This window comes from Plectropomus leopardus, chromosome 10 (genome assembly GCF_026936395.1).
Source record: "Plectropomus leopardus strain MGB_pleo_1.0 chromosome 10, ASM2693639v1, whole genome shotgun sequence".
Taxonomy (NCBI): Eukaryota; Metazoa; Chordata; class Actinopteri; order Perciformes; family Serranidae; genus Plectropomus; species Plectropomus leopardus.
Genome location: NC_142185.1, coordinates 34,624,197 through 34,871,670, shown reverse-complemented (window position 1 = coordinate 34,871,670; position 247,474 = coordinate 34,624,197). Strand labels below are relative to the sequence as shown.

The window sequence follows — 247,474 nt, the reverse complement described above, 5'->3', positions numbered from 1 at the left end:
CATCATAAAAAAATAAATATTAGAAATATATTTTTAAATGTTTTATATTTTATTTTCATTGTTTTATCTTTTATTTCATATGATGTAAATATGATAACACTATCATCATTCTAGCTTTAAAACTCAGCCTCTAAAAGATAGTAAAATTAGTTTTAAAAAGTTTTTAAAAAATAAATAAATAAATAAATATAAAAAATTATAGAAAATAGTTTTCTCATCTTTTTTACCCTTTTTTGTGAATGATATCTAATAATCTCCCCACAGCTATTTATGAAGTTGTTTTCACCTGTCACTGATTTATTTTTTTATTTTTTTGACATTTTTTGCCCAGTTGCTCATTGCCTTTCTCTCATGGGTTAATGCACTAAAAAATGGCGTTATGTACGGACCTTTATCACATTGCGATTGAACACGTTACCGCTGACAGGTTTTAATGCATCGTACATGTTGTCTGTCGTCTTTGTATCTTCATAAAGAGACTGAGATATAAATATCTACATTTCCTCAGACTTTGCAGAAACAGCAGATCTGTTTTGGCCTCAGAGTTTCGCTCAGCGCCGTCAGCGGCACAGACGGTCTGACCGTATCAGCGCTTCAGTAGCATCAGTGGACCCCCGCAGGACCGGAGCTTTGGACACACTCGTGTCTGGAGCCCAAATTTTCCAGCTGACTTGACTTTTTAAACCCAGTTTGGATGTCTCCTCCTCGTCAAAGGGCAGGTACAAACACATATCTCAGCGGGACGCACGTCTTTAACCAAGCCGGAGAGTCGGAGCCACCGCACCGGGACTGGGAATGTAAACTCTCCGTTCAGTCTCGTTGCATCAGGTCGCCTCACCTGGAGAGCCAGTTTGCTTCATCAGTGGGATTATTTTTTAAAGGATCTTCCTCTGGGCTGGTGGAGGGGAGCTCCTTCATCTTCCTCAGAGTCAAACACACACACGCCCGTCACTCATGTTTAAAAAAGACATAAAAAGATGAAATGTCCACATTTTCTTTTCCTGTAAAAGAAGTTTGACCCTGATTTTAAAAACGTTAGGATGCTGTGTAAATAAAAACAAAACGATTTACAGATTCTTTTTGAAATGTATCCCAGTGCAAAAACAACATATTTAACCCCTCAAAACCTGAGCAAAAAGGCTTCATTTCTTTCAAAAATACAAGTTGTGTGAGCTACAAGATAATTACCCAAAATGTAGCAAAAAAAGACCCCTTCATAAAAATACAAATATATAGATAAAATAGTTAATAATTATTATTATAAAATAGTTTTCTTGGCATTTTTCCTTTTTTATTGATTAACTTTTTTATTTTTTCTTTCTTTCTTTAATCATTATTTTCTAAAAAAAAATATATATATATATATTTTTTGTGATCTCTGTCTTTCCCTTACTCCTTATTACATTTGTGGAACATCATTGCTTGTTGCCCTTTAATGTTTTCTAAAGAAATCTAACCAATTTTCTCAGGTTTCAGAGTTTTAAATGCATGGGGTTAATGTTCAAAGTTTCAATAAAATTACCTGAAAATAAGCAAAAAACAAACAAAACAAGAAAAGTAAAAAATAAAATGACCAGAAAAAGATCTCAAACATAATTTTAAAATTGTAATTATATTAATTATAAATATAATTTTCTGGTCAATATTTCCTATTTTTTTATATTCCTCCCCTTTTTTTAAACTAATTCTGAGGCATTTTCTTGCCACTTTTTACTGTTCTCTTGCAGTTTGTGGGACATGTTTTGCTAAAGTGCTCAATGCCCTTTTTGAAAGAAATCAAACCAATTTGTTCAGTTTCCAAAGTGTTAAACAGCTTGTGAAATTCGCCCGAATTCATCACACAATAATTAAATAAATAAGATGACATTCCAGGTTTCAAAGTATTAATACCAATGCCTGGTCTAAATTAACCGTGAAAAGCAGTTTGGAAAATATGTGCAATAAGAAAGCCTCACTGGATGTTGAAAAATATTTGCAAATCATTCTGTTTTTATTGAACACAGCATCCCATATTTCAGTGATCGGGGGGGCACAGTTAGCTCAGTAACGTAGGAGAGCAGCTTCTGTTTGAGCGTCGACCTGCAGCGATTGGGTGGTGTGCCAAAGAGGAAAAGCAAGATTTTGGTGATGGAAACACTCATCATAAACAGCACCTGTTCTGTATCTGTTAGTCACATCCTGACCGTTTACAACCAGCCGATCAGATTGTGCAGAAACTCCCACGTCACTCCTGAGCTTTAGCCATCCAGCCATTCGTGCCTTCTCCACAGAGTCCCTCCGCCTGTGAGTCACAGGCAGCATTCGGATCAAAAACGACACGGAAAGCCATCAGAGTCACCTGCAGAACACTTGCACCTTTCTCTAAAACATTTATTTATCTATTTAGGCTGTGAATTTATTTATTTTTTTGTCGAGGAAGGCCGTGAGGAGGTTGCGTCAGGAGGAAGGTCACCATCAAAGTGTCGCCTTCCCGATTCTTATGTAGCACACACGCATAAAGCATATCTTGAACCGCATATTTCATCATCTCCAACCCGTTTGCCAACCACTGAGCTTTATGCCGACCCGAAAACTACAATACCCAGGCTGCAGCAGCGCTACGGAGGTCTCAGGACTTCTTTTTTTGCTTTGGTGAGGTGCTTTGTGCACCACCTTACTTGTACTATAGACAGATTTCTGGTTTCTATTTTGTGTAAGGGGAGCAGGGGAGGGACCTGGACTCTTCACACCCTGAAAGGTTCATCGAGCAGAGCTCCTGCGGTCACTCCGGGGCGGGCGGGGGGATCCTGGGTACACAAAAGGGTTTTAAATGCATGTCACAGCTTTTTATTGCATGAGGAATGTGCCTGCTTTCCGAGCTGTGGAGGGCGGAGGGCCGACGGAGTCGAGGGACTGCCCGCCCTCCTGGAGGCTTTTGGGTTTCAGATGTTTTATTAAAGACTGCTGTTACGTTAAAAAAAAACAAAAAACAACTTTACCAGGATTACAAACTGTACAACAATAAAGAAGTGTTGTTTTGTAAGACGTCGGACTCCTGGTTTGAGTCACGGAGGTGAGCGTCCTGGAGACATGCATCAACGTTTTTATTTTCTTTAGAAAAGCTGCCGTGAAATCAGACGTTTCCGGCCGCAGCGATCCCCAAAAACAGCCCGAAATCTGAAACAAGCGATACTCAACCTGCTTTGCTTAGGGCTCACTTTTACAAAATCAGAGGAGGACAAATTATTTTAGAGCATTTCTAGAACTGTAGGACATTACCTGGACGTTAGGACATTTCTAGGATTTTAGGACGTTTTTAGGCTTTAGGACATTTCTAGGATTTTGGGACGTTTCTCAGATTTTAGGATGTTTCTAGGAGTCTAGGACATTTCTCGGATTTTAGGACGTCATTAGGATTTTGGGACTTCGTCCTGTTTTTTCACAAGTCTTGGACTTAAAGACATTACTTGGACGTAAGGATGTTTCTAGGATTTTGGGACGTTTCTAAGATTTTAGGATGTTTCTAGGAGTTTAAGGATTTTAAGCCATTACTAGGATTTTGGGCATTTTTCTAATTTTTGGACATTTCTTGGACTTTAGGACATTTTTCAAATTCCAGGACATTTCTCTGATGTTAGGACATTTCTCTGATTTTAGGACATTTGTAGAATTTTAGGCGGTCACTAGGATTTGGGGACTTTCTTTGGGACTTTTTCTAATTTTTTTTTACATTTCTTGGGCTTTAGGACATTTCTATGATCTTCGAACATTTCTAGAACTTTAGGACCTGGATGTTAGGATGTTTCTATGATTTCAGGATGTTTCTGGGATTCAAGGATTTTGGGACATTTCTTTGACCTTAAGACATTTCTAGAACTGAGGACACTTCAGATTTTAGCAAGTTTCTAGGATTCAAGGATGTTTCTCAGACTTTAGGACATTTCCTGGATTTTGGGACGTTTCTAGGATTTTAGGTCATTAGGGGCTTAGTTAGGCCCTCTGCTGGGGGTCACTTTATTTGATGAACAAGCTCTATTTTGATGCTGCTTTGTGCACTCGGGCCCGCGGGCCGTAAGTTGAGTATCACTGTTCTGGAGGGACTGATAAATCCCGAGAAAGTCTGAAAAACGCAGAAGGTCATTTGATCACAGACTCGGCTGTTCTGAAGATATTTTTAGAGTTGTTAAGGAGTCGGACCATCTGGATGAAAAAATATTCCATCTGCTTGCAGAAAGAAAATGTTTTTTATTTATTTTTTTACCTGTTTCACAAGTTGCAGCAGTAGTTCCTGATACAGGCAGCGGACATGTCCTTGCTCTTTTTGCAAGAACATATTAACTGTTTATAGAATATACACAAAAGGATGCAATATAAACACATATCATTGATTTAAACCGTAGAGATGCAGCTCCTGTCTGCTTGGATCAAAGAAAAGCATAGAAAACAGGTCAAAAATCTTTATTTTGTCCTGTAGCAAATACATTTCTTATCCAGACTTAAAAACGTGTTGTGAAAGTTGGATCTAAAATCCTCCGTGTTTCTGAAACATTGCATCACTTTTCATAAAAACTGATAATTACTTCTGTGACTTAAACTCTTAAACTTAGTGCTTAAACAGGAGAGGCACAAACTGGGACCGACTGAGACCATCAGCTGCAACACAAACTGAACAGGAAGTTCTCAGTATCTCTGTGCTTTCTTTAGTCAATATTTGAGAGATGTAATGTGAGACTGCAGAGACTGAACACGTGAAGCATCTCGGGATGCACTGATCTGATACTGATACCAGCTATCGGTGACACCGAGGCCGACGGATTAAATTTAGATTTTGTCCTACTGCAGGTGTGTGCACGGCGTTATGTGTCGGCAGAGTGCCGGTAGCTGCATTTTGTTCTTTTTATGTGCAGTTGTATTGATTTGTTCTGATTTTTTCGTTTCTTTGTTGATGTTTGATGATAATCTGCAAAGATTCAAGTGTGCAGAAATCTTTTCTACCAGTTTGGATTCATTGATGTTTCCAGCAGCTCGCCAAGACGAAGCGGGGTGGAGCGGTGCTTATCCTGCGATGTATAAAAATGTGAAATTGATCAACAGGGGGCGCCACCACTTCCAAAAAAGTGCATTAATCAATGACAGTTTGTCCAAACATCACCAAACTGGATAGGTATTTTTATTTAACCCTTTGAAACATGTTAAATGGCTTGACTTCCTTCAAAAATGTGAAGAATGCAACTGAAGAAGAAATGACCCGGAAATTAGCAAGAAATTAAATTAAAAGACAATTATCTGAAAATTTGCACAAAAAAACCCCAAAACATCACCAAAGACGCAAGTTAAAGAAAAATAATTAAAAAACAAGCTATTTACCTAATACACTGCTTAAAAATTTGAATTATTCTGTAAAATAATTTAAAAGATCACCTGCAGCTCTGCTTTGAAAATATATACATATGTTTTTTTCTTTTAAGTTTACCAATTTCTAGCAGCACATTTTTTCCAAGTTGCTCATTGCCTTTTTTCTCCTGTTTTTAACGCATCTGAATGCAGCACAAGAAAAACGACGTCAATCCAGGTTTCAAAGAGTTAATGGCTTAACCATGTGATACCCGGCTCAAGAGAAATTAGTAGATTAAAAGATAGGGTAAAATGTCTAGGAAATAAACTATATAATTATTAAATTACATATTCAAAAATTGTTACAAAATTTATTTTTTTCAAGCACTTTTTCCAGGTAATTTCCATGTTTTCATAATTTTTTTCCATTACTTTTATTTTGCCCAAAACATTCTGCAATTCTCTATACAACAGAAAAACAAACAAAAATTAAAAAGCACTTTTTCTTATTTTTTTGTGTGTTTTTTTTTCAGATCATTTTGTAGTCCTTTTTGCTGATTTCAGGCTAATTTTTGGGTCATTTCACCTTTTGTTGCTCATTGCTTTCTTCCCATGTTTTAGAGAGAAATCTAGCCAATTTGCTCTGGTTTCTTGGGTTTAAATCATGTCCCCAAAATATTTTTACAGTTGACCAATACAAGTTGACAAAAGAAGAGCGCGGCGCTGGCACAGATTTGCACGTAAGTGAACGAGCGTCTGTCTGATCGTCATAAAAGCAGGTTATTAATATTTAATGCATGTGTGGTAAACTGTCAGAGTTCTCGATCCTTTGCAGGCTGCATGCTGGCTTCAGCCGATACCCAAACACCCGCTATCAGTATCAGTGCATCCCTCGAAGCAGCCCGACTTTAACCCAGCCTGCTTTTTAAGGTGACGCCGAGGAGAAAGAAGACGCGACACAGAGGTAATCCTTCTTCAGGACTGCATATATTTTCAATGGTAACATTCATTCTATCAGTTTCATTAAGGTTTGAAATGTCAGGGAACAACACTCGAGAAAGATCCTGATGGGAAAAGAAATTATACGATCGAGAGAGAAACACAATGTGGCGTTTGACTCCGCTGCTGTGGATGCACTTCGGCCTCCAGGAGCAAATCCTTCCCCCTTTATTTCACTCGTCTACTCTGCCCTCGCTCGCCTCTCCAAGGAAAGAAAACCCTCTCATTAGTCCTTTATAAAGCGATAGTTCACCCAAAAATGTGAATTCAGCTATTATCTGCTCAGCCACATGCTGATGGAAAGTGAGGTTAAGTTTTATAGTCAAAACACACAAAACACTGCCGGAGGTTCACGGGGAAAAACAATTCAAGCAAATTCAAACGTTTAAAAAAATACATAATAAAACCACAAAATGTCTATACTGCTTGTCTAACATAATCCAAGTGTCCTGAAGCCCTGATGTACCAGATTGTTTTGAAAAACGTCACTGGCGTCATGTTTTCAGCCTCGTTGTAGCCTGTAGCTCCTGGTGTGGGAACCGCGTTCATGTATGCGCAAGTTCTTTAAAAGATGAACATGACAGTTACCCCAAAGTTTAGCTTTTTAATCTCGATCGCCCCCCGGTGTCTGACTGCGGTACAGGTCATAAAGCCCGCCCTCCATGTTAGTGAATGGGCGGGAACACGCCCACCGCGGATATTGCTACCGTGCAGACTCCGGCAGCAGCCGTATCTCGGATATTTTAGCTTCACCTAAATATAGTGTGGGGAAGTGGGGTCATCCATCTGAATATACAGTCCAAAACAAAGCTAAAAACATGACAGCAGTGATGTTTTTCAAAACAACTTGGCACGTCGGGGCTTCAGGACACTTAATTACTTCAAACGAGCAGTATGGAGACATTTTGTGGTTTTATTATGAATTATTTTATACATTTAAATTCTGGTCAACATTTGATTTAACCCTCTCCGGCAGTGTTTTGTCGACTATAAACCTTCACTTGACTTTCCATCAGCATGAGTGAGGAGATAATGACTGAATGTTAATTTTTGGGAGAACTGTCCTTTAACAAACACACAAAAGGAGGGAGGCTGCAGAAACAGCAACAGACTTCTTTAATAGATGTGAGGATACGTGCATCCTCTCATCTCTGGTGTTGTGTGAACTCGTGCCTGTTGAGTCGTAACCGGGCAGGTCGGAGACAGAGTGAACGCTCTGGAGCTACATTTCCCATTGGGATCATAAAGTGGGACAGATGTGACAGTGCACGCAGAACCACAACGGCGCGAGACAAAAAATAAATCATGGGAATTACGTTTTTTTCCTTATTGGCCTCTAGAGACCGTGTTCAAAGTCAGATCCGTACTGGATTCAGACTGCAGTGGATTCGCCCTTCTGTGCCAAACAATCATGACTCAGAGTGACTGAAGAAAAAAAAACAAAAACAGAGGGTCGGGGGGGGAAATAAAAATCCAAAAATATATATTTATGTTTATATTTATATATATTTATATATTTACGAGGTATGTATCCACAAAAAAAAGAAAACACCCAAAATTTCAAAATAGGCAGTCTGTGTTTTTTCTAAACGTGTCCTTGCTTCAGACGCCTTGAGGAAACATTATCATTAATAGCAATAATTAGAAAAAATAAAACTGGGAAGCTTTGCTGTCCAACAGTCAAACCTCGTAGTCCGGTTCTCTGAGACCTGAATCTCCGCCGTCGGGAGTCCAAAAGCACCTCAGTGGCGCTGGTGTCGGGCTGCTGCACTCCAACAAAGAAAATTTCAAATCACAAAGTCCCAAAAAAAGAAAAAAAATCACTTCATTGTTTGAAAAAAAAAAAAACTGAAAACAAAATCCCTCCTAACCGTTGATTTCCTGACAACCGCGGTCTCAGAGTCTCCAAGCCGAGGTCTGGAGTGAGCTAAACTGTCGAGGGTGGTTTTAGGTGGAGGGTGGGAGGTGAGGGGAGGCCAGCCACAGGTCCAAAAAAAGGTGTCTTTGTGCAACAAAACAAGCCTCGAGGTTAAACAAGAAAACAAAAGACCCAGCGGCAGGCGTCCTCCCGACGATTGTTAGTTAGGCTGGCTGCAGAGGGCAGAGCGCTCCCCTCTGAGGTCACGCTAGGTACTGCTGCATCGCCGTCTTCGCCCTGAGAGAGAGACAGTCAGTCAGTCCAAATATTTAACAGGCGTCTGCTGAGGAGGTTGTGCGGGTTACGATTCGCTCACCTGTCGCAGAGGTTGGGGTCAGAGGCCTGGGTGAGTTTGTGCAGGACGTCCACGAAGCCCATCTCCCTCAGCTTGTCCTGACGCTCCTGAGAACCTGAGAAAAAAAAAGCAGAGATGAAAAAACATTCACTGTAACACCTTTAATATTTGATTCAGTAACGGCTTCAGGCATAAATTACTGAGTCATTTCTTTAGTGATACTTAACCTGACAGAAGTATTTTGTACTTCACTTTACATAAGGTGCCAGAGAGCATAAAACTGCATCAAAATAGAGCTTGTTTGTTAAAAAAGTGCCAGTGGGGGATCCCCTGCACCCCAGCAGAGGACCTCGCTAAGACCCTGATGTCCTAAAATATCAGAAATGTCCTAAAATCCCAGAAACGTCCTGAAGTCCCTTAAAATCCTACAAATGTCCTAGAATCCAAGAAATAAATGATAATCCAAAGACTGCCCTATAATCACTGAAACGTCCAAAAATCCAACAAATGTCTCAAAATCCAAGAATTACCTTAAAATCAGAGAAATTTCCTAAAATCTGAGAAATGTCTTAAAATCCTAGAGATGTTCTGAAATCCTCAAGCTTCGCTTTTTGGCATTTTCCTGTTCCTCTCCATATGAGACGGTGCCTTTCTGTCCCCCAAAAGGGGACCATGTTTTTTCTTACCGTCCTCCTCGTTCCAGATCAGGTTTGAGATGCAGAAGGTGGCAGCGAGCTGCAGTTTCACATTCGAATGCCCCTAAAGGAAGAAGTCAGGAAAATTACAGGTGAGGGAAAACAGAACAAAAGCACAGGTCACATGACCTCAGTCACAGGTCTAACTACTGAACAAAGAGCTGACACTCAGTACGTTTACATCACGTTAGAAAAAGTCACATTTTGAGTTAATATGACTGAAACCGGACTAACGCGACCAGATAATGTGATTGGAAGTCGAGTTATTCCGTCATGTAAACACCTCAGTCGGACTTTAACTGGACTCGGCGTTCTGTGCGTGTCCCTCGCTTCCCTCTGTGTTAACAGATAGGGACTGTTCGTTATTTATGAGGGCAGAAGGGTGCCGCAAAATGGCTCAGGCATTTAAAAACATGTAAGCACTTAAGAAGGACTTGTGTTTTTAATTTTGGCTTCAGCGAGGGACATACGACTTAAAAATGTAGTAATTTATGTTTGTTTGAAATAAAAAAAGCCACCCCTTCCTCTGATAAATAAAGAACAGTCCCACAGCACCAGCACTGAAGCTAATGATGCTGCTGTGGATGAAGCCAAAACATACTTTAACCAAAATCAATATCAGCATCGTTCTCTGGAGTAAAATGTTTTCTCAGTGGAGCGTTTTTGATTTCACTGCTTCAAATCCTCGTCATAACAGCTATTTTACAGCAAGATCAAAAAATGTTTGTGTCGATGAAGGCAGAGTTTGCTCAGCGGCGTTGATTATATGTACGTGACGCAGCAGTTTTCTACCCCAAAGTTACTGTAAATTAACACTTATGATTTCGATGTGGCCGATACCGTAGACTGAATAAATAGTCGGGGTTTGTAGTTACGAGCTGAAAGACGGCAGATCTGCACCTGCGGTCGGACAGACTTCAGTCAATAAACAGATTCTCCCCCAGTGTTTGTATACTGGGACAGAGACAGGAGTCCAGTTAAAGTCCGAATCGAGCTCTTACTGCTCCACTAAACTGCGAGCTAACGTACTGAGTGTAGTCTTCAGCTGGTTCGACACGCTGCGTGATCTGCCTCCCATGAGACCTCAGTGACAACATGTCAGCAGTGAAGAGAACAAACATCTGATCTGATGACAGCGGATGGTTTCATATAAAGTACCATGTAGTATTTGATTTTCTGGAGCATGTCGTCATTGGTCATGATGAGTTCCTTGGCTGTGTTGCCGTCGGCGATGTTGGCGAGGATGCACAGCGTCTGACAGATAAGAACAGTGTTACATCAGAGACGTTATCTTAACATTTTGTTCTTTGTGATTCAGAAAAAAAATCTTGCTGATAAGCTTCCAGCTCTGCAAACACTGTCGGACGTGAATAACGACCGACCTCGCAGCCTGTAATCAGACCTGCTGAATGCTAAAACCACAACGCAATGCGGCCTTTTCGTGCAGCTGAAGGATGAATTCTGTCTGAAAAGGATTTGTAAGCATGAAGCGGAGGGAGGGCGGGCTCACCTGCTCTTTGACCTCTATACTGTGCTCTGCCTCCAGGATGAGGGTCACGGCCTGCATGATCTGCTTCCCATGAGAGCTCATGATCTGGTCGATGTGCTGACGGAGTGAGCGGGAGAGAATCAGTACGCGTGAAGATTTCTGCAGAGTTTAAACACACTCAGCACATACGTGCACGTGTATGAGCATCTGCAGAGTCGGTGAGACAGGACTGAAGGTCGGAGCTCAGGTGAATTACCAAAACTTTTCTGTGACATGCAATAAAAGCCCCTGTTAACCGTTTCAGCAAGCACACGTGACCTCCCGTTTTTTGAGTCACTTAAGTGCTAAATTAATAAAGCAGTGAAGATACCAAGAGCGTGCAGCAGTGATACTCAAATTATAGCCCAAGGGCCAAATCTGGCCCCCAAACTATTTTCTAATTCACAGTAAAAACATAGTGATTCACACTGGGAATAGTTTAGTATACGTAAGGTGTCAGAGAGCATAAAACAGCTTTAAAACAGAGCTTGTTGATCAAAAGAAGTGACAGTGGAGGATCCCCCGCACCCCCTGACAGAGGTCCGAACTAAGACCATAATGTCCTAAAATCCTAAATAAGCGCTAAAATCCTACAGACGTCCTGGATTCCTAGAAATTCATCAAGAATTGTCACTGTAAAGGCAAGAAAAAGTTTTCTTCAGGAATTCAGCGTCACATGAGGTGAGTGATTGATAAACAAATGATCTATGAGGGGTGAAGTATTCCTTTAAGTCTCTCATGCTGATGTGTGTGTGTGTGTGTGTGTGTGTGTGTGTCTTTCTTACTGGGCGTGTTGACAGCAGATTGCGCAGCAAACCGAGGGTCTTCATCAGCACGTTGGTGTCCGGGTCTGATAGCAGGCGAAACAACTGTTCTGTCCCCAAACACCGAACGATCTCTACCTTCACCTTCTGATCGGCCTGGAACGCCATGTTCTTAATACACACACACACACGCACAAACACACACGCACAAACACACACGCACAAACACACATGCACGGTTTGCACTGAAATAATCTGCCAGTATGACTCACTGTGTAAAACTGTAACATCGATCTGCTTTATTATATTAACTCACTGCAACCTTGAATGCACAATGTTAAAAAGAAACTGAGAAAAAAACTTATTTTATTCCATCCAAACAGCTGAAAGCAAATATTCAGTGAACTTTTTCACGGTTTTGATGGTTTTAAGAAGCCTACAAGTGTAAATCTTCTTACCATCAGGGCCCAGATCCCATTGACCCTCAGTGCAGGACTGTCACTCTGAGTCAGACTGCATAGTAACTCAATCACTCCTGACTCCAGGATGGGCTGCAGATCAACACAAACAAACACCCTCAATATTAAAGTAAATAATGTGTACTTTGTAATACAGGTGTGTGACTGACAGTCTGTGTACCTCTTTGCTGGGTGAGAACTCCAGCAGTAGATTGCATAGTGTAGACGAGGCCATGACCAGGACTTCATCGGGGGCGTTCTGCAACAGCTACAACACAACATCTCGGTCAGTATGTAAGTATCCAAATTTAATTTCTTCCCTTAAAAACACGAGGAGAAATGTGCTTTGCTGTACGGACTAAAACTCCACTGACCTTCATGAGGGGTTTCCACACCGCGTGGTCGTGGAAGCTGGTTCTCAGCTGCTGCACTGACCGCGAAAGACTGTGAAGACACCTGCAAGAAAAACAAAAATGAACAGACAGAAACGTGACGTTTAGTCACAACTGCATTGAATTTTGTAAAAAAAAAAAAATAAAGTTAAAAGTCCAGTGTAATACCTAAGTCATCAAGATATTATCAACAAATTCTCAACAAAATGTGTTTTAGTATCAATTCATTAAATTAAAAAAAAAAGACTAATATTGCAACATGGACATTTCTGGCAAAACGTCCGTCTTCAGCGTGTATTCTGGTGATTTCACTGAAATGTTCATGTGGCAATAATAAAAGCTGAGAGCATTTTTTTAAATGAAAAAAAATTATATTATATTCTATTATATTACATTATATTATATATTTTTTAATTTAAAAAAAATGTAGTCATAAAATAGCATAAACACTAAAAAGAAAAGCAGATGCACAAGGGTTGACTGTGTGTAGAGAAAAAGGTACATTATTAAGAAAGCTAATTTAAAGAATTATTAAAAATTAAAAAGCAATCGTGCCCATTTTCCATGTTTTTATGTAATATAGAATTATTTTTAAAACTTTCGTGTCACTAAAGACTCGTTTCGTACCTGACGGCCGCCAAGCGGACTTTAATGCTGGATTCTGATAGGCCGCTGACTATCCGGTCCATCATGTTCTCCGTCTCTGTGATCTGAATCCAAAAACATCGAGATGATGGATTACAATCTAAATATGTATGAGAACAATAAATGCAAACAAAAAATACACCCGAGGAGAGGCGACCTTTTTGCGGATGTCCTCGTCGTTGGAGCCCAGCGAGGCGTAAAGTTTGAAAGCGGCTTGTCTCAGCTCGTGTGCGTGTTTCAGGTCATGGTCCAGCTGCAGGTGACGGAGCGGACATAAAGTAAAGTGGTGCATTATGTCAACAAGTGGCAAAACTTTTTCATTTAAAAAGAAATAAATCTAAACATCCATTTTTTGCATATATAATTAGACGTTCTCTTTAGAACAAAATTCACAAACGAAGACATTCGGACACACTGAGGATTACCGGATACATATCACAGCTGATTATAGCAGCTGATCTAGACTGTCTGAACGTCTGTGCTGAACTAAAATATAACCTTTAATTGGCCTTAATGAGAAAATTAATCCTGTAACAACCAACATGGCGGCTCGTTGGGAAACTTTCTCGAGTATTAGAAAAATAAAATTTTTAACGCGCTAATATTTGTATATCCTGATCTGCGTGACGTTAATGCAAGAGGCATTCAATACAAAACATTTCTAAAAAATAGATATTATCAATTTTTCTTGATATTTTACAATGCAGCATCTGAACAAATGATTCATAATATCCTGCTTTCTATGTCTTGGCATTTTTAAGACTTTTGATTTAAGGCATTTTAATGCCATTAAAGGCCTTATTTTAAGACTTTTTATAAGAATCTGCGGGAACCCTGTTGAGCTCGTCCACTGCTGGGACCGTAAGGACGTCCCCATCACTGTTTTCCCAGTTTGCTGCATGGATGTGGATCACACCTGTGCTCCCCAAAAGACCACATCTTTCCAGCTTTATGTTTACGCTCGTTACGGCGCTGTTCGTCGCTCAGAGGAGAGACCGCTCTGTCCCCCCTTCCCGCGATCAGACTTTATATACAGAATGGCGAGGCGGCATAACGGCGTGATATCCCCGCCTTACACGGACAGTATTTATGTATGAACGTTACATGTAAAGGCTCAGGCCTCGGACCCACCCTCTTGATGTCGGTGATGGCCGACACAGAGCTCGGGTATTTAAAGTAGTCGGCCAGCATGGCCACCAGGTGGTCGGTGGTGCTCGCGATCCTCTGCAGCTCCACGTCAGGCTCCATCAGGTAGGCCAGCGTCTCCGCACCCTCCACTCGCTCCTCGAGCAGGTGCTCTTTACTGCACATTCGCACGAGGCACGGCAGAGTCTGTGGAAAACAGGAAGCCACATGCAAATTTAACGAGGTGTGCGACTTATATAATAATTATAATAATAATAATATTAATAATAATAATAATAATAATAATAAATAGAGGTGCAGTTGCAAAGGTCTCATAAAAAGCCTGACCTTAAGGACTATACAGCTGTCGTCCGTCCTGATGGCGCCCGCTCGACACATGTACGTTAGACTGGGACAGACGGAGAGGAGGTCACACGTTTAAAGGAAACTTACACGGGAAATACTGACATGAACTGTGATTAAAAAACGTCCCGTCTCACCATTTGGCTGCTGTTAGCTGCATTTCAATGGGTTGATCCCTTTGCATCATTTTGACAAATACCTGAGAGAGCAGCTCGCCGTCCACCAGCACTGGGGACAAAAAGACAGACACACTGGGGTTGAGACGAGAAGAAGAGAAGACAACAAGAAAACAAGAAAACAAAGAAAAGCGAAGACAAAGAGAAGAGACAAAAAAAGAAGACGGAAAGACCAAAAGAAGACAAAGATAAAACAAAAGAGAAGAGATGAAACCAGAAGACCAATAGAAGACAAAGAAAAGATGAAGAGATGAGAGGACCACGAAAAGAGATGAGACACAGAAAAGATGAGGAGGATGAAGAGAGGACAATGAGGAGACAAAGAGAAGACAAAGAAGAGACAAAATGAAGAAAACAAGGAGACGAGACAAGAGGACAAAGAAAAGATGAAGGGAGGAGAAGACAAAGAGAAGAGACAAGAGAAGACGAAAAGAAGATGAAGATAAAGAGACAAGTAGGCAAAGATGAAGAGATGAGACGAGAAGACGGACAAGATGAAGAGATGAAAATACGAAGAAAAGATAAGACATAAGATGAGAAGACAAAGAGATGAGAGGACAAAGCAATGGAAGGAGAAGAAGAGAAGACGACGAAACGAAAAAACAAAGAAGAGACAAGGAAAGAAGACGAAGAGAAGATGAATACAAGAGACAAGAGGATGATAAGACTTGACGAGATGACAAAGAGAAGAGACAACATGAAAAGACAAAGACAAGATGAGAAAACAAGAGACAAGAGAACACAAAGAGAAGATGATGAGACAAGAAGACAAAGTGAAGATGAGGAGACAAGTTGATGGGACGAAAAGAGTCTTGACAATAAGACAAATGGAAGAGACGAGAAGACAAAAGACGAGACTCACCATTCACCAGTGTCATGGAGACCTGAGTGTTCTCGTAGGCCAGGACCGAGAAACACTTTAACGCCTGCATCCGGACCTGCAGAGACGAAGAGGAGGGAGGGTCAAAGGTCGTCTCATCCAGTCGGGTAAATAAACGCACTCACGGAAACCGCCGTTTACCTTATAAGAGGGCGAGATGAGTAGAGGGGCGATGTTCTGGATGGCGCCGTGGTTAAAAAGAACCGTCTGGTGCTCCGGAGTCTGAGGACAAAAAAAACAACCGATCAGTGCCGAACCTCCGCCGGGCTCCGAGTGTGATGGACTCCACCGCGTCTGTGTACAAATACCAACAAATACCTTACAACAGTGGGAGAAGATCTGCGTGATGTACTCCTGCGTTCTCTGTGAGCGGCTCAGTAGAGACATTAGATGGGGAATCACAGTGGGGTCCTTAAAAAAATAAAAAGGGAAAAGTTAGAAATGGTTCAGGGTTCACACACATTTTACCCATAAATTTCCAAGACTTTTCCAGGACTTTGAGGAAAATTTTATAGATCGATCATTCTCTGAAACGACCATTGATATAGTATCTTTTTTTAAATATACATTACTGTGAAAAATAACGAATTCAGAACAGAATTAAAACTTAATACTCGAATATATCTTAGGGACCGTATTTATAAGAGATGAAGGGGCGGTGCAAAAAGGGGGAGGTAGGTCCAATTATTTTTTTAAGCACTGGGGAGGGACTTTAAATTATTATTAATTAATATTATTAATTTTGTATTTATTTAGCTGAGGATTTTTTTCCAAACCCATCGGCCTGAAAGGTTTGAAAGGCATGTTTTCTTTTAAAAAAGTTTGGCCATTTTATTTTATATTTTTATTTAAGTTTTTGGATTTTTTTCTTTAAAAATAAAATTTCTAAATGTTGCCCTTTATTAATTTCTAAATGTTGCCCTTTTTTTCTTGAAAAATTTTGGCAACCTTTTGGAGGAAAAAAAAGCCCTTTTTTGTAAATTTTAAACTTTTTTATTTTTTTGGCGATTTTAATAGAAAAACATTGCTGATTTTCTTGCTGATTTTTAAAGAAAACATGCCTTTAAAAATCCCCAAAATAACACTAACGTACCACAGCCTCAAAGTTTAAAAACAGAAATTATTGTTGGATTTTCACATTTCTGACGGTCCTGAAAACATCATGTGTTATTATACAAGTTTGTAAAACAAAATTCCATGACTTAATTAAAACCTTTCCAGGCCTGAAAATTGATATTTGCAAATTCCATGACTTTTCCAGGTTTTTCATGACTGTACAAACCCAGCAGCTATAACATTCAACTGGAGGAAAACTGACTAATGTGTGTGTGTTTAGTGTGTGTGTTGTATTTACAAGACAACCTACAGTATAGAGCAGCTGCACAGGGGTGACTGGACTGATGAAGACCGTTCTGAGACATCGGAGACAAGCTTCAATGAAGATCAGGTCTGGACACAAGAGACCTGCGAGCACAAAGCACAGCTGCTGAAAACTCTTCAAGTCAAACATTTTGTCCTTTGCAGTTAAATATGTGCATGCTTTTGTATGTGTGTGTGTGTGTGTTTTAACCTTGAAGAAGGGCAGGGATGATGTGACAGTCCACCAGGGACTTGATGTTGTTCTCGGTGCCCATGGCGAGGCTGCCCAGTACCACGGCGCACTCTGTCCGCAGCTCGAGACTGGACGAGCTCTGCTGCAGCAGGTACAGTAACCTGCAACAGATGAACACACACAAACTGAAATACGTTCACTGTAAAGGGTGTTAGAGGAGAAGGTGGATGATGCTTGTAAGCTGAACTCTTATTCTTTGTCCAGTTCGTACTTTGTGACATTCACTGCGTCCGAAATTGCATATCACTGAACGTGGTTTACAGCAGAAGCACGTCTCTTTTCAGACGCTGAGCTGAAATTATCACGGCACTTCCTAACAGCCTCCTTTTCAGGCAGAGACACGTAACGGAGGTAACACGTGCCAATCTCAGCTCAGGTTACTTCTGCAGTTAGAAAATGCTGGCGACCTCACTGTGTAACGTTACGTAACAGGCATCTTCGTCGCCAGATAAAGCTTAAAATTCACTTTTACAGGTGATTAAAGGGATATTTTGTCGATTTCCAACCAGCTTTGCAACAAAACAGTGTGGGAAGTAGATTTAAATGAAGTAGCCAGAATTAAATGAAAAAAACATATACTAACGTTAATTACTTAAAGGTTGACGGGATTTTTCTTTATTTTTTCAAACATTTGTTGTAAAGATAAAACATGACTCTTTGGTGATGTTAATTTGAGAGACATTCTGTAAATTATTACTATTTTTTTTATGTTACCCAATTATTTGGGACCTTTTCGGATTCAATGTCAGAAAAAAAGATTAATAAAATACCACCTCAAATGTCTTAGCATATTTAACAGTTGTGAAATATTGATTTAAGAGAATATAAAGCAAACTAAGCCTTATTTTAGACTAATGAATTCAGTGCCTTTTTAGACTTTTTAGGTATCAGCGGGACAAGAACTGGACTGTTTGTCCTCCCCTTTCATGTCTCTCTGTCTCTATCAGCTAATCTTGGACAATGCCAAATATATATAGCTAAATACTGGCATAAGCATTTTAAGCATTTTAAGCCAAACTCATCGACGCGCCGTCCAAATCATTTCTTAAATATTTCAGCATTACTAACAAAAAGCCCAAAACGTGTCACAACAAAGCTCAGTTCATGTAATATGTCATATGTTGTATCCTTACCACAATACTTTATATAATGTTGACTGAGCTGCACGTCATGCAGCAGACTCATGACCAACTTTATTCAAATTAAAAAAGGATTTTATTACTGAATGATGTTACAAAGCTGCTTCTGTCGCCGTCTGCTGTTATAAACAATGTCGTCATTACAGTATTAACATGTGCGATATTTATTCCCGTGTGAAGTCCAGTGTTTGCAAACTAACATTTTAGGAAATTGTATGAAATTCACGCTCTGTTGGTTTAATAATGAGATTTCAGACTGTCGCTTGAATGCATCACCTCAGCTGCATCTCAGGATCCTCTCGTTAAAGCAGCTGTGCCAAATTAGCAGAGCCGGGGAGACACCAGAGGAACACAGCCTTTGACCGCCTCAGGTTTGGTTAAATCTTAGTTTTATTGTTTGATCAATCAGTTTATCGGCGCGTTGATTTGAACTTTGTTTTCTTGTATTTTGTGGGAATGTTTGTTGGGGGTTTTTTGATTTTGTTTTGGCGCGATAATCAGATAATTCGGTTCAGCCTCGTCCAGCAGCTCTGCACGCATCCTGCACGTCCATCGACTCCTGAAGAACCATCAGACAAACGGTGAGTAAAACCAAATACAGCGATTTGGTCGCATCTATAACGGCATCTGCGGGCGGCTATTTCAAGCTTATTTAGAAACCGCAGTACAGACGTACTGAACACAATGTTTCAGCCAAATAAAAGCGTGTTAGTGTGGAATTTCAGACGCAGCTATTGTCATTTTTTATTTAGTGTCTAAACAAAAGCAAGTTATGTAACACCAATGTCAAATCTGTATCTTGAGTGTAGCTGAATGCATTTTTTATTAGTCAGAAAGTAAAAAAATAGAAAAAAAAGATGAAGTTTGAAGGAGCGGAAGTGAGCGTGTGCAGAGACGTACCTCGGCACGGCTCCCAGGACGATCAGATTGGCCTTCTGCTTGTTGTTTCCTATGACGGCATTCTTCATGTCACTGTGAAGGCAGATACACACACGAGGATTATCTTTAACAAAGTTAAATAACAAATATAACATTTACGACCTGCAATGTACAGTATATTCTGTCCCAATTTACAGTTTCAATGGTGTACCAGTAAAATATGTATCAATACAAGTAGGTGCAAAAAACAAGATGTAAAGCTGGGAAATAATAATAAATAATTTATATGTTACAGGCCGTAATCTAAAGTGTTACAATAGCTATACTTCTGCTAATAAAAAAAAAATACAAACATGCTTCAACCCTTTAAAACCATGGCTCAAGAATTAGCAGAAAATTAGCAAAAAAAATAAAGCAAAAGAAAGAAAAGTCAACAACAAAAAGAAACAAGAAAATGACCCTAAAAAACCCTAAAGCAGAGAAATCTGTGGTGGGGGAAATATAAACATACGTATAAATGTTGTTCTTTAACATAATATTAAATATATTTTATCATATTTATACATATAGTTTTTTGGACATTTTTCAATAAGGTAAGTGAAAAAAACAAAAACAAGCAAGAAAATGACCCAAAATTGTTTTAATATGAGTACATTTTTCCTGTAACATAATTTTAAATGTATATTAATGATAATTATACAAAGAATTTTCTGGGCATTTTTACCTCTTTTTTATCCCCTCAGTTTTTAAAACTAATTTGAGGTCATTTTCTTGTCAACTTTACTAATTTTTGCAATTTTGTTGCCCAGTTGCTCATTGACTTTTTCCTCATGTTTTTGAAAAAAATCAAATCACTTTGCTTAGGTTTCAAGGGTGAAATAGACTGTAAAAGGCGTCTGTACACAGCATACGAAAACTGATGTAGATCCAGGTTTCAGGATGTGAGGCAAAGCACATTACGTTTCACTGAACATGCATTTCATCCAGGGGTGTCCTTATGTCCTTATGTAATACAAGTTTGGTGAATAGACGTCAGATCGTCAGAAAAGGACAGGAGGCAGACAGAGGTCAGCCGGGACTTTTCCATATCTGAACAAAGGAGGTTTACATCAAGCAGATGCAAAACGTATTGTTGTAGGACACAGAACGAGCTGCTTCATTTGCATTTTGTCTTGTTTTTTCCTGCAGCGTTTCCTCTCTGCAAGTGTCCCAGATGATATCACATAGCAGGTGAGTGAAGCTAATGGAAAAGTACAGCTGGAGCAGGCAGTCAAGTCAGTCAGGTGCTCTGCTAGTGGAGCGCTACAAGCCGTAACCAGAGCTAGGCTCCCCCGAAGTTAAAAATAACGAAATAGTCAGAGCCCAGGTCACCACATCGAGAGACCGAGAGTGAGTGAAAGATATGAAGTCACACTGATGAGTGAAATGCATTTTCAAATAGATCATCACGTGAAAGCCTCTGCATGTAAACACAGAGGTCATGCTGCTCGTTAAACCGTCGCATTTCTGACCGGCTGCGATGAAACAATGGAATAAAATACCCGCTCTTCAAAATGCAAACACCTGAAAGCACGGGCTGTCATTTACTGCCGTGAGCACGAGAGAAGACAACATATATATAAATAAAGTTCTGCTGAACTCACATGACTCCCTGCAGCACTTTCTGTGGGTCGGGGTCAAACAGTCTGTCAACATAATGGCGACTAGTGGCAGTGACTTCCTGTTTGAGGAGAAATATAACAGAAACGTTAGTGACAAAATTCACTGACATACATTTCACCAGCTGGGCTACCTTACTAGAGAGTTAACAAAATTGTATCTTGCTCAACTTTTCTCTTGCACAGATAAACACACAATAAAAAATAATATAGTGTACTGATTTAAACAGAATGACCTTTGATACATTTTAAAATACATTTGAACGGCTGCGATAAAGAGCCTGTCGCATTATTTCTCCATTATCTGGAACAATAGCAAGCATTTTAAGACCTCGAAACATTAGGAAAAACAAAACATAAATTCAAATAATGGATTTTTGATAGTTTAACTAAAATAAAAGCATGCACAGGGACACATACAGCAGCAGCATCCATGGCAGGGCCCTTTAGAGCTGTTACACATGGCACCCGGTGGCTGCATGTGACACCACAAAACTTTGTTTATATCATTGACAGCTTAACCCAGAACTTTCTACACGACCCCACAGGAGCAAACCGCAGCCAGCTGACCACATGCTGCGTCTGCTGGCTTCCGGTGCCTGCACAAAGCTTTCTCTGATTCATTTTTATTTTAATTTAGCGTGAATGTTAATCTCATAAAGACGACAAATAAAACAACAGAGCTGCTTTTGCTCAAAGGCGTAATAAAATAGAAGTGACTACATAATCTTAGGGCCTGCTTGTTATTTATGAGAGGGGAGGGGATGGTGCAAAAAGGGGGAGACATGACAAATCATTTTTTTAAGTACTGGGAAGGGACTTTTTTATTAAAATGCCTTAGAGGAGGGACATGCAAATTAAAATGACTGAATGTGAATTTCTTTCCCTTCTTTCACTTTTTAAAGAAAATGTTTTCTATAAATAAAGATTGCAGTATTTATCCTGAATGCTTCTGTCAGACAAGAAAATATCTAAACTTAATATAGTGATATTCCATCAAAATCCCTTACATGTTTTATTCAAATTTTTGACAAATTAACAGTTAATTAACAGTTAACAATTAATTGATCAGCATGCACAGCAACAGTGGAAAAAGCCAAGGCTTTTTCATTTCCAGGATTTTGCCTTTATCTTTCAAACATCAATGGGTCAGTTTTTTAACCCTTTAAAGCCTGGTGGGACAACACTTTTCTTGTGCAAAAGGGCAATGAGCAACTTGGTAAAAAATGTTCCACAACTTGCAGAAATTAGGAGATTTAGAAGAAAGGTAGAGGGCAGATTTATTAATTATTTTTTAAACAAAGTTTTAAAAATGAAAGTAGAATTTGTCTTGATCCTGATACATATTTGGAGTTGATTAAAATCAGCAGCTACTATGAAAATTACATCCGGTTGCTGCTGATAGCATCATTCAATTCCTACAGTAAACTAAAAACTAAAACACTAAAAATATTTTTTTAAAACTCTAGGGAAAAATGTCTAGGGAAAAGATAAGAAAAGCTAGGGAAGAACTACATTTGTAATTATAAATACATATTTAACACTTTAAAATTCCTTTCAGACATAGAAAAATTCATTGGCCTAATTTAATTTTTACTAGTAATCAACTTGCAAATGTGTGTTAATAAACACACATGAACACTTATTATTTACTGTTACAATAACTACAGTTAATTACTCATTTTTTTTTTTTTAACTGATTTTAGGTCATTTTCTTTTACTAATTTCTTGCTAATTTGGGGGGCATTTCATCTTTTGTTGCTCATTGTGTGTTTTCCATGTTTTTGACAAAAATCAAACCAGTTTGCTCAAGTTTCAAAGGGTTAAATCTAACTAATTTATGGTGTAGGTAGGGTCTTGCATGCAAATATATGTGGCTTCAGAGAGGGTAAAAATACCAAAACAAAACGTCAAAAAAAATCACACCCAGCCACACCCCTTCAATGATAAATTAAGAACAGTCCCTTGAGAGTCTCCCCTCTGCATGCACCTAACGTGGAGGCGTTTCACCACTGAAGTCCAGAGTACGCTCGTTTTTGCGACCCATTTAACCTTACTTTAAACTAAACTGCACCTGACAGCCGTTATCACCTATTAAAATAAATCACAACATCACAGTGGAGCTAATTTCTAGACTTTTGGCCGCTGACAAAGCCCATTTTTCCCGGCAGAAAACTCCTCGAGAAGTCTGCAATCAGCGTTAGCTTCGTTAGCTTGACCGTAGCGGTTAGCTTCTTGGAGCACCTTTCGTTAGCTAGCTTACCTAACGTTAACTTTGCTATTGTGATTAGCGAACCGCGAAGGTTACGCACAAATCACGTCAGATGGCTGTAACAAAACAGCCAATTCTGACAACTTATCTTCCATTGTGCATTTTATTTTTAACGTGTTTTAAACAGCACTCTCACTTTAGCATTTAGCTGCTAACTCATTCCGAGTGACACTGACAGCTACTCTGTTCGTTTGATTTGGTTTTCGCGACACACCGACGGCGCGAGCGGGCACACTGTTTCGCGTGTTCAGAGCGTACCCGCCCGTCCGGGAGAGGCCAGGATATAAAACTATTGTCACCCTAAGCTACGTAGGCGGACCGCTACAGCGCTAACTTAGCTCGCAGGCTAACAGATATGAACCCTCCACAGTTTGACAGCTCGTAGCTCCTTTAAATAAGTGATCAAATGACAATAAACACGCTTTATTGGAGCGAGCACGCCGTTAATGTGACAATGCGATTTTAAAAATTATACAGTGACACTCACAGACAGCACACTGATGCGGAGAGGGGCCTCCAACAAACACGCCATCTCTCTTCCCCCGATCGAGCGCCCCAATCGGCGCAGCACTTTGCAGACACTCCGCCCCCCAGAGCAGCTGTGAGCGGCTCTTAAAGAAAGTAACTGCCGCTGAATCACGCCGCTCCCCGCCGGTGTTAGAGCGCAAAAACAGGTCGCTGTAATCCTCCGCGGGCTCGGCTGTGAGCAGCAGCTGCAGATTTACAACAAAAAAACAACACCGCTAAGTTAGCGAGCTGTCTGTCACACAGTGGATTTGTCAATGAGGTAAATGTTGTTTATATACGTGACGTAGTGACGTCTCACAGAGGCAGATTCGACACCAGGATTTCACCTGTTATTACTACAAATAATACTCATAATAATACAAGAATAACAAAAATTACGGAAAACTACACCAGCAGTTTGAATGCTATCAATATAATAATATTTTTTTGGTATTTTTTTTATTGTATCATGTTCAAGCAATATAATAATAATTTTATGATTATTTATATGATATTTTCTGATTTTTTTTTGCCAAAATTCGGATTTGGAGTACATTTTTTCCTTAAGAAATAATAAATAAATTAAAAATCTATTTAAACTTAAATTTAAAAAAGTCTTACAAACCCGGGCTTGGTAGGCAGGTTTACTTTTGAAAGCAAATGTAAAAAATAATATTACACACAGAATTGGGTTTGGAGTGCGTGTTTTCTCAAAAATAAATAAATAAATAAATATAAAATTAAAGAAAACATGTCTTCCAAACCTCAGACAGGTGTTACAGATTACCTGCAGTGAATAGAAATATCTACAAGAAATCTTTTGTTGTGCTGTCAAGGTGATAAATGATACGGGTCCCCATACCTGGGGTGGTGCTCCTGAGACTGGACTGCAGATTTTTGTATGACATGATAAATCTACATGAATATTTATTTATTGTAAATTATATTTGCTTGATTGTGTACCGATGAGACATATTTTTATACTTTTTAAATTATATGCATTGCTGTCATTTTTATTTTATGTTTGTGTTGTTCTTAGGGCATGTCTTTTATATAATTTTTTATGGTGAAACTGGTATTTTCAAATTTGTTGATAATAACTTTTTGTAATTGTAAAAATAAGCCCTTCCTCAGTGCTTTAAAAATTATTTGACATGCCTTTTTGCCCTCCACCACCCCAAAAATAGTGAACAGTCCCTAACTGAAATATAATACATTTTTTAATTTTTTCCTTCACATTTTTTTTAACCAAGCTATCATGAAACAATACAATACTAATCATTTTAATAATATAATATCATGATCACTAATTTAATATTTTTTAATACTACTATTTATTTTATTTTATTTTTATTTTTTTGTGGAATCTGCTGGCGGTGATCAAAACGTCGGTGACGTTTTGCGCATGCGCTCTGACTGTTAGCTGCGAGGTGGGAAAATTCATTCTGTCGTGTTTCTTCGTGGCCGAAACATAAACATGATTTTCAGTTAAAGTTTGTGATTTTCCGGAACATTAAAGTGCACAGACACTCTTCAGCAGCTCTCTCGTGTCCGTAAGTACTCAGTGTGTTGACTTATTTTGTTTAAAATGAGTGTTCACGTGAGATATGAGTCACTACTGTTGTCGTTTAAACACGATGTAACGTTTAAAGCGATAAACTGCGCAGTCTAGCTAGCTATCGCATGTTTTGGTTTGAAGATAATTTCAGCAGTTATGTTACTACTAAATAATGTGCTCAAACTATATGTAAGTACACAAATTACTACAAAGGCCTTGTGGACACGTATAGTAGTCTGAGTGCCTTTTTTATCAGACAAAAGTGATTAAATGTGCACGTTTTGAATCAACGGAAACAGCTAAAAGCTTCAAAAACACCAAAAATAAATTTATTTATTTATTTATTATGTCAAGTGTGTTGCTGGATATTTGTCACAGCCTCTCTCCTGAATTTAATTTCATTATCATTTTAGGCTACTCTTTTTACAAAATATGAAAAAATGACACTGGCTCTTCTGTCCTAATTGTAATTTAATCCTTTTAAACCTGAGCTTATTGACACTGGAGCATGTGAAGAAGACAACGAGCAATTTAACAAGAAATGGACCAAAAAATAGCAAGAAATGAGTAAAAATGTCAACAGAAAACTGTCAAATAAAAAAGAAAATATCTTAAAGAGAGTGCAACTAATGATTATTTTCATTTTTTATTAATCCACCAGCTGTTTTCTCAATTCATCATTTTGTCAATAAAATTCAAGACAGTAGTGAAATTTTGAGAGCCCAAGGCAAATGTTTTCAATGTCAACTTTTATCTGATCAACCGTCCAAAAAAATCCAAATTTATTTAGTTTATAATGAAGACAAGAAATAATGTTCTAACATTTAAGGAGCGTGAAAGCAGAAAATAACTGTCAAACGAGGACTGCATAAAAGTCACTGTATATATGAACAGTTATATCATAATCAAACTGGCATTCGAGGGGTTACCAAAAATGTGTAAATATTTGGTAGTTCTGATCATGACTGAAGATGATTGAAAGATTTAACCCTTATAAGTGGAGGGAAAAAATTTATATAATATTTTTTTTAAAAGTTTTTGAAAGTGGACATTTTTGTCCTTAATCGGCCTTATGTGGTCGTACATTAAAGTGATACCAGAGGGTTAATTTATTATGTATTATGACACATTTTATCAAAAAGCTTCTGATACTTAGAAGTACTGTGATTTCCATATTATTACTCTCCTGTTATGAATTAATTGCGTAGAATAGTATACTTTATTGTTATTCCACAAATGTACAACTACATTTCGCTGGTACTTTTAGGGGAAGGAAAAGCATAATCGGTGTTTTGAACTTTATTTTGTATCCTCACAGATCCCCGAACTCCTCTTCACAAAGGAGCAGACCTCAGGATCTGTGTGGAGGCTGACCGCCCCTCGGTGGGCACACAAAGCAAACCGACCCCCGCCGTGACTTTTATCGGACGATCAGCAGCTCACCTGTTTGTGCACAATGAAGATCGCGGTGGAAGGCTGTTGCCATGGAGAGCTGGACAAGATCTACGAGACAATCGGTTACCTGGAGAAGAAGGAAGGGGTTAAAGTGGACCTGCTGCTCTGCTGTGGAGACTTCCAAGCAGTGCGAAACGAAGGCGACATGATGTGCATGGCGGTACCAGCGAAGTACAGATCGATGCAGACCTTTTACAAGTCAGTTCTTTCTTCATTTTTTATACTTTAAAATTGCGAGATTTAAGTAAAAGCATTTAATGCTTTAGATCCTGCTCAGCTGTTGGGTAGAGAACCTTTTGAGTCCGTTTAAATTAAGGAAATATGAACTTAAGTTAACCTGTTTAAGCTATCTGTGCCGCAGGGCTTAGGTGTATTATGCAAAAAAAAATCCACTAGATGCCGTTATGTCTTAAACTATTCTGCCTTCAGTTCACGTCCTGCAGGAAGTTAGTAACTGAAGTCTCTACAGACACAAATGCTCCGTGTGGTGGGATTTTCAAAGACAAGTTATAATTTCAGAGGTCTAATGAAAAGACTTATGTTACTTTATACAAAAAATAACAAAAAACCAAATGAGAGTCAACATTTTTTCTTTAAAACATGTTTTACCAAACAGTTGAAATAACCTTTAATGGTAAAGACAGTGAAGCTAAGAAATAATGAGACTTAAGACGTCATGCTGATAGTTCCTTTAATACATTTTTTGGCCGATAATAATAAGCATAAATTGCTTTTATTTCTCCCGTGTTGCCATGGTTTCGCTCCGCCAGTACTACACACACTGCATTATGCTGCGTCAAACTGCTGCTGCGAGATCAGTCCACAACATGTCATCAGTCAGCAGCACAGTGTCTCCGCCGGTGTCTCCGCCGGTGTCTCCGCCGGTGTCTCCGAATGTCCACTCTCTTTCTCTGCCGGTGCCAGTGTCTCCGAATGTTTTCACAATGAAAATTACCTTGTTTTCACAAAAATGTGATTTTCCAGCTTTTTGCCTTTCATACCCTCAGGTAATCGGTATCTTATCGGCCACGAGAAGCTGGAAATTATCGGTTTATCGGTATCGGTTGAAATAATCATTATTGTGCATCATTGGGTTTAGCACTTAAAATCTCCGGTCCTTGTTGCAGATATTATTCTGGAGAGAAGAAGGCTCCGGTCCTGACCATCTTCATCGGAGGGAACCACGAAGCCTCCAACCACCTGCAGGAGCTGCCGTACGGAGGCTGGGTGGCTCCCAACATTTATTATCTGGGTACGGCCCTGCAGACAGCAGGTGTGATTATTCCGTCTGTTTTTACCTGTCGATTCCTGGTCCTGACTCCACCATGTTTGCAGGTTATGCTGGTGTTATTCGCTACAAAGGGATTAGAATTGGCGGTTTATCAGGGATCTTCAAGTCACGGGACTACAGGAAGGGTGAGTTTTGGGTTTGTTTTTTTTTTAACAGTCTGAATAAATGACAGGAGGCCCCAAATATGTTTCTAGGACTTGAGGACGTTTCTAAGATTTTAGGCATTTGCAGAATTTAGGCATGTTTCTAGGGTTTTAGATTTATGTCGAATTTAAGGACATTATAGACAGGATTAGGAAAGGATATTATGAAGTTTCTATGATTTTAGGATATTTCTTGGATTTTAGGACTTTTCTGGGATTTTATGACATTCTTTGGACTTAAGGAATTTTCTCCGATTTTAGGACATTTATAGGATTTTGGGCTATTTCCAGGATTTTAGGACTTTTCTAGGAATTTAGGACGTTTCATGGATTTTAGCATGTTTTTAGGATTTTAGGACATATTAATAGGATTTTAACATGTTGAATCTCAGAACATATCTAGGAAATTTAGGATGTTTTTATGGGATTTTAGGACATTTTTGGGACTTAAGGACATTTCTACAACTTACGACATTTCCCAGATTTTATTTTAGGACGTTTCTAGGTTTTTAGAGCATTTCAAAATTTTAGGACATTTCTGGGATATCAGGACATCTCTAGGATTTTAGGACATTTGTAGGATTTTATTGTTTTGTGAAACTATTTATTTTTGATGTTCATAAGAAATGTACCCTTTAAGGTCACCATGAATTCCCTCCATACAATCCGGATACGCTTCGAAGTGTTTACCACATCCGAAATATTGAGGTTTTCAAACTAAAACAGGTAAATATAAATTTGTTCTCTTTTAAAATGTTCTCCATTTATTTATCTAAACAATGTATATCAATTTATAAGTGTTTATTTCCTCTAAGATCCAGATGCCCATCGACATTTTCATGAGCCATGACTGGCCTCGTGGAATCTACCACTACGGGAGCACGGGGGAATTGTTGCGGAAGAAGAAGTTTCTGCGTCAGGAGGTGGAGTCCAACACTCTGGGAAGTCCTGCGGCTGAGGAGCTGCTCGCTCACCTGCAGCCCAGCTTCTGGTTCTCTGCACATCTACACGTGAAATTTGCTGCCGTTAAACAGCATCCGGTGAGCGGCGGTTTGTCTGCAGCTGCAGCTGATTTTAACGATCCTGGGTACCAGTGTATTACATTAACGAGGTAAATGCTTTTGTCTTTAGCCTAAAGGTAATGCTGCCCCACGTGTGACCAAATTCCTGTCCCTGGATAAATGTCTGCCCTACAGGGAGTTCTTACAGGTGAGAAAGGTCACGGTCGAGTTTAACCCTTTGAAACCTGGATCAACATCTTGTGCTGCATTTAGATGTGTGTCACACATCTTTGATACGTGAGCACATTGGTTTGATTTCTTTCAGAATCAGGGGAAAACGGCAACTAGCAAGCATCCCGCAAAGTGCAAAAGAGTCAGAAAATGGTGACCAAAATGACTTTAAAAAATAGCTTTTAAAGGGGGATAGAGACACAGAATTTTTCGAAAATTATCAAATAACAAGAGAAAAATCTAAATAAATAAACATTTTTGTAATTATTTACATTAGGCTACAGGAAATGTGTGTATATATATATATATATATATATATACACATATTGTATAAGTGTTAATATGTATTTTTTATTTTAGCACCTTTTTAGGTCATTTTCTGTTTATATCTTGTGCCTTTTTATTTTTTTATTTTTTTCGTGTAACTTTTTACTAATTTCTTGCTGATTTTTGGGTCGCTTGTTAAGTAGCTCATTGTCGTCTTTCCAGTAGTATTAATTGTTTTTTTATTTTAGCACTTTTTTTAGGTCATTTTCATTTTTTGTTCTTTTCCTTTCATTTGTGTTTTTTATTTCAGGTAATTTTTATGTAACTTTTTGCTAGTTTTTTGGGTCATTTCTTGTTCATTTGCGCATTGCCTTCTTTCCATGTTTTTAGAATAAATCACAGCAATTTGCTCACATTTCAAAGGGTTAAGGTGCAGGAATGAGTTGGCGGTGATGATATATGCACTTGTGTTGCAGGTTGTTGATGTTCCAGAGAGACCGGGTTCATCTGAGGGTCTTGAGTACGATCCAGAGTGGCTCGCTATCCTGAAGGCCACCAACGGTCTGCAGAGGACCACCCCGCACCCCTGGAACCCCCCAGAGAATAACGGCCTGCACGAAAGGTACGCAGATGATTAGACGTGAAATTACAGGCGGCAAAAAATGCGTCGTCCAAGTATAAAGGACCCACGAGTGCTCATTTTCCCTGATTTTAGTGATTCTGCCACTATCGAGTAGGCTACATACTTTATATAAATGCTTTCCTTTCCGTCTGTTTAAATTCGTTTTTTTGATTTTTTACCCACTTTGTTGTGCTGCAGAGTACAATCCAGCCTGAACAAAGTAGACTTTTGGCCGCGTTTGATTAATTGTTGATCAGTATAAAAAAATTACAGTTAAACGTGTAATAGACTGAAGATTTTTGGCTGCTTTAGTAAAAAACATAATTAATTATTAAATAATGAAAAAAATAGGCTCAGACATGTATGTTGATGTAACGTTATTGAAGTGAAACATTATCCAGAGTCCATGGTTAGGCGCTTTTATTTTGAAAGGATGCATGGCTGCTTGACTTCCTGCCTCGTATGATCTGCTCTGTGCAGCTCTGGCAAAAATAGACTTTGCGTGTATTTTATGCGGAGCGAAGCGGGGGCCAGAGGACGTGCCGTAGCCGTGACGCGCCGTTGATGGACCCGTTGGAATTCAGGGGTCACACAGCTGTGCGGCTCACACTCGTTTTGGCTGTTGCTGTCTTTTATAACACGGATCGTCTGTACCCGTCAGGTGGGACTTCAGACCCTCAGAAGCAGCTATGATGCAGGTGGTGGAGGATCTCAACGGCGAGCTCGCCATTCCAGACAACTTCAGCCAGACTGTGCCGCCCTACGACCCCAGCAAGCCTCAGCCGCACGCCACTCCCAGCTGTAACACCAACCCGCAGACCACCGAGCTCTGCGCCACGTTGGGTCTCACTGACCTCTACGCTCACGTCGGGCAGGGAGGCGACGCGTTGGGGAGAGTTCAGGGCGGCGATGGAGGAGAGGAGGACGACGATGGACGCAGCGTAGGAAGTGCGGACGAGCCCAGCGAGTACCCGACCGACACCTCTGGATTGTCGAGTTCATTTAACCCTGATGAGATCACAATCGAGGACGAGTGGGAGGAAGAGGAGGGAGAGGAGGAGGGAAACTCAGAGGCAGCAGAAAAAGGAGACCAGCCTCCTGGAGGTGAAGTCCGCACCCCCAGCCGCATGGTTCTCCCCGCTCCCAAATCTGACGCCTCCCCGAATCTGCTGTCCAACCTCATGAGCCTGCCGCCTCCCTCCCACTCCACGCCAGCTGTCGCTCGCACGCACGCTGGAGCGGAGAAGGAAGAACGCTGTGAGGACGAGGATGAAGACGCCTCAGCTGTACGAATCCTAAAACGCACCAGCAATGAGACCGAGGCCCCCGGCAGCAGGGGCCCGACTCCGCGGATCAAACGCAGGAACCAGGTCATCTACACGGCGGTGGACGATGACGAGAGCGAAGGTTAGAGGTCAGGGTGAGATCAGGCAGGTGAGGACTCGCTCTACATCTGTCACACTTTTTAAGTTGACGATTTGTAAAATTTATTGTTAATTTTTGAGTTTTAAAGAGCTTCTGACGTGACAGAAGCAGAGTTACGGCTTTGTTTAAAACGCCCTGAAAGCAGACTGAACACAACGAAAGAGGGTTAGTTTCTGGATTCAGTTTCTCTTCGTTCAGATATGATTTTTATATATTTTAATCAAACCAGGAGAAATTTTAGGAAGCAGATTTTGTGTTATTTTTCTACATGTAATTTCAAGACAACAGCAAGGAGAAAAGCGACTTGTTTTTTAAATGAATTAAAGGCATCAAACACTACTGTACAGCCATTTGGTAAAAGGAACAAATAAAATCGGCTGTTAATGTCTATTCAAGATTTTTACACTTTTTCAATTTTAAAATTCCAAATTTTTTGTCTAAATTTCCAGACTCTCAACAGATTTTTCAGACCATATTTGGCACGAGTTCAAATGGCTAAATCTCAACTATTAAAATAAATCCAACTGTTTTGTTACATTCTGACTATGTATGTTATTATTAGGGCTATGCAAATTAAAAAATAACTTTTGGGATTATTTTGACAAATATTGAGATATGAGTTGTGATTTTTGTGGGAATGATAAATTTTCACACTTCATTTTAATTAAAAAAAATGAGATTTTTGCTGGGGTCTCTATTAGGGTTGCAAATCATAAGCACTTTCCTTAATCAGTTATTGTTAAAATTAACAATTGAGTATTTGCCAATTTGGGAAAAAAATCTGCTCATTTTTGCTCAATCAAAGCTCAGAGTAACACTTTGATTATACTTTTGACAGCACTGCAAAGCCTGCCAGTTAATCGATTAAATTTCTCATGTTCAGTTAAATGTTAATTTTTATTATCCCTAATTGCATGCAATTTTTCTAGCTCGCTCTGCCCCAGACTTTTTCACGCAGCGTAACTATTTTAGCTGCGATGGCTGTCCCCCCAAAACATCATGAAAACAATCTGCTTGTATGATCAATTTATTTTTAGAAGTTCTGATTTTTATGTCTTAGAAAACAGATAGTGTCTGGAAACCCAAATATTTTTCTTTATTATTATTTATTATTTTCCATGCTCTTTTTCTCATATTTATCCAGACCAGTAAAATCAAGTTGTTCTTTTTTTTTTTAATCGAGGCGAGTGAAAGAAAAGCAGTCATCATTCTGCACTCAAAGCGCCATTCACAGCTTTATTGAACACTTTACATACTCAAGGTGCTGATGGAAAAAAAATCAAGTTTTAATTGCACAGAACACTGAACCTACTTGTGATCACTGAAGGATGATAAAGTGAATGCTGTCCGATGCTGTTCGATGTGTTTAATGTGTCGTGGGAGGAACAAACCATTTCAGCTTTATTTGATTTGAAAATAGCCTCATTCTTCAAATGCTCATCTGATTTTGAGATCCTTAATTAGTTTACCGTATTTTGATCAAAATGCATTTCGAACAAGCCTCAGTGTGAATCCAAAACAATGAAGCGCAACGCAAGATTTTTCCTTCACACAAATATTTGTTTAAATCAGATTTATCACACTGATTAGAGTCCCTTTTTTTGTTTTGTTTTTTTTTAGCCACGATCCATTCCAGGTTCACAAGTGTGCTCTGCTAAAATCAACATACACTTTCATTTAAAATTAAGACAATAATATATAACATACAGTGTATTCAACAAGATCTCTTTACATCCATACAAAGAGCCAATACAGTATCGCCTGATGACGGGGTGCCGAGTTATTGGTTTATCGTACAAGCCGATGTCGGGGAGATGAGATTTCTGCACTTTGCCTACGAAGCAGCAAGCACACACGTATAGAAAGCCTCAAACATGATTCACGGAAAAAAAAAGAAAACTGGGAATAGGCACTTCTGTTTTGTTTTTTTTTGTGTGTGTTTTCATCAATTCGCTTCCTCGTTTTTCTTCAGCCAAGCTTTGGACAGCAACCAAGCACACGACTCCGATTTAAGAGCATCGTATCGAGTTAAATCAACGAGAAAAACCTCTCACTGTGATTTCATGTTTACCAACAGTTTAGCAGAAGGACAGGACAGACGAGGGACATGTCAGACACGAGACGGGCAGATTTTCTCCCACAGGACATCGTACGGTTTTTTAAAAATCTCACATCTTCTCCTCCTTTCTTTCATTCTGTCCCCAATTTATTATTTATCCGACGCCAAAAATTTCATCTGGACAAAACCATGAATTGAATATTGGCCCCATCGCTCGCTGTAATATTGGACAATGAGATTAAGCTTTTTTATTCAGTACTTTGTAAGTCTTGTATCTGATGCAATACGTCTTTCTGTAGGTTTGAGGGACGCGTCCTCTGCTAGAGACATGGAATTAGTCCACATGAATCTGCTTTTACATAACAATATTAAAGGGACACTTATATTATTTTTTAACCTGGACTGTATTTTTCTGTGCTTTTCTACAGCAAGTCACCTCTCACAACAAAAAACAGACGAGCAAAAGGCAACGAAATCGGTTTCATATCTCTGTAGGATCTTTTCTGTAACGTTATCAAACACAACAATCTGAGCCCTTCAGTAGCAAAAAAGGGCACTTTTAACCCTTTGAAACCCTAGATCGACATCACTTTTTTGTGCTGAAATAACCTTTCAGAAGTAGTTAAAACTCTGAAAACTGAGCGAATTGGTTTTGATTTCTTTCAAAAACAAAAAAAAGGCAATTTTCAAATATTTTTGAAAAAGGCAAGGGGAAAAATGTCCAAAAAGCTACAATTATAATTATCATAATTCACTTTTTAAAATTTTGTTACAGAATTATTGTAATTTTTAAGGCGCTTTTCTCGGGCCATTTCCTTGTTTTTTGTTTTGTTTTGAGTGTTTTTGATAGATAACCTTCTTGTAACTTTTTATGATTTTTTGGGGGGTAATTTCTCGTTGATTTGCTCGAGGTCTTCTTCACATGTTTTTGAAAGAAATCAATCTGTTGAAGTTTTGAAGGGTAAAGAAATTTATATCGACATTGCATAATTGCCAGAAGGGATTTCAGGCGCTGCAGAGGTCTCGCTCAATACTGGACCAATTTTGAAAATTGTTTTCATTCGTCACTGAGGCACAAAAACATGGAAAAACTGGGTCCAGGTTCAGAAATACTAAAATTTCCCTTTAATGTCATGTTGGCTACATACACACAGATTCGGTCGATATTGTTGCTGTTCGGAGCTACTCTGTCGCTTCACGTTTTTTCTGTTCAGCACTCAAGCAAGGAATCAACACCCAAAATATTTTAGGAACACAGCACTAGAGCAAACTTTCCTTAAAACTTTAAAATTCCTTTTAAATATATATAATATTTTTGTTCAGAAATATGGTGATTAAGCACATAACACTTTAGAATTTCTTTTTGGAAATCTGGAAAACTTGGTTGGAATAAATGAACTTCAGTGGGTTATAAACTAAAAAAACTTGTGTGCATAATTATGCTAATTAAGTGTTTAATTGCCATATTTATGAACACACATTTTTATGTTGATTACTTTTATTTCACATTATTTAAAAGGAAATTTAAAATGTTGTGTACTTTTACCAGAATTTTGAACACACCTTTTAAGTTGATTTCTAGTATAAATTTAATTTGCCCAACAAATTTTTCCACTTTATTTAAAAGTTATTTTAAAGTGTTCAGCGGCCCAAATTCATCAAAGACACACGATGTAAAAATCAACCGTCATGTAAAGTTTAAATGCCTTCTTCACATAATCTGGACAGAGGACAGAGGAGGACCGTGAGCAGTCGAAACACCGGACAATAAATACGTACAACGCTGGTCAAACTGTGCCATGTAATGTGCGCCTGGACAGCGCAGAGACACCAGGGGAGGTCAGGCAGGACAGGGAGGGATCACAAACCATGGGATCATTCCGGGAGTACGATACGTGGCGTTATTCACAGCAGGATTGGTTTGATTCAGGACTAGGAGGACGCAAAGCAAGCCGGGCGCAGCCTCTGACAGGAGAGGAAAGCAGTCACAGACTAATAATTTGGCTTCTTTGTTTTATGTCTTCACCTTTTTTTCCCCCTTTCCTCTCTTGGCCACTCGCCAGCGTGTGCTGCTCGTTTTGTGCATTTTTACGCAATCAGGTCTGTGACTGAAACGATGCAAGGCAAGAATGAAAAAAAAAGAAAGTTCACAATTAGTGCTAAATACTACAACAGGCTCGCCGCGGTCTTCCACATTCTTTATTTTCCTCCTCTCGATCTCACGCTCCGCTCGTACTTTTCCAAACGCACAATTGTTGACGTGACAACGCGATCTCCGCTCGCTCTTCCTTTCCTCTGATTTTCTGTCTCTGAATTTCCGTCTGCTCTGACAGGAGGATGGGTGGAGGGTGAGGGGGTGGGTGGGCGCCGGGTTTCCCCGCGTCAGGCCCGCCGCTGTTGGTTGGTTGAAGGAGACGGGATGGTTGAAGGGCTGTGGTGGTGTGGATGCTGGGATACTGGTGGGAGGTGTGGAGGTCTAGTTCCCGCCGCAGCAGGCTCGAGTGGAGTGGGCGTCTGGGTCCTGGAGGTTGACTCCCCGATGTCGCGCTGCATGTGTCGGGTTTTGGGTGTCTGTTTTTGGCATCTTTTTTGCTACAATCAGAAAACAAAGTGAAATGGGTTGAAATATCGACCTTAGATAGTTTTTATCAAACTAACCAATCAAGAGATCCTTAAAGTCTTAAAAGGCATTGATTTCTTAATCTAAAAATAAGGCCTTAATTGGTATTAAAATGACATCAGAAATAGGATTTTAATAGGATTTTTCTGATGTTGCACTGTAAAATTTTAAAATAACTAGTAACTTCTCACGTAGTACTGGACCAACTTCAAAAACTGTTGTTCCTATTAGTCACACAGACAAAACATACGAAAATAGGATCCAGGATGAAAAAATACCAAAGGTACCCTTTAACTTCCCACCAAATTTTGTTTAATTTACAAAAATGACAAAAAAATTGACACACATCCCTGAACAAATATTTAGTCTCTAATGCTGGGATGAAAACTCCTTCTGAAATAAAAATCTCTTTGTTTAAATGGCAGGACACTCACCAATGGCCAGGAAGAGCTCATTGACGTTCATGGCCGTCTTGGCGGAGGTCTCCATAAAGAGCAGGCCAGTGTCTTCAGCGTACGTCTGCGCTTCCTTTTCCACACAAACGAATACAACATCAGCAGTAATTTGACAACCACTAAAAAGAAAAAGGCTCAAGCTGACAAGTACTAAAATGTTTCTTATCTACAAATAGCAGGCACTCAGCAGAGCACGACTCGAGTCTCTGAGCTGTGACGTGCAGCCGCTGCAACAAATAAGCTTTATGTTTTATACCGTCAGGCAGCCGCTGAGTCACAGAGTCACTGTACGACCTGCGCAGCAAAAGAGGTTTAATGTGTTCACAACAATATGATTAACACGTCCTAATAATAATAATAACAGTAACAATAGTTAGGGAGTGTTTTTCATTCTTCATTTTTCGATAATTTTGTCTGTGTTCATGCAGAATACATTTTGGCAAGATTTTGTTTAATCAGTGAATTTGCAGCTACAATAAATCTAAAATACACTGTGGACACTAAATATTTACATTCAGACTGTTAAGGTCAAAAAATGCTCCATTGAAACCCATTCAAACTGACATTTCTGGGTGTCATTCTGGGCTTTTGACTCTGAATTTGTCATTTTGACTATTTTCCACCTGACGAGGTCATTTTGACCATATTTGGCATATGGAGGAAATACATGCTATTTCCACTAGGTGACCTGTCACAGTCAATGTAGCTGCTGATCACCGACATATCCCAGACTGTCCTCATCCCAAACACAATGGCATAATGACAAAAACTGAATGAATGAATACAATACTGGCTTTTAAAGGGTTAAAATTCTTAAAATTAACATTTGATTTTTATAAATAGGACTGATGTTGGTTACAAAAAAAACCTCAATGAAAGTAGAAAACAATGTAAAATATTGATTCAAAGCTTGATTTTGATAAGACTTTGTGAGTTGGTGTCATATTAAAGTGGAGCTCTGAGGGTTTTAATCAGCTGTTTGCATGTCAACATCTCCGCCTGCTCCGCCGCCGTCGCCACGAAAACACGCCTTACCTCATACTCTACTAGTCTCCTCTCTGCCAGGTCGGCCTTGTTCCCGGCCAGAGCAATAACGATGTTGGGACTGGCCTGCCTCTGCAGCTCCTTCACCCAGGCCTTGGCTCGCTCAAAAGTCTCCTGCACAAACACAGAACCAGGGTCAAAGGTCAGACATGCCACCAACACACGTGTGAACACAAGTCAAAAATAAGAAAAGCTGTGCTTGAAAGACACGTCCATATATGATTTTTCTCCGTAATATCACTAAGAGCTGGTTCAGAATTAGTGGGTTTATTTTGAATTATAGTGAATTTCCAGCACAGAGCTTTTATTTTGAAGTGCCGTTTGTGTTTATATTTTGTAAAAGAAAAGTGAATATTTGGTCATTTATCTAACGAAGATAAAAGTCACGAGTTACAAGAAAATCACATTAAATTTAGCAAAAAAAAGGGGGGGAAATCAAGTTGAAAAAAAACCACAAAAAACATTCAAATATATAGATAAAACAGTTCTTCCTGGACATTTTACTTTAAAAGTAAATATATATATATTATTCATTTCCTAAAATCTATCTCTTGTAAAACTAATTTTAAGATCCTTTTCTTGTCACTTTTTCAGTTTTTTGGGATGTTTTTATTTCATGTTCTGATGTAAATGTATTTTACAGTTTAGTAAAAATAATATCTCCAGCATTTAACCCTTTCAAACCTGAGCAAATTGGCTTGATTTCGTTAAAAAAAAAAAGTTACAAATGAGTCAGAAGAAAAGTGCCTGAAACTTTCCACTAAATAAATACGGTTAAAATATCTAAATAAACATATAGATAATACAGTTAATCATTATTATAGTAATAGTTGTTATAAATATAGTGTTCCTGACATTTTTTGCTTTTTTTGGCATTAAACTTCTAATAATTATTTTCTCTCGCTCTTAAATCTAGTTTTCAGGGCCATTTTCTTGTCACATTTTCCTAATTTCATGGACTTTGTAGGACATCTCCTGCCAATTAGTTCATTTCAGCTGTGATTTCAAAAGAAATCAAACCAGTTTTCTCCAGTTTCAAAGGTTGAAATGTGTGTGAAAGGCGTCTGGAGAAACCTGTTGTCGCTCTTGGTTTCGTAGGGTTCAGAGTAACGAATTTTACCGTACCGGCTTGGTGATGTCAAAGACAACGATGGCGGCCTGAGCGCCGCGGTAGTACATTGGCGCCAGGCTGTGGTATCGCTCCTGACCCGCGGTGTCCCAGATCTCAAACTTCACCGTGGTGTCGTCTAAACACACCGACTGAGCCAGGAACGCAGCTGGACCCGACGGAGAGAAATGACAGGTTAGAAAAAAAACTACATTCAAAGTCAACAGAAACAAAATAAAACCCACTAAACTATCTCAGTTTGGTTTCAGTTAAACCTTAATTCACCCAGTTTGATGAGAAAATGTGCTGGTTATATTCACGGTAAAATAACTTAATTTAAATGGAGTCTGGTGTGTTTGGCGGTGGCGATTTCGGAGCAGTTGAACAAAAAGGTTTATCTCTGTAGGAATAATGTTGTCAGACATTTGGGATAATCTGAGCCTGACAGTGACGAAAACAAAAACTTTGAGTGGTCGTACATCGATGGAGCTCCATTGCCTGCAGGGATTACACTGCATCCGGTTTTGCTGAGACGGTCTCGCTCAATACTGGACCGATGTCTTAAATGGTTGTTCCCATTAGTCACACGGACACAAAAACGTGAGAAAACAGGATCCAGGTTGGAAAATACCAAAGTTACCCTTTAACTTCCCACCAAGTGTTGTTAAATTCAATGAGCATAATGAACAAAAAAACACAAAAAGGTTTCGTTAAAACCTTCCTCCCCTCTTCATTCACCTCCTATAGTTGTCTCCTGGAACTCATCGAACTGTCCCTTGACGAAACGCAGCACCAGGCTGGACTTGCCCACAGCCATGTCGCCCAGCAGCACCAGTTTGAACTGGCAGATCTTGGTCTGTGGTAGTGTGCCGTTGGAGCGGCCTCCACTCCCTCTGGAGCTCATACCGGCCCGCGTAGGAGCAGCAGGTGGGCTGGGCCTCCTCCCTGGGGTGGAGATCGGGGTCTCTGGGGTGTCAGTCGCTCGCTCTGCTGTCCAGAGTGTGGTCAAGTGTCGCCGATGGTGTCTTGACCTCTCTGCGCTCCTCGTTTTTTTGTCTGAATGAAGGAATGAAAGGTTTTGGTGCAGGATTACATCATGCATTACCTCATGCACACCTTTGTTTCTCCCTCAAGGCAACACACGCCTCCTCCAGCGCATCCTGAAAATCTAAAGATTACAGTTTTACAAAGAGCGGAGGTCTGACAGGAGTCCAAGGAATCGCAAATCACAGGTTTATATTGCAATTAAATTGCTTTGCACTTAGGAACTGTTAGTTATTTATGAGAGGGGAGGGGGGTGCAAAAAGGGGACAGCTTATCAAATAATTTGTACGCACTAGCGATGGGCTTTTTTTGTTTATTTTCGCTCCGATATAAATGGTTGTATTTTGTATTTACTTTACTGCCAGTTTTTAAAGTTTTTTTTTTTTAATATTGCCATTGATGGATTTTTCTTTCTTACATTTTTTGGGCAAATCTTTTTATTTTTCAGACAATTTGGGGGGGAAATGGTTTTTTTTCTTAGGGAAATTTCGGTCTTTTCATTTTTTTTTTTTTTTTTTTTTTTTTAATATGCCAGAAAAGATGTTTCTTTAAAAAATACCTCAAATGACACCACTTACCATAGCCAGAAATTGTTAAAACCTAAATTATGTGATTATTATTTTCAAATATCTGACGAACCTTAAACACATATTTTGTGAAAAATTCTTCCGTCAGAAAAAAAACAACCTAACCAAACATGAGCACAAAGATTTTGTCTTATTTAAAATTTGGCCAAAAAACAAACTATATGCATGAACTAACCAGTATGCACAACTAAGGTGAAAAACTGGGCTTTTGTCAACTCCAAGATTTCATCTTCAACTTTTGAATTTCTAAGGGTAAGATTTGTAGCTTCACTGAGTGTCAAAATTAAAAAAAAGAGAGTCAAACCCCAGCCGCCCCGCTCCTCTGATAATTAACCAACAGTCCCTTGCCAGTCCTGAAAGTTTGCGGTTTAGATTTTGACACACAGACACTTTATTTATTTCTTAAGTGCCCCCAGAAAGTGAAAAAAAGACTTTTGTTATGAAAGGTTGAGATTTCCTTAACAAGTTTGCATTGCAGCTGCATTGCTCAGCATGTAGCAGCCTGTCTGTCCGCTCTGTGCTCACTGATTCACGGCTGTCTGAAAATATTATCCATTCAAAAAATTTTGTGATATTTTCTCTTTAAATATTTTTTTAAAATTTGGCGATTTTGAAAGAAAGGATTTTGGTGTTTTTTTTCTATAAGATATTTTAGTTAAGAAACATTAAACAAATACATTATTTTCACATTTTTTAAATAAAAATGCTGGAAAAAAATCACAAAAAACCATTACCAACAAAAAAAGTCAACCCCAGCCACCCCACTCCTCTGATAATTAACCAACAGTCCCTTGCCAGTCCTAAAAGTGCTGAGTTTACATCTTACCGCACAGACACTTTATTTATGCCTCAAACGCCCCTAAAAAGTAAAACTATATAAAGAGAGATAGACTTTTGTTATGAAAGGTTGAGATTTCCTTGACAGGTTTGCATTGCAGCTGCATTGCTCAGCATGTAGCAGCCTGTCTGTCCGCTCTGTGCTCACTGATTCACGGCTGTCTCTGAATGTAAGAGCCGCTGCTCGCTGTGTCACATTTTCATGCAGTGAAACTGGATCTGGATCAGGGATGCTGCGCCTCTAAGTGCCCACCTCGCAGACCCCTGATCCTCCATCACTGCCGCAAACCGACACATTATTTAACCCTCTTCTGATGAATGTGAAGAGTGTAACGTTTCTGCACTGTGGCGCTGTTAGCGCTGAGGTTACTCCCTCAGTAAATGTTATCAGATCAGCAGCCTCGCTGCTTATCTGGCGTTATGTGCTAACGGGACACCGCTCAGGTCGGACGAGACAAAACTGAATTTAGATTTCGACGCCGAATTAAAAACACGAACACCACCTGCACGTCTGAGTAACACGCAGCTACTGAGAGGGAAACAGGAAAATATTTTACCGTGTTTACTGTCGTTTCAGCGGCGCACGTATCGCAGCTTTGACTGTTGACAATTTGGCTATATCAGCTGGTTAAAGAAAATGTTAACACTTCCTGTTAGAGCGGCGCACGCGCACTGAGTGCCGCATTGTCAAACCTGTAAACCGCATTCACCAACGGTCCCCTCAGTGACTCCACAATCTGCAGTTTTAGCTAAATTTACTAATGTTCACACACATTTATCGTCTTTTCTGTCAGCCGAATGCAGAATCATTTTGCTACACATGAAAATGTGGAATAAAAATATACTCAAAAACAAAAATAATGCCGTAATCACAAATGTTCCCTTAATATGTGAATAATTTGAATGGGTTTTGGAAACTGAAGTTAGCTTTCGATTCGTAGCTTCTTCTTTTTCATAATCTTTCCATAATATTTTACTCCATTTCCACGACTTTTTGTAAGCAGCTTGATATATATTTACACACACACACACACACACACACACACACACATATAAGTATATATAAATATTTTTTTTAATTTGGTGATTTTGGAAAAAAAAGGTTTTAGTGATTTTCTTGAAGAAATTTTGTAATTCTATTTTTCTTAAAAAGATATTTACGTTTTTTTCCCCTCATCTTTTTGGGGCAAAAATATATTATTTTTAAAATAAATCTTCAAAAAATTCAAGTGATGTTTTTTTCTTTCAAATATCTGGCGAGTTTCAAAGACTTTTCAGACATTAATTGGTGTAAAACGCTTTTCCCTTAACTCGCCGCTTAACTGTTGAATCATAAACTAACTTCCGTGTCGTCGTCCCGAAACTGTCCCGTCAGTGATTTCACATCCTTCAGTTTAGGCTAAATTTACTAATATAGACGGACTTTTATCATCTTTTTTTTTAGCCGAAGACTCAATCATTTTAATTTACATTAGTTTTTGTAACCATTGTCCACTCAAATATATAACCAATGCCGCAAACACAAAGATCCCCTTAAATATGTAACTAATCTGAATAAGCTTTTGTACACACTTCTCTGTACGAGTGTGTCCTCCGGGCCACAGGGGGCGCCAAAAATACAGACAACGAAGCACCCGGAAGTCTTTACCACGTGAAGGATGTTTGAATTGTTTTGGTCCGTGGACTCCTCTGAAAACTGCAAACTTTAACGTTTTTAAGCTTAAAAAGACACCAAGCCATGTGTGTTACAGTTTGCGGTGTGACGGTTTGCTGACATTATGCCGACGACGAACCGAAAGAAGCAGAAGCAGGGCAGGGACGCTGCGGTGAGGCTCATTTATTCAGTTATTGACTGTCATTGTTAATAAAACCTAAAATTGAAAACGTTTTAAAAAAAAGTACTTTACTTGGGTAACTTATTTCCATTTCATTCCACTGTACAGTTTTAATAGCTGCTAACATACTTTTAAATCCTATATTAAATCCTATAGGTTACATTTACTTGAGTAATTTAGTTACTTTAGGGAGTTTTTTTATTCATCACAGGGACGCATTGTTCCCGCAGATCCTTCCAAAGTAGCGATGCACGATAATTATCGGGACTGATAATGGGACCTATGACGTCATACCGATAATAAAGTTTTTGGCCGATAAATAGAACCGAAAATTATAAGCATAAATTGCTTTGATTTCGCCCCCGTCGCCATGGTTAGCGACTTATGTAGATCATCAGTGAACAAGGAGGAAATTTATTGTCCAGGGCGGCCCTTGGCATAGGAGATATAGGGGGTCGCCTACAGGGCCCCACGCTGTAGGGGTTAAAAAAACAACAATTAAAAAAAAAAACCGCAAATAATTTAAAGAGAGAAATAATTATAAACTCAGCACCCCTGTTGTTTCTCAACCATTCCCGCGGTGCATGCTCTGCTCTCATTCTCCACTGGAGTCGTTTCCGCTGGTGTCTGCTCCTTTTCTCAAAGCTGGAAATTATTAGTTTATCGGTATCAGTTGAAGTAATCATTATTGTGTATCACTGATAAAAAGTCTTAAATGCCTTAAAATCATTAATACTAAATAATTCCCCTAATTGGCATTAAAATGTCTTAACCTAAATATAAACAATCATATTACTTTATTTCATAGAGTTGATTAAGTTAAATGAGTAAAGGTGCAAAGTAGATTTATTTTTTTTTGCTGACAGTCTGATCGGTCAGTGATTAGCAGCAGCATTGATTGTGACACTGCAGCTAGGATGTAATTTCTCCATATGTCAGATATGGTAAAACTGACTTCATCAGATGGAAAACAGTAAAAATGACAAATTCAAAGGTAAAAGCCCAGAATGACACCCAGAAATAATTCAATGCATGTTTTTATACTTTGACGGCTGTGGGATCAAAAATGTCAGTTTGAATGGGTTTCAATGGAGCATTTTTTGACCTGAACAGTCTGAATCTAATTATTTAATTTCCACAGTGTATTTTAGACTTATTTTAGGAGCTGAGCTGCAAATTCGCTTATTAAACAAAAAAAACACAGTCTCACCAAAATTGCTGCCACATACAGGAACACAACCAAAATTATCCAAAAAATGAATAATGAAAAGCATGCAAATTTAAAATTTTAAAATGGGTCAAACTGATCTACAACATAACAGGAGGATTAAATTAAATGACTTGACTCACTTGTAATGGATTTTTTTGTGAACTTCAACTCAAGTAAAGGATCAGAGTATTTCTCATACAGTCAGCAAAAAGTAGCTCAAACCGATCATTTACAGTTCTGATGATTCGGTTTTCTGTTGCAGGTTCAGGGGACCAACGACAGCAGCGTGGTAAGCAAAGTGTCGGCGGCGGCGCAGGGATACTTCCAGGACGTCTTCCTCCAACACTTTGTGTGCAAAGCAGCCAGGAGAGCGCCGCTCATCAACAGGTCAGCCGGCATCTGCACCCCGTCACACTCGACTCTGTGATCAACGTCACAGTCACTTTACTGAACTCGTAAAATACATAAATCAGTCATTCAACAGATAAATAAAAAAGAAAACATGACCTCACACCAAACCCACAACCCATGCTCAATGTGTCATAAAGAAGGACTCAGTCAAAAACAGGTGCTGACGAACTGACGAAACGCTTTCTTAAATTCCTAATGAGGAAAGACTAACGGTAAGATTAAGGTAAAAATAAATAAGGCCTTAAAAAAGGCCCTAAAAAGTCTTACAAAGAGATTTAAAGTAGGATACTATGAATGACTTTTTTTCTGACGTTGCACTGTAAAATCACAAAATAATCTGTAACTTTTTTTTCTGTTTTTTAAAAAAAATAATTTACTGAATTCCTCTTTTCGACTTTTCGCGATGGGAATTAAAGCAGAGGAATAATCCCACAAAGAGAGCGAGGCACACGAAATCAGTTAGAAAAATCACTAATAAATGCAAGATATTTCCCAATTCTTAACAGATCTGACTTTTTCACTCTACCGAAAATATCATGTTTTATGTTAAGTCTAAACTTTATGTTGTTTGTGTTTTTAGGGGATACTATGTGCGGTGGCGAGCTGTGGATCACTGTGTGAGGAGGTTCCTGCAGGTTACTGAAAACTGCCCAAAGAGACAGGCAGGTTAACACCGTCCAACAGTTTTATATAGACAGCGGGAAAGAGTTTCGTAAAACACGAACCCCCATTTATCTTTTGTTCCCTCATTCTCTCTGCTGTTATTTTGTTAGATTTTGTCTCTGGGTGCTGGATTCGACTCTTTGTATTTCCGCCTGCACGCAGACAGAGCGCTCGACAGAGCTGTTGTGTTTGAGGTGGATTTTCCCGACGTCGCCCGACGCAAAGCTGCACTGATCGCGTCTGACGGCACGCTGAAGGCGGCGATGGACTCCAGTTTACCTCCTCCTACAGGTCTGTCCTTTTCTTCACAAAATATCATTTTATTTACAACAAACGCTACGCACATTAACCCTTAAAAGACCTGGAGCATTTTTTTTCCTGAATTATTTATTTTGATTTTTTAACCCCCTCTAGCAGCAGCATCAAGCACCATACATCACTGGATTTAGAAGAACCTCAAGCTTCTGTCTGGATCATTTAAAGTCACAATTTTACACTCGCTTTGTCTGAAAATGAATGAATTTAACAGAATTTAATTTTTGTACTGTGAGCCCAGAGAGAACTTCATGGAGTTTAATTATTTTATTGTTATTCTTTTAATTTAGAAAGTTGTTATTAGATGTTTTGGACTTCAAATTAATTTTGGTCTAACTCTCACCTTCCTCCAGCAAGTTAAAGCCTTTTATTATACGGTTATCCTGCGTGCTTTTTGGAGAAAAACAGGTGCTTTATAATATTTATATATGTCAAGAGCAGAACATATGTGATATCACTGGAAAGCTGAAATTCCTCACTTTAAGTGACTTTTTAAAGCATGTCGTTAGGATTCGCGGTTCAAACGTTATTAAACATTTTAGAACGGTAGATGTTTTTCTCTGATTTGAGGGTTAATAAACATTTCTATAAATGTGCCGGCGTCTGCAATCAGGCTAAGATGTTTTGAAACCTGTAAAATGATCAAAATTCACATTACATTAGCCATGCAGACAACACGAAGCAGCAACATGTCGCTTTCCTGTAATCATGTAAGTTAGATTCAGAAGTGTGTGTGTGTGTGTGTGTGTGTGTGTGTGTGTGTGTGTGTGTGTGTGTGTGTGTCTCTTCTTCAGGGCCTGTGTGTGTGTGCAGTGGTCAGTACCGGCTGCTCGGGGTGGATGTGAGAGAGGAGTCCCGGGTGGAGGAGGCTCTGGGTGCAGCGGGGCTGGACTGGGCCGCTCCCACCCTCGTCCTGTCTGAAGTGGTGCTCACCTACATGGAGACACAGAGGTGAGGACTCGTGTTTGCTCGATTTAGGACCCAATATCAGCTGTTCTGTGTTCACATAAAAAACCCAAGTCCCCAAAAAAGTTGGGACACAGAAACATAAATAAAAACACAACAGAAATGTTTACTTTTTTTGTTTAGTTTTAACTTTAAATATGTTGTCTTTGGACTATATTCAGCTGAATATATGTCACTATTTTGCACTTTTTTATTGGAGTCGCTAACTTGTTTTTCAATATTTTTTCACTATTTATATTGTTCTTTTACAGCTTATCCTGTACACTCCTGGCTGCTGTAACAATGCAAATTTCCTCACTAATAAAGGCTGATAAAGGACTTTTTAACTTATCTTAAAATTATTTACAATCTGTTTTTATTCAGGTTTTTAAAAACTTTTCCAGAATTGGGCTTGTATGTATGCTCTGTAATTAATTTTGATCTTAAGTCAGATGCAGTAATTTGATTTTCAGAATAATAAGAGTAATAATTAACATTTGTATAGCACCTTTCATACAAGAAATGCAGCCCGGCGTGCTTTTTCAAGAAAGAAATTGCATGCACCAAATATTTCACATCAAAAGACAAAAAGAGAAAATAAAACCTGCGTGTAAAAATAAAATAAAATCAGGATAGAGAACACAGAATGCATCTTCACAGGGATAAAACACACTTTATCTGTAGAATAAGATAAAATAAGGGTAAAAATTGAATGCACAGAATGCATAACAGAAAATAGAAAATAAAATAAAAAAACACTAACATTATTAATAAAAATAAGCATACAAATAGAGTATGTAAAATTAAGGAAAATACATCTTAAAGATGTGCAGCAGTATGCGAGTGTGAAGCAGAGTGCAAAGCTGCTAATTTAGAGCAACTTAAAGGCTAAAGTGAAGAGATGCATTTTTAGTTTTATAGCAAAATAATCATAATCGTGATGTTAGCTACAATCAGACAAATGTGAACGTTTTTCTGTCCCATGTTGTGTTTTCCAGGTCGGACGCTGTCATCAGCTGGGCGGCAAAGCTCCTGCCGCAGTCGCTCTTCGTCATTTATGAGCAGATACATCCACACGATCCCTTTGGTCGGATCATGCAGGATCACTTTGTGAAGCTGAATTCAACCCTGCACGCTCTGCGCCTTTACCCAGACGCCGCTGCTCAGAGGCGCCGCCTCCTGGACAAGGTGTGCAGATTTACGACATCTTGCTGCTGCTGCTGCTGATTGTTCCGCGCTCACGAATGTTTGATCAGACAGCGTCGTGGTGTTTTTTGTCCTCAGGGCTGGGAGCGGTGTGTGTGTCTGGATATGAATGAGTTCTACCTGGGGCTGGTCTCTGAGGAGGAGCGGGGCAGAGTGGAGAGCCTGGAGCCTTTTGATGAATATGAGGTTACCTGTTTAAATGTGTCAGACTGTGGTTGCATTTCTGCATGATAATAATAATAATGATCAGAATGACTGTTTATCTTGTGAACATTTAGGAGTGGCACCAAAAATGTTCCCACTACTTCGTCCTCACTGCGTCTCGAGGCTCTCTGATGGCGCCGGCTCTGCTCACACAAGCTGCAGGTAGATATCACTTCATCTCACTCTTTCTGAAAACCACCTTTAAGCTTTAGAGGGACTATTCGGTGCATTTTACACCATTTTCAGTCTTCATTTCTTTTCAAATTTTGTCTGTGATTTTTATTGAATCTTGCATCATTTCCATTTTGTTGTTTTTATGCTTCAGTATCTCCGCTGCCAACCGTCTGCCCGTCTTGGGGCCCCACAGTCCTGAGTGTGAGGGCCATACCCGTCTGTGTGGAGGGGCTGGGGATGGCGTCCTCCTCGGTGAGCCCGGGGCGGGTCCTGCTGACAGGAGGCTGCAGCAGAGGGGGCCGAGGGCCGGTGAGCTGGATCCTTCTGAGGGGCCACGGAGGCTGGAGGTCCATCCGTGGGGGGCCATCAGAAGATCTGGGTAAGAGCTGCTGAGGTTTTTGTTTTGTATTTTTTTTTTTTTTTCTCCATCAGTAGCAGTTTTCGTTCCTACAGAGGACTATTTCTGCCACTGTGGTGAAAAAAATCATGTAAGTCATTGTAATAAGAAACTTTCCCAAAATAATGAATACCTTATCATAAAATGACTTAGTATCTTTAAATAATGAGAAACAGTACTCAGTCATTATTTTAAGATACTAAGTCATTATCTCGGCTGTATCTCGATATTTTTATTATTTTATCATTATATATAGATGCTAATTCATTATTTTCTGGGAAAAATTCTCCTCATTTTGAGATGCAAACTGATTATTTGAGAAAATTTTGCTTTATTTTAAGAAAGTTTATCATTATTTTGAGATGCTAAGTCATTATCTTAGCAGCATCTTGATATTTTGATTATTTTCTCATCATTTTGAGATACCAGGTGATTATTTTTGACAAAGTTTCTAATTATTTTAATATACTAGGTCATTATTTTGAGAGAGTTTCTCATTATTTTAAGATGTTAAGTAATTATCTCAGGATGCTCATTCATTATTTTGAGAAATCATCTTATTCTGAGATACAAAGTTGTGATATTGGGAGGCTTGGTCACTATTTCGTGCAGGACTCTGTGTCTGCACATTTCTCTCTCAATCGTAACACTGACTGGAGCATCTGTACGTTTTTTCGAGTGAAGTTGTCAAAATTGGGCAGGTAAAATGAGACCAGTTTCCCGGTATGTGAACAGTTTTTTGTTGCGTTTCCTTCTCGCAGGTGTTCGACTCCACCACACTGCTACCTCTGCTCCTGGAGGAGGTGTGGTGGTTTACGGCGGTCGCTCCTCTCCACTCAGCCCGAGCAGAGGCGTTTTCAGAGTGAACCTGGATCCTCCTGATCCTCCCGAGGACAGCGACGCGGTGAATCTCTGTGTCGAGCGGTTGGACTGTAGTGGAGATCCTCCAGCGCTGAGATGGAGGCACACTGCTGCCGTTGTCAGTCACAGAGGTGAGATCTGACATATCAAGTCCTGCCTGATTTACTTTCTCCATCTTATTTATCGTCATCTTAACTGACTTACTACAGTAAAAAATGTCATTTCTTCTCTAGGAAAAGACTTCCTGTTTGTGTTTGGTGGAAAAAATGAATCAGAGGCAGTTCTGGGTGACGGCTGCTTCCTGTGTCTCGACCAGCAGCACTGGACTGAGGTGTGTTTACTCCCTTTTTCATATGTTGTCTTTATGAAGAGGTTTGTATTACACAAATAATAAAAGCACTTAAATCACAGTTTCTCTTCCATATTATAATATATATTAATATAATAATAATATTTATTTTTCATTTTTCCTACATTATCTTCCTCTTTTTTTCCGTAAATAATAATGACAAAATCGTAGATATTTAATTTTGAGTATGTGGGCATACATAAATATTTGATTAATTATAGTATAGGTTATAATAAATAAAGCAGCTAGAAATTAATTGGAAATAAGTCAGATCAAATCAGATAAATCATAACTCCAGAATCTGAATGAATAAGTGTTTAACTCTGAAAAGAGAAATTACCTAAAATAAGATATGTAATATACTAATACTCTGTTTACCTTATTATCAGCAGCTTAGCATGACCGTTTCATGGAGAGTTTGTTTTCTTGTTTTTTTGAATTGTTTTTGTTGCTATATTTCGGCACAGCTCAGATGAAAGTGTGTGAAAATTTCATATCATGATTCTAGTTACCAAAATAATGTTGGCTATTGGTATGATCCCGGTGTGCTAAAATGCTCATAAAGTACTGATATGGTTTTGCTGATTGACATGAATTATAATATTGTAACTCTGATATTTGCTGAAAAAACTTACTTTTAACTTTAAACTTTACTTATTTCCTGGATGTATACAGAGCTGTTCAGAAAGAGAGAAGAGAAAACTACGAAAAAGTTCCTGCACGAGTCCCAAATGTGTGAATGTATTATTATTTGCAGATCCCAGTAGAGGGCGCAGCACCAGATGCCCGTCATTCCCACTCAGCATGTTCATATCGAGGCGGTGTGGTGGTTTTTGGAGGACTGGACAGACGGGGAGTGCCACTGGGAGACACAGCGGTGTTAAGGCCCACTGATGAAGGCTTCTCCTGGGAGAGAATAGAGCTGCAGCCCCCTCCTGTTCCCAGGTCGGCTGTTTCTCTTACCAACATTTAGATTTAGGTTTAGATTTAGGTTTATTCTCTTCATCAAAACCAAAATGTCCTGAAGTTTCTACTGGAGGAAACCACCTGCTGTGTGCTTTGTTTCAGGTACTCTCACTCTGCCCATGTGATCGGTGAAAAGCTGGTGGTGGTCGGTGGAGTTTGGCTGCGTTCAGATGGAGTTCCTGGTGCCGTCGTGATTGACCTCGCCACACGCAGCAGTGTGGAGTTCAGCCTGGACACGGTCAGTTATGGCGATACTTTGTTGGTTTTCAACCAGCCTTGTATCAGAACAATGTGGGAAGTTTGTGAAGATAACCAGTGCAGAGATTTCCCTGTTTCCCTCCACGGAAAAACTTTGCTGACTCTCAGGCTGTTTCTCGAACCACAGGCTGCACTTCCACATTTTCGTGTTGTGCACCAGCCATAAAGCCACTGCAGATCCAAAGTGTACAGAGGCGGATCAAGAGACATGCTCACCCCTCTCTCTCTCTCTCAAACTCGGACCAGAATCCAATCAAACCATAAAACTAAGCAGCGCTGATCAAATATAAGATGATGTTACTGAGTTGCATATTTCTCATCTAAAATGTTTTCAGAAATATGTTTTAACAGTAACTGTAATATGAGATTCAGCCAGCCACCATTGATTCACGTGGACCAGTCCACATTACATCACCCACCAGGAGGCGGGGCTGGCACTTCGCACTCTGGTAGTTGAAGTTTTCTTCCTCTTGAGCAACAGTGTCCTTTTTTCTCAGTTTTCTGTGGTCATGTGGCACCAGTTTCAAAAGTATTTGCATCTTACTACTGCAGAGACGGGCTAGTTTTATGTGAGGACCCCTTTTACATCGGTGAAATATTTTCTTAGGGGGTGATCACACCAAGACGCACGGTGCCAGGCGCCACCGCTCCAAAAACGCCTTGAAAGCAGCAAAAAACAGCTGGGAGCATGCACGTACTGCATGCACACGGCCAAAAGTGGCATTGATGAGCAATTTAACTCCATGCCTTGAGTGGAAAAGTTGAAAATGTTTAAGTTTTAATGGGTGCCCAAAAACCGCCAGAAAAACACGTTGTGCAGCAGCAAGAGAGCAGCGCCCGACAGGTGTGCTGTACCAGAATGTTCTAGCCATGCCTCCCAGTGTGATCGGACCCTATATGTTTATAGTAGTTACAGTAGTTTTCAGTGAAATTCACTGGCTATTACTGGGTTGATGCATCCACCAAACGTCTGGGTTTGTTGCCCGAAAAGTGGCAACAAGTGTTGCATAGCAAGGTATTTATCAGCAATTCACTTTGAGTGATCATGTAGCTGTAAAATGGATCAATTAAACATGATACTGAGTGATAAATGTGTGTTTTCACCTGTAGACCTCGGTGCCGTGGCCTCTGATGCTCCACTCGTTCTGCTCTGAGCTGACGGACTCTGAGGAACCTGAGCTGCTCCTGATAGGTGGGGGAGGAAACTGTTTCTCTTTTGGGACTCACTTCAACGTTCAGCCTGTCACGGTGGACCTCAGACCTGTGCTGGGATGAAATGCAGTGGTTCTCAACCATTTTCGTGTCGAAGACTCAAAGATTTTGGTGGTTAGATACGTTAAGACCAACATTTTATAATTGTCTACCTCAAGGGAATAGTCGTTCACTTGCAGGGTTCCTGCAGACCCTTTAAAAGCCTTAAAAGGCATTGAATTCATTCAAAAATAAGGCCTTTATTGGTTTTAAAACAACTTCAATTATTTTTCCAAAAGTCTAAAAAATGCTCCAACATGGGAATTGAGATTTTAGGAATCTTTTTTTTCTAATGTTGCCTTATAAAATTTCTAAATGATTGTTAACATCTGTTATTTAGTTAAATAATTGAATACATTCCTTTTCTTAAGCTCTTCATGATGAGAGTCCAGAGGAATCTCACATGCAGAGTGAAAAATACACAGAAATGCCAGATATTTCCTACTTCTGTCGGTAAACCAAATAGGAACATTAATGATAATGTAATATGTTTATTGTTTTCCATATGTTCTGCTCGTAAAAGGGTTGACGCCAGTGACACTTTTCAAAACAACATGTCACGTCGGGGCTTGAGGACACTTACATTACTTCAGACGAGCTTTATGGATACATTTTGTGGTTTTATTATGTATTCTTTTGACGTCTGAATCCTGGTCACCATTTAGGTGATGAGTGCAACGCCTTTTCCCAGTTAAACTCCATCAGTGTTTTGTGGACTATAAAACTTCACCTGACTTTTCATTGGCATGAGGGGGAGTAGATAATGATGGAATTTTCCTCTTTGGGTCAGCTACTAAACGTTTGTGCGAGTGGCATTAAAAAGTCTTAAAAAGCTTTAAATATTACTCGCCGTAAGCTGCTGAAACCCTGCATTTGACTCGTAGCCACAGTGGAATCCCCTCTACAGAGAATTAAATAGCAAAATGAATGATCCCCTATCTTATGAAGGACCTCTTGGACATCCCTCATGGACCCCTGGTGGTCCCCAGACCCCTGGTTGAGAACCACTGGCCTAAAAAATGACTTCCAAACTCTAACTATGTGACATCTGGACAGGAACTGAAATGGATAATCTTGATTTTTTTGGGGGGACAGTTTGAATGGAGTTGAATTCTTCAGACACTTGACAATTGCGCCCTGACGTGTGGATGTCTCAGCGTGCGCAGCACAAAAAGGTTCAAAAGACTTTAAGCAACTCATGTATGTATAAAAGTCCAAAGAGAAGTCCTCAGTCTGCTTACTGGACAGGGTTTTATTTGTGAGACCTCAGTTCAAAATCACAAAATAATGCAGTACATTAAAATCATCGTCAAAGATCAGCATATTAGGTCGCTTCCTTTTCGCGTTTTGGATGGAGATGGAGGTGAAATCATTCGGTGAAGCGTCTGAAGGACTGCACCGCAGGACTGACGGCACCCCAGTCGCCAGGCTTGCGGTATTCCCCCTTCTCCAGAAAGTACTGGCGTCCGCGGTAGTTGGGGTGCTCGTAGAAAACCCACCAGCCGTCGTAGACCTTGCAGGAGTTGACCTCCCTCCAGCGGAACTTCTCCAGGAGAGAGGGGCAGTCCTCTGTGGCCTCGAAGGCCTGGCCCCCGAAATCTGCCTTCTCATACAGCTGCATCTTGTACAGGGTCCCGCTGGTCTGGAGGGACGGGGGGAGGCGGTGAGATGATGACGGGGTTAAAGGGGAAGATGCGTGGTGAGTGGGCGTCAGTGCAGGGAGTTTGGGAAGAAAAGATGGGGGATGTGGGGTAAGAGAAAGGGAGAAGGGGAGATATATAGGGAGATTAGATTTGCATCTAACAAAAGGAAAATGTTTGTGAATAATGGTTACAGCACATCTGGCATGATTCTCCCCATAAATTAGAAATTAGAGTCTTCCTGCATTTATATAGTATAGTATTTAGTATAATAATAGTCTAAAACTTCATATGGTCATGAAAAAGCTGGAAAAGTCATGGAATTTTGCTTCACAAACCTAATAATAATAACATGATCTGTTCAAGGACCATCTAAAATGTTTAAAATTCAACAGCTATATCTGTTTTCAGAAGACGTTTTCTCTAAAAATCACAAAAACTTAAAGAGAACAAAATAAATAACATTTTTGAACATTGTCCAAAATATGTAAAGACAAGAAAGTGGCTAAGATTTTATCTTTAAAATGACCCAAAACTTTTAAAGAAAAAAATAAATCGCCTATGTTTTCCTTTAAAAATTGCCAACATATTTTTTTTAATTACCAAAAAAAATTAAAGAAAAAAAAGCCAGTTTTCTCTGGGTTTTTTGCATGTCCCAGTAGAGGGTGCAGCACCAGTGGTCCTTTCTTCTGATTTTATTACTTTTCAAAAATAACATAAATTGTAAAAAAATTCACTGAAAAAAATCACTGAAAAATTGGACATTTTTTGGTAAGAATGTATATGAACTATAAAAAAAACTTCCTTGCACGAACTGGATTGATTTTTGTATGAAAGTGGTGTCCCTGAATGTGCCTGCAGGCTGTGGGTCGGCTGGAACGAAGCCCGATCATACAAGTAGGCCGAGCAGCGTATTGGTCTCCATCGACAAAGCCCTGCAGCCACCGGGAGCATCAACACCACAGCGTGACCTCTGTGGAGGGCCCATCAGTTCAATCTCTCCCTCTGCACTCACTGCGGCTTTCATCAGCTCACTTCTGACTGTCTGAGTCGTGAGAGTTCATACACCGCAAAGTGACGCTGAAATCCTAATAGGAGTCTAACAGGTTAGTGCACTCAGCATTCTGCATGCTTAATAATCCGCAGGTCAGATCTCACTTACAAAGTGGACCATCTTGCAGGAGCTGAGACGGTCGTTGAGGCCCATCCAGCGCTGGTACTCTGGGTACTCCCCCCTGGTAAGGACGTACTGGTAGCCCATGTAGTTGGGCCGCTCGTACACCACCCAGGCGCCGCTCTCCACCCGGATGGAGTTGCAGCGACTCAGGTAGGCGTGGAAGTCCGAGCAGTCGCTGTCACACTCATAGTGGCGGCCCTGGAAGTTCTTGTCCTCGTAAAAGACGATCTAGGAGACAAAACATCCAGATTTCACATCTAAGAGATGTCAGATGGCTCTTGACGAATGTGCGTTTTACCACAAACTTTGCAAAAAGACACTTGCCCGAAAAGTGGCAAAAAGGCTTCCTGTAATTATTTCACCAGACAGTGCAGCATTAACATCAAGCTGGCTGAAATTATCAACGCCTAGTTCTGCAAAGCACCTTCCAATCCACTCAGCAACGTTCCCCCCACCTGTGAACAAACTTTAATCACACCTGCACAGAGACACACATAAACAACTTTGTCCACGTCTTAAAGCCACACACTCATACCAGCGTGCCGGTTTTATGCCATTTTGTGTGAACTCACCCGGCCCATCTTGGATGTAATGAGTTGGTGATGTTAAGTGATGCCGGTGGTGCTTCCCCTGAGGTCTCGATGTTGCACTGTCCCCTCACCGGTCCCTTTTTATACCCCCGCTTCCACACGTTTATAAACAGCAACAGTGGAGGCAAAAGGGGAACAATCGCTTTGTCATGAAAATGAGATCCAAAAATTGAGTCAGTGATTCTAGTGCTATTCAGTTTTTCCAGAAAAGCGAGGAAGGATTACGGCATAATGGCCGGGCATGGTAAGCGTCCATTGACCCCACTTCTCTACTGGCTGGGTCCAGTGCCCACCCTCCCACACACACAACCCTGCTGTGGCTCTCGCACCATGTCACACATGCCAGCTCCACCAGCTTGCCCCCACCTGGTGAGGACCTGCCAACTCATGACTTCTTTCTGCCGTGTCACTCAGAGCAGAGTGCACAGGTGGAGGAAGAGTTCAGGAAATACCTCCGAAATCAGTCAAAGTGGCACACTGCTAAAAATACTCCTTTAGAAGTAAAATTCATAATCACACTTAATAAAAGTGCAGAAATGAGATCAGTGAACATACTTAAAGTATCAAACGTAGAAGTATTCTGCAGAAAAAAACATTGGTGGGTGATATATTAATATATATATACTGCAGATTTTGTATTATGTATTGAATTATGTATACTAATGCATCCATTTTAAGGTGCATTTTATCATCCAGGTTTGTCATTGTGGGACTAATTTTAACTATTTTAGGTTTTCCAGTACTGATTGTGCAAAAAGTAAATATACTAAACAAAATAATAACACAAATGACAACAATAATGACAATGATATTAATCAACAAATAATTTAAATTATAAAAATAAAAGTTCTCTTGCAGAAAAAAAAGCATTTTTGGCTAATATATTAATATATATAAAGCATATTTTGTATTATTTATGAAATTACTAATTTATTAAGTAACATTTTATCATCTTAGTTCATCATTGTGGGACTAATTTTACCGATTATACATATTGCAGAGTGTCTAACTATGCAATATAGTTGTTTTTTTTATAGTGTGCGACAGTAAAGCAATTTCTAACTATAGTGGTAACATACTAAGTGTATTATAAAAGTGGCACAAAAAATGCAAATACTCATAAAGTAAAAGTTACTCCATCTCAAGTACTCTCCATGTGGGACATAAGCTGCTTGAACCCTGCCTTTGGACAAATAATATCATATATTGCATATGTGTTGTTGTAATAATAATAATAATTAGTTAAAGAGTTATGAGAAATGGAGCAAATATCACTGTAGGAAATAATGACTTGTTATTGTCCTTTGAACAGGTGATATTTTTAGCTGCCATGCAGTGGACAATCCAAAACCCCAGGCAGAGCTGGCAATGCTGAAACAGTACGGCCCCGACGTTCCCGATGCTACGCTGCAGAAACTGGTGGCTGCCTTTGGAGAGTTGCGGTCGATGGCCGACGAGGGCACCATCACCTACCCCTACTCCACCCGCGAGGTGGTCAACATCGTCAAACACCTCCAGGTATAAAGATTAACGAAAACATGCACACACGATACAACAGCGCAACACTGCTTTTGTTTTCTCAGATTTGGTCTCAGACTGTTTGTCATCAGTAATACAGAAAGATTGTGTGACCTTAATCCCGCATTGTTAAATGTTTTAATAATGCAAAAGAGCGTCCTCGCAACCAGCTGTGACACAGAGGGAGACCCTGTTCCTGCGTCGGTCCAGACTAACGAGAACACACACACCTCCGCACACACTGCATACACTGTTACATAAGAATGGCTGTGTGATCTGCAGTTTTTAGAGGGGGTTTCTGCACTGACCCTTGGATGGTTGTGCAAAAAAATAGCTGTAATGGAAGGCAGGAGTTCTGGTGGCAGCTGTTTCTGAGTGGCCTCACTTCAAGGAGGAGGAAAGGCAGCTATTGTAGAAAAGGGTGTGGTGCAACAATTGTTAACTATCAGACCGTCTCTTCTGGAAGGCATTTATAATAAGAATTTATAACTCATTTAAGCTTTTCCCTCCCTCCACCCACCCACTCCATTTTTAAAGATAAGTTTTGAATATACCTGAAAAAAAGTTGATTTGTGTCAAGTTACAACATTCCACCCATTCATTTAAATGGGAAAACTTAAAATATTTCCAAAAGTTCGAATGTAATGAAAAAGTACATACAAGCAACGATGTCCTAATTAAGCTGAATATTTAATGTTTGAATGGAGTTTCTACGTTGAAGTATGTTAAAGAAGTCACCTTCAACGACCCATGTCAATTTTCAAAAACTTTCAAGGCCTTGATTTTCCCCTGCAATCAAAGACCTTCAAGGATTTCAAGGACCTCTGGGATCAAAGGGAAGATGGAATGAATGGAGTGATGATGTGATACTGAAATCCTGAATATCCAAAAGGAGAAGAAGGTACTCTCTGACAAACTCACTGCGACCACCAAGGAGTTCAGCAAGAGAGACAAGGAAATCCTGGACCTCAGAAAGGAACTTAAGGCACTCTCTAATAACCAAACAGAGGCCAAAAAGGACCTAGACAAGAGGGACTCTGAAATCCTGACTCTCCAACAGGAAAAGGACATTCTCTCCAACAAATTGGAAGACACCAAAAACGACCTGATCAGCAAGGAAGCTGCACTCCTCCAGAGCGAAGACGCCTGGCAGGCTAAATATACTGCTCTGGAGGATAAATTCAAGCAAAGCCTGGCTGATAACGAGGCAAAAATAAGAACGATGGAGGACAAGAAGAAAAACCTGGACGTGACATATAGAAAGGCACTTAATGCCAAAACAGAGAGCATGGCAGTGCAGCAGAACGAGTACAGGAGTAACCTGGACCTTATGGAGAATCAGTACCACCAACTGAACTCCGAATTCCTGACTCGCGGCAAAGAGAATGACGAGGTCTCTCGAAAACTCCAACAGACTGCAGAAGAGCTCGACCAAAAAAAGGCTGAGCTATGCAACCTTGAAAGACACTGGGAGGCCAAGTACGCAGAACTGAAGGAGTTTAGCGACAACATAGCTGAAACACTCAAGACCTATGAATCAAAAGAAGTACAGCTACAGACCGAGAAGGATGAGCTGGAAGATATATGTCTGTCGCTCAACAAAAAGAAGAGACGCCTCCTGTTCTTCCGCAACAGGCCGTCAGATGACAGACAGGCCGAGTTGCAGAAAATGAAGGACAAAAGGAGCGTGAAAGAGATGAAGAAGGCAGCAGAAAAGAGTGTCTGCGATAGTCAGGTGGAGGGGGAGGAGGCAGCTGGTTGTTCCAGCTGGACCGTTGATGATCGTCCTCCCCCCTATAACCCAGACTGGACAGCTGATTCTCGCCCTGCCTACATTATCCCGGACTGGGCAATTAACACAGGTCCTTCTGCTCCTCCCTTTGAACCCTCTGACGAAGAACAACAACTTTATTTCGTCAACAGCGCCCACCAACCCCCCCCTGACCCGGAGGCTCAGTGATTAGTGATTAGCACTGCAGCCTCACAGAGACACCTCCACCCGTCTGTGACAGACAGGTGGAGGTTTATCTGTCAAACGGACAGAGTGGTGCTGAGGTTCCCCCACTTCAGCCACATGAAAAAAAAATGGACACTAAATTATTCCCAAATTATCGGTCACATGGATGTTCAATTAAATGTTCAAAACACAAACATTGGACATTGTGAACTTCTGTGTGACTAATTGTTTGGCAATAATTTGTTCATTTTTTTGTGGGTTTTCTCCTGGTGCTCAGGTTCCCACATTTCAACCACATATAATAATCAGAATCATTGGACACTAAATTATCCCAAACGTCACATGGAAGTTCAATTAAATGTTCAAAACATAAAAATTGGACATTCTGAACTTTCTTGTGACTATTGGGGATAATTTATTCATAGATTTTTTTATTTATATATATATATATATATATATATATATATATATATATATATATATATATATATATACATATATGTGTGTGTGTGTGTATACATATATATATGTATAACCCCACAAAACAATCATGTTAAAATTAATTAATAAAATTAATATTAATAATCTAATAATAATAATATTTATTGTTTCTGCGTCACTGAATAAAAACATGCAGTATAAATGAAATTAAGTATAAGTTATGGTAGCTTAGAAAGAAATGTACCAGTTTATGTTTGAAACAAAGTGGCTTGATTTCTTCAAAAGTTTGTAATAATGCATTAACGCAGTTTCATTTTAATGCTTTTAATGCTCTTTTTTTTTGACGCGTGATTAACACACACACACACACATTCTGTAATTATGACCCTCAACCCGCCCTGTAGTTTGGGAAATCTGGAGGTTATGCATTAGTAACGTTGAGGATAGTTGCAGAAACAAACCGGTGTCCAATCTGCCCCAAACTTCTCAAGCTTGATAGGAGTCCCGCCCTGAACACACCTGCATGGCTAAATTGAGTTATAGTAATAGCGTCACCTACTGGCAGCAGACAGTTACATGTTTTAGATTTTGATGTGCAACTCTTTGCAGGTTGACCACATTCAGCTCAAAGTTGGTATGAAAAGCCTTAAGGCCTTAATGATGCCTCGTTGTGACGATTATAGTTTTCCTCAATCTGTTGACATGTCAATGCAGAATTTGCTGCCAAATCGGAAGTTGTCATAACTTCACTTTGCATTGACCAATTTGCCCCAAATTTCACACGTTTAATCAGGCTGCAGGCCTGAACACACAAATATGTCAGTTACCTGTCGTACTCACTGCGCCACCTACTGGCAACAGGAAGTTAGCCTCGTAAGGCAATTGTCCTTTGAGTTACAGAAAATTTTCATGGTTTGTTAAACAAATGATGTAATGTAAGATGGCGTGGGATAATGTGTGCCCTGCAGCACCACCTAGTGGCCACTGATAGTGGTGCAACATGTAAAACATTCACTATAGGAGTCAAAACAACAAGCAGTCTGATTTTAGTCAAAATCTTTATTCATTTTTATTATTTTTTAACAAATCAAAAACTATTGTGCTCTTCATGTAGTAACTGCATAGAGGTGAAACTTCAGATCAGTGGGGGAGTCTTCAGCAGTAAAGCATTTTAGGTGCAATCATCTTAAACCCAGCATTTTGAAAACCCGTACATTGTCCATTGTGTAACAGCATTTTGACAGTACTTTAATTAAACTAAGACTGTTTTCCTTTAACTTCCAATTACTAGTTAATTACCAAAAAAGCTCCCCTGAAGACACACGCAGCAGTTTTATTGGATGTAATGTGTGAAAGTCTAAACTAAACATGCTTTAATCATAGAAAATCGGTGAGCTAACGGGCTTGAGTACACATAGTTCTGTAGATAGGAAAGATTTATGAAAAAATAATGCTAAAATATACATATTTGTACAAGTGAATTAATACAAAAACAAATATTTAGACAACCTCTGGGAAAAAAAACTCTGACCTAAAGTTTGTCAGCCTCATTTGACAAATCAGCTATATTAGTTCTACCGGAGAAATTTAAGAATAAATCTAAAATTAATCAAGGTGTCGTTTGGCCATACAGCTATCAGAAACGTCAGAAAAAATATTCTTTTTGACAGCTGGTGAAAATACCCAATGTAAGTCAATAATTTAGGTCTGGCTTGTGACATTCAGCCCCTGGAGAGAACAGAAGTATCGTTAATTTACCTTTGACGTTCACAAAAATCTCATCAAGTTTGGACGGTGCAATCAAAAAACTACACCACATAAATATTCCTTTTTTTCCCCCAAAATGGAAAACACTTGATCACTATTTTTTAATATTATAATAACAGAAAACTACGACCTGAGCTAGAAACTGTAGGTGCACCAACACGCCCTCAACACCCAAAGTGCTATTTATTTATCATCTACAATCTCCATCTTTAAATGCACGTGACAGAAAATAACAGGTAGTTTACATATGAGGGCAAAATTTGGGAAGAAATGACGACAATTACTCCAGACTGTATAAAAAAAAGAGCCAAAGTGCACAGCAGTCACAGTTCTGCATGAACTCGAACACACTGATTCAACCATTTTCAAGTATCTTTAACCCTTTAAAACCCAGAGCGACGTCATTTGTCTTGTTCCGCTTTCAGACACCACAAACCTCTGAAGACAGTAAAAAAAAATAAATTAAAAGACCATATTGATTTGAAATGTTCAGCAAATTGCAAAATTGGTAGATTTAGACAATTATTTTTTAAAAGCTAGTGGAAATTTTCTAGAATAACAAATTAATTTATACTAATTATACTAATTATACTAATTTAAATATATATTTTTTAAAGTACTTATTTAAGTCATTAATTTGTTTGTATTTTCTCTTTTTTTTAGCTACTTTTAATGTAAATTTCTTTTCACTAATTTCTCCCAAATTTTTGGTTCATTTCTAGTTCCATGATTTTTAAAGAAAAATTTGTCAGGTTTCACAGAGTTTAATTGGTCCCTTTTAATGCTACACCCTGCATACCTTCACCTAAAGCACTCCTTTAACCCTTTGAAACCTGAGCAAATTGGCTTCAAAAACATAGCAAGGAAGCAACTAGACATGAAAGAAGAAATTAAATTTTAAGAAATTATCAAAAAGTACAAGAAAATTACCTGAAAATAAGTTTTAAACAACAGAAGATTACCTCAAAATTTGTAGAAAAAAAAACGATTTTAAACATGCAATAATAATTACAAATTGTTTTATAGGCAACAAATGAAGAATTGATTGAAAAGAAAAAAACTTCAAGTTTAAGAAAATGACCTGAAAAAAAACCTTGGAAAAAATGCTCAAAAATTATAATTATAAATATAATTATAATACTTACTGTGTAACAATATTTTAAATATTCAACTATGATAATTCTAAGTAGTTTTTTCCCCCTACCATTTTCTTCTTTTTTTCCAAAACTGTTTCCCTAGCTTTTTCTAAATTATTTTCTATATCTACTTTTTTTTTTTTTTTTTAATTTGTGGAACATTTCTAACCAAGTTGCTCATTACCTCTTCTGTCATGTTTTTCAAAGGAAACTGCACCTTTTTTATGGTTTAAAGGTTTAAATACATGTGAAAGGTGTTTAAAGGCAGCACAAGAAAAGTGATTTCACATGGTTCAAAGGGTTAAAGAGTCGTGTTGGTGATGTGGTTTTACAACATGCCAATCCACTCCCTCCTTATGTTTAAGACTTAGCTGCCTTGACTGAGGAAAAACCTGAAAAGCAGCTCATACTGGACTTCCACTCGAGAACGAGTGGGACGTGAGTTGCAATAAAAGCTGAATCAACAGCTCCAAAGTCTAAATATCAACAAGCATACTTTACAGTACTTGCAGTAAACATACTCATCTGTTTTTGTTTTATTTTTACTGACAGGAGCTCCAGATGTCAGTCAGGCCACATGCTGTGCACGCTGTCATGCTACCTTCATGTTCAGGTGCAAACAGACCCTAATCAGCAGGGCGCGGGTGACTGTCCCACTGCCCGACCAGTGCGAATATGTTTGTTGTCATTAACTCTCGGTGCGTCTCCTGCAGGCCCGTTGGAGTCCTTTAAAGAGGCCAGGGTGGGAGGGATGAGGCTGTCCAGTTCCTGCCTGTGTCCCGCCTCCAGGAGCCACTCGTGAAACTTCACCTCCACCAGCTCCTGGAACTGACGCTTCTGCTCCCTTCACAACAGGACGGAGAAACGGGTTACTACAGAAAAACACCAGGTAAAGTGCACAGCAGGACAGAGACGGGACGTCTGCAACCGTCTGTGTTAAAGCCTCTGGAAACACAGCCTAAAATATGAGCAGTGCACAAAGCTGAGTGTCAAATTAACCCTTTAATATGACGAACTCTTATATCGCTCTGTGCACAAAATGCGCTTTTCAAAATACGATACATTCATATTATTTTCTACTTTTATTGAGTTTGTTTTTAAATAAACATCAGTCCTAATCATAAATATCAAATATTAATCCATTTTCTGAATTTTACCCTTTTAACCTTTTAATGCCAGGTTTTTGTCATGATGCTACTATGATTTTAAAAAACACACAAAAAACGAATTATTTTCAGTATACTACATGCAAAGTAGATTGTTATTTTTTTAATATCACAGCCTGACATATGTCAGTGATTAGCAACATTTTTATGCCTTATTATTTGTGCAGTGTGAAATATTCACACTCAAACACCTCTGCACACAAAATGCACTTTTCAAAATCAGGCTATAAAAAGACTTTTAGATTTAAATAACAATAATAATAATAATAATTTTCTACATGCTAAATTGATTGTGACAGTGTACCCAGTGGAAATAGCAAGTATTTCCTCTATGTGCCAAATATGGTAAAACTGTCGGATCAAAAACTGCAGTTTGAATTTGTTTCAATGGTGCATTTTTTTGCACTTAACAGTTTGAATGTAACATTTCAGTGTCCAGTGTATTTTACACTTCTTGTAGGAGCCGAGCTGGAAATTCAAAGATCAAACAAAAATACACAATCTTGCCAAAATGTATGCCATGTACATGAAAAATATATTAATTTATTATTAGATTGAAAAGCGCGTAAAGCTGCTCAATTAAAGCCTTTAAATGGGGTAAAATATTAGGGAAAAGTTATGTTAACTTAAGTTTACTGTTAAAAATGTGTTGAGACCCTGAATATAGAAATAAATGAAAAGATTTTTCCCTCTTGAAGTAGCATCCCTGTCGCTCTCTGTGCTGCCGGGGTCAGGTAGAGTTAAAGCCCCTCCGGCAACTTTTCTGACACCAAATCCATCAGTGGACTCTTTAGTATCTCACCAGCTGAGCGGCTAACTCACATCCTTATTGATTTTTGGATCGGCTGCTCTGTTACAACTTTCCACTGATTAAAATAGCACGCGGGATAAAGGAATTAACATCAGCGCGCACAGATGACCAGCTGTTCACACATCGAAGAGAGTGCTGCAGGAATGAGTCCTAAACCCGCAAAACGAGTTTGCATTTCGGGCACCGATTACGAAATGTTTGTCTTTTGTCGCCTTCATTTGGCTGATTTATTGTCTCTTTGAAACAAAATAAAAACTTTCTCTGCCTGACATGACTCAGTCCAGCCTCCTCGATCTCAGCTGATCATCAGCTGATTAATCACACTGACAACGTGTCACTTTGTGGATCAAAGGAAAATTCGATATAGATTTAGCAACCTGTGACAATATTAATTTTAACATAGAAATGGCTCAAACAGTCTCCATTGACTTGTATGTGTTTGTATGGACCATGTGGTCGTGGAGACGTATACGCTGCTCTCGCCACTCAAATTCAGCGGCAGATCCAGCGAATCTTCTACCGCAGGAGTATGCAGGTGTGGTTCTGGTGCAGACCCACGATTTTGCAAGGGCTCATGCATCCTGGGTTTAGCACCGCCCAAGGCAACTGTGATTGGTTTACAGAAATACAAACAAGCCAAAGTGGGTTTTTTTTGTTTTCACCTTTGTAGCAGAATGATGATGTGCGCCTCCAAACCTTTTTCCAGCCCTTAGTAGCAGTGTGTAAAGATAGCGTGATTTGACACTCACTTGTTGAGCCTCGCCTCCATCACAGTCTTCTGCCAGCTCTGTATCCTCTTCTGTTTTTCATCCAGCGCCGCCTGATACGGAGGAGGTAACCCCCCCGGCACCTCACACGTGTCGCCCTCTATCTGGAAAGGCACGACCATCGTGTGAAACTCAGCCGGGGGCAGCAGGCGGTAGCAGCCGGGGTCCGGGTTGGATGACGTGTTGAGCGAGGGGTTGACGAGGCCCTCGGTCCCCAGAAGCAAGGGTCGATCCCAGGCGTTGGGGACCACGGCCAGCCCCGCGCTGGCCATGTGATCCTCCAGGGACGGGTAGAAGGTGTGGAACGGCCCCAGTGTGATGTCTGTGTTTCCAGGGAGGAGCAAGGGGCGAGTGGGCGTCAAGGCGTGGACAGTGCAGCGTGAAGACGCTCCGACGGCGACTCTACCGGCCACACACACCACCCGCAGGTTCTGGCAGCTGTGGATGTGGACGCTGGTCTCCACAGGACCCAGAACCACCGTGCAGTCCCGACATTTGTCCACACAGACGGATCTAAAGGAGCAAAAAACAACCTTGACAGATGATGAAACGTGTCCCAAAAATAACATCAAATACTAATAGACGCTGACTTTACCTGAGAGGAGAGAGGAGGTAAATGAAGGCATCTGAGCATCGGTGGATTTTGATGTTGGCCCCGGTCAGCCGGTCTGAGGATTTGGCCAAAGTCTGTTTGAAAACTTGTGACATCAGCACCATCTTGCTGCCAGGGGGAGCCGTGTGGGTGTTTCGGGCTATTTTGGCTCTCTTCATGGCTCCCTCCACTTCGCCATCAGAGGAAACGTAGACAGACCGGTATGGAAAGAGTGATGACTGTAAAGACGCACTCAACACTCTCCACTTTCCTCACTCTTCGGGCCTTTGCACACTGAGTCCATTTTTTTATCTGAAATTGTTGCACATCTAAAAATAACTATGACCTCACGCGTCAGTCACGTTTGCACACTGACTCGGAAACTTTCGTTCGTCATTTAAGTATTCTGAACAGGTTCAGTTTTCTGTGTTTTTCGCATCTACAGTCTTCAGAGAGTTGTTTGAATCAAAATCAGTCACGAAAATGTGCCGGTGGTACACATCAGTGACAAGACAGAGGAACTGTAATAAAACTGAATATAAAGTGCACCTAATGGAAACATGTCAATTTCTCTTTTAAATTTCTCGTAAAAAATGTTTTTACACTCACACAAGGTGGTATTTCAAGGGATTTGAAAAGGCTTTATTTTGCAAAACTGCAATGGAAACATTTTTTTATTCTTTTCTAGGTCACATGATGCTGTGTCTGTGTGCTCGTCAGCAGGAACTGGCTCCCATGATGCAGCAGGAGCTACAAGAGCTGTTATTGCATCACATAACTGAGAAAGTTGAGCAGATCATCCAGAAGTTTTAAATCCACAAATTCACAAGTCCAATTTCCTGTGAAATTGTGGACTATCAGCTCCCAGAAATCCCTCATACGTTGTGAGTAAAAGTGTGGAGGCAGAATCAGTGTGCAAGGTTTCTGTGCAAAACTTTTTTCTTTTTGAAACGATGGATTTTAAAAAATGCATCTAAAAAACAGATTCTGTGTGTAAAGGCCTTTATTCTTTCCCCTTAAAATGACTTTGATTTTTTTTTGTTTTTTTTTAAACGGCAATACTGAATCTTACTCTAGAAGATTTTTCAGATACCTTGTTGAGCCCAGGCTAGTTTCTTGCCTGAGCGCAGGCAGGCGGTTATCCCAAACGGGTTGAGCGTGAGGTTCTGCTGCAGACACGACAGTAGCTTATGCAGGGGGAAGGAGCGGCTGAGTGTGGAGTAGCCGGATCGTGTCTGCAGTGGACCTTTGGTCAGCAGCCTGTGGACGGGCTGGACAGTTTTGCTGTGGCAGACCGAGCCCTCCAGGAGCAGGCCCAGGCTCCGCACAGCCTCCAGTGCTATCTGGAACGACAGAACTGTGAAATCAGCCAAAATGCGTCCAAAAATATGAACGGCAATTTGTTTTAGAGGTTAGTTTCAGTTAAAATTGAAAAAGAAGCACAAGTGATAGTGTCTGCAGAACATGTAGCCGCTGTTCTGTAAGCAAAGATTTAAAAGTGAAGCATTCAGAAAGCTCAGGGGAGCTGCAGGTTCAGGTGACAACTCTCTGTGTGTGTCCACGGACCTGACCGTCTCTGAGGGCCTGTCCAGACTGGGACAGCTGGCCCGGCTCCACCAGCAGCTCCAGCATCTCAGCGAGGTGGCTTTGCACAAATGACAGGTGGGCCTGATCATCCCAGTTCTGCAGAAACAAACAGCAAAAAAAAAAAGGGCTGTGAGTGGCACATCACGATGACCGCTGGTGCTTTAAAATCCATCATGTAGATCAGGGACGCTCCGCTTGCTTTGTCTGGGGGCCACTGTTGCAAAATGAAAAGAAGCCAGTCTCAGCAGCCCCGGACATGTTTACAGGATTTAAAGATATTTCTAGGATTTTAACAAGTTCATAGAATTTTAGGAAATATTTAGGATTTAAGGATGTTTCTTAGATTGCAGGAATTTCTAGGATTTCAGGGCATTTTAAAAGCTTTTTATGATGTCTCTCAGAATTTAGGATGGGTCTTAGCTAGGACCTCTGTCAGAGGATCCTCCACCTGCACTTTTTTAATAGACAAGCTTTGTTTTTATGCCGTTTTATCCACTCTGGCACCTTATGGATACTGAAAGTACAAAAACTATTCCCAGTGTGAATCACTCCCTATTTCTATTGTAATGGAAAATGGTTGGGGGGCCACCCAGAACCCTATTTGGGGCCAGATTTGGCCCACGGGCCATAAGTTGAGCATCACTGATGTAGATCAGAATTATGCAGTGTTGCAAAATGTTATATTATCCGTGTTTTGTCCTTCACAGTAAACGAGGACCTTGTTCTGGGAGCTGGTCTTGGCCTCTCGGTCTGACGGAGACGGGGAGCGGGTGCGATGACTCGGCCACTCTTCACCGATCAGAGAGGTGCGCAGAGACACGCGATTCAGCTGCTGGATGTAGAGGAAGAGGAGGAACTGCAGCGTGTCCACAGACAGCTGGAGTGAAGAGGAGGAGAAGAAACAAGGTGCAGATCGACGTGCATTTGAATTTGAGAGCAGAGTTTGAATAACAGCGACCTCAGCCAGGGGCCAAACACAACAAAGCAAACAGCACGTCCTCATGAAAGAGCCAGACATGACACAAAGAGTTAACTGGGACACTGAGGTAGCATTTCATTCACAGGTAAACTGAGACATTTGCACAACTGTACCACACCCATCTTTTTTTTTTTTTTTTTTACCTTGCTCCTTTGTTGGTCCAGCTCGCTTTTGGAGGAGCACTGGGAGAGGCACTCTGCCCACTCCAGCCTCTCCTCCGGAGCGTGGCCTATCAGAAGGTCAAAGGTCTCAAAGTAGAGCCAAGCAAGGTCCTCTGGGAGCTGCAGCTTTCCACAGGCGATGTGCCTCCACATGGGCCAGCCCAAAATGGGGAAGCAGCCGTCCCGTGTTCGCACGTAGATCGCCATCTTGCGAAGATAGTGCAGGCTGAGCTTGGAGGAGGGAGCCACCTAAAAATCACATTAATTCCAGTTTTTTTTAACAGCACCCAACAGGTGATATCATCATAGTAAATAAGTGGGAGGAGTATATTTCACCTGCAGGGCCCCCAGTAAAAAAGGCTCCATGCGCGGCCATATGCTCACGCCGTCGGCCTCCATGGCTTAAAGAGAAAGGAAACAAAAAAGACACGATACACCGATAGGCAAGAATTTCACAGTGTGAGAGCAGTTTAGGTAAATCTGGGACTCTTGAATCACAAGGCATCAATGTGCATCTAATGCATTATATATTTAAACAGTAAATTTAGAGATGAACTGAGTGGAGAGCTAGGAAACCACCTTTCTCAAAAACCACCTGTTTTAGGACTGATCATACAGTTGCTCAAAAACAGTTTGAAGATAAGGGTTTATTAAAATTAACTCCTGAATCATGTGATTTGATATTCACGAGGGGACACATCACAATTCAGTGCACAAATAATACTGCTTTTGAGTGTAATACACAACGTCTGTTCAGACTGGGTAAAGGTGGTGTTCGTGGTGTTTGGGGTTGTGTTTTGTAATGTTCAGGGTGTCTACATTTATCAGACACTTAAATTTAATGCATTTTGAGACAATTTTAAGATTTCTTCTTAGAAACCAAATTTCAGACTGATTTTTGGAATAATATTTTTTTCTTATTCAAGCACTGCAGGTAAAATATAAATTTTAAAGCAATTTAGCTGCCACCTATATGTCACTGTTAAATAAAAAAATGAATAAAAATAAATAAGTATTTGGGTCAGTGGTAGGTTCAAAGATTTTTAACATCAGAAACTTTTACACGGAAGAGTTTGACTCGTTTTGACAAATAAAAACATAAAAGATGCACAAACTAAATTAGACAAAATGTTTCTGGCAATTAAAACCTCACAAATTCAAATGTAATATTGCTTAAGGCCTAATATTTATTACATTTAATGTAATGACTTTTTACGGACCTGCAGACACGCTTTACGACCTTTTCAAGATCATTTTTAACAAAAAGAATTCTGACAAAAAGACATTAAAAGTCAGTTGAATAAAGTTAGATAACGTGTTTATGACTATTAATACCTCACAAATTCAAATGTCAGACTATTTAATAACTTTGAAGGCCTAATGTTTATTTTAACTATTTTTATTCTTTTAATGGACTACTTGAAAACCTGGAAATGTTGGATTACACTGTAAGAAATTGTAATTAGGCTGTTTTGTGACAGACAGGTTGTTTATTTGAAGGTGCTCACAGATGAGGAGAAAATGTATGGTTGCATTATGTTTCTAAAAACTAAATTTACATGAATTAAACATGGAGACAAATATCTCTGTATAATGCTCCCATGACAACTAGCATCCAGGCTGCTAATGTCATCAACACCTGACTTTGCTTCAAGTTTGGCAGCTAGCAAATCAGAGCTATAAGTCACTTTAACCCAGTAAGAGAGGAGATAAATGTGCACAAAACCCACTTGTTGCTGCGGTGGGACATAAAAAGGTGGCGCGTTGCCTGGATAAATGCGTTAAATGTTGTTTTATGTCAAAGTTAATTTCACTAAACTAGTCAGGGCTAACTTAGCTGTTGTTAGCTCGCCGTGCTAACGTTAAGCAAACGGAGGAGGACAGGGGGACAGCTGTGTCTTTTGTCTTACTTTCAGCCTCTGTCCTCGTCCAGGCAGCGCGATTCCCGTCCCGATGGGTCACTCATAAGGGGAGTACAGACGGGTCCTGTCGGTGATCGGTGTGTTGTGATCGGAGGCAGCAGAGGCTCACACACACACAGCTGCTGCTCTTCCTATTTGGCGCGCTCCTCTCTGACACCCGAGCTGACATCTGTTGCGCGCAGCTCGCGGGGGCGCGCTTTAACCTCCGCCTTTGCGAGCTGTGTAAAGTCTGCAAAGTGCTAATTGTGCTGGATTTAGACAGTGGTGGACCGAGGGGCAAAGGGTGGAAGGAATAAAGTAAAAAGGGCACCAGCTGCATGTGGTTTTGGTACCAGCGAGCCACAAATCCTGCCTTTATAGCGCGTTATCACAATATCTCTGCAGGAAAGACACACTAAAAGGGCACTTTTGTGTACTTTCTCCATTTAAGGGCGTCCTAGATGGCACTTTACTGCATTTTATCCACAGGGAAGGTTCCCCTGAGGGCACTTTGTTGCATTTGCTTCCCCAAAAGGGCATATCATCACATTTTTCTATTTTATGTTTATTTTTCTTCTCTCCCTCTCTCCATCTTTCTACACACACACACACACACACACACACACACACACACACACACACATACATATATATATACCAAAAGGAGAAGGCACTTCGTCATGTAAGCTCTACTGAAAAAGTACCATTGAACTGCAATCTGAAGGGGCAGCCTAGGGTATTTTATCACTTTTTCCTTCTAGACAGCCACCCTACAGGGCACCTTACCATATTTTCTCCTCTAAAAGGGCACCCAGACCACTTTCTCTCAACTGAAATAGCACCTGGAGGACAATCCATTCATTGAAGGGCACCTAGAGGGGAAAGTTATCACCTCTCCTCGATTTGAAGGGCACCCTTAAGGGCATATTATTACTTTTCCCCTAGAGGGCATCCTGGAAGGGCACTTTGTCATGTTTTCTCCATTAAGTATGTGCAGGCATTTTATTATTTTTTTTCTACTGGAAGGGCGCAGTTGGAGGTACTGCATCAAGTTTCTCCACTGGGGCACTTCATCATGTTTTGTCCATGTAAGGGTCCCTTTGAGGCACTTTATAACATGTTTTCTATTGGAAGGGTACCAATGTGGGCACTACATCATTTTTGCTCTGCTAGAGGGCACTTCACTGTCTCCATAGATGGGCACTTTGTGGGGCACTTTGTTATGTTTTCACCACTAGAAGGCCAACCTGAAAGGACACTTTATCATGTTTTCTCTATTTAAGGTGTCCTTGCCGGCACTTTATTACACGTTTTTCTACTGGGAGGCCACTGCATCGTGTTCCCTTTGCTAGAGGGCTCTTTAAGATTTCTCCATTAATGGGCACTCTGTAGGGACATCATTACGTTTTCTCCACTTGAGGGGCACCCTGGAAGGGCACTTTATCATGTTTTCTTGATTGAACAGTCCTCTCATGAGCACTTTATTACTTTTTTTTTCTACTGGAAGGGCACTGTAGTGGGCACTTTATCATGTTTGCTCTGCTGGAGGGTATTTTAGGATTTCTCCGCCGATGGGCATTTTGTGGGGCACTTCATCACGTTTTCTCCACTTAAAGGAGAACTTAGAGGGCACTCATATTGGATCTACCACATAAAGTTATTTAAATTAAAAATGATGCATGTTTCTTTAAGAGTGGGCGGGGTTTGGACTGAGAGGCGGATTCAGCGTCATCAGGTGGGCGGGCTCTCTCTGACAGGAGGAAGAAGCTCTTGACTGGCAGCCGGGATCCAACCTTCAAAAGCCGGCTGATCTGTTTTCGCTCCTTCCTTTCAGAAACACCTGGATCCATGGCTCACAAAGGGATGAACCTCTGCCATGTGTGCTGCCTGCTGCTCTACGTTATCACGGCGGTGCTGGCCGGGTGAGTCCTCCGTGTTTGTGTGTGCGGTCAGGCAGCATCGCCAGGTGGTACACATGTTTCACTGTGATTGGTCCAGACCGGTCCTACATGTGTGGAGCCAACTGGATCAGGATCACACACCGAGCTAACCTGCTTAAGACTGTTTTTACGTGTTTTATTGTTATCTAGCGTTATCTTCAGGATCGTACCTGCCGTGTTTTGAATGAGCAGTTAGCTTGGAGTTAGCTGTTAGCATCCATAACGTCAGCAGTGAAGCTCAGCCGGCCGGCTTCCCTCTTTGTGGCTAACTAGCTGCTTGTAACCAAAATAAATCACCTTGTAAACATAATAACAGTTCCCCGGCTGCTGTTTATATTAAATTTGACATTTTTGCTTTCTCGGTGTCTAAAATAATGGTTGTTAATGTTACCTTCCTGTCTTTTGTAGGCGAGATTTTTATAAGATTTTGGGGGTGAGCAAGAGTGCATCAATCAGGGACATAAAGAAGGCCTACAGAAAGCTGGCTCTGCAGCTACACCCCGACAGAAACCCGGACGACCCAAAAGCTCAGGATAAATTTGCAGATTTGGGAGCAGCTTATGAGGTGAGTGTATTGTTGTGTGCTTCATGCTCGCGATAGCTGGACACTCTTTCAACTTATTTTGAAACCTAAAACTTCAAACTTTCTTTGCATAGCTGTTATTAAACTGTGAATTTAACAAACAATAGATGTATTTGTGTTAATATTTTGTGCGGAAGAGCCGGAGGCAGTGATACAAAAGACTTTTTGAACGTTAGCTGTTTGGTTGTTGTTGGAAACGGCTCGGGCGCTGTGATTGGTCGACTAAACCGTGTGGCTGCTTCTGATTGGTTGTTTCGCTGTAACAGCTGGTATTCTGGAAAAACAGACGTGGATTAATCAGGAGTGCATTCAGATAACATCTGCAGGTGTTTCCCTATCAAATTTTCACATTTGCTCCGCAAAAATAAACTGGTTGAATGTAAATAGGTGCATTTACTCAATTTATCTGATTTCCATTTTGTGCAACTTTATACTTCTGCTCAGTGGTGGAAGAATAAATAAAGAAAATAAGGTAAATAAAATAACAGAGATCAGTAGGGATGGGCGATAATAGCGATTTTTTAGGTCATTTTTGCAATAACGATATTCTTGATATGAGAAAAATGCTGAAAAATATTACACCATTTGTTTCAAGAATATTACAACAAAATTGGTAGAAAATGGTAGAAACCTCAGAGTGGGATTGTAAATAATTAGTGGCAGAATGTACATAAGTACATGTACTCAATTACTGCACTTCAGTACTTTCAGTACTTCAAAATATTGATTATCATGATATGAAAGTTTCTTATAATATCAAAATCAGTTTGGTATTTTCGTGAATGCTGCGGCACATGAACAGCTGTACGGTATGATGCAAATCACAATGCAAATTAATACTGCTTTTGAAAACACTCTGATATTGAAGTCTGTGTAAAAGAGGCGTTTGAGTTTGTTTTTTTTGTAATTTACATTGTAATAAATACAGTGTAGAATTTGTTACCCTGTGTCTGACAGGTTGTGTATTTGTAGGTGCTTTCAGACGAGGAGAAAAGGAAACAGTATGACACGTACGGAGAGGATGGACTCAAAGAGGGTCACCACAGCTCACACAACGACATCTTCTCCAGGTTGGTTTCATGTGCCACTGAAAGTCAATAATAGGCTTTATTGTATCCGGCTGAATGGTTAACGTAAAAGACAAAGAGTATTTCTCACGTGATCGTGGTACTGTTCAGCCCTGCAGGAAGTTTGGTCATATTTGGTCACATTTTCGTCCTCCACCTCAGTACAGTTGAGATGAGAATAATGAATAATAATAGTAATACATTTTATTTATAGAGCGCTTCTCCAAAAGTAAAAAAAGATCAAAGAATACATTCAAAACATAATAAGATACACGCAACATTAAAAAGTATAATTGTGTTTGTGGTGCACACAGCACTGAAAGATTACAGCTAAAAAAAACATATTTTTTCTTTACCAAAAGAAAAAGTTGACATCTCCACTGCTGACGTTGTGTAATGTGGATTATTGAGGATGATGAAACTGAGTCAGTGTGACACTGATTCTCAAACCAAACATGGCTGTTTTATTTGTTTGTTTTTTTTCCAGTTGGATTTTTCAGTCATTAAACCAAAAAAAGACAGAGAGAAAGCTAGACATCGATCGCAATAACTGAGAAATTGTCTTTGGATTTTAATCCTTCTGTGCCAGCGTCAGCTGTGGCATTATGTTTTTGGGTTGTCCGTTTATCCCATTCTTGTGACCGCAGTATCTCAGGAACGCCTTGAGTGAATTTCTTCTAAATTAGCAAAAATATCCACTTGGACTCAAAAATGAAATTATAAGAATTTGGTGGTCACTGAGACCTCATAAAAAAAGTTTGCAATAACTTGGGAATTCATGCACTAACTCTGATAACATTTCACACGTCTAACAGAAAAATGATGAAGTGATGACATTTTAAATCCAGAAGGTCAGCTTTACTGTGACATCGTAATGTTCTGCAAAAACATTTTTCTGTCATAACTAAACGTCATATCTGAGGAACAGAAGGGGAGACATTTGCTCGGATACTGAATTGGGGACACTTTTTTTGAGACTGTGCTGATTGTAGAAATCTTCTGTGCTGTTGGGGTGAAGATGTGTTTTATAACAAAAAAGTCAACTTAATTCTTTTTTATAAATGTCCTGTGCTGTGTTTATGGAGTCTTCGTTACGTATATTATACGAGTCTGGACAGACATGGATTCAAAATGCAGCTAGACTGGGTGGCGATGTGTTTGTGTTTCTGGGATATTTCCTTAAATATGCTCTAAAAAAACACGGATATTAAATGTTCTGGCTCTCAGTTATTGGTAGCTGAGAGTTTTTATAAATTTGCAGAGACAGGATGATGATAATAAAAGTCCCAGATTAAATTGTGTTTTTGCCCTTCTCTGTCTGTCCTCCTTCTGTAGCTTCTTTGGTGACTTCGGGTTCATGTTTGGCGGTAACCGACAGCAACAGGACAGGAACATCCCCAGAGGAAATGACATCATACTAGACCTGGAGGTCACGCTTGAAGAGGTGTACTCTGGGAACTTTGTGGAGGTGAGGAGGAAATCCTGTTTTCTAAAACCCCCTTTTTCCCCAGCACAAAGAAAGAACAAAAAACGCCAACATCTGGCTTTTTAATGCAATGGGAAAGATTTGAATCTGTATTCACACCCAAGTCAAATGACTCTGCAGTAGTCACGGGTGTTTATCTCCTCCAGGTTTGATCAGCATTGACGGAAACACAACACCGGAGTGAGCGCGCTCATTTTAGCTCCTTAACCACTTACCGTCTGTCTCTGTCAGGGCCGCGCTCAAACATCGATCCACATTAGTCTGCGCCGAGTTTGAAAGAGACACCGAATAAGTGAGAGATATAAAAAGAAGTAATCATCTCAAAGTTTTCAGTCCTCTGTCCATGCTGCTCCCTACTGTTTACCTGTTAAAGGATACATCAAACAACACTCACGCACACACACACACACACACACACACACTCCTCTGCTGCAGAGCCGTGTACACAGCTCCGCTCTACTGGCAATGAGAAAGCAATCTGTCGTCTCTTTTTAACAGGTTTAAGTTCACAACCTGCACTCATTAAACATATCTGAATTTTGCAATACAAAGTGGGATGGGTCACAGCTGTGTGTTTGATTGACAGACATTGATTTTTTTTAAGCTGTCAGTCAAAGGTTTGCAGCTGATGTATCATGTGATCTTCTCCCTGCTAATTCACTTTTGTTGATGATCTTTTCTGAAACTGCTTTGTGTCACAGGTTGTGCGTAACAAGCCTGTAGCCAAAGAGGCCCCCGGCAAGAGGAAGTGCAACTGCAGACAGGAAATGAGGACGACGCAGCTCGGACCTGGACGCTTCCAGATGACTCAGGAGATGGTGTGCGACGAGTGTCCCAATGTAAAGTAAGTCACTGCTTGTGGGCCAAACTACTATTGTAATAAGCGTCCTCGATAATGCTGGGAACACACCTGACTATTAAAAGTTAGATTGCAACCCAGACTTGATCATCGTATTTCGTACCGCTGTGCCAGCGGTGTGAAAGGACATCCTGTCCTCTGAGTGGACACGGTCTCCCCTTCTCCTCCAACCACCTTGTTTTGAAGTGCAGTAAAAGTCGTGTGGATCGTATGAATTTAACGTTGCTCTTTTTTAGACCTTTTTTTTATCTGCTATCTTATTGATTGAAATGAGCTCAGTAAAAGATCTCATCACTCTAATAATGTTATCTTTTACCTCTCCAGAAACGGTTGGATTTAAATAATAATCGTTTTATTAAGCAAAGAAAACACAAGTTTTATCGTGGTTTAAACTTTGTTTGAGTTTGATTTAGAGGTCAACAGACCTGGCAGATTATCGGGGCCGATATTTGGCATTTTGCAGATCATCTGCGTCTCCGTTTTATTTAAAGGATTGCTGATAAAATGAATTGATGAAAAAGTGTTTATATAACACGCATCCAACAGCAGGGAGGACAGTCTGCCGCGAGTTAGGCTTAGAAGAAGACAAACCAGTCAGAGACATGTTTCAAACAAAGCTCATTTTCCCTCAATATGTCCGTCTGAAAAATAAAATCTAGTGTCTGAATGTTCGGAGGATATGTGGCTTGTTAATATTGGGTCCAGTTTTTACTTTGCAACTGTCCTAAAATACTTTTAGAGGGGCGCTTATTTTAACTGTATGGGGGCTGCAGTCTCTGGTGGTGTTGAATTGTATTTTGGGTTATACTGACTGGTGTTTCTGTTGTTTTGTCCACTGTATTTATATTCATGAGGATGGCATAAAGAATAGTAACACCTCTTTAAGATGAAAACTACATCCTGTAAAATCCTCACACAGTTGAATCATCACCTCAGTCCCAACAAAAGCTGATCATTATAACCTTTATTACTGCAGCGATATTTGATTAAAGTGCTTTTGTTTTGGCCGGATGTGCCTGATAAACTGGCAGCTGAGTGTGTATTTGACGTTGTACAAGCCTAACAACACAATAAGTGTTTTTTATTTTGTGCTTTTTTAATCACAGGCTGGTAAACGAAGAGAGGACCTTGGAGGTAGAAATTGAACAGGGAGTGAGGGACGAAATGGAGTACCCTTTTATTGGAGAAGGTAATTTAGTGTAAACCCTAAGGTGAATCATTTTTGTTTGTTTTTCCAAATATTACCTGTTGTTAATGTCGTGTGTGACCGCAGGGGAACCTCACATCGACGGGGAACCTGGAGATCTGCGATTCCGCATCAAAGTGTTGAAGTATGTGTTTCCTGCGTGTCTGTGGTTTGAAATGAAATACTGCAGAATATAACATACATAATATAAAAGTGTCGCACAGTAACGTGATGTGGGTATGCTTTTCTTTTCAGACATCCTGTGTTCGAACGCAGAGGAGACGACCTGTACACCAACGTCACCATCTCCCTGGTGGAGGCGCTGGTCGGCTTCGAGATGGACGTCGTACATTTGGATGGACACAAGGTTCTGCACACGCCTGATATTTTTACAGAGCTCAGTGCCTAAAGGGGGCAGTTTTAAGATTCACGTTATTAAAGACTCTTTTCAGTACAGGAGTACAGATCTGGTTAAGAGATGTTTACCGTCCAAAAGATTAAAAAAGGGATTAAAAGAAGATGTGTTTCTGTTGTTGGGGTTAGATTTTAAGAATGTGAATTTAAGAATGTGTAATAAGCTATTGAGTTTTAAACGAATGGCCTATAAGGCTGTTTTTGAGAGTTACAGATTGAATTTGTTTTTGCTTTTCTCATTTTTATTATCATATTCTGCGGGGCAGCTTAATGTAATGCAGGATTTTATGTAGGATAAGCAAATATGAGCCTGTACCTTTTCAGTCATTACCACAATGTACATGCTGTTATCTGAAATGTATGTACTTGTACTTTTTGTACAGTAGAGTGATTAGAATGACTGCATGTTTTTTTCGACAGGTCCACATAGTGAGAGATAAGGTCACTAAGCCCGGAGCTCGAATGTGGAAGAAAGGAGAGGGTCTGCCGAACTTCGACAACATCAACATCCGAGGTTCGCTCATCATCACCTTCGATGTGGAGTTCCCTCAGACGCAGCTCGATGATCAGCAGAAAGACGGTGAGAGTCAACAAAGGGTTAAAGGACACGCTGGGACATTTGTGGTGACAGGAGCTGTCTGAGGGATATGTTACTATTTTATTTTTTTACTGAAGTTTTTATTGAAATCAAACTGGTACACGTCATGCAGCGCAGCAGACTGAGATTTTTCTTCTTTTTATTGTTTTAGACAGCAAAGTTTGAAAGAGATAAAATTAAAAAAAAGAAAAGAAAAAAGTCTGTTGCAAAATTAATCATGCAAGCAACCACAGCACCGGCAGTATGTTTTCTGAAATGCTGTAGAGTTTTGACCCTCAGGGCCACCGTAGATCAGAGCAAACAGAATCACGACACATTTTTGTTTTTTTCTGATAACTGTTTTCGTTGCCGTAGTTAAGCGTTGTTTTTGTGCTGTTGCAGGTATCCGCAGTCTTCTGAAGCAGGGATCTGTACAGAAGGTTTATAACGGACTACAAGGATACTAACACACCAACAGCCTGAACTGAGTTATCTGACACACACACACACACACACACACACACACACACACACACACACACACACACACACATCCTCAATCAACAGGACCTCGCTCCACGATTCTGGCCAGGGTGTATTTATTATTTTCAGATTGTTCTCAGGATGGCTCAAACCCAATTTGTTTTTAATGTCCCACGTTTTGACAGCCGCGGCACAGTTGCAGATGTTTTATTTGCGTGTATAAACGGAGAGGATTTCGTGTCTGTTGTGCTTTTTTTGTCCCCCACATTATATTGTAATACGGCCCTTTTTTTGTCTATTTCTACAAAGCAAATTCACTTATTTCTGAGTGAAGTTAACCCCTCGAAACCTGGAGCGACATCATTGTTCTTCTGCTGCTTTTGGACACCTTTCACAAGTATTAAACCTTTGAGCCCACAGCAAAAAGCTGCGATTTCTTTTGAAAATATGGGGAAAAAAGGCCATGTGCAGTTGGGTAAGCAATGTTCCACAGATTTCAATAAATTAGTTGATTTAAAAATTGATTTCAAAATTTTCAAGGGGAAAAACAGGAAAATCTCATTGGAAAAAATATTTCTAATTACATATTTAAAATTATGTTACAGAATTATTATTAATTTTCCCTTGTAAGTTTTTAGTTAAAATTTTCAAAAATTGCAATAAATAAGGTAAACTAAATGTATTCAATCAAGCTGGGGAAATGTCTTGGAGGAAAAAGAAAAATTTAGGGGGAAGCTATATTAATAATTATTATGATTACATATTTAAAATGATATTACAGAATTATTAATTTAATTTTAAGCACCTTTTCAAGGTCATTTGCATTGTAATTTTTTAAAAACTTTTTTTTGTAATTTTCAGGAAATTTTCTTTTACTTTTTACTAATTTATTGGTGTTTTTGGGTTATTTTTTCTTTGCCTTTTTTATTACCATCTTCCATGTTTTTGAAAGAAATCCAGATAAATTGCTCGGGTTTCAAAGCGTTAAACACTGTCGACTAACGTGTCAAGCTCTGTATCTTTCTGGGTACTCAACATCTGCAGAAGGATGAACTGCTGAAAAACCCAAAACGAAGAAGAAAATCCCTCACAGACTTTTGAACAAATTTGGGGCTGTGCAAGAAAAGACGACATCCTGCTCTTTTTCTTAGTTTGACGAATGTACCCTCCTCACCTGTAGACGACTTCACTCCGGTTAGACTCCTCTTCCTTTGTAAATAGGACAGAACAAAGCTCATCTGTTGTTGTGTTTTCCTAATTTTATGTCGGCACTTCTGTTTACACGTTGCAGCAGGAGAAATGTCCACATCGCACATCCCCCCCGAAGAGTTGACCTCTTCAGTGAGACGGTGAACTTTAACATTTTTGGAGGACTTTGGGGCAGTTTGCACGTCCTCCACAGCCACTGTAGGAAAGTTTTGTTTCACACACCTGTGACTGTGTCCCTGTCCGGCTGAACGCCTCTGACCCACGTCCTCGGCGGGTGTTGCCGTTTGGTTTAAACGTGGTTTTAGGATTCTCTCTGTTTTTACTGTCGACTGCAACGCTGCCTCCCGATGTTCTGAGAGTGTCATGGCCTTAGGGGATAAATGTACTTTTGACTGACTATGAATAAAGATTTCTACAAATTCTGATGAGACGTCGTACCCCGAATTCTCCACTAGATGGCATCAGAGTCCAGTTAGTGGCTGAACTCAGCGAGAGACGTTAGAGACGCTGATGGACTTTTTTTTCGAATTTGAATTTTAGAAAGAGATGCCTGAGAAATCTAAAAAATCATGAAATGTTTGAGTCATCAGAGTTTCCTTACTGATCATTGGTTTTTGTTTCTGATCTTGAGAGCATCACGTGTGTTATGGTACTTTGAAAATTAATAGGCTACAGCAGGAAAACTCAAAGCGCTTTGCTTTGGGGCCACTTTTGCAAAATGACAGGAGGCCAGGGGCCACAGCCCCGTACATGTTTTGAGAATATCAGGACATTTCTCAGATGTTAGGACTTTTCTAGGATTTCAGGATTTTTTTGGTACTTAAGGACATTTCTAAGATTTCAGGGCATTTCTAGGATATAAAGACGTTTCTCAGATTTAAGGACATTTCTAGAATTTGACAAATTTACTCAGATTTAAGGACATTTCCAGGAATTCAGGACCTTTGTCAAGTTATAGGATGTGTCTGGACTTTTTGAATGTAGGACATTTCTCAGATTTTAGGATGTTTGTTGGATTTTAGGATATTTCTAGGAGTTTCTTTGTTTGTTTGCTGGTGTGTGCGTGTGTGCGTGTGCATTTCTAGGACTTCAAGACCAGGCCTTTGAATGTGCCCTCTCCACTGGGTTCAAGTCTGAAGACGGCGCAAGTGGACAACTCTGTCTGAAATCCGGAAACGAAATATCTTCGTGAACTAAAACAACAAATTTGTGAGATATACAGCCAAAAACAATTTGCTCAAAGATGCTTAAACTGTCCGAAGAGATCAACTGCAAAGTGACGTGATAATTCTTCTTAATTCGGAGGCTTTCGCACTTGCCACTTGTCTCAAAAAAGCTCAGAAAGTTTAACTTTAACTTATCTTGCAATTACGGAAAACGCAGACAATGGGATTGTAATTGGAAATCTCAGGAAAAGTTTCGGAAAATTAAATATACCCTGAAAGTTTTGGAAAAGTTGTAGAATATGTTTCACAAGCCTGTATAATAACGTCAGATTTTTTCAAGGACCATCTGAAATTTGAAAATCTAAAAATTATTTCTGCTTTTGCAGTTTCTGGCTGTGAGAAACTGTGTAATTTTTTTTATTTTTTTTTTAAGAAAACATACCTTTCAAACCCTGTTGGCTGGGGCCTGGGAATGAATGTTTTCCTTTAAAAAAATGACCAAAAAACTGGGAAAAAAAGAAAAGAAAAAAAAAACACATTTATATAAAAAAAACACCAAAAATGTAGATAAAATAAACACCAGAAAGTTTCAAATGAAAAAAATGGCCAATATCTTGAAAGGAAAAAGAAATCAACAAATAATAAAGAAAAAAAACTGCCATTTTTGTTGTTTTTAAAGACAACATGCCTTCCAAACCCATTTTCTTTATAAATCTGCATTAAAATAAGCCAAAGTACAGCCTAAAGCCAAATATAAAACATGCTTCAAAAATTACTTGACCTGTCCCCATCCCTTCTCACAAATAACCAGCAGTCCCTAAATTATATATAAATATTCAGCTCTAATCCTGCTCTGAATTCATTATATTTTTGAAATAATATATAATTAAAAACAAATATTTTGTATTTAAAACTTGCCTTAAAGTCACAGAAATTTATTGGTAAAATGTGACTGAACTGTGGACCCTGTACCAAACATATTGGAGCATTTGTCATTATAAAATATTGATTATTGCAGCTTTAATGTTAAAAGCTAGAGGGTGCATGTAGTCAGTGAAGGTCTGCACAAGAGTAGATATACGTGTGTGTGTGTGCGTACGGCGTGCATGCATGCATGCAAGTGTGCGTGCGTGCGTGTGTGTGTGTGCAGGATCCATGTGATAGAAGGAACGACCCCTAAAAACGTCTTGACCTTGTGACCCCTCTGTGGTTTTACTTCTCTGTCTGTTTTACAGTAACGGCTGCCGTCTGAACACAAGTGGTTCACTGTCGCAGACACGTCCCCCCGCCTGCACGTCGTGGGTGGAGGGCCTGTGGGTGGAGGGCCTGTGGGTGGAGGGCCTGTGGGTGGAAGTCTGTCTGCAGGGGTGGAGCGGGGGATGTCCGCAGAAACATATCCACCATGGTGAGTTAATGGTGTGGTGAGTGGAGCGCACATCTGCCCACCAGTGTTCAGACTGTTTGAGTGTGTACGAATCTCCCACAGCAGATACTGCGTGTGTGTATTGTCCGTACAACATGTGTTTATGAACGTGTGTGTGTGTGTGTGTATAATGAACTCCCACAGAGATAGTAGGGCTGCGGTGAAGGGAGTTTCCTCCCCGGCCCGCCACACATCCCGGAGTCATTTTCAGACCGAGGAGGCTCATGAGAGGAGAGGAGACGCTTTGTGAGGAAACTTCTCGCTGTCTCACCTTACAGCTTTTTAGAGTCTAATGTGACCGCGCAGATTCAGACCTCTTTAACCCTTTAACACCTGGATCATCGTCTGTTTTTGTTCAGAGATCTTTTCACAAGCGTCTAATCCTCTGAAACCTGAGAAAATTTGTTTTATTTATTTTTTAATATATTTTTTCAATTTTATTTTTATTGATTCCCTCAGACATCAGGAACAGCAACATTAATATTTTTAGATAAATCACTCACTTGCTCTGAAAAATGACAAAATAAAAGGACAGTATCGTACAGTTGCATAAGTGGAAACAACAACGCAACAATAGACTACGTAATGAAAAAGACAGTTACATACATAATCATGTACAGAAATAATTAATTAAAGAAAGAAAAAGAAGAATAAAAATTAGCAAGTTGAGTGATTTTTTTTTTTTTAAGATTTGGGAAAAAGGCAACTTGGAAAGAAAGAAATGTCTCGCAATTTGCAAAAACCAAAAAAGTAATAAAGTGATAAAACCATCTGGAAAATTAGCTGAGGGGTTATTTGATATTAAAAAAGTGGGGATTAAATGTGCAAAAACTTTCATTTATGAATTTTATCATACATTTGGGGTTTTTTTTACAAAATAAAATTTTTTTCAGCATATTTTTTCTTTTTTTGCACATTAAGATCATTTTCTGTTTATTTCTACTTCCTTTTTTTAAAAACTTTTTTTTTTTTTTTACTTTTCGTTGCTTATTTTGAGTAAAATTTCTTGTAACTTTTTGTAAATTTTTTTTTACATTTTTGGATCATTTTTTGTTAGGTTGCTCATTGCCTTCTTCTGTTAATGCCTTTGACAGAAATCAAACCAATTTGGTATTAAAGGGTTAAGGTCACAAAAATAATACACACGAGCTGAAGTTTGTGCTGCAGCAATCGACCAGTTTCAAGGATACCAAGTATGAAATTTGGCAGTTATCAAACCGCGTACGTTTACTTTTCTATGGTAGTGAACAACTAGACCAAGAATTTCATCTTTATTTTACCTATTTTAAAAAGGGAAACTGTTTTTCACATATTTCCAGGGGCGCTTCTAGGATTTTAGGACTTCGGGGGCTCAGTCCGAACCTCTGTAGGGGGTACAGAGAGATCCTCCTTTTTGATGAGCAAGATCAATTTTGATGCTTTTTCAGGTTTAACCTTTTGAAACCCAAACTGGCTGCTCTTCTTTCAAAAACATGGGACGCAGGCGATGAGCAACTTTAAAAGCTGGAAAAATCTCTAGAAAACTATGTTTATAATTGTCACAATTACATATTTAAAATTATGTGAAAATATTATTGTAATTTTATTGAAGCACTTTTGTTTCAGGTCATTTCCTTATTTGTTTGTTTTACTCTCTTTTTGCCGATTTTCAGGTAATTTTCTTGGACTTTTTACTGATTTCTTGCCGATATTTGGGTTAATTTCTTGTCAAAAAATAATTTTCGAAATTTCTTGAAACTTATGGAACATTTCTTATAGAGATGATAATTGTCTTTTCTCCCTTTTTTTGTAAAAAAAAAAAAAAAAAAAAAACTAACCAATGTGCTAAAGGTTCAGAGGTTAAAATACTTGTGAAAGGCATCCAAAAGCAGCACAAAAAAGTGATGATGATCCAGGTTTCAAAGGGTTAACAGTTTACAGAACATGCAAACACCCACAGTCAACAAATTTTGTGCAAATCTATGATGGAGACCTTAAATACTAGCATCAACTGACGGGTCAGAAGCCTTTCGGGGATGTTTTTTTTTTTGCATGTGGCATGACTAAAAACAATAAGGTTGAAAAAAACTGACAAAAGAATCAAAAATTTACTCAATGAAATTTTTAAAACTATCATTAAAATGTGAAAAATAGTCAAAAAATCTCAACTTTGAGTTTGAGAGTGAAGAGAGTTTGGCCGAGCGCGGTGAATAATGTAGGCAGAGTTACTTTACAACTCGCTAAAAGGGCACCGACTGTCCAAACCGACCCCGCTCTCCCCTACACGAGGCAGCTGTGTGTGACCCTCTCCGATCCGTGACTCCGAGGACAGAGAGCGGGCTGAGTTATGCCGGGGATTTACCAATCCACCGCAAATAATATCTTTTTAACCACTTGTAATTACAAATTGCAGAGCACATGAGGGCAGCATTGCCTCTTCAATCACATCGCTCCCTAAATCACTTTTTATTACCCACAACACTCGCCAGAGTCTTGTTTGTGTGTGTGTGTGTGTGTGTGTGTGTGTGTGTGTGTGTGCGTGTGTGTGCGCGCGCGCGTGCGCGTGCACGTACGTGTGCAGGAGAACGCCTGCACTTGCCAGTCGTTGATGCAGATAAGCACAGGGATCACACTTGACCCTGAGTGTAATGACTTATAAGCGTAGCTGCAGGGTTAAGAGAGGCACAGGCTAATTGAGCAATCTCTGTGTGTGTGTGTGTGTGTGTGTGTGTGTGGTGGCGCCAATGGGTGTTTTGACCTGCTCTGACTCGGCAGTGTGCTCGGTTAATGGTGCCTGACCTGTCAAATGCAGGGTTTTGTAAAGACGGAGCATTACTCAGAGCAGGACACGGAGACGCTCACAGACGTTTCCCAAACTTTTGTTGTCTTAATATAAGTTTTAAAACATGGAACAAACTTGTTAGAAGTCTGCAGGGAGATCTAAAAGCAAATATAAGTATTAATTAGCTGTTTTTCACAGTAAAAATAATAATAAAAAAACATATATATATATATATATATATATATATATATATATATATATATATATATTATAATGTTGAGTTGTGGGGGTGTTTTTTCTATTTTTTTCTGATTTTTTAGAAGTATTTTTTAGATAAATTGAGGTGTTTTGGTGTTTCTTTTTAAAAATGTTTAAAAAAAAACATTTTTTATGGTGTGTTTTTTTCAATAAGTTTGAGGTATTGTGGTGTTTTTTCTTATTTTTTTTTTTATATAATTATTAGGGTTTTAAATAAAATGTCTCTGCATTGGGTACTTTTAATATTTAAGTACTTTTTTTCTGATTTTACCTTCTTACTTTTACTTAAGTAACTTTTTCAATGTAGCACTTCTACTTGTAACAGAGTATTTTCACAGTGTAGTATAAGTACTTGTACTTCAGTAAAGAGACTGAGTACTTCCTCCACCGCTGGTTATCGATGCTGTGAATCACCAACAATGCCGAGTCCAGAGAGGACAGCAGGAGAGAGAGAGAGGTGGGGGTGGGCGAGGAGGGAGAAAAAAAGAAAAAAGGACTGCCCGAAATAAGAAATGTTGACGGACAAAGCCTGCAATTTGCGGGATCTGAGCATAAAGCAAACAAAGGGCAGCTTTTGTAAGGAATAATGCATGTCAGCCGTATCCTTCTCCCGCCACAGCTTTGAACGCTGCTGGGGACGTCCATCGCTCCACTGTGTGTGTCGTGGTGCTATATTAAAGCCAGTCACCTCAAAGGGAAAAGCCTCAACTATTCAACAATTGAATGGCGGGGCTCTCATTATGGCCGGTGTGGGCAGGAAAAAGTGGCTTTGGGGGTTTTCGATCCGGCGACTTAAAGCCCTCCTGTTAGCTGGGACGAGCGGCTGTTTATCCCTGTGCCTTTCTGGGGGCTAAACATAGTCAGCTGTCATTATGGATCTCACTCTCTCTGTCCTCCCCCGCACTAACATTTATTTATTTCTCTCCCAATTTTGTCATCTAATGACCCGTGTTGTGTTGTTGTTTGAAGGGGGCTGATGGCGCTCCGCTCTCCCACATCCTGAGGAGGAAAAAAAGGGGGCGGCGGGGATACTGGAGGGCGAGCGCAGGACAAACAGAGCTGCAGACCACCTATAGGGATGAAAGCCACCAGAGTGCGGACGCATTCCTCGGGAACATGCAGCCGAGAACGGAGAACATGTATGTTACTGTATGTTCCTGTGTGTGTGTGTATGTATGTATGTACGTGTCCTCTAGTACTCCTCCATAAGAGAGCCGCCTCCACACACTCTGAGAAATAAAGGTCCCAAAAGGCTTCATCCTGGAGCTCCGAGGTTCTGCCCAGAACCAGCTGCTTCTGGAGAACCCTTTTATTGAAGAAAAGGTTCTTTGTAAGACCAAGAGTTAACCCATTAACCCTTTAAAACCTGGAGCGACATCAGTTTGTGCTGCTTTCAAATGCCTTTTACAAACCACTAAACCCAGAGCAAATTGTGATTTCTTTCAAAAATATGGAAGAAAGAGTGAATGAGTAACTTTGCAAGAAATGTTACACAAAATGCAAGAAATTTGTAGATTTAGAAAATAATCGTGAAAATGTAGGTATACATGTCTAGGGGAAAAAGAAAAAATCTAGGGGAAATGTTTAGAGTAAAAATAAATAAACCCAGGGAACGATGTCTAGGGAAAAAAGAAGAAAAAACAAGAGGAAAAAGAAGAAAGTTAGGCTAGATGTCTAGGAAAAAAACAAAAAAGTCATGTCTAGGGAAAAAGAAAAAAAGCGAGGGGGAAAATGTCCAGGAAAAAAAGACAAAAACTAGGGAAAAAAAGAAAAAGGTTTGGAAAAATGTCTAGGGACAAAAGGAAAAAAGAAATGCTAAGGAAAATGTATAGGGAAAAATAAAAAATCTAGGGAATAATGTGTTGGGGGAGGAGGGGTAAGAAAAAGAAGCTAGGGATACATTTCTAGGTAAAAAAAGAAAAGAAAAAAGCCAGGGAAAAACGTCCAGGGAATAAAGAAAAAATCAAGGAAAAATGGCCAGGGAAAAGGAAAAAAGCTAGGGGAAAATATCTGGGAAAAAAGAAAAAAATTAGGGAGAAATGTGTAGAGAAAAAAGAAAAAGTTATGGAAAAATGTCTTGGGATAAAAAATATATATATATATATATATATATACATATATATATATATAATTACAATAATTTTGAGTTTAGGGGGTGTTTTTTCTATTTTTTTCTGATAATTTTCAGATTTTTGCTGATTTTTTAGATGTATTTTTTTTTAGATAAAAAGAGATGTTTTGGTGTTTCTTTTTAAAAATATTTTTAAAATAGTTCAATAAGTAATAAGTTTGAGGTATTGTGGTGTTTTTTCTTTTTTAAATATAATTTTTAGGGTTTTAAAGAAAAGGAAAAAAGCTAGGAGAAAATATCAGGGGGAAAAAAAAATAGGGTGAAATGTGTAGAGAAAAAAGAAAAAGTTAGGGAAAAATGTCTTGGGATAACAAGAAAAAAACTAGGGAAAATGTTTAGGGGGCAAAAAAAGCAAGGAAAAACTATGTTTATAATTATTGTAATTTTTAAAATTATGTTACAAATTTATCATTTTAAAGCACTTTTTCCACATCATGTCCTTTTTCTACCTTTTTTCTCAGTGAAGCCAAGTAGCCCAGGTTTCAAAGGGTTAAACCGCTGGAACATAAAAGGGTTCTCGGTAAAACCTGATGTTTGGGTTCTGCGTGCACCCTTAGAGGTTACAAGGTTTCGGGTGAACCTTTTTAAGATGGTTCTTGGTGTTAACCCTTTACGTTGGATTCTAGGTAGATCTGTCTGAAAGGGCTTCAGCTGGAGAACCTTGTGTGGTTCTAGTGAGCACCGTTGTTTCTCAGAGCGCAGTCGTCCTTCACAAAAGCATTTTTATTGAGCCCATCAGCGGCCGGTTGGCAGAGCAGCGTCGCAGCGGTTCCAGGGTTGGTATTAGACAGACTGTGAGCACACTATATGAAATGATGTAAATATGTATTAGCGTGCGGTGGGGGGGTCAGGAGGGTAAACCGGGGAGCGCAGAGCAGCGAGGTGAAAGCCGTCTTTGTGTTTAGAGCAGAGCCCTCTGGTGGACCCTCCCCTCGGCGCGGGGCTGCCCGGGCCCTGCGGTGGCGGATCACAGTTAATAACTGTGCGGTGGGCTGTCAGAGGCACTTAGCCTGACGCTGGGCAGGCCGGGCCGGGCCGGGCCAGGCCGAGCCCGCGTACACAGCCGCCTCTGCCTCAGAGCCCGGACCGGAGCGCTCAGCCGTGAAGCAGAAGAGACTCAGAGATGGAGACTCGCACAGGAGAGGATGGGCGCATGAATGAGACAAAACAAACCAGAGAGTCACAGGAGTGTGTGTGTGTGTGTGTGTGTGTGTGTGTGTGTGTGTGTGTGTGTGTGTGTGTGTGTGTGTGTGTGTGTGTGTGTGTGTGTGTGTGTGAGAGGGTGAATAACTGGGACCAGTTTTCCAAACTCAGCTCAGGTGTCTCCCCCTAAAGAGTTCAGTGCCAGTCTGGCTGCAGCAGAGCTCAGGCCAGGATCAGGCATGAAGGAGAGGTTCACCGTTTTTTAAAGTCTGTCTTATTACAATACACACGTGCAGTTTTCTGCTTCACGCTGGCCGTGAAAACACAAAACTGCTTGTTTTGTGCAAAAATGCAGTCTAAAGTTAGACGTTAATATGACATTTGATCAGTCTCAGGTTACCAAATCAAGCTTTTTTTTTTAAGCGACTGTGTTTTTAGTACAAAATTCCCAATCTCCAGAAATATTTTGAATTTTTCTGCAAACCACGGCTACATTACATTTAAACTTCTTGGTTATGGTCAATTAATGACCATGTTTACCTTAAAAAGCCATATTTGGGAGACACGATGCCAGCTGGAAAAGCAGTGATCTCTGTAACAAACAGCTGTTATGTCTTTAGTACAACATTGGCGACGTCTCCAGACAGACGTTGAATGTTTTTGTAAACCGTGGCTATGTTACATTTGCACGTTATTCGGCACAAAAATGACTTGGTTATAATGGAGAAAAGATCATGTTTTGCTTAAAAAGCCCTGTTTGTGGGACATCATGCCTTCTGGAAAAGCAGTGATGTAAGAAAAAACACGTGCTGTTCATGCCACTATAAAGTTGGTATATTTACCATTTATTTATAAAAGTATCTGTGCTATTAGTACAAACTCCCTACCGAATATTCAGAAAATGTTGAATGTTTCTGTAAACTTTTACTTTTCTTTTTTTGTGCTAATTTCAGGGAATTTTCTTGTTAATTGTTGTCAATTTCTTATTTTTTGGGGGGTCATTTCTCGTTAAGTTAGTCATGGCCTTTTTTCCATGTTTTTGTGCTTAAATCAAGTCGGTTCGCTCAACTTTAAAAGGGTTAAATGTACTTATGAGCATATAAGTACAGCAGAAAAAATGTGAATTGATCCATTAACCCTTTGAAACCTGAACAAATTGGCTTGATTTCTTTGACAAACATGGAAAACAGGCAATGTGCGACCTAAAAGAAAAAGAAAAGACCCCAAAAATGGTTACAAGAAAACTACCTGAAATTAGCCAAATAAATAGAAATGAAAAGTAAAAGTACATAAATAGGAAATGTCCTGGAAAAAATTAATTAATTAAATATTAATTTTTGATCATTATAATAATTATTAATACAGTTTTCTTCGTATTTTTCCTTAGTTTTGTAATCATTTTATTTTTTTTCTGATTCATTCTTCTTAAAGCTAATTTTCTGTTCATTTTTTGTCACCTTTTGCTTCTTTTTTTTTTTTGCTATTTGCGACATTTCATGCAACGTTGCTGATTGCCTGTTTGTTTTTCTTTCTCCTTTTTTTTTTATAGAAATCAAAACATATTTGCTAAATTTTTCAGAGGTTTAAATCCTGCCACAAACCCGGCCTCCAGCTTCCCACTGAGGGACCACAGCTTCATCTCCAACCACCAGACTCTGTCTGACCCTCCACAAACTCTTATCTGATCCCTCTCATAAAGCTCGTCTTTGGGGGGACCGACCGGTGCAGCCTCGTCTGATCTCGAGTGGCGTTTTATTCCAAACAGCACTTGTGGACAAACCACCCCGTCCGTCTGTGAACTCCAAAGTCCAGCTCATCCCTGTTGACGAGATTAGATAACCCGGTTTTAAAGGCGGGGACGCTGTTTGCTCAGACTCCTCTCTGCACTAATAGCATCTGATCTAATGGGAGATTGCAGGCTGCTTGTTGACAGTGGAGACCCGCACAGCGTCATGGTGATGTCCAAACAGCGCGGGGAAACAAAGCAGGGCTGAGCTTTAGTACCTGTAATTACCAGATAAATATCAGCCTCTCTGCTCAAAACCCCCGGCAATAAATATCATATGCTGCCTTAATTACAGCTACTACGTCGTCTGTCGTGGTTAAAATATGAAGAGTTCATGGAGACTGGACTCAAGGGGGTTGCTATATTTAATTTTTAGTTGGGTTTTTTGTTGTTATGTAGAAAAATACACTTAGTTGCATTTCATTTGGTAAAAATAACAACATTTAATGCAACAGTCCTGAGCTGAATCCTTCATTGATGCAATAAAGTTTTGGACAGATGCTGATTCGACAGTATGATCATTTAAGAGCAGCAGTTTCCAGCTGCTCCAGCATCTGGGTCCAAATTTCTTCTTAGTTCAAGGTTTGCACATCAGCAAAATTACCACATATTAAAACGTAAATAACGTGGGTTGAAGACATGAATGAAATAAAACATATTCAAAGAATAAAGGGCAATTAGGTAAAATCAGTGGTGTTGTTAGGATATGATGATATCGGGTGACGATGTTTTTTCTTTATTTAAAACCTTTTGGCAATGTTTTTATTCTTCTTTAATTTGTTTTTGGTAATTTTTCAAATTATGTTCGCAGTCCTCTTACTCTACATTTTCTAATATTTTTGCTGATTTTTTTTTTTAAAAATCATTTAAAAAATGTGGTTATTTTTAAAGGAAACATACCTTCCAAATCCACCAAAGATGCCATGTTAGGACTCAATATAATAAAACATATTGCAAGAATAAAGTGCAATAAGTTAAAACCAGGATTCAGGATGCTGGGGGCTCAGTCCGGACGACTGTAGAAAAAAAATGGTCAACATTTTTTTTTTAAGAAAACATGCCTGCTAAATCCATTTTTTTCATTTTTTTCCTTTAGAGTTTTTGTTCATTTATTTAAAACTACATTTTTTTGTCTTTTTTTCCGCAAACCTTTTGACAATTATTTTAAAGAAACATGCCTGCCAAACCTACAGATTTTTCTTTTAATTCTTTTTTTAAAAGCTTTGGGCCGGAAATTTAATGCACTTTTTTTTTTTTTTTTTTTTTACAAACTTGACATGTTCACAAGTACCCGCGACCCACTTTTGGACTTTTGGGAGCCACTTATCTCCGCATTAGTGGTTCCCAGTCTCTTCATGGACGTGGAGTTCTGATCCACCAAAGAACTGTTTCCGGACTAACTGGATTTTTTTTGGGTGTTTTTGGTTAATCACGTTCAGAGCAGAGTGACCGACAGGAGGCGCTCTGCATCCGGCGGACGCTCCGGTGACGCACCGGGAGGAGGCGCTGCGCAAAAATCACACTCTGGTACAACACCGGAACCGACGTTTCCCAAATGTTTACGCTCAGTAGCGTGAGTGCCAGGACGTGCACCCAGGCCCGGCGAAGATACTCAACAACGACAGTAAGAAATGCGTCATTCGGAGTCATTTTTAGCGTCGATGCACGCTGACAAAGTTAAAAAAGTTACATCCGCGTAAAATAATCGCTCGTTTAATGAAGCAGCTCGCGCACAACCAGTGACAAAGTAAACACACTTGAAAGGTGGATACCGGATGCCGCTAACATGTCAGCACCTCAGTGGACTTTCCGGCCGATTTTTGCGTCAATTTGGGATTTTTTTTCACCGTCGGTGAGGAGTGCCGGGAGTTTTTAATGGCTGTGGAGAGAAAGTTTGAAACGTCTGAGGAGCGCAGGCTAAATGGACTGGTTATACTGGGACCAGAGAAGCTAAATGGACTGGTTATACTGGGACCAGAGAGGCCGAGTGGACTGGTTATACTGGGACCAGAGAGGCCGAGTGGACTGGTTATACTGGGACCAGGGAGCCTGTGTGGACTGGTGGAGTGGACTCTTGCAGTGGGAATAAACGAGCACAGAACCTGGAGCGGACTTTCGAGGACCTCAAGGTGCAGGAGACTCCCAGGATGACGTCAGGCAGGTGAGTCCAAACACGCGCTCATTACCCGTTATAGTGTGTGTATGAAGTGTGCAGCTCTCTGTGTGATTGTTGAAGTGTGTTTGTGGCTGCAGCTGCTGGGGAGTTTTTATGTTTTTTAATCTCTGCTTTGTTGCTTTGTTGATGTTTTTTTTGTGCTGTTGATTCTGTAGTTTGTTTCATTTATGTGGCCTCGCGACACTTGCTGCATCCAGACTTTTTGATTTAGGGGAGACCAGGGTCAGCTGGCACATTTTTCACTTCACATCTCCGGCATAAATTATGTTAGAGTAGTCTAACCAGCAGCAAATGAAAGGTTTATTTTTAAATCGGGTGATTTGTGACTAAAGTCATAAGGTGCATTTGTGACAATCTGATTATTTAGCTCAGTGTTAAAATGTTAAAGTAACAAAAAAAAAGAACAATTTGCACATTTTATCAAACAAAAACTAGACAACAATAACATTTAGTGGAATATCCTAATTAGACATTTAAAAAAAAAAGTCTAATTACTTTTGCCATTGACCATTAAAGATAATGATAATTAATCACAGATATAAACATAATCTGTCAGAATAGTTTTTAATTTCTTTAAATATAACTGTTACTGTTACACCTGGTTGGCAAATGTCTCCAACAACTCACATTTGACTAAACTCTGTGATGACTTTATATTAGCCAGCTGCCATTCGTCATCCAAGTTTTTCAAATCTTATTTCTGAATGTACAGAAAATATATTTACTAGAAGTAACACATTTCAATCTGTTATCATTCTGAAGTTGTCAAATACACCCGCTTTGACAGTGTTTACAATGTGAGGTCCTGATGCCAAAAAGCCACCTTTCTGACACGCTGCTGGATGGTGTGGGCTGAGAACCGTGCGTGGTGTTATTATCCGCCGTCAGACAGCACCTGCTGCGGCAGCATGACATGCAAACTGGCGGCATCAGTTGAGAATGCAGCCGCACGGAGGCTGTCATGTCTGCGTGGTATGCCGCTGGACAGTGTCAGGTTGAAACGCCGCAGTAACGCAGTGACGTAAGGAGTGTGAGGGCGTCTGTGGGGCCGTTGGGAGGGTCCAACAAACCCAGGACTTTCATGTGGTAGTCTGGTGTTTGCGTCTTGTCTGAATGTGATTTTTTTTTTCTTCACCTTACATGTGTCTCCTTCGCTTAATCCCAACCATGCGTGTCAGCATGTGCGTTTGTCGATGTCCCGGTGTTGTTGCTTTTTTGTTTTTGCCTAAACGCGGAGCGTAATAAGTAAACGTGAAAGTCCACTGCAAAAGTGTCAATATGTGACGATTTGGGATGAGAACAAACTGCAAAATGCAATAGGTCCAAAAAATTTAAAAAAATTCAAATCACTTCAAACAACCACTAGAGAACAATAACATTTATTTATAATGCTGCCTATTTTTAAAACAAACAAACAATATAAAACATTTGCCATTAACAATTCAAAAATAATCGAAATTAACTAACAATATAAACATTGTTTTTAATCTTTCAAAATAGCTTTTAATTTACTCAAATACAGTTACTACTGTTAGAATTGATTGTAATAAACCAACCCCCAAAATCAGTGTTTACGGTGTACCTACATCCATAAAGGCTCAAAATTGCCCGTAAAAGCTTGAGTGGAGCTGAGGGGATAATTACAGCTTCATCTGTGCCGGAGAAAGTTTTCACGTACGAGTCGTCGTGCCATTCATTCCTTTGTTGATCCGATGAAATATTGATTACAGCCTCTTTAAATGAAATGATTTAGCGCTGGCGTCGTGAAACATAATTCAGAGCTTACCTGCTGCTTCCAGCATGCATTTCACTGTGAGTAAGACGGAGGAGGAGGAGGAGGAGGAGGAGGGAGGGGAGGAGGAGGAGGAGGAGGAGTAGCTCTGTTTCTGGCGTCTCTGGCGCTCTGTTTAAATCATCACTTCCTGTTCTCAATCCCCACGTCTGCTTATCCATCATTTCATAAGCATGCGTGTGTGTGTGTGTGTGTGTGTGTGTGTGTGTGTGTGTGTGTGTGTGTGTGTTGATACCCCAGCCTCCCATGGGTGGCGGCGGTGGGCGAAGAAGGGGGCTGCTCCCTCAAGACACCCCCTCAAATTATGGCCTAATCAGTTAGCCCCAGGAGCAGGCCGTCCACAGCTCGCAGACAAACAGACCTACAGCAACCTCATCTCACCCCTCCTCCTCCTCCTCCTCCTCCTCCTCCTCCTCCTCCTCCTCTCCCAGCCACACAACGCCGCGCCTGGCCTTGTCCCCGCTAAGACCTCGCTGCCTCTCTCTGAGATAAAACAGGTCCAGCTTTGGTTTTTAAAAAAGTGTCGGCTGCTCCTGTCCCTCACTTATCCACTCCTCTTGTCTAGTCTACCTGGCCCTTTCACCCCTCACACACACACACACACACACACACACACACACACACACACTCACACACACACACACACACACACACACACACACACACACACACACAGTAGTCATAGATTTGATTTCATGCTGTTTAGGGACTGTTTGTTATTTATTTATGAGAGGGGAGGGGTGGTGTAAAAAGGGGGAGGCGTGTCAAATCATTTCTTATGCACAGGGGAGGACTTATTTATTTTATTTTGGCTTTAGGGGAGAGGCGTAAAAATTAAAATGACTGTATTTTAAAATTAATTTATCACCAATTTTTAATCCCTTTGGGACCTGATTATTTTCCAGACACACAAAAAATATTGTAAAGATTGATTTCTACTCTAAAAGCACTTTTTTTAGGATACTTAATAATGTTTTTGTGCTGTCCAATACAGAGGACAGAGAGTTTTAACGCAGAAATCGCCTAAAAGTAAAAATGACAGTAAATGGTCCTAACAGACCTTTTATCAAGAAAAGATGATATTATTTATTTTTAATGTATTTTTAACTCTTATCAGTGAATAAAATTATGCCATTGTTTTGTCAATATCCTCAATATCTGAAGAATCTGTATGTGGAAAACCTCATGAGATGAAAATTTTGTAATAATCTATAAGATGCATTAAAGCTGATTGTATCATTGGAAAATAAAATCAGAACTGTATTACATCTACTCATGGATGTAATACAGTTTTTTTTTTTACATGTATTTATAATATAACATATCTTGTGTACTTTGAACACAGTTGAAATGCTAATTATGTACTTTTACAGTATGATCAATAGACTGAAACTGTTAAAAAGGCGGTATGGCTTTACTGCCGTCCACTTTGATTAGCTTGCAAACCTCCTATCAAATAAGTCTGTGCATTTTGGTGGAGTCACATGACATTAATTATAGATCTAGACCTTCAAATTACATCAGTTGTATTGGACAGGGATCTGAAAGGGTTAAAATAGCCTAAATTACACCATATCTCATAATCAGAAACTGTAAAAACCAAGTTTATCCACCTTTATCCAGAAAAAATCCATAACCAAATCTGAGCTAAAAATAGTGATATTTCATTAAATGACTTTACACGTCTCATTTGAAATTTGGCCAAAAATGAACCATATGCATGAGCTAACCACCAAGCAGGACAAAAGTGAAAAACCAACTCTCATCTTCAAAGGGTCCGTTTTTAAAATCTAATAACTAATTTATGGCAGAGGGAGGGGCATGCTCTCAGGGAAGCTCAATGAAAAACATCTGTACCGTCGAGGAGGGTCAAAATAAAAAATAAGATGCTCCAGCTAGGCTCCTCCTGTGATAAATGATGAACAGTCCCTAACAGTTTTTAGCTGAACCAGCATGTCATGATTTCTGCTGCCGGCTTAAATCCTCGCTGCTGCTGCTTTTCACCTTTTTGTTTCCTGATCCGAGTGGTTTTACGCTCTCTTACGAGTTGCTCCGTGAGCTTAAAGTCCGTGAAACCAGCTCCAGCCCCATTGTGTAATTTCAAGAAGGCATGTCTGCCGGTCGGAAAGTGGAGCATTTTTGTGTTTGTGTTCCCGACACTAAAACTAAACCAAGAGATTTGGTTGAAGGTTGAAGAGGTTTTTGGGTTTTTTGTCTGTTGCACGAATCAAACCGGATTGTATCGGACTTGTTTTATAATCACCACAGTTTCTAAAACAATTGCTTTCTTGTGTTTTTTTGTGTGTTTTAATATTTACTGCTGCTGCAAAGCGTTTTGCATGAATCATTTTGCAGCAGCTGCTCCAAGAAAGTACTGCAGTCGCACTCAATAATCTCGTGGTAATAAAAGAAAAATAGCACCGTGAGAAATAAAACAATGCCATGATATCACTTTGGCAACTCAGTTTATGTCAACAAGTATCTGGCTTTCCCCCGGATCATTAATACACACACACACACACACACACACACACACACACACACACACACACACACACACACACACTTGGATCCACAGCACTAATGTGATGCTTTGTCAACTAAATCATTGCAACTCTGCCCGGTTAATCAATGACACATGGCAGGTTCTGGCAATGTCAGACCTCCACTGGCTCCAACGCACCATACCGCTCATCTGCGTTGTCATTCCCACTCCTCTATTACCACCCCCTCTCCCTCACACACACACACACACACACACACACACACACACACACACACACACACACACACACACCCCATGTGCCAAACCAGACCACTCTCCATATACACTAATGCTTCTGTTCCCTCCGAGCGGCTCCATCCGTCATGTTCACCTCAGTTAAGATTCCCATTTGTTTTCATTTCACAGCTTTCGCGCACACATGCAGGCGAGTATCTGCATATGCACGTGAGAGCTTGCAGACAATTACCAAAAGATGCATATTAACTCGCACAGGCACACATTACTTTTCCCGAGTGGTTGCAAGGGCTTAGAAAAGGATATTTTGCTATTTTGAACCCTTTGGACATCAGTTTTCTTGTGCTGCCTTTAGATGCCTTTCACAAGCTTATTTAACCCTATGAAACTTGAGTGAATTGGTTTGATTTCTTTGAAAATATGGGGAAAACTGTATTGACCAACTTGGCAATGTCTGACAAATTGCAAGAAATTAGTAAAAGGTGACGAAGAAAATGAGTTGAAAAATAACTGATTTTTTTTTTTATTACAAAATTATCAAATAACTGAAAAAATGTCCAGAAAATGTTTTTAGAAATGTTACAGGAAAAAATACACATTCAAATTTTCTGAACATTTTTTTGTTGTTTGTTTTTGTTTTTTACATCTCTTTTTTGTGTGCATATTTTCAGCTAATTATCTTGCAGCTTTTCCTAATTTCTTGCTTTGTTTTTGGGTAATGTGTTGTTAAGCTGCTCACTGCCTTCTTTCCATGTTTTCCAAAGAAATCAAATCAGTTTGCTTGGATTTTATCACGATACATGATACATATCTCGATATTTTAAAATCTCTTCTAAACAAGTGCAGACTACTCAGTTACTATTAAATAAACTGTAGTTATAACAGAGTTAAATAAAGTGACTACTGTTGTATAATAAAGTTAAATAAAGTGCTATCTTCATTAAAACAGATAATGTAGTGTTAATTATAAAGTTAAAGTAATATTATAATTATATAAATCATAGCAAAACTACTGGTGCTTTTATTTTGAAGCACCTGGAAATGCTGATGTTTTCGGGCAGCAGCTATGAAAAACTTAGACTTTTAATGGCGGCGCCTTTAAACAGGAAGATGTATTGACTGCTGAAGGCAAACTCAAAACTCTCCAGATCATATATTAAAAATATTTGCAATTCACGTTGGTGCTCCATGCTTCCAAAATGCGTTCATAGTCTGGAGCCCTGCAGATGCAAAAAAGACACACTTCACCCCAAACACTATAATTAAACTCATCAAGTAAAACTGTTACTATGAGGACGTTAAATTTGAGGATTTCCAGTTCGGTTTGGTCACATTGGTGCACCATGGTCACAGAACGTGACTAAATAGGTCGAAAAGCGGTCTGCAGCCGTGCAGATGCAAAAACACAAGAATGTGTGTGCAGTATCATGTTTGTGAGTGTTTTATCATTTTTTTTCCTCTGCGTTATCAATAGCCGAGTTCGGAGGCATTATGTTTTTGATAAGTTCGCCCGAAATTGGTTTTACAGGGCCGATACCGATAATTAGTGTGACTGATATCCAATAACTGGAACGGTTATGCATTTACAATAAAAATGAAAATCTTTCTGTCAATATTTATCATTTGGAATATAACAAACTCCAACACAAAACTTAGTTTAAATGCCTTTGACAAATGTTTACTGAAGCTTTCAACATCACATACAGCAAGAAACCAGCTACTTTTATTTATAAATTCAAGTGAAAATTTAAACAAAAAAATGAATAAATAAAAATATCTCCCTGAGGTTTTACAACGTGAAAGTCCTTCCCATGCTGACACTTTCTTTGCACTTTTTATTAATGAATTTTATTAGCGGTCATTAAAATAAATGATATGATAATGATACAGATAATCAGCAAAATGCCAAATATCGGCCCCGCTAATCTGTTGACCCCTAGATTTCGAGTTGTCTGTACATCCGGCCCATTCTTGTGAACACGTCCACTTGGACTCAACAATCAGCTGATTATAATTTGGCTCTCAAAGGTCAAGGTCACTGTGACCTTGCATCTGTCTCATTCTGGTGAACGCAATGTCTGAAGATGGCCTTGAGGGAGGTTTTTTCAAATTTGGCACAAACGTCCAGTTGAACTGGATGAACTGCGCTCAAGGTTTAATACCAAGGTCACGGTGATCTCATAAAACATGTTTTTGGTCATAACTCAAGAATTCATGCGCTCTGATTTCACACAAATAGGACATAAGTTTTGACATTTTATATCAAGAGGTCAAAAGTGACATCATAATGACATCATAATGACATCATAAACACTTTCTGTCCATTACTCGACTTCAGAAGGAGACATCTGGTCAGATACTGACTTGGTGACACTAAATTTGAAACTGTGGTGATTGTCAGGTTTGATGACACTGTTTGTTGTGTGGTCTAGGTGATATTGAGGATGAGGTTAAACTTTTTCGTTTTGTTGCCCTGCTCATGATGACTTGAGGGATTTACGTTTTACTAAAGTGTTGTCAATTTATGCTGATTTCTTTCTTGGATAATATGAAAAACTTTGTCGTTGTGCTTCAGGAAGGGAACCTTTTTTGTTACGAATTTTCTCGCTGAAGCTTGGGAAAGAAGGCAGAATATTTTGTTTAAGGCCGAGCTTTAAAATAATCCGTATTTTTTTAATGAAATGAAATGAATTATTTGACTGCTGCAACTGTAATTTTGGTGTCTTATAAACCCATGAGGGTTGGGCAAATAAAAGAAATCAATCAATCAATCTGTCAAATGTAGAGCCTTACCGATTTATCGGTCAACCAATATTACCGATAGTACCGGCATCTGCGTATATTTTTTTCTGATATGCGCTGATAAGAAAACTTTTTTTTACAGACCATAAGATGCAGAAAACGATGCTTGGGTGATACTGAACAGCACTGATCTTTATTTAGTTATTTATTTTACTGAATTTATTCTTTAATTAAATGGTCAGTAAAGACCAAACCGTACTGATGTGTATTTTATTTTTATATTCTTTATTTGAATGGTCAGTGAAGACTAATGCCACGCACATACAGTACTGATGTTTATTTTTATTTTTCATCAGTTCTTTAATTTTGTTTGTGTGTAATGTTAAATAAGTAAATTGTTAAATAAAAGTTGTTTGTTAAAGAAAGCAGCCTTCTGAGTACTTTTGCAGAATCAGATCGGTGCAAAATCCGTGCACAATCCACATAGAAATGATCTGTTTTCATTCCAGCTCAAACATTCACGATATCGGTCTCCATATCAGTGATCGGTGCATTTTTCCACTATAAAATCGGTATTTGTATCGGCCCCAAAAATCGGATGTCGGTCGCGCTCTAGTCAAAAGAAAGGCAAAGAAGAGTGCAGAGGGAAGCAAACAGGTGCTGCGTCACCTCAGAAAAAGAGTTAAATCCTGAGATTTCTCAGTAAAATGTGATAAAGCTGGATCCTGCGAGGACTGAGAGGCGGACTGATCCATATCTGAGCTGTGATTATTTGAACAGCACTTATGAAGCCATAAGGCCGGGCCCCGGCTCCTGAACGTGTTGATTTTAAACCTCCCTGGACTCTTAATAATGGCCGATTGAGCCTCTTCCTCTGTCTCTCCCCTCACTCTTTTCTGTCTTCCGTGTCCAGCGCTCGTCCGCTCCGTCCCCCCCAGTATGTTCTGTATTAGTGGGTCTTTGTTGAGTGTTTGAAGCAGGAAAATTAGGGAGGTGGGTGGGCATCCGACCACCATACTCTGAGGAGACCTGTGACGCACACAGAACTATCCTCTGACTCCATTAGCATACCTCTGCTGGCACAGAGACACGCAGAGACACGCTCTCATGTGGACGCTCTTTTATTTGTCCACATCTGGAGCCTGAAGCCCCGCAATTTAATCAAATCACGTGAGATCTGTGACTGAGATTTACCTCCTGAGATCTGAGCTATTGTTTGGTCTGCGTTTATAATATCTTCTTTGGGATCAGAAGGACCTGATAAGTATAAAAAAGTAAAAATTGTCTTTGAACAGTGAATAGTTTCGGGGAAAAAGTCCTCATGAGGACATTGGTTTTATTTTATAGTCACAAGTGTGTTATAAAGTAAACTTTATTTTGTTGCACAAAAACAAAAAAAGCAAAAACATTTTGTTCATTGTCCTGTAGCTCCACAGGTCAGGTGTCACTGCTGCATTAAAGAAATAAAGTCCCAGTGTCCTCAAAAAGACAACAATAAAGTCCCAATGTCCTCAGAAAAGATGACACTAAAGTCCCAATGTCCTCACTTGAGACAGCAAAGCTCCAATGTCCTCAGAAATTATAATAAAGTCATAAAGTCTTAAAAAAGATAACAAATCCCAAAGGCCTTAAAAAAAGACATAATAAAGCCCCACTGTCCCCAAAACGAGACAACAATAAAGAACCAGGGTCCTCAGAATAGATGATAATGATAGACCTCAAATGAAATGTCATCCCAATGTCCTCAGATGAGACAGTATCATACCAATGTCCTTAGACAAGAGGATAATAAAGACCCACTGTCCTCCAGTGAGACAAGAATAAAGTCCTAATATCCTTGAATGAGACAGTGTCATCCATATGTCCTTAAACGAGACAATATTGTTCTTATGCCCTCAGACTAGTCAATAATAAAGACCTCATGTCCTCCAAAAAGACTTTAATAAAGATGTCCTCAAATGAGAGAAAAATGAAGTCCCGTTGTCCTCAAAAAGACAATAATGAGGTCCCAATGTCCTCAATTATGCCCCAGTGTCCTCAAAAAAAAGTCCCAAAATCCTCAATGAGACAATAATGTCCCAATGTCCTCAGATGAGACAGTAAATTCCCAATGTCCTCAAAACAGAAGATAGTGAAGTCCTGATGTCCTCAAATGAGACAATAATAAAGTCTCAATGTCCTCCACATTGCAGTGTCAGGGAAGTGTAAATAAACGGATGCACAAAAGATCTTTACTTCTCATTAACTGAACCATGCAGCCATAAAAACGGAGCATCTTAGACGTCTTTTTCTAAATTTGAAGCTATTAATGTAAAAGTAAAATGACAAAATTAAAAAAATCTTAATTTTTTTGACTTAAAAGGCAGTCAGAGGGTGATTGGCGTGCCCTGTGCAGGGAACACAACCTTACGTTGAAATAACTTTTGAAAAATGCGTGTTTTCCAAAAGGAGCCTTCCATTGAACGTCAGAGAAAATCAGAAATTAATACTTTTTGACCTCCGAGCCGTGAGAAACGTGCACACGTAGAACTCTCCGTGTTGAACATTAGGGGGTAAAGAGGGCGTCGTGGGGCTGTTCGGGCTCCTGTCCTCCCTGCAGCGGGATAACGTTTCACCAGTTTAGATTAGTTCACTCAGGACCCATCAGCACATGTGGAAGTGACTCTCAGACGCCGCTCACAGGCCGCTGACTGAGCGGTGTCTGTGTGTGTGTTTGTGCGTGCGTGTGTGCATGTGTGGGTGTGTGTGGGTGGGTGTGTGCGTGCGTGCGTGCGTGCGTGTGTGTGTGTGTGTGTCAGAGGAAGTGCACGGACCAGCTGATGCAGTGTGTGCTATGTTAACCCGTCCAAGGGCAGCATAGCAATAACAAACACAAGATCACAGCAGTGAGGTCACCTCTGACCCTGCACCCTCCGCACAGCCGGCCAGATCATTATCGCTCTGACAGCCACTCAGGAACCGGCCAACACACACACACACACACTAGATACTCGACGGGCCAGTATGGGTGTCCCTCAATGCATGTTTTCAATCATTGACTCCCTTTAGAGAAATCAAAGGGATTTACTTTGGGAGACAAAAGCTTCCTCATTGGTGTCTGACAGTAAATGATTGACATTTACTTTGAATGTATTGGCCCCGCCCACCCTTGAGGTGGGGGGACCTGCAAAGTGAAACCATCCTCCATCCCGCACCCTTGTTTACCCACAAGGCCATTTGCCCGTTTGTGGTGCAGAATCGTTTTTTTTTTTGTTGAAGTTTTGATGCCAAAACGTTTCCAGGAAGCGTTGGGGAGCTGCACGCTGCATGGTAGGACCTGTGTAAGTGTGTGTGTGTGTGTGTGTGTGTGTGTGTGTGTGTGTGTGTGTGTTTGGCATGCGTCCTTCTTGTCCTGGTCCTCAGACTCAATCATGTAGAGCTTTTGAATCAATACTTTTTGGCACTTTAAGCGTCTCACCTGCAACCACGAGAATCTGTTTGCATCTTTTTTTCCATTCTCCGCTCTTTAATATCTTCCATTTTTCCAGCCCTCCTCCCTCCTTCGGGGCCGACACTTTTAAAGCGTATCAGTTTCCGTTTCCTCCAAACATCAGCTCGCTCTTGACATGAGGCTCTCAGGTATAAGAGGCCGGCTGCCCGCGTTATTAGGACAGACAGCTTGTCATGGGGAGTGCTTGTGCTTGCCAGGGTGATTGTGTCGGCCTGTCACTGTGAAATCTGACAAGTTGATTTTACTTTAAAAATTCTAGGAAACCGATTGCCTTGAAAAATGTGAGTAAATATAAGAATTAGTCTTGGTGTGAAATCTTTAAGTTTACTTGAGATTTTTTTCATGTCTACTTGATTTTGTGAAGTTGCAACTTAAAAATGATGAGTTTAATTGTATCAATCTTTTGAAGTTTTAGTAACTTAAGTAAACCAAGTTTAAAGTTCTGTGCATCTGCATTTTGTAAGCTAGTTGGTCATATTTGTATTTAAAAAAACAAAACAGAATTTGCAAATCTCTTCAATTTATCATTTGCAAAATCCTCTTTGTGATGATCAAGTTAAGTCGAACTAACTTTGTATACTGAAGTAGCTAACACAAAAGAAAAAGGTAATTCCACTTGTCAGTTTTAAGTTAGCACAACTCCACACAATTAAGTAAATACAGTTAAATTTTGAATAAACTAGAGCAAATAGGTTTAATGATTGTATTTACTTCACATTACAAAGAGAATTTTACCAGTGATGAAGTTCAGAGATCTGTGAGTCAAAGTTTACAATTAGGAAAATACAGATATATACCACAGTAAATTTGGTTTACTGAAGTTGCTAAAACTTGATTTGATTAAACTTGTCATTTTTAAGTTGCAAGAACTTTACAAGATCAAGTAAATACTACAAAATTTTAAGTTAAAAATTAGATATAAAGTAAGCATACATAATACACATGATACACTAATAGTTATATTTATTTTACATTTTTCAAGGCATTCCGTTTCCTACATAAAAAAAAGTTGAAGTTGTTAAAACTAAAAAGACTGATTTAATCAAACTTTTCATTTTTAAGTTGCAATGACTTCACAAAATTAAGTAAATACAGCTAAATTTTAAGTAAAGTTAAAAATTAGATATAAAGTAAACATACATTTATACTTATTAGTTATGCTGACTTGCATTTTTCAGGGCAATCAGTTTCCTAGATTTTTTCTAAGTAAAATCAACTTTTTAGCTTTTTAAGTGGAAATTCATAATTGGCAACATCCTCTTTGTGATGATCAAGTTAAGTCAAGTTGGTTTACACTTAAACAAACAAGCTAATTCCACTCCTCCTTTTTAAGTTGCAACAACTTTACAAAATTAAGTAAATACAGATACATTTTGAGTAAACTTAACAATTAGATATAAAGTCAACAAAAAAAGATGAATAGTTTTATTTACAGTTTCAATCAGTCAATCAGTTATTTTAAGTGAGATCAACTTGTCAGATTTTGCAGTGCATGAGCGAAGTGACCACTAGAATTGAAACAGAGGTAATTTGGAGTGACTTTTACGCTCTGAGTGTCAGTGTGACCTAAATGATGTTAGAGCCAAGAGCATTTTTATTTTACTGGCACGCTTTGTGCGCACCGGTCTGAAGGCTCTCCTGTCTGCGGCGCTTAATTTAGACGCTGTATTTTTAGGAGAGAAAGGAGGAAAACTGTCACGGTGTAAACAGTGCGCTGGGCACACAGGGAGGCGCGTTTTATTTCACTGAGCTGGATATTAAGCGCCAAGCTGCAGGATGAATTAGGCTGATGAGCTGACGCCGTTTGCACTTTGAGAGGCTCTAACAGGTTTGATACAACAGCAGGAGTTGGTGGTGAATGTCTGGACGGCTCTGCGTCTGGCACGCTGTCCATGTGGAAGACAATCCCTCTGGCAGGTCAAGCAAACCCCCTGAACACTGAACACACTTTCCAAACCTCATTACAGAGACCTCCGCTGTTTTGTTGCTCGTAGGGCCCCAATCAAACCTCCTCCTCCTCCTCCTCCTCCTCCTCCTCCTGCAATTCTTTTCAAATGAGAATTGAATTTCTTTTTCAAAGTGTTTATGTTATCATTTGTAAATCTTACCAGAAGTGGACCATGAGGCACAAGAGGGGGAACTCATACACAGTTTAATGAAGTATTTACAGATAATTCCAACTGTCAAATACTCGCGCCCAATGACATAGTGCAGAGTGCTGACGCTCACAACCGCCTCCCCCCCCAAAAAACTTGACTCCCTCCTCGTCAAAAGCAGGCGGATTTGATTTCAGGTAAAAACTTATTGGGAGGAAAAGGAGGCTGCGGGGGCCGCCAGCGAGGGCCACGGCTTTTACCGAAAGGAAAACAATCCTCTGTGGTGCATATCGGAGCTCAAAGGGCCCAGACGTTGAGGAGCTCAGATAGGCATGAGCACATTAGAGCTGCTGCTGCCTCCGATAGACGCAAATCTGCTCGGAAAACAAAACGTCCAAGGTCAGCCTGCCGCTGCTCAGTCCATTAAGTGCTCCTGGCTCCACTTTCTGCACATTTTATTCATCAAAAAAAGGAAAAGAAATGTGTCTTAAATCAGCCTTTGGATTCATTAATATTATGCTTATCGCCACTTTGTAAATTGGCACATTTTAATGAAAGCTTGTATGTTAAAATTAGGCTTTATTAATTGTTATTTATTTATAGATTTATTACAAGAATACAAAAAAAATAAATAAATAAAAAATAGGGATGTAAAAAATCCCTTTGGTCTGTGTTAATAAATCATATCTATGTGTTTAATTGCTCATAATAAATCTAAAAAATATTCCTAAATTGTTAATAGATTTTGGTCCACATCATCAACCTAAATATTTTGAATTTATTATTAATGAATTAAAACTGATGAGTAGTGAATAATATAATATTTAAAAATCAATTAGTTAAACTTTTTCTCATGAATAGGTGGAACAGAAAAAAAATAGGTCAACATTTGCACAAATAAAGTCTAGAATATCTAATATAGTATTGGCATATATTTCAACAAGAAGTCTATCAGATTATATTCTTTCTGCCTTTAAACATGTTTGCATTTTATTACCATTAATTAGTTACTATTAATATTTATGTTATTAATAATTATTATTATTAGTATCATTATTATTACGTTATTTGACATTCAAGAGGTCGTAATGGTGCAAAACCTCTAAATTAAATCTTGTATTATTATCATGTGTCTGGGGCTTTTTGGGGCTCGCGGAGTGAAAAATGGTGTGAAGGAGCAATAATGGACTCGCGAGTCGTGACCTCTGTATGGAAGCAATTTGGGGAAAGGGTTGAAAGTGGCGTAAAAGACAAATTAATCCTCGACGGAAACGAGATACATCCTTTAAAAACAAGCCATTTGGAGCGCTTTAGCCCATCAGTTCCTCTTTAATCCAACCGGAGGGATTTTAGAGCTGCACAAAGGCTGAATAATACACAAGAATCAGTTATTTACTGCTGAAAAAGCCCTTAAACGATCCTTTAAATCTGCGTATTAACCCATAGAAATAAAACAAGTTCACAACCTTAAAATCCTCAGTGATTCACTTTAATCAAGCAAACGACAACAAATATGCGAACTAGGTGTTCTGCAAAAAGATGTGTATTTATTTTCTCTCGGGCTTTTTGTTTAATAGTCTGTTTTGTGTCACACGTCTGTTGTTCGTTATGCGTTAGTTACTTTCGTTTTCAATTACAGCTGATTGTAACCAGCGCGAGCGTTTAATTTAGCGGAACACTGGAAAACTAAAGAATTAAAAACAAAAAAACACGTTTGCTTCATTCATAAAAAATGCAATAATAATGATACAAATAATAATAATAATGATAATAATAAGAATAAGAATAATAAAAGGGATGGAATTAACAAATAAACAGTCTTAGTCTTAATTAATTTAGATTATCATCATCATCGCCATCATCATCATCATTATTAGTATTATTATTGGTCGCATTAGTACATCTATTTCTAATTCTGTCGAATTTTATTGTGTGTATTGATGTTATTATTCCTAATTCAGCAATTCTAGGCTAAATTATTAAAATGTTTCATTCATTATTTATTATTTCCATTATTGATTTTACACCTGAATTTCCGTTCTCAGGTCAGTCTTTGTGATTCTGTGAATATTTGGCCTTGAAGGCCTTTTTGTGCACGTTGTCTTACTCATTATCATCACAACTACCCTATCATCATCATCATCATCATCATCATCATCATCATCATCATCTTCATCATCATCACCCGCATTCACATGAATAATTGACGCACTCTGGAGTGAAATAGCAATACGAAAACGATTTTTTAAAAAACAAATAATACCGAAGATAATTCAGTTAGGCTGATTATTAATTTCTTTCGTTGCGTTTCAAGCTTTACAAACTCTGAAACACACTTAAATTCATTTAAGAAATATCTGATGGTTATCAGGTTAGAGCTCTGCAGTCAGTCAGCCGCTCTGATGGCACGTGTCTGCACATATTTTCACTTTCTTAAACAAATAACACTTGAAATACTTCCTAATAAATTTGTAATGAGACGGTTTTTTTCAGGCCACAACTCCCTGACCCGTAATTTCTATGACGTTATATTTGATTGATTTGGAAGAAAACATTTTGATCAGAAGTAATTTGCATTCAGTCTTTTTTTTAACATCCTGAAAAATATTTAAAGTATTTCTCATTCTGCTTTATTAAAGTCAATTAAAATGTAATTTAATCGAGCAGTTTTTTTTTGTTTTTTTTACAGATTTGGGTTTATAATTCAGAATTTTTGGTACCTTGGCATTTGTGTGTTTTCTCTGTTGTTTCTGTCTTTTCCTCTTCACCACACAGCCGCGCTGTTTGCACAAATGATGCTTCTGCTTCTCTCAGTCAAACACTTATGAGGTGACAACAGGCGTCTGAAAAAATCATGCAAACCTACAAAACCGCTTTCCCCTCGATGTCAAATACACGCAGGCGCGTGGCATAAAAGCTGAGTAAAAGATGTGCTCGTGACACACCAACAAACAGTCCCTTAAAGCACATGTATATCTATCTTGTCTTGATACGAAAGGCCATCATGTTGAACATTTATTTTTTAATTTAAAAAGTGCGTAAAATGTCGTTTATGCGTCATTTCCCCCGAACTCTCCCATAATGTAAATTCAAGGCTTTAAAAACTCTGGTTATTTATTAATGTTTCATTTTTTTTGCTTGATCCAAGCCAGATGCATTCTTCTCTAAATTATTCTGCTGACTTCTTGAATTTTAAATGAGTTTTGTGCCGTAGTTTCTGCTCTGCTTCAAATCACGGGGGTCACCTCCTATAAATCGCTCCGCTCCAACGATGTGAAATAAATAAAAGCGTGTTATTCTTTTCTTTCTGTTGCTGTTTTTTTTTTTTTTTTTTTTGGAGAGAGAGGTGGTGCTCAGTCACAGCACAGAGCCCCCCTCCTCCAGGTCGTGCTTCCCACGCGTGCACACACAAAGACACACACTTACCTGCGCGCTAAATATGTTCTCAATAAGTGTAGCTGCCCCACATTACTCTCCAATCACTATCATGTTTAACACAAGCTGCGGGAGCGCAGAATCACATCAATTATTCACAGCGGTCCTTCTGAATTTGTTTTCCATCGGGGTTATTTCTGGGATCAATATTTCATTCTTTCTTCACGGCATTGTGGAGCTTTTTACGCTTGTTTGGTCTCGTTCCTAGATTCCCACTTTCCCCAAGAAATGGAAAATAGATAAAGAGAAGGAGAGAGTGTGTAAGTGATGCAGCGGAGGAGCTCTGCAGGCAAACGATTCCCTGCCGGGCTTCAATAATTCACAGCGCCTGCTTGCAAGCCCCCTCCGTCTTTGCATGATGAGAGAAAAATGCACATGATGCAGTTAGTTAACAGAACATTTCTCTGAATAAATACACAACACGCTTCACTTTCTCTGCAGCGAGAGGAGGACAGAATTTAAGCTGACAAAACGAGGCTTACCTCCTGATCTGAGAGGAATATTTAAATTATTTAAACACGAGGAGAAAAGGAAGATTTGTCTCTAATAAGTTCATTTTTTGGTGATATTGTGAAATGTGGGTTTAAAATGCAGTCTTTAATCAGTTATTATACCTGCAGAAAATCCATTTGGATCTTTTGGATTTAGCAGAAATGCATAAAAAATTAAATCCATGCGATATGCTCCAAATTTAAGAGACCTTGAGAAGAAGCAACAAAACGAAATATTTACCCACCACGAGTCTCCGGCAGGGCCATTAATTTAAAGATAATTGTCTAAATAAACTACAAAAGCCACAGGTCACATGATGCGTCCTCCCCCCTTCACCAAAAAGGAGCAGTTTGGAGCTTAATATCGCCTTATCCAAAAACCGCAGACACTTTGGGTTTATGGTGAGAAATAAAGCTTTAAATGGAATTTAACGCTCTTATTCTCAACCCTCTAATGAGCGCTTTACGACGAAATTAAAAATAACTGCAAGAATTCAACCGACACTCGTAAATGGCACCATACGAGATTAAACCTCTGTTCAATTTGACTGTTTTTTCTAGAAATAGTTTAATATGTTTTTTTTCTGTTTATCCATGATTCTCACACACTTGTTTTTGTCATTAGGCCTGCGTTTATTCCTGTAAAGCAGCAGTCTCAGTGGCGCGCATAGACATCATCATCACCGTGATTATCATATTTAATAATATTGACGAATGAGCAGCGAGCAGCGGACTGGCTCTCCGCCACCGACTGCCTCCACTTAATTCTGACTCCACATCTGAGCCGAGCTGCCAGGTGTCTGATAAGCAGGCTACATTAAAGAGGTGAGTTTAATGTTTTTTTTCAGAGATGCGTTTTACGCGTTTGATGTTGCTATGCGCAAAAATAATGACAAAAAAGTAAAGTAGTAAAGATTCACAGGCAGTTTCTCTCTCCAAAGCAGGTTTAAATTAAGACTAAACATCTCCTTGTCTTAGTAAATATTTGTGGTGATTTTCAAATCTCACAGAAAAATGCAAATTTTTATGTTCTACCTGCTGATCAAGAGGTCAAATATCCGAAAAACAGGCCTCTCTTTCCTGGAAAGCTACGCGCACGCCTGGCGACGCACACACGCGGGACGGCTCTCGCGCGCTGTATAGCGGACCCCCTCTGGCTCCCCCATCCACGATGTGAACACCCAGAGGCCCCCGGAGCACGCAGTAAATCCACCCGCCCCCCTCCTTCAGTGCGCGGTGCCCGGCGCGGGTCCTGTCGTGCCAACACGAGGCTCCGTTAAAACTCTGCAGCGCTGTTTTTACGCACGGTCGCAGTGTTGCAGATGTTGCAAACCTGTGGCTTCGTTCGTGTTGCTCAATTCGCTCGCGCATGCTCTCGTTAAAATGTGCATGAAAGACTCCCTTGTTGCAGTTTAACGTCAGGCCAGAGAGACAAGTGGTGCATGCAAATCTGAGCCGAGGCTCAACAGACAGCGAGAGAGGGGAAGAGGAAATCACAAACAGGTACTTGAGCTGCAGAATTAAATATTTGCTGCTGGTTTAAAACCCCAAACATGCGCGTCTGACCACTTGACCCCAGTGTAGTGCACTATTTTTTCTGTAATTTAACAAAAAAAATAGTGATGCACTTTCCAAAAAAGAAGAAGAAAAGAAATGACCTCTTTCACACCTGCACTGTAAAAAAAACATACTTTAAACTGATAATATCCATGTAAATGTTATTTGGCATTCAGAAAATATCCAGTGTTTAATGTCATTTGACCCTCGCCAGCTTCCTTATCTGTTTGACAGTGACATCTGTCCATCAGGTCACAGAGTGGAGGCGAAATCTTCAGTCAGACTGCAGGGCGAGCAGGTTAGGGAGCAGGTGGAACCGTCAAAAATGTGCTTGTATGTATATGTGTATATATATATATATATGTATATATATATTTAAAAGTCCTAATGGCTTAGTATTGAAATGAGGCTGTTTCTGTATTAGTGTCTTTCTTCTTTCAGTATGATATTGATATGGTGATAAAAAAACAGATATTGTTGCAGATTTTGGATATCTCCATATCATTAGTGTTGTAAAGTGACGTAGTTCTCGTAACATGGTAATCTCAGCTCCCTGTGCAGATTTAAACAGTTTATCACAAAAACACAGCAATTCTTATTTCCAGGTGCACAAAACATACTAAAATTACATCCCATTACTGCCAGTACCCTTTAAATCCTGCACACCGGACCTTTAAAGGTTGCATTACAGTAAAGTGGTGTAATTTTTGCGACATGGTGATCTCTGTAGACGAGGATCTGCCCTTTACGGAGATATAAACGTCTCCTAACGTAACAAAAACACAATAGATCTTATTTTGAGGTGATTATACTCCAAAGGAAACATACTTATTAGATTATATTCCATTTATGTCAATATGTTTTCCTAAATCCTACAATCCTAAATATCAAGGTATTCATAGATATCATGATATGAGACCATATGTGTCTTACTTTACTTTTAGTTATTCTATTATTTTTCTTTTCCCACTTAGTCGTTATCTCCACATAATGATAATTAATCAATTATCTTGGTTTTTAAATATTTTATGAAATCATCAGCATCAAGGAAATTGTCATAAATATTTTGGTTTTCTCCATATTGCGATATACCCCTTTTGACGATAATCAAGATGCCCCCAAAATGCTCCAGATGCCATTGACCCCAAACATAGACATCTTTAACCCTGAAAAATTCTCACTTTGAGCGTTAATGTCACGAAAGCACAAAAACTCAGCCTGCCCATACATGATCCTAGGATTTTAGAACATTTCTAGAATTTTAGGATGTTTGTAGGATTTTGGGACATTTCTCAGATTTTAGGACATTTAATGGATTTAGGACATTTGTAGAAATTTAGGAAGTTTCTGGGATTTTAGGACACTTCTCACATTTCAGGACATTGCTAGGATTTTAGGACATTTATAGGACGTTTAGGACATTTAATGGTTTTAGGACATTTGTAGGATTTTAGGACGTTTCTCGGATTTTAGGAGACTTAGGATTTCAGGAAACTTTTAGGATTTTAGGACACTTCTCACATTTCAGGACATTGCTGGGATTTTAGGAAATGTATAGGATGGTTAGGATTTTAGGACATTTTTCAGATTCAATTTGTTGTGAATTAGAAAACGGTTGGCGGGCCAGATTTTGCTCGCGGGCTGTAAGTCGAGTATTGCTGCCAAAGTGCATTAAAAGACACAAAACTGAGCTTGTTTACAAAAATCTTTGGATAAAAACATGAAGCAGTTCAGCGTTTAAAGAATAGCTCATATTACCCACCAGAACCTCCACTGCCCCCCGTTCAAAGCAGTCTAGAACCAGGTCTGATTTCATAATTTAGCCCCAAAACTTTGATAAATATCGTGCTGTTATTGTGAACTCTTCTGACTGCGATAATCGCGTAGTTAAAATCTATGACACCCCTAAATATCACAGTTTTAACTCTTCGACCAGCAGCTTTGCATTCATGAAAACACACAAACACACTCAGAGTGGACCTGCAGACAGTGCACGTGATCAGTGTTGTGCACATATTTGCATGTGGCGTTCACTGTCGCTGGCTCACATGTCCCATGAGGCATTCACTGACCATCCAAAGTGTCTTAAACTCTGAAAATGGAGATTAACTTACATTATTCATGTTTTTGGGAGGACGTGACCCCTCGTCCTACGCGGCATTTACGCGCTCACATGGGTTTATCATTAACAGAGACGCTGCAGCTGCATTGAGGGCATCTAATAACGAGAGATAAAGAGGAGACTTATTATTAGGCTACTTATTAACATGTATCAGTGCGTGGACTTCACCTCGGGGCGGATTATCTCCGGGATGATACCGACATGTGTGAAAGTATTAGAGGGAGGCTGATAAGTTCCTGCTGCGAGAGGCAGAAATATTCTCCTGGTGGAAAAGTAACAACAGAGCGCTCTATCTTCCTCTAATGTCAAGGTCTCTGATAGTCAGCTCCATGTTATGGCCCCGGGAAGAAGATTTCAGTCAGATATGATTTGGAGAATTATTACGCAACTGTTTATGCTGAATGGAGACGACACAAAGTCAAAACAGACATTATTTTAGCATCTAAAGGAAGGATTTAGTTAAGGATCCCTATGGGCTCCTGATGTGGGTCTGTTTAAAATCACCTACACTGTAAAAATCTGACAAGTTCATTTTACTTGAAATAATCTTGGGAACTGATTGAAAAAAAGAGACCAATTATAACTATTTAGCTTAATTTGTGTTAACTTAAAATCTAATTGTTTGGTTTTCTCGAAATGTAGCTGTTTTTACTTAATTTTGTGAAGTTGTTGCAACTTGAAAATTACAAGTGTTATTCCCTTGTTCTTTCTGTGTTAGCAGCTTCAGTCTACCAAGTTAATCTGACTTAACCTGATCATCACAAAGAGGATTTTTCAAACCACGAAGTTTGGAGTTCTGCGAGTTCTGTTTTAAGAAAATACAAACTTGGTTGACTGAAGTTGCTAAAACTTAAAAAGAGTGATTGAACTTGTCGGTTTTAAGTAGCAACAACTTCTCAGAATCAAGTACATATGACTACATTTTAAGTAAATTTAAAATAAGATATTAAGTTAACATAAATTAAGATTTACTTAAATGTTTCAAGGCAAACTATATCTGACAAGTTGATTTTACTGTTAAAAAATCGAGGACACAGATTGCCTTCAAAAATGTAAGTAAATATAACTGTTAGTGTTTATATATAATTGTTAAGTTTGCCTAAAATTGAGTTGTATTTAGTTGAGTTTGAGAAGTAGATGCAACTTAAAAATGACAAGTTTATTAAAATCAATCTTTCAGTTTTAGCAACTTCAGTAAATCAAGTTTACTGTGTTATATACCCTGCTGGTTGCAAACTACTCAATTATATTTGTGTTTTCTTAAGCAAAACTGAACTTGGAGATCTCTTAACTACATCACTGGCAAAATCCTCTTTGTGATGATTAAGTCAAGTCAACTTGGTTTACTGAAGTTACAAACACTTACAAAAGAACATTTCACTTAACATTTCACATTTCACGTCATTCACTTAACATTGTTTAGTTTCAAATTTTGAGTAAACTTAACAATTAGATATCAATTTAACATAAATTAGGATTCATAGTTGAATTAACTTTTCTTTTTCAAGGCAAGACAAGTTGATTTGAATCAAACTTGGTTTGCGGAAGTTGCTAAAACTACAAAACATTGATTTAATTAAACGTACCATTTTTAAGTTGCAACAACTTTGCAAAATCAAGTACATAAAACTGAATTCTAAATAAACTTGAAAAATTAGATATAAAGATAAATTGGGAGTAATAGTTATATTTACTTACATTTTTCAAGATAATGAGTTCTTTAGATTATTTTAAGTAAAATCGACTTGTCAGATTTTACAGTGTTAAAGGCCTCTGTATGAAAAAAATAATGTCTTGATGGACTCCTCTATATCACGTCCTATGAGCGAGATCCGTCCCACAAAATGCTTTCATGGGTCCCATTATTTCTTTTTTGACGCCTCCCTCCCTCCTCTCTCTCTCTCTCTCTCTCTCTCTCTCTCTTTGTCTCTCCTCCCTTCTCTCCTCCCTCTATCAGTCAGTGCGCCCGTTGGCACAGGAGCGATTGAAAGTGACACTCTGATTAGGAGCCGGTCCTTTGCGCCGATAAATCCCGCTTTTACTGCAGCTCGCGCGCCGCGGTGTGCTCCTCGGTTGAGTCCGTGTTCGGTGCTTTGTCTCCCGGTTTGTCCTTGCGCTGTTTCTCCTTGGCTGCGTCGCGTTATATTTTGTTTGCGCTTTCTCCGAAGATGAAGCCATGAGTTCAGAGGAGGGCAGATCTGTGCCACAGAGACGCGTTTTGAGCTAAAATAAGCTGACGTAAAAGTGTTTGTTTTTCTGAGAATATCAAGTTGTGCGCGCTCCGGTTCTCCAGGACAGACGCACCGGTGCTCACAAAGTCTCTTCGCCTCTTCTTCACAGACGAGCATCCTCCGGCCACCGCTCCACTCTCTCCGCTTCTTTACGCGCCGTCCCCGCTCCCGCAGCCTCCCGCACCGCCGCTAACTTTTCTCCTCTTTTTGGATCCTCCGCTCCGGTCTCCGACGGGTCCAGATTCTGCAGCGTGATCCGCCGACTTATCCAGGAGCCGAACCACAGCCCAGCCCTGGATTCAATACTCCTGATCAATGGACAGAGCCTCCTCAGCGGCCAGCAGCGCTACAGACACGCCGTAAACAGTGAGTCCACACATACACACACACACACACACACACACACACACACTCTCTCTCTCTCTCACACACACACACACACACACACACACACACACACACACTAACAGTCTCAAAGTGCTGAAAACTCATCTGCACTCCAGATTTAAACTGCCTCTAAATTATAATTACGTGAAAATAAATTTTAAATAACAAAAAAATAAATAAACACCGGATCCAATGGCATTGATCTCACTTAAAACCCAAATTTTACATTTATTTTTACTGTTTCTTTAGTCAGTAAAACTTACGTGACATTCTAATTATTATTATCATTAATATTATTAGTATTATTACTGATTTTGTTGCAAATTATTAGTGTAATTATAAAAAATAATATGTAACGTCCATCCACTTTATTATTACTATAATAGATTATTATTTTCAAATTTAGGATTATTTTCAGCAAATTTTCCATTCTAACAATAATGCATTTATTTTTGTTTGTTGATTATTTTAATTATTACAAATTGTGTCATGTTTGAGCCATGCATGATCAATTTTCAGCGTCTTGGCACTAAAGTAAAATGTATCTCTTTTACTATTTTACAAAATATTAGTTTAGTTTTCAAAATATGCACAAAATGTAGATACGACATTAAAATCAAATATAAGCAATATGTGAATATTGTGAATTTAGTATTTAAGATGATTATTTTTGGCTCCTTTAAATTAAAATAAATTAAAATGAAGTTATTTCGGAGGCTGCGCCGGAAGTGCTTTGATTCATTGCAGAATAATTTAAAGCAAATGTTTGTAACTGCAAGTTATACATGTAGTGTGTGTGTGCGTGTGTGTGTTTGTTTGTAAATCTCAGAAAACGTCTTATAGCGCGTCACAACATAACTTTGTGACTTTTTAACTTTTTAAAAAATAATTAATGAGCCGCCTCAGTGAGAAATGTCACTGACGTTACTGTTTAACACGTGCATAGTTTAAATGACAACACCAGTTTTTGTTCAGTTTATTTTAACACCGCCTCAAACTGCACATCCACCGGTAAACGGGACAGACGATGAATAAATCATACCGAGGGGACACAGAGGTGTCGAACACGCACCGAGTGTTTTCGGCTGCTACAAGGGCCTCTTAACCTCTGCAGCACAGGGGACAGGAAACACTCCGCCACGCAGCAGACACACACTCAGAGAGGCCGAAACGAGTCCGAAATCTGAAGAGATCACTAAACTCGGGTCTACTCGGGGACTGCGGAGAAGTTTTCGGCCTCTGCGTAATCACCAGAAACTGAAGCCAAATGCGTTCAAATGAGAACCAGTCCTCCTGCAGACCGTCATGTCAGAAGCAATTCTCTGCCGTGCACCAAAAACGCACAAATCCAACCCACATCCTCCTGCGCTTTGTTTCTTTTTACAATTAATTATAAATGTAAAATGTTGAATGCAAAGTTGCAGAAAAGTTTTATTTCTTTCCCTCTTTTCGTCTTCTTTGACCTTTTAAAGAAAAAAAGCCACCAAACAGCGTTCACGTTTACTGACTTTTTCCTCGTCAAATTAAACGCGTGTGAAACGCCACACAAATGCCCAAATTTGCACCTAAGCGGGTGAAGTGTGAATGCAGAATGTCTACAATGTGGATTAATATTTTAGAGTATTGTTTTCAGTCATTTTAAGAGTATTTTATAATTAAATTACGCCTAATAATTGATTAACACATAATTGGCAGCGCCGTGACGCGCTATCAGCCAAATGTGCGCCACTGTGCCATTTCCTCTTTCCCAGCAGCCGTCCATCAAACCAGAAAAATAACATTAGAAAAAAAATCACCTTTTTTTGAGCTAACCGCGAGGAGAAACGGATTCGTCTCAGCTGCGGTGATGGGAGACTTTCTGCAGGTTTTCTGGCCTCCCTGTCTGCTTAAAGTTTGCTCACATGTTCAAATAGTTGACGGGCCGCGCAGACTCTGTCAGGAGAGGGGGGGGGGGTGTTAATGTGTAAAGTATCAAAAAATAGTGGGAAACTCATATTTTCTTTGGCTCTGAGCTGCAGAGGCATCACAGTTTTCACTCATAGATGCGCGAATTATTTATGGTCTGTAATTTCATGCATATAAGGAAGACACCCCCCCCCTTTTTTGGCGTTTTTTAGCTTCACTTTGCAACATTTGGGGAGGGACAAATATAAAACAACAATTTGGTCCTCCCCCAGGAAATTTAGAGCATTTTGGTGATTTTGATATGCATCAATTTATGGTGGAAATGTCTTAATTTTTTGCTAAATAAGATACCTAATTTTCTTATTAGGGGAGCAAATGTGAAATATGGGAGTTTGAGGACATTTTGACATCAAACACTTCATTTTCTGCTTTCTGGTGGTGGTGGTGGTGGGGGGGGCATGTTTGTATGATGAAAATGTCTTTAATTTTGTCAAAATAAAAGTGAAGTGGGGGAGTTTGAGGTCCTCCTCGAGGAAATTTTAAGTGTCAAACACTTATTTTCCTTTATTATGGTAGATTTTTCTGCATCAGTTCATAGTAGAAACGTCTTAAATTAGGCGAAAATTAAAGACCTCTGCTACTCAAATATGACATGGGGGGAGTTTGGGGTCCTCCCCAAGTAAATTATGAGCCTCAGACACTAAATTTTCTGCATTTTGGTGGATTTTTCTGCATCGATTTATGATGAAAATGACTTTAATTTCTTTGTTTCTCCCATGTTTTTATTTCTTGGAAAAACACACATTTGTGTAGATTTTTTCCTCTCGATATTCATCCTTCCCTGAAATCTGCATGTTTAGCTTTTTCAGTATTTTCTTGTAATTCTGGAGTCATTTATTTCTCATTTATTGTAACTTCTTGAAGGTCTTTGTGGTCTGATAATTAAAATCATGTTTATTGCCAAGTAGGTTTTCACAGTTTGGTGCTTACAAAAAAACATATTAAGAGAGAATAAAAATGACGCGAAGAACAGTCAAAAGCATAATTATAGTCATGAATAACAAAGTTTGTTAATTAATTTGCAGTAAAAAAAAGCCCAATGATGTGACTTTAAATCGTCCATTTCCGCGTTTCTCCGTGCTTCCTGTCTGTCTGTGTGAACTCGGCTGTCTGTTCACACGTAATATGGGTGTGTCCGCGCTATTAAACTGCAGATTAGATAGTGGAGAAGCTCTGCGGGCACTAATGATGCTCGCCTCTCCGGCTGTGGGCATCACTCACAGATCTGTGTAACGTCTCCTGCTCGGCCCGCCGCAGATTTCATACATTTTGATGCTAAATTCAGAAAGTGAGAAAACTCTTGCGTGTGGACGCTGTGTGTTTCCCACTCTGGTGAGGCTGCGGTGGACTGGTTTGGCATCAGTGTGTGTTGCTGTAAAGTTTTTTCTTGCTCCGCCTGTTTAAATATCTGACAATATAAGAGGAACACCTTATGATGTGAGTCAGGAGAAGTTGCATCACGTCTCTCTGGGCTGCGGCGTGTGGCGTTATTTTGCACTCCTCACACTCTTCGTCGTCCTGGCTGTGAGTCAGTGTGTGGTCCCTGGAAGTGTTAAAGCAGAGAGTCTGTGTAGCGTGCTGGCTGTGGTTTGTGCGGCTTAGTGTGTGTGTGTGTGTGTGTGTGTGTGTGTATGAGTGTGTTTAAGCATGCATCCTCTAGCTGGAAGGGCGAGGCTATAAATGCTCGCCGTTAACTCTTCATCCCGTATTATCAAATGAGATGTTTACGAGGGAGCCAAACATGTTTGCCAGGAGGCCTTCGTCTCTCCCCTCCTCTCGCCCTGGTTATTTTCCTCTCTGAGTGTGTGTGTGTGTGTGTGTGTGTGTGTGTGTGTGTGTGTGTGTGTGTGTGTGTGTGAGAGTGTGAGAAAGCCCGAGGACCCTCTCCACAGCTCCAAATAAGTTGTGTGTTTTCTCTAAAAGGTCTGCCCCCCCTCACACCAGCTCTCCCCACATCACAGCAGCACATCTGACGGCCATAAATTCCACAATAATGTAACATTCAATCATTTCTCATAAACAGCCACATGAAAACCTTTTTTTTTTTTGGTTTTGTTTTCAGACTTAGAAAACAAACAAATTCTGATATTTTTTTCATCTGCTTCCTCTTGTTTTTTTCACATCCGTCCCTCCCTGTGCATACATGCAGTTTGACAGCAGGGCTTTTAGTATCCTCCTCCTCCTCGCTGCCTTCTTTTTTATCTGTGCTGCAGAGCCAAGCATTAACCAATAGCTTGATAACGCTGCTATAAAAGTGGATCTCGCACGGGAAGAACGGCTGTATCTGGAGATTTTCCTAAGCAGGTGACGCCTCTGCCGTTCTCCCCTGCTATCAGTGCTAATAATGCCCTCATAGGTCACTCTGTGTGTGTGTGTGTGTGTGTGTGTGTGTGTGTGGTTTGCATGTTAAAGGTGTCGTCATTAGCAGACACTAACAGTAAAAGAGATAGCGGAGCGAGCCGAGGCGGTGTGGCCCTCGAGCTCTGCGGTGTAAGAGGTTAGTCGTATTTCTCAGTGACACTTTGAGATCCATTAGTTTCATACGTTGACAGATTGAACGTGTTACCCTGCTGCTCGCATGATTGCGTTCACTTTTCACCCACAATTATCCCCGTTTTATACTTTTAAATCAGAGTGTTTGAGTCTCTGCTCTCTGTTTCTTGTGCACTTATCTCAATGGGAGGACAGTGAAGTGTGTGTGTGTGTGTGTGTGTGTGTGTGTGTGTGTGTCTGGTTTCTCTTTTCTTGCATCGACTCAGGGAGCAGTTTTTATTCGACCTGTTGTTCTCGTTAAGAGAAACATTTTCAACCCAAACCCTTTGTTTCTGTGTTTTTGTGTCTAACGTGCTCAGATGGTCCATTTCTCAAGTCAGGAAATCGTCGTTCTGACTTTTGGTTCGTCGTGATGCAGAAACAACATGCAAAGAAGTTGTGTTGGATTTTGTTGCTCTCCACAATCATCACAATACTGGAATTTCTATCTTTGATGCAATAGCTTAAAATATCTTTTTTTGACAGCATAGTGAAAAATTGACTTTGGGTGCATAAAATTTAGATTTGCATTAAAAGAGAAATGTAATAATAACATGAGTGAAACTGAGAATGCACAAACTTCCTGCAGTTACTGCATTCACTTGTTGTTGCTCTCTACTGTTATGCATCAAATATTGTATAAAATATCCATAAAATATGCCACCTAGTCATCAGTTTACTTAATGATAACCCTTTGAAACCTGAGCAAACTGGATTCAGTTATTTCAAACGCATGGGAAGAAGGCGATGAGCATCTTAAAAAGAAGTTACCAAAACAAAACAAGTTTGCAAGAAATTAGTAAAAGTTACAAAAAATTACTTTAAAATAAGCAACAATAATAGAAAAATTAAACAAGAAAATTGCCCTAAGAAAGTGCTAAAAAAAGAAAAGAAAAAGAAAAAAAATAATTTAAATGTATTTCTGTCTGTAACATTATTTTAAACATATTTATTATTATAAAAATAGTTTCTGGACATTTTTCCTCAGTTTTTGATAATATGTAATTGTGATTTTGTTCCAGACTTTTTGCTGCACAAGAACCTCTAAACCTGCTAAAATATTGCTGTAACTGACTTCTTATCTGCGTCAGTGTGGTTACAACCTAATACCATATTAACAATATGCAATATGAGAACTAATGAAAAGTTTATTAACCGTCAACGAGACGTTTTCTTTCGTCTGTCATGTTTTTGTGTATATGACCTCAAAGTTTGAAAGTCGTGTACTAAAATTTTCTGACTTTTTGAGTTGCTGTTGCGACCTGAGGGAGCGTTCATGTGTGTTTTCAGTTTTTCCGACACCACACGAATGCATCGTGAGTTTTGACGTTGGTCCAGTATTGACGGATTAAGCGGAATATTAGTTTCACGTTCCTCTTGTAGGATAATAAAGTTTACTCTGACTTTGACTATGAGAGCGCTGCAGCCGTGAAACTTGGCACGTTCACGCCGTTCGTTTACATCCACCACAAGTGTTTGTTTTTGCTGCTGACAGGCTCAGACTGTTGTTGCCAGTTTTTCATTCATTCTTTGTCTCTAGTCGTTTGTCCTCTTAAAGGTCCCAGCTGTCATTGGGCAAGAGGCGGGGCACACCCTGGACAGATTGGAGACTACTGCAGATTATTGCAGGTTATTGCAAGTGTCTGATAATATTACGGAAATGATCCCCACAGAGAAATGAAGTGTTTTTTTCTTCACCTTTCGCTGGTCTCGCTCGAGGAGAAGTTTTGTTCTGAAATCTCACTGACTCTTTCACATTTTCAGCTAATTCATCAACGTTAAATAATTTAAGATTGACTTTACACATGTGGCTGTGATTGACATTTTACAGAACGCAGTGCAAGCTGCAAAAATTAAATTAGAACAATCAGTGAAGTGTGCAAACAACCATAAATCATTGTTTTCCGTTTCTCAACTTATGTTTAATCCTCTTCTTATTATCTCAGCTATCTCAGTTAAAACTGTGTGTACGCTGCTCTGATGACACTTTCCTCCTTTAGAGATGCCATTTTATGTTTGGGAAAAGGCGCATGTTATGTTTTTGTGTGTTTTATGCGTCTGATCTCAGATTCTGGGGGCCCGATCTCTGCTGGAAACTCAGTTAAAAACAGCAGCTTTTCACGCCACGAGCCCAAATCACAACCGATTTTGTTGTTTCTGGTCTTGGAAACTTTGAGACGATGTTGAAAAAATGTAATCGCACGAATGCAAGACTTTGTTACATACAGTCACAGAGAGGATTAAGCGAATGATAGAAATGTAAATGTTTTGTCTCTCTGAAGGGACATAATGTTGTCAGACACTTAGAAAATCAATCAGTGGCAAAAATAAGCTCTTTAGTGGACGAAAATCGATGGTGTGAACCTGAGTGATTTCGTTGCTGCTTGTTTCGCGGCGCTCTCGCTCATTACAGGACCAGTTTTTAAATAAATCTGTCTCCATTGGACGCAAAAACATGGGGCCCGAGCTGAAAAACGCTGAAGTTTCCCTTTAAATCTTTACATTTTTGCACGTCTTGCTTCATCAGAGGCTGAACATAAAAAAACAGCTGAATGCGTTTTTTTGTCCAAACTTTAATTTCAGTGTTGCAGAAATAAAAGCACGAGACAGAGTGATGGAGGTAAAAATAAACTTTAAAAAAAGATTAAACGACAGAAAGATTTTTCTTTAAAAAAGCAGCTTTCATGGGCCGTCGCTGTAGCTCCCACGTTGAACCCGTCATTACACCGTACGTCTCTCAGATGGACGGGACTACCAATCAGTGTTTGTCAGCCGTCTGATTTGTAGAGTTTAGACTGGCTTTGAATTACACGTTAGCCTCAGTTTGTGTGTGTTTACGTCTTTGAGCTGGACATATTGTTTATAGGTGTGTTTGTTGTCGTGTCCCACTCTTCTATTTCTTTGGGTGTGTCTGCATTTTTTGCTGTGCAATCTTGTCTTTGGCCCTCGGTGTGTATTTGTTATGTCTAGAACGTGTAATAATGTGGAATTTGATAGCGGCTTATCGTGGAAAACACGAGGTTTCCCTGTATCAAACACAATGCGGGACAAACAGAGCAGAGAGGGCTTTTATTTCTTTTATATCGGAAAGTCTCAGAGCAGAAATACTTTACCCAGTGAGCAAATTGGTTTGATTTCTATCAAAAAAATGGAGAGGAGGCAACATCAGCTTAGCAAGAGATGGCTCAGAAATGTGCAAAAAATGGTGAAAAAGTTACAAGAAAAAAGTGAAAAATGTAAAAAAAAATAAATAAATAAAAAAAAACCAGCAAAAAAAGAGAAGAAAAAGTTGCTTAAATAGTGAAAAAAGTACAAAACGGCAAAAAAAAGAGAACAAAAATAAACAAGAAAAATGACTTAAAAGGGCTGAAAATATATGTATTTACTTCATATATTTATTATATTTTTCTGTAACATAATTTTAAATATAAATTATGCTAATTTAAAGTATAGTTTTAAGGACTTTTTCCCTATTTTATTTAGATAATTTTCTAAGGTTCAAAAGGGTCAGTTAGCTTGTGAAAGGTGTCTAAACGCAGCAAAAGAAAACTGATGTTGATTCAATTTATAAAGGGTTAAAGATCGGATTGCATCATTCTTAAAAAGAAAACGAGTGACGAAGATTCGGCAGCGTTTTTTCTCTCATTGCAGTTTCTCTGAGACGTTTGACAGTTGACCAGAGAGGCAGTAAATTGGGAAATGTGTCACGACCTCGTCTTATCAAAAAGACATTAAATTTGTTCCCCGTCTCCATAGCAGATTGGTCTTATCGCGCCTTTATTAACTGCTCTGACTATCACACGCCTTATCGAACAATGCAGCACAGATGGATTTAGGATGCAGACGATAACACTCACAGTGTTTGATATCAGTCCTCATTTAATGTGCTGAACATCGTCACACCGTTAAAGACGATGTTTAGAACAAAAGGTTATTGCTCAACACGCCCGTAATAATTGCATAAAATAGATTAGCAGTTATTGGTCTGTGACTGTGGGCACGTCCACACCCAAATTACTATATACACGTCTCTCAGCTTTAATGTAGAGATACTCAACTTAAGGCCTGCGGGCCAAATCTGGCCCCCGATTGGGTGCCATGTGGCCCCCCGATCATTTTTAGAAATGTTTTAAAATCCAAGAAACGACTGAAAATCCAAGAAATCTGAAAAGCCCAGAGACATCCTAGAATCATAGAAATGTCCCAAAATCATAGAAATGTACTAAAATCCAAGAAATTGCCTAAAATGCTAGAAACGTCCTAAAATCTTAGAAATGTTTCAAAATCCTTGAGATTTCCTAAAATCTAAGAAATGTTCTAAAATTCAAGTAATATCCTTAAAATCCTAGAAATGTCCTAAATCTTAAAAACATCCTAAAATCCTAGAAATGTCCAAAACACACCTCAGAAACTGAGCCAAGCTTGTTGAGTTTTCCGGGTTTTAATTGTTTACAGTGAAAACAAAGAGAACGAAACGATGAGACGAAGTAAAAAGCAGAGATGTGAGAGGTGTTCAGGTTTTAGTCACTCCCACATATTTCTGTGCAAATCTGCATTTTGGTTCTCTGATTAATAACTGCATACTTCCGTTATTCATAACTATATATGACACAACACTTAAGTGCTGAAATACGACACCAGTTACAGGTTTGATTTGAGTTCAGCGACCTTTAAACTAACAGAAGCTCTTTGACCGTAAACTGAATGACACAGTTAGGGACCGTGTGTCAGTGATGGGAGCGGCGAATGAGTACACGAGCACTCGTTCTGCAGGAAATGTACCAGCGACTGATTGAAAATAACAATATTAGAAGAGCTGCAGCTAATGATTATATCCATTTTTGCTTTCAGTTATTGTCTTGATTAATCGTTTGATGTTTTCGTACCAAAAGCTGTGAATTTAGTTTCACAGACGCAGAAAATCTTAATATTTAAGAAGTTTGAACTGACAAGTGTTTGATCAAAAAATGACAAATGATTATTCGTGCAAAACAGTTAAATCGACTCTAAGAAATTAGGTCATGTTTAAGCTAAAGTGGTGAAAATATTGCAAATATAGTGTTCACTCAAACTGATCTTTTTCGGGAGCTAAAATACGTTTTGCTGCTGCTGTTAGTCCACAGCTGTGCATAGTTCAGCTTCTGTGTTGGTAGATTTGGTTTTTTTGAAAGGTGTCATCAAAGCAACAAAGTACAAAAAATAAACACAGCAGATTCATTAGATGGGTTATGATGGAATATATTTTTAAAAATTTAAAAATAAAAACAGATAAAAGTTTGCAGATTTTTTAACCTTTTGGTGCACGCTTTGATGTAACTGTAGGGCATTTTTTATTTGTTTATAGCAGCATCTTCTTCTGGGTGCCGACAGGAGAAGTTACAGCAATGAGCAACTTAACAAAAAAAAAAAGACAAAAAATAGTAAAAAGATACAAGAAAATAACATGAAATGAGCTAATGAAAAAAATTAAAAAGAGAAAAAGAAAATGACCCAAAAAACAATTTTAAAAACATATAAGTATTCTGTAACTTCATTTAAAATACATAATTATAATAATAAAAAAACTATAGTCCTGTGGACATTTTCCTCTATTTAAAAAAATTTCTATTAAATTTCTCTTTTTTTGCTTTAATTTCTTGCTCATTGTCTTTTTTTTTAAGTTTTCAGAACAGATGAGCTCACTTTTTACACATTTAAATTGTTAAAGGGGTCTGAATGCAGCCCAACAAAAACTGTTGTTCATCCAGGTTTCAGACACTTAACATGTGACCACAGGCGACCCGGCGATGATTCGACTCGGTGATACTCGCTGTTGTTGAGGAGAGACGTGTTATCTGAGCGAGGGAAACACGGTGTTTTTTATCTCCGGGGTCAAATGAAATGTAATAGAAGCAGGATGTTTTCGGAGATTAGGTGATGTTGGGAAACTGTCGGAGTTTAGATGGTGAGATGTCGGCGAGGACAGGTCGTGATAGGGATCGTCAGCAGCGGAGGAGCTGCAGCGGGTTCAGACCTGTCTGTGATAAACAGATTCTCTGGAGGATTATTTTAACCCTTTAGGGTCCGCTTTAATATTACACACACTCGTATTGCTCAAAATCAAGCTTTAGAAAATATTACACATTCATATTATTTTCTGCTTAAATCTTTAACCTGCATTAGTCCTAGCCATAAATATCAAATAGGTATTAATTTTAAGAATTTTAACCCTTTAAATGCCAGGTTTTTGTTATGACGTCAGTATGTTTTAATATAAAAAAAAGAAATATTTTCAACATGCAATATAGTTTTTTTTAATGATCACAGCCTTTGATATGTCAATTATTAGCAGCAACATTAATTTTTATAAGTATTTTGTGCAGTGTCAAATACTCACTCATATCACCCTGCACGCAAAATATTATACGCTAATATGATTTTCTACTTTCTTTGAGTTTATTTTTTAAACCAGCGTCAGTCCTAATCATATTTTTTTTTAATTCAGTATTTTTTTTACAATTAAGAGGAATGATTTTCAGTATACTGCATGCTAAATTACTATCATCACAGTCTGGGATATGTCAGTGATCAGCAGCTGCATTGACTGTGACAGGTCACCTAGTGGAAACAGCATGTATTTTCTCCATATGCCAAATATGGTCAAAATGACCTCATCAGGTGGAAAATAGTCAAAATAACAAATTCCAAGTTAAAAGCCCAGAATGACACCCAGAAATAATACAAGTCCTGTTTTTCTGCTCTGATGGCTGTGGGATCAAAAATGTCAGTTTGAATGGGTTTCAATGGAGCATTTTTTGACCTTAACAGTATAAATGCAACAATTTTATTTATCTTAGATGTATTTTAGGAGCTGAGCTGCAAATTCCAACATTAAACAAAAATACAGTCTTACCAAAATGTTTTCCATATGCATGAACACAGAAAAAATGAGTCTCTGAGGGTTAAATAAGAAGATGAGCTCCAGTCTGTCGCTTCCTCCTGCAGGTAGAGTCGCACTTATCTTCTCACTGAGGAGCAGCTGTGGACGTAAACTGCAGCTGACAGCAGTGAATTCCTCCGTGTCTTCTCCGTCTTTATTGGAGCTACAACATTGTCAGCGGTTAGATTTATTTGCAAAGCCCCTCTTTTTTCTCAGGGAGCCCTCACACTGTGAATCACAGCCACTGTGCTCACATTCAAACCCTTCGCTTTGCACTCAGCGTAACTCTCTCAACTCGTTTTCTTTTTTTAAAAAATCTTATTAAACTCTGCCACTGGCATTTTTTAGGGGCCTCTTTGCCTCCCACACTTTTTAATCACGCCAAAGCTAATGTTTTTAATTTATTATACATTTTGAAATTTCGCCCGGGCTCTTAATACTTGTCAGATTGAGAGTTTTTTTCTGTTTGTGGTGGATGTTTTTTTTCAGCTGTTGTGAAGGTAGAGAGGAGCGAGGCGGAGAGACACCACCACACAAAATCTTTTGTTCAGAGTTACGACAGCTGCAGCAGTAAAAAAAAAAAAAAAAGCTGCAGAAATATTAAAAAGCGAGGGAGGAGGGGGTGCATTTTCTAATCAAGCGCTGTGGAAAATGCCACACTCAAACAATAACCATGGATTCTCCCTCATTTGTTCTGCAGGATTGCTGGCCAATGTCACTCAGAACAGAGACCCTCTGTGTTTTTCCACTCCCAAATCTGCCTCGCTAACTTCATTTCCATACTTCTCTCCCTCTCTTCGCCGTTTTTTTTCCACGGACACTTTCTCATCTCCTCTCCTCTTGGAGGGTCACACATGCTGGCAGATATTGTCCAGGGGCTCGTATGTAAATAAAAGCGGGTCCATTTGGCGTGAGCGAGCTGGCTGCTCCCTCACACGTTGGCGCGTGTCCCCCGTCTGGCCTGGCAGCGTTTCTAATGGCATTACCCCGTATTAGACGTTTGGCCGTCGCTCCCTTATCAGGGGACGCCGGCCCACGAGGCTCTCATGAATGTGTGTGTGTACGTGATGTATATGTACTCATACATATTAAACGCAAACACACGAGTGAGCCGGCGCTGCGTTTACAGTCCCAACAAACACTGAGGAGGGACTCTGTCTGTCGTCTTCTTCTCTTTCTGTTTGTATCCGCTTCAATTCTTTAATTAAGTCAAACAAACTTGCCATTTTTTTGCCACTTAAAGGGATAGTTTGGATTTTTTTGAACAAAATGTTTATTCAAAGTTGACTAATACATTGTTATTTTCTCAGAAAAAAGAACGGATGAGAAAAAAATAACTCGTCACAGTTCGGCAAACCAACAAACAAGTTGCTTGCATCCAATGGAGCTGCTCGCGATTGGTCGGATGGGTGTTTTGGCGGGAACTCTCCCACCGTGGATATCTTTGCACAGACTCTGGCTCCGATAGATGTCACCAGCGCAAGATTGCAGCGGCTTTATCCGAAATATTTTAGCTTCACTTAAACATAGTGTGGGTAAGTCGGGGAGCGTAATTTTTTTTGCAATAAACAGGAGTTTTCTCAAAACTGACATGTTTCCATTAGGTGTATTTTGTATTCGCAGTTTCAGTTTGAGGGTTATGGAAACTCGCCTCATGATGAGTCAGTAGAGGATCAACACTCGGTGCTAAGCGCTGAGCTCCTGCTCGTTTGTAAAGTTTTTCTTACATTAGAAAACTCCAACTATAAAATTAAAGGATGTTTGCAGCCTTGAGCAGCAACTATAAACTCAGAAAAAAAAAAAGTTATTGTGCCGACTGCCGGCAAAGTCTGACCTTCATTTGTGGTTCCCAGAAGTACACTGCATAAAAATTTTTTAAAAATTGTCTCAGTCGACTGAGGGTTTCTGACTGATGGTTCGAGCCTCCAACTGTTCTTATGTGGGATTTGTTTTTTGGCGAGAATTCAAGCACACGTCCCCCTACACGTTTGACATTGATCCATTTTCTGCTTCATCAGCTGTTTGCCTTCTTCAGATACAGTATTCACTAAACAACAAGGCATTTTTGTGTTATTTTATATACAATACTGATAAGAATACAGGTGTGAACAATTCTGCTCCTGTTTTTTATATATACTTTTATTTTTTATTATTTTTTCCAAACAGGCATATAATAAGGGAGGTTTGATTATACTCTTTCTGGGTTTTTTTTTTTTTTTTTGCCCTGCTTATGATGACTTTAGAAATGTACTTTTTACTAAAATGTCGTTGTTTATGCCGACGTTTTTGGTTGGATGTTCAGGAAAAACTTGAGTTAGGCTTGAGGAAGGGAACATTTATTTTGTTGCAAATTTTCTCGCTCTAGCTCAGGAATAAAGGCAGAATATTTAATTTTTAATCCCTAATAAACAACCACAAAAGACAGATAAAAGCTACAACATCAGGTGATCAGGTGTAACAGTCTCATTTCTCCTAATATTTATCTCCCTTCTCTTTTTGTAGTCTAAGAGAAAAAGTCATTTTTTCCATCTAATGAATGAAATTAACTATGTTGATAAGAAGGACAGTAGTTTGGGGAGGTGCTCTGCAGCCAGCGTTTTGTAATTGTTTTTTTTTTTGTTGATAGCCGCCATAAAGATCTTAAGAAGGTACGCGTCCTTCTTACTGAGCTCTTTCGGAACAATTCCAGGGTACAAAAAGGTGAAGGACAAAACAATTTTCACGTCCAGAATCCACCAGAAGGTCTGATCTGCCAAACCGATCCACACGCCCTCCAGCAATTCTGCTCTTTCCCTCAAATTTAAGAAAAAACAAAGGAACATGTTGGTGAATGCAGGCCGATGTTGGTTTTGGTCCAAAGAATATCACCCAACTTAACCGAACGCTATTCGCCAGTTTCTACCCCTCAAAAAATCAGTTTCCCTTCCCTTTTCTTCCAGACTCGTTCTCTCTGGCTGGAGCTCCTCTGGGGATCTGGAGGAGGATGGAGCGAGGAGGGGAGAGTCCCATCACCCAGGACAGTCCTGAGCGAAGGGGAGGCAGCCCGGACCTCAGCGGCCTCCCGCCGCCGGGGAAGAAGGGTCGTCTGGAGCTCAACGGGAGCCCCACTGGACCGCGGATACGCCACAACGGAGCCCCACAGAGACCCCTGGGAGGTAAGCACCGTCAGCTGCTAGCTGTCGACTGAGCCTGCATGAAAACCGTGTGCAGATTTTGACTTTCGCATTGAGTCCCTTTTTAACGATGGTCAATATGAAATCTGAAAGAAATTCGTTCATCAGTTGTGATGCTGAAATATTTGCAGGCGGTCACAATTTTATTAAAACCTAAATCGACATCAGTTTTGTTGTGCTGCCATCAGACACCTCCCAAAAGCTATAAAACCCTTTAAAACTCAAGAATTTTTTTCTAAAACATGGGAAAAAAAGACAATAACCTACTTGATAAGAAATGTCCTACATATTGCAAAAATGGTAAAAGGTGAAAAGAACATTACCCCAAAATTTAGTTTTAAATATTAGTTTAAAGTTTACTATATTTATACATTTTTGCACTTTTAATTTTTTTTAAATGAAAATATTTTATATATATATATATATATTTTAACCGTTTTTCATCTTATTTTCTGGTAATTTTTTTGTAAATTTTTCACGATGTTTTTGCTCATTTTTGGGCCATGTCTTGTAAACTTGCTCATTGCCTTCCTCATGTTTTTTTTAAAGAAATCAAACCAATTTTCTCTGGTTACAAATGGTTAATCAACACTTCTCTTAAAATGTGGTTAGTAACTAAAACAGAAATCTTAGAAATAAGTAAATAATAATGATCCAAATCGCACACATGATCAGACTCCTGCTGAAATAGAGCGAGCTGGATGACGACATCTCACAGCAGCTGTTGGCGTTTCAGGTGTCAGAGGTTTTTGCAGACAGCTCGTGGCTCTGCAGCGAGCCACATCCCGACCACGAGCGGAGTTTGGCTCGGAGCGCCGTGCTGTCGTGTGGCAGCGCTGCCGGGAGAACCCGAGCTGTTTCTGCTGTTAATCTATAAGTCTGGAGGGAACTGTATAACACAGGCTTACCAAATAAAGGAGATTGCTCCATATAAACAAGATTTATACAACTCACTCTGGTTTATCGATCCTGCATTCATTGTGAAAGTTGCTTTTTGTTTATGTGCGTGTGTGTGTGCGTGTGTGTGTGTGCGTGTGTGTGTGTGTGTGTGTGTGTGCGTGCTTGTACATCCATTGGGGTTTCTGTTGCCATATGTTTGCAGAAATATCTCAGCTGATCTCTTTACATTTTTCTCTCACGTTTCATAAATTCAGAGAGAAATCATCTCTACGTTTGTTTGGCAGTATCACGAATATATGATGATTCTTTTTTTGTGGCGATATGCCGGCTTTCAGCGAGTTGCTATTGGACCTTCCTCTGGTTGACGTATTACGTCACATAGACATGTTTGCAAATGGCAACAACATGGATAAATTTTCAGCGCTTAACATTTCCTACTTATTTTGGTTCCTTTGTCTTGTTTTGTTTCCTTTTTCTTCTTCTTTTTTCTGCCAATTTATGTTTTTCGATTTCCCGGTCAAAGCCCGGCGTGGGGACTTTGGAGCATATTCAGAACGCCGAAGCCAGTTCAGGTCCAGCTGAGGCGTATATCGACCCCCAGCGTCATTATCTGAGTGTGTCCAACTTCGAGAAATTCAGCTCAGTTCTGACTAACATGTTTATGTGTATTTTAAAAGTCCAGTTTTAGTCAGACTAACACAGGAATGAGACGTTTTCTAACATCATGTAAACACCTTGATTGTCGTGTTAAACGTCACGCCTCTTTTGCTTCCACTATGCTGGCATGCTGTCTGAAATCACGCACTGGAGCGGGACAATGCCGCTGCTGTTCGATTCTTTGTAAATGCGCCATCGTCGCATTTTCAGTTAAGTACGACTCACAGTGCTCTTACCCGTCTGCTGAGACTACAGACTCATTTTGCAGATATCCGAATATATATGATTTATTTCTATGTATGAATGAGGCCTGAAGTCAAACTGAGAATGTCTAACTTCATGTGTTTTGTTTTTCCTGCTTAAAATTTCATTAAAATTATCCAATCTGTGCCACATGAGAGGAAAACACCAGAACTGGGGAAATCACAGTGGAGTAAAAGTGAAAGTTGACAAAATTTGACAAAAATCAAGTTAAGTACAGATATTCCCCCCAAAAATACTTAAGAACTTCAACAAAGTAATGTTACTTGTTACATAACATCACTGGCACTGGACCACTTACATCCTACTTCCCTTTATACAAACCTGTAGAGCTTTAATGAAAGATGATTTGTCCAAAATAACCCAATAATAATAATGATAATGATAATAATATAACTTTATTTATGTAGCACCTTTAAAAACAATAGTTTACAAAGTGCTTTGACAGACAAAGCAAAGGCATGAAAAGCATAGACATCAACAAACAGTCAAATCAAGAGGCAAAAACAAAACGTGTTAACAGAAGGTCAACACGATTAAAGCAAATAAAAGTGATAACGCAAATCTAAAACGGCAGTTAAAGTCCAGAATTAATTAATTTTTTAGAAAATTAGAGAATAAAAGCAATAAAAGATAATAAAAATAATATAAGAAGACGACCTAAATTTCAGTGTCTTACACCTGGAAACCTTGTAAATTGATCCTTGAATATTTCTGCAGAACTTTGGGCCGTTTTGCTCGAATCAGAGTTACGTTTTTGTGGGTTTGAACGTTTCCGCTGCACAGTGTGAGTTTCTGTAAAGATGGACCCGTCTGTGGTTTTGGAAAGCGTTAAAGAGGTTAACAAATCAACGTGGAGCTCGGCGTCGACCGCAGAGAGGAGAAGAGGCGACGTGTTGAAGTGAGAGAACGGCTGAAAGTTTAAATGTAAAGACGGTGTGAGAAAAAGTGGCGAGGCGTCGAGGGGAGGGACGCAGAGAGGAAGGAGGAAGGGGTTTCCTGCGCTCAGCGGATGGTTGGTCTGTAATAATGACGGGTTGTCTTTGAAGACAGGAAACTCGACGTGTCTCCTCCAAACCACACCGCTGCCACGAGGAGGGGGCCACACACACACACACACAGATTTACACACACACACCATATGTCCACATTCAAACTGTGACACCCAACAAACGCTGCCAAAACACACACCCACTTACACTCCACACACACACATTTCTTATTTTAATATGGCCGTTCACTCATCCCCGTACATATTAGAGGGATTAGAGGTTTGAGGCGACGTCACATCATCCAAACCAGATCACAGAGTCCGCGGCGAATCACAGGACACTGGATATAAGAGAAGACAGACCGAGGAGGAGACAGACCGAGGAGGAGAGCGAGATACAGAGGGAGAGAGGGAGAGAGGGAGAGGAGCCGGTCGGAGGGAGCTGCTCCGTGTTGACAGTTATATTTCCCTGTTGGGGGAAATTCACTTACTTGAATTGGCACAGAGCTCCAGTGTGTAATTCACTCCATGAGAGCCTGGAGGACTGGGAGCCGAGTGATTAATGAGGAGGAAATAGAAATATAGGAATTGACTGATTAAAACAACGGGTGGGATGGATCTGTGTGAGGTGGAGAAGGAGGAGGAGGGGGGGGTTAATGCTGAATGCACCTCATGCAGGAGTGTGTGTGTGTGTGTGTGTTTGGTATTGTGTGGTATCCATGCGGTGAAACACACTTGCCGTGCCCCGTATTATTAGTGCTGGGACGCTGCCTAATGCGCTCTCTCCATCATTTCTTCAGAGAGCTTTAATTAATTGCCAGTTGACAGGTGGCCCAAAACCAAAAGCCTTTTAGGAAAAAGGGGTCAGATTGGAGAGGAAGGATTGATATTAGTGCGCGGAGCCAAGAGGACACGCTCGGATGCCGGGAATCTGACACCAGATAACTGAAAAGACTGAGCACGAACAAGTGCTCGTCACGATTTATTGGGGAGGAAATATTGGCAGAAATCAGAATCAGAATCAGCTTTATCGGCGAACACAAAGAAGGAATTTGACTTCAGTTAGCTTTGCTCTCAATGTACAGCAAATTAAACATTAAATGTAAAAGGAAAATAAAAAAGAACATAAGTGTAATATGATACAAGTGTTTTCTTTTGTGTCACCTGCAAGAAGTTCAAAATGCACACATTCATAAAAACATCAGACTTTTACTGATATTTTAACTGTTTGTAAGGTTTTTTTTTAATTAATTTATTTTATTATGTCTCTTTTTTCCTTTACAATGTCTTTGTCTTCGTTTTCAGTACTTTTTCTAAGGCCTATTATAATGTGATGTATAGAGCCCGACCAATATTGGATTTTTGAGACCGATTTTATAGTGGAAAAATTCACCGATTACCGATATGGAGACCGATATAGTGAATTTTTGAGCTGGAATGAAAACAGGTAATTTCTATGTGGATTGTGATTTTACACTGATATGATTCTGCAAAAGTACTCAGAAGTCTGTTTTCTTAAACAAACAACTTTTATTTAACAATTTACTTATATAACATTACACACAAACGAAAATAAAGAGTAAATAAAAATAAATAAAAATCAGTGCTGTGTGTGCTTCAGCTTCAGTCTTCACTGACCTTTCAAATAAAGAATATAAAAATAAAATTACAAAAACTTGTAACCACAGCAGTTACAAGCCCCTCCGGGATAAGCAACACTCAGCAACTACTTTCTTTCACAGGAATTTATTGCATTTATGAATATTTAATATGTATCTTTTGCTAGGTTTTATCATCCATTTGTGGCTTTAGTATGCTGCTTTTTTTTGTTCGTTTTTTTTAACGAAATTAAAATTTTTGAATTTTATTAATTCATTCTTTTTTTTTTAAATTTAATAATTTTTTAAATGTATTTAATTTGATTTTTTAATTTAATATGTTGTTGCTATGTTATTTGCATTTTATTTTATTGTTGCCATGTTTTTATCGTTGCTTTTCTGAAAAGAAAGGTCATCTGAAAACCTAAAAAACAATCTAGAACGACAGATGTTCACCTTCAGTGCAACATCGACTGTCGGCATGTTGCGTCAGCGACCGCAGTCTGCTGGGATAAAGACTTTTTAACTAACTCAACTTCAAGTGCAACTTTTTGGTGGAAACAGAGGCGACGTGAGGCGGCGCTGCAGCCGCTAGTTTTCTGATGTCGGTTTGTCTGGACCTGAAGGGAAAGAGAAGCTCTTGGAGTGAGTTTGTTGAGTTTGACTTTTCAGTTTTTCTAGCTTTACATTCAGTTTTGTTTGCTTAAAACAAACCAAACCGTCACCACAGTGGTGAGTCATTTCTGTAAAGACGGCAAACAAATTGAGATGATCTCATCACTCATTTGGGCTGTTTTAAAGGAAACAACAGCAACCTTAATTTGTCCTTTATTTGGGAGGTCGACATGCAAACTCGCGGCCTGCAAAAGAATCGAACTGAGACACATTTCAAAGATCCTCTGGCTTTACTTGAATTTGTTTCCGTTAATAATTTTTAAGAAGCTTTGATTTCCACATGTGTTGCTGTGAGGAGGTTTAAAAAACGACGCAAAAACTGAAAGTATGTCAAGGTCTGTGTGTGTGTGTGTGTGTGTGTGTGTGTGTGTGTGTGTGTGTGAGTGTGTGTGTGTGTGTGTGTGTGTGTGTGTGTGTGTGTGTGTGTGTGTGTGTGTGTGTGTGTGTGTGTGTTCGTGCGCGTGTGTGTCTGCTTCATGCAAACTGTTCAAGTCTTCCAGGGAGTATCTGGTTTGGTTTTCACCTGGCCTTAATTTGCATCTTTGAGGAAGACTCAGTATTATGTTAACTCATATAGCTCTATATTCATATTTTTAATAACTGCATTAACATTAGTATTTGGCATCATTTTTGCTTTGAATCTCCCCGTTTTCAGGTTTGTTGGATGTTAAAGTTTAGTCTGTTATTAATACTCTAATGACAGCTGTTGTTCGCAGGTGTTCGGTGTATTTGTATAATTTTTGCATATCTGTTAGTGGAGCCATTATTATGACTGTCTATCTAATAGGCCGTTAGATTAAACGCCTGGAAATGTTCGGCAGAGAGAGAACAGCACTGTTCAAGGGTTTTTGCAGACATGAAAAAAAAATGGAAAAGTCATGGAATTTGCAAACAGCAATTTCCAGGCCTAGAGACATTTTGGAAAACTAAAAACACCCTGCGATTTTTGGAAAATTAATGGAATTGACTTTCATAGACTGTGTTCAAGAACCATCAGAAATGTGAAACTCCAACAATATTTCCTGTTTTTACAGTTTCTGGCTGTCATAAATGGTGTCATTTTTGGTGGTTTAAAAACAAACAAAAAACAAACAAACCCAGAAGAAATTGTAAAAGCAGAAATTATCGTGTCTTTAGAATTTGCAAAAAAATAAAATAAAATAAAATAAAAATAATGGTCATTTTTTTAATTTAATTATTTGCAAAAAAAAAAAAAAAAGAAAAAATATCATTTTTTTCATAAAAGATCAACAAAAATTAATATATTTTTTTTAATTTTAAAAAGAAAGAAAACATGCCATAAATAAATAGTAAAATAAATACAAAATACAGCTATTTCAAGTTTCATGCCCTCCCCAGTGCTTAAAAAGTTAATTGACATGACTCCCCCTTTTTGCACCACCCTTTTCCCTCTCGTAAATAATGAACAGTCCCTTAGTTATGTTTAACTATTTAGTTCTAATCCTGTTCTGAATTCATCATTTTAAATAATATATATTTTTGAAAAAAGCTTTTATATAATAATGAAAAAGAACTGATTAGGAGCATCGATGGTTGTATCAGATAATGTGTGGTCTTTAAAGTTTGCCTCAAAATCACAGAAAATCCTGGAAATTAATTTGTAAAAATGTGTATGAACCCTGACCGTCACAGTCATTAGTTTTACATCCTCGGGGTCGATCTTAGCGCGCTGAGAACTTCAGGTGTCGGCAAATTCAACAGTGTGAAACAAAAAGGATGAAGCGATTACAAGCTTGACCCGCAGTAAATGCGAGCCACATGTTTGCCGCCTCTGAGGAATAAACTGCTTTGTGATCTCAGACAATAAAAGCCAGACATTTGAAAAGAATCTCCTCGTTGTTTTTCCTCCGCAGGTCTGATGATCCCGGTCTTCTGTGTGGTGGAGCAGTCGGACGGAGGGATGCAGACGGACGGATGTGAGGGCCGAGAGGAGCACGCAGAGTTTGTTCTGGTCAGGAAGGATATCCTCTTCTCTCAGCTGGTGGAGACGGCTCTGCTGGCCCTCGGATACTCCCACAGCTCGGCGGCACAAGCTCACGGTCAGTCAAAGACACTGCAAACACAACAGCACCATGTCAAGTGTGATAATTCATTTATTTATTGATTTATTTTTTACCCTGTTTTGTTATGTAGGTTTGAGGCCATCTTGCAAAGTCTCAGCCTACCAAAGCATTTAAAGAAGTATTTCACTGATACTAAGAGATTTCTCTCATAAAACTGGGCCGTCTCTGCAGCAGAAAGTTAAAATTATGAAACTGGTGCTACAGAGAAAACCGAGAAACAGGTCTTTGGCATGGGGCTGGACAATATGTCTCGCAACAAAGATATTCTTGAAGATATCACAAATCACAGAAAATATATTTTATTATGCATTTCAGGAACATACAATTGCAAAAAAAGTATGTTTTTATCCTACTATAAAATGCAGAAAACACCATCTGTCTGCATCCGTTTTTCTCCTGGATGGGTTCAGTCTTAAATTGCACAAAAACTAGCATTATGGCATCATGAAAGACCCCTTTATTTATGCAGCAAAATTCATACTCATCACCGATTCAAAGGGTTTCACAAGTGAGCAGATAAGAGAATAAGAGAAAAAAATATATATATAAAATAAAAAAAAATATATCGGAAATACATTAAAATATAAATAAAATAAATAGTAAAATAAAATTTAAAAAATACATAAAATAAATTTTAAAAAATGCATTTTAAAGTGAAAAAGTAAATAACATTTAAACAAGCTTCTTTTTCTTATTCACTGTGCAGGAAGCAGTATGGCGCCCACTTCCTGTTCGCTAACTTTCACCATTGTGGTGAAACGGGGCATTAATATATGTTTCTGCAATCAGTTTAGCAGAGAAATAAGAAGTGCAGTAACATTATCTTGATTTATGTTCCTGAATCGTTTTACCGTTTAGAGTTTGAGAGAGAGAGACGGGCGGGTGTCTCTTGTCTCTCAGCTGTGTACTTTTTGTGTCCGCGGTGGCGGGTGATAAAGGATGTGAAGCTACAGTCTGTTGTTCGAGTAGTAAAAGTAGTGCTGGATGACGTAAACTACATCATTTGTGGAGTTTCATGTGAGGGGAGGAGGGATATTTGGCAGCGGTCAGATGGAGAGAAGTTTACCACAGTTTGTCCACACACACTACCGACATTGTTCTGATACAAAGCTGGAAGTTGGCGAAGTGTCCCTTTAAGTTTTTTCTGGCTTTACTCTAATTTGTTTCTGCAGGCCGTCATTAATAGTCAAGATTTTCCAACCTCCGAGTGTCTCTTGAGTGTGTAAACTCTGGTGCTTCTGACTCAGAATTAAATGCCGTGCAGCTTTAGGGGTCAGGACGAGAACGATCCTTTAGAGCAGACCGTCCCTCTAATCAGCGTCCCCAAAAAGAAAACTGGATGTGATGTCGTCTATTTAGAGCAGACACTGTTCTGTTACGGTGGCAATAAGCACAAGAATGTTTCAAAAACACAACTAAGACACAGACAGAGCCTGTAAAAGTCATTAAAGACACAACAAAGAGCTGGACAGGAATGTCTCCGCAAGACAAAAATACACTCTGTGTGTGTGTGTGTGTGTGTGTGTGTGTGTGTGTGTGTGTGTGTGTGTACAGTATGTGTGAGAATGTTTATGAAGCAGAGGAAAAGAAAAACTCTGTAATTTATTGTTGCACACATGGTAGTCATCTGCGACAGGACAGTGTCATTTACTGCTGTCTTTTCTCAAGTATGCAGAAAATGCCATCTGGGGAAGTTGCCTCACATCGATATAAAATGGTAACAACAGAGCGACAGTGAGCAACAAGGCTATTGCAATAGACTCTGAGTGGTGGGAGATCCCCATCTGTTTGACATCTCGCTCCAGTGTGTGTGTGTGTGTGTGTGTTAGTGTCATCTCCACCAGGTCTTATTCGAATTAAGTCTGCAGACCCGTGAGCGTGCAGACATGTTTCTAAAGTGTAGGAGAATGCGTGCGTGTGTGCGTGCGTGTGTGTGTGTGTGTGTGTGAGTGGGTGTGTGAGCGTGTGTGTCCTCCCCTCTTCATAAACTTGGCTGCAGGTAATCCCTTTACTGCCTCAAGGCCAGCAGCTCTTATCAGGCCTGCAGCCCACCTGAAACAGAACGTGTACTCTCGACCTCAGTTAGAAAAACCTCATCTTAAAGGAATACTTCACTTCCAAAAATGAGCATTTGTATATCAATTTCTCACCCTCATTTATGCTAAATTTGGGGAGAAAAAGTTGTTTTCCCTCACATGCCTCCACAATGAACAAAGAAACTAGAAAGGGAGTAAATTCTTGATGTGTTGAAGCCATAGGGGTCCGAGTTTTACAACCACAAAACTATCAAAACATCTGTTTTTCACACAACTCATGCAGTATAATCTAAGTCTCATTTATCCAGTCTTATGCTCAGTACTTCACACACATGCATTTTTGCAATAACCTTTGAATTTAAAACTGAACTGAAACTGAAATTCATTTATGCTTTCTTCAACACCAGACCCCACTGAAAAAAACAGAAATTTTACCTCACTGTACACAGGAGCTGCTGGTCTACCACTGCCTCGATCTGTTAGTTTTATTTTCACATTGTGTGACTTCAGCTGGTCTGAACTAACCTTTTAAAACACAGACGTCACATAATAACACAAACTAGCTACCTGATCGAGGCAGCGTTAGACCAGCAGCTCCTGTGTTCAGGGAGGTAAAATCGCTGTTTTTGTCAATGGAGTCTGGCACTGAAGAAAGCAGCGATAAGTTTCACTTTCAGTTCAGTTTCAAACACTAGTACTAGTTTGGAAGTACTGAGCAAACAACAGGATAAATGAGACTTGGATTAAATGTCACAGGTTTTGTGAGAAGTTTGCAAACTAGTGCATTATGGGAGTTGTAGTAGCCAACGTTTTTGGGTCTTGATCTATACGGGATTCAAGATATCTCGGTTTCTGCAGGGAAGCATTCCTTTAAAGCAGATTATTTAAACTCAACTGAGTTCAATCTCAGAAACTAAGTTTACTCAGTCTCTAGTAGTTGGAGCTGTACGCAAAACAAATGCAACAGCATTACACTGTAAAAAGTGACTATTAAAAAAGTTAGTGTCCGAGCTTCCCTAAAATTTTGAGTTGCCTGAATTTGAGAGGAAAAGTAGAGGTAACTTTGTAATCATTCAACTTGTCTTTTCAAATGTCATGAACTTTAAATTTCAAGGGAGCTTAGACACTAACTATTATAGATTAAGGCGAATATTTTATTTTTACAGTGTGAAGATTAACCTAATACACAGCTGAAAAGTAGTGTTTCTCTGCCTTGTTTGGTTTAAAGTTTCAAGCGCGTTGCACCTCAAACCGACCACAGCTATGATGTCACATTGTACCGACACGCTGGAGTGCACCTGAACATCACTGCAGCAGGGTGAGACATTCAGCTGCTGCAAATATTTAGGGACTGTTTAGCTAAACTTTGCAAGTTTTGCAGATTTTCTCAGTTTCACTATTACTTGTTCTTCCCGTGGAGCTGTTTCTGAAGGCGGTCTTGTGCACTGTGCAGATCTTTTTTCCCTCTTTTGGTTGTAAAATTGAGAACTGCAATTGACAGCCTGTTAAAGCGAGTTAGAAACATAAACAACACACAGATGCACATTATCCTACAGTGACGGCTGAAAATAGCCCACTAAATTGTACGGCGAGTGTTTGCTACGTTTGCAGATGAATACCATTAGTAGCACTTTTGGCCTCAGTGTTTTTGCCAAGTATCAGGGGAGGTCTCTCTCTGTCTGTCTCATCAGTGTGTGTGGAAAACAGCGAGCCGCATTGGTCCCCCCCCCGTCCACATCAATGCGTCCCCCTCTAAAAAGCACCACACCAGGGGCTTCAAAGGCGAGACTAAACGGGACATCACAGCTCGACACAAACACGACTCCAGCACAGAAAACGCACACTTGTAAACTCTGTTTAACCCGTGCAAGGATGCACACTGGAGATTCGGCATGGAATACAGCATGTCGTCCTGCCGCATAACACACACACACACACACACACACACCCACACACACACACACACACACACACACTTCCCTCCAGCTTCTCTCAAATGAATACTTTTTGTTTTTTAAAACAAGCGTTTATGTTAAATGAATAATTTCTGGCTTAAATTATACATTTTTTCCCCTGCGGTCCACGACCAAAATTACACAGAGTCCCAGCTATTTTCTCCCTGTTTGAATTGTGTCCTGCATTCTTGTGTCCCAGCGGTGTATTTAAAGTCCCCGCCGAGGACCACGGCCTTTCTTTAATTAGCTGAGCCCAGTAATTAACTGGGAGATATTGTTTATTTCAATTATAAGGGTCTGAAGGCTTTTATAGAATGGATGGGGGCAGACCTGTACTTAACGGCTTTAGCCGGTGAACAGTTAACGGTGGTCAGTGAGAGACAGAGAGAGCGCATTGTTGCAGTGCCACGTCTGACAGGCCACAAAGGGTCACTGCTGTCAGCGGCTCACCGGACATCTGAGTTCAGACCTTTAGTGAGCTGTAGTCCTGGTTCCTGCAGTTTTTCCTCAACAGCAGTCCTTTTTTTTTTTTTAATTCCCCCTAAGGCATATTAAATGTCTGAATTTATTATCCCTTTGAAATCTGAGCAACTTTTTTTTTTTCAAAAACTTAACAAGAAATGGCCTAAAAATTTAAATAGAAAAAAAAGTTACAAGAAAATTACCTGAAAATAAGCTAAAAAAAGTAAAAAGAAACAAGTGAATGGCCTTAAAAATCTGAAAAAATGTATGTATTTATTGTATATCCTTTTTTTGTAACATAATTTTTAATATAAAGATATTATAAATATAAATATAATTTTGTGGACATTTTTTACTGTTTTTTTTGTGATAATTTTCTGATCCCTCTTTTTGAAACTATTTCTAAGTTATTTTCTCGCCACCTTTTACTGATTCCTTGCAATTGGTGGGACATTTCTTGCCAAGCTGGTCATTGCCTCTTTTCCCATGTTTTTCAAACCAAAATGTTCTCAGTTTTCAAAGGGTCAAATACTTGTGAAAAGTGTCTGAATGCAGCACAAGAAAACTGATGAGATTCCAGGTTTCAAAGGGTTAATTGTTTATTTATTTATAAGTCAGTAATTGTCCATTATTGAGACAGCTTTTGGGTTTCCAGGTTTGGCTGGTGTATTTCTTCTTCATGCATAAGCTGATCTCTGTTTCTCAGTTGCTCTTTAGCTTATCTAAAAAGATCATAACTCGGGTCTTATTTTCATAGTTTTTGCCTTTAAATCCTTAAAAGGTAAAATGCTTGCACCATTTGATTGCGTCTCTGTACATGTCATGTTCTTGTATTGAAGGAATTGTGGTAAAAAGGTAAATGCTGACATCTGAGAGCATGGAAAGTGAACTGGATCCTAAATAACATAATTAATTGGCTGGTAAATGTTTTTTTATGTTTTTTAAACTCCTGCTGCCAGTTTGTTAGTCCGCTTACTATCAAAGCTTGGTATACACTGTGATGTTTGGGTTGTCTCAGACCAAAGATGACCATCGTGAAAGAAATGTGGGGATATCTGGGATAAATTTCTGACAGTGTCAGAAATTTGGGATGACCATCTCACCGTGTGACCGCTGTTATGACGTCTTCTAACCAACCAACACATGAAATGATGCACTGATCAGCACGACACTGCTAGATGCTAGTCGATTCCAATAAATACTTTGAGCTCGAGTTGCAAAATTGGCATGCCAAGGTTGCCTCTTTTCCTCAGCCGTGACCGCGTCCACATTCTCCTCCTCCTCTTTCTTCAGACTTTGTTTCGACACACATAAATGCCACTAAAGCAAGGACTCCGTTTATTTGTTTACATTCTTCTCTCACCACTGCAGCAGCGTACGCTGATGACACTGTGTTTCTGCATATTGACGCTGATGTACGTAGGTCGTAGCCTGTGATTCAGCAGGTGATGTCATCGCACAGTCTGCATATATCAAACTCTTAAACAAGTTTATCAAAATCCATGTCGAGTGTAGCTGCTCTGAACTAAGAAGATAGCAAAAATCTCTCAGTCTGCAGGAGGCTTTCTGCTGGAAAGATTCATGAAACGTCTCTGCAGTAAAAAGACGCCAATACTTTTGAAATTTGTGCTGCAGAAAACAGAGAAAAAGGACTGTAGCATTTGCTTTTGCTCAAAAGGTAGAAAACTTGCACGGACCAGAATTAACTGCACTGCACCAAACCGACAGACACTGGTGCTGGTGCGATAATGGTTATGCAAGCTTGTCCATCTGGAGACAGGAAACAGAATAACAGCTGGTTGGTAACAATCTCGTATTCCAGTTAAACGTTAAGCTAAAACGTGTCTGAAAAGGCGAGAAATAAGAACACAAAACTGTTGTTGATGTAGGTTTTAAAGGGTTAAAACTCCCAATAAGCCTGAAGCTCTGTTGCTCCTCAGCGGAGGGCTCGACCTCGTGCACATTATTTTACACATGAGCATTTCTGAAGCGTTTCAGCAGAGAGGAGCACTCCCTAAAATAACAGCATGACAGATTTTCATCAGGAGGAGTTCCTCAGGGTGCAGTGACGGGTGATCGGGGTGAGTCAGGCGTATGGGGTTTCCCTGTGTGTGTGCCAGGGGTGGGAGCTGGAACCAGTTTGGAAGCATGCGTGTGCAGGCTGCTGCGACCATTAAGACTTATTCTAGCATGGGACAATGACATTACTGTGTGTTTGTGCGCACGCAGGCAGCCATGCGTGCGGGCCTTTCGTTGGTGTCGATGAGAGGAGACATCAGTGTGTGTTTGTGTATGGATTTGTGCGGATGGGCACACTCAGACATGAGCCAAGCCACCAGCCGGCCACATAAAAGCATGTCTCTGGGAGGTGGAATTTTAATGTGGAAATGGGAACAATGATTTCTACTTTTAAATGTGGACAAGAAGCAGAGCCCATCGAACAGCAGACCAAAAAATGATGGATCAATTATTAATACATTTACCGTCACACTGTGAGCGTGAGCGTGTGTGTGTGTGTGTGTGTGTGTGTGTGTGTGTGTGTGTGTGTATGTATGTATGTGTGTGTGTGTGTGTGTGTGTGTGTGTGTGTGTGTGGGCGGGCGGGCGGGTGTGTGCTTGCATGCGAGCGGTACATGAACATGTCCACTTCTCTGTGTGCTGTCATGTGTCCTCTGTGAGTTTGTGTTTGTCTGCTTATTCACGCGTTTGCTTCCACCCAACTTGGCATTAGTGAAATTGTTATGGCTTATTTTCAGATGCTGCATGCTGAAGATGAAGTGTGTGTGTGCGTGTGTGTGTGTTAGTGTGTCTGTGTGAAGGAGACAGAAAAAATAAGGAAAACAAGCGAGGAGGATGTGCCCCTTGTTTTCTTCCCTCTCATAAAATGATCTGACTATTTTCTTCCATCTCTTTAAAACGCATTTCATTACAAACAAAACTCTCTCACGTGTAAAACTCACGCTGTCACGTGTGCACACGATAATTTCCAGTCCCGTCTCCAAGAAATTACATTTATTTACAACTTAATTTTAAAGAGCAAATACGTTTTGAGCAAACTCTGATTGCGAGCAAATTACATTTTCCATTAATATAATGAAAAACTGTCTTAAATATATATGTAAATATACGTATGAACAAAGTAATCAGTGACGTTGTTTTTGGCCGAAATAGGTAGTTTATTAACATTTATCTGAAAGCATAGTCTTTACCTAATCTTATCCAGAGTGCGTTTGTTGCCTAAAGAAGAGTCAGGACACGAACCTGAAGTCTGCTGTCATCGTCCTGAACGTTGTTCGCCCGTCGTCATCACCAACCACCTCCTTCACCTCATTTATGCTCCATTTATGTACAAAAACAGACCCTTTCAGTTCAAACGCTGCATCCTTTATGCTGACATGGATGCATCCAGTTGACGGCACCACAGGTCAGATGTTTGTGTCAGCAGTTACTGAGGTGATGATGATGGTGGAGGTCGCAATAATGTAGCTTTAAAGGGAGGCATCGCTGTAGATGATGGAAGTCTGTGAGGCCAAAACATGAAACGTGGATGGAGAATTCATTCATTGAGCGGGTTTATTGCACAAATTGAAATTGCGAATGTAAAAAACGTCTAATGGAAACATGTCAATTAATAAAACAACTCCAATTTATCACAATACAGGTGGTATAAGGTATGAGGTGGAACTTCAGTTGATTTGAAAAAGCCATATTCTCTTTCTCAGCTTCTCCAGGTCACATGATGCTGTGAGGTCACATGATGCTGTGAGGTCACATGATGCTGTGTCTATGAGCTTGTCAGCAGGAACTGGCTCCCTCATGATGCAGCAGGAGCTACAAGAGCTGTTATTGCATCACATAACTCTGAGAAAGTTTTGAATCCACAATTCCTCTGTGAAATTGTGGACTACATCTCCCAGAAATCCCTCATACGTGCCCGCTCACATGTATAAGGAGCTCGCCTTTCCATCATGGCTCCATAACACGCCTACATGGCCTTGGATTGGAAATAATAACGGCTAGTTTGGTGGCTGCAATAGAAATAAAGCTGCTGATGTTTTGAACATCCAGGCTGGCTCGGGTATTTGTGAGTGTATGCACCGATCCAACATTTTATAATTTATAATAAACTTTAAACCCCTTGAAGTAAGTATCATATGCTACGTCCGAATACTCTGTTTACTATTTTTCTGAATATCATTGTGAAACAGCAGTTTAGAAACTTACTTAAACCTTTTGAAACCTGAGCAAATTGGCTTGATTTCTCACAAAAACATGGAAAGAAGGTAATGAGAAACAGAAGAATATGACTGAAAAATCATTGAGAAAATTGTAAAAAGTCTAAGAAAATTACTTTAAAATAAAAAAGAAAGAAAAGAAAGAAAATAATAATAAAAAACAAAGTAATAAAAATGTTTTAATAATTTTGTAATATGATTTTAAATTTGTCATTACAATCACTACAAATACAGTTTTTTTACCAGCTTTTTTTCTTTTTTCCCCTCACATTTTTTTCTCTAGCTTTTTTTTCAAGATAATTTCATAAATCTACAAATTTCTTGCAACTTGTGAAACATTTCTTATAAAGTTGCTCATGGCCTCCCACCCCCACATATTCTTTATACATAATGGCATCAGATTGGTATAATATCCAAGTTCAGTTATCACAGTCGGGATGAAATAAAATTTGGTATCAGAACATCTCTACATGAGTCTGATGTTTCTCACTTTATATAAACAGAAAACGAAGCTTTTCATGTGGCCCAGATGACCTAAAACTAATAAACTAATGTTGTAATATATCTGTCTGGTTCAGTTTGGGTTCTTCAGTGTTGCTTGGTGGTCTTCGGTTCCTCTGGGGTTCTCCCCGCCCCCCGAGGGGTCCGAGTCCTCTCTGTTGGTCGTGGATGAAATGATGCTCCCCCTGAACGAGCAGATAATGAAGAACACGGCTCGGCCTGACGGGAATCAAAGATATAACTGAGATATAAACACACAGAAGAGAACAAAAAGAGACAGAGAGATCAGAGGGGGAGCAGAGGAGGGAGATATGGGGGGAGGGAGGGCGAGAGAGAGAGGGAGACTTCTCAGGACCCGTCTGGATCTCATTTCGAGGATAGTAATGCGATTAGCTTTGTTTAGTTTTCACAGCTCCAGCCAGTCCCCATGAAAACCCTCGCTGAGTGTGTGTGAACGGAGGTGAAGTGCACATGTGTGTGTTGTTTGGTGTTTGCATGATTTTTTTTTTTACCCCGTCTTTAAGAAATTCAGCTAGCGTTCAATTCAAGAGATTCTCACATACTGTATGATAAACTCCGTGTATCATTCGTTTTTCAGAATGAAACAAAAAAAGAGTCTTGTTTTTTCAATATTTGTTTCCAAAAGCAAAATGATGAAAATGGATAACGACTTATTTTTCCAATTTCCGATTTTGCGCTCAAATTTTACACAAAGAGAGAAAAAAAAGTATAATGAGGTGGATGTGTAATGCTTATCAGTTCAGTTTTCCATTTCAAAAATAAAACTTAAATAAAAATTGGAAAATTGAATTCAGTTTTCTAAAACTGTAATTCTACATCGATTTGACAAACAAAAAAATACAATTTTGGAAAAATGAATCTAATTTTCCAATCCTGTGTCCAAACTAAAAGAATGTCAAAAATGTAAAAAAAAAATTTAACATAATTTGATCTTTAAATGAAATGAAATGAAATTTTCTTAGTTGGAAATGACACTTTAAATGTTTTTCAAACTGACGGTCATCCTGGACTTAAACTCTCGCGGCTCACAGAGGTCAAATCTGACTTCCCTCCACATCTGAAAATAATACTAATGTCATGCTTTTCTCATGAAGTGAACAGTTGTTACAGTCAGTGTGTTTACATGAAAAAGTTGAATTATTGTGTTAGTCCAGCTAAAACTCAAAGTCGGACTAACACACCTGGATGAAGCAGCTGGGGGTCGATTTACTCTTTCATGTGTTCATCATTAAACTCTGGACTGTATGACTTGTTTTTAATTTGATGATAATTAACCTGTGATGCGCTTTAGTGTGTAGCTTTTTATTTAGTGTTTTGGAAGTGAAGTGCTTTTTTTGTGCAGTTTTATGTTGTGTTGTCTCTCTTGTTTCCTCTTCTTTGTATCACTTTACATCAGGTGCTATTGTGTATATTATTTGTCTTGTGTATGTCTTTTCTTTTTCTTAAAATTATGTTTATTGGGTTTTTAATCGTTTAAAGTGAACAGATCGGCACCCACAAACCCCTCACACCGCTCAACAGAATCTCGGCAAAAGAAGAAAAACCCAAACAAACATCAACTGTAAATAAAAATAAATTAGTTTATCAAATAATAATAATAATAATAAATATTGGATAACAATAGATACTAGATCAATAAAAACATTATAATAATAGTAAAAAGTAATAATAATTATTATAATAACAACAATATCAAAAATACATAGAAAAAACAAAGCAAAACCACAAAAAAAAACCCCCACACCTCTACTTATACGCCGTTTGCTTACGTACTTTAGCACGTCTTTTCTTTTCTCTTCTTCTTGTACAACTTGATATTGTCATTTATTAACCCTTATATTGACATTTTGGCTGTTTGTAGTGTTTTTGCTTTTAACTTTAGTATCAGCTACATTTCTTATGTTTTGTCAGTGTTGTTTGCTTTTTTTTCATTTTTTATATTTAATGAAATCAGCTTGTAAAAGAGAGATTGCTCTCCTTCCCTGTTTAAATAAAAAAAGGTTGAAAGCAGGAATAAATGGCAGAAATCTTTCGTGTCTCCGTTCAGGCATCATCAAGGTTGGAAGGTGGAACCCGCTGCCCATCCACTTCCTGACCGACGCTCCGGAGGCGACGGTGGCCGACATGCTGATGGAGGTTTACCACATGGTCACGCTGCGCATCCAGCTGCAAAGGTCAGACCGAGTTTTACAGACATTTTTCAATCTAAAGTCCCGTAGAGGCAGAGTGAGGGTTTCTGGCACCAATATCGAAGGTGCACGGAGAATGAAGAACGTCTCGATGAGGTCAAAGAGCTCCAGCAACGCTCGTAGGTTAAAGAACAGCTTTACCGGACCGACGCGTTTCGGCTGGTGGATTTCATCAGGGTCATCAAGAGACACATTGCAAACATCATTTAAAATAGGTAGGTATGAAATTAAAAAAAAAAAAAGACTGAAAAAAAGTGCATAAATATAACGAATAAATGCATCCACATACAAATCACAGCCAACAGATCGCCTGTAAAGGTGGGTCGGTTAAAAGCTCACACTTCCGGTTCCCTTTAGACGTTTTGTTCTGCAACATAAAATACGTCCGTATGAAGGTTTTACGCGTCTTTAAAAAGGCGGCTGCTAACAAGCAGCTAAATGGGACTCAAGTGTTTGTCGGGGACGTCAGACGTCATCACAGCGGACACAGAAACTCAGAAAGCCCCATCATTAACATGTCTTTCCACACGACTGAAGACGTTATTGTGTGTTCGAGAGCAGGAAGTTTCACCTAAATATAATTTGTCACATGGACATTTTATCATGTACACCACATTTTTTTTATTTGCATGTGATAAAATCCTTAGTACTGATTGTTTTTTATTTTATTTATTTAAAAGGGACCATGTACAGTTTAAAACATAAATGTTAATTTATCAAAAATGAATTGAATTCAACATTTGGAGCATCGAACTGAGGTAACCTTACTCATATCGATTGTATTGCTCAGGTTTGTATGTTCATATGGGTACTCAAAAGTATGGATGTGTATGTGCATACATATGAAGTTATGTTAGCGTGTACATGCGTACGTGTACGCACGTGTACATACGTCAGAAGGTGCATGCTTGCATGGATATGCATATGCATTTATATAAATAAATGCATAAGGAAATATCAGGCTTAGGAACATCTGGTATTATTTTGGGTACCTTCGTATCATGTAATGTTATATTTTATATTATGAGTGACTGAAGCACTGTGTTTTTTGGGTGAAGGAGAAAAAAGTTCAAAAGAGAAAGTTTGTGCCAGAATACATAAATAAGTGTAAATGTACCTGTGATCTGTAAAGTAATGACACAATAAAGTATGAAATAAAATACTTCATGTTTTTAGTATATTGGCAGTTTGTGCCGGTTAAATTGCCCTGAAGAGATGAAGGCCACAAGCCGAAACGCGTCCGTCAGTAACGTTTAAAGTACAAATGCAAAAAGTCTGCAGGTCCATATTTCAGCGATGCTTTTAACCACGTCACCGTGTGCGGTCACCCTGAATCAGACGCTCGGTGCGCTGATGTCATCGCAGCTGATTGCAGCTCAGGAATTCGCCATATCTATCACATTTGAAGTGGGTAATATTGAAGCACTAAACAGCCCGCTGGGGATTTATCTATTATCTGCCTCCGCCTGCCAGGAACTCCTCGTTCCCTCCAATAAGTGCGGCGGGGTCCTGATGGACAGATAAAAACAGATAAACTCCAGATGAGACGCACATTGTTGTTATTGTCTTGGAACGTACCAGCCAGGTTTGTTTACATGTTTGTGCGTGTGTCTCCATGACGATGGCAGAGCTTTGGCACGCTCTGCGCGTGGAGTCGAAAATGATTCATTTGAAATGAAATAAAAGCAGGAGGATTGTAGGAGGATACAGGAAGTGGTGGTTTGGAGGTTAATGCAGGATGTTTGAGAGATCAGCTGAGTTAGGGCTTAATTTGGGGTTAATTTAGGATTAAAGAAAACATTTAGATGAGAAGATTAATGAGACTCTCATGTTTGTATGGTGAATATGAGGCTGCAGACAGTTAGCTTAGCTTAGCATAAAGACTGGAAACAGGTGGAAACAGCTAGCCTTTCATCTACCAGCACCTTAAAAACTCATTAACTCATCACGTCTTGTTTGTTTATGATGGTCAAAAGTTCAAGTGTCAAAACAAGTTGTGGTTTATGAGCAAAAAGTGACCCAAAAAAGGAGATGATGAATCATAGGATTGAGAATTTAACGTTTTTTTTAAAAGTTGTGACCAAATTTATTTATTTTTGTGCAGAGTATAATAATAAAACTAATATATACAAAATATAAAAATATACATTTAGCTGCATCTCATCCATATGTGCCCTTATGTTTAACAAATTTTGCAGGTAATGATACTCCAGAGGGAAAATTAACCTGAACCCTAGATTATTATTATTTTTTAAATGATCACAGCCTGGGATATGTCAATGATTAGCAGAAACATTGATTTTTATACATGATTATTTTCTGTGCAGTGTCACATACTTAAACAAAATGTGCTTTTCAAAATCAAGCTTTAAAAAATATTATGCATTACTGTTATTTTCTGCTTTTATTGAGCTTATTTTTTCAACCAACATCAGTCCTAGTCATGAATATCAAATATTCATAAATGTTCAGAATTTTAACCCTTTAGATGCCAGGTTTTTGTCATGATGCCACTATGTTTTTAGAAGAAAGAAAAACAAAAAGAATAAATTATTTTCAATATATTACATGCAAATTAGATTTTTTAAAAAATGATCACAGTCTGGCATATGTCATTGATTAGCAGCAAAATTGATTGTGAGAGGTCACCTAGTGGAAATAGCATGTATTTTCTCCATGTGCCAAATATGGTAAAATTGAGGTGATCAGGTGGAAAATAGTAAAAATGACAAATTCAGAGTCAAAAGTCCAGAATGACACCCAGAAATAATACAATGCATGTGTTTCTGCCTTGACATTAACAGTCCAAATGCAACAATTCAGTTTCCACAGTGTATTTTAGACTTATTGTAGGAGCTGAGCTGCAAATTCCAACATTAAAAAAAAAATCTTGCCAAAATGTATGCCATATGCAAGAACGCAGCCAAAATAATCAAAAAATGAAGAATGAAAAGTGAGTAAAATGCACGAAACAGTCCCTGAGGGTTAACTGTTACTGTTTAACTGATAAACATTGTTATTGTTTTATGTTTAGCCTTTTTACGTCTCGACTTTTTGATCTGAAGACGTCCCTGACTGTGTGTTGTAGTTTTTCGAAGCTGGAGGATCTGCCCTGTGAGCAGTGGAACCACGCGACCGTCAGGAACGCTCTCAAAGAGCTGCTGAAGGAAATGAACCAAAGCACTCTGGCCAAAGAGTGTCCTCTGTCCCAGGTAACAACCCGACGAAGAAAAAAGAAAACAAAAAAAATCCAGAACACTGTATATGTGTTCCTTATAATTGTTTAAGACAGAAAAATATTTTAAAAAATAAGAAGCAGTGAGCAAAGTTTAGGGAGATTTTGTAGCATCCAGTATAAAAGGTAAAAATTAGGGTGAAACTTGTCCTGCGTAGGATTCCTTAAGTTTTTGTTTTTCTGGAGGTTTTTACCGTGAGCTGAATTATCCGCAGAGGTCCAAAAGAAACTGATTTAAACTGGTGAAAACACTGAATAAAGCAGTCTCACATTATAAATCAATGTTTTTCCAACACTGTTGGTCTTGCACCTGCTAATATCTGCTCACTTTTTTTCTTTGAAAACTTAAGATCCAGATGTTGAGGAGGTTTTTATTGGTAGCCAAATTATCCACAGCAGTCTCTTCCTCTTCAAAACAATCAGATCAGGAGATTAAAACCTGCAAAAACACTGAATAAATCAGTTTCAAGTTTAAAATCGGTGTTTTTCCAATGCTGTGCAACATGGCGATCTCTGTAGACGAGGACCTGCGCCTTATGTAGATATAAACAGCAAATTTTGAGGTAACGAAAATAAAACAATTCTTATTTTCAAGTGATTATACACTGAAGAGAACATACTTTGTATATTAAACTATATTCCATCTGCCTAAATATTCCCAAGATAAAGAGAGAAGCTGCCGCACACTGTCGCTCACTGCTCACATATTTATTGAGTGATAAATGGCGTTTCGGTCTAGCAGACTTTCATCAGGTATAATGGCAGCATCATGATACCGTGATTGCTCCTTTCTCCGACGCACCTGTCGCACACACAGGTGTGCAGAGATTTTCTTCAGATGCCTAAATATTCCCCTAAATCCTACACATTGGACCTTCAGTATTTTATTTTTCTGTTATTAAAAGGTCTTGCATTTGGTAAAAAGTGCATTTTCTTTTTTTTTTGGGACTCGGGTTTCAGACTTGGGACCTGAGTGCAAAGACTTCAGACTTGCCTGTGACTTGCAAAACAAAGACTCGGTCCCACCTCTGCTGAATAATGCCACAGAGCAGCACAGACATTCAGAATTAATCCCACAAGCATCGTATTGATTTTTGCTACATTTTAATCAAAATACACCACACAAACTGAAGCACTGTCTCCTTCATCATGTTCAAGTCCCCGGCTGCATGTTTCGCCCTCTCTCCTGGTCTCATAATGAGTGCTGTGTGAGATTTATGTGTGTGTGTGTGTGTGTGTGTGTGTGTGTGTGTGTGTGTGTGTGTGTGTGTGTGTGTGTGTGTGTGTGTGTGTGTGTGTGTGTGTGTGTGTTAAATGCAGCTCTGGTGGGGGTGTTGATCGCAGCATCAATTGCAAGCATATGTGTGTGTGGCTGGAGATTCCCTCTGTGCACCGTACTGAGTTTCCATGGGTGGCTTCAAATCATGATTAATGTTTGTCTGTTTCTATTGTGTGTGTGTGTGTGTGTGTGTGTGTGTGTGTGTGTGTGTGTGTGTTTATGTGAGCATACCATGAGGTGGTTGCGTGAGTGTAAGCATTTCATATTATGTTGGTTATTGATTGTCTCTCTCCTCTCTTCTCGCTGTCAGAGTATGATTTCCTCCATCGTGAACAGTTCGTACTATGCCAACGTGTCCACTGCCAAATGTCAGGAGTTCGGTCGCTGGTACAAGAAGTACAAAAAAATCAAAGGTGAGATCCAACAGACGGTATTCCAACTTCTTTAAATGCTCTTACAGTTTAAATACTGATATTGTTGCCCTAATGTCATGGGTTTTCTTTTTTTTTCGAGGGAGGGGATGGGTTTATTTAAGTATCATTATGAAAGCTTTTTTTTTCTTGTTAGATACTGTCACAGACGAATCAGGAGAAAATTAACTATGTTTGAGACATGATCTTACACGATACCAGAAATTACGCTAGAAGATTAAAACGAGCAGCAAAATATTGAAAATAAAAAGTACCCAGTGCAGAAAAATCTTTAAAAAAAAGAAAAATAACACACCTAAAAAGTCAAAATTATTAAAAAAAAAGACATCTACAAATTCAAAATTATAAAAAAAAATTAAACACACCAATAACACACAAAAAAAAATTCACCCTCAAACTCCATCCGCAAAACATTTACTACATTCCCAAATGAGGTGAGGGTATGCAGGGAGAGACAACCTCGTCCACTTAGGAGGCCGCAAGTGAAGACCATTTTGTAGGTGCAGCTTGTACTGAGGTATATTTTTGGAGTATTTTAGTCGCAGTGTGTCTTTGCTGAAATGTAAAATGTAGCATTCATTGTGTTGCTGTGCATGAGTGTCTTCTTTTGGTGTCATTTTTATTTGGACCTTCTGACTGATTTTTCTCTGTTTTATTGAGCAGTCGATTACCTGGAGAAGATGTGGGCCGGGCGGGACGCTGCAGACATCAAAAGTAAGAACTCTTATTAACCCTTTTTAAAACCTGGATCAACATGAGTTTTCACGTGCTGTTTGATTTCCTCCAAAAATACGAGTGAAAAGGAAATGAGCAGCTTTATAAGAAATATTCCACAAATTGCATGAAATTTGGAAACTGGAATTTAAAAACAAAACACAAAAAGCAAATAAAAATTACAAATAATAAAAAAAAAAAGCTTTTCTCAGGTCATTTACGTCTTTATTGTTTTTTTTCTTTCTTTTTTTTCAAAATTTTTTTAATCTTCAAAATCTAATTTGTGGGTAATTTCTAATGCCTCTTTCCCATGTTTTTGAAAAAAAGTCAGTTTGCTCAGGTTTCAGAGGGTTAATCTTTCTGACACTGCTGATGTGAAGGTGTGTGTGTGACCTCAGTCTGTCTCTCCTCTTCAGTAGAGAGAGACAATATGGCCGACTTCTGCGTGCTGGGTCAGAGACCTCCTCCTCACCTGGCCGGCCTTGCGCAGCTCAGTCACCTGGGGGCCGGCAGCCCCCTCCTCAAGGCGGGATCTGGAGATCCGCAGGCGCCCTCGCAGCCTCCTCAGCAGCCTCCTCCTCCCCAACAACAGCCCTCGCCACACGGCCCCCTCCACCACAGCCCCCCTCTCCGCACAGGCCAGGTGCCTCCTCCGCCCCCGCCGCCTCCGCCCGGCGCCCTGCAGCCCCTGCTGGGGCCAGGTGGGCTGCTCTCCCCGCAGCTCTCCCCTCAGCTTGTACGCCAACAGCTCGCCATGGCCCACCTCATCAACCAGCAACTGGCCGTGAGTCGGCTGCTGGCCCACCAGCACCCCCAGGCCATCAACCAGCAGTTCCTCAACCACCCGCCCATCCCCCGGGGTTCGTCCAAAACCAGCGGCGAACATCCCGGGAGCAACCCGTCCGCCGCCGAGGTCTCCTGTGAAATCTACCAGCAGGTCAGAGACGAGCTGAAGAGAGCTAGTGTCTCCCAGGCCGTGTTCGCCCGTGTGGCTTTCAACCGCACACAGGTAGGAAAACAGGACCATCCGTGGTCAAGACGGTTAGGAGACAGTGTGGTGGAGAAATGATCAGAGGAAGAGGAGGAGAGAGCTGGCATCAGTGGTGGAGGAAGTATTCAGATCCTACTTAAGCAAAAGTAGTAATACCACACTGTGAAAATACTGTCAAAAGTAAAAGTCCTGCATTGAAAGTGTTTCTTAAGTAAAAGTCAGTAAGTATAATCAGGACCATGTACTTAAAGTATTAAAGGTAAAAGTACAGAGCTTCAGAAAAATCTTGAAAAAAAAAACACCCAAAAAACTTTAAATTGTTTTTAAAAAGGAAACAAAAACACCCAAAAAGCTCAAAAAATTATATATATATATATGTGTGTGTGTGTTAAAATTATTTTAAAAAAAAGTTAAATTTTCTATGGTTTCTGTGAATTGAGTATTTGATCAATGTAGAGATGTGGTGTAAAAAGTGGCATGAAAAGAAAATACTTGAGTTTTTTCTTGTTATGATGACGGCAGCGTATGTAGATGCAGCAGCCAGTTGTTCCACAGATTTTGCTTTTTTTTTTGTTATATTTTTCTATTTTTTTCGACTCCATGGCCCCTTCTGCTGAAACACGACTTTTGTACATTAGAGAAGCACTTATCAACTTTGGTAGAGTTGTTTTGGGCTTGGGCTGAATGCAGCAGACAGCGAGAGGATCTCTATCAACGGCATATGCTGTGCATATGAGAAATGAAACCGAAAGCACCTGACAAAGAGCGACAGGAGAGCCGGCATCAGGGCGAGGCTGACCCAACATGGACCGAGAGCTGTTCCTCTAACAAGCCTTCTGGCTAATGTCCGGTGAGAGAATAAAGTGGATGAGACGTGATTTAGACTCACTCAGCAACAGGAAATCAGAGACTGCTCTGCACACACCTTCACAGAGACATGGTTAACCCCTAACATCCTGGATCAAGCTGTTGGATGGATGGATGGACCTTGTTCAGAGCCGACAGGACACAAGACAAAATGCACTGCAGGAATTGTATGATGCCATCAGCAGGATGGAGTTTTCATAGTAGCTGCTGATTTTAATCAGCTCATCCTTCAACTCCAAAGATGTAGCAGGATCAAGAAGAAATTTTAATTCCATTTTTTTAAACCATGTTTAAAAATGAGTAATAAATCTACCTTGTACCTTGAGTAAATGTACTTTAGTATACTCCACTGCTGGCTGGCATGAATCAGGATGGAGATAATCTAATATATATCCTCCTGTGGTGACACAGTGAGACAACACCGAAATATCTCATCGAGCTCCATTTTCTCAGACCATAGTTCTCGTTAAACATCTCAGGTGAGAGATAATCACGTATTTTATAGAAGTAAATGTAATATGATGTCACTGACTGCTTGTAATTATCACGCAGCGTTCACAGTATTTCTGTTTCACCGGCCTCGTGGTATTTTCAGTGGGATTAACGGAAACGTGGCGGGTGGCTCTCTGGGTCATTGAGTATCCTTCGCCGCCCTCGCAGCGGCACAAACACCTGATGCATTCAGGCTGTGCTAACGTGGTTAGCACTCGCCCCATTAGGTCAGTGTAATGGGAGGAGGCTCATAGACCTGTTGATGTCGAGGGCAGGTGTGTGCCAGTGACTTCTGTGTGTGTTAAAGTGTGCACATTTGTGTGTGACTCAAACCTACAGCTGAGTATCGAGGATTCATTGTTTTCAGTTTGTTTTGGTTTTTTTTCCAAGTTTTACCAAAAACAGCATGCTAAGTACATTTACTCTGTACAAATCTGAGCTATTTTTACTTTTTTTTCTTAAATTTTCATGCCACTTTCTACTTTACTTGCACTCTACTACATTTTCGAATATCATACTGAAGTACTTTCATTTGACATCTTTAGAGAGTTTACAGGTTACAATGTTTGTGGAGAAAATATCTAAAAGTTCAACAAACTTTTAGAGTTCCACATCTGATACTCTGGTAAAAATTGAACCACCCACTAGTTTGTGGTGCAGCACAAAAAAATAGCGGATTAAATGTTTTTTTTTTCATGCAAAAAGAAAAACCCCACCCTGTTTATCAAATTTGATAATTCTGTGCTTGTAACACTAATAATTTTATTTAGTTTTATTTTAAAATTTGATGCTTTGTGATAAATTAAACCACCCAACAGTTTATGTAAGTACAGATTAAAAGATTAGTTAATAAATTTATTTTTTTTCACGCAAAAATGAAAAAAAAACAAACCCAAAAACATTTCATGTGTCCGGCTTCTCAAATGTGATAATTCTGTGCTTTTCATATAAATAATTTAATTTAATTTAATTTATTTTAAAATCTGATGCTTTGATCTAAATTAAACCAGCCAATAGATATAAGTATATAAGATATTAGTGCTTTTCACACTAATAATTTAAATTTATTTTATAATCTGATTTGTACTAGCAGACATTACAGCTGCAACAATTAATAGATTCATTTCTCTTTTGTCATAAAAAAAAGTCAAATCATTTCATGGTTCCAGCTTTTTAAATGTAATTATTTGTTGTTTTCCCTTTTAATTATTTATAAATTTATTTTTAACAACATTGAGGTTTGGTATTGTAAGGTGACACTTCTGGGTCATTGCATTTTTCAGTATTTTTACAAACCAAACAATCTATTGATTAATGAAGAATAATCAGCAGATTAAGCCATAATGAAAATAATCATTAGATTAATAAATAATGATACGCTCTACCTCAACCAACTTCAACAGTAAAATCCTACTTTTACGTATATGCATGAGTCAGAAACATCTACTGTATAATAGTGTACCCGTCAAGAGGACAGTTTCATACTTTTAACATTTTAGGTAAAATTTCTTGATTATATTTATTAACATTTTTCACAGTATGGTATTATTCATAAAATGGTAGAAAATGAAGAGAAAAATGTAGAGAAAGTGAAAAATAAGCAAGTAACAGAGTAGATTTATGTAAGTCCATTTATTAAAAATCACACTAAGACAGATCAACAACAAATATCCAATCATTCAGAGGAGAACAAGAAAACATGGTACCCAAAACAAGACATAATATGGACGTTTGCTTATTAGAAATACAGGTTTGAAGTCAGTGATAAGGGACACACTGTGCCCTTACAAAGCTTATAATGTAATGTGTCTCCGTGTGTCTTTATTGTCCAGGGTTTGCTGTCAGAGATCCTGCGGAAAGAGGAGGATCCGCGGACGGCGTCGCAGTCTCTGCTGGTGAACCTCAAAGCGATGCAGAACTTCCTCAACCTGCCGGAGAGCGAGAGAGACCGGATCTACCAGGAGGAGAGAGAGCGCACCATGAACCCTTCAGTCGGCCTTCCCGCCTCCAACTCCTCAAACGCCGGACCTCCACGCCTCTCACAGGTTAGTGTGACATGTAGTCAGTTATGACGACGTTTTTTAGCCCTTGTAGGCAAAATATAGAGGAACAAATAGAAATATGCTGGGGAAATATTAAAATGTACTTTTACTTTATTTTACTTTTTGTGACATGCTTTGCTTGGACTTTTTGTGGCATATTTTGAACTTATTTCTCAGGTGTTTGAACGACATATTATACCACGTTTTTATGTAATTTTTGATTACTTTTTTATGTGATTTTAGATGGCATACTTTAACTTTTTCAAGTGGACGACATACTATACTATGATGTTTTATGCAATTTTGGACGACATACTATAGTATGATGTTTTTATGCGATGTTAGGCGACAAACTTTGGTATGACTTTTGACATATTATAATATGCAATTTGGGTAACATACTATGCTACTTATGATATTTTGGACCACATTCAACTTTTTAACGCGATTTAGGACCACATGCTATAGAATGAATTTTGATAAAATTTTGGACAACATGCTTTAGAATGACTTTTTGAGGCCATTTTTAACAACATGCTATGTTCTGACTTTTTGGCGCAATTTTGGACCATTTGCTGTAGTCTGACTTTTTGACGCTGTCAGGGAGCCACAGTGCTCCTTATTAAGAGTGTGTGTCTCCCCCTTACTCAGACACACAGACAAATAATCAAACGCCACCTCAGACCAGCTAGAAAGTGGCTTATTAGAGAGGTAAGGTATCTTTTTCTTTTTCTGAGTAAGGGATACCCAACAGTGTTTACTTTCACGGTTGACCAAACCAGGAGATAAACCCCCTACCACTCGGGCCGAGGGAGCATCTCCCTGGTCCATCTCCCCTTGGGGGATCCAGGGCGACTTTGTTTTTTGTGAGTTTTTATTCACTTGTGGTCAAAACAGATAACAAACAGAAAGTTCGCTTTTGTCCAGCAACGTGTTTCTTTTTTGTCTTGTTTTGTCTTTTTAGCCACTCTCCAGATTCTCAGAGGGATGAAATGCTAACACCCAAGGATGGTTGAAAGAGGTTAAAATTGCTCGAGGCAGGATTTATTCAAAGATACAAATGTCATCAAATCAAAAACAGCAGTTACCTCAGTTCCTTTTACAGGAGTTACATGTATCGTCTAAGACAAGGTCTAAGCAAGATAAAGCAGAAGCATTAAAAGCCCCAAAACCCCACAACATGATCTGCTGTTAGTCTTTATCTGGAGGTCTGTCCATCAGCACTCTCTCGACTCTCCGTCTCTCCTCATTGGCTGGCCTTGGGATGGTGTGTTTGAGTAGAAACTTCTGCCTGCTGCTTTGGATGTCATAATTGGGCACAAGCTTCCTCCTCCTGCTGCTGGGTAGTTTCCACCCCAACGCATGTGGTTTCCTGTAACTGTTGCTCAGACGGCTGCTGCTGCTGGTTCATAAAGACATTAAACATGCTCATTAGCCAAGGAGCTGCAGTTTGCATGTTTATGAAGGGGTTCATTTCTACTATATTACTATAGTATAATATAAATGTTAAATGTATATATGACATGTCCCAATAACAGCTGAAAACACCTCAAAACTGCATAAAATAGCATGCCAAGACACGCCATAGCATAGAATTTTGCAAAAAATGGCCAAAAACACCATAATTATGCATGTTTAAACAATGACTGAAAAGGCAAGGCTATAGTATGGCAAAAATGTCAAAATATGACATGTCCCCAAAACAGTTATAAACATCTCAAAATAGCATAAGATAGTGTGCTGAGACATGCCATAGCACAGAATTTTGCTAAAATGGCCAAAAACACCCTAATTTTGACTTTTATAAAAATGACCGAAGAAGCAAGGCTATAGTATGGGAAAAATGTCAAAATATGACATGTCCCAAAAACTGCTGGAAACACCTCAAAACAGCATAAAATAGCCTGCCAAGACTTGCTTCTTCGGTCATTTTTCTGACGTTCAAAATTCTGCTGTTTTTGGGCTTTTTTGCAAAATTCTATGCTATGGCGTCTCGTGGCACACTTTTTTATGCTGTTTTTAGGTGTTTCCAGCAGTTTTTGAGACATGTCATATTTTGACATTTTTGCCATACTATAGCCTTGCTTCTTCGGTCATTTTTCTGACATTCAAAATTCTGCTGTTTTGGGGTGTTTTGCAAAATTCTATGCTATGGTGTCTCTTGGCACGCTATTTTATGCTGTTTTGAGGCATTTCCAGCTATTTTTGAGAATTGTCATATTTTGACATTTTTGCCATACTATAGCCTTGCTTCTTTGGTCATTTTTCCGACATTCAATATTATTGGGTTTTTGGGCGTTTTTGCAAAATTCTATGCTATGGCGTCTCTTTGCACGCTATTTTATGCTGTTTTTAGGCATTTCCAGCTATTTTTGAGAATAGCCATATTTTGACATTTTTGCCATACTATAGCCTTGCTTCTTTGGTCATTTTTCTGACATTCAATGTCATGGTTTTTGGGCGTTTTTGCAAAATTCTATGCTATGGTGTCTCTTGGCACGCTATTTTATGCTGTTTTTAGGTGTTTCCAGCAGTTTTTAAGATATGCCATATTTTGACATTTTTGCCATACTATAGCCTTGCTTCTTTGGTCATTTTTCCGACATTCAATATTATTGGGTTTTTGGGCGTTTTTGCAAAATTCTATGCTATGGCGTCTCTTGGCATGCTATTTTGTGCTGTTTTAAGGTGTTTGCAGCAGTTTTTAAGATATGCCACATTTTGACATTTTTGCCATACTATAGCCTTGCTTCTTTGGTCATTTGTCCGACATTCAATATTAATGGGTTTTTGGGCGTTTTTGCAAAATTCCATGCTATGGCGTGTCTTTGCACGCTATTTTATGCTGTTTTGAGGCATTTCCAGCTTTTTTTGAGAATTGTCATATTTTGACATTTTTGCCATACTATAGCCTTGCTTCTTTGGTCATTTTTCTGACATTCAATGTGATGGTGTTTTTGGGCGTTTTTGCAAAATTCTATGCTATGGTGTGTCTTGGCACGCTATTTCATGCTGTTTTGAGGCATTTCCAGCTATTTTTGAGACATGTCATGTTTTGACATTTTTGCCATACTATAGCCTTGCTTAGTTGGTCATTTTTCTGACATTCAAAATTGTGTTGTTTTGGGGCATTTTTGCAAAATTCTATGCTATGGCATCTCTTGGCACGCTTTTTTTTTTTGCTGTTTTTAGGTGTTTCCAGCAGTTTTTAAGATATGCCATATTTTGACATTTTTGCCATACTATAGCCTTGCTTCTTCGGTCATTTTTGTGACATTCAATGTCATGGTGTTTTTGGGCGTTTTTGCAAAATTCTATGCTATGGCGTCTCTTGGCACGCGATTTTATGCTGTTTTTAGGTGTTTCCAGCAGTTTTTAAGATATGCCATATTTTGACATTTTTGCCATACTATAGCCTTGCTTCTTTGGTCATTTTTCTGACATTCAATATTATTGGGTTTTTGGGCGTTTTTGCAAAATTCTATGCTATGGTGTGTCTTGGCACGCTATTTCATGCTGTTTTGAGACATTTCCAGCTATTTTTGAGACGTGTCATATTTTGACATTTTTGCCATACTATAGCCTTGCTTCTTTGGTCTTTTTTCCGACTTTCAATATTATTGGGTTTTTGGGCGTTTTTGTAAAATTCTATGCTATGGCATCTCTTAGCATGGTATTTTGTGCTGTTTTAAGGTTTTTGCAGCAGTTTTTAAGATATGCCATATTTTGACATTTTTGCCATACTATAGCCTTGCTTCTTTGGTCATTTTTCCGACATTCAATATTATTGGGTTTTTGGGCGTTTTTGCAAAATTCTATGCTATGGCGTCTCTTTGCACGCTATTTTATGCTGTTTTTAGGCATTTCCAGCTATTTTTGAGAATACTCATATTTTGACATTTTTGCCATACTATAGCCTTGCTTCTTCAGTCATTTTTCTGACATTCAATGTCATGGTGTTTTTGGGCGTTTTTGCAAAATTCTATGCTATGGCGTCTCTTTGCACGCTATTTTATGTTGTTTTGAGGCATTTCCAGCTATTTTTAAAATATGTCATATTTTGACATTTTTGCCATACTATAGCCTTGCTTCTTTGGTCATTTTTCCGACATTCAATGTCATGGTGTTTTTGGGCGTTTTTGCAAAATTCTATGCTATGGTGTCTCTTGGCACGCTATTTTATGCTGTTTTTAGGTGTTTCCAGCAGTTTTTAAGATATGCCATATTTTGACATTTTTGCCATACTATAGCCTTGCTTCTTTGGTCATTTTTCTGACATTCAATGTCATGGTGTTTGTGGGCGGTTTTTGCAAAATTCTATGCTATGGCGTGTCTTGGCACGCTATTTCATGCTGTTTTGAGGCATTTCCAGCTTTTTTTGAGAATTGTCATATTTTGACATTTTTGCCATACTATAGCCTTGCTTCTTCGGTCATTTTTGTGACATTCAATGTCATGGTGTTTTTGGGCGTTTTTGCAAAATTCTATGCTATGGTGTCTCTTTGCACGCCATTTTATGCTGTTTTTAGTTGTTTCCAGCAGTTTTTAAGATATGCCATATTTTGACATTTTTGCCATACTATAGCCTTGCTTCTTTGGTCATTTTTCAGACATTCAATATTATTGGGTTTTTGGGCGTTTTTGCAAAATTCTATGCTATGGTGTCTCTTGGCACCCTATTTTATGCTGTTTTTAGGCATTTCCAGCTATTTTTGAGAATTGTCATATTTTGACATTTTTGCCATACTATAGCCTTGCTTCTTTGGTCATTTTTCCGACATTCAATATTATTGGGTTTTTGGGCGTTTTTGCAAAATTCTATGCTATGGCGTCTCTTTGCACGCTATTTTATGCTGTTTTGAGGCATTTCCAGCTATTTTTGAGAATTGTCATATTTTGACATTTTTGCCATACTATAGCCTTGCTTCTTTGGTCATTTTTCTGACATTCAATGTCATGGTGTTTTAAGTGTTTTGCAAAATTCTATGCTATGGCTTGTCTTGGCATGCTATTTTATGCTGTTTTGAGGCATTTCCAGCTTTTTTTGAGAATTGTCATATTTTGACATTTTTGCCATACTATAGCCTTGCTTCTTCGGTCATTTTTGTGACATTCAATGTCATGGTGTTTTTGGGCGTTTTTGCAAAATTCTATGCTATGGTGTCTCTTGGAACGCTATTTTATGCTGTTTTTGGGTGTTTCCAGCAGTTTTGAGATATGTCATATTTTGACATTTTTGCCATACTATAGCCTTGCTTCTTCGGTCATTTTTGTGACATTCAATATTATTGGGTTTTTGGGCGTTTTTGCAAAATTCTATGCTATGGCGTCTCTTTGCACGCTATTTTATGCTGTTTTGAGGCATTTCCAGCTATTTTTGAGAATTGTCATATTTTGACATTTTTGCCATACTATAGCCTTGCTTCTTTGGTCATTTTTCCGACATTCAATATTATTGGGTTTTTGGGCGTTTTTGCAAAATTCTATGCTATGGCGTCTCTTTGCACGCTATTTTATGCTGTTTTTAGGCATTTCCAGCTATTTTTGAGAATACTCATATTTTGACATTTTTGCCATACTATAGCCTTGCTTCTTTGGTCATTTTTCAGACATTCAATGTTATTGGGTTTTTGGGCGTTTTGCAAAATTCTATGCTATGGTGTCTCTTTGGCACGCTATTTTATGTTGTTTTTAGGCATTTCCAGCTATTTTTAAAATATGTCATATTTTGACATTTTTGCCATACTATAGCCTTGCTTCTTTGGTCATTTTTCCGACATTCAATATTATTGGGTTTTTGGGCGTTTTGCAAAATTCTATGCTATGGCGTCTTTGGCACGCTATTTTATGCTGTTTTGAGGCATTTCCAGCTATTTTTGAGAATTGTCATATTTTGACATTTTTGCCATACTATAGCCTTGCTTCTTTGGTCATTTTTCCGACATTCAATATTATTGGGTTTTTGGGCGTTTTTGCAAAATTCTATGCTATGGCTTGTCTTGGCATGCTATTTTATGCTGTTTTGAGGCATTTCCAGCTTTTTTTGAGAATTGTCATATTTTGACATTTTTGCCATACTATAGCCTTGCTTCTTCGGTCATTTTTGTGACATTCAATGTCATGGTGTTTTTGGGCGTTTTTGCAAAATTCTATGCTATGGTGTCTCTTTGCACGCTATTTTATGCTGTTTTTAGGTCTTTCCAGCAGTTTTTAAGATATGTCATATTTTGACATTTTGCCATACTATAGCCTTGCTTCTTCGGTCATTTTCAGACATTCAATATTATTGGGTTTTTGGGCGTTTTTGCAAAATTCTATGCTATGGTGTCTCTTGGCACCCTATTTTATGCTGTTTTTAGGCATATCCAGCTATTTTTTAGAAATGTCATACTTTGACATTTTTGCCATACTATAGCCTTGCTTCTTTGGTCATTTTTCCGACATTCAATATTATTGGTTTTTAGGCGTTTTGCAAAATTCTATGCTATGGCGTCTCTTTGCACGCTATTTTATGCTGTTTTTAGGCATTTCCAGCTATTTTTGAGAATAGTCATATTTTGACATTTTTGCCATACTATAGCCTTGCTTCTTTGGTCATTTTTCTGACATTCAATGTCATGGTGTTTTTGGGCGTTTTTGCAAAATTCTATGCTATGGCTTGTCTTGGCATGCTATTTTATGCTGTTTTGAGGCATTTCCAGCTTTTTTTGAGAATTGTCATATTTTGACATTTTTGCCATACTATAGCCTTGCTTCTTCGGTCATTTTTGTGACATTCAATGTCATGGTGTTTTTGGGCGTTTTTGCAAAATTCTATGCTATGGTGTCTCTTTTCACGCTATTTTATGCTGTTTTAGGTGTTTCCAGCAGTTTTTAAGATATGCCATATTTTGACATTTTTGCCATACTATAGCCTTGCTTCTTTGGTCATTTTTCCGACATTCAATATTATTGGGTTTTTGGGCGTTTTTGCAAAATTCTATGCTATGGCGTCTCTTGGCACGCTATTTTATGCTGTTTTGAGGCATTTCCAGCTATTTTTGAGAATTGTCATATTTTGACATTTTTGCCATACTATAGCCTTGCTTCTTTGGTCATTTTTCCGACATTCAATATTATTGGGTTTTTGGGCGTTTTTGCAAAATTCTATGCTATGGCGTCTCTTGGCACGCTATTTTATGCTGTTTTTAGGCATTTCCAGCTATTTTTGAGAATAGTCATATTTTGACATTTTTGCCATACTATAGCCTTGCTTCTTTGGTCATTTTTCAGACATTCAATATTATTGGGTTTTGGGCGTTTTTGCAAAATTCTATGCTATGGTGTCTCTTGGCACGCTATTTCATGCTGTTTTTAGGTGTTTCCAGCTATTTTTAAAATATGTCATATTTTGACATTTTTGCCATACTATAGCCTTGCTTCTTTGGTCATTTTTCCGACATTCAATATTATTGGGTTTTTGGGCGTTTTTGCAAAATTCTATGCTATGTCGTCTCTTGGCACGCTTATTTTATGCTGTTTTTAGGCATTTCCAGCTATTTTTGAGAATTGTCATATTTTGACATTTTTGCCATACTATAGCCTTGCTTCTTTGGTCATTTTTCCGACATTCAATATTATTGGGTTTTTGGGCGTTTTTGCAAAATTCTATGCTATGGCGTCTCTTTGCACGCTATTTTATGCTGTTTTTAGGCATTTCCAGCTATTTTTGAGAATAGTCATATTTTGACATTTTTGCCATACTATAGCCTTGCTTCTTTGGTCATTTTTCTGACATTCAATGTCATGGTGTTTTTGGGCGTTTTTGCAAAATTCTATGCTATGGCTTGTCTTGGCATGCTATTTTATGCTGTTTTGAGGCATTTCCAGCTTTTTTTGAGAATTGTCATATTTTGACATTTTTGCCATACTATAGCCTTGCTTCTTCGGTCATTTTTGTGACATTCAATGTCATGGTGTTTTTGGGCGTTTTTGCAAAATTCTATGCTATGGTGTCTCTTTGCACGCTATTTTATGCTGTTTTTAGGTGTTTCCAGCAGTTTTTAAGATATGCCATATTTTGACATTTTTGCCATACTATAGCCTTGCTTCTTTGGTCATTTTCAGACATTCAATATTATTGGGTTTTTGGGCGTTTTTGCAAAATTCTATGCTATATGTCTCTTGGCACGCTTATTTTATGCTGTTTTGAGGCATTTCCAGCTATTTTTGAGAATTGTCATATTTTGACATTTTGCCATACTATAGCCTTGCTTCTTTGGTCATTTTCCGACATTCAATATTATTGGGTTTTTAGGCGTTTTGCAAAATTCTATGCTATGGCGCCTTTGCACGCTATTTTATGCTGTTTTTAGGCATTTCCAGCTATTTTTGAGAATAGTCATATTTTGACATTTTTGCCATACTATAGCCTTGCTTCTTTGGTCATTTTTCCGACATTCAATATGATTGGGTTTTGGGCGTTTTTGCAAAATTCTATGCTATGGTGTCTCTTGGCACGCTATTTCATGCTGTTTTTAGGTGTTTCCAGCTATTTTTAAAATATGTCATATTTTGACATTTTTGCCATACTATAGCCTTGCTTCTTTGGTCATTTTTCCGACATTCAATATTATTGGGTTTTTGGGCGTTTTTGCAAAATTCTATGCTATGGCGTCTCTTGGCACGCTATTTTATGCTGTTTTGAGGCATTTCCAGCTATTTTTGAGAATAATCATATTTTGACATTTTTGCCATACTATAGCCTTGCTTCTTTGGTCATTTTTCCGACATTCAACATTATTGGGTTTTTGGGCGTTTTTGCAAAATTCTATGCTATGGCGTCTCTTTGCACGCTATTTTATGCCGTTTTTAGGCATTTCCAGCTATTTTTGAGAATAGTCATATTTTGACATTTTTGCCATACTATAGCCTTGCTTCTTTGGTCATTTTTCTGACATTCAATGTCATGGTGTTTTTGGGCGTTTTTGCAAAATTCTATGCTATGGTGTCTCTTTGCACGCTATTTTATGCTGTTTTTAGGTGTTTCCAGCAGTTTTTAAGATATGCCATATTTTGACATTTTTGCCATACTATAGCCTTGCTTCTTTGGTCATTTTTCAGACATTCAATATTATTGGGTTTTTGGGCGTTTTTGCAAAATTCTATGCTATGGCGTCTCTTGGCACGCTATTTTATGCTGTTTTGAGGCATTTCCAGCTATTTTTGAGAATTGTCATATTTTGACATTTTTGCCATACTATAGCCTTGCTTCTTTGGTCATTTTTCCGACATTCAATATTATTGGGTTTTTGGGCGTTTTTGCAAAATTCTATGCTATGGCGTCTCTTTGCACGCTATTTTATGCTGTTTTTAGGCATTTCCAGCTATTTTTGAGAATACTCATATTTTGACATTTTTGCCATACTATAGCCTTGCTTCTTTGGTCATTTTTCTGACATTCAATGTCATGGTGTTTTTGGGCGTTTTTGCAAAATTCTATGCTATGGCTTGTCTTGGCATGCTATTTTATGCTGTTTTGAGGCATTTCCAGCTTTTTTTGAGAATTGTCATATTTTGACATTTTTGCCATACTATAGCCTTGCTTCTTCGGTCATTTTTGTGACATTCAATGTCATGGTGTTTTTGGGCGTTTTTGCAAAATTCTATGCTATGGTGTCTCTTTGCACGCTATTTTATGCTGTTTTTAGGTGTTTCCAGCAGTTTTTAAGATATGCCATATTTTGACATTTTTGCCATACTATAGCCTTGCTTCTTTGGTCATTTTTCAGACATTCAATATTATTGGGTTTTTGGGCGTTTTTGCAAAATTCTATGCTATGGTGTCTCTTGGCACGCTATTTCATGCTGTTTTTAGGTGTTTCCAGCTATTTTTAAAATATGTCATATTTTGACATTTTTGCCATACTATAGCCTTGCTTCTTTGGTCATTTTTCCGACATTCAATATTATTGGGTTTTTGGGCGTTTTTGCAAAATTCTATGCTATGGCGTCTCTTTGCACGCTATTTTATGCTGTTTTTAGGCATTTCCAGCTATTTTTGAGAATAGTCATATTTTGACATTTTTGCCATACTATAGCCTTGCTTCTTTGGTCATTTTTCTGACATTCAATGTCATGGTGTTTTTGGGCGTTTTTGCAAAATTCTATGCTATGGCTTGTCTTGGCATGCTATTTTATGCTGTTTTGAGGCATTTCCAGCTTTTTTTGAGAATTGTCATATTTTGACATTTTTGCCATACTATAGCCTTGCTTCTTCGGTCATTTTTGTGACATTCAATGTCATGGTGTTTTAGGCGTTTTGCAAAATTCTATGCTATGGTGTCTCTTTGCACGCTATTTTATGCTGTTTTTAGGTGTTTCCAGCAGTTTTTAAGACATGCCATATTTTGACATTTTTGCCATACTATAGCCTTGCTTCTTTGGTCATTTTTCAGACATTCAATATTATTGGGTTTTTGGGCGTTTTTGCAAAATTCTGTGCTATGGTGTCTCTTGGCACGCTATTTTATGCTGTTTTGAGGCATTTCCAGCTATTTTTGAGAATTGTCATATTTTGACATTTTTGCCATACTATAGCCTTGCTTCTTTGGTCATTTTTCCGACATTCAATATTATTGGGTTTTTGGGCGTTTTTGCAAAATTCTATGCTATGGCTTGTCTTGGCACGCTATTTTATGCTGTTTTTAGGCATTTCCAGCTATTTTTGAGAATACTCATATTTTGACATTTTTGCCATACTATAGCCTTGCTTCTTTGGTCATTTTTCTGACATTCAATGTCATGGTGTTTTTGGGCGTTTTTGCAAAATTCTATGCTATGGCTTGTCTTGGCACGCTATTTTATGTTGTTTTTAGGCATTTCCAGCTATTTTTAAAATATGTCATATTTTGACATTTTTGCCATACTATAGCCTTGCTTCTTTGGTCATTTTTCCGACATTCAATATTATTGGGTTTTTGGGCGTTTTTGCAAAATTCTATGCTATGGCATCTCTTGAGACGCTATTTTGTGCTGTTTTAAGGTGTTTGCAGCAGTTTTTAAGATATGCCATATTTTGACATTTTTGCCATACTATAGCCTTGCTTCTTCGGTCATTTTTCCGACATTCAATATTATTGGGTTTTTGGGCGTTTTTGCAAAATTCTATGCTATGGCGTGTCTTGGCACGCTATTTTGTGCTGTTTTGAGGCATTTCCAGCTATTTTTGAGAATTGTCATATTTTGACATTTTTGCCATACTACAGCCTTGCTTTTTCGGTCATTTTTGTGACATTCAATGTCATGGTGTTTTTGGGCGTTTTTGCAAAATTCTTTGCTATGGTGTCTCTTGGCACGCTATTTTATGCTGTTTTTAGGTGTTTCCAGCAGTTTTTAAGATATGCCATATTTTGACATTTTTGCCATACTATAGCCTTGCTTCTTTGGTCATTTTTCAGACATTCAATATTATTGGGTTTTTGGGCGTTTTTGCAAAATTCTTTGCTATGGTGTCTCTTGGCACGCTATTTTATGCTGTTTTTAGGTGTTTCCAGCAGTTTTTAAGATATGCCATATTTTGACATTTTTGCCATACTATAGCCTTGCTTCTTGGGTCATTTTTCTGACATTCAATATTATTGGGTTTTTGGGTGTTTTTGCAAAATTCTATGCTATGGCGTCTCTTTGCACGCTATTTTATGCTGTTTTTAGGCATTTCCAGCTATTTTTGAGAATAGTCATATTTTGACATTTTTGCCATACTATAGCCTTGCTTCTTTGGTCATTTTTCCGACATTCAATATGATTGGGTTTTGGGCGTTTTTGCAAAATTCTATGCTATGGCGTCTCTTGGCACGCTATTTCATGCTGTTTTTAGGTGTTTCCAGCAATTTTTGAGACATGCCGTATTTTGACATTTTTGCCATACTATAGCCTTGCTTAGTTGGTCATTTTTCTGACGTTCAAAATTCTGGTGTTTTTGGGCATTTTTTGCAAAATTCTATGCTATGGCGTCTCTTGGCACGCTATTTTATGCTGTTTTTAGGTGTTTCCAGGTGTTTTTGAGACATGTCATATTTTGACATTTTTGCCATACTATAGCCTTGCTTCTTCGGTCATTTTTCAGACATTCAATATTATTGGGTTTTTGGGCGTTTTTTGCAAAATTCTATGCTATGGCATCTCTTGGCATGCTATTTTATGCTGTTTTTAGGTGTTTCCAGGTGTTTTTGAGACATGTCATATTTTGACATTTTTGCCATACTATAGCCTTGCTTCTTTGGTAATTTTTCCGACATTCAATATTAATGGGTTTTTGGGCGTTTTTGCAAAATTCTATGCTATGGCGTGTCTTGGCATGCTATTTTGTGCTGTTTTGAGGTGTTTCCAGCTATTTTTGAGAATTGTCATATTTTGACATTTTTGCCATACTATAGCCTTGCTTCTTCGGTCATTTTTCTGACATTCAAAATTCTGGTGTTTTTGGGCATTTTTTGCAAAATTCTATGCTATGGCGTCTCTTGGCACGCTATTTTATGCTGTTTTTAGGTGTTTCCAGCTATTTTTGAGACATGTCATATTTTGACATTTTTGCCATACTATAGCCTTGCTTTTTCGGTCATTTTTCAGATATTCAATATTATTGGGTTTTTGGGTGTTTTTGCAAAATTCTATGCTATGGCGTGTCTTGGCACGCTATTTTATGCTGTTTTGAGGCATTTCCAGCTATTTTTGAGAATTGTCATATTTTGACATTTTTGCCATACTATAGCCTTGCTTCTTTGGTCATTTTTCCGACATTCAATATTATTGGGTTTTTGGGCGTTTTTGCAAAATTCTATGCTATGGCGTCTCTTGGCACGCTATTTTATGCTGTTTTGAGGCATTTCCAGCTATTTTTGAGAATTGTCATATTTTGACATTTTTGCCATACTATAGCCTTGCTTCTTTGGTCATTTTTCCGACATTCAATATTATTGGGTTTTTGGGCGTTTTTGCAAAATTCTATGCTATGGCGTCTCTTTGCACGCTATTTTATGCTGTTTTTAGGCATTTCCAGCCATTTTTAAGAATAGTCATATTTTGACATTTTTGCCATACTATAGCCTTGCTTCTTTGGTCATTTTTCTGACATTCAATGTCATGGTGTTTTTGGGCGTTTTTGCAAAATTCTATGCTATGGCTTGTCTTGGCATGCTATTTTATGCTGTTTTTAGGCATTTCCAGCTTTTTTTGAGAATTGTCATATTTTGACATTTTTGCCATACTATAGCCTTGCTTCTTCGGTCATTTTTGTGACATTCAATGTCATGGTGTTTTTGGGCGTTTTTGCAAAATTCTATGCTATGGTGTCTCTTTGCACGCTATTTTATGCTGTTTTTAGGTGTTTCCAGCAGTTTTTAAGATATGCCATATTTTGACATTTTTGCCATACTATAGCCTTGCTTCTTTGGTCATTTTTCAGACATTCAATATTATTGGGTTTTTGGGCGTTTTTGCAAAATTCTATGCTATGGTGTCTCTTGGCACGCTATTTTATGCTGTTTTGAGGCATTTCCAGCTATTTTTGAGAATTGTCATATTTTGACATTTTTGCCATACTATAGCCTTGCTTCTTTGGTCATTTTTCCGACATTCAATATTATTGGGTTTTTGGGCGTTTTGCAAAATTCTATGCTATGGCGTCTCTTTGCACGCTATTTTATGCTGTTTTGAGGCATTTCCAGCTATTTTTGAGAATTGTCATATTTTGACATTTTTGCCATACTATAGCCTTGCTTCTTGGGTCATTTTTCCGACATTCAATATTATTGGGTTTTTTGGGCGTTTTGCAAAATTCTATGCTATGGCGTCCCTTTTCACGCTATTTTTTGTTGTTTTTAGGCATTTCCAGCTATTTTTGAGAATACTCATATTTTGACATTTTTGCCATACTATAGCCTTGCTTCTTTGGTCATTTTTCTGACATTCAATGTCATGGTGTTTTTGGGCGTTTTTGCAAAATTCTATGCTATGGCTTGTCTTGGCATGCTATTTTATGCTGTTTTGAGGCATTTCCAGCTTTTTTTGAGAATTGTCATATTTTGACATTTTTGCCATACTATAGCCTTGCTTCTTCGGTCATTTTTGTGACATTCAATGTCATGGTGTTTTTGGGCGTTTTTGCAAAATTCTATGCTATGGTGTCTCTTTGCACGCTATTTTATGCTGTTTTTAGGTGTTTCCAGCAGTTTTTAAGACATGCCATATTTTGACATTTTTGCCATACTATAGCCTTGCTTCTTTGGTCATTTTTCAGACATTCAATATTATTGGGTTTTTGGGCGTTTTTGCAAAATTCTATGCTATGGTGTCTCTTGTACGCTTATTTTATGCTGTTTTGAGGCATTTCCAGCTATTTTTGAGAATACTCATATTTTGACATTTTTGCCATACTATAGCCTTGCTTCTTTGGTCATTTTTCCGACATTCAATATTATTGGGTTTTTGGGCGTTTTTGCAAAATTCTATGCTATGGCATCTCTTGGCACGCTATTTTGTGCTGTTTTTAGGTGTTTCCAGCAGTTTTTAAGATATGCCATATTTTGACATTTTGCCATACTATAGCCTTGCTTCTTTGGTCATTTTTCCGACATTCAATATTATTGGGTTTTTAGGCGTTTTGCAAAATTCTATGCTATGGCGTCTCTTGTACGCTATTTTATGCTGTTTTTAGGTGTTTCAGCTATTTTTGAGAATATGTCATATTTTGACATTTTGCCATACTATAGCCTTGCTTCTTTGGTCATTTTTCCGACATTCAATATTATTGGGTTTTTGGGCGTTTTTGCAAAATTCTATGCTATGGCATCTCTTGACACGCTATTTTGTGCTGTTTTAAGGTGTTTGCAGCAGTTTTTAAGATATGCCATATTTTGACATTTTTGCCATACTATAGCCTTGCTTCTTCGGTCATTTTTCCGACATTCAATATTATTGGGTTTTTGGGCGTTTTTGCAAAATTCTATGCTATGGCGTCTCTTGGCACGCTATTTTATGCTGTTTTTAGGTGTTTCCAGCTATTTTTGAGAATTGTCATATTTTGACATTTTTGCCATACTATAGCCTTGCTTCTTTGGTCATTTTTCTGACATTCAAAATTCTGGTGTTTTGGGGCATTTTTGCAAAATTCTATGCTATGGCGTCTCTTGGCACGCTATTTTATGCTGTTTTTAGGTGTTTCCAGGTATTTTTTAGACGTCATATTTTGACATTTTTGCCATACTATAGCCTTGCTTCTTTGGTCATTTTTCTGACATTCAAAATTCTGGTGTTTTTGGGCATTTTTTGCAAAATTCTATGCTATGGCGTCTCTTGGCATGCTATTTTATGCTGTTTTTAGATGTTTCCAGCTTTTTTTGAGACATGTCATATTTTGACATTTTTGCCATACTATAGCCTTGCTTCTTCGGTCATTTTTCAGACATTCAATATAATTGGGTTTTTGGGCGTTTTTTGCAAAATCCTATGCTATCGTGTCTCTTGGCATGCTATTTTATGCTGTTTTTAGGTGTTTCCAGCAGTTTTTAAGGTATGCCATATTTTGACATTTTTGCCATACTATAGCCTTGCTTCTTTGGTCATTTTTCTGACATTCAAAATTCTGGTGTTTTGGGGCATTTTTGCAAAATTCTATGCTATGGCGTCTCTTGGCACGCTATTTTATGCTGTTTTTAGGTGTTTCCAGCTATTTTTGAGAATTGTCATATTTTGACATTTTTGCCATACTATAGCCTTGCTTCTTTGGTCATTTTTCAGACATTCAATATTATTGGGTTTTTGGGCGTTTTTGCAAAATTCTATGCTATGGCGTCTCTTGGCACGCTATTTTATGCTGTTTTGAGGCATTTCCAGCTATTTTTGAGAATTGTCATATTTTGACATTTTTGCCATACTATAGCCTTGCTTCTTTGGTCATTTTTCCGACATTCAATATTATTGGGTTTTTGGGCGTTTTTGCAAAATTCTATGCTATGGCGTCTCTTGGCACGCTATTTTATGCTGTTTTGAGGCATTTCCAGCTATTTTTGAGAATTGTCATATTTTGACATTTTTGCCATACTATAGCCTTGCTTTTTCGGTCATTTTTGTGACATTCAATGTCATGGTGTTTTTGGGCGTTTTTGCAAAATTCTTTGCTATGGTGTCTCTTGGCACGCTATTTTATGCTGTTTTTAGGTGTTTCCAGCAGTTTTTAAGATATGCCATATTTTGACATTTTTGCCATACTATAGCCTTGCTTCTTTGGTCATTTTTCAGACATTCAATATTATTGGGTTTTTGGGCGTTTTTGCAAAATTCGATGCTATGGTGTCTCTTGGCACGCTTTTTTATGCTGTTTTTAGGTGTTTCCAGCATTTTTTAAGATATGCCATATTTTGACATTTTTGCCATACTATAGCCTTGCGTCTTTGGTCATTTTTCAGACATTAAATAGATAGATAGATAGATAGATAGATAGATAGATAGATAGATAGATATACTTTATTGATCTCAAACCTGAGAAATTGGGATGTAGCAGCGCCATGCAGTAAGAACAGAGAATAAAGAGCACACATTATTAATAGAATATAAAGGAATATGCTTAAAAAAACTTAACAAAAAACTAAGAGACTGTACATATATACATATATACATGTGTAAAGTGCGGAACATTATCTGTATAAATATAAATAAAAATAAAGTCAGCAGTGTAGAGTGATATAGAGCTAAGACCGGAGGTTAAAGCGCAGACAGAGGTGAGTTATTGTACAGGTGGATGGCTTGTGGCAGGAAAGATTTCCTGTATCTGTCCTTTCGACAGCGACGCTGAATCAGTCTGTTGGAGAAGGTGCTCCGCTGTCGGTCCAGTATGCGGTGGAGGGGGTGCTCAGCATTGTTCATGATGGCGAGCAGTTTTTTAAGTGTCCTCTTCTCCACCACCGTCTCCACGGTCTCCAGCCTGAAACCCACCACAGAGCCAGCCTTCTTGATGATCTTATTTAGTCTGTTGGTGTCACTGGCTCTGATGCTGCTACCCCAACAAACAGCAGCGAAGAAGACGGCACTGGAGACAACAGACTGGTAGAAGATCTCCAACATCTTGCTGCACACGTTGAAGGATTGTAGCTTCCTCAGGAAGTAGAGTCTGCTCATCCCCCTCTTATACACAGCGTCAGTGTTAGATTTCCAGTCCAGTCTGTTATTGATCACAACACCCAGATATTTGTAGGTGTATGTATGCTGTTTTTAGGCATTTCCAGCTATTTTTGAGAATAGTCATATTTTGACATTTTTGCCATACTATAGCCTTGCTTCTTCGGTCATTTTTCTGAAATTCAAAATTCTGCTGTTTTTGGGTGTTTTTGCAAAATTCTATGCTATGGCGTGTCTTGGCACGCTATTTTGTGCTGTTTTGAGGCATTTCCAGCTATTTTTGAGAATTGTCATATTTTGACATTTTTGCCATACTATAGCCTTGCTTCTTCGGTCATTTTTCTGACATTCAAAATTCTGGTGTTTTTGGGCATTTTTTGCAAAATTCTATGCTATGGCGTCTCTTGGCACGCTATTTTATGCTGTTTTTAGGTGTTTCCAGCAGTTTTTGAGACATGTCATATTTTGACATTTTTGCCATACTATAGCCTTGCTTCTTCGGTCATTTTTCAGACATTCAATATTATTGGGTTTTTGGGCGTTTTTTGCAAAATTCTATGCTATGGCGTCTCTTGGCATGCTATTTTATGCTGTTTTTAGGTGTTTCCAGCAGTTTTTAAGATATGCCATATTTTGACATTTTTGCCATACTATAGCCTTGCTTTTTCTGTCATTTTTCCGACATTCAATATTATTGGGTTTTTGGGCGTTTTTGCAAAATTCTATGCTATGGCGTGTCTTGGCACGCTATTTTGTGCTGTTTTGAGGCATTTCCAGCTATTTTTGAGAATTGTCATATTTTGAAATTTTTGCCATACTATAGCCTTGCTTCTTCGGTCATTTTTCTGACATTCAAAATTCTGGTGTTTTTGGGCATTTTTTGCAAAATTCAATGCTATGGCGTCTCTTGGCACGCTATTTTATGCTGTTTTTAGGTGTTTCCAGCAGTTTTTGAGACATGTCATATTTTGAAATTTTTGCCATACTATAGCCTTGCTTCTTCGGTCATTTTTCTGACATTCAAAATTCTGGTGTTTTGGGGCATTTTTGCAAAATTCTATGCTATATGCCTCTTGGCACGCTATTTTGTGCTGTTTTTAGGTGTTTCCAGGTATTTTTGAGACATGTCATATTTTGACATTTTTGCCATACTATAGCCTTGCTTCTTTGGTCATTTTTCTGAAATTCAAAATTCTGCTGTTTTTGGGTGTTTTTGCAAAATTCTATGCTATGGCGTGTCTTGGCACGCTATTTTATGCTGTTTTTAGGTGTTTCCAGGTATTTTTGAGACATGTCATATTTTGACATTTTTGCCATACTATAGCCTTGCTTCTTTGGTCATTTTTCCGACATTCAATATTATTGGGTTTTTGGGCGTTTTTTGCAAAATCCTATGCTATCGCGTCTCTTGGCATGCTATTTTATGCTGTTTTTAGGTGTTTCCAGGTATTTTTGAGACATGTCATATTTTGACATTTTTGCCATACTATAGCCTTGCTTCTTTGGTCATTTTTCCGACATTCAATATTAATGGGTTTTTGGGCGTTTTTGCAAAATTCTATGCTATGGCGTGTCTTGGCACGCTATTTTGTGCTGTTTTGAGGCATTTCCAGCTATTTTTGAGAATTGTCATATTTTGACATTTTTGCCATACTATAGCCTTGCTTCTTTGGTCATTTTTCCGACATTCAATATTATTGGGTTTTTGGGCGTTTTTGCAAAATTCTATGCTATGGCGTCTCTTGGCACGCTTTTTTATGCTGTTTTTAGATGTTTCCAACAGTTTTTGAGACATGTCATATTTTGACATTTTTGCCGTACTATAGCCTTGCTTCTTTGGTCATTTTTCAGACATTCAAAATTCTGGTGTTTTGGGGCATTTTTGCAAAATTCTATGCTATGGCGTCTCTTGGCACGCTATTTTATGCTGTTTTGAGGCATTTCCAGCTGTTTTTGAGAATTGTCATATTTTGACATTTTTGCCATACTATAGCCTTGCTTCTTTGGTCATTTTTCCGACATTCAATATTATTGGGTTTTTGGGCGTTTTTGCAAAATTCTATGCTATGGCGTCTCTTGGCACGCTATTTTATGCTGTTTTGAGGCATTTCCAGCTATTTTTGAGAATTGTCATATTTTGACATTTTTGCCATACTATAGCCTTGCTTCTTTGGTCATTTTTCCGACATTCAATATTATTGGGTTTTTGGGCGTTTTTGCAAAATTCTATGCTATGGCGTCTCTTGGCACGCTATTTTATGCTGTTTTTAGGTGTTTCCAGGTATTTTTGAGACATGTCATATTTTGACATTTTTGCCATACTATAGCCTTGCTTCTTTGGTCATTTTTCTGACATTCAAAATTCTGGTGTTTTTGGGCATTTTTTTGCAAATTCTATGCTATGGCGTCTCTTGGCACGCTTTTTTATGCTGTTTTTAGATGTTTCCAACAGTTTTTGAGACATGTCATATTTTGACATTTTTGCCATACTATAGCCTTGCTTCTTTGGTCATTTTTCCGACATTCAATATTAATGGGTTTTTGGGCGTTTTTGCAAAATTCTATGCTATGGCGTGTCTTGGCACGCTATTTTGTGCTGTTTTGAGGCATTTCCAGCTATTTTTGAGAATTGTCATATTTTGACATTTTTGCCATACTATAGCCTTGCTTCTTTGGTCATTTTTCCGACATTCAATATTATTGGGTTTTTGGGCGTTTTTGCAAAATTCTATGCTATGGCGTCTCTTGGCACGCTATTTTGTGCTGTTTTGAGGCATTTCCAGCTGTTTTTGAGAATTGTCATATTTTGACATTTTTGCCATACTACAGCCTTGCTTCTTTGGTCATTTTTCCGACATTCAATATTATTGGGTTTTTGGGCGTTTTTGCAAAATTCTATGCTATGGCGTCTCTTGGCACGCTTTTTTATGCTGTTTTTAGATGTTTCCAACAGTTTTTGAGACATGTCATATTTTGACATTTTTGCCATACTATAGCCTTGCTTCTTTGGTCATTTTTCAGACGTTCAAAATTCTGGTGTTTTGGGGCATTTTTGCAAAATTCTATGCTATGGCGTCTCTTGGCACGCTATTTTATGCTGTTTTTAGATGTTTCCAGCTTTTTTTGAGACATGTCATATTTTGACATTTTTGCCATACTATAGCCTTGCTTCTTTGGTCTTTTTTCAGACATTCAATATTATTGGGTTTTGGGCGTTTTGCAAAATTCTATGCTATGGCGTCTCTTGTACGCTATTTTATGCTGTTTTGAGGCATTTCCAGCTATTTTTGAGAATTGTCATATTTTGACATTTTTGCCATACTATAGCCTTGCTTCTTTGGTCATTTTTCTGACATTCAAAATTCTGGTGTTTTTGGGCATTTTTTTGCAAATTCTATGCTATGGCGTGTCTTGGCACGCTATTTTATGCTGTTTTGAGGCATTTCCAGCTATTTTTGAGAATTGTCATATTTTGACATTTTTGCCATACTATAGCCTTGCTTCTTCGGTCATTTTTCTGACATTCAATATTATTGGGTTTTTGGGCGTTTTTTGCAAAATTCTATGCTATGGCATCTCTTGGCACGCTATTTTATGCTGTTTTTAGATGTTTCCAACAGTTTTTGAGACATGTCATATTTTGACATTTTTGCCATACTATAGCCTTGCTTCTTCGGTCATTTTTCAGACATTCAATATTCTGGTTTTTTGGGGCATTTTTGCAAAATTCTATGCTATGCGTGTCTTGGCATGCTATTTTATGCTGTTTTGAGGTGTTTCCAGCTATTTTTGAGAATTGTCATATTTTGACATTTTTGCCATACTATAGCCTTGCTTCTTTGGTCATTTTCCGACATTCAATATTATTGGGTTTTTGGGCTTTTGCAAAATTCTATGATATGGCGTGCCTTGGTATGCTATTTTATGCTGTGTTTACTCATTTCCAGCTATTTTTGAGAATTGTCATATTTTGACATTTTTGCCATACTATAGCCTTGCTTCTTGGTCATTTTTCTGACATTCAAAATTATGGTGTTTTGGGCATTTTGCAAAATTCTATGCTATGGCGTCTCTTGGCACGCTTTTTTATGCTGTTTTTAGGTGTTTCCAGCAGTTTTTGAGACATGTCATATTTTGACATTTTTGCCATACTATAGCCTTGCTTCTTCGGTCATTTTTCTGAAATTCAAAATTCTGCTGTTTTTGGGTGTTTTTGCAAAATTCTATGCTATGGCGTCTCTTGGCACGCTATTTTGTGCTGTTTTTAGGTGTTTCCAGGTATTTTTGAGACATGTCATATTTTGACATTTTTGCCATACTATAGCCTTGCTTCTTTGGTCATTTTTCCGACATTCAATATTATTGGGTTTTTGGGCGTTTTGCAAAATTCTATGTTATGGCGTCTCTTTGCACGCTATTTTATGCTGTTTTTAGGCATTTCCAGCTATTTTTGAGAATAGTCATATTTTGACATTTTGCCATACTATAGCCTTGCTTCTTTGGTCATTTTTCTGAAATTCAAAATTCTGCTGTTTTTGGCTGTTTTTGCAAAATTCTATGCTATGGCGTGTCTTGGCACGCTATTTTGTGCTGTTTTGAGGCATTTCAGCTATTTTTGAGAATTGTCATATTTTGACATTTTTGCCATACTATAGCCTTGCTTCTTTGGTCATTTTTCTGACATTCAAAATTCTGGTGTTTTGGGGCATTTTTGCAAAATTGTATGCTATGGCGTCTCTTGGCACGCTATTTTGTGCTGTTTTTAGGTGTTTCCAGCAGTTTTTGAGACATGTCATATTTTGACATTTTTGCCATACTATAGCCTTGCTTCTTCGGTCATTTTTCTGAAATTCAAAATTCTGCTGTTTTTGGGTGTTTTTGCAAAATTCTATGCTATGGCGTGTCTTGGCACGCTATTTTGTGCTGTTTTTAGGTGTTTCCAGGTATTTTTGAGACATGTCATATTTTGACATTTTTGCCATACTATAGCCTTGCTTCTTTGGTCATTTTTCCGACATTCAATATTATTGGGTTTTTAGGCGTTTTGCAAAATTCTATGCTATGGCGTCTCTTTGCACGCTATTATATGCTGTTTTTAGGCATTTCCAGCTATTTTTGAGAATAGTCATATTTTGACATTTTTGCCATACTATAGCCTTGCTTCTTTGGTCATTTTTCTGAAATTCAAAATTCTGCTGTTTTTGGCTGTTTTTGCAAAATTCTATGCTATGGCGTGTCTTGGCACGCTATTTTGTGCTGTTTTGAGGCATTTCCAGCTATTTTTGAGAATTGTCATATTTTGACATTTTTGCCATACTATAGCCTTGCTTCTTCGGTCATTTTTCTGACATTCAAAATTCTGGTGTTTTTGGGCATTTTTTGCAAAATTCTATGCTATGGCGTCTCTTGGCACGCTATTTTATGCTGTTTTTAGGTGTTTCCAGCAGTTTTTGAGACATGTCATATTTTGACATTTTTGCCATACTATAGCCTTGCTTCTTCGGTCATTTTTCTGAAATTCAAAATTCTGCTGTTTTTGGGTGTTTTTGCAAAATTCTATGCTATGGCGTGTCTTGGCACGCTATTTTGTGCTGTTTTTAGGTGTTTCAGGTATTTTTGAGACATGTCATATTTTGACATTTTTGCCATACTATAGCCTTGCTTCTTTGGTCATTTTTCCGACATTCAATATTATTGGGTTTTTGGGCGTTTTTGCAAAATTCTATGCTATGGTGTCTCTTGGCACGCTATTTTATGCTGTTTTTAGGCATTTCCAGCTATTTTTGAGAATAGTCATATTTTGACATTTTTGCCATACTATAGCCTTGCTTCTTTGGTCATTTTTCTGAAATTCAAAATTCTGCTGTTTTTGGCTGTTTTTGCAAAATTCTATGCTATGGCGTGTCTTGGCACGCTATTTTGTGCTGTTTTGAGGCATTTCCAGCTATTTTTGAGAATTGTCATATTTTGACATTTTTGCCATACTATAGCCTTGCTTCTTCGGTCATTTTTCTGACATTCAAAATTCTGGTGTTTTGGGGCATTTTTGCAAAATTCTATGCTATGGCGTCTCTTGGCACGCTTTTTTATGCTGTTTTTAGATGTTTCCAACAGTTTTTAAGGTATGCCATATTTTGACATTTTGCCATACTATAGCCTTGCTTCTTTGGTCATTTTTCTGACATTCAAAATTATTGGTTTTTGGGGCATTTTTGCAAAATTCTATGCTATGGCGTGTCTTGGCACGCTATTTTGTGCTGTTTTGAGGCATTTTGCAGCTATTTTGAAGATTTGTCATATTTGACATTTTTGCCATACTATAGCCTTGCTTCTTTGGTCATTTTTCCGACATTCAATATTATTGGGTTTTTGGGCGTTTTGCAAAAATTCTATGCTATGGCGTGTCTTGGCACGCTATTTTGTGCTGTTTTGAGGCATTTCCAGCTATTTTTGAGAATTGTCATATTTTGACATTTTTGCCATACTATAGCCTTGCTTCTTTGGTCATTTTTCAGACATTCAAAATTCTGGTGTTTTGGGGCATTTTTGCAAAATTCTATGCTATGGCGTCTCTTGGCATGCTATTTTGTGCTGTTTTTAGGTGTTTCCAGCAGTTTTTGAGACATGTCATATTTTGACATTTTTGCCATACTATAGCCTTGCTTCTTCGGTCATTTTTCTGAAATTCAAAATTCTGCTGTTTTTGGGTGTTTTTGCAAAATTCTATGCTATGGCGTGTCTTGGCACGCTATTTTGTGCTGTTTTTAGGTGTTTCCAGGTATTTTTGAGACATGTCATATTTTGACATTTTTGCCATACTATAGCCTTGCTTCTTCGGTCATTTTCAGACATTCAATATTATTGGGTTTTTGGGCGTTTTTGCAAAATTCTATGCTATGGCGTCTCTTTGCACGCTATTATATGCTGTTTTTAGGCATTTCCAGCTATTTTTGAGAATAGTCATATTTTGACATTTTTGCCATACTATAGCCTTGCTTCTTTGGTCATTTTTCTGAAATTCAAAATTCTGCTGTTTTTGGCTGTTTTTGCAAAATTCTATGCTATGGCGTGTCTTGGCACGCTATTTTGTGCTGTTTTGAGGCATTTCCAGCTATTTTTGAGAATTGTCATATTTTGACATTTTTGCCATACTATAGCCTTGCTTCTTTGGTCATTTTTCTGACATTCAAAATTCTGGTGTTTTGGGGCATTTTTGCAAAATTCTATGCTATGGCGTCTCTTGGCACGCTTTTTTATGCTGTTTTTAGATGTTTCCAACAGTTTTTAAGGTATGCCATATTTTGACATTTTTGCCATACTATAGCCTTGCTTCTTTGGTCATTTTTCTGACATTCAAAATTCTGGTTTTTTGGGGCATTTTTTGCAAAATTCTATGCTATGGCGTGTCTTGGCACGCTATTTTGTGCTGTTTTGAGGCATTTCCAGCTATTTTTGAGAATTGTCATATTTTGACATTTTTGCCATACTATAGCCTTGCTTCTTTGGTCATTTTTCCGACATTCAATATTATTGGGTTTTTGGGCGTTTTTGCAAAATTCTATGCTATGGCGTGTCTTGGCACGCTATTTTGTGCTGTTTTGAGGCATTTCCAGCTATTTTTGAGAATTGTCATATTTTGACATTTTTGCCATACTATAGCCTTGCTTCTTTGGTCATTTTTCTGACATTCAAAATTCTGGTGTTTTGGGGCATTTTTGCAAAATTCTATGCTATGGCGTCTCTTGGCATGCTATTTTGTGCTGTTTTTAGGTGTTTCCAGCAGTTTTGAGACATGTCATATTTTGACATTTTGCCATACTATAGCCTTGCTTCTTCGGTCATTTTTCTGAAATTCAAAATTCTGCTGTTTTTGGGTGTTTTTGCAAAATTCTATGCTATGGCGTGTCTTGGCACGCTATTTTGTGCTGTTTTTAGGTGTTTCCAGGTATTTTTGAGACATGTCATATTTTGACATTTTTGCCATACTATAGCCTTGCTTCTTTGGTCATTTTTCCGACATTCAATATTATTGGGTTTTTGGGCGTTTTTGCAAAATTCTATGCTATGGCGTCTCTTTGCACGCTATTATATGCTGTTTTTAGGCATTTCCAGCTATTTTTGAGAATAGTCATATTTTGACATTTTTGCCATACTATAGCCTTGCTTCTTTGGTCATTTTTCTGAAATTCAAAATTCTGCTGTTTTTGGCTGTTTTTGCAAAATTCTATGCTATGGCGTGTCTTGGCACGCTATTTTGTGCTGTTTTGAGGCATTTCCAGCTATTTTTGAGAATTGTCATATTTTGACATTTTTGCCATACTATAGCCTTGCTTCTTTGGTCATTTTTCTGACATTCAAAATTCTGGTGTTTTGGGGCATTTTTGCAAAATTCTATGCTATGGCGTCTCTTGGCACGCTTTTTTATGCTGTTTTTAGATGTTTCCAACAGTTTTTAAGGTATGCCATATTTTGACATTTTTGCCATACTATAGCCTTGCTTTTTTGGTAATTTTTCTGACATTCAAAATTCTGGTGTTTTGGGGCATTTTTTGCAAAATTCTATGCTATGGCGTGTCTTGGCACGCTATTTTGTGCTGTTTTGAGGCATTTCCAGCTATTTTTGAGAATTGTCATATTTTGACATTTTTGCCATACTATAGCCTTGCTTCTTTGGTCATTTTTCCGACATTCAATATTATTGGGTTTTTGGGCGTTTTTGCAAAATTCTATGCTATGGCGTCTCTTTGCACGCTATTATATGCTGTTTTTAGGCATTTCCAGCTATTTTTGAGAATAGTCATATTTTGACATTTTTGCCATACTATAGCCTTGCTTCTTTGGTCATTTTTCTGAAATTCAAAATTCTGCTGTTTTTGGCTGTTTTTGCAAAATTCTATGCTATGGCGTGTCTTGGCACGCTATTTTGTGCTGTTTTGAGGCATTTCCAGCTATTTTTGAGAATTGTCATATTTTGACATTTTTGCCATACTATAGCCTTGCTTCTTTGGTCATTTTTCTGACATTCAAAATTCTGGTGTTTTGGGGCATTTTTGCAAAATTCTATGCTATGGCGTCTCTTGGCACGCTTTTTTATGCTGTTTTTAGATGTTTCCAACAGTTTTTAAGGTATGCCATATTTTGACATTTTTGCCATACTATAGCCTTGCTTCTTTGGTCATTTTTCTGACATTCAAAATTCTGGTGTTTTGGGGCATTTTTTGCAAAATTCTATGCTATGGCGTGTCTTGGCACGCTATTTTGTGCTGTTTTGAGGCATTTCCAGCTATTTTTGAGAATTGTCATATTTTGACATTTTTGCCATACTATAGCCTTGCTTCTTCGGTCATTTTTCTGACATTCAAAATTCTGGTGTTTTTGGGCATTTTTTGCAAAATTCTATGCTATGGCGTCTCTTGGCACGCTATTTTATGCTGTTTTTAGGTGTTTCCAGCAGTTTTTTAGACATGTCATATTTTGACATTTTTGCCATACTATAGCCTTGCTTCTTCGGTCATTTTTCAGACATTCAATATTATTGGGTTTTTGGGCGTTTTTTGAAAAAATTCTATGCTATGGCGTCTCTTGGCACGCTTTTTTATGCTGTTTTTAGATGTTTCCAACAGTTTTTAAGGTATGCCATATTTTGACATTTTTGCCATACTATAGCCTTGCTTTTTCTGTCATTTTTCCGACATTCAATATTATTGGGTTTTTGGGCGTTTTTGCAAAATTCTATGCTATGGCGTGTCTTGGCACGCTATTTTGTGCTGTTTTGAGGCATTTCCAGCTATTTTTGAGAATTGTCATATTTTGACATTTTTGCCATACTATAGCCTTGCTTCTTCGGTCATTTTTCTGACATTCAAATTCTGGTGTTTTGGGGCATTTTTGCAAAATTCTATGCTATGGCGTCTCTTGGCACGCTATTTTATGCTGTTTTTAGGTGTTTCCAGGTATTTTTGAGACATGTCATATTTTGACATTTTTGCCATACTATAGCCTTGCTTCTTTGGTCATTTTTCTGACATTCAAAATTCTGGTGTTTTTGGGCGTTTTTGCAAAATTCTATGCTATGGCGTCTCTTGGCACGCTTTTTTATGCTGTTTTTAGATGTTTCCAACAGTTTTTAAGGTATGCCATATTTTGACATTTTTGCCATACTATAGCCTTGCTTCTTTGGTCATTTTTCTGAAATTCAAAATTCTGCTGTTTTTGGGTGTTTTTGCAAAATTCTATGCTATGGCGTGTCTTGGCACGCTATTTTGTGCTGTTTTGAGGCATTTCCAGCTATTTTTGAGAATTGTCATATTTTGACATTTTTGCCATACTATAGCCTTGCTTCTTTGGTCATTTTTCTGACATTCAAAATTCTGGTGTTTTGGGGCATTTTTTGCAAAATTCTATGCTATGGCGTGTCTTGGCATGCTATTTTGTGCTGTTTTGAGGCATTTCCAGCTATTTTTGAGAATTGTCATATTTTGACATTTTTGCCATACTATAGCCTTGCTTCTTCGGTCATTTTTCTGAAATTCAAAATTCTGCTGTTTTTGGGTGTTTTTGCAAAATTCTATGCTATGGCGTGTCTTGGCACGCTATTTTGTGCTGTTTTTAGGTGTTTCCAGGTATTTTTGAGACATGTCATATTTTGACATTTTTGCCATACTATAGCCTTGCTTCTTTGGTCATTTTTCCGACATTCAATATTATTGGGTTTTTGGGCGTTTTTGCAAAATTCTATGCAATGGCGTCTCTTTGCACGCTATTTTATGCTGTTTTTAGGCATTTCCAGCTATTTTTGAGAATAGTCATATTTTGACATTTTTGCCATACTATAGCCTTGCTTCTTTGGTCATTTTTCTGAAATTCAAAATTCTGCTGTTTTTGGGTGTTTTTGCAAAATTCTATGCTATGGCGTGTCTTGGCACGCTATTTTGTGCTGTTTTGAGGCATTTCCAGCTATTTTTGAGAATTGTCATATTTTGACATTTTTGCCATACTATAGCCTTGCTTCTTTGGTCATTTTTCTGACATTCAAAATTCTGGTGTTTTGGGGCATTTTTGCAAAATTCTATGCTATGGCGTCTCTTTGCACGCTATTTTGTGCTGTTTTGAGGCATTTCCAGCTATTTTTGAGAATTGTCATATTTTGACATTTTTGCCATACTATAGCCTTGCTTCTTCGGTCATTTTTCTGACATTCAAAATTCTGGTGTTTTTGGGCATTTTTTGCAAAATTCTATGCTATGGCGTCTCTTGGCATGCTATTTTATGCTGTTTTTAGGTGTTTCCAGCAGTTTTTGAGACATGTCATATTTTGACATTTTTGCCATACTATAGCCTTGCTTCTTCGGTCATTTTTCAGACATTCAATATTATTGGGTTTTTGGGCGTTTTTTGCAAAATTCTATGCTATGGCGTCTCTTGGCACGCTATTTTATGCTGTTTTTAGGTCTTTCCAGCAGTTTTTAAGATATGTCATATTTTGACATTTTTGCCATACTATAGCCTTGCTTTTTCTGTCATTTTTGTGACATTCAATGTCATGGTGTTTTTGGGCGTTTTTGCAAAATTCTATGCTATGGCATCTCTTGTACGCTATTTTATGCTGTTTTTAGGTGTTTCCAGGTATTTTTGAGACATGTCATATTTTGACATTTTTGCCATACTATACCCTTCCTTCTTTGGTCATTTTTCCGACATTCAATATTAATGGGTTTTGGGCGTTTTGCAAAATTCTATGCTATGGCGTGTCTTGTACGCTATTTTGTGCTGTTTTGAGGCATTTCCAGCTATTTTTGAGAATTGTCATATTTTGACATTTTTGCCATACTATAGCCTTTGCTTCTTTGGTCATTTTTCCGACATTCAATATTATTGGGTTTTAGGCGTTTTTGCAAAATTCTATGCTATGGCGTCTCTTGGCACGCTATTTTATGCTGTTTTGAGACATTTCCAGCTATTTTTGAGAATTGTCATATTTTGACATTTTTGCCATACTATAGCCTTGCTTCTTTGGTCATTTTTCAGACATTCAAAATTCTGGTGTTTTGGGGCATTTTTGCAAAATTCTATGCTATGGCATCTCTTGGCACGCTTTTTTATGCTGTTTTTAGATGTTTCCAACAGTTTTTAAGGTATGCCATATTTTGACATTTTTGCCATACTATAGCCTTGCTTCTTTGGTCATTTTTCCGACATTCAATATTATTGGGTTTTTGGGCGTTTTTGCAAAATTCTATGCTATGGCGTGTCTTGTACGCTATTTTATGCTGTTTTGAGGCATTTCCAGCTATTTTTGAGAATTGTCATATTTTGACATTTTTGCCATACTATAGCCTTGCTTCTTTGGTCATTTTTCCGACATTCAATATTATTGGGTTTTTGGGCGTTTTTGCAAAATTCTATGCTATGGCGTCTCTTTGCACGCTATTTTATGCTGTTTTTAGGCATTTCCAGCTATTTTTGAGAATTGTCATATTTTGACATTTTTGCCATACTATAGCCTTGCTTCTTTGGTCATTTTTCCGACATTCAATATTATTGGGTTTTTGGCTGTTTTTGCAAAATTCTATGCTATGGCGTGTCTTGGCACGCTATTTTGTGCTGTTTTGAGGCATTTCAGCTATTTTGAGAATTGTCATATTTTGACATTTTTGCCATACTATAGCCTTGCTTCTTTGGTCATTTTTCTGACATTCAAAATTCTGGTGTTTTGGGGCATTTTTGCAAAATTCTATGCTATGGCGTCTCTTTGCACGCTATTTTGTGCTGTTTTGAGGCATTTCCAGCTATTTTTGAGAATTGTCATATTTTGACATTTTTGCCATACTATAGCCTTGCTTCTTTGGTCATTTTTCTGACATTCAAAATTCTGGTGTTTTGGGGCATTTTTGCAAAATTCTATGCTATAGCGTCTCTTGGCACGCTTTTTTATGCTGTTTTTAGATGTTTCCAACAGTTTTTAAGGTATGCCATATTTTGACATTTTTGCCATACTATAGCCTTGCTTTTTCTGTCATTTTTCCGACATTCAATATTATTGGGTTTTTGGGCGTTTTTGCAAAATTCTATGCTATGGCGTGTCTTGGCACGCTATTTTGTGCTGTTTTGAGGCATTTCCAGCTATTTTTGAGAATTGTCATATTTTGACATTTTTGCCATACTATAGCCTTGCTTCTTCGGTCATTTTTCTGACATTCAAAATTCTGGTGTTTTGGGGCATTTTTGCAAAATTCTATGCTATGGCGTCTCTTGGCACGCTATTTTATGCTGTTTTTAGGTGTTTCCAGGTATTTTTGAGACATGTCATATTTTGACATTTTTGCCATACTATAGCCTTGCTTCTTTGGTCATTTTTCTGACATTCAAAATTCTGGTGTTTTTGGGCATTTTTTGCAAAATTCTATGCTATGGCGTCTCTTGGCATGCTATTTTATGCTGTTTTTAGGTGTTTCCAGCAGTTTTTGAGACATGTCATATTTTGACATTTTTGCCATACTATAGCCTTGCTTCTTCGGTCATTTTTCAGACATTCAATATTATTGGGTTTTTGGGCGTTTTTTGCAAAATTCTATGCTATGGCGTCTCTTGGCATGCTATTTTATGCTGTTTTTAGGTGTTTCCAGCAGTTTTTAAGGTATGCCATATTTTGACATTTTTGCCATACTATAGCCTTGCTTTTTCTGTCATTTTTGTGACATTCAATGTCATGGTGTTTTTGGGCGTTTTTGCAAAATTCTATGCTATGGCATCTCTTGGCACGCTATTTTATGCTGTTTTTAGGTGTTTCCAGGTATTTTTGAGACATGTCATATTTTGACATTTTTGCCATACTATACCCTTCCTTCTTTGGTCATTTTTCCGACATTCAATATTAATGGGTTTTTGGGCGTTTTTGCAAAATTCTATGCTATGGCGTGTCTTGGCACGCTATTTTGTGCTGTTTTGAGGCATTTCCAGCTATTTTTGAGAATTGTCATATTTTGACATTTTTGCCATACTATAGCCTTGCTTCTTTGGTCATTTTTCCGACATTCAATATTATTGGGTTTTTGGGCGTTTTTGCAAAATTCTATGCTATGGCGTCTCTTGGCACGCTATTTTATGCTGTTTTGAGGCATTTCCAGCTATTTTTGAGAATTGTCATATTTTGACATTTTTGCCATACTATAGCCTTGCTTCTTTGGTCATTTTTCCGACATTCAATATTATTGGGTTTTTGGGCGTTTTTGCAAAATTCTATGCTATGGCGTCTCTTTGCACGCTATTTTATGCTGTTTTTAGGCATTTCCAGCTATTTTTGAGAATTGTCATATTTTGACATTTTGCCATACTATAGCCTTGCTTCTTCGGTCATTTTCAGACATTCAATATTATTGGGTTTTTGGGCGTTTTTGCAAAATTCTATGCTATGGCGTGTCTTGGCACGCCATTTTGTGCTGTTTTGAGGCATTTCCAGCTATTTTTGAGAATTGTCATATTTTGACATTTTTGCCATACTATAGCCTTGCTTCTTCGGTCATTTTTCAGACATTCAAAATTCTGGTGTTTTGGGGCATTTTTGCAAAATTCTATGCTATGGCATCTCTTGGCACGCTTTTTTATGCTGTTTTTAGATGTTTCCAACAGTTTTTAAGGTATGCCATATTTTGACATTTTTGCCATACTATAGCCTTGCTTCTTTGGTCATTTTTCCGACATTCAATATTATTGGGTTTTTGGGCGTTTTTGCAAAATTCTATGCTATGGCGTGTCTTGGCACGCTATTTTATGCTGTTTTGAGGCATTTCCAGCTATTTTTGAGAATTGTCATATTTTGACATTTTTGCCATACTATAGCCTTGCTTCTTTGGTCATTTTTCAGACATTCAATATTATTGGGTTTTTGGGCATTTTTGCAAAATTCTATGCTATGGTGTCTCTTGGCACGCTATTTTATGCTGTTTTTAGGTGTTTCCAGCAGTTTTTAAGATATGCCATATTTTGACATTTTTGCCATACTATAGCCTTGCTTCTTGGGTCATTTTTCTGACATTCAATATTATTGGGTTTTTGGGTGTTTTTGCAAAATTCTATGCTATGGCGTCTCTTGGCACGCTATTTTATGCTGTTTTGAGGCTTTTTCAGCTATTTTTGAGACATATCATATTTTGACGTTTTGCCATACTATAGCCTTGCTTCTGTAATTTTTCTGACATTCAATATTATTGGTGTTTTGGGGTGTTTTTGCAAAATTCTATGTTAAGGCATCTCTTGGCACGCTATTTTATGCTGTTTTGAGACGTTTCCAGCAGTTTTTGAGACATGTCATATTTTGACGTTTTGCCATACTATAGCCTTGCTTCTTGGGTCATTTTTCTGACATTCAATATCATTGGGTTTTTGGGCGTTTTTGCAAAATTCTATGCTATGGCGTCTCTTGGCACGCTATTTTATGCTATTTTTAGGTGTTTCCAGCAGTTTTTAAGATATGCCATATTTTGACATTTTTGCCATACTATAGCCTTGCTTCTTCGGTCATTTTTCTGACATTCAAAATTCTGGTGTTTTGGGGCATTTGTGCAAAATTCTATGTTATGGCGTCTCTTGGCACGCTATTTTATGCTGTTTTGAGGCATTTCCAGCAGTTTTTGAGACATGCCATATTTTGACATTTTTGCCATACTATAGTCTTGCTTCTTTGGTCACTTTTCAGACATTCAATATTATTGGGTTTTTGGGCGTTTTTGCAAAATTCTATGCTATGGGGTGTCTTGGCACGCTATTTTATGCTGTTTTTAGGTGTTTCTAGCAGTTTTTAAGATATGCCATATTTTGACATTTTTGCCATACTATAGCCTTGCTTCTGTGGTCATTTTTCTGACATTCAATATCATGGTGTTTTTGGGTGTTTTGCAAAATTGAATGCTATGGTGTCTTTTAGCATGTTATTTTATGCTGTTTTGAGGCATTTCCAGCTATTTTTGAGACATGTCATATTTTGACATTTTTGCCATACTTTAGCATTGTAATTTGGTTAATTTTTTTTTGACATGCCATATTATGGTGTTTCTTGCCATTTATGCCATATTCCATGCCATGGAGTGTTGATAAGCTATTTAATGTGATTTTCAGCTGTTTTTGGAAAAAGTCATAGTTTGACAGTTTTTGTCACACCTTAATATTGCTCCTTCTTCATTTATGGTGTGGTTTCAGAACATCCAGTATGGGCAACATAGTATAATATGACTCTTTCATGATTTACTTTGGCTGGCCCCTAACAGCGGTTAAGAGAAAACTTCAAAACATAATAAGTCAGGGAAAATATGGAAGAAATTTCATAGAAAATAAATGAGGAGAAATTCCTCTCCCTTAATGAACACATGTTTATTTGATCCTGTTTTACAGATCAGATCTATTTTATATGACAGTAATCCATCTGAAAAATTATAAATTAACCAAGAGAGAGACAGGGCCAGTGTGTCAGTGTGTTTTTGATTTGGTGAATGTTAGTTGTAGTGTGACAGTCCTTTGACTTGTAAAAATGACTAGAAAAGTACTATAATGGTGCAGGTCCATTTTTTTTAGTCCATTCCATATAACTAACAGTGGTAGAAGTGTAACTAATAATAACAGCGGTATGCATCAGGCAGGACCATGGCAGCAGCGCAACCGAGATCCATGACTCAGGAGCAACCACAGTCCAAGGAAACCTGCAAGACAAGGGGAAAGGCCCAGTTAGTAATATGCAGACTTGATTTTGTGCAAATTCAGAGAGAGAGAGGGCTCAGTGTGTCATAGGAAATCCACCAGCAGACTAACTTCAAACCAGTCACTAGATATCGATATACATCACGATATACATCAAATCATTATCTCAGTCAAGCTTAAAGGTTCCCTTTTACTCCTACGTGAAATATGAAAACAAAAGGTTAATTTTGGTTTAAATATGTATTTTCTGTCAGACACTGAACATGACAAATATACTGTAGAACAGGCGTCACCAACTGGAGGACCTATTCGACTAAAAATTCAAAGAGGTTCAGTTACTAACATTTCCTCCCAGCAAAGGTCTGAGCTGCATACCTAAAATCAATATCACCATTAATTGAACATTTTTAAATGAATTGAACATTTTTTCAATTATGATTAATGAACTATTATCTCGCTTTTGTTCTTGTGGTTTGTTTTTTGCCTTCATAGTTCACTGACACAGTTTCATGTGACCATGGTGTGTTGGAGTGTAATAAACATATAATTTATTATTATTTATTAAACTTTCGAGCATTATATAAAGATTAAAAGTCATGCTATAATAGGTGGTCCCAAAACACGACAAAGAGTCATACTAAAGTACACTTTTTCCAGGGTAAAGTACCAAAATAAACTCATAAGCATAGCCTTCAAAATTGCATCAAAAAGTCATACTATAACATGTCGTCCAAAATCGCATGAAAAGTCATACTATAGCATGTGGTCCAAAATAACTTCAAAAAGTCGTAGCATAGAGTGTCCAAAATTGTGTCAGAGTCATACTATAGCATGTCGTCGAAAATTGCATCAAAAATTTAAACTCTAGCAGCTCGTCCAAAATTGTATGAAATAGTCATACTATAGCAGGTAATCCAAAATAACGCTAAAAAGTCAGACTATGGCATGTGGTCCAAAAACAGGTGAAAAGTGTTACTATAGTACAGGGTCCAAAATCACATCAAATGCCATACTGTAGCACAGGGTCCATACTATTGCATACCAAAATCTCATCAAAAAGTCATACCTAAGCATAGCCTTCAAAATTGCATCAAGGTCATACTATAACATGTGACCCGCAATTGCGTCAAAAAGTCAAACTATAGCATGTCGTCAAAAATTGCATCAAGAAGTTAAACTATAGCAACTCATCCAAAATCATATGAAAAAGTCATACTATACCACGCCATCCAACAACGTGTCATAACTCATACTATAGCTAGTTGTTCAAACTCTCACCAAAAAGTCATACTATAGCATGTGGTCTAAAATTTCTTCAAAAAGTCATACAATAGCAGCTCGTCCAAAATTGTATGTAAAAGTCATACTATAGATGGTAGTCCAAAATAACGCCAAAAAGTCAGACTATAACATGTGGTCCAAAAACAAGTAAAAAAAGAGCTACTATAGTATGGTGTCCAAAATCACAACAAAAGTCATACTATAGCACAGGGTCCAAAAATGCGTCAAAAAGTTATACTATTGCATGTGGTCCAAAATCTCATAAAAAAGTCATACCTAAGCATATCCTTCAAAATTGCATCAAAAAGTCATACTATAACATGTGACCCACAATTCCATCAAAAAGTCATATTATAGCCTTTAGTTCAAAATCAGGTCAAAAAGTCATTCTATAGCATGTCCTCCAAAATCACATGAAAAGTCATACAGCATGTGGTCCAAAATCGCTTCAAAAAGTCATGGTATAGAGTGCAAAATTACTTCAAAGAGTCATCCAAAATTGCATCAAAAAGTGAAACTATAGCAGCTCATCCAAAATTGTATGTAAAAGTCATACTATAGATGGTAATCCAAAATAACACCAACAAGTCATATAGCATGTTGTCCAAAATCACATCAAAAAGTCTCACTATAGCATGTGGTAAAAATCGCTTTAAAAGTTAAACTATAGCAACTCGTCCAAAATCATATTAAAGAGTCAAACTATAGCATGTGATCCAAAAACAGGTGAAAAAGACTACTATAGTATACAGGGTCCAAAATCACAACAAAAGTCATACTATAGCACAGGGTCCAAAAACACGCCAAAAGGTCATACTATTGCATGTGGTCCACAATGTCATTACAAAGTCATACTTAAGCAAAGCCTTCAAAATTGCATCAAAAAGTCATACTATAGCATGTCATCCAAAACCGCATCAAAAAGTCGTGCTATAGCACAGGTTCCAAAAACGCGTCAAAGTGTGATACCTTTGCATGTCATTCAAAATCACATGAAAAAGTCTAATTATAGCAACTTGTCCAAAATTGCATAAGAAGTCATGCTATAGCATGTTGTCCAAAAACAGGTGAAAAAGACTTACTATAGCACAGCCTCCTGTCAGTATTTTTGTAATCAAGATTTGTAATCAAGTGACGCAAACATCTGATCACAATATGCCTTTTGTCTTATATCCGTGTGTGCATAGAAAGTGTGGGAGAGGGGTTTAGACGACCAGATAACCCCTGATACCTGGGCCTCCATCTGGAAGAACAAGACCAAAATCTCCAACTCGGTGAGTAATCTACAATCTCTAACTCGCCCTCACGAAGCAGACTGCAGCACGTCATGCACTGTGTCTTAAAACCTTCAACAAATCCCATTTATAAAGGAGAAAACAGCTTCAAAGCCACCCTAGCAGCATACTGTAAACATAAAGGACATTATAAAGCATTTGGACATTTCTTTCCACATGCACAAAACATTTCGGTGATAAGAAGCTCCCTCTGATGTCAGGGCAAATAACCATTCATGGCTGTGGGTGAATTTGTGTGCTATTCTTATTATGTCTATGTAAAATAATCTCAGCATCGTTTACACTGAGGGAATGTAAGCTCGCTGGTCTGTACATGTCTCGTGGACGACTTCAAACATTGTGTATACAAGCTTTCCGAGAGCCAATACATGTTCGCTCAAACAGAAACAACAAAGAAAGACAAAAGAGAGGGACTTAATGACTTTGATCTGTAAACAAAATTCATGTGGAGACGTGCGCCGCAGATGTGCCGCTGATGCGCACGCAGGGAGCGCTGCATGTCTGTTCCCGGAGCAGCTTTCCTGATCACCAGCTGATAACCTTTCTTTATACATACACACAACATTTGCTTTGGTGGATAAATCTCTTAGTAGTTTTAGATTAACCCTTATGTTGTTTTAGAGGTCAAAAAATGACTCACCACTATATTTAACAGCACAGAAAACCCACTAAATGGTCTTTTTTTTTAAACTTTGAACTTTTTCTAGAATAAGCCAAACACATGCAAAGTGAAACTTTACACCAACAAGGTCAAAATCTTTGTTATAAAGTAATTTCAAACCAAACACGCACAGAAATACATCTGCAAAGTTCATGCACTCAGACTTACAGTGTCCTCACTGTACAGTGTACTTTGTTGTAGTTGTGTACTTTGTTGTTTTTGTTTAATAAAATGCATTTGAAACTTCTTTTTGAACATTTCTTATACTTTTTTAGGCTACACACGTGCTATATCTTGCTTAAAATATTCTGTTTTTATATATGTTAAAATGTTTAAAACAATTTCCCTCACAGGATTAATAAAGTACTTTTATTCTGTATGTTAACACCTAAGCAGTACCTTTAGCAACAACAACAACAATAATATTACTATTAATAATAATAATAATAATATCTACTTTAGTAAAGAAAAGAATAATGAAAGGTGTGTTCTAATAAAAACAAGTGATTTCCACTGATTAAATGGAGTTTTCAGCCCTGTTAAGCAGGAAAACCTAAATATTTGCAGTTTGTGATGAATGATAGATTCATGCAAAATAGATTTGGGATTTAAAATTCAATCAAGCTGCTTTATTTGAGGGGTTTAGTGAAGATGGGTCATTTTTGAGTGGCGTATAGAGAAGGTTAAGACAACATAAGGGTTAAGAAGTGCAGGAAAATCCTAAATTTAAGATATTTCCTGTCATATAGAGTTATCTCACAGTGTCTCATTGTTAAACGTAAACCATTCAGAGAAACTTTAATTTGTATTTACTGTGTATGACATCATCGCGTTGATCCTCTCTCCCAGCCGAAGCCGTCCGGTCCGACCCCCGACCTGCCGCTGAAGCTGGAGTCGCTGGTCAACATCACGTCAGGCATCTACGACGAAATCCAGCAGGAGATGAAGAGAGCGAAGGTGTCCCAGGCTCTGTTCGCTAAAGTGGCCGCCAACAAGAGCCAGGTGAGGGAGGCGCTGCGGAGAAAGACGACACAAACGTTTAAGTGACAGAAAAAGTCAAAACAGTGACATATTTACTGCTTTATGAATATGTGAAATACAACAGTTTTAAAAAGCTCATAAAAACCATAAAACAAAGACAAAAAAAAGAAGTTCAGAGCCAAAATTCTCCACTGCAGAGAGCGAAGCTGGAGCGCTGCCGTGTTCACACTCAGCCGCCCCTCCGTCAGGATCAACACTTCACGTTTCGTTTTCTCAGAGCTCTGATCACATGATGCACTGCAACTATTTTAATGTCTGTGATTTTTGATTCATTTCTCGAGAAATGATCTGAAGTATTAACCCATTAATGTCCATAGTGGAACTGTAAAATTTCCTTCACAGCATCTAAAGTAAAAACTGATCTGAGAACATATTAGTTGGAATTTGTCAGATCGGTCAAAGTATGAAGCTACGGCGCACGTTTTCGTAACATAATTTTTTTTTTTGTTAGTCACAAAGGGTTCAGGTTAGGAGCAACAGATCTTAATTTTATTTATTTATTTATTTATTTATTTTTATAAACGCATTGTCCAGACTCTTATAATAAAGATTTAAAAAGAAAAATGATAATTCATTGATTTTTCTTGCTCCAGTGTGACATTGTGCATTTTATATTGTATTTCTATGAGGATTTATATAAGAATAAAATATGTTTAGACTCTCAGTCTTCCTGCTTAAGCACATCGTACCATGAAACTGAACTTTTGATGTGCAGTGTCACAAAGAGTCACACATGCTCAAATTTTCAAAACTTTTTCATGAGCCAGGGACCCATAATGTTTTTTTTCTTGCCCCACTTGCTTAGTGTTTTTCAAACATATCAATTTTCAGCTCTATTCAAACATAATTGCAAATAGCAGGCAGGCAGAAGGAGACAGAGCGGCGGGAGAAAATGGAGAAAAGTTTGCGATGAACAAAACACGACACACGTAACACTGTTAGCTCCTAAAATTAATTTGCTGTTATGTTACATAATGTGAAAGGTTTTCCATGGAAAGTTACTGTGCCAGTGTTTTTACACTTTTTACACACAACAAAATTCCATGACTTTTCCAGGTTTTCCATGACCGTGGGAACCCTGTATAGAGCAGAGCAGAGGAGGGGCGTCTGCCCGGCGTGCTGTATCGTAGAGAAACAATGTTTTTTGTCGCTTCTATAGTGATGTGTCTCTGTGTGATCGGCCTTATAAACAGATGCTGTGATACACTGTGGTTTTTTGGAGTTTTTTTGTTAAACATGGACCCCCACTGACTTTAAGTCGTTAAGAAATTTCTGTTTTTGGATTCTTAGTTTGCCATGGAGGCATGCAAGAAAACGAAGTAACTGATATACAAATGTTCGTTTTGTTGCTTAAGTATTCCTTTAAGGTACAAATTTAGGCAGAATTGGTTACTTGCACTTAGTTGCAAGCACAACAACAACAACACTCACACACTTTCAGTGTGTTCCTGCAGCAGCGACACCAGGTGAAGGAATAGGAGGAAAATAAGGCCTCCTTTAAGATATATTTAAAAGGATATAAACATTTTTCCTGAAGCACAGGCTGATCCCATCCTCTCTCTTAACTTAAGGAGACGCATGTTTGCCAAACAAAAAAGAACTCGTGGACCTTAAATATATATATTTTAAAGAGGACGAAACACACAGGACTAACTCCTCTATGAGAAAGGTAATATGCAGAGACGTATACATCATGTATACAGTTCGTGCATGCTCATGCATGTGCGTCTGTGAGCGTGTGCGCAGTGAGCGAGGTCCCCAGGTTGGTGAGTCTGGGGGTGGCTGAGGGTCACGGCTCAGTGCACCCATCTGCTGCAGCTGGCCACAAGGACAGAGAGAGAGGAAGAGCGCGATGATCAGGCTATTAGCGGTGCATGCTGCCCGAGGTGGCTGGTTGAACACAACAGCTGGTGTCACAAACTGAACCAGTCTAGCAGATATAATTGAATCTTCTCCGTCTCTCCTTCCCCCATCTTCCTCTCCCTGCGTTTACCTCACACACTCACACACACAATTTTAACTTTTTCTGCTAATTTTACCCCCCCTGCATCCGCATTCTTCTTTGTCTTTTTCAGTTTTATTTTTTCTACTATAACTTCTCCTTTTTCTCTCATGGTTCTTATCATCCTCCTCCTTCACTCAGTGTCACTGCTGGTTGGTGAGAGATGTTGATTTTTGGCAGCTGGAGGAAGACCCATAAAATGGTTCATAAAACAGGAAATACAAGGAGGGCCCGCTGTGATATTCCTTCAGGGGACACAGAACCTCCCTCCTTCAAAATCTAGTTTCAAGACAGAAAAGTCTGAATGTTTTGAAAGTGCGATTATTCACTTTCTTGCTGAAAGTTAGACTTTGTCTCACACATGTACGATAAATATGAAGCTATGTCCGGCAGACAGTTAGCTTAGCTCTGCCGGACGGGGAAACGGAGCTGGAGTTTCTGCTGGTTGCCTGGAAACCGCCTAATGATGTCACGACCACAGAAAGTCACGGCACGGTGCTGTTGGGCTGGGAGGTACTGCCTAAAAATAATATTTTGAGATTTCTAGGCTAAATTGCAATGCACAATTTAAATCTCAATATATGAAAATCTTCTCTAAACTAAATAAAATAAAGTAGTGAATGCTTTATAATAAAGTTAAATAAAATACTGCTATTACAAAATCAAATAGTTACATTATTAATAATAATGTCAATATAGTACCTGTATAATTAAACTACTGTTACATTAAAGTTGAATAAACTACTGATGTTAAATGTTAAATAAAGTACTGTTATAAAGTAATGGTATAACAAAGTTAAATATAGTACTGTTATAATTAGGTTAAACTACCGTTATGATTAAGTTAATTAGAAGCTAAATAAAATAATGGAAAAAGTTATATAAAAGTATAGTTTTAATAAAGCTGAATAAAATAATGTTACAATTAAGTTAAAGTACTCTCATGACAAAGCCAAATAAAGTACTGTTGTGATTACAATTAACTACTGTCATGACAAAGCTAAATGAAATATTGATCTAATAAAATCAAATAAGTGCTATTATAACAAACTTAATTAACTTTATTGTAACAATACTTTATTTAAATATTGTTATGATAACGATAAATGAAATATTGATCTAATAAAATTAAATAAGTACTATTATAATATAAATATTTGAGCTGCAAGCAGCAATGAAAGGGCCCTAGCACCTCAGATATTTCACATGATGTAGTACTTCCAGCGGCCACTAGTTAGCACTGGAGGGCACATAAATCCCACATTATCTTGGTGTACGTCATTTGTAGACCAAACCATGAAAATTTCATGTAAATTAATTAATTAATATTAAAATAAAAAACCTATTTGGAATGCTGAGTTTGAACCTTATCCAGAGTTTTACAGGTTGCTTCGCAGGGAAGAGTCTGAAAACCAACTTAAAACACAGATTAAGTGTCTGAAGATTTAGCTCAGCTGGTAAGAGCGCTTCCCTTTAAATCTGGAGTTCATTGGTTTGAATCTCGCTCTACACAGGAAAATTTTACAAGCAGCTTTAAGAAGAAAGACTGCCGAAATTAGTTAACTGTCAGTGAAACTAGCGCTAAGAGTGTTTCAGGTAGTGAGATTTAACTTTATCCAGGACAAGTGAGTTTTAAAGACTACGGTCCAAACAAGTATGTGAAAGAGAAAATCCAAAACTAAAACAGTCTTAGTGTCAGGAGGTTTGGCTCAGTGGGTTAGACAGTCGGCTGGTGTGTCTGAGGTCATGGGTTCGAAACTTACTCGGGACACATGACTTTTAAAAGTTGTTGTCCAAAGGTTTTCTAGGTGGCAATTCGAACCTCACAAGCGAAGCGGTTATGCAGTAGTACAAATCTATGACTGAAATTTCACGGATAATGCCAGAATTGGCAAAAAATATATAAATACAAGACAATGTGACAACTGTGTCACAAACAAAATACCATACACTTGAATATTAAAACATGTCAGTACTCTCTAATGGACAAAGTATGTTATGATAGAACAGTTTCTAAATTACCTTAGATTTTACTTTGACATTTTTTAACCAATATTCCTTGTTTTCGACAGACGCATCTGCCGATACTGGTTTTATCTGTTTCGGGACCACTTCACCTGATTTATCGGCCAAAACAATATATCACTCAACTTTACGTGCCTGAATTTGTTCTGCAATGTCACAATCAGTGTCTAAACTGTATGAATCTACAGCCAAATGATATTTTATGGCATAAATAAAAAAAAATGTATCTGCAGACATATCTGTCTGCTCTGCTGATATAAGGGTCATATGGTGTTGAAATAGAAAATTCAGTATTGGCAGTGACGTCTGTCAAAAACTCGACTAATATATGAGTCAGGCCGATATTCCTTGATTTCGACAGACGCATCTGCCGATACTGGTTTTACCTATTTCAGGACCACTTCACCTGATTTATCGGCCAAAACGATATATCACTGAACTTTATGTGCCTTAATTTGTTCTGCAATGTCACAATCAGTGTCTAAACTGTATGAATCTACAGCCAAATTATATTTTATGACATAAATAAAATAATATCATCTGATATCCGTCTGCTCTGCTGATATAAGGGTCAAATGGTGTTGAAATGGAAAAGTCAGTATTGGCAGTGACTTCTGTCGAAAACTCGACTGATATATGAGTCAGGCCGATAATCAACTAAGTTCTTGGCAGTGAAAACTCAGTATTTAGTATATGAAAATTCAGGAGACAAGGAGACAATTGTGTGTTGTTTTTTGGTTTTTTTTTACTTTTTGTTTGTTGCAAATACATCATCAATGACGTATCGGACTTCCTTTGCTTTTTGACTGCTCCCTGTATGTATCATCGTCTTCTTTCATCTTTCCAGACTCTCACTAGGCTGCGTCGTGCTATGTTCCTGATTTTTACTACCTCACTACTCTGACACTTTCCTATTCCAGTCCCTTACTTTCTACTTTCTGACCAATATATTTATTATTTCTATTTTTACCTCTTATACTCTTGTCCTCTACCTCCATCTTCTACCTTCACTCATCTTCCTGTCTCTCAACTCAACTTCCTGTCTCTCAACTTAACTTGTTGTAACTTGACTAACCTTCATGTCTCTTAACCCAACTTCCTGTTTCTTACCTCAACTTCCTGTCTCTCAACTTAACTTGCTGTAACTTGACTAACTTTCATGTCTCTCAACCCAACTTCCTGTCTCTTGACTGTCCTTCCTGTCTCACAGCCCAACTGCCTGTAACTTGACTGACTTTCCTGTTTCTTAACCTAACTTCTTGTCTTTTCCCTAACTTCCTGTCTCTTGACTGTCCCTCCTGTCTCTCAACCCATCTTCATGTATTCAACGTGCCCTTTAGTTCTGTGCTTTAGACAAAATTCACCTGTCCTAGACAAGACTTGAACCACCAACCCCGGGCACACTAACCACCTGATTTACCCACTGAGCTAAACCTCCAGATGCTCAGTGTCTGTCCGGCGTTTGATTTACCTCTGTGCTCTGGACAGTAGTCTTCAAAGGTCACCTGTCCCAGATAAGACTTAAACCGCCAACCTCAGTCACAGTAAGCGCCTGATTTACCCACTGAGCCAAACCTCCTGACGCTTTGTATGCTTTTGACGTTCCCTTTAGTTCTGTGCTTTGGACAAAATTCAAAAGTCTCCTGTCGCAGATAAGACTTGAACCAGAAACCTCAGACACAGTCACCACCAGATTTACCAACTGAGCCAAACCCCCAAACACAACACCTGAGGACAACAGAAATATGCTTAATATAAACTCAAGTAAAACAATCTGAGTAAAATATGTGTGAACAGATTGCTTTTTTGTTTGACTTGTATTAATACATAAGGTTTATGTGCAAGATCAAGTTAAGTAAAAATGTATTAATCAAATAAACATAAGGTTCATATTTCAGGTCAGCTTGGCTTTATATGTATGATATAATCAACACACAAAGCTCTTAGGCAGGTCTTGTGGTGTAGAGGTCAGCACTGTCATCTCTCGGCAAGCAGGTGCCAGGTTCAGATCGTGGGTGGGGCAAGTTCAGATTTTGGGTGGGGGGGCCTTCTCTGAACAGTTTATGTAAGTTTATGTGTCAGCCCACATGTGCGTACTAAGTTTCATGAGTCTTTGTGCATGTTTAGACCTCAAAAAATTTGATTTATTAGGCAGAAAAATAATAAGTCCTCGCACAGTTCGTGCTCGAGCCCTAATAATATATATATTAGAATAAAATATTATAAAACATAAAGTATTGTTACAATAAAATTAATTAAGTATTATTATAAAAAAAACTTAAATAAAGTTAAATAAAGTACTGTTTTAATTCAGGTAAAAAAAGTTAAAGTATTGTTATGATAAAGTTAAATAACGTACTGATATAACAAAACCGAATAAAGTATTGATGTATTGAAATAAATCAAAATGCGGATGAGGTTTTAGCTCACTGGGTAGAGTGTGCGCCCCATATGCCCCAGGATCCTGAAACAGCCCGGGATCCAGTCCAGGCTGTGGGCCTTTGCTGTGCTTCATTTCCCCTCCTCTGATATTACAGTTACCGGTTATCACGGTAATCGCAGTAAACGGTTAGTAATATCATTCAAATTTTAATTATAATTATTAATCAATTAATTATTGAGATAACCGTGTGTGATCACCGTGCTTTCATATCACCATGAAACTGCCAGCGGGATCTCAAATTAACACCCACCCGGTGCCAAAATAGTCACGCATTAAACTTTGCGGAGAGTCTCCGCTGCGTTTTTAGGGGCGCACGGCTCTGCAGCTCTGTTAGCTGGGAGCTAACTGCGTGCATACTGATAAAAGTTAGGAGATATTAGGACAGAGGCTCCGCGGTTTGAACCAACACAGCAAACTGTTTTTGGCTCTCACACTGACAGCTTCACTTCTTCCGTTCTTACTTTTCACAATAAAAGCCCTAGACAGATACACAGCATCACAGCTTGCCAGAGGGAACTCATTTGTACACAGAGGCTGTGGTGATGAGCTGTTCAATATATTTATTACTTCAGATTTTGCTTTGGCCTCTTCTCTTAGTTTCCATTCATTATTATCTCAATTAATTTTTCTGAAATAAGTGTATGTATGTGAAACAAAACAGTGGTTTACTTTTTTGGCTGGTAAAAAATATACTTGGCTGGTAGATTTTTTTTCTACCAAATTGGCTGTTGAATCAAAAAATTAATTCTGGACACTAACTGTCAGACTGTAATGCGTCAATCAAATTTAGCAGCAACAATCACCTACAGACGCAGCGATGCTGAACGTGCAGCCCGTCCCTCCGCCTTCTGAAAAAATCATATGATTTCAGTGTGTGTATCAGTATTTTATTAACATTTTCCAGCACATTTCAACATTATCACGATATATCGATTACCACGATAATTTGATTATTTAATTTAATGTAATATCGTTACAGCTCAATTCTTATATTTACTGTTCAAATACGAGATTGTAAATCTTCTCCTCAAAGTTTCGGCAAAAACCAAATTTCCCAAAACATGAAAGCATTCTGTCAACTCCACGTCTCTGTTCGACCCTCACCTCCTCTCACCTCCTCTCTCCTCCGTCTCCCTCCTCGTCTCCAGGGCTGGCTGTGCGAGCTGCTCCGGTGGAAGGAGAACCCGAGCCCGGAGAACCGCACTCTGTGGGAGAACCTGTGCACCATCCGGAGGTTTCTGACGCTGCCGCAGGCCGACAGAGACCTGGCGTACGAGGAGGAGTCCAGACACCATCACTCGGAGAGGCTGCACACCGTCCTCCACCTGCCACAGGACACACAGGTAAGAACCAGACATGTTTACAACGTGCACCTCATGTCTCCACGTCCAGATGGATGCTCCAGCTGGCATTAACCCTTTGAAACCTGAGCAAATGGTTTGCTTCTTACAAAAAATGGGGAGAACTTAAGTTGCAAAACAAAAACAAACAAAACAATAAGCCTAAAAGTGCTGAAAAAAGTACTTATTGTATATAATATTGTTGTAAAATAATGTTAAATATAAAAATGTTTTAATTATAAATAGAGTTTTCTGGACACCTTTTCCTTTTTTTAGAACTTTTTTTAAATAATCCTCCTCTCTTTTCTGAAAGTATTTTTAAGTAAATTTCTTGTCACCTTTTACTAATATCTTGCCTTTTTTGGTACATTTCTTGCCAGGTTGCTAATTGCCTTTTTACCCCGTGTTTTCTGAAGTAATCGAATTTGCTCAGTTTTCAAAGAGCCAAATACTTTTGAAAGATATCACAAGAAAACTGATGACAATCCAGTTTCAAAGGGTTAAAATGCATCTCTGCTCCATACATAAAAAACAGATTTCCTGCACACGTCAGCTCATCTCACAATATTTACATCTGTACAAACTGACTGTAAACAACGTCTCCCGCTCCACCACCATCTACAGTATCCTGAAAATGTGTTTTTACCACAACTTAATAACAAGTGCACAAAAGCAAAATTTCCATCAAAAACTCCGTACAAATCAAAGTAATGAAAACTCGCCATTTACGTGCCAAACTATTTGCTGGAGGGAAGAACTTCCTGGAGTCTCTGCAGAGTCTCTTTCCAAATAACTCATCTCAGTTATGAAATAGGACAACAAATAACTTCCAGTAAAACCAAAACTTGCAATTTTTACACTTCTAGTTTTGTGCAGATTAAGCAAACAAGACATGATGCTGCTCAGTGATCTTTTTAGATTTGGACTGAGACAGGCTAACTGTTTCCCTCTGTTTCTACTCTCTGTGCTAAGCTAAGCTAATCATCTCCTGTCTTTTATGCCTTTTATTGCTAAATATGTTTTTTTAGCTCCTTCACAATAAAAGCATTATTCACCACAAACACCAGCACAGTCAGGACAGAAGAGACTAAAATATTGCCACCAGCTGTCAGTGTTATACTCCGATCATTTACTTTAAAAGTAGCAATATTGAAATGTAAAAGATAATAAGCTGTAAGTTAAAGTCCTGCATCCAACATTTTTCAACTAAAAGTCAAAAATTCAGTCAGTCTGGGATTTAATGATCATGTGATCACAACAGTAAAAATTCAGCATCAATTCATCAAAATAAATAAAATTCCTAATTTTGGCTTTTAATTGAATTTTACCTATTTATTTACTATTTATTTATACATTTTAGTCTGTTTTACTAGATGGTATAGTATCTATTATTTGTTATGTTATCCTTTTATTTTTATTTATTTATTTATTTTAAATTTATATTTTATTGACTTTTTTGAGTTTTGTATTTACTTATTTTAGTCATGATTAATATTATATTTATTTATTTTTTTATCTTTTATTTATTGGTTTTATTGTGCCTCTGGTGTTTCCTCACTTATGGTAGCGTTTTAATCTTATTTTAGCTCTTTTGATTTTGTTGTATGGAGCACTTTGTGTTGCAGATTTTGCTCATATGAAAAGTGCTATATAAATAAAGTCTGATTAATTTATTTAAGAATAATAGAAATTGTTTACTAAATTACATGTATTAACATTACAATAACACTTTAATGTTACAGCTGGTAAAAGTGGATTAAAATAAATGTAGTATACAAGTATTAAGTTGCAGAAATACACAATTTCAGAACTTGTGTAAACTGTTTTTAACTGTTCACCCCGTCAATGATAGCGATGGTTATTATTTAATGTATTCACTTTTGGAGTCAAAACAGGATGAAACTGTATCTCCACCACGCCCATCGTTATTAATTCCTCATTATATTCATTTGGTGTAAGTAGGGATCGTCCTGTTTGATCTAGCTGTGTGTGCACATGTGTTTGTGTGAGTGCGTGCCCCGGCGGAGCAAAGTGTAAACAGTGTTGCTGGGTGGTGTGGCACTGGAGGAAATGCCCCATTAGTTTGTGAGGACGGAGGCAGAGGCTGAAGGAGATCGATGTAGGAAACACGCTGACATGTTGTCCTCTGTCGTTACTGTAACCCTCCCACTCCGAGCGTTTTCTATCTGCCCGCCCGTCTTCGTCACTCTGCCGCTGTATAGATAAAACTTTATCTGCTGTTGATTTGAAGTAGCAGCACCACAGAAAATATGTGGAAAAAAAAGACGTTTTTGTTAAGTTGGCTCTGAGCTCAAGTACATTCGATTATTGGAGATTTTATACCCCCATTTTAGGGATGAAATTAAGTTGGACAATTAAAATAATTTTAATAATTTGCAGTGAATAGCTGACTTGTACAACCACATGAGCAGACACTGGTCCCTCTTCTGGGCCTCGACTGCACCTTTACTGCCTGCTTGTTTCAGGGGCTGTTTGCCTTAAAATGGAAATTTTAATGGGAAATTAAATAAATATGGTCATTTTTTGCATTTTCATGCATTTATTGACACATTTATTTATTTATTTTTGATTTTGTCAGTTTCAGTCCTCCATACCTTTTCCCATTTCTATTTTTTTTTTTTACAAGAACTCAAACAAATTTGCACAGTTTTCAAAGGGTTAAGATTTACTGCACAGTAAAAAGGTCAAAGGTCAGGATTAAGCCACACAATCTGAATCCACTGATTCTCAAACACACTTCAGACTGAGCCGGGTCCTCCGGTTGAGAGACAGTCTGTCAAACCACCGGCCCCCCCTCTGCTGCCCAACACTCAGCTATTATATCCCACATATAGCATACACCATATGCCATAAATCAAAAACAGACAAACGCTGAAACTTCCCATTTAGCATCTTGACACGAATCCTATGGTGTAGCTCTGCGGCTCCGCCCACCTCCAACTCCACCGCCAAGTGATCTTTCCTGTCTTCCCAGTCAGAGCTCTGTATTAAAGGCTGATGGGAACACTGGGAGGAAGCTGTGGTGGCACCATTAACACATTCCTGTGCTCCTCTCACACTCTCAGCAGAGACTAAAAATAAAGATTTCCCTCCTAACGCCCATGTTGTAACCCCTCCGCCGCCCCCCGCCCACCTCCAGAGACGCGGGGAGATGAACTGTGGTGAAACGCTGGTGATTTATTAATGTGAAAATGAGGTGTGTGTGTGTGTGTGTGTGTAAATATGTGTGTTGCTGTCTTCAGCTCCCCCCTACGTCCCAGATGAAGCCCCCCACCAAAAACCTCAGGCTCCAGCCAGCCTGCCACCACAGACCACACATGTGTCCCATCTGCCACACATGCACATACACAACGTCTCACACTGATAGTTGGTAATGTGAGCGCTCCTTTGTGCTGCGGACAATGACAGGGTCTCCAAAACTGCAGCAACCAACCACAGAATACACATGAAAAATGGATGTGGTGCCGAGACGGAGCTGCACGCTTAATCCACACACCAGCGATGTGTGTTTGGACCGGACTGTGGGTACAGTAGCGTGAGCCATTTCTGCATGTCGGGGGGCTCTGGGAGGTCTCTGACTGTGTGTCTATTAGGTCTGCAGGTGCTTTGTGTGTGTGTGTGTGTGTGTGTGTGTGTGTGTGTGTGTGTGTGTGTGTGCATGTCAGTAACCCCAGCAGCATCACATTTCTTCATGAGTGACACGGTCCTGGTGCTCGCTCCGCAGCTCTTATTCATACGGCTTTAGCAGTTAAGTGCGTCCCACAGCTAATTTGGCAGAGTCTGCCCTTATAAATTATTTCTTTATTGTTTTTGCTAAATTGATTTCTACTGCAAGTCAAGGGGTTGTTTATGTGTGTGTGTGTGTGACCGCTCACCGAGGCTGAGACCCCAGGAGTGGTGGACTAGAACAAGACGTAACAACCACTTTGCCCTTCCTCCTCCTTCTGCTCCTCTTCTTCTCTTTTCTGTCTCACTTCAGTCTAAAGGTGCTTCACCGGCATCACAAACAAAAAGTGCTCATCGCCAAAGCAACAACAAATAGTTCCTGTCAACACCGAGGCAGACGCAGGGTTCCCACACATTTTCATGGACAACATGTCAGAACTTTTAAATCACTTTTCAAGGACTTTTGTTTCTCGCCCAGTGTTTTTTTTCAAAGATCTAAACATAAATTCAGTGTCTTCAATGATGTGTTCAAAGACTGTCGGAAATTTGAAAATCCCAAAACAAACTCTTTTTACAGTTTCTGACTATGATAAGCAGTATAATGTTGGCGATTTTTAAAAAAAGAAAACATGCTTTCCGGGCGCGTGGATTTCTCTAAAAAAAAAACAACAAAAAACTTAAATAATAAAAAGTTGAAAAAATAAACTTATTTTTCTGGACATTTTTTCCTTTTTGTGAATAATATCTAACAATCTCCCACAGTTAATTTTCTGCTCATTTTCTTATCAGCTTTTATTTTTTTCTCCCAATTTACTGGACATTACTTGCCAAGTTGCTCACTGCCTTTTTCACCTTGTTTTCAAAAAGTCTCTCAAGTCAAACACAGCAGGAGAAAAGTGATGTCGATCCACGTTCTAAAGGGTTAAAGCAAGAGCGGTCAAATTTGGCGCAGCAGAGGCCGAGAGTCCTGATTTAAACAGTACTCCTTTACATGCATCAAGCTCTGAAACTGCTGCACTTCCCATAATGCAACTCAACAGTGTCTCTTCATTAAACCGCCTGGCAAATGCCCACGCATTTTAAACTCCACTCCCTGATTTCGAAACACAAACTTTCTGTTTTAAAGCCCGAGCCAAGACAACCCTGATGACATCATCAGGTATTACTTTCTCAGAGTTTGGAAAGTTCCCACCACAGCCATTACACAACCAGCGGGGAGGGGCTTCCCCCGATGAGTAAACTGAGCTCGATGTGTAAAATTAGCTGCGCGCCCCTTTAAAAGATTGCATGATTCTTCACGGGCTGGAAAAACAAACCCGCCGCTCTCTCAAACACATCGACGCAGTATCTGTAAGTACTGTGTGTGTAGATTTACCATCTTATTCATTATGCATATCAAACAAACATCCGACTCACTGACCACTATTCCTGATGTAAAAGTTACAGCACTTAAAATCTGGCATACTGTCAACAAGAGCATAAAAACACAAACGTAATGCTCCATTATAAGACTGATCTCTTGATAAGAACTGAATTGCAGCTTATGCTAGTTTTTTTGCAGATTGAGTAACTGAGTTTCAGTTTCCAAGCCAAACTCCTATGAACTGCCACCTGATATATATATACAAAATACACATAAACATTACAAATGCAGGTGTACAATCATAATATACATTAAAAAGGACATAGGGCCACAAACACCTGATAAATAAAAGCATAAACACAAACTGAAATGACTCAATATATCAATTCAAGGATTAATGATGCAAAGCGATAACATGTTCCACATCATCAACTCTAAGGACACGTTTCGATGAGAGCGGCTCGACTAAAAACGGAAAAAAGGTCTCTATTTTGGGTTAAAAAAAAAAAAATCACATTCATATGATAACATTGTGAAAACGATCCTCGTGTACACGGATCCACAAAAACAACCGAAAACTCTGTAGTATGCACGCCAGGCCAGGGGTGGCGTTTTCAAAAGATTACACTCGGGATCGCGATGTAAAAAGTTTGCATTTTCAGGCCCCAAAATGCTGTTGTCCTGTGGACAAAAGGCCAAACCGCAACAAAAGTTTCAACGTTTCATGCAAGAACCGTTGCTATGTAAACGGCCCCGTGAGACATGCCTTTATTTTGTAACTTCCCACACATCTGTGTCACTATTTCTGTCCAAACACACCTTCCAAAATATTAGATACCAGGCAGACGATGACGAGCAGCCAAGAAAAAGAAAACGAGGGTATTTAGTGATATCTTTTCATGTAGACTGCAGCCCCTGAACTGAATCGAATTAAAATCGGACTGCGGCAGACTTTAAAAAATTCGTAGTCCAAAGAATCTTTTATAATACTGTGTCATGATAAAACTTGTGGTCTACACCCCTGTTTATAAACTGTTCAGTTCAGACTAAAGATTTATGACGAGAAAAGTTCAAACATGCAACTAAAGGCTTGACAGCTTTTAGATCATAGCCGGTTACAGTTAGCATAACATCAAATCGTTCAGTTGTACTATTAATTATCAATAGAAAAATGTATTGACACTCCCTCCTCTCTGCATTGTGATAATAAATAATTTTCTGCTGTTTTCTACCAGAATGTAACAGAATTTATTTTACATCTGGGGAAGATTGTCAGAGCTACAACAATTTATTTGTATTCCTGATTTATTCACTTTGAGATTAAGTAGCTGCCCCTCCCCTCCTCGTCTCTCTCGCCCCCCTCCCCTCCAGTCGTCTCTGCGTCCCGGTGGCCTCTTAGTATTCACTGTTGCAGGGTGGAGTTTGGGATTTTTTGGCAAACCACAATTAACTTAATTGTTTAATTGCAGATAAATGGAATGAATACCACACACAGTTTGAAGGAAAAAAAATGCAACTACACAAGTGCATGCACACAATTATTACCACATAAACACACACACACACACACACACACACACACACACACACACACACACACACACACACACACACACACACACACTGAGCTGCACTCCCAGCTCGCCTCAATAACCTTACGTGTATACAGTTTTTCATCAAAGAAACATTATTTTATAAAAAAGGAAATGTGCAGTGACTCATCCACTCCCCTAGCCTGGATCCAGTCCTCATGGATCACAACAACACACACACACACACACACACACACACACACACACACACACAAACATAAGAGTGAGAGAGAGACAGACGGTCAGACAGACAGAAAGGCAGAGACGCATTAAATAAAAAGAAACACTGATTAACAGGAAAGGTGAAGTCATGCACAAAACTAACAGAAAAGTGATTTTTCCTTCATTACATATTTACTTCTGTGTTAATGGCGTCTCTGGTGGTCATACACCAGAGACGCCCCCCCTCACCCCCACCAAAAAACACAGAGGGAGAGAGAGAGAGTTAGGGGCCCTGGAGGACCAGAGCTCATTAAGGAGAAGATGAATATTTCATGTTCTATAATTCTTTCATAGTTCTGCGCCGTAATTTGCCTTGATTTACGTTTAAAAGAAAACTTTTTCATTTTACTGCAGTGCACTCACAGAGCTGCCAGGAGAGAGAGAGAGAGGGGAAAGAAGTTTTTCAGGAATATTGAATCATGCCATGAGAAGAGCCGGTCTGGCCGCGGGGCTCTGCTGCTTGTGGTTTTTGGGAGAGCGGGGGCTGCATTGTGTTGCTCTGAAGTGACATGTAGTCTCTTCCAAAGCGTAACGGTCAGAGATGGGAGGAGTACGAAAGTAAAGGAGGCAGGAATGAAGGTGAAAAAGAGGCAAATATACTGCAAGCTTCTGTTCACGTTAGCTGCTAAGTTTGCACTGTTCATCAGGCGGATTTCTATCACAGATTTGCACAAAACTTAAGCAAATTTTTCAGAATGTCGATAAAACACAATCGTGAGATGACTGTGTTTCTGAGTGATGTTATGTGACTTCTTCTCTGGCAATAACATCCAAGTAACCATGGTGATGGATGTTCAAAACATTAGCAGCTTTATTTGTATTGCAGACACCAAACTAGCCGCCATTATTTTCAATTTTAAGGCCACGTAGGCGTGTTATGTGAGCTATAATTAAAAGGTGAGCCCCAATGAGGGATTTTTGGAAGCTGATAGTCCACGATCGCGTCACAGATTGTGGATTCAAAATTTCCGGATGATTCGCTCAACTTTCTCAGAGTTATGTGATGCAATAACATCTGCATCATGAGCATGAGCTCATAGCCACAGCATCATGTGACCTAGAAAAGACGAAAAGAAGTGTTTGCACTGCAGTTTTGCCAAATATAGCTTTTTCGAATCGTCTGAAATACCGCCTCATGAAAGCGTGAAATTTTTGGTGATAAATGGGAGTTTTTTCGAATCTGAGGTGTTTTCATGAGGCATATTTGACATTTGCAATTTCAAATTGCACAGTGTGAAGGTTAATGGAAACCCGCCTAACGTTATGAAGCAGTGAAAGATGTATTTAGTTACTTTGAAAAAAAAAATAAAATTTTCTAATGTGATACATTAAACTCTTTCTTAAAGCAACATTATTTACTTTATGTTTATTGCTGAGTCTCATTCCCACGTCATCGCAGTCAGATGTTTTGGTGCTTCGGTCCGACCATCTACCGAATGGGTCAATATTGGACGACTAAAAGCTGCATAATGATGCTTTAAGAGGAAGTATTATCAGCTAAATATACTTAGAAAATTAATATTAAAAGTACTCATCAAGCATAGGACCCTTTGGGTGTTTTTTACTGAGTTATTGTAATATTACTGTTCTTATTAATATGAAAGATGTATTAGCTTTTAAGCAGCAATATACAAACGTTTGAGTCAGTTGTACCATTATCTATACTGGATTATTTAATGACCTCTTTTAACATGTTCATATAGTGTTTTTACATGCTACAAGACGTATTTAATGCTACAAAACAGGCATACCAAATGAGGCAAAGGTGTAATGTTACCTCAAAGCCATTTTATGGCCAAAAGGATATTTTTATACAGAAAAAAACTTCTAAGTATGTAATTTTGATGAACAGAGATTTATTTTAAGGGGTTTAATCAGTGCCAGGAGAGGAACTTTAATGTATAATATGAATCATATTTCATAAGATCACCATATGTTTTGTCAGTTGAGTCTTGTACGTATTAGCAACTGTCATCAACAAATAGATAAGCACAAATAAAAGTTTAAATTGACCTAAATGTAAATAATAAAGTTAAATACAGAACCACATTGTGAGTAAAAGGCTTCAAATAAGCCAATGAAAACTGTCCTTATCCAAGAAACCAAAATCATCTCTTCAAATTTCCTAAAAAGATGTCCATTATGTTTATGTTTTGGTGTTGTTATAGCACATAAAAAAAAGGAGAAGGAGGAGTTCGGGGTGTTTTAGGGCAAACTAAGCATTCATATTACTCTGTTTCTTATAAGCAGTCGATGCTTTCTTTTAACCATGACCACAGTCTTTCCCTTCCCTTAACCAAGTCGTTTTTATCCCTAAAACTAACCAAACGTTAACCATAGAGGTGACAGGTCAGGAAACAGGCTCATGAATCATTTTGTGAAGTAAAAAAAACAGCGTTGTCGTGTCAATTTGGGCTCAGAAAGGTCACACTGGTCATTTTGTCAGGCAGTGACGAACTTTTCTGTCATTCAGTTTGGAGGATTTTTTGGCCGGTGACACGCAGGGGTTGGTTACATTTCTCGGTAATTTTCCCCGCGGTGTAAGCCGACCCCACATGACATATGACTAATGCTCCCTGTTTTTCAGTTTTTAATCATATTTACCCACAGGAGTCAATGAGTTTAATGATTTTCACCTGGGTTTTTATTCTCCCCACGCACCCAAACATTGTGCGTAAGAAGACACAGATTACCCACAAGTCATCTTGCCATGCTGGAAATGCTTCCAGTCAGAAAGTTTATACAAAATGGGTCGATAATTATGTACCAGGGTCCAGATTTTGCTCTAGTTAATTACAGATTTATTAGTCTAGCCTGAAATATTAAGTTTCTGAAATCAGATTTTCAGAAGAATTTCTTTATGTAAACCAAAAATATCGAGTCTCACTTTAACAAATACCTGCAGCGAAGACAGTAAGAGACAGTATGTGCTGATTAACAGGCTGTGACAGACAGCAGAGGTCAAAGGGCACGAGGCAAACACACACAGGAAGTGAAGGGCGGCTGGGGCTGAAGAAAGGGTGGGTGATATATCGAATATTCTCGATGTATCGCGGCTTCTTTCACATGCAATATATAAAATGACTTAACCACCATCATGACACTCACGTCAGCGTTTGCATTCTCTCGCTCTCTATCACACACACACACACACACACACACACACACACACACACACACACACAAAAGCAAAAGCTCCAGACTGTGACTATTTAGCGGCAATTTGCTACCATGAAGCACCACTGCAACCTGGACTATTGATGTATTAACTGGAGAGCTGCTGTTTTTTTCTTGCTTGCAGAGTGAAAAAATACATTTAAATATGCTGCAATAACAGTCTAACCCAGTGAGGGTCAGTGTGAGCAGGTGAAGAGTGTATTTCTGTATTTGCAGAGCTCAGATCACAAGTATTAAGTCACAATTTGCAGCCATTGCACAGCAGTGTGACTTGCAAGTATTAGTAATGTACAGAGAGCTGTTAGTTTGATTCCAGCTCGCAGTGGATGAATCCTCACGGTTAAAGGCGCTGCGGTAACCGTTTATCTGCTCACACTAACACATTAACACCTTTTCATCCAAAACCCTCACATGTTGCCATTTTGCAGCGGACTTCCGTGTCTGCGTATTACGCTGCAGGTATCTTCCTGCATCTGCTGGTGATATTCGAGGATGCCGCTACAGTAATGTCAACACAAGCACATGGTGGCATTACGCTGCATGTTATTATGTTTAGGCATCAAAAACACATGGCAACCAACACCAGGACGTCAACAAAAGCACACACTGCAACAGATAATTAGGATCAGGGGAAGGAGGCACATGGTAAGATGTAGGTAAAAAAACATCACATTCAGACAGGAAGCAAACACCAGACTCCAGCATGAAAGTCCAGGGTCTGTTGGACACATCCGTCACCCCTACTTCCTGCCCTATGGCGCCCTCGGGCTCCTTATATCACATCTTTACACCCCGAATTCCTCCATCTTTACTGCGTCTACTTATGAGTTTTAGGTATCCTTCTGGTCAGGACTCTGACTCTGCTCTGGACTCCTGCACGAGAGTCGGTTTAAGCGCACTTGCGCTCTATATATTACATGGTACCGTCAGCATTTTAACTTGATGCTGTCCTTCAGCGTTTCAAGCGCACGTGACTGATTTCATTTGGCTGCGTTCTCATGTGACGCTGCCTCGTGCGTGTTGCACGTGGACGCGCCCGGTTCCTTCCAGACGTCCATCAGCGTACAGTATCAACGCCACTTTTTCTGTCCGAGCACGTTATCATCTGACGCCATCCTGCTGCGTTCCAGTTGGACGTGGAAGGTGGTTTTTGGCGTCATGCTCGTACGCTGAAAGCACTGACAGAGCGGCGCTATTTGCAGAGTTCGGAGTGAGAACGGGCTGGAGAAGGAGGTAGAGGACAAGGGGAGGTGGGAGCTCCTGGCATCCACCAGTTCAGGGCTGATTTGGATGTGGAGTCATGTTGGCTTGGCAGAGGCCCACTTCATTAGTGTCCTGATGCATTAGAAGTGAGGAGAGCGGGAGGCGGAGGAAGGAGGACGTATAGTGGGGTAGAAGAAGAGAAGGGAAAGAGGGAGAAAGGTAAAGACGAGTGCGAGCACAGAAGACGGAGGATGACCAGCTGAAGGAAGAGATACAGTCTGAAGGAGCCGACCAGGCCTGTGTGTTTGGCTCTGCTCTCTAACATCATCATTAGTGCGTGAGGGAGACCAGACCCGCCATCGTTGCATCATGCGTGTGTGTGTGTGTGGCGATTGATCCAAGAGTCCTTGCTGTCAGCCCAAATCAGCGCAGAAATGATGAAGGGGGTCTGTGGGTGGAGGTGGGGAGACGCTAGGTTTCGCAATCCCCCTCAATTTAGTTATTAAGTGTCTCAGTAAGTTTGTATGGGGGATGTTTGTGGCTGTGTGGTCCTCATTAGGGCAGGGGCTACATATCTGTGTTTTTCTGTCTCTCACTTTTTGTTCTCCAGCATTACAGCCTTCTTCTGAATATCTAAAACCGTCACTTTGCGGGAAAGAGTGGGGGGAGGGAAAGAGAAAAATGACAAAAAAAGGAAAAGGAATTCCTGTAAATTGGTCATTCCACCCCCCGAAAATAAAGCCCCTGCGAATGAAATAGGAGCAATTTCATGGTCTGGCCTGCCCTCGATATTATTTAAGTAATACCCTGTTATTATTCAAGAGAAGGGAGAGAAAAGCGAATGACTATTATCTTTATGTGGGTCCTTTAATTTTAATGCGCCACAGATTTATAGCTGGGCATTCCAGTGGGGAGGCCCCTCCCTGCTCTTAAAGCGAGCGGGCGGGACACGACCGCAACGCTCTCACAACAGCAACTACCTTCTGACAAACAACCAAAGTCCCCACTTTCCCTCCCAACACATCATCCTGCCCTCCTCCGCTGCTGTCAGACAGCCCTCGGCCTCCTGACAGCCGGGGGACCCCTCGCCGACGGTCACAGCTCCAACACACACATTTATACACCCTCACCGAGTCTCATTTTTCTCTATAATGTCATTAAAAAATCCTGCTGAAAACCTCTTAAACACGGAGCAGCTTGTGCCAAACTGTCATTATCTGGATTACTGAAAAATCTGAGTTATTAACCCTTTAAAGTCTGCAACAGAAATGGTCCGCCATCTGTATTATTGCTTGTCATGATGGTATTTCTTAGTATCTTTAAGTCCTTCACATCCCTAAAATCTGTACAACCTAAGCTAAAAGGTCATTTAAGTCAATAAACCATAATTATTGATGAAAATATTGAAATTGAGGCACTAAAAAAATACAAAAATTGGCCGTTTTCCATCAGATTTTACGAATTAAAAACTAAAAACATACTGATCAAAAAAAAAAATAAAAAATTGGGAGTGTTTTTTTCAAAATCATTGAGGAAAAAGGGCAAGGAGCAACTTCATGAGAAATGTTTCACTAATTGTGAGAAATTTGTACATTTAGACATTTATATTTAAAAAGCTAGAGGAAAATGTCTAGGGGAAAAAATATAAGCTATTTATAACGAATTTTTTACTGTTAATTTAACACATAAACAATTTCCTTATCAGGGCAACTTTTTCTCCAATTTTAGCATTTTTTCTTCTCTTCAACTATCAAACTAGAAGCACAGCAGTTGTTCCTAATCTCATCCAAAGCGATGACTTTTCTTTGTCCTCTCTCCACCCTCGGAGCTGAGTGGGTGTTGAGTGGGGCTGGTTAAATAGTGATGAGGTGTCATAAGTTTGTAAATAAGAGACTTCCTGGCAGACAGGTGGTTGGCGTTTTACTGGAGCTAATCTTACACACATTAGGTCAAAGGTATACCGAGGACGCGGAGCAGTTAGCATGCCGGCCTCGGAGCTGGTTAATCGACCGTGACGCTCTGTGAGCTGTGAAACACTTGTTCTCACCGTCCGTGCAGCTCTGGCTACTGTGTGCCGGAGCTGCAGACTGGTCACTGGTGGTTTCAACGATGTGTTGCATCATACACGTTACTGTATACTGCTAGTACAGATTATACTCAGGAAATATTATGTTATGAAGTATGCATCAAAAGTGCAGGACACACATCAGTTAACACGCATCAGAAAAACTCGGTTTGCTTTGCTCAGGGGCCACTTTTGCAAAATGACAGGAGGCCGGGGGCCCAGCAGCCCCACACGTTTCTAGGATTTTAGGATGTCTCTAAGATTTAAGGACATTTCTCAAATTTTATGACATTTCTAGGATTTTAGGACGTCTCAAATTTCAGGACATTTCTAGGATTTCAGAACTTTCTTATGATTTTTCGACATTTCTGAGATTTAAGGACATTTCTCAGATTTCAGGACATTTTTCGGATTTTAGGACATGTCTCAGATTTTAGGATGTTTCCAGAACTTCAGAATGTTTTTAGGATTTTAGTAAATTTCTTGTATTCTAGGACATTCTAGGCTTTTAGGACGTCTCTAGGATTTCAAAGTGTTTCTATTATTAAGGACATTCGAGGATTTAGGGACATTTTTAGGATTGTAGGACATTAATAGGATTTTACGATGTTTCAAGGATTTCAGAACATTTCAGAGATTTTAGGAAGTTTCTAGTGTTTACGGATATTAGGAGCTTAGCTAGGATGGGGGATCCTTTCCTGGCACTTATTTGATCAATAAAATATAAAATGCGACCATAGTCGGGGCTAGATTTGGTCTGTGGGCCATAAGTTGTCATTTCATCTTTAAAAAAATATATATATTCCTGCTGCAGTCTTGTTCAGGGGTCACTGTGCCCCATTAATCAATCAGCTTTTCTGTCTTTCCCGTCAGGCGCTTCACAGGCCACCCCCGGCCCCGATGAAGGAGCACCGCCTGTCTCCGATGCGCGAGGAGCAGTTATCTGCCCCCATGAACGAGGAGGGGGCACCGAATGTGGGAGCGGGAGCTGCAGGCGGATGTCCACCTGGCTCTGTTGGCAGCGCCGGCAGCAACAAGAAGCCACGATCACGCACCAAGGTACAGTGTTACTCATCATCAGGACCCGTAAACAGGGACCATACGGTCATGAAAAACCTGGAAAAGTCATTTGCAAATAGCCATTTTCAGGCCTGGAAAAGTTTTGGAAAACTAAATAAACCCTACAAGTTTTAGAAATGGTCGTTGAATTAACACACCTGTAAAATAACACTTGATGTTGGAAATTTGAAAATCTAACAAGGACAATTATACCTGATGTTATTTTTGGCATGTTTTCTTTTAAATTAACCAAGAACTTCTATAAAAAAAGAAAAAATCTTTTAAAATCGACAAAAAGTTTTAATAAAAAAAAGCCACATTTTTTTAAAGAAAGAAAAAGCTCTTTAAGAATCCCTGAAAATTAAAAAAAGAAAAAAAAAGTCCAAAATGTTTTCTCTAAAAACTGCAAATTATTTTCAAAGACAAAAAAATTGCTAAAAATGTTTTCTTTAAGAATCTCCAAACATTTTCTTTTTTTTAAACTCTGCCGTTTAAAGTTGCATGTCAAAATATAGTGAGCATGTAAGTACCTCATCATGATTTGATGTGCCTGTCACTTTTTGGACCATGTCCTCTGCTCTCATTGGTAACCGACAGTCCCCGAGTTATATTAAAATATTCAGGACTAATCCTGCTCTGTATAATAATATATATGTTAAAAAGCAATCATATACTAATGAAAAATAACCGATAAGGAGTTTCGATGGTCATTTCAGAGAATTTACAGTCTTGAAAATTTACCTCAAAGTCATGAAAAAGTCATGGAAATTTATTGATAAAAATAAGTCTGAACCCTGCATGAAGTTATTTGTTAGCAGCTGGTTTAATTATCGTTCTGTCTTTTCTAGATCTCCCTGGAGGCCCTGGGTATCCTGCAGAGCTTCATCCAGGATGTGGGCCTGTACCCGGACCAGGAGGCCATCCACACCCTGTCAGCTCAGCTCGACCTGCCCAAACACACCATCATCAAGTTCTTCCAGAACCAGCGCTACCACGTCAAGCACCACGGCCGCCTCAAGGAGCTGAGCGAGGGGGCCGCCGCCAGCGGAGGCGTGGACGTCAGCGAATACAGAGAGGAGGAGCTACTTTCGGGCTCCGAGGACCCGGAGTCCAGCGAGGACGGAGCCGAGGAGATCTACCAGTCCGCAGAGGGGAATGGTGGGAGCGCAGGGGGGCTGAACCAGCCACCTGCCTCCTCTGGATCCAACTCCAGCTCCGGCCAGTCGTCCTCAGGGACCAACACCGCTCAGGAGGACGGAAAGGACAAGGGGCACGGCCGGCCCGGTGGCCCTCTGGGCCCCGGCAGCTCCTCATCCAGTCCCAGAGAGCAGGCTGAGTACCAGAGGTAGAGACTGACTCACAGAGAGGAGAGGACAGAGAGGGAGAGAGCAGGAAAGGTCTGTGCTGATGAAGTGAGGAGCTGGTCATGAACTGATGGAGGATGGCTGCATACAAACTGTGTGAGAGGTGAAGAGACCATCAGGCTGAAACACTGTACATCTCAGAGAACGACTCTTTATAGTGACAGACGGACATCTGTGAGCGCCTGATGTGTGGAGTGAAATTACCTCAGCAAAGAGACAGCATGTGCTACGACACAGCAGCCATCGTCTAACTGTGAAAGACAGTTTTCCCCAAAAATCATTTAGATAATCACTCACAAACTGTCATTAACAGGTAATCTACTGCTGCTCACGCCCGTCGACAAATTTCTCCTAATCAGCCAATCGCAAGAAAAGACACTCCAAGGAGGCGGGATTTCACCTGAAAAAAATCCCGTCTGTCTTCTCTGAAGTCTGAGCACAGTCGCATTATTCATACTTCCTTCATCAGTGATACTCAACGTACGGACCCGATACAGTGCCAGGTGGCCCCCCGACCATTTTCTAATTCACAGTAAAAACAGAGTGATTCACACTGGGAATTTTTTTTGGACTTTTAGAAAACATAAGGTGCATAAATCAGCATCAAAATAGAGCTTGTTTATCAAAAAAAGCTCCAGTGGAGGATCCACCGCATCCCCTGACAGAGGTCCTAGCTAAGACCCTCATGTCCTAAAAACGCCATGAAATCAGAGAAACGTCCTAAAAGTTGAGTCTAAATCCTAGAAGTGTTGTAAGGCCTAGAAACATGTTTAAATCCTAAAAATGTCATCAAGTTCTTGAAACATCCTAAAATCCAAGAATTTTCCTAAAATAAGGCCCTTAAATCCTAGAAACGTCCTAAAGTCCTAGAAACAACCTGAAATCCTAGAAATGTCTGAAAATCTGAATAAAGTCCTTAAATCTGAATCTGAACGAAAAAAAAAATCCTAGAAATTTCTTCTCTGTCCTGAAGTCCTTGAAACATCTTTAAATCCTAAATTATCATTTAGTCCTTGAAACATCTTAAAATCCAAGAAAATTCCTTAAGTCTGTAAAAGGTCCTTAAATCCAAGTAACATCTCCAAATCCTAGAAATATCCTAAAATCAGAGAAATGTCCTAAAATTTGAGTAAGGTGCTGAAATCCTAGAAACGTTGTAAGGCCTAGAAATGTCCTTAAATCCTAAATTGTCATTTCGTCCTTGAAACATCCAAAAATCCAAGAAAAGTCCACAAAAGGTCCTGAAATTGTGTAAATTCCCGCAATCCTAGAAATGTCCTAAAATTCAAATAAGGTCCTTCAATCCAAAATCTTAGAAACATCCTCAAATCTGACAAAGTCCTCAAAAGGTCTAAATCAGAGTAACGTCCTAAAATCCTTAAAATGTCCTAAAATCCTAAACATGTCTTAATATCATACAAACATGTACGGGGCTGCTGTGACTGGCCCCTGGCCTCCTGTCATTTTGCAAAAGTTACCCCCAAAGCAAAGCGAGTTGAGTGTCCCTGCTCCACGTGCTGGGCTGGATTCCCCCTGCTGAGGGACCGTCATAAACTGGATTCTGGGGGCCTCTGAGGCCTCGACAATCTTATAAATCCTCAGGACTCACACTGACGTTGCTAATGCTGTTTGCTGCCTGAGAATGTGGACAAACGGCACAAAACTGTTCAACCACGAACTTCAATTCATTGTGAAAAAAAAAAAAAAAAGGAACCGACCACCACGACAACCTGCCCTCGCCTCACCGCCACACTCCAGAATCACCACAGGGCCCATCGAGCACTTCCTGTTCACACCGACATTATGTGGATGTGATGATCTCCTCCCTCCGTCCGTCCCTCACAAAACAAGTGTGAGGTTTAAAAATGACAGTGGACAGTTTGGCGGGAGGACATCAGGGAGGATGTGGCGCGGAGGGACACTCGAGGTACTCTTGATCCCTTCCTGGCACCGCCCCGCGTACGTGCGGCGAGAAAAAAATGTCAAGAAAAGGAAGGACAGAGCGGAGATTCAGCAACCAAACAATCAGTCACTTTATGTGCGGTAGTCCTCCCCTTCCACTCTTCCTCTCCGCCTCACTCTCCCCCTCTTTCCCGCTCTCTAATTGGTGCCCACAGTCTTGTGTTTCACCACACCTACCCGCACTTAAACTTCACCAACCCTATTTATTGCTATCTTTATCCATGATTATTATTATCATTATTGTTATTATTGTTGTTATTATGGTTAGAATTGCTGTCATCGTGTGCTATTTTTAGTTTTTATTTCCATGGTTTTTAAATATTGCTTTTCGGAGCTGGGCGGTGGTTTGGGAAACAAGAGACATTAAGAGTGCTCTGCCCTGAAAGAAAGAAAGAAAGAAAGAAAGAAAGAAAGAAAGAAAGAAAGAAAGAAAGAAAGAGAAAGAAAATAAAATGAAGCAAGTTACTGAGTGTTATTGGGTGAATAAAAAGGCCTGTCATGTTGTATTATGCCATTTTTTTTAGTGTTTCCCAAAAATAATAAGTGAGTTAAATAAGAAAGCGAAACTGTGCGATTTTGCTGCAGTTGATGACAATCTACTTTTTTGAGCCATGTGGCAGGTTCGACTCTGTTCTTCACTTTTGATGTCTGTAAATACCCGACACGGGATAAATTGTTATTGATATACTTTTATTTTTGCTGAGTGACTTTAAGTGTTTGAGCCAGTTTGGAGTATCAGAAGAGTGCTGTTGTTTTGTTTTTTTCCTTTTTGGACAACTCAGTGAAATCAGTTTCATTGTGCCGGACGAATTCAATCACGAGAGTATTTAAAAACAAGTCAAACTGTTTTGTTTTTTTTGCTTGGTGTCAGTTGTGTACAAGTATACAGTATGTATAAAAAAAATATCTGCGAATGGATAGTGTCCATGTTGTTTGACTATCCTGATCGGCTGCTACACTCCAACAGACGACCTGCCTTTTAATGACGACGTCGACTCCAATCACTGCGTATGATGATATTGTGCTTTTCTGTATGACAGGAATCAGGGTTAGACTCAAATGCAGTTCCAATGAAATCTTAGTTCATCAACGTTGAAGTGAATTAAAATTTGTGAATTCAAAAGAATTGTCTGTTTTTATTTCAATGACATTATTACATTTGTACTCAAAGACACAAATATTGTGGCTGAGCCTCCCTCTAAGCTTATTAAATGCAGGGAAAATCATTGAAAGTTTTGGAAAAGTTGAGTAATGAAATTGTTTCAGTAATCTTCCACAGACTTCTAAGTAATGTAACTACATTATGCATCCAGACGTCAGGGTCCCCATTTTAATGGACAACAATTCAGAACTTTTCCATGACTTCTTCTTTTCTTCTACTTTTTCTACTTTTCAAGGACCCAAAATCATTTTCTTTTCTAGCTTCACCTCCCTCTTTCAAACCTTATCCCACATGATGTGTTCGAGGACTGTCAGACATTTGAAAATTCAACAATAATTTCTGTTTCTGGCTGTTTTAATTTCATTTTGGCATTTTTTTCAAGAAAACATGCCTTTCAAAAATTTAAGGAAAAAAAACCCAAAATATTGAAGCTTTCTATAAAAACTGCCAAGAAAGTTTAATGGGAAAAAAGCCAAACATTTTAAAAGAAGAAAAACAATCTGCAAAACTTTTAAAAGAAAAAAAGCCTTCAAAACATGTTAAAAAAAAAAAGAAAAATAAATAAATCTCAATTTTTTAAATATGTTCTCTATAAAAAATTGCCAAAAAAGTGTTCAGGTTTCTGTAAAAACTGCCAAACATAAGGTTTTTTTTAGTTTAAGCAATAGCCTGAGAGACATGGGAGGAGGAATATCGTGGCGCTGGTTAGACAGAAGGAAGTTTACCATAGTTCATCGATATATACCACACACTTTGTTTTGATGCAAATTTTTTGAGGGTTTACCTGCAGTCGTAAAACCGATGAGCGCACATTATTTGTGGTGAAAAAGAAACAACAGTCTCGCTCTTTATCTTGCTCTCTACATTTACATGAACCCGGCGTCACAGCACGGCATGACAAGAGGGGAAAGCGCTGTGCAGCTCACTTCACTCAGCACCGACGTTAAACTGGGCTGATCAGACAGGACGCGGCGCTGCTCTGAGGCTGGCTGCGATCTGCACTGATTTCATCATCCGCTCTGTTTTCTCTGCATGTGAATCTATCAAGAAAACACACTAATAATTCATTAAAAATGATATGAAGGATATATTATGTACGATATGATATGAATGATCTGATTCTGATAACTAATAAAATATGCACCCCGTGCTTGCCAAACATGACCGGTGAATTTAAGAAACTACAAAGACAACCGAAACATGACGAACGGAGCAGCAGCCCATCAGTCAGGAACCACGCCGCAGCTTTCAAATCAACTTCAGTAAACAAGAGAAATAAAATAGCTCATCTGACAGGCTAACTCAGGAAAATCACCTGCAAAGGCATCACACACACACACACACGCACAAACACACACACACACACACACACACACACACACACACACACACACACACACACACACACACACACACAAAATGCTTGACCCAACCCCTGGTGGCAGGTTAAACACCAAGATTGTTCTGCCCTGTCGCACCTCATCAGAGTTGAGACTATTTAGAGAGGCAATTGAAGTGTGTGTGTGTGTGTGTGTGTGTGTGTGTGTGCGCGTGTGTGTTGTGCTCCTTCAGTAAACAATAGAGCCTAAATGTCGGTGATGAGCTGGAGGGTCGAGGTCGTCCTGCAGAAACGTTTTTCACTCAGCTTGTCTTCTCTGACTGAAGACAATCAGCTCACGCTGTGTCTCTGCCGCGGACGGATAATTACACCTGCTGAGACACACCGATGTCTCTCCACCCCCCCCGAAAACAGACTGTCTGTCCGTCTCCTGGCTGCATGCTTACAAGGCTAACGAGGCTAGAACTGATCTGACGAAGCTACCCGCAAAAAAAATCTGCAAAAATATGGCAAAATTCTTCCATTAATGAGCAGTTTAAAAAATATACTGTAAAATACTGTAAATATCTATACTTTTTGGAACTAATCTGAGCTATAAACCTCAAATTCTACTTTTACAAATGTAACTGTAATATACTCGTACTGTTTACGGCACAATTTATTACAGTGAAAATTGCTGTAAAAATATGTCAAAATTCAAAATGTAAAATGGTGTCATGAATGTAACTATAATTGACTGTTAAAGTAATTCATGGTAGTGAGACTGAAAATAACAGTAAGATGCTGGCAACTACAGCTGCCAGCCATTTACTTAGTAAAACGGTACATTACTGTCAGAATTTGACCGTACTTTTACAGCAACAAATGTCCCCTTAAAACTAAGATGCCATAAAACACAGTACAGTATGTCACTGTAAAATATCAGTAAGATGCTGGAAACTACAGTTGCCGGTAGTTTACCGTGATTTTACAGAAAGGTTTGCTACAGTGTACACGAAGAATTAAAGACAAATGAAAATAATTCACTGGTGCTTCTTGAAACGGAGCAGCTGTTCATTTTATTGCTGCAGTTGATATTTTCATTATCCAGCGAACAGAAACTTGTCATCTATTTCTCCTCTGCAGCATGAATCATTCTTCTCCGAGAGTTTATGTTAAGTCTTCCAAGTTAACCTTGGAATGACTCGTTTCAGGATCTTCAAAGGCTTCCAGACTGTTTCGGAGCGCCTTGTCTTTTGAACAATGTTGTTCATTGTGTATAAACTTGAATAGGGCTTGGCTCGAGGGAGTAGGAGGGGGGCCGAGTCAAATATGTGGCCACAGGAACCAAATATTGCTTCATTTGTACATGTACGCAATCAAAGAAAACCAGCGATGGAAAAAAAAAGCACTGCCCAAGAGGCTGTTTGGGTGGAATTTACTGGAAATTGTGGATGACAATGCAGCTTCCTGTGTTTACATAGTGAAAGAATACTTTTTAAAAGCACTATTACCAAAGACGGGTGCTATGGATGTTCCAGGAAATTAAAAAAATAAACTCCTACACAGCCAACTCACAAATGTCAATGTGCAGAGCTCTCATTTAAACTAATCAACCTCAAACCAAGTAAAGGAGAAAATTATACAAGATAAAGCATGAAAGTGCGAACGGTGATGATATTCAAAAACTGACAATCCTTCAGCAAGCAAACTGGACTCAGAGTTGTCTTACTACAGGAGGCCTCTCTGGATGCTCCAGGAAATTAAAAAAATCAAACTGTCGCCTGGCCTCCTCGAAACTGATAAACACTAAGACGCACATTTTCCTTTTGATGGTCCAAGCTCATCAGTTTCAAACCCACCAACAAATATTATGCAAAATCAGGCTTTTAAAGGGAGAACAGCTTCATCTGAATGGAAATGCTTTTCTCACCCGCATAATCTTTTGCCAGCAAACAGAACTGAATGTTCTGATTAAGAAGTTATTTCCTCACAATGATGACATTTGTTCCAGTAATAATATCTGTGTTGCCTGTCTGTGCTTCTTCTTCCCTGGACTCCTTGTCATGGCTGTTACTAATATGCATATTAAGACTGTAAATGTTGTTGTGAGAACAATGCAAGAATATAACAATGGAGGTGTTTAGTAGCGCTGTACCCAATTCAGAGTTATGCCAGACCAAAATGCAGATCTATTCTGCGCTGAATTCCTAGAGATGCAATCACGTGACAACATGACAGCGAGTGTTAATGACAATGAAGAGTCCCAAAAAAGGCACAGTCCCGCCAGTCGTTTGGAACTGATTCTGTTTTGCGGCGTCAGATCTCGAACAAACTACAGTCCGCTGCAAACTTTGCAGCCGAGTGGAAGAAATGTATCTCACTCCGAGATGCATGAGGTCACGTCAGCCCACAAACAGCAGGTAAAAAGCAGCCGACATTAGCGGACTCATTTTCCCGTTGTGTCCAATATGACAGGAAAGCGACCACAGTGCAAAGATGTTACTGATGCAGTCGCGCTGCATATCGCTACAGATACAGTACCCATATATACAGTGGAAAAGCCTGGGCTTATCAACATGCTGAAAGGAATCCACCCCAGGTATGTGCTACCAAGTATTTTGCTGAAGTTTCCTTGCCTCATCTGTATTATTATTGTTATTATTTATTTTTCTTTATGCAAACCGGCTGAATATAATAATATAATATAATGTTATGTCTGCAAACTTACTAATTGAGCAAAGTGTCATACAGGTCATGCATAATTTACTGCTGAGCTGCAGCGGCTAGCATCAGCAACATGAAGGAAATTAAATTTCAGCAGAGGGAAAAGAATTGCACACATTGTGTCTCTCTGTGTTTGTTTACTTTTTGGAGTAATGAGAGGATACATCATGGCAGAGTTATTCTATTAAAAAGACTAAAACTTTACCAATATAGCAACATTTTGAATTTCAAGCTGTTAAAAGAACTATCGTCACTGTTACAAGCTGAACTTTTGTCAGATGTTGTGTTTTTATTTATATCTGTTGCTCACTTTGAAAGCGCCGTAGTAGACAAGGACCGGCAAATTTTGAAGTTAAAATGAGAAATTATTCATACAAAACCTTTTTCACTACAAAAAAAAACTAGACACAGTGTCAGCTGGCTGGAGGGAGATTGCCAGGAAGCTGAACATTTCTGTTGAGATTAATGATCATCGCTAAAAACAAACTAGGCTAATGTTACTTGTTACTGGCTATCTTGTATGTAATTTCCAGTAAAAATGACATATGTAAAATATGTGCTTTCTGGTTTTAAAATGTAACATTATTAACGTATGGAGATATCAAGTAGGCAGCTCACCATCTTTTAAGTGTTTACATCTGCGGTTCTGTTCTCAAGTGCACAGCTGATAGCTACGTGGTTTGTTCACAGTAAGTGACAGAAGTGCATATTTAATGGATTCAGTATAGATACAGAGCTTCGGTGTTACATGATGCTATATAATAGTCAGATGATCATTTTCGGGGGCAACTGCTGGATCATGTGGGACACCTGGTAAAATTTGGTAAACCTGTCTGGTCTGCTGATTGGCTTAAAATCAAAACAGTTTAAAAATTTTTACACCAGCCCAACTCTATACTCAAGTATGTTTCCTTGTCGTTTATGTATTGATGCTACCGCTCAGCTTAGGGAAAAAAAACGAACAATATACGTCCGTGAATCTGATCTGAACGAAGTGATCCAAGTCAGCAAAGTGATTTCCACCTTTTACATCAGAGCACTTTCTATCGTCGCTCACTCCGCCTTTCTCGCCACCGCCCTGCTGTACCCCCCATTTCACTCCAACACACAGCCTCTCTGCTCTGCAGCTTTGCGGTAAGCACCTCTGGTTTTCATTCAGTACCACCCGTCCCCTTCTCCTTCCACCTCATCCCTAAATCTCCTAATTCAACTCATTATTCGCTCAATTGGTGGGCTTTAACCCCTCCTGCCTCGGGTCCTATAGAGCTGGTAGTCATTAGCAGACAGGATTTGTGACGGAGCGGAGCAAGGGGGTAGCAGGCCCAAACACACACATGCACACACACATGCAGTGTCATAAAGCGCCTGAAGAGCCTGCGGGGTGTCGCTGCAGTCGAACACATATCAGCCTCCCAGTGTTAAACAGCGGGTCCGTCAGAAGTTGGATGGGAATCAGGTCTGCTCGGTTAGACGCAGCAAGACCACCCAGAGGTCTGTGGTTCTCAGAGATGCTCGCTGCAGTCTGTGTGCGCTCGGCTGATGTGAGCTGAGCATCCGTCTGCGTGATGGCTTCTGGGAAGTCTCTGGGGACCGCTAATTTGACCTCACTTTGAGAGGATGTCTTTTTTTTATTTTGAAGGCAAATGAAGCTTATCATTTTTGCCAGTGGACAACAAAAGGCTGTAACAGTCTCTGCACTTCAATCTGGATCAAAAAGCAGCAGACAGTAAACCAGTCTTAACTGAGTTCACACATATTTCTATATGCAGGGTTCCCACGGTCATGGAAAACCTGGAAAAGTCATGGAATTTCACAATCACATTTTCCAGACCTGGAAAAGTAATGGAACTAGTAAATACCATTGAACGTTTTAGTAAAATCATGGAAATATTTTGTGTGTTATAAATTTAATTGGATTAATGTCACTAACGGTGAATTCAATTTCTGCCATAATTTAGCTTTAACATGTGTGACAACAGTTCAGTCATGTTAAGTTTTTGTTAATTTGTTGTTTTGCATTCTGTCTTTATGTCTTTATGTCTACCAAATAATTATTAAGCCCGTTTTGCTTTAGGGGAGGGACATACAACTTTGAATGGCTGTATTCTATTTATTTTACCAAAGATTTTTTTTTAAAGAAAACATGTTCCCATCTTCTTCCTCTTTTAAAGTTTCTTGACTATTTTATTTTTATATTTCAAATTTTGGGTGATTTTTTTTTTCTTTCCATTTTTATAGAAAACTTGTGTTGTTTGGTAGTGATAGTCCAAAAATGTTTTGGACTTTTTTTTCCCAAGAGTTTATTGTTAAAGAAAACACCAGGTTTGGAAGGCAGGTTTTTGTTAAATAATGTCAGCATGTATTCATTTATTTATATATGTTAAAAGGACATTGTTTTGGAATGCATGTTTTCTTTAAAAATCGCCAAAATTACACCGCTTGCCAAAACCAGAAAGTGTGAGAACAGAAATCATTCACATTTCCCACAATCCTTGAACACATCACTGAAATTATGTATGAATTTTATACGTTGTCTTATATGTAAAACACTGGGACTGATTGGGACAAATTATAACTGATGTTAAATGAAATGTGGCTCCAGTTTTTCAAATTAAACAACAAAGCTGTAGCGCTCCAGAGCGACACATGTAAGCGCTTTCGGATCTGACGCCCCTTTAGGCAGGAAGACATCATTTCGTTACAAATCACTGGAGCACAAATTAAAAGTGTTTCTGATCTTGAGTGTCGATTATATTAAATGACCACAGTAGTGGTTATATCAAAAGGAGACGCTTTTAGTAATGAACCCACAATGACTCTGCTGTTTCCCTCAGCTCTGCGGAGCTTAAGAGCATCTTTCCACTTCCTGTTTTGTTTTTTCGAGACACTACTTGTGGTTCACTCTCCCTACCAAACACTAATGGAGATCTTAGGATTCAGATATTTTCTTCAGGAGATGGAGACCAAAATAAAATTTAAAAAAAGGGTCAATAATAAATTAAAATTTACCAGGTGGCCAAACACACACAACTCTAATGCCGCCCTCATGTGCTCTTATTGTATTTATGATTTATGAGCACATGAATGACCCTCAGTTGTAATTACGAGTGGGAAAATGGGAAAATTTGGTGATACCCGAGTTGCAGAGTTGTGACGTTTGCGTGACGTTTCAGGGCAGCAGAAATGGCAAAAAGCATGGATACAGTGTCAACAATTGACAGAAAAAAATTATATTTTATTTAATTTTTAATATTTGTGATTTTGTTCCTAGTAGCTATCATTTACTTCTAGTAACTGTACATTTAATATATGCATCTATTAGTTGGAGCAAGTGAGCAAAAGTTTAACTATAAAGCATGCCAGTTATAATAACATTGATGCTAACATTGGTAACAACGTTATTTTAAGAAATGAGCTGCCAACGTGAAGTCATGAATGTGTAAACATGGCTGGCAAAAGTCAATGTTTGGTCAATAGAAAGAAACTTCACAGCGGTCAGCAGCGATTCTGCTGCTCTGCTCTTAGTCTAATCACATGTAGAGCTCTGTGTCTGTCTCTGTCTGCCTCTGTGTGTGTGTGTGTGTGTGTCTGTGCCTGTCTGTGTGTGTCTGCTCGGCTCTCTCGCTCTGTTTAGACACAATTGACAAATAGGGTTGGGACGATATACGAATTTGTCATGTATCATAATAAAAAACACCCACATCAAGTAGATAGTTATGAATTGCAGTTATCAGGATAATCATGAATATCATTTCCAGAAGCACCTTAAAAGATTTCTGTGCGACCAACAATAAAAGACCCTGCTAAAAGAGGCTACATATGCACCGATATTAAAAAGACCTTCATCAAGCATTAACATATTTTTTTCAATATTTTGTATTTTTTCACAACAAACATACGCTAAAAACAGAAATGGTCTTATCTGCAAAAAATATTTGTTTCCTGACAAAATGTACAGTAAAATCAGGCATATTTGAGCAGTTTTCATTATTATTATCAGGATAATATTGTGGCTATTATTTTGGCCATGATAATGACAGGAAATTTCCATATCATCCCATGCCTACTGACAAAAATGGGTCTTGCCATATTTGTTTCCAGACCAGAGACCCGAACTAATCCAGCAGGTCACGAATCCGCCACAGAGCTCAGGGCTCGTTTAAACAGGAAGCAACCACAAAGTTCCATTTTAAAGTCTGATTTTTCGTTGACCTCCACCCTTCGTACTCGGTGGCTCCATGACATCACACTATTTCCTCATGTGCTCCCAAAAAACAACAAACTATCATTTCTGAGGCCATGAGAGGCTTTTGTCTCTTGAGCATCTCGATATTGAGTCGACACACAGCGTGTCAAAGCGTTTGAAGTGTGTTTCCTCTCTGAGAACGTAATCAAACGGTCACAATAACAGAATACATTTTCAGATTTTTTTTTTTGGCCTGTGTTTCTGTTTGTTTGTATGACGGAGAGAGAGATTGACAGGTGTGGTAATGCCCGCGGCCCCTCAGACAGCTGTGAGGGCACCACTGCAGGGTATTAGGCCTGATAGATGGATGATTAGAGGACATTAGGGGTGAAGGGGGGAGCGGGGGGGCACAGCTGTTGCTGCTAACTATTATTACCCACAATGCAGCACCAGAGGGGAGGCTCTCTGCGGAGTGGGCTCACACACCTGTGGCCTCCCGCAGTGTGGATGACACACTCTCAGAGAGTGTGTGTGGGTCAAGAACGTACATGTTACCTCATATTCAAGCGTGAACAAGATGCAAGTGTGTGCACGACAGACCACAGAATAAGAGGGTTTTCTGTGTTAAAGGGATATTTCGCCGATTTTCCAGCAGCTTTGTATCAAAAACAATGTGAGTAATAAGTGAAGATGAGCTGTGATAAACTTCCCTCCATTTAATCCGTGCTTAATATCCCTCCTGCAAAACTGAGCCAGATGACATATTTTACATCATGATCATACTTCAGACTGTACTTCTGCATTTTCATATCGCCCGCCAACCATGCCGCCGCCGCGGACACAGAGAGTATAGAAACAGATCAAGAAACTTGCCCACCCCTCTCTCCCTCTAAAACTCGGACCAAATCCCAATCAAACGGTAAAATGAGGCAGTGCTGACTGAATAGAAATCAATATTATATCACTGCGCTATTTCTCTCCTGAAATGTTTTTAGAAACATGTTTTAATGTCCTTTTCATCTGTAAAAAAAAAAAAAAGAAAAGTTTGTGAACAGGATGCGGATACGGCATTGCTTCCTGCACAGTGAAAACCGAGGGTGAAAAAGCGGAGATGTAACAGCAAAACTTAGCAGCGCTGATCAAATATAAACCAAGACTCTCTCACTGCATTGCCTATTTCTCACCTCAAATGTTTTGAGTAACATGTCTTAAATTACTGTTTGACTGTAATGCAAGAGCATTTGTTTACCCGCTCGCTGCCATTGTTTCACGCAGTCTGGTTACACTTAACTTCACCAACCAGCAGGGACATTTATCGGTCTGGTACGGCATGTTAGATTCTGGTAGTGGCAGTTTTTCTGTCTCTTGAGCAAAAGTGAATGCCACAGTCCTTTTGTCTCTGTTTTCTATGGTCACGTAGCACCAGTGTCAAAAGTATTTGCATCTTCCTACTGCAGAAACGGCCTTGTTTTATATGTAATACAATATTTCGACTATGATTTTCCCCACGAAATGTTTCGTCAGTGATATGTAAAATAACCCCAAAATGTCCTGTTAGCTGTAAGAAGGGATAAGGTGCAGATGTGAGAAGAGTTAAAGGGGAAGAGCTGCGAGTTTTCATGGAGCGATGCCCCATGGGAGCTTTGCCATGGAGCCGCAGAGTGGCGGGGCAGCTGGTGGGCTCGTGGCATGGCAGCGCTGTACGTCAGCACTAATGCACCGAAGAAACAGAAGGCAGCGGTGGTAGTCACTCGAGGGGCAACATGGAAATAAACAGTAAACAACAGCAGACATTCAATTAGCCAAATGTTACGGCAAGATTAACAACCGCTTGTCAGGACGGAGCCTTTCATCGGATCCTCGGCGAACATGGCTTGTGACATTTCAAGTTGATCAGAATACTTTCAGATGTTGCTCTGGGAGACGGAGCGACTGGAAACCGCAGTTGTGTTTGTTTGATTGGACATGTGTGTTTGAGAGAAGTGGATTAATTCGGTATGAGGCTGCAGAAGACTGTAAGACGGCAGTTTCATCTGCAAAATGTTGTGTGAATCAAAAACGGCGTGGGTCGCATGGGGTCAGATTTGTCTCATCCAATCTGGGTCTTTGTCAGGCGAGATCTTCAATACGAGAAGGCAAACAGCTGCTGTGATTAAAAATAAATCGCACTCAGCATTTCTCTAAACCCTGGAATAACTAATCTGGACCGGGACATGAAATATACATGAGGGCAAATGTAATGATTTCATCCATCAAAGGATTTACTCAAACACTTTTAACCAAAGTCTTGGATACACACACACACACACACACACACACACACACACACACACACACACACACAGAGACACACACACACAGACACACACAAACAGAGAGAAAGAGTAGCATCCAGGCAATGATGAGGATAATATTAGTTTGAGGCAGTTAAACTTAACTTACCACCCACAGGCCAAATCTCCCCCCTGATCGATTTTGAATTGTTGGGAACTGTTTTTGTACTATACATAAGGTGCCAGAGTGCATAAAACAGCACGTAATAAAGCTTATTTATCAAAAAATAACCCGCATCCCCCAACTGAGGTCCTAGCCAAGGCCCTAATGTCATAAAATCCTAGAAATGTCCCAAAAACCACTGAAACATCTTACTATACAAGAAACGTCCCAAAATCCCAGAAATGTACTAAATTCTAGAAGTGGCCTAATATCCTAGAAAAGTACCCAAAATCCTGGAAATGGCCCAAAATCCTAGTAATATCCTAAAATCCTCAAAAAAATTCAAAGTCAGAAATGTCCTGAAATCCTAGAAACATCTTAGTCTCCAAGAAACATCCGAAAATCCTGGATACATCAATGACTCCTTGAAATGTCTTCAATTCATCAAAATGTCCTAAAATCCTAGAAAAATCCTAAAATCCTGGAGACTCCGTTAAGTGTCTTAAAATCATCCAAATGTCCTAAAATACTAAAAATGTCCTAAAATACTAGCAATGTCCTAAAATCATCCAAACATCCTGAAATCCCAGAAAAACACTGAAATCCTGGAAATGTCCCTAAAATCCTCTAAATGTCCTTGAATCCAAGCGATATCCCTAAAATCCTAGAGATGTTCCTAAATTTCTAGAAACATCCTAAAATCAGAGAAACTTCCTAAAATCCAAGAAACACCTACAATGTAAGAAATGTCCCTAAAATCCCAGAAACATGCATTGGACAGCTGTGACTGGCCCCTGGCCTCCTCTCATTTTGCAAAAATGGCCCCAAAGCAAAGCAAGTTGAGTGGTTTACAGAGTCACCTGGACGATGTCACTGAGTTTGTTCGGTTTGTTTGTTCGTCACCAGCGTAAACAAATCTCAATAAAACAGCTTTTGCACTTGGCAGAGCAGCTAAACCACATATGGTCCGTCATGTTTTCATCATGTAAAAGGAAAATCCACCATTAAAAGGTCGTAACAGCTGTGTGGTTTTGATGAAACAGCTGACTGGTGTTCGTGTGCCTGCGTCATTAGCTGGAAGTGTCACTCAGGGGACAGATCGCACTGTTCGGTTCGGAGGCCATGAGATCCCCCCCTCCCCCCGGGCTGTGACGGTGGGCGGGGTGCAGGTCTGACGCTCTGGGCGAGCAGAGGCAGGTGTGTGTGGGACAGAGCAGCCCGAGGCCGTCCCTGGGTGGCGGCGTCCACCTTGCCCGGCACTGATGCTTCCTGACAGAGAAGCTGGAGCGACTGGTGGAATGAGGCGGCGATGAGAATAGCAGAGCAGAGCTGGTGAGCTGAGACCGCCGATAATCAACAAACCTCAGGTCAAAGTCGAGTCAGTCAAAGTTTGACTGGATAGAAAATACAGAGTATAGATACGGCTGGGCAATATGGAAAAAAGTCTTATCACAATATTTTTTTTTATATCAGTCGATATCTATATATATCACGATATACATCAAATCACTATTTCTGTCAAGCTCAAAGGTTCCCTTTGATTCCTCAGTGAGATATGAAGATATCATAACCAGTCATGCACGATAATGATTATTTCAACCGATATCAACAAACCGAGAATTTACAGCTTCTCATGGCCGATAAGATACCGATAGCCGATAACTTCTTTTTGAATGTTTTTCATTACCTGAGGGTATGAAAGGCTGAGATGTGGCGAGTACAGATGAATTTATTTGTGCATTTTCATTAAAAAAAAAAAAAAGCTGAAAATTGCTTTTTTTAAATACGTTTCAAGAGCAAAATCAATGTCATTTTTATATTTTGTTTTTATAATTGAGTTATAGTGGAACTATAAAGTGGAAAGTTCCCCAAACTGTCAGGAAGCAGCACAGCTGCAGAACAGTCCCTAAGTAACGGCTCTGTTGTGATCTCTGCAGATTTACATGTTCTGGAATCAAACTTCAGATATCAGTTTATGTTTCAGCAGAACTGAGCTGGAAACTCACTACACCTGAACTCAAACCGCCACCAGCGTGTCCTCTCATCATGTCCTCTCATCATGTCCTCTCATCATGTCCTCTCATCATGTCCCCGGTGGAGAATGAGAGCGGAGCGGACACTGTAAAGATTATTCAGTTCAATTCAATTTCATTCAGTTTATCCACAGTTTAACTAACAAATCAAAAGTTCAGTGAAACTGCCTGTAGACTTTGTGTCCCGTTTGTCAGCACATGAATCTGTAAAAATGGTTTTAATTTGGCAAAATATTACTTTTATGGAATATTTTTCCCCAGTTGACATTTTATTCTCATAGTAGCAAAAACACAGGAGGAACCAATAACATGAACAATGTCTCTGTAGTATTAAAGTGTCCCAGTAAGCCGTGACAGTGTGACAGTGAGCACAAACAAGGACCCTTAAACTGAAACATCATTCATTTTATTATTTACACATGTGCTCGTTCTCCTGTGACATGTCAAACTGTTTCTCAGATTTTAACTGTGAAGCTGCTGAGTCACTTTTAAACTCATTAGATTTACTCGCGATGTTCCGAGCTTTTTAAAACTGAAATCTAAAACCTCTCCTTATAATTTCATTTCTTTACGTTAACTGCACAAAACCTGATGGGCAGCAGCGCTGTCAGTCAGTAACTAGTAGTTTCAACATTTAGGACTATTGGTGTCGAATTCTCAATTAGGCATTAACTGCATCAGCAGCCTCCCGAGCAGCGTGTCCTGGTTGAATGGACATCTGTCACTTATTCTCCCTGTCTGTTTATCTTAATACGTCCAAACGATCCTTCTGTCAGAGTCCCTCCACCTCTGCTCCCCTGCTATTCATTCAGAACAAAGACAAACAAGAATCATTCAAATATTTACTACTGTGGAAATAAGTCATGAACGCAGTGTGTGTGTGCTAATGCAGCAGTGTGTGGGCGTGTGTGTGTGTGTGCAAGTTAATAAACTAAAATCAAGATTAGCGTGCAGCTTCTTCACTGCACGCATTTTCCTCCCCAAGAAATCCTCCTTCAGATCTTATCACATATTTTACAGAAGCAACACACACGCACGCACGCACGCACACACACACACACACACACACACACACACACACACACACACACACACACTTTTACAGACATTAACATGGGCACACAGTGTATTCAATATTCATCACCACAAGCTGTCACATAATGGGCTCCTTCCGTTGAAATAGTTAAACAGCTGACAGAGCAGCACACACACACACACACACACACACGCACATGCACACACACACCGAGTTCATCTACAATGGGGAAAATGACAGAATCAGATGAGACCAAAATACAAGCAAAGAGAAGTGAAAAGGACAGGAGAGAAAAACTATGTCCTAATTAAACAAGTCTCAGGCGCCGTCTACACGACTACAAATATTTTTGTAAAAGGATATTTTCCTCTACGTTGTGGCCTATCCTCCACACGCAAATGGTTTTAAAACGCTAAATCGAAGATTTTTTTTAACTGACGCCAGAGCCTCATTTTTACTACACAAAAAAACCCCTAACATCTGGCGTTTTTTTTGGCATTGACAATGCATAAACCCCGCACAGCATTCACACCCGGGTCAAATGACTCTGCAGTAGTCATCGGTATTTATCGGCTCTACTTACAAACGATATTGATGGGAACGCAACACAACGCCCAGCTCCTTAATCGGCAAGATAAAATGAAATGCCAGCACAAATTACCCTCCATTTCCTCACAGCTCTGAAACATTATTCCACATTACTCTGCACCAAATTTAAAAGAAGAGACTGAATAAGAAAGAAATATATAAAGAGGATTAAAAGCCGGAGAGTTTCAACAGACTTCTGTTCCTACTGTTGTCCACTGTGACCTGTTCTCCGGCCTGTCTGTGACGTCACATGGACACACTAACAAAACAACCCGCACACACATAAGCTGACTGAAGGGCAGACTGGTCTGCTGCAGCGGTGTGTTCACTGGTAGTGGGAATGCAGTTTATAGCCTATATTTAGTGGGTTTACCTGTGTTCTAAAACCTGCATGCACACGCTAAATTTGGTGGGAAAGGGGTATTAAGGTGAAATTTTTATTAAAACTCTTCTTACTTTGTATCTGTGTGGACATGTAATAATCTTCTCTGCAAGCACACAAGCTGTTGGCTGTTTTCACCTCTCATTTTAAATGTCCAACAGTCCACCACTGACGTTTTTGTCTCATCAGTAAAAACATACTGTAGTTTTTTTTCTCAGTTTTTACTGTCAAGATCTATTTTCAGCTCACCAATGTCTCGTTTTCATCACCAAAAAAGAAGTCATTAATAAGTAGTTTTCGTCATAGGCTTTGTCAATACGCCAAGCTCATTGTGAAACAAAAGGAAAAGTCAGAGGAAAAGTCATTAAAATGTATCGTCTTGAGGCCGTGAATGTCTGCACAAAATTTCACAACAATCCATCCCATTATTGCTGTGACATTTCAGTCTGGACCGCAGTGACAAATCAACCCTGCCATCCAAATTTAATCCCAGATATTAGTGTTTCTATCTTTGACTTGTAACCCTATAACCTCAGCCACATCTGAGCTCTGTTTCTTCGTTTCTCAACAGCAGAAGCTTCAGAAGTTTGGTTTCGTGTACGTGTTCCCACTCAGGTCTCACCTCTCTGTCACAAAGGTGTATTAGCTCACCTGCTCAGCAACAATACCAGCCATCTCCACTGTCACGCTAAATTAGCCATCATTGGGCCCGTACGTACATAAACACACACACACACACACACACACGCACTCACACACACACACACACACACACACACACACACACACACACACACACACGGACACCAGTGATTGGGTGATGACAGCGGCGATATGACTGCATCCCCCGTCTGCTAGGTAACGATGCCTGTCTGTTGATGCCAGTGTGGATAACATTCACAGCTCCACGCGGAAGTCTTTCATCCCATCTGGAGCACGACACACACACAAACACACACACACAAACACACACACACAAACACACACACACAAACACACATACACATACACAAACACACATACAACCCACAGATGTTTGCATGTTTCCCTGTATTAACTTTTATCTCATTTTATTGGGAAAACCGGGATGATAGAAATAAAGCCAAAAAGGGCATACCGGTGCAGTTTCTCACTGAGAAGCTTCTTAAGCTTTGATACTCAACTTTCAGCCCCCAGGAGAAGTGTGGACCCAAACACAGCTCCAGGTGGCCCCCCAACTCTTTCCTAATACACAAAAAATACATTGTTTTTGTACTTTTAGTATAAGGTGCCAACATGGGAAAAAACAGTTTAAAAATAGAGATTTGCTTTAAAAAAATAGTGCCAGTGGAGGACCACCAACAGAGGTCCCAGCTAAGCTCCTAAAGTCCTCAAAACCCCCAAATGGCCTACAATCCTACAAATGTCCTAAAATCCTAAAAATGCCCTAACATCCTGCAAATGTCAGAAAACCTTATTAAAGTCCTAAAATCCTGTAAATTTCCTCAAACCCTATAAATGTCCTGAAATCATACAAATTTCCTAAAACCTAGAAATGTCAAAAATAGCGGAAACATCCTAAAATCCTTCTAATGTCCTTAAATCCTATAAATATCCTAAAATCCCAAAAAATATTCTAAAATTAAAACATCTAAAACATCCTAAACTCCAGAAATGAGAAATGTTCTAAAATCCAAGAAACAGTCTAAAATCCTAGAAAAGTCCTATTATCCTAGAAACGTGTAGGGCTGCTGTAATTGGCCCCTGGCCTGTGATTGGCCCCTGGCCAATTGTTTTTTTTTTGGAGGGGGGCTGGTGTGTGGACAGAGCAGGTTGAGTATCCCTGATCTAAAGGCTACATATTTGAAATAATGCTCTCCCTCTTTTCACATTTAAGCAGCCTGCGTATGTGAGTGAGTCACTGTGTCACACAGCCGGCCTGTTTGAGTGGGCGGCCCCACCGGAGATCTGGAAAAGTCTGCCGACTGGAGGGCCCGATGATATCATGGGCTGACGGAGTGACGTGTTGTGATCGCTGACTGCTGGAACACATGTGACACTGGATACGAGCTGAAGGTGAGAAGGGCGAAATAAACGAGGACTGACAAAAAAAAACACAGAGGACTGATGTGTTTTTAGTATTTCCCACATTTGTCCTGGCCCCATTTTACGCCAACATACTCCTGCCATCGCCTCGCCAGCAGTGCTATTGTGGGAAAAGAACATTTTTCTCAAAAACTGTAGTTAAGGGCAATTTTGTGGGACTTTACTAGAGTATTTATATTTTCTGCTAGTTTGTACTTCTACTTCAGAAATATTACACTTTTAATTCTACTACTAGTAACTTAACAGATCAAGATTTTACATTACAACAGTGGATTGGTTCATCAGTTATTAGCACCTACAGCAAATGGTTTACCATGCCACCCCAAAGCTGGAAACGTTTGGACAACACCATCGGTTGTCAGCTTTTTTGGCGGTCAAGAAGTCCAGAAGTGATGCACATTAGGTTTCCCATTGGGGAAAAAAAACATGGTTGTTTGAAAAAATTCATTTAAAGGCTCGCTCCCTATGTAGGTATAAACTAGGGGTTAACAGCCGATTATTGGGGTTGATATTGGGCATTTTGCCGATTATCTGTATCAGCGTTTTATTTGAATGATCACTGATAAAATAAACTAATCAAAAAGTGCGAAGAAAGTGTCAGCAAACATGAAAGTTGCTGGGAACTCGCTGTGTATGATGTTCAAAGTGTGATTTTGATTAAAAAAATTGCTGAAGGCATTTAAACAAAGTTTTGTGTTGGAGTTTAATATATTCCAAATTCTGAATATTGACAGAAAGATTTTCAATTTTATTGCAAATATCGATTCCAAATACCGGTTATCGGTCTCATTAACTACTAATAATCTGAAGTATCGGCCCTAAAAAACAAATATCGGTCGACCCCTAATATAAACGGCTCATTCTAAAGTAAAGAGAACAAAATGATTCTTATTTTCGGGTAATTATACACTAAAGAAAACATACTTTTTGTATCATATTCCATTTCTGCCACTATATATCTATAAATCCTTCACACTGGACCTTTAAATGATCGGAGTATTTCTCCCTCTGCTGCTCACAGGTCACCACAGGTCAGCCACTTTGGTCACTAATGGGCGAGTTTGAAGGCTGGTGAGTAAACCAGCCGAGGAAGTCCTAATTACACCTCCACTCTTTATTCTTTCTTTTTTACCTGCTCTATCTCCTCCCTCCGCCATTCTCTTCCTCTCCTCCCTTCCCTTGTTTCTGCGCCTCTCCTGCCCTCCCTCCTTCCCTCCCTCGCTCCTTTAACTAGGCCGTGCCAGTCAGTGGGATCAGGCCCGGGCCTCCGAGCCTCGCCTCCCAGACAACTGCAAACAATTAGGGAAATTAGTGGCTCCAGCATCACCATCAGGAGGCCTGCTTGTTTATAATTTAATCGGGGCGCATGTCAAAACAGTCAGGGCTTGAGAGAAACAAGATGCGTCGGCGAGATGAAATTCAAACTGCCAGCCAGCTCAAAATATTAGGACTGTTTGTTTAATAGCGTGCGACCAACTGGGTAAGAGCAGAGGGCAGCGGGAGGAGGGAGAGGCACAGAAGGAAAATACTAATGAAGAAATACGGAAAGAAAACAGCATGGGAAAAAATGAAGATGTATTAATTTTTTTTCAAATCCATTCCACATTTTGTGAGTTAATGCATTTTCTCTTTTTCTCTCTCCGCCCCCCCCAGTCTGTCTTTCACTTAGCAGCGCTCTGGGAATTTCAAACGCTTGGATCTGTGCCGCCTTTCAAATTCATTATAAAAGCTTTTTGCTAACTAAATAGAGAGAGAGAGAGAAAAAAAAACTGCCACATTCATCTCTTAGCCCCCGTGCTCCCTCCCCCCTGCCCCCCTGACAATATATAAATAAACTAGAGTGACCTGATTGAGATGTAAAAGGCAGGGAGTTAGCACTGGGACCCATACATTACTTCCCAACATTAACAGTAGTCTACTCAGCCGACACATGGTGGTGGGAGTACGGCCCCTGGGCAAATGGTGAGGTTAGAACTAATGCCCCCCTCCTTTAACCGCTCGCCCGTGCCCACACCCTCGGAAAGTATGGGCTACGGTTGGCAGCGCCATGATACTGCCACAAAACTGACATGTTTCACATAGACGCTCCCCGATTGTGGTATCCGTTAATGTAAAGAGTTATCATATTCAGACCACTTTTTTTTTTTTCCTGCCCAGATTTTCCTCTGCTCTTAAAAATGGTGCAAAGCCTTCACCCAAAGAGGAAAAATGATTTGCAAAGATCCTCTTAAAGGCCGTCAAATCAGAATATTTTACCTTCTGTGTTCAGACGGAGAAAATGTTGGCATCATACGTTTCTGCGAACCACACATACCATTTTATTTGTACATTTCATATGTGTCGTATAAACATTTCTGAAGTGACGTCGTATGTCGGCTGACGTCATCATCATGACGGGATGGTGGATGGTCACCAGTAAACAATGGGCCCTTTTTGTAGTTATGTGTCTGCAGTTCCTTTGCATCTCTTTGTGGTCTTTTCGCTGTTGTTTTGTGTCTCTTTGCAGGTCCTTTGCATCTCTTTTCGGTCATTTTAATTTGAGTGAAATTTTGCAGATAAAGGCTAGAGTGGCCCCCTGACACTACGGGCCCCAGGGTCTGTGCCTTAAACAGGCAATGTAAAATGAGCTTGTGTATTTTGCCTACACAAGCTCTTTGTAGCCAAAATGCATCTTTTTGTGTTTGTGTCTCTCTGTGAGGTTGTTTTGCACCTTTTTGTAGTTATGTGTCTGTTTGCAGTTCCTTTGGATCTCTCTGTGGTCTTCTTGAGTCTCCCTCTGGTTACTATGTGTTAATTTGGGTCATATTTTACAGATGAAAACCAGTGTGCCACTAACACTTCTGGCCTGTTCGAGACCAACAAACTACAAAACCCACTGTTTTTTAGTGAGTCATCACTGTGTTTTCGGCCGTGTATGAGGGATTTCTGGGAGTTGATAGTCCACGAATTGTGGATTCAAAACTTCCGGATGATCTGCTCAACTTTTGAAGAGTTATGTGATGCAATAACAGCTCTTGTTGCTCCTGCTGCATCATGAGGGAGCCACTTCCTACTGACAAGCATAGTTGGAAATTAGCACCAGCCAAATGCTGGTAAAATCTGCAAGTGGCTGCTAGATTCGCTCTCCTTACCAGCCAAAAAAATCAATGGTCTTCTATTGAGTGGCTGGTAGATTTTGGAATCAACGAGCCACAGTGGCAGGTGGGCTAAAAAGTTAATGGCCACCCCTGCCAACAAGTGCATGGCCATAGCATCATGTGACCTATAAAAGCCCAAAAAGTGTTTCCATTGCAGATTTGCAAAATATAGATTTTTCTAATCACCTGAAATACCACCTAATATGAGTATAAAAACTTTATTGCAATAAATTGGATTTTTTCGAAACTGATACATTTCCATTAGGCGTGTTTTATATTTGCAATTTTTTGCACAAATTGAGAGTTAATGGAAACTTGCCTACAGTGTTTCATGCTGAAATTGTGCCCCCCAAAACAGATATTTTACGCCAAAACATGATCTTTTCCTAACCAACTGTTTTTTGTGCCTAAGCCTAACCATGTTAACCACAGCATTGTTGAAACGTTAAATTTGTATGTATCTGCTACTTAATAACAAACAAATGTAGCGTATTTCTGGTTTGCAGTAACGCACAATGCCAACATGTTGTTTCCCTGGAAGTTGAGTCGCTGTGCTCAACAGTTTGTTCAGGGAAACCACCACAGTGGAGACTAAAGGCTTCATATTTTTGACAGGGACGGAAAAACACAGCGTCTACATACCAAATAACAACAGTTATTCTTACAGCCCACTCATGATAAACAAAGAAGTCATTATGATTCGCTCTCTAAGAACATGTGAACATGACAAGCTGACAGCGAGCCGAGTATAGACGTCGGGTGAAGGGTGAGGCTGATAGAGGCCTGACGATGATGGTCTCAGAGGAGCATCATTAGGCTGATGAGAATCACAACCAGGCAGTAATTGGTGATAAGCTGATGTACGGTGAAAGTGATCCAGAGCCAGGGATCATGATAGCACAAACACAGAACAACACACAGACTGCGAGGCTGGCAGACGTGCAGGGTCCTGGTCAAAGAGCATTATTTAGAGTACATGACTGCATGCAGCGCGGCACCAAACGGCTTTCATTACGCCCGTCTGCTGGCCCGCTAATGCCTGCTCCCCCGGCTACCTCGGCCGGCCAGTCAGACAGACACACAGGCCCTGACCATCAGCCGCCAGTGCGCGCAATCAGCCGCCTGCTATCAGCTCTCTAATTGGATCAGTGGCACGAATGTGATTACAGCAGGCGTATTTATTTACATAATAATTATTACCGCCCTCCCCAGAGGAGCCAGGGGAGAACAGCAGGGTCTGGGGAGAGATGAAGGGTGGGATAGAGAGGGGAGGAGGTGGACAGTGAAAACAGCAGGAAGAGTGAGGAGTCTTCCTGTTGAGAAAGACGGAGACGCACATTCATAAAAGACATAAAAAATGTTCAACGCCATGAAAGGTGAGAAACAAAGCCGCGTTCACACGGTATGTCGTGGACATGATTTGGCATTTTTAGCATCAAAGTGAAAGTATAAGGACAAAGGACGGCAAAGAAGACGATGAAAAATCACACAGAGACTCCTGGATGTTATCAGAGAGTAGACAGAGGGGGAAATTTACGACCAAATGTGACACTGACAGTAAAATATTTTGCTTAAAAAACAATGAAAATAAATAGGGGTCAACCGATATTGTTTTTTCAGGGCCAATACAGCTGCGCTGTATAGTCTTAACTTGCAAATGTTGAACTATATTGTTTACCTTTTTGATTTATGTTATTTGTCTGAACCATTGAACATGCTGTTATTTTAGGATGCCTTTTAACGTCAGGCAAGAGACTGCTGATTAAAATGAGCTCTCCAGGTAACTCTGGTGCATTTACGTTTGTTAAAATGTGGATTAATGTACACTGTCCCTTTTTTAAAACAAATAAATTATCAATTAAATTACAAACACAGATACCAATTATTTGTAGTTAATGAGACTGACGGCTGATATTTAAAACTGATATGCATTTACAATTAAAATGAAAATCTTTGTCAATATTTACTATTTGGATTATAACAAACAAAACTTTGTTGAAATGTCTTCTGCAAATGTTGACTCAAAACGGAAACTTTCAACACATATATATACATATATACCGCAAGTTCCCAGCAACTCTTTTATATTGAAATTTAAATTTAAAAAATGAATAAAGATGAATAAAAATGAATAAATAGAGAGGAGACGGGAAGAGGTTTAAAATGGATAATGCACAATGTCTTTGCAAATATAACAGTTTACTCGCTGCTCTGTCATTTTATAACCTGACCTGCCCGAAACCCGCATTATTTTCTAACAAGCTCACCCAAGCTGCAGGCCGACCCGCATCACTACTCTACGCTGTAATACAAGAACAATAATGATTATTATTTCCATGTTTTCTTTGCTGTTTCCTGGCAAAGCTTTAGCAAAATATTTCTGCTACCAAATGCACATTTGAGACTCCTGAACAGGGTCGCTAAAAAGCTCAGCTTGAGACGGACCTCACTTTTTTTATTGTCCTTTGGAAACAGTTTCAGTTGAGTTGTGAGCTTCTTGCAGCGCTTTTACTAAATGCTGAGCATGTATCATAAAATTTGTTTTGTGTCTACCTGCACGTGCTTTCTTCAGTTGAAGTGTGTCGAGCTTTCAGGGCGTTATCTGTTGGAACGGACTGTGTGGGCTAACCAGGTTAGCGTGCAGGAAAAGGAGAACATGTAACCACGGTAGTCATTGTGCTGAATGACTGCGGTCTCTGTCTGGGGATGCAGTTTGGCATATCGCCTGAACTCTTCATACTAACATGTACTGTACAAATGATGTGCACTGCACAAACTCACAGATTAATTTGGCTTTATAATTCCACAGAGTGGGAGTGGGCTTTCTGATACTCCCTCCACAACATGGATTTCCCATTTTGCCAATGGCCAGTGACGTGATCCGTCTTTACTGTTTGCACAAAATGTAGATAAATTTTGCCCCCCTGAGAATCGTTCTCCAAACTCAATATAAATACAGCTCTCCATTTCAATAACAGACGCAGACAGACAGACAGAGAGACGCAGTGAGACAGACAGAGAGGGATGGAGGGACTCTGGGGACACGGCTGCGTTTACGTTTGCTGCCATTGAAGTTGTCCAAAGCCTGGCTTTGCTTGCCGCTTAATGGTGCTTAATCACAGAGCTCCTAAAATAGGCCATTATATCAGCGCAGAGCTCTAGAATTACACAGAGCCCTGAGGGCCCGAACAACAGAGCTTTTGTTAATAAGCCGCCATTAATC

General features: G+C 39.1%; 9 protein-coding genes and 3 long non-coding RNA genes across 17 annotated transcripts; 7 read left to right on the top strand and 5 right to left on the bottom strand.

Annotated features, from left to right (window-relative positions):
- Positions 1 to 4,422: 4,422 nt before the first annotated feature.
- On the bottom strand, positions 4,423 to 23,908 carry armc8 (armadillo repeat containing 8). The gene is made up of 22 exons (XM_088083728.1): positions 23,599 to 23,908; positions 20,825 to 20,901; positions 19,203 to 19,274; positions 17,122 to 17,264; positions 16,918 to 17,015; positions 15,870 to 15,962; positions 15,693 to 15,773; positions 15,534 to 15,609; positions 14,633 to 14,723; positions 14,481 to 14,541; positions 14,139 to 14,339; positions 13,165 to 13,260; positions 12,990 to 13,072; positions 12,345 to 12,426; positions 12,152 to 12,238; positions 11,971 to 12,063; positions 11,534 to 11,683; positions 10,731 to 10,826; positions 10,379 to 10,474; positions 9,212 to 9,284; positions 8,547 to 8,640; positions 4,423 to 8,467 (listed from the first exon to the last, which is right to left on the bottom strand). The coding sequence occupies exons 1-22, from the start codon at positions 23,641 to 23,643 to the stop codon at positions 8,434 to 8,436; spliced, it is 2,022 nt and encodes a 673-aa protein (XP_087939854.1). The 5' UTR covers positions 23,644 to 23,908; the 3' UTR covers positions 4,423 to 8,433.
- On the top strand, positions 18,621 to 32,217 carry dbr1 (debranching RNA lariats 1). 2 transcript variants are annotated; one of them, XM_042494230.2, is made up of 10 exons: positions 18,621 to 18,883; positions 20,370 to 20,411; positions 26,495 to 26,829; positions 27,759 to 27,883; positions 27,967 to 28,047; positions 28,706 to 28,791; positions 28,881 to 29,105; positions 29,197 to 29,274; positions 30,041 to 30,186; positions 30,848 to 32,217. In XM_042494230.2, exons 3-10 carry the CDS (start codon positions 26,633 to 26,635, stop codon positions 31,596 to 31,598), a joined length of 1,689 nt encoding a protein of 562 aa, XP_042350164.2. In that variant the 5' UTR covers positions 18,621 to 18,883; positions 20,370 to 20,411; positions 26,495 to 26,632; the 3' UTR covers positions 31,599 to 32,217. The 2 variants fall into 2 exon arrangements, with proteins under 2 accessions (XP_042350164.2, XP_042350163.2); XM_042494229.2 differs by lacking the exons at positions 18,621 to 18,883; positions 20,370 to 20,411 and adding an exon at positions 25,013 to 25,171.
- A 602-nt stretch (positions 32,218 to 32,819) lies between these two features.
- On the bottom strand, positions 32,820 to 42,051 carry rab5b (RAB5B, member RAS oncogene family). Its single transcript, XM_042495188.2, has 6 exons — positions 41,923 to 42,051; positions 39,636 to 39,953; positions 38,915 to 39,066; positions 37,781 to 37,903; positions 36,725 to 36,818; positions 32,820 to 36,262 (listed from the first exon to the last, which is right to left on the bottom strand). The coding sequence occupies exons 2-6, from the start codon at positions 39,799 to 39,801 to the stop codon at positions 36,147 to 36,149; spliced, it is 651 nt and encodes a 216-aa protein (XP_042351122.2). The 5' UTR covers positions 39,802 to 39,953; positions 41,923 to 42,051; the 3' UTR covers positions 32,820 to 36,146.
- A 944-nt stretch (positions 42,052 to 42,995) lies between these two features.
- On the top strand, positions 42,996 to 63,481 carry lcmt2 (leucine carboxyl methyltransferase 2). 2 transcript variants are annotated; one of them, XR_006106240.2, is made up of 17 exons: positions 42,996 to 43,191; positions 44,673 to 44,797; positions 45,402 to 45,483; positions 45,595 to 45,775; positions 46,594 to 46,750; positions 47,743 to 47,932; positions 48,029 to 48,136; positions 48,229 to 48,316; positions 48,480 to 48,707; positions 49,487 to 49,717; positions 49,820 to 49,917; positions 50,693 to 50,880; positions 51,004 to 51,139; positions 52,270 to 52,485; positions 54,912 to 55,156; positions 57,130 to 57,335; positions 63,350 to 63,481. XR_006106240.2 is itself a non-coding variant. In XM_042495184.2 (14 exons), exons 1-14 carry the CDS (start codon positions 43,144 to 43,146, stop codon positions 52,432 to 52,434), a joined length of 2,025 nt encoding a protein of 674 aa, XP_042351118.2. In that variant the 5' UTR covers positions 42,996 to 43,143; the 3' UTR covers positions 52,435 to 54,678. The 2 variants fall into 2 exon arrangements, 1 of the variants encoding a protein (XP_042351118.2); XM_042495184.2 differs by lacking the exons at positions 54,912 to 55,156; positions 57,130 to 57,335; positions 63,350 to 63,481 and having other exon boundaries at positions 52,270 to 54,678.
- Positions 53,643 to 55,901, bottom strand: crygs2 (crystallin, gamma S2). Its single transcript, XM_088083727.1, has 3 exons — positions 55,800 to 55,901; positions 55,213 to 55,455; positions 53,643 to 54,052 (listed from the first exon to the last, which is right to left on the bottom strand). Exons 1-3 carry the CDS (start codon positions 55,806 to 55,808, stop codon positions 53,780 to 53,782), a joined length of 525 nt encoding a protein of 174 aa, XP_087939853.1. The 5' UTR covers positions 55,809 to 55,901; the 3' UTR covers positions 53,643 to 53,779.
- LOC148188598 (uncharacterized) lies at positions 56,049 to 59,606 on the top strand. Its single transcript, XM_088082717.1, has 3 exons — positions 56,049 to 56,061; positions 57,130 to 57,335; positions 58,228 to 59,606. Exons 1-3 carry the CDS (start codon positions 56,049 to 56,051, stop codon positions 59,293 to 59,295), a joined length of 1,287 nt encoding a protein of 428 aa, XP_087938843.1. The 3' UTR covers positions 59,296 to 59,606.
- Positions 60,773 to 70,823, bottom strand: tbccd1 (TBCC domain containing 1). Its single transcript, XM_042495186.2, has 9 exons — positions 70,610 to 70,823; positions 69,036 to 69,100; positions 68,682 to 68,948; positions 68,278 to 68,436; positions 67,539 to 67,655; positions 67,066 to 67,315; positions 65,976 to 66,162; positions 65,363 to 65,893; positions 60,773 to 63,480 (listed from the first exon to the last, which is right to left on the bottom strand). Exons 2-9 carry the CDS (start codon positions 69,096 to 69,098, stop codon positions 63,267 to 63,269), a joined length of 1,788 nt encoding a protein of 595 aa, XP_042351120.1. The 5' UTR covers positions 69,099 to 69,100; positions 70,610 to 70,823; the 3' UTR covers positions 60,773 to 63,266.
- Positions 67,533 to 70,280, top strand: LOC148188597 (uncharacterized). Its single transcript, XR_015777732.1, has 2 exons — positions 67,533 to 67,634; positions 68,267 to 70,280. It is a non-coding gene; the product is annotated as an uncharacterized LOC148188597 (long non-coding RNA).
- Positions 70,824 to 72,342: 1,519 nt separating the features above from the next.
- On the top strand, positions 72,343 to 80,829 carry dnajb11 (DnaJ heat shock protein family (Hsp40) member B11). The gene is made up of 10 exons (XM_042494798.2): positions 72,343 to 72,522; positions 72,949 to 73,105; positions 74,096 to 74,193; positions 75,526 to 75,658; positions 76,378 to 76,520; positions 77,642 to 77,724; positions 77,809 to 77,866; positions 77,977 to 78,088; positions 78,556 to 78,715; positions 79,115 to 80,829. Exons 1-10 carry the CDS (start codon positions 72,449 to 72,451, stop codon positions 79,177 to 79,179), a joined length of 1,083 nt encoding a protein of 360 aa, XP_042350732.1. The 5' UTR covers positions 72,343 to 72,448; the 3' UTR covers positions 79,180 to 80,829.
- A 1,870-nt stretch (positions 80,830 to 82,699) lies between these two features.
- Positions 82,700 to 92,014, top strand: LOC148188596 (uncharacterized). 2 transcript variants are annotated; one of them, XR_015777731.1, is made up of 3 exons: positions 82,700 to 82,975; positions 86,982 to 87,151; positions 90,866 to 92,014. It is a non-coding gene; the product is annotated as an uncharacterized LOC148188596 (long non-coding RNA). The 2 variants fall into 2 exon arrangements; XR_015777730.1 differs by having other exon boundaries at positions 90,836 to 92,014.
- Positions 92,015 to 92,631: 617 nt separating this feature from the next.
- On the top strand, positions 92,632 to 224,287 carry satb2 (SATB homeobox 2). Of its 3 annotated transcripts, none has more exons than XM_088083724.1 (15): positions 92,632 to 93,233; positions 116,054 to 116,310; positions 130,687 to 130,902; positions 137,877 to 138,062; positions 149,344 to 149,470; positions 152,574 to 152,697; positions 154,310 to 154,412; positions 155,094 to 155,144; positions 155,564 to 156,153; positions 159,327 to 159,539; positions 195,848 to 195,934; positions 197,466 to 197,618; positions 205,276 to 205,470; positions 219,629 to 219,835; positions 220,684 to 224,287. In XM_088083724.1, the coding sequence occupies exons 1-15, from the start codon at positions 93,220 to 93,222 to the stop codon at positions 221,182 to 221,184; spliced, it is 3,024 nt and encodes a 1,007-aa protein (XP_087939850.1). In that variant the 5' UTR covers positions 92,632 to 93,219; the 3' UTR covers positions 221,185 to 224,287. The 3 variants fall into 3 exon arrangements, with proteins under 3 accessions (XP_087939850.1, XP_087939849.1, XP_087939851.1); XM_088083723.1 differs by having other exon boundaries at positions 155,561 to 156,153; XM_088083725.1 differs by having other exon boundaries at positions 92,633 to 93,233; positions 155,561 to 156,153; positions 219,650 to 219,835.
- LOC148188595 (uncharacterized) lies at positions 193,005 to 205,368 on the bottom strand. The gene is made up of 3 exons (XR_015777729.1): positions 205,232 to 205,368; positions 197,430 to 197,630; positions 193,005 to 193,381 (listed from the first exon to the last, which is right to left on the bottom strand). It is a non-coding gene; the product is annotated as an uncharacterized LOC148188595 (long non-coding RNA).
- Positions 224,288 to 247,474: the final 23,187 nt, after the last annotated feature.

Coding starts and splice junctions, on each gene's coding strand:
- rab5b (XM_042495188.2), bottom strand. CDS start 39,801: ATGAGCTCCAGAGGGAGTGGAGGCCGCTCCAACGGCACACTACCACAG. Junction 39,067..39,635: donor CCAGGAGACAACTATAGGAG/GTGAATGAAGAG, acceptor CGTCGGGTCCAG/CTGCGTTCCTGGCTCAGTCG. Junction 37,904..38,914: donor TCTTTGACATCACCAAGCCG/GTACGGTAAAAT, acceptor GTGTTTGTGCAG/GAGACTTTTGAGCGAGCCAA.
- armc8 (XM_088083728.1), bottom strand. CDS start 23,643: ATGGCGTGTTTGTTGGAGGCCCCTCTCCGCATCAGTGTGCTGTCT. Junction 15,774..15,869: donor TCTTCTCCCACTGTTGTAAG/GTATTTGTTGGT, acceptor TTTTGTCCTCAG/ACTCCGGAGCACCAGACGGT. Junction 14,724..15,533: donor CTCCATGACACTGGTGAATG/GTGAGTCTCGTC, acceptor TTTTGTCCCCAG/TGCTGGTGGACGGCGAGCTG.
- dbr1 (XM_042494230.2), top strand. CDS start 26,633: ATGAAGATCGCGGTGGAAGGCTGTTGCCATGGAGAGCTGGACAAGATC. Junction 28,048..28,705: donor GTCACGGGACTACAGGAAGG/GTGAGTTTTGGG, acceptor GTACCCTTTAAG/GTCACCATGAATTCCCTCCA. Junction 30,187..30,847: donor AATAACGGCCTGCACGAAAG/GTACGCAGATGA, acceptor TGTACCCGTCAG/GTGGGACTTCAGACCCTCAG.
- satb2 (XM_088083723.1), top strand. Junction 159,540..195,847: donor GACCTCCACGCCTCTCACAG/GTTAGTGTGACA, acceptor GTGTGTGCATAG/AAAGTGTGGGAGAGGGGTTT. Junction 197,619..205,275: donor TGGCCGCCAACAAGAGCCAG/GTGAGGGAGGCG, acceptor CCTCGTCTCCAG/GGCTGGCTGTGCGAGCTGCT.
- LOC148188598 (XM_088082717.1), top strand. Junction 57,336..58,227: donor ACATCGTCAAACACCTCCAG/GTATAAAGATTA, acceptor AATATCCAAAAG/GAGAAGAAGGTACTCTCTGA.
- dnajb11 (XM_042494798.2), top strand. CDS start 72,449: ATGGCTCACAAAGGGATGAACCTCTGCCATGTGTGCTGCCTGCTGCTC. Junction 76,521..77,641: donor GACGAGTGTCCCAATGTAAA/GTAAGTCACTGC, acceptor TTTTAATCACAG/GCTGGTAAACGAAGAGAGGA. Junction 78,089..78,555: donor TACATTTGGATGGACACAAG/GTTCTGCACACG, acceptor TTTTTTCGACAG/GTCCACATAGTGAGAGATAA.
- lcmt2 (XM_042495184.2), top strand. CDS start 43,144: ATGCCGACGACGAACCGAAAGAAGCAGAAGCAGGGCAGGGACGCTGCG. Junction 43,192..44,672: donor AGCAGGGCAGGGACGCTGCG/GTGAGGCTCATT, acceptor TTTCTGTTGCAG/GTTCAGGGGACCAACGACAG. Junction 51,140..52,269: donor TGGAGTTCAGCCTGGACACG/GTCAGTTATGGC, acceptor TTTCACCTGTAG/ACCTCGGTGCCGTGGCCTCT.
- crygs2 (XM_088083727.1), bottom strand. Junction 54,053..55,212: donor CCTGCAAGATGGTCCACTTT/GTAAGTGAGATC, acceptor CCGTCCCTCCAG/ACCAGCGGGACCCTGTACAA.
- tbccd1 (XM_042495186.2), bottom strand. CDS start 69,098: ATGGAGGCCGACGGCGTGAGCATATGGCCGCGCATGGAGCCTTTTTTA. Junction 68,437..68,681: donor TGGACCAACAAAGGAGCAAG/GTAAAAAAAAAA, acceptor TCTTCACTCCAG/CTGTCTGTGGACACGCTGCA. Junction 63,481..65,362: donor ATGGAGGCGAGGCTCAACAA/GTGAGTGTCAAA, acceptor CCTGTTGTGAAG/GGAGCAGAAGCGTCAGTTCC.